The sequence below is a fragment of the Carettochelys insculpta genome, chromosome 8, assembly GCF_033958435.1.
Source record: "Carettochelys insculpta isolate YL-2023 chromosome 8, ASM3395843v1, whole genome shotgun sequence".
Taxonomy (NCBI): domain Eukaryota; kingdom Metazoa; phylum Chordata; order Testudines; family Carettochelyidae; genus Carettochelys; species Carettochelys insculpta.
In genome coordinates, this window is record NC_134144.1 from 35,801,694 (window position 1) to 36,036,682 (window position 234,989).

Here is a 234,989-nt window from a genome sequence, read left to right on the forward strand (position 1 = left end):
CCGCTTGCCTGAGTATGTGGCTGGGGGCTGTGTGCGCCGCTCATCCTGCTCGCTGAACCCGCCAGCAAGGATTGAGCCAGGGAGAGTTTCCTCCGTTTCTGCACCGAGGGGGTCAGAGAAGCTGCCTTCCTCTTATACAACCCAGAGGGCCCTTCTGGGCGAGGCTTCTCCAGCAAGTCCGGCTGGAGAGCCTTATCGGACAAGAGCATTTTAAGCCTCATCTCTCTGTCTTTCCTGGCTCTGGCTGTGAGCTTAGCACAGTGAGAACACTTCTGGGTAACGTGTGATTTCCCCCAGGGAGCGGATGCATTCGCTATGCCCATCGGAGGCCGGCATAGCTTCGCGGCATGACTCACGCTTTTTAAAACCTGAAGAGGCCATTGCGGTGAGTCCTTTACTGTTAATAGGGTACTTAGCACTTAATCCGTGCCTTTCCACCCCAAATAGCGATCACCGGCTTGCGGGGCAGCGGGCGGCCTAATGGCCTTCATGTCCGCTCTTCTCTTCTCCGCTCCTCTCTTTTTTTTTTTTTGCTGATATTCTCTTTGTCTTTGCTTTCTCTCTCTTTTTTTTTTTTTTTTTTTTTTTTTTTTTTTTTTTTTTTTTAAGTAACCAAAAACAACAAATTACACGTAGAAAACAGCTATCTAATCTGACTCTGGCCTTAGCCTGAGCGGATTCCGTCTGCAGCCGATGGCGGTTGAGAAGGAACTGGCGGGGACCGGATCGCGCACGTGGCCGGGGGCGCGCAGGGGAGCGGCGTGCACCAGCGCATGCGTGATCCAGGAGAAACTGCTGGAAGATTTCCGATCTGCGGCGCCGGGTGAGCCCGACACCTATTGTGGAGCACCCACGGGGACCACTCGAAGAAGAACCCACAGTTCCCTCATTCCCATAGCATTCTAGGTATGCTCGCTGGTCTTTGACATCATCTTCCCACATTGCAGCTTCCTCATTCCCCTCCCGTGCTAAGCAAACGTCCAAAAGTAGGGCATCCACACAGGAAAAAAGTCAACGGAAATGTTTTTTTCTGTAGCTGAATTTTCAACTGGCCAACCTCTGATTGTCCCTTCTCCCATGATTGCATCTGATCCCTGAAAATACTTCTGGGACCCTCGCTGTATGCTCAAAGTTAGAAGAAAGATGATAGGAAACTCCAGGAAAGAAAGATTTTTTATTTTATTGAAAATAATACAGGGACCCTGAAAAGCATGAAGAGAAGATAGGAAAGTTTTTCGGAAAAGAGAGTTGCTGATGGGGAGAGTCTTTGGCTTTCCAGTGCACTGTAAGGCTTCTTTGCAACAACTGTGTTCTCAACTGGCCATCCACTGAGCATCCCACCTCCCATCATTATATGTGATCCCTGAAAATAGTACAGGGGCTCAGACTGTAGTCTAAAGTTTGAAGAAAGAGGATAGTAAAGTCTAGGAAAAAAGAATTTTTGACTTTCCCTTTCACTACACAGATACTGCCAACACGGGTGATGGCAGTGAAATATGAACTTACACTGAACTTACAATGCAAATAGGAATCTCAGCTCACACCTCCCCCATGTTTCTGAGGGTGGAGGTCAGAGCATGAAGACATAACAGCTATTATCAAAAAGATTTTATGACCAAAATATAAAACCAGCAGGTATCTGCAATGGACAGCAAGCTCCCAAAATATACCCCCAGCAGCAGGAAGCTCCCAAATATCTTGGCTGCCAGGGGAGACTTCCCCACAGTGGCTGCAAACCCCCAAATATCTTAGCCAGCAGGGGAGACCTCCCACAAGCAGCTGCAAGACCCTGAATATCTTTCCCACACTTGGAGCCCTAAACACGTACAATATATGACATGGTGTTGACTGGCAGCGTGGTCAGCATCTCACAACAGGCATAGAAAGGTTACTCACCGTAGTAACGGTGGTTCTTCGAGATGTGTCCCCGTGGGTGCTCCACATTAGGTGTCGGGCTCGCCCGGCGCCGCAGATCGGATCTTCCAAGCAGTTTCTGCCGGACCGCGCATGCGCCGGTGCGCGCCGCTCCCCCGCGCGCTCCCGGCCATGTGCGCGATCCAGTCCCTGCCAGTTCCTTGACCAACCGCCTCGGATGCTCCTGCAAAACACTAAACAGAGATCCGGAGCGGGGAGGATGGGCGGGTAGTGGAGCACCCACGGGGACACATCTCGAAGAACCACCGTTACTACGGTGAGTAACCTTTCTTTCTTCTTCGAGTGTCCCCGTGGGTGCTCCACATTAGGTGACTACCCAGCAGTAACCCAAGATAGGAGGTGGGTAATCGGATTATGTGCAGCTTGTCCCCGAGAGGACCGCTGCCGAGAGACGGGTATCCTCTTGGAATACCCTGTGAAGGGCGTAATGTTTGGCGAAGGTGTCACAGGATGACCAGGTCGCCACTCTGCAAATGTCTTTTAGCGCAACGCCCTTGAAAAAAGGCTATTGATGCTGCCACCGCCCTAGTGGAATGAGCCCTGGGCGTGGCCAGTAAAGGAGTCTTTTTGAGTTTGTAGCACATTTTTATGCAAGATACGATGTGCTTAGAGATTCTCTGCGAAGAGAGACATTCTCCTTTTGATTTGGGAGCGATAGAGACTAGGAGCCTATCCGTTCTCCGGAAGGACTTGGTCCTGTCCATATAGAAAGCTAGCGCCTGCTCACGTCCAGGAGGTGTAGACGCGCCTCTTTGTTAGAGTTATGAGGCTTTGGATAAACAAGGGTAAACAATAGGTTCGTTAGTATGAAACTCAGAAAGAAACTTTAGGAACAAAGGCTGGATGCAGCCGTATGGTTACCGCCTCCTTGGAAAAACAGCGCAGGGCGGCGTTGCCATAACTGCCTCAAGCTCGCTCACCCTGCGAGCTGACGTGATTGCGAGAAGAAAGGTCGTCTTCATCATAAGGAGGCGGAGGGAAACCGTGGCCAAAGGCTCAAACGGTGGTCCCCTTTTCGCATTAAGCACCAGGTCCGAGTTCCACAGAGGTGGAAGCGGTTTCTGAGGGGGGTATAGACTTACCAGCCCTTTGAAGAACCTGGTAACCATGGGATGGGCGAACACCATGTGCCCTTCCTCTTCGTGTCTGAACACCAAAATGGCGGCCAGGTGGACCTGAAACGAGGATAGCGAGAGTCCTCCTCTCTTGAGGTCCAGTAAATACTCTAATATCACAGCCATAGGCACCGAAAAGGGGGCTAGCTGTTTGGTAGAACACCATGCCGTAAAGCGAGTCCATTTCTGCTTGAAGGTCTTCCTGGTGGAAGTCCTCCTGCTATTTTCTAGGACTTGCTGCACTTCCTCCGTACATGTGCTCTCTAGGGAGCTGAGCCATGGATTAACCACGTTTGTAGTCGCAGGCTTTGGGGGTGCGGATGCACTATGGACCCCTGGGCTTGCGTGAGCAGATCCCGCGCCACCGGAGGGGACATCGGTGGCTGGTCCGACATGCGCAGGAATAGGGGGAACCATTGCTGTCGATCCCACGTTGGGACTATCGGGATCATTCACGTTCCTTCCCTCCTGGCTTTCTGCAACACTTTGTGGATGAGCACTGTGGGAGGGAAAGCGTAAAGCAGGGGGCCCCTCCATGAGATCGCGAAGGCATCCCTCAGGGACCCCCGTCCCAGTCCTGCCCTGGAGCAGAATCGTGGGCACTTCTTGTTGTGCTGAGTAGCAAACAGGGTCTATCTGGGGAAAAACCCCATGCGTGGAAAAATCGGTTGCAGCAGATCGGGACGGATCTGCCACTCGTGCGTGAGTGCGAAACACCTGCTCAGCTGGTCTGCCTTCACATTGCGAGCGCCTGGTAAGTACGAGGCTTTCAAGGTTACATTGTTGGCGATGCAGCAGTTCCACAACCGGACTGCTTCTACACATAAGGCACGGGACCGAGCTCCTCCTTGCCGATTTATATAAAACATGGTGGAGGTATCGTCTGTACTGATCCCGACTGCCTTGCCTTTCAGTTGGTCTTGAAAGTGTCTGCAGGCATTGAACACTGCTTTGAGCTCCAGTATATTTGTGTGCAGTGACTGCTCCATAGAGGACCACAGCCCTTGCGTCACCTCTTCGCCCATGTGTGCTCCCCACCCTATGAGGGGGGCATCTGTAGTAAGAAAAACCAATACGTGTGGTTGGTGGAAGGGTACCCTTGTTAGCAGGTTCTCGGGGTTTACCCACCATTGCAGGGATTTGCGCACCTCCGTTGTGGGCGACGCCATCCTGTGAACAGTGTGTGCTGCCGGTTTGTATACGCTCGCCAGCCAATGCTGCATGCTGCGCATGTGTAACCTGGCGTTCTGTTCTACGAAACGTCGCTGCTGCCATGTGGCCCAGCGGCTGTAAGCAAGTCAGAACCGGCACCATAGGGCTGAAGGTGAAGCCTTGCGCGAGGGAGCCGATGGCCCGAAAGCGAGTCTCTGGTAGATACGCCCTCGCTGTAATAGAATTTATGCGTGCCCCTATGAACTCTATGTCCTGTGTGGGGTCTGTCTTTGATTTTGTCAGATTGATAAGCAGGCCGAGCGAAGAGAACGTGCCTGCTGTGACACATATTATGCGTAGTACCTCCTCCTTCGAGGCCCCTTTGAGTAGGCAGTCATTCAGATACTGGAATATAAATACCCCCTGTCTGTGCAGGTAGGCTGACACCACTGCCAAGGTCTTGGTGAAGACTCTGGGGGCTGAGGAGAGCCCAAACGGTAGGACCTTGTAAGTCGAGGGCTGCGAACCAATCTCCATCGTCTAGTGCTGTAAGGATGGAGGCGTTTGTGATCATCCGAAAACGTTGCTTGCGCAGGTACCGGTGAGGCCTCGAAAATCTAAGATGGGCCTCCCCGTGAGGAAGTACCTCGAGTAGAACCCTCTCCCTTGCAGTTGCTCCGGCACTCTTTCCACTGCCCCTACGAGCATGAGATGGTCTACCTCCTGCTTGAGCCTCGCTACATGGGAGGTCTCCTGGAGGTGGGGCCCCGGGTGGAGGTCATGGCGGTGGGAGCAACTGGGAGGGGATGGCGTACCCCGTGGCTATGATCTCCAGCACCCATTTGTCTGTGGTGATCCTTTGCCACTGGTTATAAAATGGTCGGATGATGGCCTTGAGCACTGGTTTCGTGCCCTCTGGAAGCGAGTCCATGAGGGAGGTCAACCTAATGTGGTTGTCGAAATTATGGTTCGCTAGATGCGCTGCGTAATTTGCCATTGGCAACAGTAGCGTGGAGGAGGAGTAGACCTTCCTGCCCAACAGCTCTAGCTTTTTGGCATGTTTGTCTATTCCCCCACGTTGCGACGACTCCACCACCAAAGAATTTGGTTGTGGGTGGCTGAACAGGAACTCCATGCCCTTCGTGGGCACGAAGTATTTTTTTTTTTTTTTTTTTTTTCCGCTCTTTTGTGGACAGGCGGAATAGTCGCAGGAGTCTGCCATATCATAGTGGCAGACTCCAAGATTGCATCATCAGCGGTATTGCTATTTTGGAGGAGGCCGGAGGTCTCAGATTTTTGAGGAGCTTATGGTGTTGCTCTTGCACCTTTGCTGTCTGGAAGCCTTGCGTGAAGGCCACCCTCGTAAAACAGCTCTTGGAACTGTTTGAGATCATCCGGAGGATGGACGCCCCCCGGGGCCGTAGCCTCATCCGGGGAGGAAAGCGAGGAACCGCTGGGGTACGTCTTTCTGGACCCTTCCGGTTCCTGTTGATGATGGTACACCCTCTCACTAGAGGTGTGCGAGGAAAAATCTCGGGGTTCCATAACCAGTCCCCCCTGAGATGCTTAAGTCTCTGTCCCCGGTCACAATTGCCCTCGGGGGTACGAGATCGTTCGTAGCGATCTTTCCCTAGTAGATTGCCGATGGTGTCTATGCCCTGCGTGGTAGGGGCGACCACGGCAGTATAAGCACTGGTCTTGGGAAGGTGACCTAGACCACTCCCTTGGTGCATACCCTTTGCGTCTGGGGGAGGGAGACCGTCGAGACCCTGGAGAGAGCGACTTTGCCTAATAGTCCAGCGGTTCAAATCCCAGGAAGGGTGGAGGTGGTCCCAGCCAGGGTGAGGCTGGTTGCAGAAATGGAGAAGGGGGCTCCGGGTAGGCCAAGGGGGGGGGGACCCCTGCCTTCTAGTTGGAGTCTGCAACATAGCGGAGGGCTGTGAGAAAGCAACTACACAGCCCTGTGCGGAGAGGGGCTGCAATGCCTCCTCTTGTGTGCAGTCTTCCCCCTCCCTTGAGGAGGTAACTCCGCCCCTGACATACAGGGGATACCGGCCCCGTCCGCACCGAGCTCGGCACACTCGAAGTCGGTGCCGCATGTGCGGTGTCCTTCGGTGCCGGCAGGCTGCGTGCCTGCGCGCTCTGCACCGCCGGTTTTCCGGGGGTCGGTGGTACCGGCGCTTGTTTAGCCGCCGCCCTGCCTGCGGTGCGGGGCGGATGGCTGATTATTGAAGGGTGAGCCGCTTGCACGTGGCTCTCCGTGCCGCCGCCGATCAGCTGTTGCTGCGGCTGGGGGCTGCTCGCTCCTCCCGTCCCGCTCGCTGTTGCTGCCGGCAGGGATCGGGCTGGGGAGCATACAGGGCATTCCGGCGTCCGCACCGAGCTCAGCACGCTCAAGGGCGGTGCCGCATGTGCGGTGTCCTCCAGTGGCGGCAGGCTACGTGCCTGCGCGCTCTGCACCGCCGGTTCCCCAGGGGTCAGTGCCGCTGCCCGCGGTGCCGCCGGTACCGGCGCTTGTTTAGCCGCCGCCCTGCCTGCGGTGCGGGGTGGCTGGCTGATTATCGGAGGCTGAGCCGCTTGCACGTGGCTCTCCGTGCCGCCGCCGATCAGCTGTTGCTGCGGCTGCTCGCTCCTCCCGTCCCGCTCGCCGTTGCTGCCGGCAGGGATCGGGCTGGGGAGCATACAGGGGATTCCGGTCCCGTCCGCACCGTGCTAGGCACGCTTGAGGGCGATGCCGCATGTGCGGTGTCCTCCGGTGCCGGCAGGCTACGTGCCTGCGCGCTCTGCACCGCCAGTTCCCCGGGGGTCGGTGTCGCTGCCTGCGGTGCCGCCGGTACCGGCGTTTGCTTAGCCGCCGCCCTGCCTGCGGTGCGGGGTGGCTGGCTGAGTATTGGAGGCTGAGCCGTTTCCACGTGGCTCTCCGTGCCGCCGCCGATCAGCTGTTGCTGCGGCTGGGGGCTGCTTGCTCCTCCCGTCCCGCTCGCTGTTGCTGCCGGCAGGGATCGGGCTGGAGATACTTTCCTCCGTTTCTGCGCTGATGGAGTGAGGGAGGCAGCTTTCCTTTTAAGGGCCCCGGAGGGTCCCTCCTGCTGCGGCTGCTCCGGTGCTTCTGGCTGGAGGGCCTTATCAAGAAGCAGCATTTTTTTTTTTTTTTTTTTTAAAGCCTGAAGAGGACATTGTTGATGAGTCTTTGAGTTTTTAAGTGGGTACTTAGCACCTTCTTTGTGCCGTTTTCCCCGTCCGATGGCCTGCCTTAGCAGGAGGGCTGATAGCCCTAGCTCCTGGCCTCCGGCGCTTGTTACTGGGACTGGCTGAGCTGTCCCTCTCCTAGCTTGTTCGTTGTTGTTTTTTTTTTTTTTTTTTTTTACAAAATAACAACCGGCTAGCTCATAGTAGCCTAAGTGCCTGAAAAAAACTTTAAGAAAAAACAGATAAAGTCGTTGAATACACTACTTGGCCTTAGCCTAGTTGGATTCTGTCTGCAGCCGACGGCGGTTAAGAGGAACTGGCGGGGACCGGATCGCGCACATGGCCGGGAGCGCGCGGGGGAGCGGCGCGCACCGGCGCATGCGCGGTCCGGCAGAAACTGCTTGGAAGATCCGATCTGCGGCGCCGGGCGAGCCCGACACCTAATGTGGAGCACCCACGGGGACACTCGAAGAAGAACCTTTTATTGCGCTGGGGGCTACCCACGTGATGTGGCTGAGTGCAGGAAAGACCCAGACTGCGTGGCACCTGTGGGGGAAGGAAGGTGATTTGGACACAATGTAGAACTGCTGAGAAGAAGTTTCTTGGCATCTTATGCAAACATGACTCCTACAACAGCTTTGTTGCCACATGGTATGGTGGGGCAGCAGCTGGCACTATGCAGTGCAGGAAAAAAAACCCAGAAGTGTAGAGACAGAACCACAAACTCCCTGCAGGGGCTATTTGTAACAGGTAGATGGGCTGCCAGCGCTAATAGCAAAGAAAGACAGACATTTCTAAGGCTTTCATACAAACACGAGCCCACAGCCACAGCCTTGTTGCTCCCCTTTTGAAATTCATGGTCTTCCTGTTACCTAATTAACTGTAGAGCAGTGGCTACAGCAGAGCACTGAGGGGCATTGTGGGTTACATACAGGACACCTCTGGAGGCTAATAATTTGGATTTTAAGACATGGCACTTCCACACTGGCCTTTAATCAACTTCTGAATTTGAGCTTGATGCTATACCCGTCAGGTAACTGCGATTTTGTAATCTCAAGATTAGTGCACTCTTAATTGAGCTAACGGTATTTACAGTGAAGACGGTCACAAGGTAATATCAAGCTAACTGCCTTAAATCGAATTTATATCTTGTAGCGTAGATGCAGCTTAGATATCTTACGGGTCCTAAAAGTACTTGCATGCATCTGTCACAGTGTTCCTAGCCAGCGTACAGATGTCAGACTTTAATGTTTTATCATGCTACCTTTTTTGCCCTACTTAAATGCAACATTATCTTAGTGACTGGGTCTTATGAAGTCAATGGCATGAGAGAATATTTTGCAGTTTGAAATCCTCGGTTCAAAGCTTTCTGGTGGTCAGCTTACAGCCATGTATTTCAGCTCTAGCAGTTTGAACAGTGCCGAAATCGCATCAAACCTGATATAGGGAGAAAAGATAGAATGGTAAAATATACAGCACTGGATTTAGCTTGTCTTTCGTAGAGCTTCTGGTATTTTTAAAGAATCTGATCTCCAGCTCATTGTCAACAAGTTCGCTGATGCCACTCGCCTCTTTGGTTTGACCATCAGCCTAGGAAAGACCGAGGTACTGTTTCAACCTGCTCCAGGATCTGGTGCTCTCCCTGCTTCAATCTTTATTGAAGGAACAGAGTTAAAAACAGTAGAGGAGTTCAAGTACCTTGGCAGTGTGATAACCAATGATGGCTCCCTTGACAAAGACATCAATGTCAGAATCTGCCAGACCAGCCAGGCACTAGGACGTCTGAGAGCCCGAGTGTTGAATCAGCACAATATCCAACAGCCCACTAAACTGAATGTGTACAAGGCTGTAGTCCTGACCAGTCTCCTGCATGGCTGTAAAACCTGGACCGTGTACAGAAAATATATAAAACTGCTGGAGCACTTCCACACACACAGCCTGAGGTCAATACTGCACATTTGATGGCAGGACAGAGTTATGAACCTGGAAGTCCTGGACAGAGCAGGAACCACGAGCATCAAAGCCATGATTCTGAAAGCCCAGCTTCACTCGACAGGGCATGTCATATGAATGGAGGAGTCAGGAATCCCTAAGCAACTCCTCTACAGTGAACTCTCCCAGGGCAAAAGGAATCAAGGTAGGCCTCACAAGAGTTATAGAGACTGTGTGAAGGCGAATACTGCTTATGCTGGTTTAAAACCAGATCAGCTAGAGCAGCATACAAAAGACCAGACAGGCTGGTGTGCTCTCATACGACACGTGTATGACAGCTTTGAAGAGCAGTGATGTGTACGCCTCATTGATGCTTGTGAGAGGAAGAAAGCAACAGCAGCAGCCACACCAAGAGAGCCAGGACAATTCCCTTGCCCCCACTGTGAACGCCCATGCCGTTCAAAGCTTGGACTCCTCAGCCACATGTGAGTCCACAACTGATGAGCCTGTGCAAGCTCAAGATGTCATCATCAGACACGAAGGACTACCCTACTACTAGGCCTCGTCACCTTTTTTCTGATGAAGCAACCATCAAAGAGGTGGAGTGTCTTGAACCCAAGTCAAAGGCAGAGTTACGAATGGAACCCAGGGTCTCCTGTATTTATTTGTGACCTTCCAAGTGTGTCTCAGACCTGAAGCAGAGCTCTGTATACACTCATAAGCTTGTCTCTCCCCCTTACAGAAGTTGATTCAATAAAATATCCTCTCTCACTTGATGTCTCTGCTATCTGGGGATCAACATGGCTACCACATTTCATACGACTTATGCTTAGCCCATTTTAAAGTTTGGAATTGAGTAATTATTTAGGGTAGGAAACAAATGCTGTTTACTTAGGAAAGCTGAAATTCTGAACTTTGCCAACTACTATACAGTTTTCTTTACTAGCACTGACAGGTTCCATTTCAAAACTGTCAGTGGGCCCTTATTCTAGGAGTGATTTTGGCACTGGTCCAGGACCTTGCCAGTCCAAGATTTCAAACTAGTCTAATTTTTAGCTTCTGCAATAAACAAGTTGCATCTACATTTTTGCATGTATGTTCTTACAAATATACTTCCTAATTACTTATCTTCCGTTCTGAGTGCTCAACAAACCTTTTCTAATAGCTACAGCTGAAGTGTAAACTTCCCCCCCCAGCATTTAAAAGAATCAAGATATTTAAGAATGAAACACTAAATTACTGAATGTCTGTATATTATGCTACCAAAGTCATAGCTCCACAAAAGGGGATTCTTATGACCACTGCATGACAAAGCTGTACAAACTATGTTATCCCATCAATACAAATCTGTCAGGATAAGTGGAAAAAAAAAATCTTTAAAAAAATACTTTAAAATTAAATCTGAAATTGACAGCTCATGAGAAGTCCTAAAATTGTATTAAAATAATTTAAACACAAAAACAGTAAGTAGCACATTTGGTTACTGATGTTTTAAATATCATCAAAATATTGAACTATTGGAAGTCACTAACTAAATACCTGGAACCAGGGAGTTAGACAGCATAAGCCTCTTCTTCAGGTAGAGGCATTTTCTTCACTTTTGTTGATTCAGCCATTTTAGTAAAAAATGCCAGTTCATTCAATGTTAAAAGACTGGCTGGGAGTTGAAAGAAGCAGGAAGACTTGTTTTTTTCTTCCCATCTGTGAATAAGAACGAGGTACAAAAGGATGAGAACCATGAGTTCTAAAATCTTGAAGGACCCAGTGACTAGAAATAATCAGGTCAGTTAATACAGTGCATACTTCCTTTGTTTAGTAAATCACTGTTCATGGAAACATTTTGTCTTTAATTTTTTGGATAAGCTTTGCTTATGTATCCTGCACACTTAATTCAGATTTAAATTAATATAAAAAAACCTTCTGTTTTTTGGTACTTTTAATTTAATTTGAATTTCTATCCAAACAGATATTGACACAAATCACAAGTAAAAAAATAAGTAAGAAATCTTTTTTTTTCTAACAATAAAAAATGTAAAAATAAAGACTGAATATGATTAGGTACATCATTGATTAAATGTATATTTAGTGTATCCTACTGTTTAGCAAAAAGAAGCGCCTGTGGAATGTAAAGACTATACTTAGTTGCAAATAATGTTTTAATGAGTATCAATTAGTGAGAATCAACCTTTAAGAAAAATACCTAAAAATAATAAATGCAACGCATGATCAAAATTGACAACTTAAATTGCTTGGATTTCCACCCTGAAATCTATGAAATACATTGTTTTAAGGTAAGTCCATAGAGCCTCTCTGTCAGTATAACAAAACAATTTCAGTGCTATGACACCCTTTGTGAGAGGACTGTTAAGCCTGACAGAGGGACCTACACAAGAACAAGGCTTTGAGAGGGAACAGTTATGCAGAAGAGGACAATTCACCCTGTCATAAAGTTATTTAATTAATTTGAGCAATGTAGGTAGTTGTTCCGTGTGTGTTTTGAATCATCTAGCACGACAGATGGTTTGTAAGTGAAGTACGCAATCATATTAAGTGTTGTGGGACTCATACATTAGTAGAAGAGTGGCAAGTCATAAAGCAACGTAAAGATATCCTGCCAGTATCAGTTGAACTTGAATGTTCATGTCAACTCTTGCATCAGATCAATTTTTAAAGCTTTTGTTCTGGCAAACTTTGCCAAAACATCCAACTCTTAGCGATGAGTTGATGGCCAACTGGTGATTTCTGCAGGCTGTTAAGTTATAGGAATTGGTTGTGGGATTTCAGGCAAATACCATCACAAGCGCATGCAACATTATATAAGTAACCTAAGCACACTGAAATGAGAAACTATGTCTCCATAGGCTGAGCACAATGAGTTAAAGCCAATGTCTTAACCATGAAGAGCTTTAAAATTATAAAATAAACATGTTTATCAGGGTTTCAACAGGAATTGCCTATAGAGAGAATTACCATGCATTTGCGGCCAAATGTAAAAATCAAGTTCTTCAACTTAGCATTCCACAATAACTCTTTTCTTGTGCAATATCAGTCATCTTTCAATGCAAACATACTGAAACTTTTACTAACCCCTGCACCCACTATTATTCAAGTTTATTTCTAGAGGCAGGAGAGGATGAGGTTTATATATTGTTTAATTAGGATGCGCTCAAATAATATGGTGGTGAGGGCTATATAGCAGTGTATGCATGGTGAACAGCAGAAGGCAGGAGAACAAAAACAGTGTTGTAAAGATTTCTAGTAGCTAGTTCAAATATTTAATTTTTGAAATAATTTGATTTTATTTTTAACTTCCCTTATGAACTGAATTGTTTAAGTTGCTAAAAATCTCAATATTACAGTTAGTTCAAACTGCTTCATCTTAAGCCTCATTAAGCATCTGTATAAAAGTTTACAGAAGACTCAAACACTTGCAGCATTAGTGCATCTGAGAATCTACATTCTTGTTTATTTAAGTTGTAAGTGCCCCAAAACTGAAGTACAACCATCTTGAAATCTACAACACAAAAAATAGAAAATATTCAAAATGCACAGAAGAAAAACAAAGAAAAAGTCATCTTAAATGTGATTAAAACGTCACATGAGATTTTGCAATCAAGTAGCAATTATGGATGTGCTTCACAACACAATGTTTAGAAATCTGCAAGTTTCCTGCACAGAAAGGTAGCATTCTCATGCTTGAGCAAGTCGTTCTAGGACCCTTCGGTAATCTGAAACAAGCTGCTGGAAGCTCTCTTCTAATTGTTCATGCTGCATATTTAGGTCTATTTGGTTCATCTGGTTTGTCAACTCCTCTGGTCTCAGACATCTTCTCATCTTTGCAAGTTCTCTTTGCTTTTTCTAAATAATTAAACAAACAGGTTTAAACACATCAGCAACTTCATTGACAGTTACATATATATTTACACTAACATGAACAGCAGTAGAATCTCAAAAACTTAACTAAAAAGTGGTATTCAGGTTTTTTTCTGAAGCTAAGAAATTGGTAGTGGTACTACTTATTTATTCTGTATGCTTCACATGTAAGGATTTTTTGTGTTGTTGGTTTTGTTTTTAAAAAAAAATAAAACCCAAGATATACTGACCTTAGTTTTGGTAACTGTATAAACTGATACTTTACAGATTTCTCCTCTACCGATGTTAAGCCTGTGGACTGTTAGGCTAATCTTCTGCCAAACTATTTCATATCCCACTTAATCTAATAGGTACTAAAAGTTATCTTTAACCATTCTTCTTCTGCTATTTAGAAAACAAACCAAAATAAGAAAGGAAGGTGTAATAGTTATATCCAAGGGCTAAAATAATCACGTGAATGATCTATATTTGGGCACAACAGTGAAACAGACCAGCTCACACAAACGCTAACAGAGAATGAGAACTGGAAACACATAATGGCCACTTATACAGTAACAGACAAAAATCCACCCACTGCCACCATGTTTCCTCACTAATTGGTAAGCTCTTCAACATACTCCCACAAACCCTGCTCACCCATCAATAAATTATACCTAACCTAGCAATCTCCCTCCCTCAACCTGTTTGGAATTTAAAATATTGGCTAAAGATAATATGGGAGCAAGTAATTCCTCAATGCTGATGGCCTCAGTCCACTTCCATGACTGAGGAAAGTCAGGGAAATAAAAGAATTGCTATAGAGGAAGAGGGGAGATGTCATGTAATCTAATAGCCCCTGGTCAAAATTGTATACTTCAGAGTCAATGATAATCCCCCCCACAAATGGACCTAATTTTGCATTACTGTAGCATGAATGCGGACATATTAGAATTTCTGCTGTCCTGCTCCCTCCTCCCCCAATAGATTGATTGTGCCCTAAGTCATGGAAGTGTTTCCAAGGATTGAACAGTGTTTTGGTTTTTAAACTAGAGATATTCCTATGAGTTTGTGTGTGTCCCTTTTATGAATATTAGTAAGCAAATGTCTCAGAGCTACCAAGAGACAGTCTGTTTCCACAGGTTAATTATATGTTGAAAAAAATATTACATTTTAAATTTAGAGCGGCCTCTTAATTTTGTTATAGGAAAGGGTATAAAGATGCACTCCACTGACTCACCTGTAGCGTACTTGCTATTTTACATATATCTCCATTCTTTTACTTTCCCCAACTTTATGGAAAAAAATTAGAAGGAATTCTTTAGCCTGACCTCAACAGAAAATAGCCTTGGTGAAAATAGCCTAGGAAACTATATACTGAATAGCAGAAAAAATAAGAGGTCTGGAACAGTTTCCCAAATAAAAGCCCACATCACTTGTGTTACTAAAAAACTAGACCAGACAAAATTTAATAGACCAAAACCAGCCCAGCTTCAGCATGGAGGATGCACAAAGTGACACCCCCCGCAGCCATTGTCCCAGCTCTGATTTCTAATTCATCTTTTTATTCTCTCTGTATGAAGACTCTAAACTGGATTTTCACTGCTTCTCTCTGGAACTTTTCCATTAGTGTGTGCGTGAGATGAAGACCCAAACAGAACATTGTACTGGCATGATTTCTAACCTATTCTTAAAAATAGTCTAACATTTGAGCATCGCTGTGGACTATAAGGGGACTTCATTGAACAATACATAGGTTGCCTAAGTCTATTTTTTGAGATGTTAACAAAGGGCAAGTCTACACTAAGGGGAATAGTCTATCAAAATTACACAATCTGAATATGTTATTAATTTAACTCAAGTCAACATAGCTTAGATCTATTTACCAAGGGGTCTACATTGTACTGGGTCGATGGGAGAAACTCTTGTACTGAATCCCCTTACTCTTCTCACGCTGGTGAAGCACCTGAGTTGGTAGGAGATTGGAAGGTGATTTAGTAGGTAGAACTACTAAATCAACCCCAATGAATCCAACACCACTGTGTGGATGCATCCATTGGTGAAGACAAGTCCTAATTCACATCCCAGTAGCATACAAGAGCATTATTGTTACTTTTGGTGTACTCTGTCCTACTAATGACTACTTTGTACTTCATCAGAAGTTACCCAGTTCCTTAATTTTGCTTCTTTCTAAGTTCAAGTCCTTTCTAGTTTTGACTCATGTCATCTACAGATGTTACCATGTCTCTGTTACTCCTGAACTTATTTGACTTTTGTCCCCACCTGTTTAAAATTAAAATAATGACCACCACTAGTTCTATTCATGGTCTGTTTTTATTAACCTCTTCTCCAACAAGAGGTGAGTAGTTTCTTATTTAAATAAGTTCTTAATCTGTAATAGGGCTTTACCTCTTTCACAGTGGTTATTCACATTTTCTTACTGTCCCTTGGGGATATTCTTTATCAGAAAATCCTTTAAAGTACTACAATGCTGGTTTGTGCTGTCACTGTGAGACTTTACCAGTTCCATAGCAAATGCACTTACTCTACACAAAAATGAGCAGTAAGAAAAAACTTAGTTTCCTGAACTTGCCAGCTAACCTATCTTTTCTCAGCCTATCCTAATAGAAACAAAAATTCAAGTATGTCAGGTTCATCAGCATTGTCACCTGTGTGTTACACCTGTGTGTAGGTCCCATCCGTGTCACTTTAGACAACACCTCCTGCTGCTGCCACTACTTTGTTCTTCTTGTTAACAAGTTTTACAGACTAAAAGCTCTTAACTGGCAGCAGGAGTTAAACTAGGGGACTAGGTTTCATTCCAGTGTTGTGGTATTTGTCAGGGGAAGAGTCCCTGAAACAGTTTGACTCCTCTGTACTTCCATGATTACTTTCTCACTGCATTGGCTACATCTATACCTGCATTCCTCTTTCTAAAGAGGAATGCAAATGAGGGAAATTGAAAATGCAAAGAGGCACTGATTTACATATCTTGTGCTTCATTTGCATAATCTTTTCAGAAGAGATTCTTTCGAAAGAAAAGAAAAGCAGTGCGGACAGGGCTCTTTTGAAAATAAACCCATCTTCGAAAGAACCCTTCTTCCCATTTTGTTACAGTAAGAAGGGTTCATTCAAAGATGAGGTTTATTTTCAAAAAAGCCCTGTCTGCACTACTTTATTTCTTCCAAAAAGAGATTATGCAAATGAAGTGCAAGATATGTAAGTCAGTGCCTCATTTGCATTCCTCTTTCAAAAGAGGAATGCAAGTGTAGATGTAGCAACTGTCACTAGAGAATTCCGATTTTCACTTACTCCCCCTTACATATTTTTTCCTGTGGATTTTTCTGTATCTGTTGTGAATCTAAGATTTTTGCTCAGTTTTCATCTTCCTTTTTGTGGGTCTGCAAAGGGTTGAATTAGTAATCCTTGACATTCTAGAGTATCTAATGACCTACCACTTGGGTCAAAGTAATGTTCTTACACATTTTTCATAAAGGACCAAGCTACTGCAGTACACTGCTAGAATATTAATGGACACACATATCATGATTTCACAGCTCTGCATTCTGCTGTCTAATATGAAAATACCAGGAAAAACAAGCACTTATTGATGTTCTTGTCTTTTTCTCAGCTCTAAATGGAAGTATATCAATTAGCAATTTCTTCTAAATTAGCGTTTCCCAAACTTTACATAGTTGGGACCCGGTTTTTCCTCAGTACCCATTTTTGCAGCCCAAATATATTATAAAGAATGAAAAATGAATAAGTTTTCTGTTTATTATTTATTCACAATAATAATAGTACATAGAGATTATTTGTATATTTTCTAAGGACTGATTTTTTCCCCCAAGGACTGATACTGGGCCATGGGCCACATTTTGGGAAATGCTATTCTAAATCAAATATGTATAGTTGATCTAAATGCTACCAGAACTATGGAAATGACAGCTATTTAAATGTTCATATCTACAGTTCAAGTTTGATCAGTCCTCATGAGCCAGTATTTTTACATTAGTTGACAACAGTTCTTTTAAGAGCTGAGAAGTCAGGTAGCTGTTCTGCATAAAAGCTGCATGTGATAAAAACATGTTTTGTTGAAATCAAGTTATTTAGAAGTGCAATGTTTTAAAGAGATATGCTCAGTCTCTTTGTCTCTCCATTTGCAAGCATAGGCATTTCTCATTTCTGCTTCAGCCAGGAAAACTGCTTTATTTCTCAACCTTAGTATCACCTCTGACACTTGTACAACAATAGTATCTAGCTAAAAAGAAGGCATTCATGTTATCACCAGCACTACAATCATCATCCTACATGTCTAGTACATTAGCAATGAATCACTCTTAGTGATGTCTGTGTAATTATACCATCTCTTGTAAAACAGAGAAGAGAAATTCTTAGGCAATTTTAGTCTCAAAACCAGTCACAAAGTAAAAAGCCTTTCTATGTACACACATACTGCTTTTACTCTCATTTCCAAGAAAGGAAAGAAAGCTAGCTAAATTGTGGATTGCAAAGCTTTTGAAATAGAGCTGGGCTGCCATCCAAGCCCAAGTTTAATGATTTCAGAAAATTTTCCTGTCCCAAATCAGGATGAAAAGTCAGAATCTTGAATATTGCTGTGAACCAAAAAACCAGATGAGAAAAAATGAAACATTTCATTTTGATTTAGGTCAGTGGTGGGCAACCTGTGTGTCGAATGTGGTTCATCGGGTTTCTATGGATGGTTCGCAAGATGTTTTGTTTACTGTTGCACACATGCAGGGTTGCTATATGTTACAGGTTTCTGTCCACGTTCTTTTTCACTACTGATATTACTAAAGTGATACACATGAAAAGCAAAGGCATGTGAAGTGAGGAGTAGGCTAACTGCACACAACACTGACTGCGAGAACCGTGCACTCCCTCTACAGTCAATGTGTTACTATGGGGCAGCCAGCATAGCCTACAAATTCTGGGCATGCAAGCAGTTAGCAAAACTACCCAATATTGGGAGACAGTCCTGGTTGCGAAAATCTTGTGGCCCACTGACATAAAGGAGGCCCATTCATCAGCCCACTCACTAGTCTAGACTGCTCATCACTTATTTACATACTGACATTTTACTAGACAATAAAATTAACAAAATAATTTTTCAATAGAAAAAATGGAACTTTCAGAACCATCAAAATGAAGTTTCAACATTTTTGAAATGCTTGTAAAAATGTGAAGTGGGAAATTCATCTATTTCATGCAGTTTACGTTTTGAAAAATTGGCATTTTCTGAGAAGAAATATTTAGGTGAAAATTTTCAGACCAGCTTCAGGTTCAAGTAATCTTGTTTTTTATTTCTTCTTTGTTTTTTTTTCTTTTTTAAAGAGGAAGGAAGGAAGGAAAACAGTTGTCCATCTCCAATCATCTGTGTAACTTGTAATGTTTTTTTCAGTCTTACTCTTTGCAGTATTCTTTGCAACCTCCAGGAGGCTGCTATTGAAAAAACCCCCCTTGACATTCAAATTTACGTATCCAATTTATCTGAAAAGTTTTTATTGGAAAAGTGTCACCTTTGAATTTAAGCCTAATATTAGCCACTCTTAAAAAAGAAATTAATTTTCCAGAAAGGCAGGAAGCTACCTTTAAAGTGTACTTGTACTTTGATATAGTGACTTTTTAAAGTGGAAGTACAAGGTTCCATATTAGTTGCAGTTATTTTAAGATCAAATTTATTCTGGTTTCTCATTTCTTTATAAGCTGCCAAATTGGGATATTACAATGAAGTCTTTCTTCCTCTTTGTCTCCTTTAAAATCTTGCATACCAAAGTCTACCCTCACTTATACTTGTGCCACTGATTACACCTGTGTACTTCCACTGTGTTCATTGGCATTACACAGGTGTCAGTGAAGGCACAATGTGGACTTCAACTGAATATGTGTAATGTGATATTTTTGTTCCTTACTTGCAAGCTGGTAGTTCCTTACTAGTAAATACCTGTCCAGCTCATTGCTGTTTTCACAAAAACAATTTTCTATGAGACTGGAGATGCCAATTTCCAGTCTATAGAGGCAATATGTACTTTAACATACTCTCAAGTAGATATTTCAAAACCTTAAGCAAAACATCTGTACCTGGTAATAAGTACCCAGCAACAGCAATCTGTAATAAACTTTAAGGAGAGAATAAAATAATTGATAGAGTGGGTAGATCAATTTATAGTGGAAGGAACTGTTCCAGTCTCATACTATCATCAATCCACCAGTCCTGGCCCTACTGGAAATTAAATAGTAAGGGAAAGAATACATGAATAAGGAAAGGGTCATCTTGAAGGACTCGGCAACAGAAAGCAGCATCTAACAAGGCTATAATAGCAATTTTATAATGCTTAACAAAAGCAGCAAAAACAGCCAGGTCCATCATGAAAGTCTTCTGAGACATTGTTTCTGGAGTTAGCTTGGATATAGGTTAGCTGATTTTGGAAGTGGAAGTATTATTGGGGATTTTGAGACCCAAACAATAGTAGAACAAACTCATGTTGCTACACTGGTCTTGATGCTTTGAAGCTTTTTGTGATTGCCGTAAAAAAAAGGAAAGGCAATTCAATGTGCAAAAAGATTTTTATTCTGTCTGGAGAATACTTCTTTTTTTAGCATTGAGAAGATGATGGTAAAGCTCCAAAAAGCAACATGGATAGCTGGAATATAAGCTTTTGTGAATCCAATGCCTTTGAAAGAATTTGACAAAGGCTTTAAAAAATATTGTCAACGTTAATGCCAAAGGGGGCATACCAGGCTGTAAGTGCAGAAGAATTATGAGGTAAAGCTTAGGTTTTAGAGCTCCATCTAGTTTTCAGGATAATCCTCAGATTCTTTAAGAGGGCAAGAGTCCAAAAGGTTCAGCTTTTTGGGATGAGATATTCTAACCTAAGGTGCTCAATACTAGCTTAAAATCTTTATGGAGTTCAATGGCAGAAGAATTAAACTAATACAGAATGTTTTGGAAAATAATAGCCTTAGTCTCCAGTTTTAGAGATAAACACATCTGGTTTAGGTGCCTGCTTAAGCCCAAGACAGGGGATCGCAGATTACTGGGCAGCTTTAAGAGGTATTGCTGTGACACACGTTGCCCAGTTCAGGCCAGTTTTCATGGCAACTTTGGCTAATAATGGTGGATGGGATGCATGCACAGAACTCCCATTTGAAGTAAAAGGTGTCTGTCTGCCAAGCAGATTGCTATAAGTACTAGGGGTAGAAACAAGAACCTCATTTTTGTAGAATAAGATACCTGTTGGGGACCCCCTCGGTGGTGGTGGTCATGGGCACAGAAAGGCATATTAAAACATGTTGGTTTAGCGTAACTATTCTTTGGCAGGAGCATTTATTGAGATATCCGTGCACATAACTGTCTGCTTCCTATAATGGTACGTCAATCAAAGGCATACTCCTGATCATCTGTATACAAAGAGGAACTCCAAAAGGCACCCACATTTGATAGATTTGTTGGATTTACAAATTCTGGGGAAAGAGTAAATTTCTTCAACACATACCAGATGAATCCTAATTCCAATCAATTGATGCTCCAATGAACATCTTCCTGGGAACACTTCAGCCAGCAGATCAGGGATCTTAGGCGGGCACATGAAATTCTGAAGCTTGCTGCTTTGGATATTCCAATATGTCAGTTCCAAGAGTGGGTTCAATTGGAACAAGTCGTTTGCGGAAGTAAATCATCTGAGCAATAAACTAATTTTGTTGAAATAGGAGACAACAATAGAAGTTATTTTCTTATTGGGCTCATAACAAGGGCATTGACTGACTGATGGCTCTTGCTGCCCTCAGGCATGGGTGGAAGAACTGAAGAGATCAAAGGAACATTGTCCAGTAAGGTATGCCTACTGAGCCTGAAGTAGAGATTGGTCATCCACAATGAAGCAGTATATACAATGTCTAGACACAGATGTACGATGAATAGGTCTTATGGGATTGAGAGTTGTGGGTAGTTTATTATACATTTATACACCCCTCTTGAACTGAAGATTTCAAAGTTCTTTATAAAGATCAGATCTTGCCACCAGTACAACGAGGATCATCTCTGTGATGTAAAGATCAGGATATGTTTGACAATATAAAAGCAGTTTAACAATAGTTATAATTTGGAAAGTGAGATAGATACCAGAGAATTTAATTGCAGTTGTTTGAGAAGCAGTTTCTGCGAACAGCATGACTTGAATTTATTTATCTCACCACAGAATAACTGTATTTATTATTTCAAATTGTGCTCATGACTGTAAAATATGCAGCAAAAACTCAAGAGCTAATTAGTGAAAAAATAAGTATGCAAGGCCTGTATTTCAAGAATGTGCAGTATGAAAATTAATTTTAAACAAAATGAAAGTTAATTCAGTATAGAAAAGTATATGAAACACAGCCCATCAAAAATGGACTGGAGAGTACCTGAGATGTGGACCAGACTCTCAATAGCAAATCATCTAGATAAGGGACTACATGGACTCCTGAGCTTGGCAGGAATGCTACTACAACAGCCATGAGTTCAGTGAATATGCCAGGGGCTGCTGACAGGGCAAAAAACAATATGGTGAATTGGTAATGGGAGGCACAGTCCATGAAGCTGAGAAACTTTTGGTGACACTGGTGTATCCCCATGTGAAAATAAATGTTTTGTAAGTCAAGAACAGCATATCAGACCCCAAGATCTAAAGAAGGGGTACCAGATGCGAGAGAAAGCCCTCTGTAATTTTTTCTTTAGGAACTCATTTAGCTCCTTTAGATCTACATTAGGCCTGAAATCCCTCTTTACCTTTGGGATTAAGAAGCATTGGTAAAAAAAAATTCCTTGCCTCTGAATGACACGGGAAACTTCCTGTATGTCTCCCATGAGGAGAGACTGGACTTCCTGGAGTAGCACACTCTTGTGAGAGCGGTCCTGAACAGAGATGTGGAAGAAAGGAGGAGCTGAAACAAACTGAAAATCACATACCCAGTTCCACCACAGTTAGGATCCTCTAATCTGTGAGGATCCAGGACCACACACCTAGGACGTCAGCCAGGTGATGGCCAAAAGTGAGGTGGGAAAACATGGTATTCGGGGAAGTGGTAAACTGCCTTGATCAACAGCTTAAAATGATTGATTGTTTAGAGGAACTCGTCTACCTAGTTCAACTGACAGCAGAAGATCTTGGTGAGGAGAGGAGGATGCCTGTTACATACATTCTGCCCCTCTTTCTGGATAGGTCCTGGGTACAAGGTATAAAGAGCTGATATATTGGGGTTACTGTCAGCAGAAATCTCGCTCTAACCAGCATAAATCCCCTAAGACTTAAGAGGAGTTGCCTGTAAATCTTTATACCTCTCTTTCATCTTACTAGAAAATGGCAGATCTTGAATTCATTGTTGCTCTGGTGGTGAAAGACATGACAACTGCAACCAAGCTCCACACCGCATAGTGGAAGGTAAAGCTCAAGGCTGAGAGTCAGCTGCATTGAAGCTCACTGTTTGGCAACAAGTATGCCCTCTTCCCCCACAGTAGTGATTCCCACTTTGTCTCATCCAGAAGCTTGTCTTTAAAACTCAGGATATTATCTTGCAATCTAAATTGTGCTGACTCAGCAAAGCCTACTGTTTCGCAATCCTGAGCTATAAACCTCCTATGGAATAAAGCTTCCTGCCAAACATGTCTAGCTTTTTCCAACTCTGAAAAGAAAAGAGGCATGGTGTCCCCACCTTTTTCCCCACTAGCAGAAGTGACTACCAGGGAACCTGCAGGAGATTGGTTATAGAAATGCTGAAAGCCCTCTAAAAGGGCAATGGCTGTGTCTATACTTGCACCAACCTGTGAAAAGGCCATGCAAATGAGGCACAAATGCATATTCAGCACCTCATTGGTAGGCCACCAACCGCGGCTCTTCGAAATTGCCACTTTTCACTCCTGTGTGGCTCGTCCAGATGGGTGTCCTTTTCAAAAGGACCCCACCAACTTCAAAATCCCCTTATCAGCTCAGCTGATAGGAATAAGGGGATTTTGAAGTTGGCGTGGTCCTTTCGAAAAGGATCCCCGTCTGGATGAGCCGCGCGGGAGCAAAAAGTGGCAATTTCAAAGAGCCGCGGTCGGTGGCCTACTAATGAGGTGCTGAATATGCATTTCAGCGCCTCATTAGTAAACTTTGAAATGGGTTTTGTGCCAGTGTAGACACATAGCCAATATATATTCTCTCCACCCTTTTAGCAATGGGCTGCAGGGAAGGTGGGGTCTGCCATAAAATGTTGACAGGTTCCAGGATAGCCTCATTAATAAGGAGAGCTATCCTAGAGGGTCCTGCAGAAGCAGGAAAGTCCACAAGCCTTTTTCTGTACCTCTTCTGGTAGGCTGGAGAGATACAACCACCCTTAAGTCTTGATGAGCTCTAAAATGATCAGAAGAAGAACAAGTAGATTTCACCTTACCAGGTGATGAAGAAAAGGCTAAGGGTTGTTGAGGAGGCCCCTGGTTCAACTCCTCCACAAGAAATAGTCCTTTGTAAGTGGTTCCACTTGCATGGGGAAGGGGAAACCAAGATCATGCTGTCAATGTTGCTGGCACCTAGCTGACACAAAAGGGCGGGAAGGGACAGGAGAGGCTTTTGGAGTGTGGAGAAAAGCCCAAAAAGGGTCCAAAAGGGGCAATGAAATAGAGGCAGGACCCAGCTGTGCACAGGCTATTGGACCTTAAGGGTATTGAGGCTAGGGCTGGCATCAGAGTGGGCAGGCACCCCACTGGGCTTCTGAGCATGATCTGTGTCTGATGAGCAGTCCACCTCCTCAGACCACAGAGTAGCGGAACACATTGGAACTGGCTCTGAGTCTGGAAATGGGGGTTCCAGTGAGATAACTGCTGGCTTCCTCCTGAATGGAACCCTACAATGATGTGCAGCAACTGTAGCAGCCCCTGCTACAGAATTGTGGTTTATGGCTTCAAATGGAGCATGCACATCCAGTCCTGGTATCACTCCTGCTCCACTGCTGTGGAGGTGGTTCAGCCACATGCTGCAGAGTATAGAGAGCATGGCAAAGCACAGATGATGTCCTAGTCATCCACTGCAGTTATCGAGTCCTCAGACAAAGATTCTTTGCGCCAATGGAACCTGGCTTCCACACCCTGCCTGGAGCAGTTCTAAACAATGGAGGAAGCCAGCATCAACAAGTTCATTGACTCTCAGGCTGCTTCAGAAACATCAGGAGTAGATGGCACTGGAAAGGGCACGTGACTGTGGTTATTAAAAGGTGAGCCAACACTTCATGAATTGGTCTCAATGGCCCCTTCCTGGCCTATGGAGTTAGCAATCCTTCCTATCTTACAGAGTGTGTCTAATAATACCTCTTCTTTGGCACATCTTGGAATCTTTGCCTCCAACTGGGGCCTTCACTGTAGATTTTAAAGCCCTTCACACTGAGTCTTTGGGACACTTACATTTTCTCTTCTTAGGTACTCGTGATGAGGATCTGTCTTTGCTCTCATTTTGGGGGAACATTCTTTCTTGATTTGGATGTGTTTGATACCTGTTCCGAATGGGAAGGTTCCAACGGTGGGTGAAGCATACAGTCCATCAGCAGGTACCTGTGTGGCAGGTCTTTTTTGATCGGGGCTTGAACCCTCCCTAAAAATGTGATATCTGTCACTCACATGGGTCTCTCCCAAAAATTTAAGGCAGCTACTCACTGGGGGTTGCTCACTGGCATTGACTTTTACATAAGAAACAGGCCTTGGTGCCAGGAGAACAAGGCATTAGTCCAATATCAAGCCTGGTACACAAATGGCAACTGGTGACCCAACTCTAGAAAGAACTACTCTGAATTTGCTCTTATAGGTAACTCCCATGTACAAACACACTACACTAGACTAAAAACTAATAGTGCATTATTATATGCACTAAAAGGGGGAAGACTTGTAAATACAAAGACCGAACCTCCAACAACTGGAACTAGGAAGGAACTGAAGGTGTGTTGGGGAAAAATCCTGCTTTCTATACCTGTATGCAGTAGCACAAGGCATTAGAGGGTGCTCATACTGCCCTGATGGGTAACACAGAGGGAAAAATCTCTGATAAATGTGGCAAAAGCATACACACACACAGTAGAATAAATATGTGCAATCACTCAAAAAAGAAATGTTATTTAAATAATTCAATAAAACTAAATGTTATGTAAGAAATACCCACAAGGTTGAAATTTCCAGAGATGTCTCAAACTTTAGCATATAAAGTAAAACATTTCCAGCATGTCAGTGTAAAAAATTCAACTAAGCAATAAAAAAGGGCTCTACATTTGTGTATAGATCATTTTCACTAGCATCAGTTGGTTGGCAACATAACTGATGTCAGCTGTATTTTTGAAGCAACAGCCAAAACCATGTTTAATTAGTGCTAGAGTAAAAAGTTACATAAATCATATAAACCTTATATGGGCCAATCAATCTTTTTTTGATGTCCAACCTATAGCCTCTGGACTGTTCTGGATCACCCATGTCTGTTGCACGCAATCGGAGAATTTCATAAACCCGTCTTGTGTGTTGCTTAAAAAAAAAAAAAAAAAAAAAGAACAGCATGAATCATGTTATAATTTGCAAGCTTATTCCTGAATGATTTCAGAAATGAAAAGATATGAAAATGCTATATATTCAATTATTTGCTCAACACGATACATGCATCATGTGACTTTCACAGGGCATTAACAGAGACTTGATTTTCCTCTCCCATCGCTTCCTAGCTTATTCGGTACTTCATAACGAACAAGTTTGCAGACCACACAGTCTTCTACCAATGTTTCTTCTAAAATAATTCCCTCTCCTCCAGCCCCATGTAACTAATACTTTTAACGCACCCCAGAATCCTTTGTACCAGATGCAGTGGAATTTCAAAAGCAGCACTGCTCAAATGTAAAGGATTCTACTAAGAATCATAAAGGGATAAGCTGGACATCTAATTAATGGGCAGAAACCCTGAAGCCAGAGTTCAAAAACAGCTTGGGACTGGTCTGGTGGCAAGCAATTTGGAATACTGTGGTTTCATTGCTAATTTGGAGCTGTTCCACAAATTTGCTGCTTTCGTTAAAGCCACACCTTTACAGTTTTGTATCTAAGCATGATGCAACAACAATTTTTAAATTAAACTATTTAGAATGTGAGGAGGAAGAGTAGGACAAAACCCCCAAACCAGTGAAGTGGAGCAAAATCAAGGCAGTGATGCAATTGTATTTAACTAAATTCATACATCTGGGAAAAAAAATTGTTTGCCACAACACCATTACATAACTGTTGCATCTATATTACAGCTTTTGGGAACACTGTACGCTGTAATCTGTATGGGACTAAAAGGTGGCTTGGATCAAATATTAACCTCATAAGCAAATCTGCAGCACCACTCCTGCAAAATTTTAACATGCTCTAAGGAGCTGACTTTCAATATTCAATTCTGCCATGCCTTAGAACGGGGTAGGCAATAATTTTTGATGAAAGGCCATCCGAGATTTTGGTAAGTGATCAAGGACCATACTTTTCAATGGAGGAGGTGCAGGGTCTGGGATGGAGGTTAGAAACTTGAAGAGCAGAGTAGCTGTGTTTCTGAAAATGTTTTTAGATTCGATTAGATTAGATGAGAGTGTGCCAGTATAGATTTTAAAATACCTTATTTATTTTCAGTTTCTGTTGAGCCTCTGTCACCATTTCTTGACTGAATCCTTGCATTAGCTTCTCTGGGGAAAAGCAAGGGAGATCTTGGCAGAGCTTCACAAGTACAAAGTCTCTGAGTTTCACATAGTTTTCCGATGGATCTTCAGCTGGAAAAAATATAGAACGATACAATAATTGTGAACTTCCTATAATCCTTTCTTCAAGCATCTCTTACTTTGGAAACTTACTAAAAGTAAAAATAGCATCCTTCAAACACAGAAACAAAGTATACATAACTACTTAATTATTTGCCCATATTTTGTGCACTGCCATAACATAAACATACCTAAATAAGCAAAGTTTTAAAAAGATCACAGCAGGCCACAAATTCTTATCTTTTTAAAAGCAAAACTGTATCTAAAAGACCTAATATACAACATCCTGACACATTCAACTATTGCCCAACAATCTCAGAAAAAGAAATTGAGAACTGAAGATTAATTATCTAATTCTCCTTCTCCCTCACTTATATTGTACAAGCTCAATGGGTGATTTTCTTTATCAAGTGTATTGTAATATGTAAGGGACTAACAGATCAGTTGGACCAACTATTTACCTCAGTTCTTCCTTGCTTTAAGCCCAGTAAAGTCTGCTTCCCAATACCTGGAGTATGATCCATTTTTTTAAAAATTAAAATGTGGTTCTTATAGTACGGATCATAAGAATTTGGTAATACTGAGCAAAAACAACCTTCAAAATATACCAATTATAAAATGTCAGTTTTAGAAAAATAATAAAAGCTACATGGAGCTGAAAGTCTTGAAACAGATAAGGCAGCCAACAGCTGATGTAAGGAAAGCAGTTATCTACCCAGACACACTGACAGCATAGGCCGCACACCACCCACAGAGGTGAAGTTTATTAAAACTCCTTCATATCCGGCAGCCCTAGGACCAGGAGGTTGCTGGATATTCAAATATTCTAGATAATAGAGAGGTATACTGACCAAGGTGTAATACCTAATCGTGTTCTTTTTTAGTGTTATTTAGGGTTAAGAAACAAACAAAATGTATGCAGAGTACTTTATTTACCAACAACAGTAGTATTGTACACTGTATTTGCTGTATTTGTATTTACTTTCACTACACCATACTTATGGAAAACGTAACTAAAATTTTCTTTTCATTAAAATGCCGGTTGAGAGCTCTGGATAATAGAATGCCAGATATGAAAGATTTACGATATTATTATTAGTGTACCAGGGCACTTACACATGTGGGACAAGGCTGTAATGTGTACACTAATATTATTAGGTTCATGTACGATGCCTTACGTTGACTTTTTTTTTTTTTTTAAATACTTCTGACAATTTGAAGCCTGATTTACATTGCATAGTTTGAGAGATCAGGCTTCAAATTGTCAGAAATATTTAAAATAACCTCACACAACTGTTTAGATTGTTATTTATCTATCTACCTAATAACTGTCAATCATAACTGTTTGGGTTAGTTTTCATAATACCTCCAGACATAAAGGTATTCAAGCATCTCCAGTAATAGAGACAGAAGAGCACATACTCTATTTCAACAAAGGATGGCAAACAGAAAAACCTGCTGTGAGATTTTAATTTAAAATAAGACTCACTATTAGTGATATTTTATCTGGAATCTGATAGTCTGTCATGATACATGCTTCTCTTTAAGCAAAAGAAATTAATGCTATTCAAAATCACAGCTCTGGAGAGCTACTGGGAGTAGAAGGTGGGAAGGAAACTTAAAAAGACATGAATCAGCTACAATGCAAGCCAGCATGGAGTCATTTGTGCTAACTTATTCCCACCTATGAACTACGCAGCAGGAAACGTTTACAAAATCATTGCAGGCATCTTTTACTCCTTTGCTAAACCTTCAGATACAGATCCCTGACAAAAAGTTTATATAAAAGAAAGAGTGAGCTCCCCAGAGCCTAGGAGCTGCTTTTAACCTCTAAACTGTGGAATTCAATGCTACAGGCAGCCCGAGGTACATAACTGGATTTTTAAAAAGGCTGATAAATGTCTGACCATTAACACTTGTGATTTAAAGATAATCAAGTGTCATGATTCAGGGAATAAACTGACCACATAAACTAGGTCAAGACAGAATTTTTTCATCACACATATAGTACTGAACAATTGTCTATTTATTTACTTGGCACAGGAGAGAAGGCTTCTGATCACTGCTAGTTCAAGTATATCAACTTGGTGGACTAATGGTCCACAAATTCCAAAAATTATTCTGTAATGAAAAGTGAAAATTAGGGACCGATTTTTAAACGGACAGTGGAGGAACTGATGAATTACAGCAAGACAAAAAGAGGTGGGCACTTCCTCTGTAATGAGCACTGTTATCTAAGTACATTTTACTTATGTGGGCTAAGAGTGCAACTTAAAGCCAGGTTTCTGTGACTGAAATGAAACTCAGAGCTGAACTATTTGCAACAAATATCAAGTTCAGGTAAAATATATATATGCGAACTGAAGACAAGTCAACTGCTTCCAACTCACTCCAATCAAGCAACAATTTTATAAATCCATATTATCTTGTGCTTCTCATTGAATTTGAGGCCCCTTACTTACCCACCTTGTAACTTTAGATGCCATCTAAATTTGATAATTTTCTACCAATCTTATGCCTGTCCAGACCAATTTTTCCCTAGCCGTGACAATAAGAAATGAATGAAAAAATGAATTTCTCTCTGTATACCCTTTACACGCTGTGTAGAAAACACCATGGTTCCTAGCAGATTATTCTACAGGGCAATTTAAAATCCATTTTGGAAAAATTTTACTGGGTAAGAACACATACCACACAGTGTGCACTCAGAGACAGACTGGTCACCTGTCTTTTAGATGTAGCCTTTACCTCTGTGTAATGCTACATGGAACAGGTATTATCAAATACTTCATTTGCTTTTTCATAATCAGATTTACCGAATCATATGACATGTTTTGTTGTATAACTAAAAACCACAGGATTTTACATTAACAGGAAATTAGATACGTTTTATAGAACATAATATTCCACTTCATGTTACACAACAATATAGAAAAAAAGTTGTGGTGCTTCTATGAGGTTTCTTATATATGTTCTGAAGTTCAGAGACCAGCTATCTTATACGTATTAGTCGATTATCCTATGGCATTGTGTAAAAGAAAGCAAGTACGTCACACTGTACTTAATGTTCTTCTTTGGATAATTTTTTAAAAATAGTATTATTAGATGTTAGTTGTACAGAGGTAACATCTACAGTAGAAAGCTATTCTACGTGACACATTTATTCTCACAGTTGTTTATCATATTATGAACCAGTGTGGGCTACAGATACAGTATTTCTCCTATAGTTTTATATGCCAATTTCTTTCCCTGTTAGAAGCAGCATATACTTCTTCTCTTCATATTCTTTTCTCTCCACCCTGCAATCCTACAAATATTTTTCAGGTATTCATGCAAGATCACCACTGACTTCATGCAGATCTTCAATCAGTCTACTACCCATGCTCCTGGGACACCAGGTTGCTGTATGTTTCCAGTGGATGAAAGACTTTGGCCTTCACATTAAGATGACTATTTTACCATCAATATATTTTCTGATCTGCTGTTTTGTTTAAAAGGAGCAGGCTTTTTAAGGAGTTTAAGAAAGCTCACCCTCTTGGCAAACTCAGCTGTGTACCTCACAATAAAATAGCTAATTAACTGGTAATCCTTTCATGTCGAGGACTGGATTCTCCTGGTGTGCTGTTCTCGGTAAGTACAGGATTTAAAGAATTGCATTATAATGCAGTTTTTCTGTAAAACAGGGAAATATTAACCCTGAAGTAAACTGAAGCTAAATCTTCAAAAGATGACTCAATTTTGACAGGTGAATGCAAAAAGGTAGGCCGTGGGCTAACAGGCAGCAAATGCTCCAAGTTTTGCCTACTTGAATTTACATCTCTAATAAAATGAGTGTTCACATACCTGTTATATCAAGCACAGTTGGAGAAGACATATAATATCTGTGAACTGTTTCAAAAAGCTGAGTACCATGGCCTTCTCCTTGGAATGGAGGCAATATCAGCATCTGGCTACAGACAGAAAAAATTGTTTAAGTTAAAAAGGGAACTAGGAAACACCCAATTTAAACATTCAAATATGTTGTTTGTCCAACCTTTATTGCAAGGATTTAAAAATTTTTATGGCAATTTCTGGGCTAAAACATGTAATTTTTTTAAAAGGGCTAAAATATTTAAAACTGGTTTGAGATTCCACTCTGCTCCAGAGGGCAACAATGAAACAAATCAGTGCACAGCCAGCTAATAGTTTTTAAAAAAAAAAACAAAAAAAACCCAAAAAAACAAAACAAAACAAATCAACACCATTATAAACAAGTATTGGGAACTTCAGCAGTTCCTTCTTCTGAAATAAAAGAGAAGGCACGTGTTATGCTGCCAATTACCTTACACGTGGCCGGGTTTTGTCTGGGTACACATAGTAATTATAGACTGTCATGTAGCCTACGGTCGCAAAGAGCGTAGCTCCATCCTTATTATACTTCTCAAATCTGCAGATAAAACAGAAAGCCAAGCAGGTCAATTACAGTCGCGCTCCCATGCAGTGTCCATTTTCTTTTCCATTCTCCAAGTGAATTTTCAGTGTCAGCAAGCTACTCTGTGAGGGCCCAATGGGTACACCTGCTATGTTCTGAATGTACAATTCACTTAATTGGTGTGCAGCAACTTGGATAAATCAGGCCTCTTTACAGCACTTTAGTGCACTTGCCTATTATAAAGATGAATAGGTGGCAAGTAAAAAAAAACACAGGCAAAGCTCATTTTACTGTTTAAGCCTACATTCAGGGCTCTAACGGACAACAGCATTTAATTCAGCTCTATTCTCAAGGTCTCCTAAACCATAATGGAGAAAACCTCAAGCCTAATAAACAATTGTTTTTTCTTTCCTGGGAAAATATCATTATACCGTCCCAATAATTGGCCAGCCACAATTAAAATGCAGGCTTTGTGGAGGTAATAAGTTCTACTGTTGCTTTAGAACTGTACTTACACTAGAAAGTAGTTCCATCTTTCATCATCCACATCAATAAAGCTCGCAGTTTCAATAAACCACATCAAGAAGGTCTGAAGCCTTTCATGATATTCTCGAAAGCCTGGACATGTCATGTCAGCCTAGGGAAAAAGCCAGGAGAAGTCAGGTGAAACTCATCATCGAAGTAAAAGAGAAAGCCTGCGGAATATAATTAAATACCCCGTTGGAAAATATTTATAAGCAAAATACTCTGATTCAACTAGACACACACCAAAAAAAAGATTTAATAAAATAATTATATTTAAAAATTGTTGTTACATCACTACAAAACCAAGTTATCTCTGCTTGTTCTAAAGGATCCATTTGACTTTTTTCATACCTGATATATCTGATATGTTATGTCTTCTCCTGCTTCCTCATTATGAATTGAATATGTGTGTAATAATGTTCCAAAGGGCTTAAAATTAACCTCCTTTTCTAGCAAAGACACAAAGTCATCTGTACTTGTGCAAAACCCAGGAGGGATGATTTTTCTAATTTTGCTTTCCACATCATCTGCCTACAGGATAAGAAAGTGAGAAAGAGACAGAAAAAAAAAATCAAAACCTAGCATTCCACATACAATATTATGAAAGCATAGTTCTACTGGGAAAAACAAATTATTAAGTAGCGTACTGATATTAGAAGAAAAGTTAGTAAGGCCGGTCTCTAACTTCAGGAGTGCTCAGTGCCCAGATGAAGGAGGGCAATGTCTTTTATTGCGTAACAATGACTTTTCTGGCCAATGAAGCAGCAACATTAAAGGGCTCCAAAGGCAGTCTGGTCCAGTCATTGTTTGATGATAGCTACAATGTATGCCCTGAGAGTAATGACCTAAAATGGCAAAAGACTGGAAGTGGTGAAGGGGGAGGTGGCTCTCCAAGGTGGTAACTATTAGGAATTTTTTGATAGGCCAATTTTGAACATTCCACATTCCATTCTATTCCATAAAGAGAAAAGATACTGCGCCGAGGAATACCAGTGAAGATGGTGGGACAAAAGGGAGGCTGTGAACTTGAGACACAGGAATAACTGCTTCCCATTTACCAGTGTGTGCTGGATGTGGTGCAATTACTCTTCAAAGTAAGATGCTGCCTCTACTTACACTGTTCTCTAAGACTCTCTTCAGTTAGAAATCATTGAAAATGACTGTTGTGCGCTCTTCCATGACACTGCATTTGCAAAGCCAAGTAAAGGCAGCCAGCAAGAGGCATAGGGAGGTAACTGAGAAAATGGCAATCCTAGAAAGAGGGAGTGGCAACTCTCTCAAACACACACATGAAATGCATGTCTAAAGGACCAACCACAGTAAACATTAAAAATGCAAAAAAGGAGCCTATGTGAATTATTTTTTTGGAAAATTAAATGAGACAAAATTATATTACATGGAAATGTAACAGGACAATTTTCACCATCTTGGATTTCTAATCTCAAGATGAGACATGAGTCATGAGAGCAAATTTTAATTCAGAGATTCAAATTACCCTTGTTAAATAACCACACCTAATGTTAGAGGCTATCAGCTGAGCAGACTTCATAATCCTTTTCAAAACCCCGAAAGACCACTTGATTGAATACATTTACTACTTCTCTTTAACCATGAATATTTGATGAACTTTCACAATAATGTATTACTGCTTCTCACCAGGCAATAAAACTTAATGAATTGGTCTCAACTTAACAAAAACCTAACCCCTCAATACAACTCCTAAAAGCCTGACATTACATTCAACAAAATGAGCTTACATTCTATTCAAACTTTCCTCTGAACAATGAACCCAGGTTTTTACTTAATGGAGTTTGCCATGAGTTCAGCTGTAATGTTTGTATTGTATCTATTTCCACAAGGACTGACACAAGAACACTGTGTTAACTTACTAAGCAGCTCTTTCACACAGTTTACATGCATGATGGGTATTAGCTCTAAACCAAGACCCTTGCTACTTAGCATTCAAAACAGGGAAATTAAGATGCTTAGGACAAAATACACTACAAAAGGCTAATACAACATGCTACTAATGCCTGTCCTTTCAACCACAGTCTCTTAAGTAGAAGTAATGCACCTGCAAATGAATAGCACTTTATCATCATTCAGTTGGATTTTTAGGACAGAAAACCATGGATGGAGTTCAGCACAAACAAGTTTTATTCTCAATGGTTTGCTACTACCAACATTTATATTTAACTTGCTTTATACCTATAAAAAAGAGCTATTAACCAGTTAAGATATAGCTCTACAGTACTACGTCTAAGAGCCTATTTTAAATAAGTACATTATTCTTTGCATACATTTCATTCGCAAGACAAAGAACTGCATTTATTAGAACCTTTTCTGTTTTCTCTCAACCAGTATTTGATAAACATTTTTCCCCAACCACTAATTTAACTGAATAATGAATCAGTCAAAACAAAAAGTATGCCCTTTTTTAAGATCAGTGCAATATAATTATTAAGAAAAACAAAAATACAACAGAGTGCATGTGTATTAACATTAATAGTGTTAACATGTTTTCACAACTTATGTATCAAGCTATAAAATAGTGAAGTCATGCTTTGCAAACTATTAGATGTATTAAAGTGCTTATGCCTGCATAAGCTGACAGAATTGCCAAAAACTACAAATCAATGTTTACAATAAAATGTATTTTGTATTTCTGGAAAAATACTGCATAATAGAAATGCAATAACCTGTTCAGTGAACGTTTCCAGTAACCCCTCACTCTCTGTGTAAGTTATCTTCAGTATGATCCAATTTGTTGATTCAGTATGCATAAAGTGTATGTTTGAGGGCGAGAATCCCCTCCCATGCATTCCACACAGTAACAGCAAACTCTCATGTGTCGCTGGGCCAGTGGTAGTGAAGACACTGCAGCTCTTTACTGAAATTAAGACTCACAAAGCTTTTTGAATATGATCACGGGAGTGCTCACATTCATCATTTACCACTGCAGCAGTAAAAAAGCTACAGAAAAATCTAATGCAATCTCTGCATAACTATTATGATTTACAGTCCTGCCTAAGAAAAGTTTATTTTGTCTCAGAAGATAGAATAGGTAATTTATAAAAAGTTGTATTTCTCACACCATTCAGGAGTTAAAGAGATTGCCTCTTACAAAAGCAAACCCAGAATCCTCAATTTGGGGCGTGGTACATGTATTAAGTCATGATTTTGTTTTGACATATTTGAATAGTGACTGCCTGAAAGTTCTAAAAGAATACCTGGGATTTCGGTTGAAGCATATGGCTAGTAATTTAAGTCTGCACATACATTTCATATATAATTTTTTGTATTCATTTATGATAGCATCCATATTCCAGAACTTCAATAATCATTTCCCTTTTGTCATGGACTGACCATTGGCTCTTTTAATTTCAAAGTAGGGGTCAGCTCCATGACAGTGCAAGGCATTCAAGTCCTTCCATTTGACACTATCCTGCCAGACTTTTAACTCCTATAAATGTGTACAACCATCAAATTCCCAGAATGTTATCAAAGTTTTAAAGAAAAAAAAGTTATAGAACTTTATAGTTTTCTTCCTACCCTTACTCATGACTAAACTTTAAGTACACTTACTTCTTCAAGATGAAGAACATGAAGTGGAAGGGAAATGAGGATTAAGCCTTTTAAAAGAAAAATTGTAAGGAAGTCACTGCAATTCCCACAAGAAATATTTTCCTACTAAAATGTCAAGAGCCGTCATGGGGGCTTCCACGCTGACACTCAGGAGACCTAGATCCAATTTATATTATTTTTTGAGATAGCAGACACTATGGCTGTGTCTACTGTGCTGAACTGAAATTTTGTCAGCTGAAACAATGGTGCAGCATGTGTATACAAGCTATGCAGTTCTGCTTCATGTTCATACTTGACCTGTACTAAAAAGGCTGCAGTTGCACAGTATTCTAGGTTTAATCCTATGGTTCCTGGTGTAGCTCCCTACTACTGTTGTTTTAGGGAGATTTTTGAAAAGTGCTCAAGGAGCTCAGAAGTAGGAAGGGAAAAATAAATTCTCAGGCCCTTAACATTCAATTCTTAGTCCTGTTCAACAAAGAAGTCTGCCACAACTTCTGGAAAGACAACCGAAAGGTGATAGAGTAGCATCATCTCTGTGTAGGAAGCAAGTCTACAGTCCACAGATTTGTTGCTTTAATTCATCTCCCCCCTCAACATGGATACTGTCTCTGTACCATGCTTGAGAATAATGATTACTGTGTGGAAGTGATGCTTTTAATTTTGGATGATGACTACAGGCAGGTGGGACACAACCGTTCTCACCACATAGTCTGAGCAAATTAGGAATGTTAAAACAGTTAACTGTTTAAACTCAGGGCCTGTTGCCCAGCCCTGCCATACCTGTGAGATCCCACTGCCCGACTCCATAGCCCCTCCACAGCTGGGGCTGCTCTGGCCACTACCAGAGTTCACCACAAAAGACCAGTTAACCAGTATGCCTGCATTAACTGTTTAATATCCCAAGAGCAGCTATGAATGACTAACTTCAGAAAGAGGCGATTTCTGTACCTCTGTGGCAAGCTAGTGCCAACATTGTAGCACCAGAGCAAGAACAGAAAAGCGAATGTCATATCTCAACTGGCAATTCTGGAGAGTTATGCTTAACTTTGGCACCACTTTGGAGTTATCAAGTCCCCTTCAAGTACAAATATCATGGAAACATATGACCATTGGTACTCTAGATAACAAATAGAGAACTCTATTCCCAAGTGCATCATAGAACACAAGTGCCCATTCTGTGTCGGTCCAGGATCACATCAGCCTTAATGACCATGAAAGTGATAAATGTAGCAAGCTCTCTCTCAGCTAATTACAAACAGGGACCAAAATGCATAACATGACTTGTCAAAAGGGACCATTCCCAAATATTCATCTCAATTTTTCTGTCTCCAATGTGTTTGCATGATCATGTATGTCAGTTTATTCAGCAATTATAAAAATGACTGCCTGATCAATCAGTATCTCCATGTTTATTTAAACAAATTGTGCAAATGCATTACAGGGGTCTCTGCCTTTGGGAGAGCAATAAAAGACAGACCGCTTTCAATCTCAGTAACAGTGCAGCCAATTATAATGATAGAACTGCTAGCTACACCTTGTATAACAAACAAAAGCCGAGGGTGAGGTATTCAATAAAGAAGAGTGACACACAAACTACCAATGCACAACCACACAGAAAAGCTGTTGAATCTGGTGCTGTTACTTATATAAGCATCGTCTGCCACATCAGAAGTGCAATGTGCAGTCAATTTCAAAGTCATGACAGGGACTTGAGAATGCATCAGTAAACCAAACCTTCCCCTTATTAGGAAACCTGTCAAATTGATATTCAATTTCTTATGGTATATTAAAACTTTACCTTAATTAGTAACCTTATTCTCTGAATTTCCACAGTGGATGTGATATTAGTGCTTAGCTGTACTGATGGGCAGTTGCTAAAATGAAGTTCCTTTATGTGGCTTCCTATAGAATTATACATAAATGTATCTAAACAAAAATATCTCCCGCTTTAGTAATTTTGCATTAGTTTTTAGGAGAGAATGTATGAGGGAGTTATCTGAAGTAGCGTTAATTTAACATGCCAGATCTTAAAATTACAAAATTTATTAAAATCAAAAAAAGTCACAAGACAGCTGCAATGGCAAAATAATCTAACAGTTATTGTAAAAAGAGCAAAAGTTGTCTTAGAGGTTACTAAAATACCTTATTTGGATTCCATGTAAAAAGACTGGAATACTTGGGCAACAATAGTGAGCAGTCTAATAAGGTAATACTGTTCTGATTTAAAAACTGCGGAATGGGAGAGAACAGAAGAGAGAAGTAGTGGTTTCTTCTAAATGCTCTTTTAAAAATAAACCCTAACTGTAAGCTAAATTCTGGCCACTCATAATGCCAGAATGAAATACTACTCATAGAAGAGTATACAGATGTTCAAAATCTACCACCTGTTCCACTAGTCTCCTCAGGGTTGTCTCTCGGTAGGATTTAGAAGCACCTTTGGGCAGAGCAAATTACCTTTTAAAAGTCAGGTGATGTCATTTTTTTAAGTCAGGTTTCTTGCCCTGATGCTTGTTTTCAAGACCTTTTCACATGAACCAAGTAACTCTAGCAGAAACAGCTGATGTTTGCAGACAGTCTTCTGTAGAAGAAAGGGTAGCAGCCATTGTCAGCAGGAAGGAAAGAGACTGTCCGCCTCCCCACAATCAAAGCAGACCATGGTCCTGGGCAGGGCGTGGGTGCTTTACTGGGTTCTGAAGGACTGATTCCCCCAGATAAAGTGTGCCTGACATTTTTAGCTACATGGATCAGGTGGTGGTGGTGGGGTGAAACTTGTGCTCTTAGACAAAAGCATCCATTCCTAGCTCCACAGTTAGCTGTCACTCTCTTTAGATTGCAGATCTTAATACAATCACCCTTATTTATGATGTGCTTTGATCAACACTAAAATAGTTAATGTTGAAAAAATCTGTTGTCAGTTCAATGGGGTATTTATTTTGATGTCCAACAACTAGTATTTCAGGCTCTTTGCAAACATTGCTCTTTTGTTTATATTCTGTTCCTGTATTTGGAATTTCTCTTTACAACTTTAAAGGATAGAGATGTTGTTTGGTGGGTGGGTGGTTATTTTCCTTGAAGATGAGATTCTGGAGAACAAGATGATAGCCTCAAGCAAAAAACGCAAGCTGAGCTGCTGACCAGGCAATGTGGTTCATTTCAAGCCCTGACTCTTCTCTAAAAAGTGATCTTATTTGTCTGTTGTTAAACCTATAGGTGCAATTTTTGTGTATCTGTGCATGTTGAGAAACGTGTATTTTTCCTTGTTCTTCCTTTTCCTGGACCTGTAATTTATGAACTTCTCCTCTGGTAAAGATTCAGTCTATTTGCCTGGTACCTACTCTGGGATGCCCACATTACTGAGGCAGTTACTGAAGTGAAAAATGAAAGATAAGGGATAGGTGGGTTAATGCTATAACACACCAAGCAATACAATAAAAGTAACAATTATAGTTCTATTCTGAATTCCAGTGTTTTTTTGCAAGACATTTCCTCCTTGTACCAGAGAGGATAAAGAAGCATTACAATTACAAAAAGACTTAAGAATAAGGGTAATTAGCTATGGTCATCTAGTGCAATAATAAGGAAAACAACGCTTGCACATAACAGGTTATACTTACTGCAACCATATGGGAACTTCAAATACCTAATCACTGCCCTCCATTCAAGGAAAGATTGACGATACGTTTGCAGTGAGTTGTTCACATGGGCAAAAAAGGACCAGCTTCAGAACTGAAAAGACTGATGGGGAAGACAAGTCTTGTCCTAGAATCAGAGTATTATCTTGGTAGGCCTTGCTTTGAGAGTTTTTCCTTTGATACAAATCTCAAGGGTGGTGGAAAATAGACTACTAAGATTAATTTACGTTTCTGCTAGACATAGAGAAATGCAACAGGGAACATGCAGTATTTTATCTAATTTCATGGTCTGTGTTACTGGTGCACCGTATGTACCCAGCTACTCTGCATGCTGAGCAGGACTGCCCTAGCTAGGAACAGCAGCCAATGTAGTCAAAAGGAAAGGAGACTTACAAGGGGCAAAAATACCACAGGAAGTAATAAGAAAAAGTCAGCTGATTCATGAAGTCCTGGTAGCTCAAAGGAGAGACAGAGGAGGAACCAGGACATAGTCTGACACATCAGCCCTCATGCAGCACTACTAAAAAACCTTTGGCAAACTAATAGCAATATTCATAAGACTATAGGGGAGAAAATCTAAAACCTGCAGAATTATTAGATTTTACAATTAAAGAAACTACATGTCTGCTACAGAGGATACCCATTCTCCAGATTTATTTGCTAATTGCCACAACCACTATATCCAGATCCTAGGTATTTATCATCTCCTGGTCTGTCACCTCTTCTCACCCATCTACCTAGTTCACAGAGTGCATGTTTTCTTTCACATCCTCCTTATCCTTCACCAGCTTATTGCAAGGTGCCAGAATGATATCCAAAAGCCCTTTCGGCCTGGTAGAGTCCTGAGAATTCAGCCCAGTTTGTCATGAAAGAGGTTATATTTCCTCTAAATCAGATAGACTTCTGATTATGGGACTAATTTTAGAGATTGGAAATCTTCCTGCAGCACAGCCTGCTGCTCGAAGCGATGTATGTGCCCAGTCAGCAGTTTGGACTCAGTCACATGCTGAAGTATTGGGTCTGATAATGTACAAGTGGTACAGAGACTCCCCCTCTCTGAATTGTGATTGGGGCTGGGACTTCCAGGCACTTTGTGCCAGTCAGTATACAAAACCTAGAAAGTCACTGCTTCAAAGATTTTCTAATCTAAATATATGGCTACCTGCCTGCACAACTGCTTCAGCTAAGATGGCATGATGCTTAGAGGGATGTCTCTTCCAAGACAAATACAAATAAATTTAGGTCTGAAAATAGCACATAGCAAGCTCAGCTGTGTGCACAGTGCTATTTGTACTGGTAAGTGGCTTCCATTCAACTTGATTCACGCACAGTGGAATGTAGGAAGTAGATGAGATAATCTTATTTAAATAAGTACTGTGAGATGGGAGAAGAAATATTTTTATGCTAGAGCTATAACACATCTATGGATATGTAGTATGTTGCAGTCATACAAAAGTGAGAACAAGCTATTTGCTGCTATTTTGCATGTGGTCAGTATGTAGGAGTATATCACAATATGAAAGGGCATACTCTCATAGTACTTAATGACACCTCTAGCTGATTAAAGACTTCCTTCAGGCTCTGAATGAGCCTTGCTCAGTTCTCCTCAGACAGAAATATGGTATATTTTACCAAGGGGAGTGAGAAAAAGCTCAGAGTTTTGAGGGAGCATAAAAGCTGGAGGATACTAGGGACTACAAAGGTGGACAAGAACACCCCTACTGTGAAGAAAGAGGGAAAGAAGCCTTGGTGGTGGTGGTGATATTTTAATCAAAATGCTCATGGAAATCTGATATGGTGTTACACACCTCACTCTCCATTCACAGATCTGAAATTATACTGATCAAGGGCTGAACCCATGCAACTGTTATCAAGACAATGCTGATTTTGGAGATGACATTTCTCATCTCTCTTCAGTTCTAGAAAACTAACAAAATTAGGTCTCTTGTCCTTTGTCTCAATAGCCTTTTAATCATAGGTTAAATGATTAAAGAAATATGTCTTCATTCAACTTTAGAAAAGCAATGGAAATTTACAAAAAAAAATTCTCTTTAGAAAACATTTTCTTGAACATACTTAAATTATATTTGTCCACTTTTGATACAGAAAACTTTAAACGCTGCTTGAAATTATAGAAAAGAAGGATGGTTGCTGGTAAAAATATTTCAGAATGGTAGATCTTATTTTCAGGCACAGTATAATAAGTCATCAATGCAAATCCATAGCTATTTTCACTCTATGTAGTATTATAAAGGTTCAGCAATAACCAAATCAATAGCTCTTCAGGAAAGAAATCAATACAAGGAATAAACACAAGCAACGGTGAATTTTCTTAATGTATCAGGAAGCACCAACACACTAAGTTTTTTTTCTAAGCAACTAGGCAAACTTTATTCAAAGGTTTAATATCCAGTTCTACAAATGTGAATAAAAATTGCATATTAATATTGTATGTCTGTGGCGTATTTCAACCTACTGAAGAGAAAAATCAAAAGTTAGATTGTTCAGCTTCAGTTTTCACACCTGTATAACTCAGGTAAAAGGCTTTGTAAGTAAAATGGATAAAAAACTCAGGTGAGCTCATAAAAAAGAAGCCAAATGGAGAATGAATGATGTGGGTAAGAAAATTAGTTTACTACCTATAACAGAGCATAATCACAACACAAAGATTCCCAATGTGTGTTTTGTATGTAAAAAATATAAATATTGACAGAATCCCTTTAAAATTAGATGTATAGAGTAACGAACAGATAAAACTGGGATGGGAAACTAGGATAGCTCTAATTTCTAGAACAAAATTCTTTATCAGTTTATTTCTGCACCTCCCATTGAAAAGAATATCCTGCAATACCCCTATTTTACCATACACATCTTATTTACAAGAACCTCTTTGCCACCTAATAGGATTTTTTTAAATCCAGAAACCACCACCACCTTGTCTTCCAATTAACATAAAATTTCAGCCTTACCTTACTTTTGAACACTAACTTTGATGTCAGCTCATCTCAGGAAACAACATGCACTAATTTGACTACTGCAGTGAGAAGATGCACAGGGGCACAAACAGATAGTTTCAAAGGGTTTTTTTTTCTCCTTTAATTTAGCTATGGTATGAAGACAATATATTTTTTTTAAGTCTGACAATGTAAACATAAGTAGGTAAGTGCGTGGCCTAAACCTATTGATCATGAGAATTTTAAATATTCTATGAAGATATGAAAGTGTAAGTTTGGCTCTGACTTTACCTCCACACAATCAAAGTTTTCATTAACTTTAGATGTATATTCGATGCGGAAAAGTGTTGACAGGTTACCAGCATTGTAGTACAAAAGGATCTTCAGACCCTTGTAACCGAAGGCAACTTCACTAAGGAAGAAAAAAATAATAATCAGGAACCCTAGACACTACGAAAAAAATCATCACAGAAAACTAATCTAGGATAAAGCTTTGAAATTCATGTCTATTTTCCAAATTAAGTGTATCAAACTACTCTTATAAGAAAAGAGAAATAGAATAGACGTATCCTACAGCAGAATACGTACAACGAAGATAACCTAGTCACCTCACGTCTTAATTTAATATTGACAGATGAAGGAATTTGAGTGGCATAAGTAGTTATCTGTGGAATTTATCAAAAAGGAGTAAAGACATGCATACATCCTAACCTCAAAAGACAATATATACAGGCATAATACAACTTCTAATTCAAAGGCCAAGAAGTTAGGAGACATACATTCAGTTCATTTTTGTAAAGTATTTTAAAAATAATTTTAAATCACTTGCAATTTGACCTGTTAACAGAGAGACAGTGAGACAGATTGCATTTACTGGGATATCTACTTCAGAATGTGGATTTTACATTAATATGGATTGCAGAAAATGATATTTACATATTTAAATAAAAATAAATAAATTTTATAGCAACCTCAAATAAGTGCTCTTTTGAGTGATGGTTCTGATTTAGGCTAGAACTGTAGGTAAATGCAGGGAAGTCTAATATTAATACACAGCAATGGAGTTATGTGAGAGACACAGCTGGGTATTTAAACCTCCAAAGATTTATTCAAGGAATAGAATACACTCAGAAGACCATTGGCACAACCACTACGTCGGTACAAGATCTATGAGGTTTTCTATTCATGCACAGAGAATTACAGCTTTACTTCAGGGGAACAGTTCTGTTTTATAGTGGTACAAATCTTACTAGATCACTTACAAACCAATATGGACTTTTTTTTTTAAATAAACATCGAAAATAAATAGTGACACTTCATTCATATTTTCCCTCAAAGGCAACAGCTCTTCAAAACTGATACTACCAGTTTTGAAAATATTACTAGTGCAAGAGAATCATTTTAAATGCACAGACTGGAAAGTTCTCAACAGCATTCAGAAGGGATATTGCTAGTAATAAACTGAAATGGGTAGCAGTTGTGAAGATGCTAACTTGCTTATGCTTGGTTAATGTATGAAGACCATCTCAAAGTCAGATATTTTCAAGGAATCTCAGAAATTAGAAGAGAAAAATCCCTACCACCATCTTGTACACCATCCTGTCAATGCAGGATTATTACACACCATACATTTTTACTGATAATGGACAGACTGGTAAATCAGTTCTGTACTAAAAATAATGGGTGAAATCCTGTTCTGAAATAAAAGGCAAAACTTCTGTTGACTTTTCAGGGGGGCTAAAATTTCACTCACAATGCTGAAGCTTTATCTTTAACCTGAACTATACAGAGCTATGAGGACATAGGCTATAATTTCTGTATTTTGCCTAGGTATGAGTTTACATACGGTAGATTCCACTTAATAGCAACCCAGTTTGTTAGTCTTAACCTTTTGCCAGAAATCAGTCCCATCCCATTCACTTTAATATTACTTCGATTTGGCTATTAGCAATGGTATGCCACTTACTAACACATTTTTTGGAAGAAAGACCCAAGTTGCAGGCATGTTTGCGAGACTGAAGACAGGCAAGGAAGTGCTGGGGCATGCCCTCCTTGTTTGCAGCCCTGCTAACCTGGCTGAAACTGGTGCTCAGCACATCACTGAACTTCCTTCTGAAACAGCAAGCTTGCAAAACCAGCTTGGACATAGGGACTGCAGAGGAGATAAGGGGAGACTCTGAGCAGGGCATTAGTGGGGAGGGGTGGCCACAGAACCTTTACCAGAGATGCATCGTACTTCTTTCCATGCTCTTTGCACCTAGGGATGGAAGTGGTAGGACCTTCCAGGTCATGACCCCTGCAATGCAGGGAGAAATACCATGCAGCTCCCTGGGTCCCCAGTACCTTCAGACACCCCAGACAATTGAGCTGCAACTCCACACCTCATAGGCAGATTTTCCCAAACCGCAGCCAGGGAAGCCACATCCCAGTGCTTCCTTCCCAGCACGCAGCTTCACAAACCTGTCTTCCACTTATTAGCAACTGACAGATAATGACAACTTTTTCCTGGCAAACCAGCGTAGCTAATAAGGGAATTCTACTGCATTTGAGAAAATACTTTCCATTTGATAAAAGGGCATAGATGTAGATTTAAACTAAAACATGTATAGATTTAAAAAACAAACAAAACAAAAAACACCACCACAGTAATTAAGAAACTAAAATGAAGCTACTTGTGGGTCACTACTTGCTATTTGTATTAGTTTGGTACACGAGTGTGAAAGTTACCTAATAAGATTTGGAACTATTTCATTAACCAAATTCCCTTGAAGTAAATGGAAATTATGACTGAAGAATCAGAACCAGAACCAGCAGCATTCTTTGACAATTTGACAAAAATTCCTATAAAAATGTGATTACAAGCTCAAAACTGAGTCAGCTAAGCAACGAGTTATTATAATGAACATGTGGTAAGAGATATTTAATTATTTTTGTGTTCGATTTTAGAAAGTGAATTAAAAAATTCCTATTTTTGAAAGTAGAACAAGAATGACTTTTCCTTCTATTAATTTATCCTGATATTTGGTTTGCTAACTTACTCATCCCCAAACACCTGATGGCTGTACTCAGGATTAAATGTTGTGCTGTCATCTTCCAGATCTTCAGGAAAACGAACTGAAAAGGAAATGGACATAATTTTACTTAGAAGGATAGTTTTGTTAATCTGTATCTGCAAAAACAATGAGAAGTCCTGTAGCGCTTTATTGATTAACAAACGTATTTGGGCTTAAGCTTCTGTGGATAAAAACATCACTTTGATGCATGGAGTGGAAATCACAGAGATAGGGATATTTTATACATACACCATGCACACGTGCACACATTAACATAGCAAAATAAAGGAGTTACTTATCAATTGCAGGACCAGTGTTAATGAGGCCAATTCAGGAGAGGTGGATATACCAGCTGATGCGGAAGTGTGAATACTAAGAAGAAAACTTGCTTTTGTACTGAGATAACCATTACAAATTCTTAAATCCTAATATAATTCTGCTAAAATTTGCAAATGAATTGCACCCGTGCTGTTTCTCTTTGTAATCTGGCTTTGAATTTGTTTTGCAGTAGGATGGCTACTTTTAAATCCTTTTTTGAGTATCGAGGATGATCCAAAATGTTCTCCTACTGGTTTATATAGGTTGTTTTTCCTGATGTCTGATTTGTGTCCTTTTATCCTTCATGCAGAGACTGTTCTGTTTCACCAACATACATGGCAGAGGGGCACTGCTGGTATGTGATGGGATAGATCAGGTTACTAGATGTGCAGAAGAGCCCCCTAATGATGTGGCTGATGTGGTTGGGGCCTGTGATTTACACTGCGTCTACACTATGAGATAAAATTGATGTATAATAAATTTGAATACTTAATCTCGACATTATGAATTTGAATAAAGTGTCCACAAACCTTCTTGAAATTTGACATACATTTTCTCCATGTCAAGTCTCTGCATCCCCATTGCTCTGTGCAAGTTCAACAATGTGAGCACTGCATTGTGGGTACCTATCCCACAGTGCCTTAGCTCTGGTTGCTTGTGGGTGTTTCATATTGGAATCCCAGAATTCCAAGCACTATTCCAGAATGCACTGCATCACTAACCACATGAAAAAAGAACTGGAGATGGCACCATTTCCTGCTGCAGCATTCCAGCACAAGCATGGATCCACAAACACTCCAAATCATAGCATAGATCCTTTCGGCAACCACAGCGGCTGTCGTGCAATTTGTCCTTCAATTCCAAAGCTCAACGATGCTTAGCTATCCTACTGGTGCTGCTGCCGCTGCCAACAACAAGGATGGTGATTTGGAACACCAACTGTACCAACTGCAGTCCAAGATCTCAGAGATGGTGGCTGCCACGACTGCATTGCTAACAGTGGAGCTGCAGTTTTGGACTTGAGAGACCAGCACACACTGGTGGGGGACCACATCGTTTTTGACTCCTCGGACAAGCAGCAGCGGGTACAGAACCTTTGCATGTGCAACTCCACCTTTATGAAACTTTGTTGTATGCTAGCGCCCGCCCTGATGCACAGCTACACCAAAACAAGGCAGGCTTTAACGGTACAGAAGCAAGTGGCAATTGCACTGTGGAAGTTTGCAATACCCGACAGTTACCAGTTAGTGGCAAATCAGTTCAGGGTGGGCAGATCTACCATGGTGATGGAGGTGGCTCATGCAATCTGTCGACGTCTCCTCAGAAAGACTGTGAACCTGGGAGATGTACAGGCCGTACCAGATGGTTTTGCTGCCCAGGGCTTTTGTAACTGAGGTGAGGCAACAGATGACATGCACATCTCTATCATGGGCCCCAGCCTACCTGACGTCAGAGTATATTAATCGAAAGGCGTACTTCTCCATGGTCACACAGGGGTTGGTAGACCACAAAGCTTGTTTTACCAACATCAACATTGGCTGGTCAAAGAGGATTCATGATGTGCACATATTCCGAAATTCAAGACTGTACCGAAAGCTCCTGGATGGGACTTTTTTCCCTGATCAGAAAAATCAAGATTGGCGATGTGGAGATGCCCACTGTTATATTGGGAGACCCTGCTTACCCTCTCCTTCCCTGCCTGATGAAACCCTACACAAGAGCCCTGGAACCCAACAAGAAAAACTTTAATCACAGACAGCAGGTGCAGAATGATCATGGAATGTGCCTTTGGACGTTTGAAAGCAAGGATCAGATGTTTGTTGACCGATCTGGACATTTCTGAAGCTCATGTCCCCACCATTATTACAGCATGCGCTATTTTGCGCAATATATGTGAATCAAGGCTGGAGACCTTCCTGGCTATCTGGAATTCTGGAGAGAGGCAATAGGCAGGGTTTACTCACAGCTGTCTACACTGTCCTCCAACAGGAGCCATGCTCAGGCTACAGCAATAAGGGACACTAAAAAAAACAGCTTTATTACTGACCTGTAACATACACGTTACCTATGCATGTCTCTGCCACAATGCCAATAAATGAAACGCGCAGTAATAAATGAATGCTCTTTTTTGGTGGGAGGGGGTTAACTTGCAGTAAACAGAATGTGCTGTGTGCCTTAAGCATCCACCCCCAACCTCCTCCCGGTTCCCTCAGTCGCGTACCTGCTATGGACAAGTAAGTTTCATTGCCCAGCTGTGACTTCAGCGGCACTTACCCTACCTGCACCCACCCATTTTGATTTGTGTTCCCTCCCCACTCCTGCAGGACAAGAAATCACACCAAGCTCAAAGGAATGATTTTATTTTGGGGTGTAGGAGAGGTTTAAGTGGCCAGGAAAAGAAGCCTTCTCAAGGGTGCTTGAATAGCCTTTCGCAGTGGCCCTTGAGGCTGGAGCAGCAGGGTAGCCTTGCCCTCCCTCCCTGCATGCAGGGACCACAACGACGGGGGGTGGGTACCCTCTCCTCAGGGGACTCTGGCCAGTGGGTATCAGTTGATGCCCTGCTGGATTGTGAGTCACTCTGCAACTGAAGCAGGGAGTGCAGGACCTCCATCTGCTCAGTAATGGCCTTTACAAACTTTGCCGTGACCTCAGTCTCCTTTGACAATTGCTGCTGCTTCAAGTCAAGCATTCTCTTGTTGAAGTTTACTTGACTCTGATGCCACTCAGCAGCGTCCATTGTCAAGTTCTTACACTCTGCCTGAGCATTTTGCATGTGCTGCAGGATCATATTTTGTTTGCATTTCCTGCGTCTCCTGGTCCTCTCTGCAACACTGGGCACTGGATCTGGAAAATTAAAGTCAAAATTAAGATACAATTGACATAATGTGCTTTGCAGTGCAATGAATGGGTCTTTCTGTGTACTGTCACTGAAAGTATACTTTTGAAGGGCACATTGGTTGTTAAGGATAGGACAGTAAGTTTGCATTTCACAATACCTCACTTATCCACTACATTGCTTTGTGGACGTGGTAAGTTATAAGCAACTGTCCTCTTTTGATGGGAATGGGAAGGTCTGCAAAGCAGGGGCAGCTGCCAGGTGTCCTGTGGCAGTACCAAATGGATGGCTGCATGTGGCGCTTCCATACACAATAAAAATAATGTAAAGAAATAAAAATCCAAAGAAAGGCTGGATGTAAAGGGACATGAGAGAGGAAAAGCACAGCAGAAGCATCCCCCACGTGACACAGGGGGATTCCTGAGAACTGAAAACAAATGGTGCTTGGTAAGAGACATGGGAGGGGAAACGCCCAGCAGATCTTGGCAGACGTGTGGCACCTGGGAGTCCTGCAAAATCCAAAGAAACGCTGGGGGACATGGGATTGGGAGGGGAAACACCCATCATAGCCCAGCAGCAGCATGGCGTGGGGATACGGCTGTCATGAAAAACAAAAAGAAATGCATGTTGGAAAGGGGCATGTAGGGGGAATACACCCCCCACCCCCGAGATTGCAAACTGCATTGTGGGGAGGGGAACAGAGAGCCCACCGGCTGCTGCTGGTCAATGTAAGGGGGCAGGAAGCATGTTAAAAAACAAAAACAAAACAGATGCTAATTTCCATGCTTCTGCAGGTTACCAAAGAAGACATCATCCTCTTAAAACAAACTGATATGGAGAAAGAACAGCTGCTCCTGCTGTGTGACCAAAAGCCTGGAAAAATTTGCTAAAATGGTGTGTGTTGGCATGACACCAGATCGCTATCTGGTTGCCAGGCGTGGCAAGGTGTGCTACCACGGAAGTCCCAACAAGTCAGGCCCGCCCAAGAATTGCGTGGAAAAAATACAAGAGTGTCTGGAAGACGCCTTCAAGGAGATCTCCAAAAAGGAGACATACTTTATCCCAAGAAACATTAACACGCTGTTCTGAGGAGCACAGAAGCACAGCTAGCAAACCTGTACCTATGCAAAGCCCTATAGCTATACCCCCACCCCGCAACCCACTTCCAGCATGCAGAATAAATACTCACCCAAACTTCTTGCTCCAGAGGGCTTGGGGGACAGCACAGGGGCCCGCTGTGGAGGGGACCGGTTCCAGGTCTATAGTGAAGAGCTCTGAGCTGTCTGGAACAACTTCCTCTGTTCCCTGCTTGTTGCTCCTTTTGTCCTCTCCATTGCCCTCTTCCTCCGGGCCAAGCTGCTCCTCCGGGCTCACCACAAACTTCATGCCAGGGCCTCTACAAGTGTTGTAATTGAGTCTGGGCTCCATGGTGGGGTCGCTCCTCATAAGCATGTGGAACTGATGATGATAGCAGCAGGTCCATGGAGCCGCCCCTGACTGTTGGTTGGCTTCTCAGACTTTTTGATAGGTCTGACGGAGTTCTTTAACCTTCACCCAGCACTGCATAGGGTCCCATGAATAACTTTGGGCAGCCATCTCGTGTGCTATCTGTTCATAGATGGCTGCATTTCTCTTGGCCACCCAAAGTCTCTTCGCCACCGACTGGTCTCCCCAAATGGCAATGAGATCCAATATCTTCGGGGGTGGGGAGAGAATGGTGTCCAACCCGGGGCTCTCGTGAGCCTTAAGAAGTGCTAGTCAGATCAGTACCCTGAGTGCTCATGACTGCAGTACAGGACTACCGATAATTGCTACTGATGTGGTGCATCACTATGGGCAAAGGGATTTTTTCATAATGGACATCCTTTTTATTTGCAGGGCTGGGCTGGGCTGCTAAAGTCCAGTTCAATTTTCATTCAAATTCAGATTCAACCCAAACTTTGCGGGCTTACTTTGACCTTCTTCCTGCACACCTGACACAAGTGCACAATGAAGCAACCATACTTGGAGGGTCACCCATAGCTTTGGGGATACACACAGGACCCTTCTGGGGAAGCTAACAAATTCAAATTAAGGACATGGTGCTTCCACACTAGCCTTGATTTGAGATTTTAAATTCAAAATATAAGCTATATCGATATTCGGTAATCGGCATTATGGCTCAATAAATTATGTCAAACAATATTACGTGCGAAGACAGTCACATTTTAATATTGAGCTAAAGTCCTGAAATTCGAATGTATGTCGTAGTGTAGACGCAGCCACAGATATGTGGACAGAGTCAGCAATGGAGTTTGTTGCCAAGATCGGTTCCTGGATTCGTGTTTTGGTGGTATTGTGTGTGGCCGTTGATAAGTATTTGCTTCCGGTTGGGGGTGCTGTCTATAGGCGAGGACTGGCCTGTCCCCCAAGGCCCGTGAGACTGAGGGATCGTTTTCCAGGATAGATTGTAGCTTGTCAGTGAGGCAGCGGAGGGTTCTAATGGGGGGGCAAAAGAGGGAGGGAGGGCGGCTCTAGGTGATAACTAGTGGTGTTTTATTTTCCTTGTTGGGCTTGTTCTGCGATAGATGACTTTGGTGTATTTGTCTGGCTCTGCCAACCTGCTTCTTCATTTCCACAGGTAGTATTTCAGTTTTTAAGAATCCTCGATAAAGATCCTGTAGGTGTTTGTCTCCAAGGGATAAGGGGCACCTAATTTCCAACACCTCAAAAACAGTTCTTTTAAGAGGTTTAGAAGGCATGCTGAATAAATTTCTAGAGCACAAAAATTATCAAGGCTCCTCCAGTTAAGATACAGTGCAACAGAACAACATTTATTAAGTGAAACATTCTGTGAATTGCCAGGTCTTGCTAACTTAGTGTAATCTTTGAGAGTAAGCAGAATCCCAAAGCTTCCTTTAAAAAAAATAATCCTAGTCCCTTCCCCTGCAGAAATAGACCATCAGATGTAATTTGACTTCAGGGACATCCAGAAGAGGTGGGAAAAAAAATTACAGTCAAGCTTCACTAGTACACTAGACTAAGGAGACCATCTCAGATATGGGAAATGTTAAGGTGGATTCCCCATGCCCCCCCCCAACAGTAAGTGTTCCTTCCCAGTCATATCCCACTACTTTACCACTCCCCTTTTTAGACATCTGACAGTATCTTACATAAAACCTGCAACAGGGCATACTGTGAAAAGCCAGCAATTACAGAAATCATTGTTTACATCCAGTATGTTAAAATAGGTACCTGTACAGTAAATCATCATAAAGACATAGCTGATGGGAAAAAATAATTTCTCACCACTTATCCAGTTTAGCATTCATGTGACTTCCATGGATGTTTTTATCCTTCATTTCAGAAAACTCTACAAGTATCTACTACACCCACATTAAAAAAAACACATCAGTTAAATGACGTTTTCTAAAGGTATAAAATGTGTAGTGGTCAACATATGCATTACAGTGGCATTTGCCTACACCCTTAATTAAGGAGAGGCAGTTGAAAACACTAACCTGTATATTTGACTACTTGTATTATAAAGAATGCACAGGTATAGTGTTTACACATGTACACAAGGTTGCAAAATTAAGCTTGCTTTTGGAAATGAGGAGTTTCTAGATTCAGATGGTAAAGAGAAGGTGGTCCTTTCACCCACAATAGCAAAATTATGTACAGGGACAGAAAGGCAACCATTGCTAGCCTCAGACAACTGATACACAGAACTCATGTCAGGCAAGCTTATGCAGCATTTTAATAAGACAAAGCACTTTTGAAAAAGAGCATGGAATAAATGAGGATCCATACAGGATGACGTACTCATTACTTGCATGTGTAGGAAAAACAAATTCCACTTGCAAGGAGGGTGAAGCCACAAAGAAATGCAAGGAATAAAGCGGTTCATCCTGAGAACCCTCTTTAGTGTCAAATTGCAAGAGAGGAATCAAACAGAAAAGGAATGTTAGAATACGGAGATATTAATTTTAAGGGGACTCCATTTGAAATTTAATATTAATGTAATAGTAATTTCATTAATAGCTAAAACTCATAAATCCCCATTATTTCTATCCCTTTCTTTTTGAAAATGCAAGTGGAAAGGACAAATTCTGCTTTAGAGCACCAAAGTGAAAATGAAATCCCTGTAAAACATGGCATTTTCAAGACAGCATATGTAAATATGGAGGGGAGGGATAGCTCAGTGGTTTGATCATTGGCCTGCTAAACCCAGGGTCATAAGCTCAATCCTTGAGGAGACCATTTGTGTGTTTGGGGCAAACAGAATTTATTTGAAAAAAAAAATTCTGTCAGGGATGGTGCTTGGTCCCGCCAAGAGGACAGGGGACTGGACTCAATGACCTCCTGAGGTCCCTATGAGATGTGTATCTCCATATATTTAAGGAAAACAGTGTTATAAATCTGATATTTAAGGCTTTAAACTATTTCAGTTAGGATGAAATTGACTTACAAGCTTTTAAATTTAGTTTATATTAATTCAAAAGTATAGAATAAGTCATCTTATTCCATATTCATCTTCCCCAAAAAAGAATGACTTAGTCTATAATTTTTCTACCATAGAACAAACACTCTTCCTTTCCTAGTATCATGGAACATTACACATGTTCTTGTTCCTCAGGGCAGTAATTTCCTACCCTAAAAGTAAACTCTAGCTTGGTACTAGCTCTCTTTCAGTATTCTAAAGATTGATGCTATTCCTCTACCAAACCTAGGTCGTCCCTTAGGGCCTTTGAGCTTTGCAATCTGTGACACCACAGAGCAACAATCAATGCTAGGTGGAAAAATATGAAGTTACAAAGATATGGTTTATTGTTCTATCGCTAAATTTTTACTGACATTGATAGACTTGCTTAAATTAAAGTATGCTGCAGCCACATCCATCACAGTTCTGAGTTCTGTTTAGTATTTAGATGTTTTTATGTTATGTAAATTCACTATGGTGCCCCACAACTCAGACATCCAGAACCGCAGATCTTTTCACTGATTTCCTCCCCATCAAATGTTCTCGTTAAAAGCTCATACTGAAACCAGAAAAATCAGTCTCTAATTTTCACCATTACTAGAGTATTTTCTTTCAGATTACCACTAGGATTACTAAATAGCAAGAATACAAGATTCCTTTTCTCAACAGAGTAATTTAAAGAATGCATAACTGAATACTAGATACTGTGAAACTGAAAAGATAGTCAGTTGAGTAATATAATTTTTCACTAAATCCATTATGAGGTCAAAGTTACTCTCAAGAGTTCTGAATACCATATTACAAAAAGACATGAAAGGAAAGGAAGAAGCAGACCAACGATTCTCAAACTGAGGGCTGGGACCCCAAAGTGGGTGCAATGAAGTTTAATGGAGTTGTGAATGCTGACTAAGGGTACATCTACGCCACTGGGAAGATCAACCCTGCTGTAGTCAATCTTCCGGACTTTGATTTGGTGCACCCAGCGAGGAAGTGCTATTTCGAATTTACAGAGCATCCCCATCAATCACAGTTCTCCTGACCACCATTAAGAGTAAGCGAAATCTACAAGGCTGAAGCAGAAGTAGCAGGGCTTAGGTTGCAACCTTTTGGGGCTTCAGTATGCTCAGGCTTCAATCTGCAATCCTGAGGTCACGTAGTAATTTTTGTTGTCAGAGGAGAGAAGGGGGGACGTCACAGTGCCATGAAGTTTGAAAACTTCTGAACTAAAAGAAAAGAACTGCTTACCTCTCCTTACCTCCCCCAGGTATTGGCATATACTCAATGACACGTAAAAGTAAGGGACTGAGCAATTGCAGCAGGCCGCTAACTTTAATACCGTACTGACTAGGTTACTGAAGGGCTGAAACCAACTTAAGGGTCATTTTAACACACATTATGGGGATTCGCTTTATTCATATGAGCATTCTAATGGCCGTTTCTGTCATACTTGATTTCTCCAGAGCCCAGGGAACTAGACACAGTCAAATTACTCTAATATTTACACTTCATATTGTGCGTCTACACGTGGAACTAACTTCAAACATAGGTGCTACTTTGAAGTAGCCAGCAGAGGGTCTACATGCATTTTCCCTTACTTCGAAGTTAACTTTCAAGTACAGAGCCCAACTTCAAAGTCCCTACTCCATTCTCGGGAATGAAGCAGTGCTCTACTTTGAAGTTTAACTTTCAAGTAGGGTGTGTGTAGATGCTCAACTCTGAAGTTGTTTTTGTAGTGTACACACAGTCATAGTGTATGGTGAACAGAAGTGCACATTTAGTAAACAAACTTTAAATATCAAACAATAATTCTAAAATGCTTGGTAACATACTGCTATATCAAATGTTAAAGACTTGAAAACAAAATTACCTAATTTCAGTTGAATTGCTTCATTTGTATTACATTTGTACTCAGCCAACTTCTTCTCCATAGCACTGAGCCCTGGGAAAAATTTTATGTAAATCATTACTTAATTTCCATAATCCAAGGGAACATGTTTAAAACAATCAGGTTCTAAATATAATAGATATACAAATGAAAGTGTCTCATCTTTAAAGATGTGGGTCCCCGTTTTTAAATCAGGCCCCTTTAAAAAAGTTAATACGTAAATCTACAATAAAGTGTAATTATACAGAGTTTTTTCTGAGCATCAGAGGGTCAAGAACTTTTTCAGAGAGTACATATTTCATATTACATTCCATATTTTCAGAATAGTTTTGTACAATTAAAAATATAGTACTGGACTCTTAGTAATGCAAACAAGTGATCTAAAATAGTCCCATTCTTTTTATTGTTTAAAAAAGAACCTGACATTTTGTTAAAAAAAAATCTCAGTAGAAAAATTTGTATTTTAAAATTTAGTCAGTATTTAATCAGCAGAGGTTTACAGAGCTTGGAGCAGTGATGTTACAAATAGAAATATTGTAAAAATTCTCCGAACAAGAGTTGCATCAGTGGATGACAAAAACTGTGACACTTCTCATTAAACAGAAGCTATTAGCAGTGATGCATTATTTTTGTTTATTTTTTTTTTTTTTTTATTTAAAAGTTGAACTGACAAGAAAGAAAAAAATATTTAGTAGCACTCAGCAGCTCCAACAAGGATTGGCACTTGACTGTGGCCGGTGCAGAATAAGTACTTATGAAGACGTGGTCCCTGCTTCTTCAGGCTGTATGAGAAAGTACTGGGGGTTTTTTCTGCTTATTTTTTGCTTTAGGAATTCATGTCCAGTCTGCATTATTTTCCCAAGAAAATTAACTTAAGTACCAAAAATGTTAAAACTTAAGCAACAAAGTGGAGAGATTTTTAATCATATTGTTTAAAGATATCTGTTGTATTGCGAGCATCTTTTAAAACTTAACTGCCTCATAAACCTATGGAGGAAAAATGCTTGTTAAATATTCAGACAAGGTTGGTTTATATTTTCCTTTAATGAAAATACATGTTTTGTACCTAGAGAGACCTACATTCTTACAACAGTTTTTGGAAACATTCAGTTTTCAGTTTACTTCCACTTGTGTTAATTAAGACTGGTTTAAGCTTAAAATTTAGGTTGATATAGCTAAGTCACTTAAGAGGTGAAAATCCACACTCCTAAGCAGGGGAGCTACACTGACATACACCTTGCCAGTATTCACTGAAAAAATGTGACTATTGGGCAAATTGTACTTTAAAGCTGTATAGTCTCCTTTCTTTAGGTAAGCACAAAAGTATTGTGCAGAAAATAGCTAGACTCGCCATTTTTAGGTACTCTTCTGTAGTAAAAGTGGTTTAAAAATGCTAATTTTTACCAGCTGTATATGCTTATTTAAATACACACAATCATCCATCAAGAAATATCAGACATGGTTTTGTGACATGATGTTGAACCAATATTTCCAACAGGTTCTTTTGTATTTTTCTCAAGTTTCTATTTCAGACTGGATTTGATTCATTTTATGAAACAGGAGCAGGATAACAGTGAAGAATACTGAAGCGTTGACATGGATCTTATTTTATATACATAGATCAGGAACTGCAAAAGACAAAATCTTCACAATTTAGCTAGTAATCAACAATTATTTGAAACAAGACCAAAATGTGAAATGCTTGTACCCTGGGGAGAGAGAGCTATGCCACTAAGGGGACTTCTCATGGACTATTGATTACACCAAAGACTCAATAGTCACAGAGAGGTAGCTGTGTTACCCAGTACCTTCAAATAACAAAAAAGCAGTCATGTGGCACTTTAAAGACTAACAAAACAATTTCTTAGGTGATGAGCTTCCGTGCGGCAGACCCATTTCTTCAGATCTGGACCAAAGACTTACAATGTTTTAGCACCTGGGCTTTAGTACACTAGAAAACAGTTACACAAAGCTATGCCTATACTAGAAACATCTGTCAACAGAAGTTACTGTTGGAAGAGATGTTCCGATCAAACTTCTGTCAACAGATCACGCCTACACATGAAAAGGGATAGATCTTTCCATCTGCTCTGTCAACAAAAGCCCTTCCCCGAGCGTCTACATACATTTTTTGTAGAACGTTTCTATTGACACCACATTGTGTGTGTAAATGCTCCATGAGTTTTGTAGACAAAACAAACCCGTTTTATCTACAAAACTCTATAGTGTAGACCTAAAGAGATTGGGAGTAGGGTGGGTAACCAGCTGAACATAAGCTCTCAGTACAACGTTGTGACCAGAAGGGCTAATGTGATCATTTGATAATAAACAAGGGAATCTTGAGTAGGAGAGAGAGGTTATATGACCTCTGTATTTGGCACTGGTGCGACCACCGCTGGAATACTGCGAACCATTCTGGTGTCCGTAAGTTAACAACATTGATAAATTGGAGAGGGTTCAGAAAAGAGCCACACAAATGATGATAGGATGAGGAAGCATGCTTTATAATAAGACTCAAGGAATTCACTCTATTTAGTGAAACACAGAGAAAACTGAGGGGTGACCTGACTGCAATCTGAATTTACTTGTTGAACATCTTTATTCTGGTACCCTTGGGACCTCACCTGTGCCAAACCAGAAAATTTGCTGAACCACAGGAAGTCAATATTGTCAAGCAACATTAACAGTATTTCCATTGCTTACTGGACTCTTAGGCTACGTCTACACGTGAAGCCAACATCGAAATAGCTTATTTCGATGTAGCAACATCGAAATAGGCTATTTCGATGAATAACGTCTACACGTCCTCCAGGGCTGGCAACGTCGACGTTCAACTTCGACGTTGCGCGGCACCACATCGAAATAGGCGCTGTGAGGGTACGTCTACACGCCAAAGTAGCACACATCGAAATAAGGGTGCCAGGCACAGCTGCAGACAGGGTCACAGGACGGACTCAACAGCAAGCCGCTCCCTTAAAGGGCCCCTCCCAGACACACTTGCACTAAACAACACAAGATCCACAGAGCCGACAACTGGTTGCAGACCCTGTGCCTGCAGCATGGATCCCCAGCTGCCGCAGCAGCAGTCAGAAGCCCTGGGCTAAGGGCTGCTGCCCACGGTGACCATAGAGCCCCGCAGGGGCTGGAGAGAGAGCATCTCTCAACCCCCCAGCTGATGGCCGCCATGGAGGACCCGGCAATTTTGATGTTGCGGGACACAGATCGTCTACACAGTCCCTACTTCGACATTCAACGTCGAAGTAGGGCGCTATTCCGATCCCCTCATGAGGTTAGCGACTTCGACGTCTCGCCGCCTAACGTCGAAGTTAACTTCGAAATAGCGCCCGACGCGTGTTGCCACGACGGGCGCTATTTCGAAGTTAGTGCCGCTACTTCGAAGTAGCGTGCACGTGTAGACACAGCTTTAGACATTTAGGGGTAAATCAGAACAACAGCACAAAACACTGAGATCCAGGACAGGCGGCTGTAAACAAACTTTATGGGACCATGGGAAATTTAGCCACTCCCATGAAGAGAGGACATCCAGGCTAACTAAAATCATACCAGACCATGGATGTTTCTGGACGAGTGAGGGCTGGATTAGAGAGGTTCAGCCTTTACCTACAGGATCAAATATTAGATGATAGGCTGTTCAATTTCACAGAAAAGAGTACAACATGGTCTGACAGGTGGAAGCTGAAGACACGTAAATTCAGACTGGCAATAGGTAGGGTTTTTGTTTTTTTAAGCCACTGAGCGTAATTAATCAGAACAATTTACCAAAGGTCATGGTGGATTTTCACCGGCAATTTTAAAATCAAGACAGGATGTTTTTCCTAAAACTCACCCTTCAGAAGTTATTTCAGGATGTACTATGAGCTGTATTACACAGGAGATCAGACTGCATAATCACAGTGGCCCCTTCTGGCCTTTGAATCTATGTCTTCAGTAACTCAGCCAGATGTTATGGATCTACTACAAGAATATGTGGGTGAGGTGATCTGTCCTGCAGCGTGTAGAAGAGCAAACTCTTATTGGTTCTCAGCATGAAACCCATGGGTCAGCAGCAGCCCAATCAGCACACAGCTGGGGCCCATGAGACATCCTCAGGGCCATACAGGTATGTATATTGGGTTATCTGAGAACAGGTTGAGAACCACTGTGATATTTATGACGGTCTCTTCTGGCCATGAAGGTTATGAGTCTATAAATTTCAAAACATAATGCCACTATTAGGCAACAGTGCATGACTTTTTGCTCTCCCAGTTTTTAAGTCTATGAATCACATTGCACTAGTATTAATAAAATTACCCAAATATAATAGAGAGAGGGGCTAGAAACCTCCTCAGAACACACTAATTTAAATCAATTTTAAACATTATTTAACCTTTTTCTGCATTTGTGCAATTTAAAAAAAATAAAGAGGTTGAATCTTACTTGTTGATCACCATTAAAACATATATTTGCAAATAATTATAGCTTCTGCACTGAGCCTGGTCCCAAGTTTTACAGGCCAGGAGGATACACTATTACAAATTTATTTACATACATTTATTCAGAGCCTTATTTTTTTTTACATTTTAATTTGTGACAAAATGATGTGTTTATTATATTGTTAGTTTTTTCCACTTGTGGCTTGTGCCAATCTAGATTTAGATGGAAAGATATATTGAATTAAAATGCACAGAAATATTTTTTTTTATTAATTAAATAAAAATACCTTCGGTGTGCTGAACACAAGAAACAAAATTTTTCAAGATGAGCAGCATCAGCATGGAAGCATGTCTTCTGGAATAGTGGCCACCAACTAATAAAGTGCCATATGAATGCTTGTTTTCACTTTCAGATAACATTGTAAGTAAGAAGTTGGAAGCATTATCCTACACAAATGTAAACAAACTTGTTTGACTTAGGCAAGTGGCTGATCAAGAAATAGGACTGAATGGACTTGTAGGCTTTAAAGTTTTGAATTGTTTTGTTTTTAAGCGCAGTTATGAAACAATGCCCGTTATGTAACAATGATTTGTACACAGTTAAATAGTAACAGAGAGGGAGCCGTGCTAGTCCATATACTATCAAAACAAAAAAGCAGTCAAGTAGCACTTTAAAGACTAACAAAATAATTTATTAGGTGAGCTTTTGTGGGACAAACCCACTTCTTCAGACCATAGCCATACCATACTCAGTATTTGAGTCTGTTCTGGTATGGCTATGGTCTGAAGAAGTGGGTTTGTCCCACAAAAGCTCACCTAATAAATTATTTTGTTAGTCTTTAAAGTGCTACTTGACTGCTTTTTTTTTTGATTGTACACAGTTATGTAACAATGAATTTGTATACTGAACTTTCATTATAAAAGTTACAGTATACATGCATGCATTACAGTACTTGTATGAGGTGAGCTGAAAAATACTGTTCTTATTTTTATATTTTATAACAAATATTTGCACTGTGGAGTGAACAGGATACTTTGTGTTGCAACTGAAATCAATATATTTGAAGGTGTAGAAAACATCCAAAAATATTTAATACATTTCAACTGCTAGTCCATTGTTTAACAGCGTGATTAAAACTGTGAGTAATCATGATTAATTCTGAGTAAACATGTGATTAATAAATAGGCCTGCAAATAAAGAAATCAAATAAAAAAGATATGAACTGATTTAAGTCACCATTTTCCTTCATCTTGCCTAACAAGGGGCAAATCTACACACAATAATCCCTGTCATTAGGGCATGGACAAAGATGCCTACTCCCACTAAAGTGTATTGCATAAAAGTGCAAGACACTAACATGCAGGAGAGCATCTCTTGGATGAGAGGAGAGAGCTGGTGGTAAGTTAAACAATTAACAAAAACAATTACACTTGTGATAGCTTAGCTATATTAGTTTTCTGATTGTTCAAAAAGACCTGAGACAGACAGACTTACCCTTAATATCTAACGTAAAGCACAAGCAGACACATTTGGAAAAAAGTGTCATGCCTCCATGAAAGGTCACGAAGTAAAAAAGGCACGAGTGCAATTGTTTTTCCTTTGGCAAGTCACCACTAATTCTGAACCAAGCAAGTTGACAGAGAGAACATTGAGGAATTCTGCCTAAATCACTAAATAAAGCAAAACAAATAACTCCCAAACTTAAGTTAATTTCTGATACCTAGGTTATTTTAATCTCTCTCTCACATCTGTGGTATCCATCATTGCATCTAGTCACATACACTTGACCTTATTTAGGGCAACAGATGAAAACTAAGTTTCTAAACCCTATTATTTTTCACCCATACCTTTACAAAGTTTAAGAAACAGATTTTCCAAGGTCCATGTTATAAATCAGCTCAAAATTTGCACAAAACATTTTCTTCTGATTTTAGGCCATCCATTCCAAGTTTCAAATGACAACTTTTTCCTACATAAGTTAATCAGAGAGGGGAAAAAAGCATTTTCCAACAGGATATCAGGGCTGAAGTTGAATCAGTTTCTGGAGATCCATAATGGTAGCATGTCCGAGCATCAAAGGCGACTTGGTACAGAAAGAAAAATGTTCTATTACTTTATCTAGATCACTTTAAAGTTTCTTTTTATTGACTAAGCAGACTACTGGATCTGGACGGAAGTGACAGCCATTGAAAACGTACCCTTGGCCAGGGCCTATCATGCACAGTCCCTTGCTCTTCCCCAGAGACCAGGTGCAGCCTTCTATGAAGAGTCTCACCGTCTCGTGAGTCTTTTGGGCTCCGCTTCTCACTGAGCGCGTCCCATCCCCGCCTCTTTCCCACGCTGCGGCCGGAAACCTCGGAGCTGTCCGGCCAGGCCGCGTCGCAGCAAGCGGAAGAGATACGAGCAACAAGACTCAGGGGCTGTTTTCCGGCGGGGCGGGGAAGGGGACGTGAGGGGAACCAGGCACCCCACCCCAGACACTAGAAAACAAGTCGCCGGCGGGGCCGCGTCAGCTTGCTCTAAACAGCGCGGCGAGGGCGGAGCTGCCGGTCCCCTCATCCCCGCGGGAAGCGACACCCGGCGGGCCCCTGGGCGGCAGCACAGGCCTCAGGGGGAACCGAGGCCGCCCGGCGCACCACAGCTCCTTCCCGCCGTCACAACTTACCCGCCATTTGGCAGCAGCGGCACCAGCCAAGTCACCCGGACGCAAAGCGAATCAACCCGCGCGCCCACACACCGGACGTGAGAACATAGCCACGCGCTTCCGCTCGCAGCCAGGCTAGGCTAGGCTAGGCCGGGCCGGGCCGGGCCGGGTCGGGTCAGGCCACCTATTGGAGACCGGGGAGCGAACGGGCAAAAGAACGGGGCTATGCATTGTGCGCATGCTCGGCTGACTCCCCAGGCACAGTATCGGACTCTCGGTATTGTTGGGGCCGCTCTGGTTGTACGGAGTCAGCGGCTCATTTGCATATCCCCGCCCCTCTCTAGGCTCTACCTAACACCGCGGATTGAGTCTTCCAGCTGCCTACCCGCCCGGGGCTTGCTCTCAGCCTCTGTAGCTTCAGCGGCCTGTACAGTGCGTACCCGGGCCGGTACGGCCCTGCCCCGGTTTTGGCAGGAGATGCTGTGCCACAAATATGATATCCAGCTGGTTCTGCCCGTTTGCGCCTGTCACTCCCTCAGGATGTCTCTAGAGACTTACACCAACATGCTTGTGAGTTTTCTCCCTCTCTGCTTGGCCTTCTCCAAACATGGCTTTCTCTGTTCCTGCTCTCTGATTTGGAAACTCTTTTTGATGCTCTTTGTTTTTGTCCCTCTTTTTTGTTGTGGACACCAGACTACCCTCCCAGGACCTTCTTTTTCTGACATTTTCACACCCCTCCACTGACACTTCTTTTCTAGGCTGCCAGTCATTACCTTCTGTTGCTGTTCTGCCACTGCTGAGATAGTCAAGAATGACACTACCTATGTTCAATGAAACAACTTTTCAAAACATTATGGCACATATTTTCTATTATTTAATAATTCCATATTCAAAACCATGTATATTCAGGTGAAAAAAATATTACTTAACATATATGTCATGGTCACAAGGTTACCTACACCTCTGCCCCTTCCTTGTCATTGAATTGACCCTCTCAGGTGTTGTTAGGCCTTGTACCTTACCTATCCTGGGGCAGAATTGCATAGTTTTCCTAGACTGGATCTTGGCCTGCATGGTATCCTGTGCATCAGCTTTTCTGACCCTGAGGTCTGAGTTTAGGCACTTGCAGTCTTAATTTCAGGAGTGCATATTGATCAGTGAAGCCATCCTAAAATCAAAAGATTGTTTATTGAAGCATAGGAATAAAACATTTAGGGGGAAGAAAAAAGGACTTTAAAATAAAATCATACAAAGCATCCATTCTTTCCTAAAATCTTATAATCCCCTCTGGTAACCTAGTCCAGCCTAACTTCTTCAAACATCTGCAGTTCATCTCAGTAAGGGTCCTCTGAACAACGTCCCCTCCCTTCAGAGACAGTCCTGTCTCATAGTCCCAGAGTTCTCCTGTATTCATGAACCGTCTTGGCCAAAACCAGTTTAATGGGTTGGCTGAAAAGGAGGCAAAACCCAAGCTAACAGTTCAAGTAGTGATTCTAAAGATGCTCCACTCTGAGGCTGTTTCTACACAGGCCACTTCCTTTGGAAGTGGCATGCTAATACATGGAGCATAAGATGCTAGTGACTAGCAGATGCAAATTCCCCGTGCCTCATTAGCATAACATCATGTGATTTGGAGTCACGAAGACCATTCTTCCAGACCCCCAAACGCCGTGTAGAAGCGCAGCTCCCGGGGGAGCTTCCGGAAGCAAGTCCGTTTTCTGGAGGCCCCTTCGAAGGGGCCTCCGGAAGAAGGACTTCCTTCCGGAAGCTCCCCTTGGGGGCCAAGCTTCTTCACGGAGTTTTGGAGTCTGGAAAAACGGTCTTCCAGACTCCAAATCACGTGATGTTATGCTAATGAGGTGCGGGGAATTTGCATCCACGCTTCATTAGCATCTTACGTTCCATGTATTAGCATAGAAACGGCCTGAGTGTCTTCATGTTCCTATGCCTCACAATGGAAAATTCCTGTATCAATATTTGTTTGGCCCTCACATCAACTCTCACCATTTTTGCTCTGTCACCAAATAGCACTATGTGGGCAAACCATCTTCAGTTCCTTGTCAAAAATAATGAGAAGTCCCGTGGCAGCTTGTAGACTAACATATTTTGGAGCATAAGCTTTCATGGGCAAAGACCTGCTTCATCACATACAATGTAGTGGAGGGTCCAGAAGTCTAATTATGCAGGCTCATGGAAAGGAGAGAGTTGATGAGGTCAATTCAGTCACAGAGTATGTGGCCCACTTCCAGCAGCTAATGTGGAGGTGTGAACACCAAGAGAGGAGAAACTGCTTTTGTAGTTGTCTAGCCACTCCCAGTCTCTGATCAATCCTTTACTGATGGTATCAAATTTGCAAATGAATTGTCGCTCTGCAGTTTCTCTTTCGAGTCTGTTTTTGAAGATTTTTTGTTGCAGGAGGGCTACTCTTAAATGTGTTACTGAGGCTATGTCTACACTAGCACCCCCCTTTTAAAGGGGATGCTAATGAGACTCTTTGGGATATGCTAATGAGGCACTACAATGAATATGCAGTGCCTCATTAGCATAACAGCAGCCATGCCACTTGGAAAGTGCTGCTTTCAATCGTGTGTGGCTTGTCTACACAGGGTCCTTTTCGAAAGGACCCCGCATATTTCGAAATCGCCTTATTCCTATAACCAAACAGGGGCACTATTCAAAGAAGAAGAAAAGTTTACTCACTTTGTGCAATAACTGAGGTTCTTCAGAATGTGTGTCCTTAGGGTGCTCCACTACATGCATTCCTCCCAACACCTTTGGAGTTCTTATATGAGCTTTGCAGTAGTTGTATGGTTATTGTATGGCATCCCTAGAAGGTGTAATTTAAGATTTTTGGATGCCATACCTGGGCGTTTGGATTTATTTTCAATTTTTCAATTATCTATTTCCAATTAGATGGATTAGACATGAGCCATCAGATATTCATGGAGCCTTGCAACTCTGGAGTCCTTGCCCAGGCTTTCAGTATCTTGAAATATGTCTTGCCTATAAACTAAAGATATAAGGCCTGATTCTCCTCTCCTACTGGTTTTACACGAACGACACTCCACTGACCTCTGTAGAGCTACTCTTTATTTAAAGTGGTGTGAGAGAAGAATCAGGCTCACAAAATCATACTGTCACAAGCTTCTGTATGCCTTATGTAGACCAGGGATTGAAACCGCAGTGCTTGATCCACTGGCCATACATTTATTGGGTCTGCTTAGATGTGATAAATTGATCTCCAAGTAAGCTTCCGTCAATGCCAGTACTTCAACATGCCAGTACTTTCCCAAAATGAGAAGAGTAGCCAGTGTCAAGGGGATAACAGCCTCCACTGATCTTACCACATGCAAGACACCACAATGAGTAATCGAACAAGCATTTTTCCTTCACAAAACATTTTTTTTAGTTTGTAAGGAAAATCAATTTGAAGATATGAACAACAACAAAAAGTTATGAAAATGTTTATAAAAGGAAGAATCAAGACTTTTTTTTAAACAGCTTACCTTTCAGAATTTTGCCCAGAGCGTTTTTATGCTTCCCAGAAAAGCTCTGTGCTGCAATGACATAATGGCTGTGTCTACACTAAAAAATAACTTAAAAGTTGCTTAGTTCAAAGTACAACTTTAATGTAGCAGAATTCAAAGCTGAGTGTCTACACCCACCCTACTTCAAAGTAAAACTTTGAAGTAGGTCACTACTGCATTCCTGGGAATGGAGTAAGGGCTTTGAAATTGGGCTCCCTTACTTCCAAGTTAACTTCAAAGTAAGGAAAAATGTGTGTAGACTCTCTGCAGACTACTTTGAAGTTAACTTCGAAGTTGGTTCCTAGTGTAGTTGTACCCAATGTATGTTACATTTCAGAGGGATTATTAATTTCTCTGGGTTTACCATAGGCTACATATTAGATAGAGGCTACATAACTCCATAATATTGTACATCCCAAATCCATATAAATTGCCCTTTTCCCTTTGTTAATAGTAAATAGAGAGATTGATAAAAGAGATATTGTGTGATCTGTGTGCTAATGAACAAATGCTTGAGAAGTCCTATTGGATTTCAAATGCTTTGTACCCAGCTACACCGGTAGAACATTTGGCACCATGTTTGTGCAATTGATTGGGTAAAGAAGCATATAGGTTCTGGAATGAGGGGTATTGTGACTGACATCCTGTGGTTGCTATAGTGTGGTCCCAAGTCCACACAAGGAGGTGAATGTAGCAACTTCAAGTGGAACGGTGGATATCAGACAACACTGTTTGTGGAGTGGTTATCATAAGTGGGACTGATATACCTCTCAAATGAATCCTTTGTGAAAGTGAATCCTCTGTAAAAGTAAAAATATAACACTTTCCAGCCTCAACTCTGGACTTAATAGACCAGCCTAAAAATACCTCAGTTTTCTACTTGCAGTTTAGTGTGTGTACAGAAAAGAACTGGATGACCTATTTGTAGCTGCTGATCCATACTAGATAAATCATACAGAACTGTTCAGCTCCTCTGCTATTGCTGAAATGGGAGCCCTAGTGTGGGCAAGCCACATGCTGAAGTGACTGTGTTAAGAACTATGGCAGTTAGACATACTCTGATTAAAAAACAAACAAACAAAAAAGCAATCCTGTAGCATCTTAAAGACTAATTAAATGACTTATTAGGCAACGAGCTTTCGTGGGACAGACCCACTTCCTCAGATCTGGAAATTCTGATAAAAGTAAACTGGCACAACGAGAATTCAATAGAAAGATAGAAAAAAAAGTGAAATGAAAACTCATGAATCAGCTACATAGGACAGAAGGGGGCTCTAAGGGGACGGGAAGAGAGGGAAGAAAATTACTTACTGCAAGCGTCTGTTAAGTGAGTTGCCTGAGGACACTATGAATATCAAAGATGGAAAAATGGCCCTTGTAATGCGTAAGGTAATTGCTGTCTTTATTCAGACCAAGGTGTATAGTGTTGAATTTGAGAATAAACTCCAATTCAGATGTCCCCTTTTGTAACCTGATGTTACAGTCTCTTTGTTGTGAAAATACTCTGATTAAGATTACCAGACACCTCGTGGCCCATCCATTGAGGTCCCACCACTGCTAACATTGTGTGAGGAATTTTAAAAAATGTCTCTAGAGTAGACTGGGCTTTAGGCTCGTTCTGTAGACATAGAATTACAGTAGTCCCTCGAGTTACGCAGGGTTGCGTTCCCAGGGCTTGACACAAACAGGTGTAATTATATTGGACTTCAGTGGAGTTGATGGATCTGGTTATGTCAGTGATGAATTTGCACAGCATATTAGAGCTATGAAGTACTACCAAATATAAGTACTAATTTTTATTGCTGGAACCATATATGCAAAATAATAACAATAATTAGAGCTAGCAAAAATATTTTTGTGTAGATGGAGGCAGTTTTTATCAAAAATTCAATTTCTGATAACTAGGTCTACTACTGTGATCCATATAGTGCCTTTAATAAGGATATCCAAGCCCCTTACAAGCAATTTTTATAATTCACACGATGTCCCTGTGAGATGAGCAATGTTATATACATTTTACAACAAAATATGTAAGCATTAGGACTTGCTAAGTTACTGGCAAAGCCAAACACATGGCTCCCAATCAGTCTTTTCTCTGTAATATGACTTGCCTACATTGGGATTTTTTTTTCCCAAAAGAACCCCAAAGCGTTCACACAGGCAAGCAGGATAATTTGAGATGAGGGCTTTTCTCTCGAAATAATTACACCAACTCTTCAAACAACTTTTGCCAACATTCCCACCATTTCAACTGTGTGAATGTGATTTTCCAACATGGTTATTTTGACATTAGAATGTCAAAATAAGTAACATAGAAAAATACCTGCAGAGTAGATATAGCCTAGTAGAGCTTGCTGCCTCTGCACTGCATCTTGCTTAGGTGTAAATGACTGAATAAGGTGTAAGGCAATATAGTCAGACACCTACAGCAGCTTTCAATCTGGGGATCACAAAAAGATGTCAGGAAGTCAAGAAAGATTACATTAGTCTTACTACATGGGTAGAAACAGAAGAGCATCCTGTGGTGGTTGCTTTACAGAAAAGAAGGCTGTGAATGTACAGAATGAGAATCAGTGACCTAGAGCTCTGGTCAGTGAGTCACTAGGCCCATTGATAGAAGGAGGGCAAAGGGGCCAATTGCATACGGGCCTGGTGGACTTAAAAGGGGCCTGGAGCTGCCACTAACATAGCTGTATCCACACACCGGTGCCAGGCCCTTTGGTATAGCGTTGATGTAGGACTGGGGATTCCCAGAACTTGACCCTGCAGAGCTGCAGGTGGGGAGAGGGGGGGCTTAGAGTTAGTAAACGAGAGTGATCAGGGAGAGGAGAGCCTGGTGGGGAAAAGGAGGAGGGAGCTGAGCTGTGGGGAGCAAGGGAGGAGAGCAGAGGAACCAGGCTGGGAAGGGAAACGAGTGAAAGGGTGGGGGCAGACGTAGGTAGGAAAAGCTGGGACAAAAGAGCTGAGAGTGGGAGGCACAGGACTGCTGCGGGGGCAGAGCGGGGAAGGAGCTGAGCTGGAGACGGGACCACTAGCGTGGGTAGTGTCAGGCATGGGGGAGAGCAGAAAGGAGGGGACAGAGAGGAGCTGCGCAGAGCTGGACGCAGAAAAGCTGAGGGTCAGAGTGGGAAGGAGAAGAGCTTGGCACAGGACCATGGGGGTGGGGGGCAGAGAGAGAAGGGGGCCAAACTGGGCACAGGAGCACCGGGGCAGGGCAGAGCAGGACGCAGCGGAGCTGGGCACAGGACCGTGGGCGGAGGCAGAAAGGGGAAGGAGCCGAGCTGCGCTGCGGTGCGCAGCGTTGGATGGACACCTCCGGGCAGCTGGGGGATGGAGATGCGACCCAGCCGGGGGAAGCTCTGATTGAGGGATGGCGCTCGGCGTTTCCCTGCGCGGGGAGGCTCGTAGCTCTGCCCAAGGAAGGGCGCCAAGGGCCCCTTAACTGTGCCGCCCTGAGGACCAGTCAGCAGGTCGGGGAGTGGGGCACAGAGAGCGGGGAAGGTCCCCAGCAAAGGCCGGCCCGGCTGCGGTGGGGTCCCAGACAGCCACAGCCCCTGCCACGCCGAGCTGAGCGCTCCAGCCGCCTCGCTCGAGACCAGCGGCCTCCTCTCCCGACCGGACCGGACCGGACCGGAGAACAGTCGCGTCCGGTCGGTCTGGGTTAGCCCCCTCCCGCCTCGCTGTCTCTGACCGCGCCCCCCTTCGGCCCGGCGAGGGGGCTCATTAGCATAGGGCTGGGCTGCGGCGGCGCGACGGGCGGGCGCGTCTGGCGGGCAGCTCCTCTTGCCCCTCCCGCGCTCAGCATGGCGGTCAAGGTGACTCTGCGCCTCCGTCGCTTGTTGCAAAAGGAGCCGGGCGTTGCGGGAGGCCCCTCCGCCTCCAGTTCGGGACCAGGCGGGCGGCGGGCCTGGGCGGCGGCGGCGCTTCCCCCTCTGCCGGCCTAGGGCCGGGCGGCGACGGCCCTGCGAGAGCGAGGGCTCGGGGGAGCAGCCCTGGGGCAGGGGGCGATGGTGTGTGAGGGAGGTGGGGAAGAGAGCGCCCCCGCGGGCAGGGCGTGTGGTGGGGCGGAAGGGAGCAGTGGGGGGCGAACGGCTTTTGGGGGGAAGGAAGAGGCCTACGGTGGGGGAGGGGTGTCAGCTCTGGGGGGCGCTTACAGAGCAGCTGTCAGGTGGGGGGAGCCTGCAGGACAGCGCATCTCACTGGGAAACGTAGGGGTGGCTCTTGTGCCTGGGTCTGACTCAGTTGCACATAGTCAGCCTCAAGGGGTTGCGTGTGGGTGCCTAGTGAGATTTGAGCCTACAGGTGTAGCCTGGGCGTTGGTGCATATCCTACAGGTTTTCAGTGTCCCTGAGCCTCTTGCTTTTTTGTGTAGAGTGTGGTTGTGCTTTAACTAAGGTTAACTAACATAATTATAAATGCAAGGGGAGATCTTTCACAAGCATTGACAATTTACTACAGCTCCTTCTGCAGCTAAGGGCAGTTTCTGCCATTGGGGGCACTGGGGATACTGTTGCTTCAAACCTTTGGGTTTGTACAGTTCCTTCTGATATTTGGGTTTATTGCACTGTCTCCTTTCTTCTCAGACAACAATTTCTGCGTTTGACAGCTATCCCTGGTCCCGCGATTGTTTTAAAGTTAAGCAATAAAAACTTAAATTTTAATGTTTGTGATTCTATTTATCAGTTAGATAAGAGAACTGACATTTATTACCCTTATCAGCATAGATTGCATGAGGATTTCCTACAGGACAACAGCTAGTAAAACATTAACTTTCTTTCTTGGCTTTACAGGTGCAAACAACCAAAAGAGCAGATCCTAATGAGCTGCGGAACATATTTTTGCGGGTAAATGGATTTATTTAATTGATAGTTATTTCTCTGACTCTTGACACACCATCCTTTTGGTGTGTCAAAGTATGGGATGAACATTTTATGTCAAATTTGCTAAGACTTTTAAAGTTCATGTTATTTATGTTGCATATCTAAAGACCCTTTTGGGTTTAAGTGGCCTTAAGTTAAACTAATTCTTAAACAAATTACGGCTTAATACTTCTTTCCTTAAAATATTTTTGAAATAGTTACATTTCCTCAGTAGCACTGAAAAATGCAGTTTAGGATTTGGGCTTTTTTTTTTCTTTTTAAGTTATGCTTCTAAAGATTATAAAAAGCTTCACTTCAAAAGTGATTTTAAACTATTAAATATTACCTTAGGGATTTTCTTAATTATCTTAAAAAATAAATTGGGACTATAGTTAAGAGTTTAAAAAAATCTGTACCTCTTCATCTTGTTTGTGTGTGTATACACTAGTCTGTTTATATCTTGTCATTCTCCTAGTGTAGGGGGTCCAAATTGGTATGCTTATATTGACTTACAAGAATCTTTTCTTCCTGGATCTCTGGTTTCACTAAATCCATCATAATGATAATTCTAAAAGAAAAACACAAAATCATAAAAGTAAGTCTTTGTAACAAGTCTGATGATGTAATCAAATGTGGGGCAGTTTGTCATTCTGTGTCCCTCAATATTTCAAATATATTTTTGTGTATAGAAGATATTTCCTTTACATTTAATAATTCTCTAGTAAAACACTTTAGCCTGAACACAGGCAGTGAAAGTGTTTTAACTTAATGTTTTCCACTGGAAATAATACAACAGTAACACACATGATTTTTATGTTACCTCTGACATATGACCTTTGTCCATGTATTATTAAATTCCCGGATGGGATAAGCAGCCAAGAAACCCTTTTGGCTGAGAGAACTAATTATATCCAGCCATCACACTTTCTCATAGGCAGTTAATTTCAATACACTAGTGGGAGCTGAGAATTGGAATGTTATATTCAAAGGATTATCTAATTTTTTAACATCTGATTTACCATGTAAAGATATTTTTCCTTCATAAAAATGTAAGGTGGCACTATGGTATTTAAATAGGGTTACCATATTTGAATTTTCAAAAAAGAGGATACCTTCGAGAGAGAGTGTATCTATATCAGTATCTACCAGCTCACATCGTATTAATTCACTATATATGCACTATAACACATTAATGCAATGTGAGTTGGTAGATACTGGTACAGATACACTCCTTTTCAGGATTGTCCTTTTTTGAAAATTCAAATATGGTAACCATAATTTTAGACTTAAAGAATTAAGTAACTAAGTTTTAATGTATTGAACTGCAAATTAGTACCCCATTTGTAAAAGCTGTCTTAATGGCTTGTGGATGTCTGTTAGCTAAAAAGACCATCAAACAAACATTTTGCAAGTTGTGCACAAGTCTTGAGACATGATTGGGTTGTTTTCTGACATTTGATGTGTTTTACTTTTTGCATAACCTTATTCTGTTCAACTGGAATGCATCACATAATGCAGTGTATATATAATTCTTGACTTCAGTTGCTACTTTTGAAGTAGCAGTTTTTGTTGCTAAAATAAAATAAGTTATTTGATTTCCTTAATTTAAGTCATGTAGGTAGTACAGTAAACCCTCGATTTAACGGACTAATGGGGCAAAGGAGTGTCTGTTAATGTCGAAAGTCCACCGTATCCGAATGGTTATACTGTGTGATGATGCACTGACCTTCCCAACCCATTGTTCACTCCTGTCCTCTGCCCCACTCTTCCCCTCACACCTCCATCTCCTTCTCCCAGTTACCATGAGAGGAGTTGAATGCTGACCTGGCTCCTTCCATCTCCTGCAGCTCTCATCGCTGCACTTCCTCTAGCCCTGGCTCCAAACTGCCTGTGCGAAGGTAGGGTTTGGCCACCCTCAGCCTGCCAACGGGTAGCAGCCTCTGACACTCATGGCTGCTACTCAGTGCCAGTGCACATAGCAGCAGCCGGGAGCTGACATGCTCCACGCACATGGAGCTGCGAAGGACAGCTCCTGTGCCCTGCCAAAGGCCTGGCCCTGGTGGCCCCAGCTGCTCCGGCAGCTCCTCCAGCTCTGGTGGGAGCTCTGGCGAGTCTCTGACATTATTTGCAGAGAGGCAGGGGGCTGGCAGATAGCGTCTGTTATATCAGGGTCCATTAAATTGAGATTTTACTGTATTTTTGTCCTTACCATAATGCTAAATCTGTAAATTCTCCATATGAAGTTAAGTATTTTCTTGGGACATGGGCAGTTTATTATTTTTAAAAATGTCTTAATTCAACGAGTTTTACAACAGATATGCAAAAGGTATGCTAACTTAAACATTTTAATTTGTGTTACTAGTTAGATGCTGTGATACATCAAATTAAGAAAAAGTTATGGGCCTAGGAAAGAGATCTTTTGTTTCTTTCTGATAATTTGGCAACTTACTCAAGTTTGAAATCTTAGTGCAATGTTGGAAGGTTATAAAGATGCTTATTTGTAATTTTTTTGTCACAACAGAAACTTCCCAGACAAAAATAAATAGAACATTGTTGGGAAATACGGTTAGTTTTACAACAAATGGCATGGGTCAGATATGTTGTTCTCTTTGCTGAGGGTGCAAGTCTATCCCATATTCAGCTAAAGGGCATGCATTCCTGCCTAAATTTGGCTTCCCTTGAAAATAGACACAAGTAAGGATGAGGATCACGAAGTGAAACAGAGTTCATGAGTTCACCTTGCACTGTAGTATAGGGTGTCCTTATCCTTCCTCCTGTTCACGTGATGCATGCTACTAAATGTTGTCCAGTTCACATAAATATATTGGTGTGTATGCTCTGCATATATCAGAATAGTCTGAAGCTTGATATAAATTATTTAAGTGTTAGCAGAATCTTTTTAGCCTGTAAAAGCATAAAGGAGCAAAACAAGGAGAAGTTGAAATGGAGAGCAGGAGGGACATGTATCTCTTTAGGATAGTATCCATCTAACTTCCTGGTGAACCTCAATTTTTTTCTCCTAGAGGAGATGCAGTTGAATATGAGAAGTATCCAGTCAAATGACTCCCTGTCTGTTGAACCCAAAATAGAGTTGACAGCAAGGAGGCTAAAGGAACACACTAACATTTTCCATTTGTTTTTAAATGGAGTATTATTTTTCCCCATATCTGTTGCACCTGATTTAATTAGAATTCACCAGCATCTCCTTGATTTTTGTTTCTTCTGTCAGAGATAAAGTTTGGAGGGCAAGAGGAAATATTAGGTTAGGCTGAAAACCTTTGTGATGACATTCAGCTGGATTGTTTTTCCTCTCCATTTTCATCTGAGGAGTAGGCTTTGCCCAAGAAAGCTCATGATCTAATAAATTTGTTAGTCTCTAAAGTGCCACAGGGCTGCTTATTTGTATGTTAAAAAGGCAGACTATACTTAGCTTAGTTATGTTATGCTGTGGAAGAAAAGAAGATGTGCAAATTAATCCCATGCAGCACATAAAAAGGATAATTCAAAACTGAGTAAGAATTCTCTTTTGCAAGGAAATAATATGGAACTGAAGAATCCATTTTTAATTGTAGTATAAAGTTTAATGTGTAATAAAGTACATTTATTTTTGCTTTGGGATAAATTAAATAACTTCTTTACAAAGTATAAAAATATATAAAATCAGAGTTTAGTCAAACACTTTGTTTCATGCAAAGAGATACTTGCCTTATATGTTACATCACAGAAAAATCACTTGAGGCCAGGTACTATGAATTTGTAAATACATGCCAAGAGTGAAAGGCTTACATACTGTATCACTGCTTATTATGTTGGCTTTTGGCCAGCACCTTTTCTAAATATCACGATCTTGTGTTATTGGCCCTAGAATAATCCCTTAGATAATAGTTTGTTCATTTGTATAAAAAAATAAATTCCAATTGATTGATTGTTTGTTTTTAAAATAATTTGCAAATTTAATAAAGGTACTATTTGATTAGCTTGTTTCTAAAGAAATAAGAACGTTATGTTTACAGTACAGGTTGAACCTTTCTCCTCCAGCACACTCTGATCTGGCATGATTTTAGTTAGCTGGAGGTCCACTTGTTATGGGTGTGGCCAAGTTTCCTGTGATCCCATAAAGATTGTTTTCAGCTGCCAATCCAGCTGTCAGTTTTCTGTGCTGTTATTTAGTTCTAATTTACTCCTAAATGTTTTCTAAGAGCCCAGTAAGCCGTGGAAATGTTGGTAATGCTGCTAGACATATTGACTTCCCATGGTTTGGCAAATTCTCTAGTTTAGCACTGGTCAGGTCCAGAGGCTGCCAGACTAGAGAGGTTCAACCTGAAGTCTGTGCTTCAATGTTTACATTTTTTTATAACTGAATTCTGGTGCTGTTGTTTGTTTTTCAGTACCATATATATTGTATTGTCTTTCATATGCAGAATTTACTGTGGAATGCACTCCCTACAGCAGAATCATGCTCCATGTTCTGTTTATTATTTTAAAAACTTTGTTTCTAGTACGTATGATTGGAAGAGGAACTTTAAGAAGGTGTTGAAATGACATTTGCATGAGTTTGCAAACTTAATGGAAATATTGGATACAAAACACTGATCTGGAATTTGGGCAGGTTCTTAGGCATTTACTCTTTTAGAAAGAAACACTCATTGAGTAAATTTTTACATTAGCATTACCTATAGTGGAGCATTCAGCTCTGATTTGTGTGCACTGGAAAACTGTTCTAGAGAAGCTTGTGATTTCCTTGGGGCTTTTGAAAAATAGTTTTTATTCTGTGTTTAAATGTGTTTACTCAAGAACCATTTTGTATAATAAGTAGTGGTAACAGGAAAGAGAATCAGTCATCAAATTCAACTGGCTTGTAGAGCCGGTGGGGACACCAGATATAAACTTGAACTATTCTGAAATTAAATACTTAGTCTTCAAATTCTGAACAAGTGCAAGGATTTTTTTCTATGTCTGAACACAGCCTGAAATAGAGATCAAAGCCACGAACTGCCCCAACTCACGTCAGTAGATGTTAACTCTGGAGCATAATGATAATTTGAATATAAATTCTGTTACTGTTCATTGATGTGAATATGCAGCACCTGACAATTATTCCTACATACCAAAAATAGAGGGATGATCATATGAATACTTGCATAACTTACTGAAAACAGCAACTTGTTTTGGAATCTCAAACGTAGGATTGCTTTGTAATGGGATCTTAGGGACGTAACAATACTTTTTTTCCTGTTTATTAGAAACCCTAAAATGAATTCAACCTAACATGGGAATCCAACTAAAATGGCAAAATTGGTAATTAGAGATTACTAAGTGTTGGATATATGGACTTTTAAATACTACAATGATTTGTGTTTTGGGAATGCTGAAATATTATAGTGCTACAGTAAGAGTAAAAGTGACGTGAAATTCAGGTTTTGAAACACCAAAGCTATGTCTATACTACAAAAATAACTTCGAAGTTGCTTGCTTTGAAGTACAACTTTGAAGCAAGCAACTTCGAAGTAGAGCATCTATACACACCCTACTTCGAAGTTTTAACTTCAAAGTAGGGCACTACTTCATTCCCAGGAATGGAATAAGGACTTCGAAATTGGGCTCCCTACTTGGAAGTTAATGTCAAAGTGGGGGGGTGGGGGGGGAAGGGAATGCGTGTAGACTCTCTGCTGACTACTTTGATGTAGTGCTTAGCTTTGGAGTTAACTTGGACGTTAGTTCCTCGTGTAGACACCCCCCAAGAGAATTTATACAGCACATTGGACTAATATATTAAAACCAAAAAGTGAGACTAATTTGTATGTATGCATTTCAAGATAGGAAGAAAGGGTGAAATACAAAACTTATATTTTTTTTTCCAGTTTCAATTGCAGTATTTTTTTAAAACTAAGTTTTTAGTATGTGTGTCTATAGACTATAGTTAAAATTGATCTAAACCATGAACAGTTATCTCCAGACACAGGACCCTTCACACTATTCATGGATACGGATTATATAAAGGCTTACGTGAAAGTCCTCTTACTCTGAATGTGCCTCATTAAAAAAAAAAAATTCAGCCTTTTATTTTGATTACATGAATCATACTAATATGCAGGAAAATATGACCATTTGAACCTGTGAAAGATAATGGTGAATTCATGTGTGCATGGCAGGTGTTTTGGAGGTGAGGCTAAAACATAAGGGCTACGTCTACACTATCCAAAAACTTCGAAATGGCCATGCAAGTGGCCATTTTGAAGTTCACTAATGAAGCACTGAAGTACATATTCAGTGCCTCATTAGCATGCAGGCAGCTGCGGCACTTCGAAATTGACGTGGCTCGCCCAGACGGGGCTCCTTTTCAAAAGGACCCTGGCTACTTCAAAGTCCCCTTATTCCCATCTGCTCATAGGAATAAGGGGACTTTGAAGTAGCCGGGGTCCTTTCGAAAAGGAGCCCCGTCTGGGCGAGCCACGTCAATTTCGAAGTGCCGTGGCCGCCTGCATGCTAATGAGGCACTGAATATGTACTTCAGTGCTTCATTAGTATATTTCAAAATGGCCATTTGCATGGCCATTTCGAAGTTTTTGGCTAGTGTAGACATGGCTAAGTTTATTTAATTTCAGTATTTGTGATTTACCATTTTTATTTTTACTGTGTTCATTGGAAGCTTGGATCAGAACTCCCTACAGAGCAATATATGAGGGTATAGCAGAATTTTATATAGTTTGGTTACAGTTCTTCAGGCATACATCTTATTTTACTGTATTTATTTTTAGATCTGTGTTTTTTTTTTTTAATTTAACCTGCAATATGTTGAGTATAACTTAAAAGCACAAAAACAATAAAGCAAATTTGTTTTCCCTGCCCAAATCCTGTCATACTTCCCTGGTTTTCCATGAGGTTTCAGTTTTTCAGCACTTTGGGTGTGTCTACACAGGCACAAATCTTCAAAATAGCCATGCTAATGGCCATTTTGAAGATTACTAATAAGGCACTGAATATTCATTAGGACGCTTCTGGCCACGGCACTTCAAAAGTGCCGCTTTCGAAAGCATGCGACTTGATGCGGCTACACAGGGGTCCTTTTCGAAAGGACCCTGCACCTTTCAAAATCCCCTTATCCTGCTCACTGATTGGAATAAGGGGATTTCGAAAGGTACAGGTCCTTTTGAAAAGGACCCCCATGTAGCCGTGCTGAGCTGCGCGCTTTCGAAAGTGGCGCTTTTGAAGCGCCGCGGCCAGAAGGGTCCTAATGCTAATGAGGCACTGAATATTCAATTCAGCACCTCATTAGTAATCTTCAAAATATGGCTATTTCGAAGATTTGTGCCTGTGTAGACACAGCCTTTCTGATCTTGCTCTGGTTGAAGTTTAGTGGGATGTTTAATTTTGAAATACAGGTTGAATATCTGTAGTCTGGCACCCCTGGGACCTGACTGGTTCTGAATCAGAAAATTCCGCTGCCTACTGGGCTCTTAGAAGACATTTAGGGGTAAATTAGAGCTAACTAACAGCACAGAACACTGAGAGCCAGTCCTGGTGGCTGTAAACAAGCATGGGACCACTGGAAACGTGGCCACATCCATGATAAGTGATTGTCTGGCTAACTAAAATCTTGCTGGATTACAGGTGTTGCCAGACGAGAGTTCCAGTTTAGAGAGGTTCAAGCTGTGTTTACAGTGTCTTGAGAACCATGCAGTTATGTCTTCTCACCTGTTATCAATGTGACTTTTTTGCAATTAGTTACTAATTTATTAAAATTTTTAAAACCGGGAGCTTCCATGCCTTACTCCTATCACTGGTTAAAATAGAAATGGAGTCCTTAGAAGTTGCTTTGAGTAATTGTTTCTGTTGTATGTATCATCCCCACAAGATGAGGCTTCTTGGAGCAGATGTGCTGCAGGGTATGCCCAACCTGTGGAGTTCAAGCTCTGCCTGCCTTTCTGATCCAAGCCTGGTATCCATTTGAATGGCTGGTCATGTCCCTGTCCTGACAATGCTGCATTGCTGAGTCCTGGTTTCTGACCCTAATGCCAGCCCTGCTCAGAGCTACCACCTGAGGACTACCATGTCTATCAAGAATGACTCACCACCTCTCAGCGTGTGGATTCATGGGACTCAGGCCATGATTTGTGTGCACCTGAATGCTAAGTAAATGGACTGCAGCCCTTCTAGCAGCACCCAAGGCTTTATTGCTGGTGAAAAAGTCATAAAATAAAAATCAGAATTGCTATTATGGAGTTTTGAAACTGAGTGTTTTCAAAACTTTGATTTGTGCGACATTTCAGAAAGATTTGATTTTTTCTGATTTGAGCTAAAAAACAAAGCTTGAAGTCTTATAACTTCCCACAAGTCAGAGAGTGAAAGTTTTGTCTAGTTGCGGGTTCAACATAATTAAATGTACTTTTTTTCCCAAAGCTTCTGTCGTACCATCATAATCACTTTCTAGTGTACTCTACTGTCAGTCAATGCATTACCAGTGTGCAGCTGTTGAAAATGACTTACCAATTCTGCATTTTCTAAGATTGCTTTTTAAGGGTTAGAAAAGGGTAATTCAGTCTTTCTACTTTTTAAGGACTTGCTTCTAGTAATTTTCGTAATGGAAGTAGGGAAAATGTAGCATGATTGTGTTGTTTTATGACTTTATATGAGAAGTTATGTGGTTCTAATTATTAGTCTGAATTTATGCAAATACACAAGTATTTGAGCAAATTTCTAATCTGCTGTTTTGTTCAAGTATGTGACAAGTACATGAATTAATTGTTTGTTGCACAGTTGTAATCTGGTTTGTTGTGTGAAATGACTGGTCTACTGGTACTTTGACCAAAGAGGCACCCTAAATCACAAAACAGTTATTCTGTAGTGTTCCCTGATTTTAAAGTTGATATTTGACTAACTGTACCAATTCAGTAACCACTAATCAGCATCCGAATTATACATTTTGTATTTTCTTTTACTTTAGTATGCCACTGTTGAGAAAGATGGAGAACATTACATGACACCAGGAGATTTTGTGCAGAAATACCTAGGACTGTACACAGACCCACATTATAATCCTAAAACAGTGGAACTATTGGCTGGAGTAGCAGATCAAACAAAAGATGGGTGAGAACTTTGCTTTCCATTAGAGCCTGTATTTGGCAAATTATTTTATATTTCTTTATTGTCTTCTAAACCAGTATCTTAATATTTGTGTTGTGCTGCATGAGCTTATTTGTTTATCTAAGAAAGGAGATTTTTCTCAAGCACAGTACATAATTTTGTTTCAAATTAGTGAGACTATAGAATATAACAAAAGTGCAATTTTTAAGGTGCTTTAACTGAAGGGTTAACATAGCATTTAGGTTTATTGATATAGGGATTTAGCTATAGGCCATTAAGTATGTTTAAATTAATCTCAAATGTCTCTAAGTACGTACTTTTTTTCAAGATTGCCTTGGAAAAGTTTATTCTCAGTTGATTTAGGTTCATGATCAACAACTGTAGAGCGTATAGCATCCATAATTAAGCACAGCTTGGAAGAATAGAATAGATGTCCTGCAATTTCTGTCGTGTGTGTTCTTCAGAATATGCCCCTGCGAGCATTCACATAAAGATCAAACTATTGAGAACACCAAACACTTTATGTAGAAATTAAAGTATGTGTCTAATCAAGATAAGGTTGTCTGCCCAAAGCTTTTAATCATTGTTTATGGACCGTAATCTTTGTATATAAATTGATCTATGAAACTGTGGCAGAAAATGCCCAGTCTAAGATATGTTACTTTTTTAACTTGTTCTGCTCCAAATCAGCCTTGCCTGTTTGCTCTTCTCTATTGCTGCATGTAGGCTTCCAGGTTTGGCATTGTGTTGTAGTGAGAAGAATGAATGTTGTTAAAGTGGAGCCGCGAGGTTAAGAGGCATCAGAACAGAGGTCAAAAATACTATCAGAGAGGAATGAGCATTTGGTAGAGAAGAGATGGAAGGCTGCTATTAAAATAGAATTCAATCTATTTTTATAGATAAATTTAATTTATTTGAAATTGAAAGCCTCTCATTTTCCTTGGTTCTGTGGGTGTAAATCTGACCCTGAATGGTACTTAGATGTTTTTTCATTTTCTTTTATTGTAATATTTTAGAATATATTATTATATTGCAAATACCCTGATTAAAAAGGATTGGAATCTGCACTTCATAAATAAAATTATTGTTCTGTGAAATGTGTGTAATATGGGTTAAATGGAGAAGATTGGATTTCCCTATTTGTTACAGAGTTACATAATGTTTGTTAAATAAGGTTGCAACATTCCCCTTAAACTTCTGGGAGGTTTTTCATAACATAAAGAAGTTACATTACTGTCTCTGACATCTATGTAATGGAATATATCGCCAGCAGTATGGCTGAAAATGGTTATCTTTTAGAATAATGCATTATGATAGGCTACTTGTTGATCACTAAACAAGGAACTTTGTTACATTTTACATTCTTCCAGAGTGAAAAGCAGTCAAGTAGCACTTTAAAGACTAGCAAAATAGTTTATTAGGTGAGCTTTCGTGGGGCAGACCCACTTCTGTTCTGGTCTGGATATGGTCTGAAGAAGTGGGTCTGTCCCACGAAAGCTCACCTAATAAACTATTTTGCTAGTCTTTAAAGTGCTACTTGACTGCTTTTTGTTTTGATAGTGTATAGACTAGCACGGCTTACTCTCTGTTACTATTCTTCCAGAGTGGTTGGTCATCTTTTAGAAGTGTGCTTATTTGAACAGTGGTTTTATACGTTTTGTACAGTTAGGACTCAAGTGTGTCTTATTTTTCATAGCATACCCTCATACTGAGAAATTGCCATTCTTCTGCCAGATTCTGTTTTGTGTGTAGCTTTTGGTTGGAGAGTGTTGAGATCAGCATATTCGGGCAGATGATAAAATTTAGTGAAATAATGTGCGATTTATTATCCAGAGTTTGGATTTTTTTCAAAGATGGACGTTGGAAGGCAGCCAAGTTATTTTAGCGTTAATATGCCCAGATTTAGTTGGCTTTACCATTATTGATCATTTCTTTAATTGGCTAATGGTCATTTTAGCATCCTGCCATGAGGAAGTTGGATGATATTTCCAGCCTTACATGCTTTCCCTAAAGAAGAAAGAACTACACCACTTAACACAATAAAAGTGGTTTACATCTGTTGATCATGAAACCGGCTGTTTAAAATTCAGAATAATTTCTATGGGTAGTTTAATTTATAACATTACTGGAAGATTTACCTGGTATTGTTTGGGTCCTCCAGGACAGGAGGCTGGGAGTGTGGGGAGTGCAGGAGTCAGGGCATGGGTGGAGGGTGCAGGGCTCGGGGAAGGAGGTTAAAGAGAGGGCAGTGAGTTGTGGGGGGGGTGTTAAGCGCAGGAGGTGGGGGTCTCTAGGCAAGGGTGTGAGGGGTGGTTGCCAGCATTGCTTCCTGAGGCCAGCCTGGAGCTTCAACACCTGGGTGGCCATGGCTGTGCTGCCCAGCTATCAACTGCTCTGTGGGTCTCCAAAGTTGCTTGGGTCATGCTTGTTTGCTGTCTGTCTTTGGTCTTTCTGGAGTATAACTGGCCCCCTCCCTTTGTTTTTCGTCAAATATAATCACATTCCATGCACATACCATTGTCTTGGCACAACTGAACCCTTACATTGTTTTGTTATAAGAGGAAGCTGCATACCAAATTTGGTGGTGCTAGCTCTTCCTGTTCAGGAGGATTTATTGAACAAGTGGACTCAAAAATAGATAGCTGGACAGACAGATGCACAAATTCAAATATATATAGTGGGGGGAGAGAGAGAGAGAGAGGGTGCATCTGTGTGTGTGTGTTACCACTTCTGATGTGTACAAATATAACAAAGTTTATGAGCAACCTAGCTGGGGGGCAGGGTAGGGGCACCCTGCCTGCTGGCTTCTTCACAGGCTTGGCCCTGAGATATGGTCGGGGGAGGGGCCTCACAGGTGTCCTGCCCCCTTCTCCTCAGGCCTGGAGGAGCAGGCATGATGGCCTCCATCTGGATAGAGGCTCCTTGGGGTTGAGGGGGCGCACAGTGAATAAGTCAGATGGAAGCTCCCTGGGCTGGCTTGGGTGGTTGGGTGCTGCTAACCAGGTGGAGTCTGGCTGGGGCAGTGGGGACCACGAGGTAAGGTGGCCAACAATAGCTAGAGCTCACCTCCAGCTGGCCACTCCGTTCCCAGTGCAGCCGCTTCCCACGCTGGGGTCATTCAATAAAATGACTGTTCCTGTTGCCCAGCTTGTCCCCTTTCCACTTCCATTGTCCTGGTACAACCAAACCCTTATTTTGCTTTAAATTATGGTCAGAGGAAGCTGCATGCTATATTTTGCTTTAACTTACGGTAAGAGGAAACTTGATGGTCCTACCTCTTACCTTTCAGGAGAAGATCTTGTCCATCCACCTGTCTGTGAATCTCTTTGTTAGTTTCTAAAATATATACAGTTTGAACCTCTGTAATCCAGTGCCCTCGGGACCTCACTGGTGCCGGATAAGAGAATTTGCCAGACCACAGGATGTCAGTAATGTCTAGCAGCATTATCAGCACTCTGCTACTTACTTGGCTCTTGGAAGACATTTAGGGGTAAATGACTGCTAAATAACAGTAATGAACACTGAGAGCCAGGACTGGTGGCTGTAAACAAACTTTATGGGACCATGGGAAACTTTGCTACATCCATGATAAAGGGTCATCCAGCTAACTAAAATCATGCTGTATTATGGATGTTGCTGGATGAGAGAGTTCCAAATTACAGAGGTTCCACTTGTAGATAGACTTAGTTCTCTGTGTCCACTGTTGGTTATAAGGTGGAAGAGAAAAAGGGCAAAGAGAACAGTGAGAGAGGTTCTTTGATATTCCATAGTAAAAGCAAGATGAATGGGTAAGTAGAATCTGAGTGGCAAACAGCTTGGGAATTGAGATTTTTTGTAATCTGAAGTGTTCATAAATCTGATCAAAACTTTATGCTGCTTTCAAAAGTTTACAAATGGAAATGACAATACAAATTTAAAGCCTTCTTTAATTGTTTATATTTAACACATCATTGAACAGTATTTACTTTTCTTAATGTCGCTGCTGCTTCTTGATTGCATACTTCCAGTTCCAAACAAGGTCAGTTTAACTCTGATGTTCGTAACTCTGAGATTCTACTGTAGTTGTTACTGAGGTTATCAACACTGGAGGATCAGGTTATATGGAGCAGCAGTTAAATGGAATCATTTGGCACTTTCTTTAAATTAAGCTCCTGTGGCCTGCACCTTGGTGAAAGAATATCCTAGGGGAAGGCAGCATTTATTTGTTTTGTTGTTGCTGTTGAATGATGGTCAATGCTTGGTCTCCAGTTTGATGGTATTAATTGTGGTTTCACACTAACCAGTGTGGACCTCATATAGAATATCATTTTCCACGCCAGGGAAAACCTGTGCTCATGAGTAACTACAAGCCAATTTATGGAGGAGGCAGTTCCGAAAATCTTTTTTGAAATCCAGCTCCTGTTGCCCAGGCTGCAGGTGAAGCGGGTTCCATTGTTGTTCCTCCAGTCACCTTCAGACTTCTGCCATTAGACTATCTCTTGTTTTTATTGATTTTTTTTTTTTAATAGTTTAAGAAAGTTATATACAAATTGCTTAACAATACTATGATGTGTAGTTCATGAGTTGTAGTGCTTGCAGCTATTTAAAAGATGTTATTTGTCACAGACTGAAACCTAAATTGCCTATCTTTGATCTTGAGTAAATTCTGTATTGTGTAAAACAGTAATCTGTCGTTTGGGTGCATGTGGCTATGTTGGTAACTGCATAACTCTTGCTTCCATTTTAATTTTTCGTGGTTAAGTCTGAAATAGAACTAGGGTCCTTAGATTTCTCCTTTTCCAAAATCATCATCTTGAGGAAGAAACTAATTTCTGAGAATTGTTAATTTGGTGTTCTATGATGGGAAATGTCAAAGATGAAATAAAGCCCACTGTTTGCAGGGGGTGAGGGGGGGTGGGAAGAGGGCAGTTGCACTAGGACCTGGTGTTTCAAAGGGGCCTGGTTTTCTGACTGCTGCTGGAGCTCTTGGCCCCTTTGAAACACAACATCAGCACTGCTCCACAGGGCTCTAAAGGGGAGAGGGTCCCAGCATTGTGGTCTGAGTTGCACTAAGGGCTGAATGCCCTAGCCCCTGCCCCTTTCCTAGGTATGGAGCCAAGCCCCGCTCCCACCTTGTTCTGGGGCCCGCAGTGACTGGCCCTACTGGTTGAGATTTTTCCTGTGTTCAGTTGCCCATAATATGGATATCATGTTTCTAGGTTTTAGCTCACTGAGGATATGGAAACTACCAAATCTTGTTATAAGCATCTGTATTCTAGTTACTACAAGGAGTACTTCCCTGGTCTGACACTCTTGAGACCTGAGTGATCCTGAATAAGGGCATTTGCTGGACTAGGGGAAGTCAGGCCTCTGGGCTCACCAAGGGGCCACAAGCCTGCTGGCTGGGCTCCCCTCCTGGTTGCTGCTCCGTTCCCTACCTCCAGGCTTCTCAGGATGGAGAGGCTCTCCTTCCAGCCAACCAGCTGTGCTCGTTACCATGGGTCTGCTGGCAGAGCTCCACTCCCAGACTGCTGGCTGGGCTTCCCACCACAGGGCTGCAGGTGGGACACTCTACCTCCCAGTGGGGCTCCCCACAACCACCCCACTGGCGGTGCTCTGCTCCTAGCCCATCAGCCAGACTGGCTCCACACATCTGGGGTGCTCTGATTAAGGGTCTGTCTCTGGTCCAGAGAGGTGCAACCTGCATATGTATAACGGAAGCAGGCTAGATGAACTAATGGCTATTAGTTCCTGACTATTAAATTATTTTATAAAATATACATTCATTCAGGTGATGTTTTCATATGTGAACCAAATAAGTGCTATGTTCAATTCACTGAGTTTGTTTTTTAGCATTGAAAGTAATGAAGATCAGTATATAATATTTAGAATTCTTTCCCTTGACCATTTGAAGAGATGTTATGCATGTTACTTGATTAGCTGCAGTTCATTTTTTTTGTTGTTTAAGGTAACTTTTGAAATTATAATGAAATCAAAAAAATCTGATTAAACTGAAGTAGGTTAAGAAATTGATGGAATTTGATGAAAATGGACTTATGCAACTATTTTTCTAGACATGTTAATCTGAAATTAAGAACAGTTGCAATTATATTATGCTTGACTCCTCTGAAGAGTGGTGTATTATCTCAGTCTTCTCAAAGTAATGTAAAGGTGTGTTTAAGTTTTGCATTTTGCCAGGAAAATCTCATTTTTATCAGTATGTTCCCAAGTTTAAAACAGAATCTGGTTTGTTGACTCCTGTTCTTAATCACTGGATCATGAAGACTTCCATATGATCAAATCCACAAGTTCATGGGCCTTGTTAATATGTTTTCAAGCCTTTAACTTCTGTCTTTCCTTTTGTAGGTTGATCTCCTATCAAGAATTTTTGGCATTTGAGTCAGTTTTGTGTACTCCAGATGCAATGTTCATTGTTGCTTTTCAGTTGTTTGACAAGAGTGGCAATGGCGAAGTGACGTTCGGTAAGAGTACTTACAGTAAACACTTTAACAGATTAAGGTCAATAGTACCAATAGCAAGGATGGCCAAGATTCCTTTGAAAGCTAACCAGAAACGCATAATGTTCAGAACATACAATACTGATTTTCTAAAAGCATATGCATAGGTAAAATTTGTGTCCATTTTTCAAAGTGTTTACAACACAAGTGTGAGAAATCAAAAAATGTAATTAGTATATTTTGTTAGATCATTGACCCTCTTATACAATCCTAAATCAGATGGTGCAAAACTTTGTATGCACAGGACTGTCCTGAAACAGACTATGAACTATGGGTACTAATAGGCCTGGCCTTTGGGCAAGGGCAAACAAGATGGTTACCTTGCACCCTGTGACTTCAGGGGCCTGCTCTCCAATTGACTATAGCATTCACAGCCTACTGGTCAGGCCCAGCAGTCAGTGTAATGCCCTGGGCCCTGCTCATCGTCTGCGGTCCGGTGGGCTGGCTCTGGATACTAATTTTTTCATTCCTGAAGGGATTTTTGTGAGAAGTTCCAGATATCTATGTATCACCTTTGGAGAACTGTTACTGTACTAATTGAGAAGTTAATCTGGGTTGCAGGTAGAAATTAAGATATTCTAATCCATGTTCTAGAAATCACAATTGAATTTTCTTGTGCTGCAGCAAATTCTCCTCTAGCTGATATGGATACTACTCCTGAGTGGATTTCATGTAATAAGAATAGAATTTGGCCTTTAGACTTCTATTATTCCAGTCGAATTTTTATCTGTGATTAGGAACTGGACTGAACAGGATTCTTTAAGTGAAAGATTTTCCACTTTATCATGTTACCAGTTAGGTAAAATCTTACCAATTATAATAAATAGTTGATTTGTTATTTTATGTTAAATATTTTCTAATCTTAATATACATATTTTAACTTAATGCTGAGAATTTTAATAAATGGAGTGAGAAATGTTACTTAAAAGAATAAAGCTTTCAATAAAGATAATGCAATTTATGCTTGGATTTGTACCCACTTACTCTCTGTACCTGCAATTTCTGAAAAATTTTGCAACAATTTTTGAGATGTTGGAAAATGAAATCATGCTTGAACCGTTTTCTGGAAACCTATATAGAATACTGTTTCATTCATTACTCGTAAGTATGATATAATTAATAAACAGGGCAAAATATTTCACATTCAGGGTCCACCACAGCCTGAAGAGAAATAACATGTAAGAATTTTGTATTAAAGAAATAGTAAATTCAGGTAATCGAACTAACAACACAGTCCATTCCTTTTTTTTTTTTAAAAAGGAGGAGGATGATACCCTGGTTTCTCACAGGTATACTAGGACCAAGTCAAGTTGAAACAATAGGTTCCAAAAATGATTTTAAAATAATTTCATGGAGTACATGTACTGCTGCATCCCTCTGCCAGTTTTGGTGCTTTTATGATTAGAGCTTTCTGTTGTTAAAATGGGTTTTCCCACTTCAGTTGTCATGTAAAAGATTCACAAAACAAGGGAAGACGACTAGACACAAGGGCTGTGTCTACACTAGAGGCATCTGGCTCCAGAAGTTACTGTCGGAAGAGATGTTCTGACAAAACTTCTGTCGACAGATCACCTCCGCGCATAAAAGTGGATCGATCTTTTGTCTGTTCTGTTGACAGAAGGGTACCCGGAGCATCTACAGTTTTTTTTTGTTTTTTTTTTTCCAGCTGTTTCTGTTGACAAAATGCTTTTTGTGTGTAGCTGCTCCTTGAGTTTTACAGATAAAACCCCAGTTTTGCCTACAAATTTCTCTGGTGTTAGCATAGCCAAAATATTGTGAAATGTTGTAAGGAAGTTTTATACTACTTCCCCAGTTCATTACATTTATAAAATACACTGTTGCACAAATACTATTATATTTCATAGTTAGTGGTGTACTGTGAAGGTGGTATAAAGAATTAAAACATGTATGTTTTGTCATGCAATACCCCTGACTTTCTTTTGTTGCTTGGCAATTTTCTGATTGTGACAGGTTTATTTTGAGGTGTACACTAAGGGGACAATATAAATAATTAAATTTCATACGAAATTCTCACATATGCTCCTCAGTAATTGGTCTCAAATCACTTTTGTTTTTTGAGGAGATTCTTCTCTGTTGGTTTATTTTTCTGCTCTGCCCGCCCTCAGCGCACATGTATCAGATTGTAGGTTAGCTTCATATGAGTCAGAAGACAATTTCGGTTATGTCAAATTAGGAAACTCTCCAATGACTTCAGGAGAATCTGATGTGATGACCGTGGTGAAATGTCATATTTCCATTTTGGCTCTTCGCATCAAGGAATCTTACAAGATATTTACTTATAGTGATGTGAGGTGAGAGACGTCAGAGTTCTTTGGCTTGTAATTTTTGCTCTTAGCTAGTCAGAAGTGGGAATAAACAAAGCTGTTGCCCATTGCTTATCCTAAAATACACATACTTAATGTGTACACATAATGTGTACATTAATCTGTGTAGTGTACAAGGTTCTATGCATATATGTCATGTCCCATATGTAAAATATCTAATATAGGGAATTATTAGAAACTTATATTTAAATGGAATAGAACTAGCTATTTGGAGTACATTATTGGTAGACAATTGAAGGTGTGGATCTTCGGTTACAGTTCAATCGCACAATAGGTAGGTGCCTTCACACTGATATTCTCCCGCACCCCCTTTTCTTATCCTTGACCTTGCTTATAACCATGAAAAATGTGACCATCTTGTCTTCTTGCTGTTCTGCTTCTCCTCTTTCTGTCACTCTTCTGCTTTTGCTAGCTCTTGATAAAATCTTCATGTTCTACTCTCAATGGCTAACTTGTTCATTAAATTATGCGTAAATCTTATATACAGAAAAAGCTAACGTCTCGGGGCGACAAGGGTAACAGATTTATATTTATATGGAAACTGTTTGTCAGAACAATTGATGTATTATCAGTGGATAATAACATACATGAGATTATGTATTACTGAGAATTGTCTACATTTATTGCAATAAAAGAACAAAGGGAGGAATGGTTAGCAATCAATACTTAGTTGAACAAGCAACAGCCTCATTTAAAACATTCATTCCTGTTTCAATCTTGACTATAATAGAAAGAAAAACAATTTTTGAGAAGGTATTTTGTCATCCCTCAGTGATAAACATGCTAAGGACTTGTGAAATCACAACTTGCCTTTTAAAATACTTTCAAGTCAGGACTTTTCATAGTGAGGTAATTATAAGGTTGGTTTTTTTTTTTTTTTTTGTTTTTTTTTTTAACGGTCATTGATGAAGGTAAGTAACAGTCTACAGTTTGAACCTTTCTAGTTTGGTGCCTTCAGGACCTGACCAGTGCTGAATGAGAGAATTTGCCTGGCCATGGGCGAACGATATTGTCAGCAGTGGAAGTGTTGGTTATGCTGTTATGCTGGGCTCTGAGAAGACACTTGGGGTAAATTACAGCTAAACAACAGCACAGAAAGAACACAGAGAGCCAGGACTGGTGGCTGTAAACAAAGTTTATGGAACCATGGGGAAACTTGGCCACACCCATAGTAAGTGGCCATCTGCCTAACTAAAATTGTGTGGGATTAAGCATGTTGCCAGATGAGAGCGTGCCGAACTAGAGAGGTTCAACCTGCACTTCAGAAGATTTATCATCAACAAACTTAAGTATTTAGAATAGGGTATAACATGAATGCTCCAAATCTGAGGGAATTTACCGTTTTTTGTACAAAGTTTTAGTTGAACAGAAATTGGCCTAGAGCAAGTGTTTGATATTGGGTAGTTTTTTGCCTTTCACCTCTGTCTTCTGAGATTACCCTAATAGCTGTGGCTTTGCTTGATTCTAAACACATAATCCGCATTTGGGAGCATGGAGGTGGGGAGGGGAAAGTGTGTGGGAAGTAAAAGTGACTGTAACCCTTCATTCCTAAGAGTGCTTAAAATTTCTATAGAAATAGATATTTACTGGAAATCGTAGGATTGTTCTTGAACTGTCACCTGGGTAAGTATTTAAATAGAAACTTACAGCACTATAATTCAGCTCAGAAGGGCTGAGTAGCAGTATCATGATTCTGTAATAACGTACCTCATTCCTCCCTTCTGGGTGGTTAGGGGACTCATGATTGTGCTCCATTGTACCTTTTTCTGTTTTGGATTCTTGTACCATATTCCTCATCTTTGTACCTGTGTGTCTGGAACTCTGAGTTTGGTGTTCAGCCTCTTTCCCTAAAATTGAATGTCTGAAAAGGGTCATATTTATTTTTATTTATTGAGTTGCTGACGCTGACCCTGTCTTCAATATATTTGAGGGGATTGTACAAAATCCTGCATGCATAGCCTTCACATAAATGCTGTCCAAATACATTTATAATTTGCTTTAAGTGTTCAAATGGAAAATTTCTGCTACAGTCATGCAAACATTTTATCTAACCACTTGAAGATAAAGCACTGGCATATTCCAGCTGTGGGTTTGTATGTGGCTTTAGGAGTATGAGTCCTGGTGTTTTTGTTAGATTTGATGCACCCCAGAGCTGTGCTTTGGCTATGCCATTTTTGTGTCAGCCCCCATCCAGGCTGCTTCATGGAGATACATCTGACTTGGAGAAAAGTATGGCTATGTCTGCAAGCCACCTTAATCTCGAATTAGGCTATTTCAGGGCATCCCTCTAATCCTCATGCAATGCCGGAACAGCACACTGGTTACCTTGAAAGTTGTTCTGAGAGAACAGACATGTTGCATGGGTGCAGGCAGCTATTTTGGGATACCACCATATCCCAAAATAGCGTCTGCCATCCAGACGTAACCAGTCTTCCCAGCAAAAGATAATTCCACCACAAAGTTTAACTAAGACTGTAAAGACATATCAGTAAGTAAACAGCATGGATTGATCAGGAAAATGGAAAACATCTATCAAATTGTAGTAAAATATATTTTTTACGTTTTTTCTTTTTTTTTTTTTTTTTTTTTTTTAAATTTAGTGAATTGCTGTCTGATCTCTTGCTCATCTGAATGAATCTGTCAGAGATGAACTGCTTACAGTTTATCTTTGATAACTTGCTGACTGCTGTTTTGGGAAATAAAAGGAGTACACGTACCTTAACATTAGGTGATTTTTATCAATTTCTGTTACTATAAATACTCTGTCCGCTGAGGTTTAAAAGCCTAAGTACTTGCACCTGCTGTGATAGAACAGAGTAAAGAGAAAAATTAGAACATGGTATAGTGTGACAGATGTCCCGGTGGCCACCCCTTCATTTACAGACACCAGTGTGTGACCATACCTCTGATTAGTCCTCAACTGGAGTACAGTAAACCCTCAATTTAATGGACCCCAATATAATGGACTTCGGAAATAACAGATGCTGTCTGCGGGGTCCTCCCCGCTCTCCTTCCCAAATAAATGCCAGAGACTTACCAGAGCTGCCGATGGAGTTGGAGGAGATGCCAGAACAGCTGGGGCTGCCAGGGCTGGAGGGCCACGGCAGCAACTGAGGCTGGGGGTGAGGAGGGGGCTGTGCAGGGCACAGGAGCTCTCCTCCCCCACCACTATGTGCATGGAGCATGTTGCCTCCCGACCATCACTTGCAAAGGCACTGAGCAGCAGCCATGCTGTTGGAGGCTGCTGCCAGCTGGGGGCGGCCATGCTCTACTTTCTTACGGGTGTGGCTTGGAGCTGGGGACTGGAGGAGCCGTAGCGCTCAGAGCTGCAGGATGTGGAAGGAGGCAGGCCAGTATTCATCTCCTCTCCTGGTAATTTGGAGAGGGAGATGGAGGTGTGAGGGGAAGAATGGAGCAGAAGGCAGGGCAAGAGGACAGGAGCGAGTGGTGGGCTGGGAAGGTCTGTGCATCATCATACAGTGTAACCTTTTGGCTATAAGGGACTTTTGGCAATAACAGGTGTCTCTTCCCCCCATTAGTCCATTAAATCGAGGGTTTACTGTAGTGTGTCCAGTTCTGGGCACAATATTTTAAGACAGATGTGGAGAAATGGGAGGGAATCCAGAGAAGAGCACCTAAAGTGATTAAAGGTCTAGAAAATATGACCTAGAAGAGAAACTAAAAGAATTGGGTTTGTTTAATTTTGGAAAAAGAAAGTCAAAAGGGGACATGATAGCAGCATTCAAGTACCTAAAAGAATACAGCAAGCAAGAGGGAGAAAAATTATTCTCCTTGGCCTTTGACAGGGCAAAAAGCAATCGGCTAAAATTGCAGCAAGGGAGGTTTAGTTTGGACGTTAGGAAAAATTTCCTTATGGTCAGGGTGGTTAAATACTGGAATAAATTGCCTAGAGTGGTTCTAGAATCTCCATCGTTGGAGATATTTACAAACAGGTTGAATAAATATGTAACAGAGATGACATAGATGATGCCTGGCCCTGCTATGAGGGCAAGGGAGTGGACTTGATGAGCTCTTGAGGTTCCTTCTAGTTCCAGTTTTCTGTGGTTCAGAAACCTCCTTTTCACTGCACTGTTATTAGTTGTTCATGAATTTGGGATTATTGCCATTCCCTTTCATGTCAGGAAGGTACCGTTATCCCTCGAGTGATGCTCATTCGAAATACGCATATTTCACATTTACGAGGGGGAGGTGGGGAGATCCACAGACCCATCCGTGGCTGGGAAGCAGCTGGGCTCCCAGCACAGCCCCCAGCAGCAGCCCCAGATGAGGCTGCTGCTTGGTTCCCCTCTTCTCTGTTTGCTGGACTCAGGAAACTGACCTGCCATGAGCTGGTCAGTTTCCCCGTCCCACAAGCTGCAGGGAGACTGGAACCAGGCTCCCCGCCACTCTGGGAGCCATGAAACTGACCAGCCCTAGTGGGCTAGTCCGCTTCTTGGCTCGTGCAAGCCCAGGGGTGCTGGGAACCAGGGAGCAGCCTGGTTTGTGTGTCTCCTTGACTTGTGCAGAAATTCAAGTTATGCCACGGTTGCTGGAATGCAACCCGTGCATAACTCAAGGGTTTACTGTACTGACAAAACTGGCTGTATTGTTTGAGTATGGCTAGTTGGCTTGACCAATAAATATATCTTCAGAATAATGTGGCTAGTTTGCTGTAGCACTAGCCATTCCACAGATACTGTGAATGAGTCCCATATTCTAATGCTTCTCCAATGGTAGGTGAAAGCTGTAATAGTCTGTTGCACGTTACAGTTATAATTTAAACTGCTAATCATTTCTGTGAATTGCTTCTGTAGCTTATCTTTAACTATGTGTACAACATTCATGTGGAGCAAGAATAAGATACCGAAGTGTGTTCCTACATCCAGCTTCCTGAAAGATACCCTCTTTGAGAGACTTAGACAAATATCATTAAGGTTAGGCCAGATTTTTAAAAGCATTTGGGCATCTAACAGGATTTTGAAAAGTACCCAAGAGTCCGGCTTTCAAATCAGTGAGATTTAGGGACCTATTTACATTTTTGTTAAGGTAAGTAACAGCCCAGATTATAAAGGTATTTATTGATAGCTTATAACATTTCGTAGAAGACATTGAGAGGTGGAGATTCATTTCCATAAGTAGTCTCTGAGGGGGAGATGCTTAAAGGAATATTTGTTCAAAGATTGAGGGCTTGTCATCAGTGCTTAATTCTTATTAAACTAATTGAGTCTTATCTGTGTGCAGGCCCCTCTTTTGAAAGGAATGTGAATAATTTAATGGGATAAAAGCAATTCCCTTTACATTTCGTTTTTCCTTTTAACTTGCAGACATCTAGAAACACTAATAAAATGGCTGTGGTTAAATATTTTAATTGCCCATTTCTTTCAGCACGTTCTTCCTAAACTGTTACTGTTAATGCAGTCCAAAGGAAGCACCAAATATTTACATCTCACTTTCATGAGAAGATTTGAGCACTTTGCAAACACCATCTTTAAGATGCAAAAACAGTCATAAGTTTAGGGTTTATTTACACTATAAACAATTGGATCAGCTCATCCTGTTATAGCACTAGTGTCACCTGTCCTATTTACAACATGGTTTGGTTTTGCTGGCACAGCAGGGCACAGTGCTGACTTGGCTGCATTAGTATTGCATAAAGATCTGAAGTGACTTGACCAGGAGGTCAGTTGTAGGTAGGAGAATAAAACATGGTCTCCTAGGCAATGTCTCCACCTGCCCTGTTCTTTGAAGGGGTTATGGCAATCAGCCTGATTGGAGAATACTAATGAAGTGCTGCAATGAATATGCAGCACTTCGTTAGGCTAATTCTCCCCATGGCAACTTTGAAGTGTCAAACATTGAAGTGCTGGAATGCTATGTAGCCCTGGGGACTTCAAAGTGCCCAGGGCTACACGGCAGGCTGGCACTTCAAAGTTTGACACTTCGAAGTTGCCATGGGGAGAATTAGCCAAATGATGATCTGCATATTCATCTCAGCACTTCATTAATATTCTCCAATCAGGCTGGTTACTATGCCCCCTTTGACGAAGGGAGCTAGTGTAGACACAGTCCTAGTGTTTTGGTCTCTAGCTATAACTAATAGGTTAACTCCCTCCCATTAAATTATTAGCTTTAAAACAAGTATTTGACTCACTCCCTTTTGTTCATAATTGTTTTCTTTCTCTCACACACTGCACCTTAGAAATTTGTGACTATTTATGTTTATATCTCATTTTTATTTGACTGCTCTTATCTATTCCTGGTAACTTTATGAAATAAAAGCAAAATGATGATGATATCTCCTTCAAAATAAATATATAACCTCTATAATGTGAGGCAAATGATATAGCCAAACCCTGAATCTTTTCCTTAATTGATATGGAACTCTGACCGCCTTCCATAAATTTCCAGTCTTCTTTTTTTTTCTTTCCCCACAATGATTTCTCATACACTGAAACAATAAAGCCTCTAAAATCATGGAGTAGCAACAACTCCTGTCAAGAAGGCAGCTATACACCTGAAAAGCGCATATTTTAAAACATGAACAAACCAACTGATCATTGCATGTAGAGAAGGCAACAGATGTCCTTCAAAGGTGGAAACATAGACTGAATATATTGGAGTCCTCATCCCTGAATTTCTCTTTAGAAACAGAGTAGATAACTGTCTTCATGGGATAAGAGTTGTCTGATAATATGTCATTACACTGTTTATTAATGGAAGCTCATATAATGTTAAGCTAGTTATTTGTTACGGAAAAGGTGGTTCTGTTTTTAATGACAATAATTTAGGATTTCTCTTTGTAACTTAATCTCTGTAGTGGGCTTTTAAATTAGTTGGTTATAAATTAGCAAATTTAGAATTGATTTAAAAGTTAGAGATTTTGAGTTGAATTTTGAAAAATATGTGCTAGTTTAATTTGCAAGTGTCCAATTTGCATAAACATATCTAGGTACATCCAGTTGGCCATTTGTACATAGATGATAACCCATGTAAATTTTTCGGTATTGGGCTTTCTTATTCAGGACAACTATGCAATTGGGTTAAGGAATGATTAGTTGTACAGTACACATAATAGAATTAAATACCCCAAAATGTCCCCCCCCCAACTTCACCTGAAAGGTGACATCTTTAATTTCACTTATCTTAAAACATTTTAATAACTGAGGCTACCAATCATGTTTTATAGGGTTTTATTTCTCTGTCAGAGCCATATTTTATGACACTATCAGAAGCTTTTAATAAGATGCTTTCTGCTGAGCTAATGATATGCTTTAGGTGGCATTTCTTATGCCTATCTTCAATAGACGTATTCAGGCTAGTGAATATAATAATCAAGTCTCAATCAAACCATACTTAGTATGACAAATATTGCATTAGACAGTGATGTAGGTATTCATGTCTTTGATAAAAGACTTAATTTGACTCCTTGCAAAAATAGGGAGCACTTCTGATTTTTGTATCAGAGTACAAAGTAGCAGCTATTTATAGTGCATGAGAGAAATTGCTTCTTTATTAAAATTAAACATGAAATTATTAATTCCATATCTTTGCACGCTAATGTACAAAGTTAAGTATTAATTTCTATTGCAAATGTGTCCTTATGTGTGGCTTTGAATATGCAACTTAGCATTTCCTCTAAAGTGACCAGACTGCACCACTTGCTAAATGGCCCTAGAAAACAGCTTGTTTTCTATCAGGAAATTTAGGTACAGGTGAATTATTTTATCCTATAACTCATTTACTTTTTCTTCCCCTCTGAAGAAAATGTTAAAGAAATTTTTGGACAGACCATTATTCACCATCATATCCCTTTTAACTGGGACTGTGAGTTTATTCGACTGCATTTTGGACATAACAGGAGGAAGCATCTTACGTACGCGGAGTTTACACAGTTTCTGCAGGTCAGTTGTGTTTTTTCCATTCATAATTGGCCATCAGCTCTGACACTTGTGCTGCTTTGATGCACTTGTAAATTAGTTCTATTACACGATGGTGAGAGACTTATTGTCCATGAAGTTTAGCTGTGTTCTGATTGGTCTATCACCATTCCATACTGGCGGTACAATTAGAGAACATACCATGCATTAGAATTTGATCCATCACCCTGTTGGAGGGTAGGATTAATTTTATTTCTAAAACATTCCCTCTGATTGTGTCTGATCCTGCACAATTAATTTTCAGTGGGAAGAGGACTGTGCCCTGAATAACTCCATTGCTTATTACTCCATAGCTTCCCTTGACATTTTGTTGTCTTGCTTAGCTTTGTTTAGCTTCATCAAGTTTTTTCCTATTTATCCATCATATCTCCGTAGTATACATTATTATTTCTCAGAAGTTTGAGAACCTTGTGCCACTTATTCTTCAATAAGGCCAAACTTGCAGTAAGCCAGAAGTCTTCCTTTTGGAGGATTGCTGAAGAATGCTGTGGGAAGAGGACTTTAAAGTATTTACTCCCAGAACCATACTACCTCTCAATATAGGGGGGAAAAGAAGTTGTCAGCTAGAGAGAGTAAGCAAAAAAGGAAAGGAGGAAAAAGGGAACAGTTGTGTGTTGTAATGAAAGAGGGAAGGTTTTGTAAATTTATGTAGGTAATTGGATTCTATATACAGTAAACCCCAGATATGTGCAATTTTGACTTGTGCTTAACTTGCATTAAAGCGAGTTATGCGCAAGTCAAAATTGGGGTTTCCCGGGGGTGGGGAGCGAAGCTGCTCTGCCACCTCTCCGCTCTAACCCCTGGCTCCCCCATCTGGGAGAAGCCACACCACTGCGACTTCTCCCCAGCTTCCCCTAGCTAGCTAGCTACCCTCCCGCTCCTGCCTTGAGCAAAATTTGAGTTATATGAGGGTGCACAGGAGCACAACCCTCACATAACTCAGGACTACTGTAGTTTGAAATTATCAACTCGTGCTTAATTTTTGTTGTGGCTTTCTGGCTAGTTGGCCTAAAGAAAACTAAAATTCCATAATTTACATGTAATTCCAAGGCCTTGTGATTATTTAAATTGTTTTGGTTTTGAAAATAATCACAGGAATCATACAACTGGGAAGGACTTCCAGAGGTGAGCTAGTTCAGTCCCCTGTAGTCATGGCGGGACTGTGTACTATCTAGACAGTCCCTGACAAGTGCGTTTGTAATCTGCTTTTGAAAATCTCCAATGTGGGAAATTCTGCAACCTCCCTAAGCAACTTACTCAGGTGCTTACCCACCCTGACAGAAAAATTTCCCTAATGTCCTACTTAAACCTCCCATTTCTTCTTGTTCTGTCTCGGAGGTTAAAAAGAACTATTTGTTCTGTCTCTTCCTTGTAACAGCCTTTTGTGTTCTTCGTAACACCTCCTTTAGTGAGCTTGGTTAACAGCTCCCTGGTTTAACATTGAGGAAACTGCAGGCAAGGCATTGGGTTTTTATAGTGAAGTGTCATTCCTGTCACCAAAACCCAGATTTGATGACCTTTCACACTGTTTGTTCTTGTTTGTTGTATTTTCTTCTGACAGCAAAGATGAATGGATGGGACATGGGAAGACTTCTTGGCTTTCGTTTTGGACTGGAGATTTTGGAATGACTCTGTTTGTCAGGCGTTGGTGCTAGAACTTCTATTGTATTTTTATAGAGTATAACATGCACATTCCTATGGGAGTGGATGAAGAACCGTGCTCAAAGGGTGTGATAATGTGGTATTTCTAATTCTTAATTTCAGGAATTACAGTCAGAACATGCAAGACAAGCTTTTGCACTGAAGGACAAAAACAAAACTGGTATGATTACTGGACTGGATTTTAGTGACATCATGGCTACTATTCGTTCGCATATGCTCAGTCCATTTGTGGAAGAAAACCTAGTTTCAGTAAGTGTAAAGAAAATAATGTCTTAAATATAAGTGCAATTCTAGTCCAAATTTATAAACTAATGGCTATATGCAGTGCTTTTTTGGTTTAAAAGGAAAAAAAAAAGGGGGTTGTCGGGGGAGAGCTGGTACTTAGTACCAGCAGGTACTGGCTCAAAAAAAAGTAGTGTTGGCTATATGTATAAAATAATGAAACAAATGTTACCTTCCTCTTTTGTTACCTTCCTCTTTATTAGCAATCCAGACACTGCAGCACTATCCATGGCTAACCTAGGACTTTTGTGCAAAAAAGTGTTCTTCGTCAAGTCGTCCCCGTGGGTGCTCCACAGTAGGTGTTGGGCTTGCCCCGGCGTCGCAGATCGGAAATTTCCAGCAGTCTCCGTCAGGTCGCACATGCGCCGATGCGCGTCGGTCCTTCACACGCTTTCGGTCACGTGCACGATCCGGTCCCCGCCAGTTCCTTCTCAACCACCAACGGCTGCAGACAGAATCCACTCTGGCTCCAATGCCTGAGAAAGATAAAAACTGTGATTACTTACTGTTAATAGTTATTAGTTGATAGTTTAGTTATTACCGTTGAAGTTGTTTGTGTTAGGTGTGTGTAGTTTTAAAAAAAAAAAAAAAAAAAAAAAAAAGAAAAGGGGAGAAGAACAGAGGTGGCCGCCTTAGGCAGTCTGCTATCTTAAGGCCGCGAATGTTATCTGTTCCTGGACTGAGTAGCTGTTAAGTGCTCTATTAACATTCAAAGACTTAAATGCCTGGGCAATGTCTTCACCAGGGTTTAAGAAATGTGAGTCATGGCGTGAGGCCATGCCTGCCTCAGATGGGCATAGCAAGTGTATTCGTTGCCTCGGGGAGATCAGCGTTCCACAAAAATGTCCTCATTGCTCTAAGATTACAGCTAGAGCGCGAAAGGACAGGGAAATGAGGCTGAAGATGATTCTATTTGATAAGGCCCTCCAACCTGGACCATCAGAGAAACCCCACAAAGAGGGGCCCTCGGGGTCGCACAAGAGGAAGGCGGCTTCCCTAACCACCTCTGTGCAGAAGAAGAAACAGCTTTCCCCAGCTTGATCCCTGCTGGTAACATCTGCGAGCGGGACGAGCGGAGCACAGGGCCCTGACCTGTTGGCCGCTCGTAGCGGGAAGACCGTAGTGCACGCAGCTGTGCAAGGGCCTACGACCATTAAGCAGTTGGCACCGAGGGCCCTGCAGGTGCCGGAATTGGCGGCACCGGCTCCCATGGCACCGATGGCACTGGAGCGAGGGTACCCGGCACAGGGCCCAACGGTGCCGGAGGAAACTACCCACGCGGCACCGTGCGCAGCGGCACCGACTGCGGTGCCGAGGTCCCTGGCACCGGAGGGGGTGGCACCTGCTACTCAGGAACGGGGAAAAGCAAACGCCAAAACCCAGCACTGCAGCCCATCTCCGGACGTCATCGCGTTGCCGTTATCGCCTAGCTCTCCCCCCGAGATACACCGGGCAGCAACTCCAACAGCCTGCTTCAGACCTCCATCCCCGTTCCTTGAACCACCATCCCCCTGGCTCAAACAACTTTCACCAACCTCCATCAGGGATCCTCATGAATACTATCACAGAGTATCTCTGCCATTGTCAACGTCATCTTGGAGGTCACGCCCTTCTAGGCACCATATGTACACATTCCGGTTGTGGTCCAGATCTCCATCACCAGGCCCTTGCCCCTGTTGTTATGGCTGTCCTTACCATACGGGCCACCAGCACAGGGGGTCCAGATCTGGGGGTAGATCCCTATCCACACCTCGCCAACACCCTTCACACAGTCTCACCCTGGGGGAAGATCGCAGCTTTCCCAGCCGGAAATTGGTCCAAAGGCCCTGGACCCCCCTCCAGAACCCTCAAAAGAGCAAGCATACGAACAGAGTCCAGAACCTGAGGAATTAGAGAAGATATATCATAGCGATGGCTCCTTGTCCCCCCCAGATGAGGCGGTTGTCCCTGGGGATCTCTCTCCCCTGGACGACCTTAAGCAATTCCAAGAATTTTTCAAGAGGGTAGCACAAACACAGGACATTCAAATAGCAGAGGTGCAGGAAAAACATCATAAACTCCTGAAAAATGTGAGACCCCCGGCTTCATCCAAGATCGCCATCCCACTAGATGAAGCGATTATGGAATCAGCCACCAACATATGGCAGACTCCGGCTTCCATCCCACCCACCAATAAGAGGGTGGATAAGAAATACTTTGTTCCAGCCAAAGGCATGGAATTCCTGTTTAGCCATCCTCAGCCGAATTCCCTGTTGGTCGAATCATCACAACATAGAGCCAAGACACCCCAATATAAGTCAGGAGGGTCAGATAAAGATGTGAGGAAATTAGACCTATTCAGCAGGAAGGTCTGTTCCTCCTCTACCTTACTACTGTGAATGGGAAATTATGCCGCACACCTGTCGAACCACAACTTCGACATTTATTCCAGACTTACCTCCCTCATGGATTTCCTTCCAGAGGACAAGAAACCGATCCTCAAAGTGATCGTCCAGGAGGGCTATGTGGCCTCATGAGCAGGAGTTCAGATTGCCCTGGATGTGGCAGACACGGCAGCACGTGCCACAGCCACAGCAGTGGTAATGCATAGGGAATCGTGGCTCCAGACGTCCGGTATTCCCAGAGATCTGCAAACAAAAATCATAGCTCTTCCATTTGATAGACAAAGGTTATTTGCAGATTCAACCGACTCAGTCCTACACTCCAGCAAGGACTCGAGAGCCACACTTAGGACCCTGGGTATATACACCCCCCTGTACAGGGGGAAGAACTTTTACCCACAGCAAAGGCATTACGCTTATCAACCACAGAGCACACAATATCAACGGGGTTATGACCAGGGGCGCCACCAACAGCAGCAGCAGTATAGGGCCCCTAGACGTCGCCCCCAGCAGGGTCGCACATCCTCTGGGTAAGCCCTGAGACAGCAAGTTTGACGGGTATGTTAAGGACTGCAAGATCAAGACCATCTCTCAATGCCAGTCTTAGCACATGTTTCACCGTCGGCTCAAACAGTTCTACCCTCAATGGCGAAACATCACTACAGACAAATGGGTATTGGAGACTATAGCCACGGGGTACACGATCCCCTTCCAATCACTACCACCACCAAAACCTCCCACCAGGTCCTTTTTCAAGGACGCCTCTCACGAGACAGGGTTAAAACAGGAGGTAGACCATCTCATGTTTATAGGGGTGGTGGAGAGAGTACCGGAACAATTCCAAGGGAAAGGCTTCTACTCACGATACTTCCTAACAGAGAAGAAGACAGGAGGCTGGAGGCCAATCCTGGATTTACGGGCCCTCAACCGGTATTTGCGCAAAGAGTGTTTCAGGATGACTACAGTTGCCTCCATAATCACAGCACTGGATGATGGAGACTGGTTTGCAGCCCTCGACTTGCAGGACGCGAATCTTCATATAACAATTCACCCGGCACACAGACGTTTTCTCCAATTCACAGTAGGCAAGGAGCATTTCCAATACAGAGTTCTTCCGTTCGGTCTCTCTTCAGCGCCCAGAGTTTTTACCAAAACGCTGGCAGTAGTATCAGCTTACCTACACAGGCAAGGTGTCTTCATTTTTCCATACCTAGATGACTGCCTACTGAAAGGGGCTTCGAAGACAGAGGTCCTGCGCATGATACGCATCACTACAAACACATTCGCCTTGTTGGGCCTCGTTATCAACCTTTCGAAATCAAAGACCGAGCCCATGCAAAATATAGAGTTTATAGGGGCACGCATAGACTCTATTACATCAAGAGTATACCTGCTGGATGCCTGTTTCTGCGCCATCAAATCCCTGGTACAAGTAATGACGTACAGCCCCACATTGCCAATCCTAACATGTCTACAACTGTTGGGACACATGGTGACCACCACGTTTGTGGTACAGAATGCCAGGCTGCATATGCGAGGCCTGCAGCATTGGTTGGCGAGCGTTTAAAACCAATAGTCCATACCACCCACAGGGCAGTATCGCCCACAACGGAGGTACGAAGGTCACTGGCATGGTGGGCAGATCCCAAGAACTTGCTAGTAGGGATGTCCTTCTGCCAACCACAAATTACCATTTTTCTCACGACAGATGCATCCTACATGGGATGGGGAGCGCACATTGGCAACAAAGTAACTCAAGGGCTATGGTCCCCTGCGGAAAAGACACTGCACATAAACATACTAGAGCTCAGAGCAGTGTTCAATGCGTGCAGACGTTTTCGAAAATACCTGCACGGCAAAGTAGTTGGCATAAATACCGACAACACCTCCACCATGTTTTATATCAACCGACAAGGAGGGGCCAGATCTTGCGTGCTCTGCGTGGAGGCTGTCCGGCTGTGGAACTGGTTCATAGTCAACAATATAACCCTAAAAGCCTCATACTTACCGGGTGTCCACAATGTGAAGGCGGACCAACTCAGCAGACGCTTTGCACTCACGCACGAGTGGCAGATCCGTTCTGACCTGCTCCGATAAGTGTTTCACAAATGGGGGTTTCCCCAAATCGATTTGTTTGCCACCCAACACAACAAGAAATGCCCTCAGTACTGCTCCAGAGCAGGCATAGGATGGGGGTCCTTGGGGTACGCCTTCATGGTGCCATGGAAGGGTCCTCTACTCTCTACGTTCCCTCCCACAACACTGATCCACAAGGTTTTAGAGAAAGCCAAAAGGGAGAGAGCACACATGATACTCATAGCCCCAACCTGGGACTGACAGCAATCGTTCCCTCTGCTTCTGCGCATGTCATGCCGCCCGCCACTCCCCTTACCGGTAGTGCCGGGCCTTCTCATGCAGGCTCAGGGGTCCATAGTGCACCCACATCCTCAAGGACTCCGCCTACAGGCGTGGCTAATCCATGGCTCAGCGCCTTAGAGAGCACATGTTCGGAGGGAGTGAAACAAGTCTTGGAGTTCAGTCGAAGGAATTCCACTAGAAGGACTTATGCGCAGAAGTGGAAATGATTTATCTCCTGGTGCTCTTCTAAGCAGTTAGCTCCTTTTGGACGTCCCTATAACTGTAATTCTAGAATACCAGCTGGAGCTAAAACGAGACGGGCTCTCCATATCCTCACTAAAGGTCCATCTTGCAGCTATATCAGCATTTCAACACAAAGAGGAAGGGCCAACCGTATTCACCCATCCTATTGTCACTCGGTTCCTAAAGGGGCTGGCAAACCTGTACCCCCCTTGGAAACTGCTACCACCATCCTGGAGCTTGGACTTGGTCCTCCACACGCTGTCGGGACCACCCTTTGAACCATTGGCTACGGTACTCCTCCGGTTACTTACCATGAAGACAACCTTCCTTCTCACGATTACGTCAGCCCGTAGGGTGAGCGAACTTGCAGCAATAATGACAGCGCCGCCCTGCACAGTGTTCTCAAAGGAAGCGGTGATCTTACGATTACACCCAGCCTTCGTTCCAAAGGTTTGCTCAGAGTTCCACATTAATGAACCAATAGTATTGCCCTCATTTTATCCTAAACCTCACAACTCCTGCAAGGAGGCACAGCTGCACCTACTTGATGTGAGGAGGGCGTTGGCCTTTTATATACACAGAACTAAGCCCTTCTGGAAAACGGCCAGACTCCTGGTGAACCTTGCACCCAGGTGGAAAGGGGAAGGCTTATTCTCACAAAGGATTTCAAACCACATCGTATCCTGCATAAGACTGTGTTATGAGCTTCGTAAGACCCCTCTGCTAGTTCCGCCCAGGGCTCACTCCACCAGAGCGATGGCGGCATCGACGGCCTTCTTCAAGGGAATCGCGCTAAGAGACATCCGCAGAGCGGCGACTTGGTCATCTTACGACACCTTCGTCAAGCATTATGCCATGCACCGGGTATTTGATGAGGATACACGCCTGTCAACAGCAGTCCTTTCAAGGGCAAGCTGCACATAAATTGGGTACCCACCTCCTTTTTTGGGGTCGCTGCTGGGTAGTCACCTACTGTGGAGCACCCATGGGGACCACTCGAAGAAGAAAGAGAAGTTACTCGCCTGTGTAGTAACGATGGTTCTTCGAGATGTGTCCCCATGGGTGCTCCACTACCCACCTGTTCCTCCCCACTTTGGAGCTCTGTTTCGTGTTTTTCAGAAGCATCTGGGGCGGTTGGTCAAGGAACTGGCGGGGACCGGATCGCGCACGTGACCGAAAGCGCGTGAAGGACCGACGCGCATCGGCGCATGTGCGACCCAACGGAGACTGCTGGAAATTTCCAATCTGCGGTGCCGGGTCAAGCCCGACATCTACCGTGGAGCACCCATGGGGACACATCTCGAAGAACCATCGTTACTACACAGGTGAGTAACTTCTCTTTTTTTATAGAAGTAATAATAGTAAAGTAAAAGATACTCTGTCTTATTGACAGCAAGATGGTTTGTCATGAATAGCTGAGTATTTTGCTTGTATATGCCTCAGTGAGGGAAGTCACTGTGTGTACATGTTGTTATGGCTTGGCATGTCATACAGGTTGAACCTCTCTAATTTGGCACCCTCTGGGCCTGACCAGTGTCAGATGAGAGAATTTGGTGGACCACGGGAGGACAATATTGTCTAGCAGCATTATCAACACTTCTACTGGTTATGGGGCTCTTAGGTGGTATATGGGGTAAATTAAAGCTAAATAACACCACAGAACGCTGAGAGTCAGGACTGGTGGCTGTACAAAAAACTTTGAGACCCCGGGAAACACCCATGATCAGTGGTTGTCCAGCTAACTAAAATCATGCTGGATTATGGATGTTTCCGGATGAGAGAGGTTCAACCTATAGTAGGGTCTCCTCTTCAGATGCCCTGTCTTGAGTGACAGTCACTCTAGCCCTGAAGTGGTCTGCTGTTCTCATGGCTTGGCCATATGACACACATGGTCCCACCTCTTTTTGGGGTAAAAAGAGTCCCTTCTGTTTGTTACTTGTTAGCATTGTTGTGTCTTTGTCCCAACTACATGCCCAAGTCCTTACCATCCCTTGTCTCCAGGAGCCTTTCCACCACTTGGGTCAATAGTGGAACCCTGTATCTTAGGTTTCAGACCTGGGACCTTGTAATTAATAGCTAAGGTTTGCTTGTATGTATCTGCTGCTTTCCATTGCAAGTTGCTTCTAGGTCTTGCCACCAATCCCTCCACAGATCCCAAAAAGGGGTGGGGAAAAAGTACAGCTCTGGGTACAAAGGACATATTTGAGTTCTTTGCCGGGTTTACATGCCCCTAGGGAGACTCAGATCTAACTGTGCCTTTTTATCTTCCTGATCTTGCCAGGCCTTTTGTTCAGCCAGTTCTGGGATAGGTCTTGATCCTAGTCAGCATTTCATTCCAGAGCCCCTCTCCTCTTCCCAGTCAGTCCCTGCCAAACTGAATATTTCCCCTTTTAAGCACCTTCAGGCTCAGCATTTCTGGCAAGTGAAGTAGAATGGGGCTAATTGCATCCACGGGTTCTTATTAACCACCTTCCACATTGTATGATTTGTATACTGTCACAGTAAATAAAAATTTAAGTTGACATTTGCAGTATAAACTGTATTATGATTAGTGACATGAAATATGCAAGTTTTTACTCAAATGTGTAGCCCTGTTAACTTTAAGATTTTTCATGGGAGTCAGAATTGGCCCTTTTTTTTTTTTGGCACTCTGCTTTTACACCCAAGTCCTCTGTCCAGGAAAGAAATTAAACATGGGATTACATGAGAAGTCCCACTGAAGTCAGTTGGGAATAATTATACATGTATGTGTTTTCCTGGCTGCGGGAGGTCTCTTATTTGGAAAGTAAGGATTTGTGTTAATTTCAGCTTCTTAGGTTAATAAGCAACACAGTTAACTGTTGCATAAATGATGCAAGGTTTAATTAACTCCTTTACCTGAAATGAAAGATGTGCAAATTTCACTATTGGAATAATGTAGAGTACCACACTTTGCAAAAAATTCAACAGTAATTCTGCAGGTGTTTCCTGGTTATTTTTATTAAATGTTTCTAGGCTTCATCTTGCAACAAAAGCCATAGTACATTGGCTATTTAGTAACAAACCCTCACTACTATCCCTGAAAAAACAGGATAAAACTTCTATGATAGACAAATATCTTGATCTTTTACATTATGTCCAGGTATATGTAAATTTACACTAGAGCTCTCTAAAGCCCACATATCAGGGACTGTGTTTTATCTTTTTTCTATTTGTTTTTAAGGTAGCAGGTGGAACTGTTTCACATCAGGTCAGCTTCTCCTATTTCAATGCTTTTAATGCCCTACTGAATAACATGGAACTTGTTAGAAAGATATACAGCATTATAGCAGGTACAAGAAAAGATACTGAAGTCACAAAAGGTAAAATAAATTTACTATATTTTATTAATCTTCAGATCTATGAAGTGTGTCATTTGATGCTGATATGGGTTAAGATGAATAAGAGCCTTGTGTATTATGGAAGTTTAGCATAACTGTGAAAGTACTCAGTTTGATTCCAGATGTGGTGGTTCTGCTTAATTCAAGATTTCACTGGCCAGCACAGGGTTCTAGGTGGCTCATTAAAGAAGAGAGTTGCCATGGTTCTGAAAAGGACTTTGACCAGTTCTGGTATCCTGGAGATACCACTGCAATGTGGACCTTCTTGTGGTAGAGATGGGTCTGTACATTGAGTGGGGAAAAGTCAGCAGCTATGGCAAAATGGGTGTCCTTTAGCAGTAACTATAAAACATTTCTTCAAAAACTCTTTGTGCCCAATTGTTTGTTCCTGTGTGCTACTGAAACAACACTTATTCACTCTTAAGCTCTTTATACACACTTTTTAGCAGTGTTTGTAACTGTTTAATGGCATGATGTGCACTAAATATAGTTTGTTTCCCTGCGTACAACAAGGTTAATACTACTAGCAAGCATGCAAGTGGCCTAGATTTATTGGCTTTCTATAGCCATTTGCCATCTGTGGATGGGACTCACTAACCATATCTGTTGTGTTAGCCTGCCCTTTCCTTCCAGTTCTCATGAAGTAAGAAATCTAAGAGAGCAGGACAGGTAGAGCAATGCACTATGTTCATATGTTGTGGGTCCACTCTGTCTTTGGATGATAGGATGGGACACTTGTCCCCATTCTCCAGTTTGCGCTAAGACATCATTACTTAGCTATTGTAGATGTGGATGCACAAACATGACTCACACATAAGTGTCTTGTGAAAAAACATATTTTATAAATACTATTGAACTGTGTTTTCTGTAATTGATCAGAGGAGTGGCGTGGATGTGTTACAAATTATAATTATGTGGATAAGCACTTATCCAAGCCTGGGAACAATGAGTGGTAGGGGAAGAAGGAACACTGAAAAGATATAGTGCTTTTTTTTAGTGGTGATGGGTTCATCCATAAGTTAAACTGTTGTCTGCTTTTAAGTAGTTTAGTAACAAGACCTCCAAATATTGGATCTAATCCTTTGGGCTTTGCTGATATGAGAATTGCTTTAGATTTCAGTGGGGACTATTTGCATAAGTAAGACTTGTGAGGTCAGATTTATGCTGTGATTGACACTGATGCTGTTCTGAAATAGATGTGGCACTAATTCTAGCTCATTTCATTGTAATTTAGATTTTGTTCCTCATTAGTCTGAAAAGGGATAGGTTTAGGTCTTAAGAGTTTAATCTGAAAGTTTCTTATACCATTTTAAAGTAGATGGGGTAAAGGATTCAGGATTAATTATCTTATATTCCCCTTTCCTCTTAAATCCAGAGGAGTTTGCCCAGGCTGCAATCAAATTTGGACAAGTCACACCACTGGAAGTTGATATTCTCTACCAGCTTGCAGACTTGTACAATGCTACAGGGTAATTTTATAACCGTAATAATCATTCACATTAGTCTTTCCACCCTGTTGATGTTTACTTGACAAATGGATTTGTTTTATGTGTATTTCATTTGCAAATATTTTATGACTGCTGACTGTTCAGTGGTGATGAGTACTGTATAGACATAGTGCAGCGCGCAGTCATCAGGTAATCATGATACAGTGTAAGATAACAATACACTCCCTGTTTCAAAAACTTGCAGTACACAGATTGTTAGTGTAAACTTGAAAAGTGGGAGGTGTCTTGAATAGATTACTACCTGTCTGTGGCTACACTGACCCCTAGTACCAACAGTTGGATGCAAATAAGCAGTGTTGAAAATGCAAAATGGAGGGTAATTTGCATATTTGTGTGGCTAATGTGTATATTCATTGAGTTAATGTGAATAGAACCACAGAAACTAAGAAGTGTAGGTGCGGGGATTCTGCTGGCAAAACCCCCCTTTGTTGGGGGTTCACAGGCCCAAGGGGTTACAGGCAAAGGGAGGTTTTGCTGGTAGAACCCCGTCTACACAGCTTGATTTGTGATAATATGAAAATTAGCCTCATGAATATGCACATCAACCTCATGAATACATGAACAAGCCTCTGTTTATTGGCATCAAACTGTCAGCACTAGGGCTCAGTGTAGCCACAGTCCATGTGAATTATTGTAGTGCACGTTTAAAGATTGCACTCTATACTACATAATGCAAAGGCCCAAACCTGGGTAATGCTGAGTTACTTTTATTCCCATCAAAGACAGTGAGAAAAGATGTGCTTATAACTCCCAAGATGGGATCGTGTGCTTTGTAAAGTGTTTAGGGGCACCTGACATATAACATGTAGTACAGAAAGCTATAATTTAGTCTGTTGGGGAAACTGTGGTTGCTGGAGTTTGTCATTTTTGGCTAACAATGATCTATTTTCTTTGTCTGAAGGCGTTTAACATTGGCAGATATTGAGAGAATAACACCACTGGCTGAAGGTGCCTTGCCTTACAACTTGGCAGAACTCCAGCGCCAGGTAGGTAGGAGTGATATCCTGTGTGCAGTCAGTTGTAAAACTGCTTATCAGAAGGAAACATGAAGAAGTTGGCAATTTACTAAGCTTCTGAATATTTGTGTATGAAAATTATGAACATCTCCCTTAAAGACTTTTACAAAAATCAAATCTATGCTTACAGTTAAAAAAAGAAAATCTGTTGCCACATTGTACAGATTTTGTGCTTATTAATAACCCTCAGACATTAGTGATGTTTTTTTCTTGTCTGGGCACTAGATTTTTAGGAAAGTTATTACATATTTTCATAATTGGACTGAAATTGTAAGATTTTTTTAAATATGATTTACTGAACCAAATCATTCAGCGAGTAGACGCTTGTAGTTTCCATTAAAAATGTTATGTTTTCTGAACATAAGAAAAAACTTGTGATACCATTAAATCCTTTTGATGGACTGTCTAGGGTTTCCCACTTCTATTAGTAGATGAATTAAAATATATCCACTAACTCGTGAAAAGATATAGAATTTTCAGTTAAAAAATTAATAAATACTAACTTTGAGTTTTGCAAATACGCAGAGTTTTGTTTCTATTTTAGTACACTTCTATATAAAATTCTGTAATAATGCTCTGTCTTTATGTCCTGAACCTATTGCATATATAACATGTAAGGCTGACAAATGTGTTCTCCTTTGAGAGATTAGTTGCAGTGATCATCTTCCATGGTGGTTGATTTGGGTGGTTTGTACAGAATGCTCATTGTATCTTGCTAACATTATTTGATACTCGTTAGCTGTTGTGGTTCACATAGCAACAGAAGAATCCGATTTGTGTGTAGCTAATGAAAAGTGTAGAATTGGAGGATAGAAAACATATAGTTTCAGAATAGTAACTCTTTCCACTACCTGAGACATTTCTTCATGGATTGTGTGGCTTCCTTTCATGGACTCTTTATATACTTCAGATGTAGGCATTTTTACAATTCAAGGTTCTCTAGCCTATGTGGCACACTACACCAAAACTATGCAGTTATTTACCCTTATGTTTATATTTGTTTCAAATTTGAAGTTTATTTTTCACACCCATGAGAGCTAGACTCTTGGAATGAGATATTTAGACGTGCTCATTTATGCACTTAAGTGAAATGGGCTGACATTCAATGGTGATAGTTGGATACTGAGGGCTTTTGAAAAATATGGCCCTTGTATTTTTAAAATGAAATCTCAGATTGGAGGGCCTGTCTTAACTGTGTCTTTACTAAGTGATTTAAAATTGAGCTAGATGGCTTGTTCAGGGTGTGGGTTGAAGTGAAGACTAATGATGCTTGAGTTAGAAAGCAGTGGGGTTTTGGGACATGTCTACATGACACATTTGGCTATCATAAATTATGTCAGAATAAAGCCACTGCAGTTAGCATATTGCTTTTGTACATGCATACTTGACTCTTTATGTTGGTATTCTGACTACTCAGCTGGAGTGCTTGTTTCAATGGACAGTACATTCCACCATGGGGCAGTGTCCCCTTGTGCAATTTACTATCATCTAGCATGGTCTCATTTGAGAGTTCGGCAATGCATGATGGGTCAGAAACAACTTGTGCATGGGTGACTGGAACAGTGAGGTCAAGTTCTTCTTTGATCTGCACATGAGCAAGCAGTCAGTCAGATCAATTGCTTGTTCGTGTGCAGCTCAATCAGGTGTGCCCATATGGAGTAGCTAGAAGTTTTTTCCTCTGGCAGCTAGCCATAGGGCTGGCCTGGGTGCCCCTTAGAGTGGGGGCTTCGTGGCTTCCAATATAGAGCCCCGCTGACTCCTCCTTTCTCCTCGCCATTTCCTTCTTACCACCAGCGATGGTTAGCTGGAATTTCTCTGCACTTTCCCATTTACTAGTACATAGTTGTAAATAGTAGTTAATGGCTATAGTCTTTTCAAGTTGTTAATAGGGCTCTAGGGTGGGCTACTCCCCTTCCTTGAGTCCTCAAAACCAGGCAAGCTGAGGTCCCAGGCCTGTGCTATGTGCAGGAAGTACATGCCCGGAAGCGATCACCACCCTTTATGCCTGAAGTGTCTTGGTGAGAGCAATTAGTGGGATCTTTGCTCAATTGGCAAGAACTGAATTTTGAAGGATAAGAGCACCGTAGCTGGAGGTGATCCTGATGGAAGCTGCTCTTGACAATTGCTCTGGTGGTTAGGCCTGGCACCAAGCTCTTCCTCCTCAGTGTGCAGTACATTGGCACTGCTACATGGCCCGGCACCAGGTAAGCATAAGGCCTCCCAACAGTGGCTAACTGTGCTGAAAGACCAATTGCTATTCAGGTGTGTGTGTCTCAATCCCTGGTGGCCCAAGAAGTAGTCATGGAAGGGGTCACTCTCCTGCTTCTAAGCATAGGGAGTCAGCAAGTGTGCAACCTCAGCAGGCCACACGTTGGGGGGGACTGTACCCCCTCAGGTTCTTGTGTCCATTCCCACTGACACCGGGGGTCAAGTCTGCAACTGCTGCCGCTGCCAAACAGAGACTTACAACTTCTGACAATGCTGGAGACAATCCACCCTGTGCAAACCACACCACTGTTCTCCTTCCGGAGAAGGTCACTGAGGAGGGTGATTACCTTTGCTCTCTCCTGTGGCAAGCCGGCAGTGATGGAGTAGTCCCCAGTGCTGAGTCATGGTGCCATATCAGCATCCCCCAGATGCAACGCTTTCCAAGTCCCAGTCATGAGCCTTCCACAGCCAGGAGTACGGCTCCGCCTTGGTCCTTGGTGTCGGAGACCTCAGAATCTGAGCCCGAGTCCTACAGGGTCCGGAGGAGCAGATGATTCTCCTCAAGGTGTAATCGCAGTTCTCATCTGGCATCGAGGACAGGACAAGGACAGCTTCACCACAGTGGCCCTTTTGGACACCCAGGAGTTTTCATCATAACCAATCTCTGTGCCCCCATTCCAGTATGACTTCAGTGGCGCCAGCCTCTCTCGTTCTCCCCATGGCACTGATATTCCTGGCTTTGAATGCTCCAAGGGACCTGGGCACACTGATTCTGGCATTGCTGTCAGCACCAGGACCAACAGGAGCTCCCCCTGTGCAGTCCCTATCACCGATTATCCCTTTTATTGCATTGAGGTCACAGGGACCAGCACCAGTATTTGCATCACCACCTCCTATCTGGACATTGACACTAGGGGTACAGATGCAGCAGCTGCCGTTAATGGTATCTTCTGTTCTAAGGACACTGACAGATTGTCCAGATCCTGATGCCCCACACCAGGAGTGCCATCCCTGAGAGCCCTTGGGAGGGGACGGCATGGAATAACAGCATAAGGAATACCATCATCTGCATGCTCCCTGGATGAGGTGCTACCTGGCATGGCCATGGCCCTGGCCATCGAACAATATAGAGCCCTTCATTAGCTCCTGAGTGGCTCTCAAGGCCTAGGAATTCAAGCTGAGGAACTCACCAGAAGGTTGACCCAGTGCTGGATATCCTCATACCTGTGGGCCTCACTCATGTAGCCTTGCCATTAATAAAGACCATTTTGGACATCACTAAGATCCTTTGGCACACCCCTGCCTCTGCAGTACCCCCCACTGCCAAAAGAAATGAGAGCTGTTTCGTGTCTTGGGGTACAAGCATCTCTACACCTACCCTCCTTTGCACTCCTTTGCTATTGATGCAGCCAGTCAACAAGAGTGTCAGGGCATCCAGGGGGTCTTCCCCACAAAATAGGGAGGCAAAGCACCTCAGTCGTTATGGTCAGAAAGTCTACTCCAGTAGAGGCCTACAGGTTTGTATCTCCTATCAACAGGCCATTGTAAGTAATTATTCCTACAACATACCATCTTCAGTGACTACATTTGTTGATTTGCAGCCCCAGGATTCTCCACCATCGTGGACGAAAGCAAGTTGATCTCCAGAACGTCTTTTGCAGGCAGCTCTGGATGCAGTGAACACAGCCACAAGAGTCAGAGACACTGCTATTACCATGAGACGGGCATCATGACTTCACGTGTCAGAGTTTCCATATGAGAGCCAGCAGACAATTTAGGACTTCCTTTGTGAAGGTCTGTCTCTCTTTTCAGAGAAGATGGATAAGAGGCTTTGCAGCCTCAAGGACTTAAGAGCTACCCTCAAGTCCTTGGGAATCCACACAGAGGAGGCACTTTACCCCCTCATCCTTGCCCGCATCCATACCAACCTCCAGGCCATTGGGAGGCCCTTCATAGGAGGAATAGAAATGGCAGCAGGTGCCCTAAACAGTGCAGCCAGAGTTCAGGCCAACAGAAACCTTCATCAGGTACATAAGCAGGGTTTTGAAGGTATAATCAAGGGTGACATATCAGTCACACAGCCTGATCCACCCTGGATTACCTTCTTGTCCCATTTGTCCCCTTTCTGCTGTGCTTGGTCCCACATCACGTCAGACCACTGGGTCCTGTGTACAGTGGAAAGGAGATATTCTCTCCAGTTCTGTGCCCTCCCATCTCTCTCCCCATTCCCCAACCGTTTTCAGGGACACTTCTCATTAACAACACCTTTACCAAGAAGTGCAGTTGTTCCTAGCTCTAAGGGAGATGGGGGTGTTTTCTCATGAATTCAAGGGAGAGGGTTTCTGCTCCCATTACATCCTAATTTCAAAACTCAAGGGTGGACTCAGGCCTATTCTGCACCTTCAAGAACTCAACAAATTTATAAAAAAAATAAAATTTTGCATGGCCACCTTGACTTCTGTAATCCCATATCTGGATCTAGTGGGCTGGCATGCTCTCTTTGATTTAAAAGGGACTTATTTTCTTAGCACAGTTTATCTTCCTCACAGAAAATATCTCAGGTTTGTAGTTAAAAAAACATCCACTGCCAATTTCCAGTCCTGCCATTGTCTGTCGGCCACTAGGAGTGTTCACAAAATCCATGGCAGTTGTTGCAGTTTTCCTGCACAGACATGGCATTCAAGTGTTTGCATATTTTGATGACTGGCTGATCAAGGGCTGGTCTGAATCTCAGGTCAACGCTCTTCTAATTTTTCTCAGAACCACAATCAGCAATTGAGATACTTGCTGCATCCCACAACTCATTGGTGTTCTGTAATTTCTATACCTATTTTGAATCCTACAAATCTCTGTGAGGCTTGTCAATTTCTCCGACAGAAACATAAAGCCAGAAGAGCTCTTTGATATTGTCATAAGCATTGTAAGCACAAGACGCATGATTAAGGTTAAGATTTGGTCCCAGCTATTTTTAGTAAAAGTCATTGACAGGTCATGGGCAATAAACAAAAAATCATGGAAGCCTGTGACTTGTCCCGACTTCCACTGTAAATAAGTGGTGGGGGACTAATGGGAGGAATGACTGAAGCCTGAGTACTGCTGGAGGAGAAGGGTCCAGCATCTGCATTGGGTGACAGCTCTGTAGCCCCTGCCACACCCCCAGCGGTTCAGAGTTCTAGGGTTTGTGCTACCCACGCAAACTGGAGAGCTCAGGGTCCCTCTGCTGCTCACAGTGGCTGGGATCTGCAGGTCTCCCCCTGTCTTCCCTCAATCACTGATGAGGGCTGAGTACTCTGGTGTCGCTCGCTGGCTGAAAGATCTGGCCCTGCCAGTGTGGAGCAGAAGCAGAAAATGTGACAGAGGTCTCTGAAAGTGGTGGAGTCACAATAGAAAGTGAATGTTACAATTTAGAACTTCTTTCCTTTACTCTGCTATAGCTTTAAATGTGACTTGTTTATCAACACCTTTTACCAGTCATAGTATCAGCTTTGTGGCCTGCCAGTGATGAGGAAAACAAAAAGCATATTGCTTGGTTGCATGAAACCGAGTACAGGGCAATGGCACTGAATAGTGGTACTCAGTGCCATTGCCCATAGGCAGGGGTAATTTTAGCTGCTATCTCATTTCTGAGGGTAGCAAAGGCAGGGAGAACACATCTGCTGCCATCATGAAGCTGCCCGAGCCTGTATGCTTTTAGCTTGTATATTACAGTGGTGCCTGATGAGGTTATCATTGACCAGTATGGCTAAGTGTCCTACTGTGGAGGAAGAAATAATGCTACCATCCGTAGAAGCCTTTGAGAGAAGATTGCAAGAACCTCCCTTAAAGTGTCATGAAGATTTCTCTGGCAGATTTAAGGGATATCACTGATTATAGAAGCAACTGCACTTCATAGCATCCTTTGCCCAGCTGCCCAGGGAAGTGGAAATCAGATAACTCTTCCTTCTTAGAGTTTGCTGATTTGAGCCAAGGTGGTGGGGTCTCTGCTCAGTATGGCATGCAGGCCCAAACACAAGAATTTCTGGGTGGGGGATGGGTTTTTGTAAATATGGACCTACCCCCTCCCACAGTGGGCCTTGCCCCCACCCCCAATCCCCCACCTGGGCTCTCCAGCTGGCTCTGACCCTGCTCTGGTCATCCCCCTCCACACCTGTACTAGACTCAGAGAGCTCCCCACCCCCTGCTCAGACTGAACCCCTTCAAGGCCCCAACATCCTCCCCTGCACACCCTACCTCATCCCTGCTCAGCCTGAACCCTCCACACAGCCAAAAAGCCCCTAACCAGCCCCTCGTTCCAAAGACCCCACACCTCACCCCAGCTTGTCCCAAAGGTTCCCCCTCTGCTCACTGAGGGCATGGAGTGGGGTGGGGCAGCCCATTGGTGGGGGGGATGCATTTGTTCCCCTTGTGCATGTGGGCGGGTGGGTGTGTGCACACACACATACCTGCCTATGGACCTGGCATGCAACTTTTTTTTTTAAAAGCAGCAGGTCTGCAACAGTAGCACAGCTACTGATCAGTGTCATACCTGTTCTTCTGCATCCCTGTGCACTCTCCTCATAGATTTGCACACTTCTCCATGTGATCCATAGCTATGTTTGTGCAGCCTCTTTGCCACGTAAACCTGTAAGATCCAGTATCCCTTTCCTGTTCTGGGCTGGAGCACATCTGAAATGTGTAGCTGGCAAGGTAGGCGGGTCTGTTGTGCATCCACTAGAGAGCTGCTAGGTGTGCTTGACAAGGTGGACAACCAGGAAAAAGTGTTTCAGAAATTCCAGAGTTTTAACATTAGCAGTCATAGCATCCTCTGCCCAGCTGAACAGGGGAGTGAAAATGGGATAACTCCTCCTTCCTTGAGCTCTTCGAGGTATCCACAGTGGTGGGGTCTCTGGTAGGTGTGGGATGCAGGCCCAAATGGAGGACTTTCTGGGAGGGGGGTGCTTTTTTTGTAAATACGGACCACCTCTTCCCACAGTGGGCCTTGTCTTCATGTCTCTGTGACCGCTGGGCAATGGAGTTCACAACTGTTCTCTGGAGAGGTCACGGTTGGTGATGGTTGGGTCAGCTGCTGTAGAATTGTTAGGGTCAACATAAATAATGCAGTGTCTGCATTTGCATTTCATCCACCTCAGAATATCAACTATGGCTCAACACTGCTCAGGTCGTACTATGTCAGTGAGAAGCAAATTTAAGTGTAGACACATGCGCAAATAGATCTACAGAAGGTGGCTTATGTTGACCTAATTTTCTAGAGTAGACAAGGTCTTAGCTACTTTTGGGTTGCTAGTACAGTCACATTGCACTAACTGCTGTTACTTCAGCTAAGCTATATTTGCAGCGAAGACAAGTCCTACAATGCAGTTGGGCAGCAAATTCAGGAAGAAGGATATGCATGTGGCAAATTAAATGATTACATAAATCATATTTCCCTGATTGTGATTATTTATATTGAATACGAAGTGTGCTCATCATTGAAAAATCAAAAGAAAATGCAATACTTGAGCCTAAATATGACTACTTCAGGTTTTATTTATGTTTTCAGTCTCTGTAATCTTTCTAGAAACATGAAGCAGTACTTTTTAAAGTAAGTCTTTCAAGAAGGTACAGCTGAATCCAGTGTTACCCATAACTCTTGCCCTCTTCTGAAAGGGTTTCTCCACATCTTTTTTCTTCTTTGTTATGTAAAACTCCCTTATGTTTGCAGACCACCAATAGTTTGTAATTCTGTCTTGAGTGCTCTATGGATTACTATAGTTTTCTAGGTCTCTACTTTTTGAACATCAGAGCGGTTTAGCTCGCTATCCTCTAGCCTGCCTTTTGTATTTTCAGTGTGCCTGTCACCGCAGTGCTTATGGTTACCATTTTTGTGCTGTGGTGTACCTCCGCTTGTGATAGGCAGAGAGAAAGATGTACTGATTTAGAGATATTTAATGTTGTTGTAGAAGCACTTGAGCCTTGTCCTTCATAAAGTTTGCACGTCTGGAACTGTGAATTGGGACATCCTATTTTTGCCTTGCCATCCTATTGAAGAGGTACAAGAGTTGTTGCAGGAAGTGAGAACTGAGGAATATTTTAGTAGTTTCTTCCAGCAGCCAGGATGGATGTCACAAATATACATAATGCTGTATAGCTTTCTGCCACATGGAAAAAGAGATGATCCTAGAAATGTGCCCAGTGATGTCACATTACTGAGTGAGCAAAGCTTTCCTCTTGAGAATTCACAACATGTTTTGTCTGCTTATTCTCATGGCCATGTGGGTCACAGTCTCCAAAAACCCAGACCTCCTTGAAATCTCTAGAGCTTTCCCCAATGATCAAGGACTATTTAAAGCCCTTTGTTTGAACTCCTCAGCTCAGGTAGTTTAAGGTATGCATACTGGAAATTGAGGTTTCTTTGAAACCAAAAGACAGACTGAGGAAATCTGAAACTGTCGAGCTGTTGGGGGTAGAGAGATTGACCCGTGGAGGATATGGTCCCTAGCAGAGTGATCTGTGATTGAATTTTGTGTACAAACTGTGGCTCATCCTGTATATATTTGTGAATGTTGCTGGCAATGAAATGGTACCTAGTTAGTGTGTAAGTCTTTGTACGCTGTAGTTCACATCCTTAGAGTCAGCACTGCAGCTCAGAGTAGGCCTCATTTGTCAGACATGTTTGCTGATGATTTTATTAGTGTAGGGGTTTGTCTGTAGTAGAAAGTTGTCTTCTGAACTAGGGTAAAATAGCAGTGAAGACGTGGCAATGTGGCTTTTAACTCAAGTTAGCCTCTCAAATTAACCCCATGATTCCTGTAGGCATGGACTTAATTTAAAAGTTATGTCTTTACTGCTCTTTTAAACCAAGTCAGCTAGCCCACGTGATAAAGACATTTTTTTTCAGTACTGACATATTTTAAAACTACTTTTAAACCTAGCAGGTAAATATCGGTATACGGTGGTTAGATGGGGATGACAGCTTCAGTAATTTTCTGTTTATAAATATGCATGATCTGAAAGCTATAGCATTAATTATACTTATTTACATTTGAACACAAGTGAACCACAAACTATAGTGAACAGTCATTTAATAGGCTGAAAGTGACCTTTCTTTTCCAAAGAATTTGAGTATTAACAGCCAGTGATCTGGTGCTATTCACTAGGGTTTAAAGTTGCGTATAATGCTTTGGGATTTATTTTAGTGTTGCTTTTTTCAATATGAATTTTTTCAGATTTGTCTTTCTTTTTCATTGCACCCATAAGGAAAATATATTTCTGATCTTAACAAAAGATTTTTCTTCAGGTGGAATCTTATGGCTTTCTTTAAGTACATGTGCACAGTTAAGAAATAACCTGATGACGAGTTCAGAATATTTGCCATTCTTCTCCATTAGTCTGTATTCCAGTGAGTGATTCTGGAAGAAAATATCCTGTGGAAGGAAATTCTTGATGGCCATACGTATTGTGGAAGGCTTGTGTAAAAGTTTCATTATATTTTTATATAAGTAAGCAACTTAATCTCAGCTGCCAATCTTATACAGTATCATGTACCTCATGAGCAGGATGAAGTCCTATTAACTTCTGTAGAGCAGTTAAACAGCCTGCTATGCAATGCAGGATCAAGGTCCTGCTGAGCACAATCCGTGGACATGTACTAAGATTTAGTAGATCAGTGACATAAAATTTTGTGTGATAAAATTGCACCTTCCTGTTGCTTGGCCTGATCAGGGCCCAGCAATGAGAAGGGTTGCTATTAGGATTGTATGCATGAAGGAGCCTTTAAATGTCCTATTGAAATACACAAGGTAATAGTCTCAAAAATAAACAAATATATCTACTCAATCATAAGTACAAAAGAATTGTGGATCACAGAATTCTTTCGTAGCAATTTCTGCCATATTCTCCACACTTATTAAATAAAATCAAATAAAGTCAAATATACCAATAAATAATAACTTCAGGTTTGTACCTGGGCAGTATCAATACCAACAGGGCCGCTAAAAGGAACCTTATGCCATGCCTGCTGCATGACAATTTCACTTCCTGTTGTTGAACTAAGCTCAGCACAACTAATTTAAGTTACCTCAGTGATAGATCCTTTAAAATGTATGCCTGGGGACACAGGGGTTGTGTTTTCAGAAAAATGCAATATCTCTTCTAATACATGTTCATGATGTGTGATGTAAGAGCCAAACCTTTCCATAACACGCCGGGGCCTCCGCAAGATGACTGTTGAGGTCATCTGCCATGGTGCAAATGGCTTTTAAAAAGTGGTGGGGAGTGGGGCTGGGTGGAGTGAGTGAGGAGACTTTCTCATGTACTTGTTATTTCCTTCCTCCACCCCCTGGCTTGTACAATTACAGGAAAACCATGAGGGGGCTTTTGAAGATTAATTTTTACTGTAATTTTGGGAGCAAGATGGTGGTGTCTGTACAAGACTGCTTATCTCCTAGCAATCTATAAGTGTCACTCTTACTATGGCAGGCCATATTCTTCTGTGATTTGAGCACAGTTAAATCTCAATAATTTCCATTTAATCTGAATTCATAATTATGATTCATTCACTTTTTTAGAATGTGGGGGGAAATTAGTTTTGCTACCATCTTCCTTTCCTTCCAGATGCAGTTCTTCTTACACTTCTTCTCAGTTTGCACATTTTACAGAATGCCTCGTCAGTGCAAGTTGAACTAGTTTAGCACTGGCACCTTTTTTCCTGATTACTTAACGTGACTGTAACAGTCTCTAAACTTGTAGATGTACATTTTAAGTATCACTGAAAAATTCCAAAGCCATGTACTGCTTTGTTACTCAAGCATATGTCAATGAAATCTGAGACTCATTGTTATAACTTAAGTCATCCCTGTATCTAGAATTTATTTACTTTGCAAAGGTGCCATGAGGACTAGATTACTGTTTCAAAAGCAAGGAGAAAAATTAAGTGCTGTATGTGGTAAGTATAGATATCAAAGACATGTATAATGATAAAACATAGATTACATTAATAAGGCTCTTGATCCTGTGTGATTTTGAGCACCATTTCTGAGTTCTTTAAAGCATATACTGAAGTCACTGAGACTGGAAGGTGCTCAGCACCTTACAGAATTGAGCAAAAATCAGACCAAATTAAAAGCATATCTGCACGTACCCTTTTTACACACAGAAATAAATGGCTACTTTGGTCAGACAAGGAGTAATAAGAGATACCGCTATATGAGAGGTTTCCTTGAAAATGTGCTACTTTTATGTCAAAAGAGGGTTATCCAGTCTTGCTCTCCTTAAACTAAAGTTGCTGTTCTGTCAATTTTTTTCTTAAATTTTACAAAAACAGTTCATAGGGTGCTTCCGTTTCTCACAGGTTTTCCAAATTGTGTCCTCTCTCCCCCTCACAGCAATCGTATGGTGATATGGGCAGGCCTATCTGGCTCCAAGTAGCAGAATCTGCTTACAGGTTCACTTTGGGCTCAATTGCTGGAGGTGAGTGACATGTCTGTGTACTGTTTTCAAGGCTGGGTTAATGTAATGTTATCCCACCAGACTAATGGAGATCATCTAAGGTGCAAAGGTGCAATTCATTGTTTGAAAGAGTAAGAACTGGAGGGCTCAGTGAAGTGCTCTTTATTTTTGCCTATGATCAGAAGACTTGGCAGAACATTGCTGTGGCTCCTCTGGCTCCAGACAGTCGTCAGGGCAAAATGTTCATAATGACAGGCTTTCTGCATGCAGCATTGCACTGCTAATGATTAGACGTGATAGGAGTGATACAAAAGACATTAAGAATAAAATGGAGGAGGACAAAACTGAGCATTTTGCTATGTCTGTCGACACAATTATAAACAGACTTTTTATTTTAAGTTTTGTGAAATTTTCCCCTTCAGTATGTTTTTTGGACATTTTAAAATGCCTTTTTCTTTAATAATAAAGGAAAAAAAACAAATCCAAGATCAAGTGGCATCATAAGTTTTGACTATTTCAATAGCCTCTGAAAGCTATATTGCTAATTTTAGTGACTTTTTGCTTAAGACATAGGGTATGTTAGGGATGAAATTCGACTCTGTCCGCTGCTACACAGCTTGAGCAAATGATTATTGTGCAGAGAACTATGCCAGGATTGGGAGGACAGGAATCCATCACACAGCAGAAAGGATGCAGAGAGTCATTGAATGCATGCTTGCTGCTACCCACCAGCCATTCGGGAGAGCGAGTGAAGTTGCTCTGCATTCTGAGGTTTCTGCAGTCCTTACAACCTTTGGCAAATTTCAGATAAGGAGAACAGATTTTTCTACTTACTCACTTTTTCTATAATGGTTGTCTCTATCATATCTGAGCACCTCACACATATTAGTATTTATTTATTCATACAATGACCTTGTGAGGTTGGGAAGTATCTGTTCCATTTAACAGATGGGGAAATGAGGCATATGGATTACACTCCTGATCTGGCAAAGACTGGCACATGCTTACTGTTACACAATGGGCTTATCTACACTAGCCCCCTTCTTTGAAGGGACCACGGTAATCAGCCCTAGTGGGGGGATAGCAATGAGGTTCTGCAATGTATATGCACCTCATTAGGCTAATTCTCACTGTGGGAAACTTTGAAGCACCAGCAAGACACTTTGAAGTACCCACTCAACTTTGAAGTGCCCTTACTCCCAAAAAGTTGTGTGGGTATTTCAAAGTATCCGTGGCTACGCAGCTTGCCGGTGCTTTCAAGTGCATGTGGCTACACAGCTTGCTGGCGTTTCAAAGTTGATAACTTCAAAGTTCCAGTGGTGAGAATTAGCCTTATGAGGTGCTGCATGTACATCGCAGAACCTCATTGCTATTCCCTGCTGGGGCTGATTACCATGCCCGCTTCAAAAAAGCAGGCTAGTGTAGACAAGCGCAATGTGAATAGTCTCATTAACTTCAGTTGGTACTATACACAGTTGCATTCAGCCTTCTTATGTTGCCTCTCCATGACTGGCAATTGCATCCATAGTAGCCCATTCTAATTGCTGTGTGGTTGAATAATTATTTTGATTCACCAAGGATGCCACATTTTTCATCCAGCATTTCTTTTCCTGTCTCGTATTCTGCCATCAGCTTTCCCTTTCAGTGCCCCTAAATTTGCATTATCCTCTGAACTTCATGGTTTGTGTCACTGCAGAAGAAAACTAGTAGTTTTCTTAACAGTCAAGTGCCACATACGTGCCCTATGAGATTGTAGAAATAATACTTTGTCATTTTTGCTTAATAGCTGTGGGTGCCACTGCTGTGTACCCCATAGACCTGGTGAAGACACGAATGCAGAATCAGCGCTCCTCTGGTTCAGTTGTGGGAGAACTGATGTATAAAAACAGCTTTGACTGTTTTAAAAAAGTTTTGCGTTATGAAGGCTTTTTTGGTCTTTACAGAGGTAAGTGAATAAATCACAGGCATTTTTGATTAGCTTCATCAAACATATTAATCGCTAATCCCTTATGGGAACACCAAAAAAAGTTGATAATCAGAACAATTCTGCTTCTATCTCATGTACTGAGTATTCATCTTCCTTTGATCAATGTCCTGGTAAACACTTGCTTGGAAAACCAGGATCTTTTGTTTTTCTGGTGCTATTTACTCCAAGTCCTAATTTTCTAGGGAAGGAGTCTGCCACCTACAGCTCTGGAGTGGCATGCAGCTCTTTAAGGACTTCTTTGTGTCTCCCAACACTATAATTGCAAAAGAAAAAAGAAAAAACCCTCCTGATAATTTTCAATAAATGGTGAACATCTAAAAGGCTCAGAATGAACAACTCATGTCTAAATAGCAAATGATATATGATCTTGAAATGTTGGATGACTCCTAGCATCCTGCAGAAAGAGAGAGAGACAAGGTTCAGAGTGAAAGTCAGGAAGACAGTGGCACAAACACACATGGAAAGTGTGAGGAAATAGAATATGTAAAAAGTTTGTGAACATCCTGCAGTAAACATGCATTGCGTACAAATCGTGTGTGATTTTGACTGAAACTGGGAGATACACAGCAGGAGCAGATGAATGTCTGAGAAGCAAAGATCCTATTTTAATGAAAATATTTTTTAGAGAAGGGTGAGGAATACATGATACAAGACAGAAGCAGAATCATTTGTGAAATATAATGTCTGAACAGAGGGTCAAATCCTGCTCATCATATTCAAGCAAGTAATCCCATGCTTTCAGTGCTTCTGTTCTCATGGTTGATAAATGGGGCTTGCTCCATAAATTGTAAATGTTTCATCAGGAAAAATTAAACATTTTATAGGTGAAGCCTTCCTTGTATTTTTGCTGCTGCCTACTATTGTATTTTTTCTAACATGTGTTGTTCATATCTCATTTTGAAAAATTGTGCTGATTCTAAAGTCTAGGTTGAGAAATTCAACCTGCTTTTTACGAATCAGGTGCTCCATCTCCTGTTTTTAGCTTTGGCATATTCTATAGAACTGTTACTATTTCATGTCATATAGTTAGGGGCCTTCTAACTGGTCATCTGAAATCTTTGAATTTTAATCCATCCCTGTATTTTTATTTACCATTTAGTGTAATTTAGTTATGCTCACAAAAGCTTTCTCCAACCTGCCATAGGAGTATTTTTTAAGTTGGTTCTTTTCCTAGCGGTAGAGACCCTCTTCCCCTGGATACTTCCTATCTGGGTTGTCTGCATTGTGTTCTGCCCATGGAGGCATTGGTAATCTTCCAGTTTATTTAAGGGATAACCCATGAGCAGTTTTTTACTAGGGAATCCAAAGATAACTAGACTGCTCTGACTAAAGAGCTTTTAATAATCTCATTGTTTGTGGTATGTAGTTAATGTATGACGTTTACACTCTTTCTGGGGGGTTAGAAAAAAAAGTGAGCATAAAGGGAGGGATAGATTCAGGATGACGTAGTGCAGCACAGCTTTTGTTATAGTTTTTCTCAGTAATTTGTATTACCGGTAAATAGATTTGCTTTCCTCTGTTTCTTATTTTTTCACAACAATTTTACTCCTTAATTCATAATGCTAAAATTTCTCCTGAAAGCCCCTCACATCTCCTTCTCTAGTGTGTTGACAGTACAATCCTTTCTTTATGTAGTCAAATAACTTTGCATTGGAGCATTTGGGCTGGACATCTGACTTGTTGTTTTTGCTAATTGTACCAGTGTTGTCTGTTTTTTAACCTTGGACAAGAACTTTGCAATCAAAGGCTGTATAAATTAATGAAGATTTTGTAAAATATTGCTTAAAGTAAACATTAATCAAAATATTTTAGGGTGTATTTTATAATTGTTCTTTTATTTAGATAGTGTGGTCTTTTATTGTATTTTGCACCTGTGAAAAAGTTAAATCGGTAGGGACTTTGCTGCGTAGTTCATGTTCATTGTTTCCAGAAACATGTAGACTGTCATTCAACTTACATAAAGTACAGAAACATTTATATTGTATTCACAGAAGACATGCCCAGTGTATTTGTAGATGGGGTCTTATATTTATAAATGTGTTAATTTCAACTTTATTAAGAGAAAATAGGACAATGCAAACATGATGTGGTGTTGTTACATAAATTATATGGAAATAAGTGGATCCCTTACAGGAATACTTTGGTTTTTATTAACATCTGTCATAAGGTTGGTGGATTCTGCCACCCACCTCCAGAATTAACTCTGAAATGTTTTCTAAATTCCCCTTGCTAGAACACACTGAATTTCAGGCTCTCTGAAATACAGATGTATGCATGTATTTAACTGCACATAAAAGGCAGTAGGAGGTGTGCCTTGTGGTGTTTTGTCTAGTAGGCTGCTTTTTTTTTTTTTTTTTTTTCTTTTTGTTGTTTTTAAAACTGCAGGCACTGCAGAGTGAGATTTTCTTTTCACAGTGGATCAGAGATTCAGGCTGGGAGGGCAGTGTTTCTTTTTGTCATTGTCAACCTTTCTTTGTATTTAATAACTACCTTTCCTCTGTATAGTAAGCCTGTAAATCGCACACAAAATACTGTGTTGGAAGAAAACAAGACACTGCATATATTATTTGCTGAGCCTTGTGTGTAGGTGCAGGTTTTCTGTGGGATGGCGTAGAGAAAGGTACTATGTAAATTAAATGGGCTAGTGTGGTTTGGACTCTGTCTACCTCCTTTATTATTAAAATTGCATAATATTTTCATGGGTTTTTTTTTTTTTCATGCCATACCCTTGGAAGGCAGTGAGAAACCTGTGGTTATATTGTTTGTTGAAGTTATCACCTTTAACTGGTCTGTTCCAGCACTTAAACGAGAAGACTGTTGACAGTGTAGCCTAATATCAGTTAAAGATACAGCGATATCAGCAAAGGAACAAATCTGTAGTTTATTAACAATTTGTAACCTTTTAATTATGCAGGTTTTGTAAAATATACTATACCAATATAATTATGCAGATGAGTTAAATTAAAACTACTGTAATGCTGATCTAATCATAGATGTTCGGAAGTTAAGACTGCCATCTACTGATTTATTCTTTTAAATCATTCTGCTCCCAGAAAAGTATATAAGCAGGTCGTGATTTTGTCATTCATGTGGTTTGACTGGTGTGTGTGTGTGTGTGTGTGTGTGTACACACACACACATATTTATTTACAGGGAAATATATGGAAATACACATTTCATAGAACTGGAAGGGACCTCAAGAGGTCATCGAACCCAGTCCCTACCCTCTTGGCAGGACCAAGCACCATCCCTCACAGATATATGTATATTTGCCCCTGACCCCTAAATGGCCTCCTCAAGGATTGAATTCACAACCCTGAGTTTAGCAGGCCAATCAACACACACACATGACAAAATAGAAAACATTTCTTTGTAGCCATTTTTAAAGTGTATATTACTATATTGTACCAAAAGAATGGAAATCCTTTGATAAGCTTCAAGGTCTAGGAAACTGAGCCTTGTGACTCCATATAGAAGTTAATTGTTAGTCTGTTTTAGGCAGCTGCTGCATGCCAAAATGCACCCTGTAAACAAATAAATTCTTTAATGATTTAAAGTACTGCATATGCCACCTCATGTGGTTCTTGTAGAAAAACTAGTAAGTTTGTATTCAATATTACTTTTATTCCCTAATGCTGATCCTCTGTGTGCATTCTAAATATATACGTAAGTAATAGGAGGAAAAATATTTTTAAGCAGTACCTGGTCATTTGGGCAAAGAAAAGTTCACATGTGTGTAGTGGTGTGTTTGTATTAAGTCACGTAAGCAATAGCAACACTTGGCTGTGTGTAACAGTGTTTTGCTTGGATGTCTACCTATATTTTTTTATTTCAGAGACAAGGTGGGTGAAGTACTATCTTTTATGGAAGCACATTTTGTTGGGGGCAAGAGACAAGCTTTGCAGCTTATACATTTTATTTATTTGATGTTGGGAATTCTGACATTGTTGTCAAGGGTTGTTATCAAATTTACTTTAGTTATCACATAGTAGGATTGTGTGTTACATGTGAATGAATATCCTTCATCAAAAGTACAGACTTCGGTAGAGGAGAGATCGAAGCTCGGTCGACTTTCATTGTACCTCAAAGAGGGAAATATTGGACTGTAGTTCTTCAGCCTCACTCTGCCCACTGTAGTGCTGTCATTCATTTGTATACTTCATGGGAGAGTTGTGTTAAGAGGTTAAAAATATTCAGGAAGATACTGATTGATCCATTGTGAGAACAAATATTTCACTTCCCCCTACCCATATTTCTGGTTTCACTTGATATGGAAGAGGGAGCCATTTATCCTTTATTATGCCAATTTCAGCAGAAGTATTAAGATAGTCAGTTGCATATATGTACATCAGCAGCCACTGTTCCAGTCAGCTCTACATCCAGAACTGGCATTGGGTTCAAAGAAGGTTCCACCTGCAGAGAAGTAGCCATGTTGGGCTCTTTATAAAAGTAGTATTTTGCTTGGTAGAAAAAAGTGCTTCCTCACGGTTTTCTCTATTTCTATAGGCTTGCTACCTCAGCTGATAGGTGTTGCTCCAGAAAAGGCCATTAAGCTAACAGTAAGTTTCCCTGTTTTCTAAATTAATTGTCTTTTACTAATTTTTGTCTGATTTGTAGTAATAAAAGACAGTTTTCCTGGCATTCCTGAGTTTATAGAAGCAGCTGGATTTTGTTTCCTTTTAATGCATGAATGAAGAACACCTTCTAGTGTTTCAGTAAGTTTGGTCATGAAAGTATGTAATGTATGTTGATGAGAAAAAAATGTTCAAGCAGAAAACTGTGTAATATATCAGTTGTATATTTTTATTAGGTTAATGATTTTGTCAGAGACAAATTCACTCAGAGAGATGGTTCCATTCCACTGTCTGCAGAGATCTTAGCTGGAGGTTGTGTAAGTATCAATCCTGTTTATATTTAAAAAAAAAAAAAAGAAGAAAGCCGAGAGAGAAAATTTGCACCCTCTCACTACCAAGTCAGAATAACAGGTAGACATAGTGTATACTCAAAGACATCAGGCAATACCACCCTCCCCTACACAGAAACATAGGAAAAGTCACTGAAATTTGGTGGTTCTCCATGTTGCGTGCCCAAGGCATCATCTGCTTGTTTAAGTGCTGTGAGAAGGAGGACAGGAAATATAGGCTGTGTCTACACTAGCCAAAAACTTCGAAATGGCCATGCAAATGGCCATTTTGAAGTTGACTAATGAAGCTCTGAAATACATATTCAGCATCTCATTAGCACGTGGGCGGCCGCGGCACTTCAAAATTGACGCAGCTTGCCGCCGCGCAGCTCATCCAGATGGGGCTCCTTTTCGAAAGAACCCCGGCTACTTCGAAGTCCCCTAGAATCGAAGTAGGCGGGGTCCTTTCGAAAAGGAGCCTCGTCTAGATGAGCCGTGCGTTGGCGAGCCGTGAAAATTTCGAAGTGCTGCAGCCACCCGCGTGCTAATGAGGCGCTGAATATGTATTTCAGCGATTCACTAGTAAACTTCGAAATGGCCATTTGCATGGCAATTTTGAAGTTTTTGGCTAGTGTAAATGTAGCCATAGAGTGATACCTTCCCTAGGATCCATTCACATGCCCTCTTCCAGCCCCGTGAATCATGGGGCAGTGCAACAACATGGAATTATAATATCTCTGTGTTGTTCCTTGTTTCTTTCCGCCTTGACAGCACAGTTAACATACGAGATCTGCTGATGTTGCTGACCCAGCCAAACCTGCACGTTGTCTCCACCATTTTTCACTGTTATCTTCAGCTGTAGAGATAAAATGAATACTTCTGTCAGCAGCACTGGTGCTGAGTGAATCTTATACTCTAAAATTTACCATGAAAGCCTGCTTTGTGAAGTGGCTTCTTTTATACTGCTCCTATCCTGTACAGCTCAGTCAGATGGAGTGCCAGCATATGTTCATAGGAGAGAGTTCCACAGTCTCATAGAGAGGGTGCTCCTCCTTTTTTTCCATACCTATCGACACATTTGGATGGCATTTATACTTCGCATGAAGGCGAAGATATAGCTCATTGCCAGTAGTCCTTGAGAATACAATAGAGGGATCATCGTCCGCTTCCTTTGGTCATGCCAGGAAAAGTCCGATAGGATGGGTTTTAAAAAGTGACATGGATATTTAGTTACTACTGAAAAATCTCAAAACAGAATTAAACCTATGTCTTGTCTTGGTATCTTCTGTTTAAAAACAGCAACAATGTCAATTTGTAATAGATTACTTACATAAATGTAAGGCAATTGAATAACGGTGTATATGGGCATTGAGCTAACTGATTTGAAGGAATTGTTTGTTTAAATTCCTTTATACAAAATTTTAGAGCTATTTTATTCCAGCTTTTAACTAAAAGCAGCATGTAAATGTAGTAAAAATACAAAATGAATTTACCCTGGAAATGAAGTCTATAATTTGGTAGCTCTTTTAGCAATCTGTATTCAATTTGCATTTATAATGGCAACAGGCTTTGGTGTTTTTAACTTGGCTAATTTCGTTTATGGGATTTCCCAACATTTGGTAACAGTATAGAATGTTTAAAGCTGGTTAGGTCTCCTTTTGTAGCAACATACCCTAATAACTTCCAGCTGGATAGTCTGACAGGCTGGAATAAAACCTCCTCAGCTTGCCACAAAACATGGAGCAGTAAGGTTGTTGACCTCTGCAAAATTTAAATTCAGAGAAGATGCCCTGAAGGTAGACTACTTCTAGTTCTCCCTGATTAATTGTGGCAATATGGTACATACCTGAGTCTTCACCTGTCAGTGTACAAAGTTTACTTTCATGTAAATGGGGAAAAGGAGTTTGTGATCTGTAGCTAGCAAAAATCAACCACAAGCATTAGCCTTTTTCTTGACAGCCAGTGGTATTTGACGACTGTGTAATTCATTAGTGTTTTTCTCTCCTGGGCTCTGTTAAGTGAAAATATTTGTAAAATATTTATAGCTGTGGTTGTGAAATCTGATAATCATATTTACTATACTTAGATCCATTTATAGTATTTTTTTTCATACACGGTAAAATCTACATTAAAAGGCATCTCCATTTCTGATAGGTCACCTCTTATTTAAAGGATCCTTTTTTAAATACTATTTTAAATGAGCATGTAAGAATTTGAGATTGTATTGTATTTTCACAGAAGGGTTTAGAAATTCAGATGTTTCTCTGAGGTTAAGGACTCCCCCACCATTACTGTACAAATACAGATTTTTTTTCCCTCCAATTGGCTGTTTGCTTGGCAATTATTTTTTGGGGGGGAGGAGGGTGGACCATTGGTCCACTACATTTTCTGGTATATTATGATGCATCTAGTTTCCTGTTTCTCCCCTTTTTGCATCTTTAGGGGAAGATGGCACAGTTGTTCTGCCCCTCCATCCATTTTTGGGATGGGCAGACAGCAGGCCACATGCCCCTTACTTCAGCTACTTCAGACACCACATTTTTTTCCTTGTAGGCCACATGATAACTCAGAGGGATGATTGTGTGGTCTGCACTGTTGCTTTGTTGCTTCACACCATTACAGCTTTTTTGTTTTTGAGTGTTGTTGAATCCAGGACACACTGCTGGCAACGCATTAAAATCTAAAGTGGAAAATTGATGGTTAGGTGATTGAAACAATACTAGTTGATTGTCTGTGCCTCCCGCTGCATTTTCAGTTCCTTTTCCATATGGACCCTGTGCCAAGTGAGGTATGGCAGGAGACTTCAAAACAAGGATATTCCATAGTTGTGTTGGCAGAAATTAGAATACTGCTGCAGGTTCGTCATAAATCCCAACTTGAACCTTGATTTTCCACTGTGTGTGGATCAGTTCCTGTGCATGTCACTTTCTTGGCGTAGAAAATAAAGAAGTTGTTGTTCTCACTTGTAGCATCTACATATATGTCAGTTTACTGTTGAGTGTTATCAAATGTGTTCCCGCCCAGCTGGTCCAAGTCTGCCCTTCGGTACCTAAGCTCGGTGATGTCCAGAACATGGCTAGGTTTTCTCAGGACAGGGTCTTCTGCTGTGAACATCTTTACTGAGATGTGTCACAGTCCCTTCATATCTCTCTCTTAGGATACATTGCAGGTCTCATGTAGCTCTTTGACCTGCTTTTGACCATTTTGGGAACCCATCTTTCTCATCCTGCCCGTTAAACCATTTTAATTTATTGGGAGAAAGTGTTGTTAGTAGGGCTGTTGGAGTCTCTCATATGCCAAACTTACTTGTGTTTTCAGGCTGTGTATTTGGGCTGGTTGGTTATTTATAAGTATTTGTAGTTTGTTTTTTATTGTGACTCTTGAACGCTTTGCTGATAGTGTCTTTATAAACTGATTAAATACATGAAAATTAATTTCTGGAGACCACAAGTCATAAGCTTTCCTCATAAATGAGAGAGCTGTGAGAGAGCCCCAGAAGCTATAGAGTTAACTGTTGTCTTGGAACAATCATTTAATCAGGAGGAGGACTTATTCTGTAAAGTCACATGCACACCTTTCAAAGCATTTAGACAGGACTTTCACACCTTTCAAAAAAATGTTCATGTGACTTAAACAGGAAAAAGTTGATTCCTCCTGAAGGAAGTGTGAAGACAGGGCATATTAAAAGCTTGGAACAGGGAGCTTTCTGATCCCTCCTGCAGGGAGGAGGAAGTGAAGGGTCCAAGATACACAGGGGCTGTGTCTGCACTAGCAAGTTCTTTCGAAAGATTTTTCAAAAGAAGGAGGCTCTTCCAAAAGATCCAGTGGAGTGTCTACACACATCAAGCATTCTTTTGAAAGTAAATCAAAATAATGAGGCACTCCTTTTGAAATCCTCCTTCCTTTCCCATTTCAGGAAGAGCACCCGTTTTCGAAAACTTCTTGTGAAAGAAAATGTGTGTAGATGCTCTGCGGGGCCCTTTTTTATTTAAATAATAAAAAAATAAGGCAGTCCTCCTGAGGCCTGATCTCTTTTTGATCCCTGGTCCATTCTTTCGAAAGAGCAAGGACTGTTTGGACACTCCTTCGAAAGAGCAGATCACTCTTTTGATCTGCTTTTTTGTGTGTGGACGCATTCTTTAGAAAGAAGTTCTCCCGGATGAGCTTCTTTCAAAAGATCTCTGGTGTAGACGTAGCCAGGAAGCTCAAAACCCAAATTCCCTGTTTTGAAGCAGATGTGGCACTTACAGTGATGTGGGCAGTTGTCATATGCATGCATTCAGAAGCCAAGAATGTCCTTAAAACATTTTTGAAACAATTTTGTGTATGTTTAGCTAAAAACAAACTTGACATTGCTAGTTTCTAAATGCTGCTTGGATTTTATTTTGAAAGATGAATTTATTGCATTTTTTGGGGGGTTTTAATGCATTTCCTGCTAGCTTGTCAAAATAGGCATTTGTCAAACATTGATGAAAAATTAAAGAAACTGTAAATGTTTAAACAATTGTTTTTAATTATCAAAGAGGAAGAATGCAGGAAATATAAAATTAGAGGTGCTAGTCTACCTTTGTCTTGCTGTTGTACACATTTTGCATTTTCCCTTGTAGTTCTGACAATCAGCTACAACTTGAAATTGCTTTGTTTTTTATTTTTGTTGGTTTCAGTTACAGTCTTAAACATATATAAATAAATGTAGAGGAGGCTTATTATTTAGTAATATTGTAGAAGACTTACTGGTAGGTAAATAAACAATGAAAGCCATGACTTGGGAGTGGAGAGCAATTTCTTCAAATCAGACTACTTCATAAACATGAGGGAACATATTCTAATTTTAGTTGGTTATGTGGGGAGATAGTTTTGGTCAAGGATGTGGCAATTCCAAGTAGGAAGTAAACAAGGGCTTGGAGCACACATCTCCCCTTTGTAGCATATGCTTCTCGGGTGGAACCGGAAAGGGCAAAAGGTCTCATGTTATAGGATCATTTGTGTATTTCCTTCAGGCTTTGACATGTCATGGGGCGTTTGCTGTGAGATTTCAAACTACATCTTTTCTCCCATAACCTTTCCTGTCAGTTGTAGTTCCTTCATTTGCTTCTTGTGGAGTTTTTATTTTATGTGACATTAAGGTTAAATACAAGCTTTTATTTTTGTCATTTCTGATGTTTATGAATAACCTCCATTCAGAAACAAATTTGTCAGTCTTTTTAAGTGTCTATTGTAATTTAGGTGAAAAATGATAATTTTATTAAAATAAATCAATTTTAATATTGGTACTATTGTGTGTGTGAGAGAGATGCACATACATATACATAGACACACAAATGGAAATAGGGAAAAAAGTAATATGAATATGTGCCCAACCAATTTGCAAACAAACAGGGCGGGTTTACAGACAGCCCCCACTTCAACAAATAGTCCTACTGAATTCAGTGCAACTGTTCATATGAATAAAGTCAGTGCTTTTTTTGTGCTGGTATTGAGTTATTGGCACCTCGGCAGCCCCAGCCATGGGATTGGCTGGGGGTTAGGGAGAGAGAGCAGGAGCCAGCTGAGTACTGGCACCTCTTTTTTTTTTTTTTTTTTTTTTTAAAATACACAAAAGTCACTGAGTAAAGTTACTCATGTATCAAAATGTTTGCAGAATCAGGCTTTGGACTGTAAGAATATTTTTGGAAAGTGGTGGTGGTGATGGTATTTTTGGAGTAGGTCTACACTGTAGTAAGAGGTGTGCTTGCAGCACAAGCTGGCAAGTGTGCAGCAGCTATAATAGAGCTGCTGTTGCCAAGAATAGCAGTGAAGACGTGATGGCACAGGCTAACAATGTGAATACATGCACAGGGTCACCAGCATGCTTATACAGCTGAGACTGAAGCCTGTGCCACAGCATCTTTTTGCCTTATTTTAGCCATTCTGAGTGGATGTAAGCTAGGATGAATGTGCAAGCCTTCACTGCAGTCACAAGGCTGAGTGCAGTGGAGACATATCCGTAGAGCCACAGCGTCCAACACGTTCACTGTTTGCCACGTATGGCGAATGGGGCAGCACGTTGTGGTGAATGTGGCTCAGCAGGCTGGTGCAGTGGCTCAGGCAGTGGCACCACGGCTCAGATGGCTTGCATGGCAGCTCCTCTGGTGTCACGTGTGGCTCTCGGGGCTGCGCGGCTGGTGCTGCTCAGGGCTCTGGTGGCATGGCTTGAGCGGCGCAGCCACAAGCTTGGGTGGCGCGGCTTGGGGCTCCAGTGGTGTGGTTTGGGCTGCTGGCACGGCTTGGGGCAGTGTGGCTCCAGTGACACACCGGCAGTTTGGTAGCGGGTAGGGTGCCTAGTTTGGGCAGGTGGGGAGAGCTATGCCTGACGGTGGGGGCATGTGGTGATCCGCTCACATGCTTTTGGACACCACTGCCTTAGAGACTTGCAGAGGTCCAGGCACATCCCTAAAGCTGTATGAAAAATAAAGCTGTGTTGAGAAATCAGTGTTTGGGCAAGAGTATTTATTCTTAAAGAACAGCATTTAAAACTGTTTTAGTTGTGGTTGTAGCTGTTATGTCTCTTTAAAATACAATAAGCGTCTCAGGTTAATGCGACTGCTGCCCCTGACAGGAGTGGGAAATAGCTCCTGTTGGGGCAGCAGCCTGACTCTTGCTGCCCTTGACAGGGGCAGTTTCCTGCTCCTTTCAGGGGCTGCAGCCACGTGTCAAGGGCAGCAGCCGCGAGTCAGGCTGCTGTCTGTGACAAACAGCTGCTTGTAGCGCCTGTTCTTCCAGCTGGGAGAACCGGTGCCGCAAGCAACCGTCTGCACGCCCATCTCCCCAGCTGGGAAGCCCGGCTCGCACTGTGCCTCAAGTTCTGTCTGTGCACCAGGCTCCCCAGCTCTCCAGAAACCGTGCTGCAAGCAGCTGCGTGCCCCCCACCTGGGAGAAGCCAGGGGCCGCGTGGCTCCCCTCGCCACACACACTTTCCCCCAGTCCCTCCCCAGAATGCAACCGCCACATAAATCGAGGGGTTACTGTATGGTGAAACTTCCCAAGTCTCCTTGGTGACAAGTGTGCCTGTTGTTGGAGTCTCTCAGTATCTTGAATACCATATATGACAAATGTTAATGAGGTTGGCATGATTAACAAACTTTTCAAAATACTACTTTAATGGTAACATGGAAGTCTGATCAAGTTGGGGCTTTCCTAGTATGTGCGTTTAATGCAGCTATTTGTTTAGCATAGCATATATTTTAATAGAAAGTAGTCAGAGCTTTGCAGTCGGGCCAACAGCCCCTGTGGGCCCCAGGGCAAAGTGGGAGGGATGCCCTGCTTTGTGCGGGCAGAAGGGATAGGCCCAATGGCATTTGCCCTTAGCACCACCGGGACTGCAGTACTGGCCCCCACCCCCAATCACACGGAGTGGTGGCACTGTGCTATGGGCTCTTCAAAGGCTCCCTTAAAATGCCACATCCTGGTGCAACTGCCCCCTTTGGCACTTCTCCCCCACTCCCTGCTCATCAGCAGGCTGGTGTTTTTTGTCAGAGTTTTATTTGCCCAACGCTGCGCACTCGAAAGCAGGCTTTGGTTGGGATTTAGTAGCCACTCAGCCACTTTTGTGCAGAGAAAAAGAGAATGTTAATTGTAGGAAGATTGGTGTAGGGTTTTTTTTGTTTTTTTTTGTTGGAGAAGGTAGAAATGTTTATGAATTGGCCTATTTGTGTTTCTGTGCTGGGTGGTAGGCAATGAGGGGCAGTTATTTTGCCTGTCCTGCAGGACATTTTAGTTTATAACTGATTAAAAATAAAACAGAATTTCATATACGTAAACGCAGCGTGTGCATGTAGGGAGCAGTTAACAACAGAATTTCTGGTTTCAGCATCTGAATTGGTGGTTGCTTTTGAGAATTGTTTTTTGATATATTGAATTATACTGCACACATTCTGCCTATTATTATTTATACTACAATTATTGAAATAAATTAATGTGGTAAATTGTAAACTTTTAAAAACACTTTGTTCAATACAACATGAAGAAAAATGAATGTAGTTATTGAACAGAATTTGCCAGCTGATAATTTTATAAAATTTGTTTAGATTGAACCTTTGAAATGTTTCTCCTGCAGGGCATCATGCATGCGTGTGTGGTTTTTTTTGTTGTTTTTGTTTTTGTTTTGTTTAAAGTGTGCATGACTGGGAGGGAGAGTGGAAGGAAGGAAGGAAACTAGGTCTGAAAACTGGCTTTACTGAATTCAGACAACTTGGTGTATGTGGCTCATCACTGGGGTCAAATTGAGCTGTCTTTGGGGCCTCCCCAGTAGGCATTTTCTCCAGTGATGCATGAAGTTTTCTAGTAAAATGAAAATTGAAGACCTAACTACTCTGTTTGAGAGAGAAACTTCACAAAGTTATCCAGAGGTAAACCAATACGATGATGAAGCTATGCCCGTAAGATGAATTGAAGTGCCCTTATTTGGGTTTAGGAGTATTGACTCTGAAGCAGAATGACCATTTCAGTATTAGGGCTTTTATTCTCCTTTGTTGCAAACTTTGATATGTAATGAAACAGTTTATCGTCTGTGCGGTCTACACTCGTGATCAGTGGAGGAGTTGATGTTTGATTCCCTCCCCAGATAGAAAAGGGGTTGAGTGATAAATTAGGTGCCTGGAGCTCAGCAGTGTCATCCGTGGTTTGAAGCAGCCCAGATTTGCCAACTTTCACTCCATGTTTCAGGGACCCTTAATTATACCTGCTTTTCAGTAGAGTAGGGTGGTGGGTATATAGGCCAATATGTGGGTGTGTCCAGTGTTTAAATTGTAAAGAAAGTGATGCTGAGATTTGAAATAGAGGGTGCTGCAGAGAGGACACCATTCGCAGAGCATGCAGCTCCCTTTGAGGGGCCTGACATCATGCACATGCTACATGCAAAGTTACGCTGCACAGAGTATGCTGCTCCACCCCTGCCAGCATGACTACGCATAATGCACGGAGTACATCATAAGAGAAAAGGCTGAGCACTGGCAAGCCCCAGCACAAATTTCAGCTCTAAGTGTGTCAGGATTTGGTTATGAGCTATTGGTAGGCAGGAGGAGTTAGTTGGTTTAACTGCATACTTGGCTTAGTAAAGCCTGTGTTTGGATGCTTTGTAGGAGACAGAATAGCAGTTAGAAGAAGCAAGTTCCTGCATTTTTCCACTGTGCTCAAAGGGGGAGTTGAATCCCTGGAGGATATTTTTTTTTTAAAAAGAGGTTGACTGTAACAGGGCTATGAGGATGGGGTTCCGAGTTTATAAAATGAGGGAAATGCTAATTAATACAAGTCTGGGTGTGTTTAGTGCCACATGTTGTTATAAATTGTGTGTAAAAATGGTTTTAATTAAAAAATTAAAGGAGGGTAAGGAGAGAGAGAGAGAGAGAGGAACATTGGGGTAGGCAGTAAAGACAAATTATACATTTTGTGATGGATTGTGCACTTTGCCAGAAGTGAAGGGTGGTACCTACAGCACACCAAAGGGAAGTCTAAACATGTCACTTCCAAGTACATTTACATGCTTCTGGAATAAACTGTCACGTTGAATCTCTCTGTAAAATTTGAGATGCAACTCTGAAAGTCTTAGGCTAAAATGGAGAATCTGTAGAACAGCTCATGCAGCAACAGTAGAAACAAGCAAGATATGGTGCTTCTGCTTTGCTAATAATGTAAAAACCTTATGTCAGCTATTAAATCTGTGTCATGCCCAGATCAGCGAAACGGATGCCAGTCTGTATCTCGGTATCTATTGTCCTTTGTACCAGATTTGGAAATATTGGTATGTCTAGTGTCTACATTTATTAATTTAATTTTCCTTCTAGAATGATTAAAAGTGCTGCACAAAAAAATTTGACTATTCTGCCAATTATTTAAAATTATAACCTCAAAAATAAATTTGTCAGCTAACTCCCTCAAGCAGCAGCCCTAAATACAAATAACACCACTACACATTGGCTAGCTTTCATTTGTTGAACTCTACTATTACACTGCATGTAAAATAAAACTACAAAATTTAATATGTTTTAACTTTGTAAAGTTATGGCAACTAAAAATATGCATTTTTTTCTGATCTTTCTTTGCATATTGTAAACTTCATACATAGTTGTCTAATTTTGATAAATTTATTTTCTCTTTTTAATATTTGCCTAGGTGGCAAAACTGTACTTGTGATATACACAATTTTAGTCTGTGCATAGAGCAATTTTATTTAGTTCCTGTTCTGAGCTTTGGACTACAGTGTTAAGATTAATTTAGCCTGATAAGCAACATGGATGAAAGTTGGTAAACTTGTAGGCAGTAATGTGGCTATTTAGAAAAATATATGTCAGAGGGAAAACAAAAAATGGAATGAATGACTGTAGTAGAATTCACAGACTCATGCAGAGCCATGGCAGTCTGCCTTTGTTTCTGAATCTCAATTTACTTTAAAAAGCACAAATTTTATGCAGAGGAATGGGAGACTTCAGGACAGGGATTTTACTGAATGCATTCCGTATTTCATATATGTTATGTAATAAGGCCCTGTTGACCCTGAGTGCGAGCCAGTGGTATTCATCACCTCGCAGGAGTGGACTCTCTACTGGTGTGCTGTAGTGTTAAAATTGACTAACTTACTTCTCTGGTTTTGCAGGCAGGAGCTTCACAGGTCATCTTCACTAATCCACTAGAGATTGTAAAGATTCGGTTGCAGGTAGCAGGAGAAATCACTACAGGACCCAGAGTCAGTGCTCTCACTGTTCTAAAAGACCTGGGGATTTTTGGCCTTTATAAGGTTAGTATTTGAGCACTGCCAGCACACTACTTTTAAACTATTTTATGCTAAATTTAAAAATGTTTGACACACACGTTTTGTTGAAGAAAACAAAAATCTTTTCAAATTTAAAAAAAGACTCTTCTTGAAAGGCACCCTTGGTAGAAAAATGGGGGGGAAAACACATTTAAGCATGGCCTTCACTACAGAGTTAGTTCAGCCTGAGGCAGCTTAGATTGACATCCATCTGCAAGCCTCTACAGTAAAATGCAGCTTCCACTGATGTAACTTGGTCACTAGACTGACTTAATAACTCTATCTCCCTGAGAGGTGCTGTACTTAACTCAAAGTAATTAGGTCAGTGCAATGTGAGTGAAGTGTTGCATCAACCATTACTGCCTTGCAGGAGCTGTCCCATGATGCCCTGTACTGATGGTTACTGGTGCCACTGCTCTGGGTGAGGTGGCAGGCTACCAATACAAGGAGCGTAGTGTGATATGCCAAAGCAGTTAAATTACTGTGATGGCTGTATGTTGACATAACGTGGATCAACTTAATTTTATAACATAGACTTGCCCTTATATGCAGATTAGTGGCAGTGAGACATACAAACACTTTCGTGTTCTGTTCTTTGGGCTTTTATACCAACCTCAGAGAGTCCTGCGCTGCAGACCTGCTGACTTCTGGCGTGGATCATTTCATTTGGAGGCTTTTGTGAAAAGTTTCTATAGCTTTTCTTTTGTGTTTGTTTAGAAGCCCAAATTATGTTACGTTTATTTTGAATCTCAGTTATCACTATTGTTACGTTCACAGCAGCATCCGCTTTTTGTCTTAATAATTTGACAGCAGTGACACAGTTGTAGAATTTAGTAGGATTCAGATCTTTAAGAAGTTAAGTGGTGGGATTTGTCAATAATGAATTCTGTTTAAAAAAAAAAAATACGGTACTGTACTTTGCCAGTCAAAAGATTCCTTCCCTGCAGGTATACTTACTACCATCATTACAGATCAGATGTAATGGTGCAGAAGTGATTAGTTTTCTTAGACAAGGAAGAGTGTTTCTTCCTGATAACTTTGCCAGTGCAAGGAGTATTGCGTAAATTCAACAGTCACAGACAGCTGTGCACTTCCAAAGTAGTGGTATAGCTGATTTTTATTTATGGAGTTACAGTAACCCTGTAAAGCTTTCATTCTGAATTTCCTAGATTAGATTCACACAGCTATAATGTTTTTCCTAAATATCATCAGTGTTTTGGTACATGATGCAAAATTTTACTGTATTCATAATTTTTGCTTGTGGTGGCTAGAAAGGTGAGTCTACCACAAATGTTATTTTTCTTTAAAATTGCACAGTATCTGAAGGAGGATTAGAAGAATTGAGTTAAAGGGGAAAAAAAGAAAAAAAATACAAATCTCAGTGGAGCAAATACCAAAAGGAGACTGGTTCTAAAACATGTAATCACTGTGAATGAAATTCATTCAAGCATAGTGTCTCTCCACATCACTTAAGCCCCACAGATCCCCTGCGGAGGGTTCTTTGTTTGCTCCAAATAAGTCAGTGGAGGGGGACTGTCTGTGGCCCTGGCTTCAGTCACTCAGTGGCCAGAGCCTCTTATGTAGGGAACCCAAAGGTCAGTGGCCACTATTCTGAAACAGTGCACCGGATTGGTGGGTAGGGCTGTCCTTATGAGGTGCTTGTGCGTTTCCTCCTCCCACCTGTGACCTTTTCCTGCTAGCAGCTCAGGGTCCCTGGGCTCTCACCTGGCACCATAACCTGGAGAGTCCAGCAGGGAGGGGAGAGGGTTAAATACTTGGCTGCTGTGGAGGCCACTGGAGGAGCCAGCAGCAGCAGTAACCAGGTAACTGGCCACCCTAGCATTTGAATACATAAGTTGTCCTAATTTTGAGGATGAGCTCTGTTAGCAGGAGATAATTCACCCAGTATAAGACAACTAACGGAGGAGTTACTTTCTTGACTTGATGTATTGACTTGATGTAACAGTGCTGCTAGAACTATTGTAATGTGTCTAGATCTAAACGAACTCTTTAGTTTGCTTTTGGCCTTGAGTGCCAAGTTTGAAACAAAAATTACCTCTCTTTTTTTGACCTTCCCGTCAAGAGAGTCATTCATGTTCCCCATCCCTTGTCTTCATGTTCCTTGCCCGTGCTCCAGAAGTCCCATGCTGTAACTGCCTTTCCATAGGAAGGGGCCATGCTGTGCTAGCCCTTCAGTGCGGTTTTCTCTGCAGTCAGAGTCAGTCAGTGGAGATGCTCACCAATACTATCAGCTTCCTGTGGAGCAGGTGGCAAGCAAGGGGCCCAGTTGACCCTCTTGTGTGGCAGTACACTCTCTGTCACCTCAAGCTCGCGGGACCAGCTAAGAGAAGGTTACATTTTTGTGTATGTTTCTGTACAAAAACTATCTGAGGTTTGATGGTGGGCCCTTAGTTTTCAAGTGTCACTGTTTTGTTAAAGTTAGAATGAAACACATGCTGAAGCTGAGAGCTGGCCATTCAATGACTGTGCTTCTTTTTATTTCCAAATCTTTGTCCTACATTTTCTATGACATTATATTGTGCTCACTAGTCACCTGGTAGATCCCTCACAGCCTTGGCTCAGTTAATATCCCGTGGCCTGCGGCTGTTTGCCAGCCTTTAATTCTAACCCTATTTATATAACTTGTTTGTATTATGTTTCCTTTTTGCGTGACAGGGTGCCAAAGCGTGTTTCCTCCGAGACATTCCCTTCTCTGCAATCTATTTTCCTGTTTATGCTCACAGTAAACTGATGCTTGCTGATGAAAATGGCCACGTGGGAGGGCTTAATCTTCTTACAGCTGGTGCCGTTGCAGGTAACTTCTCAATATGTTTTCTAGAAATAACCTTTTTTCCCTTAATAGATCATATTTAATATTCATCGCCCTCCTTAAAAATGAAAGATAGTGTGCCATTGTATCTGATTTAGTCTAAATTTGATCACTTTTATCCTTGGTGGGAGGTGGTGTAATTTTGATGAGAGTTAATTACATTTGCATAATGTGGATAAACAGCTTAATGCAGCTCAGCAACTTGTAGCCAAATTTGATCTGTCTGTCTCAATGGGGTTTTAGTTGTTACCAGGCTCTCTTTTACTTGAAGGCTAATTTGAATCTTTGATGAGGATATACTGAAATAAGAAGTAAAAAGAAAATGACTTATTTTGCTTACGGTTCCTTAAACAACTGGGTAAGAAACTTTCAGTTCAAAGGTAAATGCCAAAACAAGGATTTGAGGGTGTCTTGACTCTTCATTAGGGGAACAGGAGTAAAATTTAGACACTCTCCATGCTTTTTAAAATAATTTCTAATCATGATTTCCCTTCTGATAATGGGACAGAATCGTCTCACTCACATGAAGTTACTGTTCAGAAATAACTTGTGTAGCCTTTCATTTTGTGTAAACTACATTTTGTAGTACACCACTTCGGGCTCTGCTCTGGTGCCTACAGTTTCAAATTTAAAGTGTGAAAGTGCTTTTTTAATTATATTGAAATTAAGTGTACAAATTCAATCAATTCTGAAAGTGAACATTCAGGTTCCAAGCTGGAAGTGATTGGAACGAATCAGTATATATTACATTAAAATGAGTTTGACTTTTATATCTAAATTTTATAAATATTCTATAACAACATCCATAATTGTGCCTCCAGAGAATATTTTACCTGCCTGGTTCTCCTTTCATTTGAATAAGAAATTGGTGGTGGTGAGGAGGGTGGGGTACTCACAGTGTACAGTCATTGTTATCCAGATGCCTGTGCCAAATATACCTTTTATTAACCACCGTTCTTTATAAACAACAATCAATCCTGGGGCACTTAGAGACTAACAAATGTATTTGGTCATGAGCTTTCATGGGTGAACCCTGCTTCATCGCGTTTTTAAAGTAATCTTGTGTTCTGCTAATGAATTTGACCAAAGAGCACCACAGAAATTTCACTCTGTAGAAGAGATGGCCTCTAAATAATCATTTTGCATATTTATACATGGAATCAAATAGATCTGTGAGGGATTTGGAATATTAATACTTAATGTTAATACTTTGCCAGAGCAGTTAATCAGCTATACTAGTACAGAGTAGTTTGGTACGTACAATAGGTGAGTAGAACTATTAATATTTATAAAGCACAGTAAGGCTGACAAAGTTCCTAGAATCAGCTGAGAGCACCACAAATTTGTCAGGAATGTTTAATCCCTTATTAAGAAAGAGAATGTGTGTGATAGAGACAGAGATGTTTTAACTCTTTGTACTTGGAAATATGTGCTTCTTTCTTAAAAATGGAAAAAAAAAGGTATTTAAAATGATAGGGGATGCAAAGGGAAGATCTTGAGAGAATTGTTCTGTTAATAGCGTTGCATAATTTTTGCAGTTCTCTTGGCTGCATTTTTGTAGTGCTATTTGTTAGCATCTGTTACGAAATTAGCTTTGCAATTTGGAAGAAATATTTAAAAGGATTCTGCAGTGCTATATGCATTAGTCTATTTTGGATACATTACATTTAGTATCAGAGCATGTGGGTTTACATTTTTAACAAGCTTTGATTTCACAAAAAGATGGAAGTTTGCAGATATGTTCTTTGACATTAGAAGTATTTTTGTCTTTTACAAGAAATCTCATGTAAATTAAATTCCGTTGTCTTCCAAAAGGCGTGCCTGCTGCTTCCTTGGTAACCCCTGCTGATGTCATCAAGACAAGACTGCAAGTGGCAGCTCGTGCGGGTCAGACAACATACAGTGGAGTTATTGACTGTTTTAGAAAAATACTCAGAGAAGAAGGCCCTTCAGCTTTTTGGAAGGGAGCTGCCGGTATGGAAGTTTCTTTATTTTTCAAGTCAGATCACATCCTGCAATTTTTTTCTGTCTTGTTTAACTCAGGATTACTTCCAGTAGGAACGTTTGCAGGACAAGGCCCTAGTATTGTAGTTCACAGTTTCATCTGAAATTTTCAGACCTTCTTTCTTGATCTAATGTTGCAGTATTATTTGTAATCTTCAACAGCTCGAGTGTTCAGATCTTCACCCCAGTTTGGTGTTACGTTAGTGACCTATGAACTTCTGCAGCGATGGTTCTATGTTGACTTTGGAGGAATGTAAGTGCAAATATTTGCTCACTAATATGCAAGCCACGTCTGCCAAGTTAGAATTCATAGAGCCTTCAGGGAACTAAATGTAAAGCCTGTGTTGAAACAGATGTAGTTAAACTTCATGACATTAATTATTTACTGAAGTGCCAGAATTTTATTTAATTGTACCCTGCACACACCCCCACCCTGGCTTGCATTACTAGTAACGTCTTTGGTTATTAAAACTGAAAGTGCTTAAACAAATCAAATTGACTTAATTTGCATAGTGTTTCACTGTCTAAGCAACATGAAGTATGTCCGTTTCATTTTTTTGAATATACCATGTGAAACTCCTGTGTTTGGGTTTCCAACACTGCAAGATGATGATTTAAATCTCCCCTCAAACTATTCTCTTAAAATAATTTAAAAATATTTATGAAAATATTTCTATTTTAAAATATCCAGAAGCTGAATTTTAGCCTGAACTACTTGATAGTGGCCTTTAAAGCAAGCTTTTTTTTTTTCAAAAACTATTCAGAATAATTACATTTATTAACTGTTGTTGATTTATATGTTGTACCCAAACTCTCATTTTTAGTATTGGCTTACTGTAGATTCTGCTGTGGTGCAGAAGTAGTACTTTAAATAAGCCACCCTTTCTTTTTTTTTTCCCCCCCTCTCTTCAAACAGCAAACCTGCTGGATCAGAACCTACACCAAAATCTAGAATCTCAGACCTCCCTCCTGTTAATCCTGACCACATAGGTGGATACAGACTTGCTACAGCTACATTTGCTGGCATAGAAAACAAGTTTGGGCTTTATCTTCCAAAATTTCGATCTCCTGGTATTGCTTCAGTTCTACCAAAAGCAGCAGCTGAATCCTGAGATGACCCTTCAGCCTAGTATTATGATGCAATGAAAAAAAAAAAAAACCCACTTGAGAGCAGTACTGTATCTATCCAGTCAGCTGCATGTTGCTCTTGCCGAACTGAGAATTCAACTCAAATTGCTCCTTTCTATGATACATAATCTGCATTTGTTTATAAATTAATCATTTGCACACAGAAAACTGATTGAAGTTTTAGTTCTGCATTGACTTTTTTCCCTAACCAGTGGCATGAATCAGTAACCTTGACTTGGCTTTGCACAGGCTTGCACTTAATGTTACTGTACATATTGTACATCTTTGTACAGAGACATCATGGCATCTGTTCACGATTTCCTTTATATACTAGGTAAGCAGTTTGAAATGTACAGAATGTTTTGAAGGTGTTTTTATTAAGAATCATGTGACAATAAAATATATTTCAAGTCATTTCTTTTTTCTCATATTTGTGTTTTATAAAAATAAACCATCAGATATTTGGTGTATTTAGTCATAGGCCTTGTAGGAAAGGGACCATTATAGCATTCCATGACTTCTCACAGGGAAGAAATCAAGATGTTAGCTAATAAAGGTTAAAGGCTTAAAGATGCATTGCTGATAAGAGGTTACAGCACAGGAGCTGTAGGTGTGTATGTGGAGAGAAGTACTTGGAAACTGGAATTTACCTAGAAATTCATGGCAATGCTGACCAATAACTGTTTGATAATTCTGAATCCCGGCATATTATGTTTACATGGAGAGAGACTGATTTACCAGTGATAAGTGGATTTTCTTATGAGCACCCTGGACAAATTTTTTTCTTTAAATATAATACTGAATACCAAGTTAAATAAATCTCGGATTTAGTTTTAGTATATTCAAATAAAAGAATTGCTAGGATAAGCACTGCTTGTTTGCCAGCAAGTCCAAAAACATCATATTTGTAACTAAGTGGCTTGACTCATCTTTTATGTAACTATTGTGTTCAGTAGAAGTGCCCAGGGATAAATTTGGCTCCCTGCATAGTCAGACTCTTGGAAATCAATCACAGAGAAGTTGGATTGGTGAATATTCATGTTGCTTAAATTCTGCTGTAACCTCTTCAAGCTTAGACACAACTTCTATGTCCCTATGATTATGCCTTTTCTAGTGGTACAGAGTTTGTAGCAGTACAAAGTTTGTATTAATATGCAGCATGAGGAAATCTTATCCCTACTGCTGAGGTGGGGGTTAACATCTGATCTGTAGCACTGCATGAATGTGTGCAAACAACTCTCAGTACACCCTTGCTGATTTACAAAGCTGCTCTGTATTTGGAACAGGTGATGCCTGTAGCTTTAGAAGAATGACTTCTGACAGCTCTGGGAGCTGCAAGACCTCATGGCTTTGTGGGCTTGAGATACATAAGAATTAATACAAAAAGCAGTCAAGTAGCACTGTAAAGACTAGCAAAATAGTTTATTAGGTGAGCTTTCGTGGGACAGACCCACTTCTTCAGACCATAGCCAGACCAGAACAGACTCAATATTTAAGACACAGAGAACCAAAAACAGTAAGCAAGGAGGACAAATCAGAAAAAGATAATCAAGGTGAGCAAATCAGAGAGTGGAGGGGTGGGGGGGAAGATCAAGAATTAGATTGAGTTAAGTATGCAGACGAGCCCCTATAGTGACTCAGAAAGTTCACATCACGATTTAAACCATGTGTTAATGTTCCAAATTTGAATATAAACGTCAATTCGTCCACTTCCCTTTCTACAAAGGAGCGATAATTTCTTTTCAGTAACACACATACCTTGAGGTCATTGACAGAATGCCCCATTCCATTCAAATGTTGACTAACTGGTTTGTGGATCTGGAGTGTTCTGATGTCTGTTTTGTGCCCGTTGACCCTTTGTCTAAGGGAGTTAGAAGTCTGTCCAATATACAAAGCATCTGGGCATTGTTGGCACATGATGGCCTATATGATGTTAGTAGAGGAGCATGAGAAAGTGCCCGTGATTCTGTGATTAACCTGGTTAGGTCCAGTGATGGTATTTCCAGAGAAGCTATGTGGACAAAGCTGGCAGCGGGCTTTGTTGCAGGGAAAGGTTCCAGGACTGGTGTTCCTGGGGTATAGACTGTGGCTGTTAGTAAGGATCCTCATGAGGTTGTCTGTCCAGGGCCTTCTAGAGTGTAGCATCCTGATTAAGGATAGGTTGTAGGTCTTTAATAATTCGTTGCAGTGGTCTGAGTTGGGGGCTGTAAGTGATGATCAGTGGTGTTGTGTTCTTGGCTTTTTTGGGCTGATCTTGGAGTAGCTGGTTTCTGGGTATGCGTCTGGCCCTGTCGATTTGTTTTTTTACTTCTCCTGGTGAATAATTCAGGTTTATGAATATTTGGTAAAGTTCTTGTAGTTTTGGGTCTCTGTCAGTTGGATCAGAGCAAATGCGATTATACCTAAGTGCTTGACTGTAAACAATGGATCTAGTCACGTGTGCAGGATGGAAACTAGAAGGGTGTAGATAAGTATAGCGATCAGTAGGTTTTCGGTACAGTGTGGTACTGATCAGGCCATCCTTGATTAGTTCTGTAGTGTCCAGGAAATGTATCTCTTGCATGTTGTAATCGAGGCATAAGTGGATGGTGGGGTGTAGATTGTTAAAGTCTCTGTGGAATTCTTCTAGAGCCTCTGTACCATGGGTCCAAATCATAAAGATGTCATCAATGTATCTTAAGTAGAGGAGTGGTAATAGGGGATGAGAGCTGAGGAATCGTTGTTCTAGGTCAGCCATAAATATATTAGCATATTGTGGGGCCATGCGGGTGCCCATAGCAGTTCCACTAATCTGGAGGTATAAATTGTCCCCAAAACGGAAATGATTGTGTGTGAGAACAAAGTAACAGAGGTCAGACACCAGATTGGCTGTGGTGGCATCAGGGATGGTGTTTCTGATTGCTTGTAATCCGTCTTTATGTGGAATATTAGTGTACAGAGCCTCTACATCCATTGTGGCAAGGATGGCGTTATCAGGAACTTTTCCGATGTTTTGTAATTTCCTCAGGAAGTCAGTGGTATCTCTGATATAGCTGGGAGCGTTGGTGGCATAGGGTTTGAGGAGGGAGTCCACGTAACTGGATAGCCCAGTGGTAAGGGTGCCAATACCTGAAATGATAGGGCGTAGAGAGAGTTAGACTGTTGTTCATAGGTGTGCTGGAAAAATGATTTTTTATTAGCACACCTATGAACAACAGTCTAACTCTCTCGACCCCCCCTACCAACAACAAAAGAAGAAGAATTCTACGTGGACTCCCCCTGAGGGTCGTAGTGAAAGTCTGGACTTCTATGTACAGTGCTTCCGCAACCGTGCTCAGTCTGACATTATACACAAACAATGCCAAATGAGACACAATCTCAACTATGCTGAAGGCTATGCTGTCCAGAGTCTCAAAAATAACCAAGACGTCATAATCAAACCAGCTGACAAAGGGGGTGCTGTTGTCATCATGAATAAATCAGACTATGAACAGGAGGCAGCCAGACAACTCTCCAACGCCACATTTTACAGACCTCTCTCCACTGATCCCACTTTGGAATTCCAAAGGAAATTACAACTACCACCGAAGGAACTCCCTGCTGCTACTCGGGACCTCATTAACTCAGACACACCATCTGAGCCGCAGCCTGGATTATTCTATTTACTTCCCAAAATCCACAAACCTGGAAACCCTGGACGCCCTATCATTTCAGGTATTGGCACCCTTACCACCAGACTATCCATTTACGTGGAGTCCCTCCTCAAACCCTATGCCACCAACGCTCCCAGCTATATCGGAGATACCACCGACTTCCTGAGGAAATTACAAAACATCGGAAAAGTTTCTGATAACGCCATCCTTGCCACAATGGATGTAGAGGCTCTGTACACTAATATTCCACATAAAGACGGATTACAAGCAATCAGGAACACCATCCCTGATGCCACCACAGCCAATCTGGTGTCTGACCTCTGTTACTTTGTTCTCACACACAATCATTTCCGTTTTGGGGACAATTTATACCTCCAGATTAGTGGAACTGCTATGGGCACCCGTATGGCCCCACAATATGCTAATATATTTATGGCTGACCTGGAACAACGATTCCTCAGCGCTCGTCCCCTATTACCACTCCTCTACTTAAGATACATTGATGACATCTTTATGATTTGGACCCATGGTACAGAGGCTCTAGAAGAATTCCACAGAGACTTTAACAATCTATACCCCACCATCCACTTATGCCTCGATTACAACATGCAAGAGATACATTTCCTGGACACTACAGAACTAATCAAGGATGGCCTGATCAGTACCACACTGTACCGAAAACCTACTGATCGCTATACTTATCTACACCCTTCTAGTTTCCATCCTGCACACGTGACTAGATCCATTGTTTACAGTCAAGCACTTAGGTATAATCGCATTTGCTCTGATCCAACAGACAGAGACCGAAAACTACAAGAACTTTACCAAATATTCATAACCCTGAATTACCCACCAGGAGAAGTAAAAAAACAAATCAACAGGGCCAGACGCATACCCAGAAACCAGCTACTCCAAGATCAGCCCAAAAAAGCCAAGAACACAACACCACTGGTCATCACTTACAGCCCCCAACTCAGACCACTGCAATGAATTATTAAAGACCTACAACCTATCCTTAATCAGGATGCTACACTCCAGAAGGCCCTGGGTGACATGCCTGTTCTCTCCTACAGACAACCTCCCAACCTCATGAGGATCCTCACTAACAGCCACCGTCTATACCCCAGGAACACCAGTCCTGGAACCTTTCCCTGCAACAAAGCCCGCTGCCAGCTTTGTCCACATATCTTCTCTGGAAATACCATCACTGGACCTAACCAGGTTACTCACAGAATCACAGGCACTTTCTCATGCTCCTCTACTAACATCATATAGGCCATCATGTGCCAACAATGCCCAGATGCTTTGTATATTGGACAGACTTCTAACTCCCTTAGACAAAGGGTCAACGGGCACAAAACAGACATCAGAACACTCCAGATCCACAAACCAGTTAGTCAACATTTGAATGGAATGGGGCATTCTGTCAATGACCTCAAGGTATGTGTGTTACTGAAAAGAAATTATCGCTCCTTTGTAGAAAGGGAAGTGGACGAATTGACGTTTATATTCAAATTTGGAACATTAACACATGGTTTAAATCGTGATGTGAACTTTCTGAGTCACTATAGGGGCTCGTCTGCATACTTAACTCAATCTAATTCTTGATCTTCCCCCCCACCCCTCCACTCTCTGATTTACTCACCTTGATTATCTTTTTCTGATTTGTCCTCCTTGCTTACTGTTTTTGGTTCTCTGTGTCTTAAATATTGAGTCTGTTCTGGTCTGGCTATGGTCTGAAGAAGTGGGTCTGCCCCACGAAAGCTCACCTAATAAACTATTTTGCTTGTCTTAAAAGTGCTACTTGACTGCTTTTTGTTTTGATAGTGTATAGACTAACACGGCTCACTCTCTGTTACTATAAGAATTAATGCGCTTGGACACACTTACTCAGGGAGGAGCCATGCTTCTTATAGATAGGAGGAAGACAGAGGGATATGGTGGTAGTTTTGCAAAATCTCTTTGTTTCAGAAAAAAATAAAATTGAGGCACCTGCTTGAGTTCCAAATCTTCTACATGGAGAAGAATTTCAGGTATCTTGAAGAAAAAATTGTGTAGAACTTCTGCCTTAAGTAGCTTTTCCCAATTAAATGCCTTTTAAACTGATGGGCTTTTAATTTGCCTTTGGAACAATGCAAATGTGAAAAAGCAAGAGTCACTGCTCATGGCTGTAATCTGTTGCCACTCTCTCATAGAGTAGCAGGTCTCTGTGAGCAGAGCAGGACCAGTGCCCCTCTGATGTATCATGAGCCCAGCTGAGCCAATTAAGGGAGTCAGGTTTACATCTGAGGCTGTAACATCCTGAGAGCAGGAATCTTTGGGACAAGCTGTGTCTCTGGCACCACAGGAGAATGGAGCTACCTCCTGTGGTGGAGCCATGGAGCTTCCATCCCAGAAGAGCAGCTGGAGATTGCTGAGCACAGAGCTGAGAAGATGCAAAAAGCAGGATTTCCAGAGACCTCTGGGAGGAGAGGCTGTGAACATTAGGACAAAGGGTGAGCAGAACTACTGTCCCCTGTTTATTGGGCTTATGTTTGAACAGTAAACCTGTTCAAAGGAGCTTGGATCTGGCAGCGTGTGCCTGTTAGGGTGGGGAGAAACCTGGTCATGCCTTGCCTACAAGGATTTTTTTTTTTTTTTAAAGATAAATAGAAATGCCTGGAATTTATTCAACCTGTATTTAACAGGAACTGCTCTAGCCTGGGACACTCTCATCCGGCAGTATCCGTAATCCGTCATGATGATAGGAGAAGCAATTTACCATGGGTGTGACCACGTTTCCCGTGGTCTCAAAGTTTGTTTACACTCACCAGTCCTGGCTCTGTGTTCTGAGATGTAATTCATCTCTTACTTAACCCTCTTTAAATCTTTTCTAGGAGGCCAGTAAGAAGTGGAAGTGTTGGAAATGCTACTAGACAATGACGACTTCCTGAGGTCCGGCAAATTCTTTCATTCTGCACAGGTCAGGTGCCGAGGGTGTTGGACTAGAGAGGTTCAACCTGTATTTTAGTTCACCTTACAATGGGTTAAGGCTGAGGTTTTAAAGAACCTTTAAAGAAGGAGTTTTTTTTAAAAAACAAAATAAATAATGGGAATGGCCAGCCGTTAGTCTCTACTAAATAAACACCTGCAAATCTTCCCTGTGTTCTTGTCACCACCCAAAAAGGTGGTAACTTTTGTAGCTGCAGAACAAAAATTGGCTCTTAAGTTTTTGAGTAAAACTTCCCTTGACTTCAACTGGAATGGCATGCTTGTAATGAAGCCTGTTATGGGGCCCCCAGCCTTCAGTCAGAATATATCACTTTTACTTAGGTATAGACTTCTGTATCTTCACATTTTTTTTTCTGCTCTATGAAAAGAATACACTTCCTTGAGGGGCAGAAAAATGTTTGGTACCCACTGGCATTTAATCTTCATCCCAGCGTGTTGACTGACTTGAGTTTTAAAATAGTGATTGGACAGTGAGGCTCCTGGGATGATCACTTATAATATCTAGCAACCTGTGACTGGCATGCTGGTCCCACTGGAACTGTTGATAAGGGCTTGACTGAAGAAATGCCCCCTGCTCCCTGCATCCTCTTGTCATTCCCTGACTGGTAGGGGGATGGGGTTGTGAGTGCAAATGTGGTTTGGGAAGAAAATGAAAATGGTTATAAATTGCATGAAGCTCAGTATCGTTTTCTAATACCAGTAACAATTCTAAATGATACCTGACCTGTGGATCCAGGCGCATGCTGGAGCCTTTCTCGTATTCATGTCTAGTTCTGATCAAAGTCCTCTGGAGCAGCACCTAGTTTGTTTGTGGTTTTGAAAAATTTAATCTGGAATTATTGGAGGGCAGAGGGATGGAAAAGGAAAGAGAACTCCAAACTACATTTAAATTCCAGTAGACGCTGCAAGGCTGGGCTCTGCTTGCTAAAAATGCCTGGAGGGTAAAAACCATCACATGGCATGCCTGATCTTTAGGCAGTCCCTGTGTGTCTCAACTGAACAGAGTGCTACTATTGTAAGACTGGTGAAAATATACAGGGCAAATGTCAAATTGAACAGCATGATTTTTGGATTGAAAATAGAGGGAGTACTTTGACAAGGCAGAACAGATGGAAGCCTGAAGTTATTTCACTTTCAAATCTATTGAGTGACGATAACCTCCTGAAGATGTAATTCCGATTGCAGTAGCCTATCTCCATATGAACTTTGCTCATAATAGAACAAAGGCTTTTTAATACAATGAATTGGTGAGAGGACTTCTGGTTATAGCACAGATTAAATAGCAACATAAACCCATTTCTGACTTTGAGGTATGTGAAACGGTACTTACAAAGAAGCAGGATTGTAGAAGAGATTAAGAGCAAATGGCACTAACTAAACTTTGAACACTCTCTGATACTATTGCATGGAAAGTGGTTGTGACCAATGTAGTAAATCAAGCTGGTTAAAACATTTTCAACTAAATATTTTTGAGTGAATAGGGTGGCCGCAGGTTTTCCCGCCCCCCCATCTTGCTGTTTTATTGAAGCCAAAACATTAGTGGTGTAAGGAATAAAAATGAAAGCCAAAACTTGGCAAGTTGTTTTACAACCCTAATTCCCCAGCCAACCATGTTGTTTAGCATAGGACTCTGCTACTCAGCTCCTGCCCTTGCTACACATGCCCCTTTTCGGGCTCTTGAAAATTGCAGGAAAGGGGAACCCTTTGGGATGTAATGTTTCCCCTTGTTCTCTGTCCCAAAGGTTTGTTGGTTTTTTGTAAAGTACTGGGCAGCTGTTGAAGTTTTGAGGAAGTGGGGGTGACTGTTTGTGCAGGCAGTTTTTGGTTTTCTTTCCAGTTGGATAACTCATCTGGCTTAATGGTAAAACTTCAGACACTCCACGGGGTTAAGCTGTCCAGTCACTGAAGTGTCTGGAAGTATTTGGGTCAAACAAAGCTGTTAACAATCATGGCATGTTTGTACTCTGGTCCCAGCTCTCCCTGATGAAACCGCTGCACAAATGGACGTAACGCAGAGGTCTCCCCATGACCACAGTGCCAGGTGAAACACTTTGATTGCTGCTGCAGCCCATGGACTGCAACAGCCTCAGAGTCTGTGACAGGAGCAGATGATAATGTTCACAGAGGGACCACAGCATGAAGTTCAGCACTGATCATGGGCCAGCTCTGGGCCTCCAGCAGAAGGGACGGGGGCGAGAGAGAGAGAGAGAGAGACTGCATGAATGTGAAAGAATCACTATGCATGCAAGACAGACTTGGTGCCACAGTTTGTGGGTGCTGTGGTGTATCTGTGACAGCGACTAGTTGTGTGTATGACAGTTGTGTGGTGGTGACCAGTGTGCACATGCTGGCTGCTGCTCGGTAAGTTTCTGAGAGAAGCTTCCCCTGCTCTGAACTTCTGAGTGAGTCACTTACCGTCCACGTTTCAGACTGGAGCAGTTTTGCTCTCTCCCCCCACCTCTGAACCATTCCCTGCTCTGCAGAGCTGGAGTACAGGGGCTGAGAAACACCCTGACTTCGGCACTACCCTCTCCCCTCCATCCCCCCTCCTGTGCACAGCTAGCAGGAGAATCCTAGGAGTAGCTCAGCTGCAGACAGAACAAGGTATGGGGAGGGCAGCTGAACGCATGCTGCTGGCTGTTAGTATGCATGCTCTGCTAATCAGCTGGGCAAGCTGGAGCCTTTGAGGCTGGCTTTTGTTTTTTTTTTTTTTTTTTGGCCACCCATGATCTGTGATATAGATCCCTCTGACACCCTGAGGCCAGAGTTAGCCGGAGGTTATAGACTCATAGGATTGGAAAAGACCAAGTCCAGCTCCCCTCTCAAAGCAGGATAAATACCAACTAAATCATGTCAGCCAGGGCTTTGTCAAGCTGGGGTTTATAAAAACCTATGGATGGAGATTCCATCATCTCTTTAGGTAACCTGTTCCAGTGCTTCACCACCCTCCTAACAGCCAAACCGGACCTCCTCCACTGCAACTTCAGACCATTGCTCCTCATTCTGTCATCTGTTACCACTGAAAACAGCCTCTCCCCAGGTAGGTGAGGGCTGCTCCTAAATCCTCCCTCAATTTTCTCTTCTGTAAACTGAAAATGCTTTAATCCCTCAGCGTCTCCTAAGTCACATGGCTCTGGCTCCCTGATTTTTGTAGACTTCCGCTGGACTCTCTCCAGTGCATCCACATCTTTTTTTCTTTTTTTGTAAGAAGGGGTGGGGCAGGAGCACAGTATTCCAGATGTGGCCTCATTAGTGTTGACTGAAGGGGAGCATTGCCAGCAGGCCTAGGGAAGCGATTATTCCTACTACTGCAGCCCAATATGCTGTTAGTCTTCTTCGGCTCCAAGAGCAAATTGTTGACTCAGGTTTAGCGTCTCATCCGCTGTAATGCCCAGGTGCTTTTCTGCAGAACTGCTGCTTAACCAGTCGGTCTGTAGCCTGTAGCAGTGTTTGGGATTCTTCTGTCATAATGGCAGGACTCTGTACTTGTTCAGCCTCATTAGATGTCTCTTTGCCCAATCTTCCAATTTGTTTAGGTCACTTTGGACCTTATCCCTACCTTCCTTTTAAAACACCTCTTGGATATATGGAACAGGTCTGTGATGGGGGGAGGGGGGAGATTCCCATCCTGGGCCATCTGGGCCCAGCCCCTGTGTAATGGAACAGGTGAGCTGTCCTGCTTTTGAAGCCCTACATGTCTGTGCGAGCGCCTGGGGTTTTTCTGCCAAATATTTTGAATGTAGCTGTGCTGCATTCTGGTTCTGTGCATGTCTAATAAACAACCACTTCTAGGGCTGTGATTACAAGTCTCATTACATATACACAAAGACATGTAATTAGCACATCCAATACTGCCTGGCATTCATTACCATTAAAAATATAGTGCAGTAAGCTGCAGTTATCTTGTGCATGTACTTGGAGTGCCACCCATCTGAATCACAGACGGAAGCACTTGAGGTTGGTGTTCTTCAAATTTGCGTAGTGCTGAATTGGGTTCTCCTGTTGGATTCTATTGGTTTTATTAAAATCCTCAGTCTCAAGGTTTGTTTCAAAGTGTAGTTTATCGTGTGAAGCTGAAACAAGGTGTAAATGATGATCTTGTGTATCTGAAGCCAAAAGCAAGGTCACTGCTTGCCCCAAGTAGGTTCAAACTTTGACAGGTGTCGAGTAGGAACTGTGCTGAGAGGATGTGCCAAATCAGCCCATTTGCTAGCTGACCTAGCCTTGCATATCCTGCCAGTCTGGCCTGTTCCTGGGACTGTGCTGGTCTCCCTCTTTTGCTAAGTGGTTAAAACTGCTCTCTAACACTATAGTGTCTTCTGTGCAGATGACTTTCCACTGCTGCAAGGTCAAAATTGGTGCATCTGTGGGAGTAAGGTCAGCCTGCTTTTACCTAGGGTCTCCAGTTCTGGGAAGATACTAGTATTAAATTTTGTTTGAAGTATGGTAGTGCCAGATCACGTCTTCAAAAGGGGATAAGCTGCTCCTGAAAGGCAACGTGTTCCAAGTGGACGTTGTGCTTTCTTCCACACCAGGACTGAGGAATGAGCATAGGTTTCTTCTTCCTTTGTTTTCAAACAACCTGGGTCCAAGCTTCTTTAAGAAGAGGGACATGCTTGCTGTTGGAAGCACTATGAAAATGTTTCTCTCTTCAGGCAGCTTTGGAAGCTGTTGATCAGTGGTTGATCTTATCAAATGCAGCATCCTATCCCTTGCTGTGTGCAGTTATTATACATCTATTTTTGATACACTGAATTCTTGGGAAAAGATTTTTCCCAGTTCCCTATACCACACTGGAGAATGCACTGACGCATAAGAACGTCGCATATTAATGTGCTAAATTGCACCTACTAAGTCTTGTGTGTGTACAGTGCTTCTAAGCATTTGTTACTAAGCTGCTGCTCCAGTGGTATCTTCAACCAGTCTCTATGCTGCCCAGAAAGGTATTTCCCTTTGTCTGTTTGATCTTTATTGCCTTCCTTGTCAGCTCACTTGAACTACTACAGTCTGTGATAACCTTTTCTACCATTCAGAATTCTGTATTCCTCTTCCCTTTCCAAATTATTAAGCAGCATTTTGAAATGAGAAACAGATTAATTCCCCCTGTAGCTAAGCCCCTGTAGCAGGGACCCCCTTTGTGTCTCCTCTTCTGCAAACACACTGATGTGAAAACTACAGACTGAGACACCAAAAAAGAAAATCAGCCTTCTGCTCGTGGCATCTGACAAGGGCTATGTCTACATTACCAGATAAATTTGATTTTTTTTTAATGTTGGGTTTTATAAATCAATTTTGATTATCCTTACTTCCTGCAGAGTCAAGTTAGTGCTTCCACATTAGACTGGCCAAACATTGACTGTTGCAGTAGTGCATTGTGGGCGCCTATCCCACAGTCCTTCCCCCAGGCCCTGCTGTACCCTCACTGGTGGCAGCGCTCACCCTGCTGCTTGGTTCCTGGATCCCCACAGCTTGGGGGGAGCCAGGAAACTGACCAGCACTGCTGTGCCTGGCTTGCAGGGCCTGTGATCCAGGTGCTGCGCTGGTCAGTTTGCCAGCTCCGACGACTGGTGGGCAGCTGGAGCCAGGTGCAACACCACCAGTGAGCCTTTGAGGGCTAATGAATTCTATTCAAAGACAAGGAACTTCCACCCTAGCCTTCATTCAAATAAATTCAAACTTGACACTACACCCACTGGATTCCAACCATATTACATTGATATTAATAGATATTACAGTGGAGATGGTCCTTTGGTACAGTTGAGCTAACTGCCTTAAATTTGAATTTCTCATAGTGTAGAGGTAGCTTTAGATGATGGAAATGAACATGCATTCATCTCTACAGCTGCTTAGCTCTGCTTGCTATCAAGCAGAACCATCATCAGCATGGACGTATGTCCTCTGGAATAGTGGTTAAACCATGAAGGGATATAAGAATCTTTTAGCACACCAAAATCTTGCAGAGCCAACTACAACAGTGCCATGTGAATGCTTGTTCTGATTTTCAAGGGATGTTGTAAACAAGCAGCATTATCTCCTGCAAAAACTTCTTTGAGTAATTGGCTGAACTGGTAGAACAGCAGAGTGGGTTGCAAAAGTTTTATAGTGTTTTGGTTTTGAATGCAGTTATTTTTAAGGTCAACTTTCACAACTGAATTCACTACAGTATTTATACTTAATGAACTGAAACATTTTTACAGTGCACATATTTAAGTGACTGCTATATACTTTATATTCTGTAACAAATGAATGTTTGAAAGTGTGAAAATACAAAAGTCTAACTGGTGTTCTTACTGTATTTGATTAATTGCAATTTTTAATACTCTGAAAGCCTCTATATAATTAAAAAAAACACACATACTGGACGGCCCTTCAATTTGCATCCACAAGGTAGACTTACCATTTTGATTTCTTAGGTAAGAAAGGCATTATCCTTTCAGAGTTTAGCAGACTCTCCTCAGCAGCAAGTATAATTATGGGTTATGAGCAGGTTGCTTGCTGAGGTTTCAATTTTGGGCTCAGATGATTCTTTCCAAAGAACTTAACAAGCCACTCCTACTTTGTTTATTTACATTGTCTGAAATGGCAAAAAAATTGGCCACAGGGCCATCTTTTAGAAAGTAGTTATGCTAAGCTCTCTGAGGTGGAGGCTAACAAGACATGGTAACGCCTCTAAGACCATTCAAGTTATCAGAGCTGGGAGGGCTTTATTAGTTCTCTCCATTGTCTCCCTTGCACTCTCAGATGATTGTAGTTCAGGACCATGCTTGTGTTCCACACCCTCTTGTGCCCTGGAGTGATAACTGTTTAGTGCAGAGCTTTGACCATGCAGAGGGTTGTGTATTATGGTGGGTATCTTGGAAGGGCTTATACTCCAGTCTGAGGGCTCTGACCTCCTGCCACACTACCTCCCTCCAAGGCAGTTATCATACATACTTCATTCAGTGCAATAAAGGAGAAGTCCTCACTCTGCTGCTGGACTTTTGCCTGCATTGTTTCCTCCTGAAGATTTTTTGGTGGGGGAGGGGATGTGACAAGGCTACATTCACAGAATATTAGGTGCAGAGACTATACCCAAGAGCTCTAGGCTACTACATTTAGCTGGGAGTAAGTCTCCATTTCTCTGACATGTATGCAAACTGTACGTTAACTCTTCATGGTGGATGTGCTGGGAGAAATCCTTCCTGAGTGGGACTGGTCTCAGGCCAGCCTGTTGCTCTGAGGCCTACAGAAATGTACTGCTGGTGTCTTGGTTGTAAAAAGAGGAGGGGGGAACAACATACATAGGACCTGGGCTTATAGCAGTAGAAGACTGAGACTTCTTTCTTCTGGAAGCACTGACAGTTTCCAAGTGGAGCTGGACATTAGAGTCTAGTTCTGTCACTCACCAAATAAATGGCCTGAGTGGGGTGTCAGGGGCAGGGGGTTAAGCTTGAGACAGCTGAGTTCTCTTCCCCTCCATGCTGTCTGGCCTGGAATTAGGGGAGCACTGGACTGAACAGATAGTCTTGAGGCCTCATTCAGCTACACAGGGGCTTTCCACTCTACAGGTGGCGTGAGGAAAAATGTATGTTTGCTCTCACTACAGTTAGGGCCTGTTCTGTACCAAGGGCAGAGAACTGACGAATGTTTAACAGCACTGTCCCAACTCAGAGGCATGAAGGAATGACGGGTCTTGGCAGCAATAAGATTTTACTGTAGTAGACATTGATCAGAGCCTTTCTTGCTGCCAAAGCAATGGAAGGGACAGATCAAAGTCACTGACAAGTAAAAATTTAAAAAGCAGACGGGGTTATGCTGCTGCCTGAGACTGGTAATTCCTTGAGAGAGAAACACTTATGGTGATATGAAGAGCCTTTGCAGACAGTTGTGGTCTGAGAAGTTTGGGTCAGTTGTGTCTGAAGAAAGGGATCCAGAATTTTCTGGGCTACCTTAAATTCCTCCTGGGATTAGTTAGCATAGTTTAAGGTGACATTTGTGGGAAAACAGACTGTCAGATGCTCTCTTAGGACAAAAACAGGCTAACTTTTTTGTAAGGGAAAGGATAGGGAATGGGCCAAACTCGGTTCATCTCTCTGCAAAAGGCCATTTACTGCCTCACGTGGTAGGTGAGAGAGCTGGTTTCTCTTTGCTTTTTTTTCTAGTTGCTTGGCACTTGTATCACCTAGGTGCTGAGATGAAATTTTTCATCCACTCAATTTATCATTTTTTCACCTTGTAAATTATGTAGGTTTTTCAACATCCTCAAAGTCCTGCTATGAAGCCTGGAAATCTCAAGCCCACTTAACAGTAAATAAGGACTCATTTCTACATTCTTCACCCCCTGTTAAGAGTTAGTCGTGTTTTAATACCATATACCTCTACACAGAGGCTGCAGCAACAAGGCTGTCAGTACCTGGATCTTACAATATACTAATCCCATCTATTTGTAACAAATTGGTTACCTCCTCATTCTTTGGATTGTCCTGGGAGGACCAGGAATGAATCTTCCTCTATGATTTGACTATGAAGGAGGATGAGGGTGGACTGTTGATAAAAGCTCTCCTTTACTTGAATTTAACAACTGCTACTAAATAAGTGTTATGCAAAGTCAGGTTCAGTGACCAAATAAAGCTTTATTAGACTAATTCTTTTAATCATATACATAAGCTAGTAAGCTAACCTTGTTTATTAAAAATGATGAAAGAAAAAGGATGAAAGTTTGGTTTTAACAAATGCATGCACTTCTGTGGACAGACCCAGTATCCTAATATTAACAATCCTACCTAATTAAAGTTAGCCAGTGTAATATAGGAAGCTCTGAGTGAGAAAAACACAACTTTTCAGAAACAGTTATTTGAAAAAATTCAGTAGCCTTACAACTAATATACATCTGTTAGTGTAAAACACATCTTGAAAAGTCAGGGCAGCTGTATTAAAAGTTAAATAAATCCCAGAGTGTGCTTGTAATTATATATGAAAACTGACAGTGAAAGACTTCAGTTTTCAGCAAACTTTATACAATTTTCAAAACCCAGTTTATTCCACGTATTTCTCCTTAGGTTTTCAGACTGAAGCATGCTACTACTCCAAAAACTTACATAAGTCATTCCCAAATCTGCTACTATAACCTGTTCTGAAAGATTTATGCAGGAATGCGTGTTGCAGCTTCCTCCTCAGCATCAGCTCTGTTTGCATTGATTTCTGCTAGTGTTCGACCAAAACGTGTCCATTCATCATTTTTGGGAACAGCAATTTGCTATAGAGAAAAAAAACATTATTTGCACCCATTGATAATGAGCTAAATTACATGCCCTGTGTACTTAACACTTTGTCTAAATACCCCATTAATGAATTGTGACTGATTGAAAATTTAACTTCAGCTGTTCTAATAATCTTACTGGCCAATAGGGTGGTAACCAAAAGGTAAACGTAAGCCAGTGCAGTGGGTAACGGGCTGGCTGGGGCCAGGGCTCTGGATGTTTTCAGCCACCATACACTGGAAAGATTGCCTTGGCAGGGCTGGACAACAGCAGTCCATTTCTCCCTTCCTAGCTCTCTTGCTCTACCACAGCACAAACCTCTTTACCCCAGCCACTGCACTGGACAGCTGGGGATGAGGTGAACCCAAGCCCTGGTAGGCCTGAACCAGCATCCACAGCACATGCAGGTTCCAGCCCTGGACCTGGGCAATCAGGCAGTGCAGCTGCTGCCCCCTTCAGCCTGGGGGATATGGCAGCTGGGCAGGATGGTCCCTGCCACCCTAGGGTTTTGTTCAAAACCAACTTGGCACACATTCAGAGAAGTGATGAAGAAATGAAATCTTCACACCCACTACTGATTTCTTCCAAAACACCATTTCCACTGCAGTATAAGTTACACAGAACTTGTAAATAGCTCTCATTTCAGCAGCTTAATACTGATAATTTTACATAATAGCTGCACAAAATTATGACATGTCAAAGTTTTTTTCTAAATTCTAAAATATTGCATGAAGTTGAACTGACGCAGACATTCATTTAAAAAAACCCACACTCCTGAAAGCCAGAGGACTAGAAACAATCTTGAATTATCCTGTATTTCTGGGAAAAATACTTTAAAGGAAAGTCAAAAAGGTAGGTGACAGGTGCTTTAAATCCTTGGAACACAACGCAGCAAACAGTAGTTACTTACCTCTCCCACATCATATATAACTATTTGACCTTCTGAATCACCTACAGCAATCTCTCGCCCCGAATGTGTCCATCTCACACGATTAAGAGCAGGATTACCTTCCACAGTAATGCTTGCTGTTGGTACCTGTATCCATTTAAAAACAGAGTTATCAACTATCATCATTTCTATACCTGTAATTATCTCTGCCCATACCCCTCAGTTATTTAAAAAAATAAGGAAGTTTATTCTGGCCAACTGGAATGTTGAAGATTTGACTTGTGTTTTTCCCAACGGCCCAAAACATGGGGAGCAGAACTGGGAGAAATGAGAGCTTGCAAGTCTTACCCTGCTCCTCTTTCCTCCCAAAAAACTACCTCTGTTAAAATAAATGCTGAGTTTGTAGCATTCACAAGAAATATACACAGAAACTGCCAGGAGCCATCCTAGCTTAAGCAATCCTCATTTAGAGGAAAAAATGCTTTATATAATTAATAAAAACACTCCTTAAGTCACTAGGACCACCTGAGTGAAATATAGTACAGGCTAAGAATAGGTATGTACTAAAGATCAGCCAAAAATAAACATTGGACAAAGTTTTTCCCCTCAAAGCATAACAGATGACACATTTGTTTAGTGGCAATTTCGTTGCTACTTAGACCTGTATTTAGGAGAGATCTCAATAGCCTCTGGTAGGACAGCGAGGACCAGGTGTATTTTGAGGTACAAAGCCCTTTGCTATTAAAGACACTATGTAAATGTAATACAGGCAAGTATACATTGGCTTTGGGATAGGTACTGACTACAGTCCTTTACGTAACCTCCTTATCTGCAAAGCTACGCTGTAAATAAGGAAGTGTTATTTACTCCCAACATCACGAAACCATGGGTCAACAACTGAAATTAATAGGCAGCATGTTTAAAACAAACAAAAGGAAATATTTCCTCACACAGCACCCAGTCAACCTCTGGAACTCCTTGCCACAGGATGCTGTCAAGGCCAAGACTAATAGGATTTAAAAAAAAAAAAAAAAGACACATTCATGGAGCATAGGTATATGAATGGCTATTACCGAATCTGGGCAGGGATGGTATCTCTAGATTCTGGTTTGCCAGAGGCTGGGAGTGGGCAACATGGGATGGTCACTTGATGATTACCTGTTCTGTTCATCGCCTGTGAAGCACCTGGTATTGGCCACTATCAGAAGACAGATTCTAGGCTAGGTGAACCATTTGTTTAACCCAATGTGGCCATTCTTAAATTCTTATGTCTGTGGTATAATATTTCTAGCATGAAGTATGAAAAAACAAAAACTTTGAAAGAAAGCTAATGAATCTACTATGGCAACTAAGAGCTATATGACATACTTAGTATTAGGATGTTTAGACCTTGCATGCTGAAGACACATAGTGGTGCCTTGGGCAACTCCAAAGGGAAAAACTGCACAGATATAGCATGTTCTATAGATAAGAACTTTGTATTCCTTTAATACTGGCAAGACAACATTTTCGTTACCACCATGAGACACTAAAAAGGAAGTGATTTCAATTATTCCCCTCTAATCACACACCTAATGCGTAATGCCATTATCTTGACAGAAATACATAGCACAACTAGGATAAAGGACTTCTGAACACACACATTTCTGAAAAAGCCTAAGATGTTAGTTCTCATCAGATTTGAAATACTTATTTTATTGTGCCTCACCTCAGTATCATTGTTGAGATTCCACAGATCAAGTCTACCCATTCCATCTACGCAAGCAAACAGGGCAGGGTGAGTGGGAGACCACATCACATCATAAACATAGTCTGAGTTGTCTTCAAATGAATACAGAGGCTTATTATTCTGAAACAAAGTGGTATAGAATATTTTACATTACATTTGTTAACATTTGGGATTCTGAAAGCAAAATCTTTTCACAATGAATGTGTAATACTGAGATTTTTGTATATTCCTAGTTCACAAACAAAGTAAATCTGTATTAAAGAATTCCTTAAAATGCTTCACACAGAGTCTAAGAAATAACTGCAGGAAGGACACAATCCTCTTTAGATGGATTACACAAAGTTTACTGCCTGCTATTAAAACATAACATCAGTGGGTGGCTGGAAGTCTTCTGAGGCTACAAAATAAAGTTGAATTCACTGAATCACAGGACTGGAAGGGACCTCAGGAGGTCATCTAGTCCAGCCCCCTGCTTCAAGCAGGATCAACCCCCACTAAGTCATCCCAGCCAGGACCTTGTCCAGCTGGGACTTAAAAACCTCTAGGGATGGAGAAACCACCACCTCTCTACGCAACGCATTCCTATGCTTCACCACCCTCCTGGTGAAGCAGTTTTTCCTAATATCTAACCTACATCTCTCCCTCTTCAACTTCAGACCATTACTCCTTGTTCTGCCATCTGACACCACTGAGAACAGTTTCTCACCCTCCTTTTTAGAGCTCCCCTTCAGGAAGTTGAAGGCTGCTATTAAAATCACCTCTAAATCTTCTCTGCTTTAAACTAAACAAGCCCAACTCCCTCAGCCCATCCTCATAGGTCTTGTGCTCCAACAAATCGTTTTTGTTGCCCTTTGCTGAACCTCCTCCAGCAAATCCACATCCTTTTTATACTGGGGGCGCCCAAAACTGGACACAATATTCCAGATGTGGCCTCACCCGTGCTGAATAAAGAGGAATAACTACTTCTCTAGATCTGCTCGAAATCCTCCTCCTAATGCACCCTACTATGCCGTTAGCCTTCTTGGCTACATGGGCACACTGGTTACTCAAATCCAGCCTTTCATTCACCATAACCCCTACATCCCTTTCCATCGTACTGCTGCTGAGCCAGTCAGTCCCCAGCCTGTAACAGTGCTTGGGATTCTTCCATGCCAGGTGCAGGACTCTACACTTCTCCTTATTGAGCCACATCAGATTTCTTTTGGCCCAGTCCTCCAATTTATCCAGGTCCCTCTGGATTCTCTCTCTACCCTCCAAGGAATCTACCTCTCCCCCTAGTTTTGGTGTCATCCGCAGACTTGCTGAGGGTGCAATCCAGTACCTCATCCAGGTCATTAATAAAGATGTTGAACAACACTGGTCCCAGAACCAAGCCTTGCGGCACTCCGCTTGAAACAGACCGCCATCCAGATAATGAGCCACTGACCACTACCCGTTGGGCCCGACCATCAAGCCAGCTTTCTATCCATCTTATAGCCCAAGAATCCAATCCATATTTCCTTAACTTATGGACAAGAATGTTGTGGGAGACCGTATCAAAAGCCTTGCTGAAGTCAAGGTATATCACATCCACTGACTTCCCCATGTCCAGAGCTTGTTACCTCATCATAGAAGCTAATCAGATTGGTCAGGCAGGACTTGCCCCTGGTGAATCCATGTTGGCTACTTTTGATCACTTTGCCCTCTTTCAAGTGCTCCAAAATGGATTCCTTGAGGATTCCCTCCATTATTTTCCCAGGGATTGAGGTAAGGCTGACAGGTCTATAGTTCCCTGGATTGTTCTTCTTTCCTTTTTTAAAGATGGGCACTACGTTTGCCTTCTTCCAGTCATCCGGTATCTCCCCTGATCTCCAAGAGTCTTCAAGGATAATGGCCTAAGGTTCAGCAATGACCTCTGCCAGTTCCCTCATTACCCTCAGGTACATTAAATCCAGACCCATAGACTTGTGCACATCTAGTTTTTCTAGATAGCTCAGAACTTGTTCCTTCCCCACAGACGGCTGCCCTCTACCTTCCCATACTGCATCATCTAGGACCATCACGTGGAAGTTGACTTTGTCCGTTAAGACTGAGGGAAAAAACAAAACAACATTGAGTACTTCAGCTTTTCCTGCATCATCTGTCACTAGGTTACCTCCCTCATCCACTAATGGCACCACGCCTTCTTCAATAACCTGTTTATTGTTCACATGCCTGTAGAAACCCTTCTTGTTACTCTTCACATCCCTTGCCAGCAGCAGTTCCAATTGTGCTTTCGCTTTCCTGATTACTGCCCAGCATTCTCCAGCCATATGTTTATACTCCTCCTTAGTCAACTGTCCATGTTTCCATTTCTTGTATGCATCCTTTTTGAATTTAAGCTGACTAAATTTCCCTGTTAAGCCGAGCTGGTTGCCTACCATGTTTGCATTTCTTACTATGCAGCAGGATTGTTTGTTCCTGTGCCTTCAGTAAGACTTCTTTAAAATACTGCCAGTTCTCTTCAACTCTTTTCCCCTTCATCTTCGTTTCCCAAGGGATCCTGCTCATCCATTCTCTCAGGGAGTCAAAGTCTGCTCTTCTGAAATCAAGGGTCTGTATGTTACGACTCACCTTTCTTACTTTTGTCTGGATCATGAAATCTACGATCATTGAAGTCTATTTTTTTTTACTAGATTTTATAAAGTCAAAGTTGATTGTCCACACCTGCTCAAAGTTGGGTTAGTGTGTCCTCACTAAGCAGCCTAAAGTTGACTGTTGCAGCAATGCATTGTAGGCCTGCATCTCCATTGCATTTTGGGCCTTTTTTGCCAATGCATTATGGGCAAAAAAATGCTCCGCAAGTGGTTATGGGTGTGTGATCTGGTCTTCCCAGAGTGCACTGTTTTCAATAGCAGGGGAGAATGAGGGTAAACAGCCACTTTTCAGATGTCCCTTCCCCTGGTGAAAATACACCAAACAGGAATGGTTCAGTAGCTGAAGCCCACAATATGCAAGTGGAATATAGTGTATCGAAGCTGAGATGCACCACATGTGCAAGAAAATGAGTCGAGTCTGCCACTTGCAGCTGGTGTAGATAATAGGTATGAAGTAGAGAGAGACAGACTTTTTTGAGTCATCTGCCTTATGGAAAGAGGGAGCTTTTACAAAAGTTTTTTTTTTTTTTTTTTTACAAAAGACCTTAAATTGACAATAAATACAAGTGGAGAGGGGGAGGGGGCTGGGATTTTAATTTGGGCTGAAGGACCCAGATTTGAAGGTGAGAGAAAGAGAGAAATCTGGGTTGTCTCCGCAGACTTCACCACAGAGAAATGAAGAACACCCTTTGGAAGTGGGTCCATGCAACTAGGGAGACTTTATATTATTCACAAAGAAAGAAGATACGACATGAGCAGGAAAAACTCAGTATGGAATCCCAGAGTGTTGGTGGCTGGTGGTAAGCATACTGGAAAGAGCCATTACACTGACATCTCCAACATGAAGAAGCGAAGAGACCATTAGAAGCAATAGCGCCAAGACTCATTATAAAAATTCAAAACTAAATAGAAGAGAAGGAAAGACTCAGTGAATCCCAGAGGAAGATCAAACCTCACTGAGTCAATCTACCACTTAATACAGACAAGCCCTTAAAGACTACCATTTTTATTTGGTCATAAGAAGGGTTCCAGCCCACAAAAAAGCTTATGCCCTAATAAATGTGTTAGTCTAGTGACACCTAAAGACTTTTTTTTTTTTTTTTTTTTTTTGCTGAAACAGGCAGTCCACCATCCCTCTGAAAAAAGTAATCTTGGGCTGCATCTACACTATGAGAAATTTGAATTTATGTATAATCGATTTTCTAATACTGGAATTTATAAGTTTGATTTTGACCATCCTCACTTCACACCTTGCTCCCCACAAAGTCTAGTCTTTGCTGTCACACACACACATTGGGTAACATCGACTGTTGCAGTTGTGCATTGTGGGAAGCTACCCCACAATTCCCTCATCCCCATAGCATTCTGGGTATGCTCGCTGGTCTTGTCATCTTCCTCCACTGCATTTTCATCATCCCCCTCTCGATCCTTGAAAATGTGTCAATCCATTGGAAATAATGCAGAAGACACTCAAAATTACAAGGAGGAATTTTTGGTTTCACCAGACATTACACTGCCAACCAGGGTGCAGCCACTGTATTCTTAACTGGCCATCCATCCCACCTGCCATCATTTCCAAAATGTGATCTCTGAAAATCATGTGGGGGCCCGGAATGTTAGATTCAGAAGAATGTATGAATAAAGAATTTTTGGTTTCCCCTTACACTATATTGACAACATGGGTTCAGTGACTGTATTCTCTAACTGGCCATCTATCCTGCCTTCCAACATCGCAGAATAAAGAATTGTTGGTTTCCTCCCAGTGGCAGCAAGCCCAGGTATAGGCCAAGAAAGGGGTGTCGCTGGATGACTAGTTGAAGTATTCTCCCACAGGGGCAGCAGGGAGCCCCTTAGCCACTGGGGTAGACTCTTCCCCAGCGGCACCAGCAACCCCCGGCTATGGGCTGGGGGGGCGGGCATGTTGCTGGATGACCATTTGAGCTGTTCCTTCCCACCGGCAGCAGCAAAGCTTAAGCACCGGGAGAGACTTCTCCATGGCAGCAGCAAAGCCCTCTCTTTCCTGCACGACTGACAGCTTTACCAGCACTGAACATCAGGCACATCCTTTTACTGGGTTGGGTTGGGGGCTACCCACACGATGTGGCTGAGTGCAGGAAAGACCCCACTGTGGCACCTGTGGGGCAAGGGAAGGGGGGTTCACACACAAGTTTGAAGTGCTGAGAAGTTGTTTCTCAGCGTGTTATGAAAGCACGATCCCCAGCACAGCCTTGTTGACACATGGTACGGCAGGGCAGGGGCTGGCGTGAGGCAGTGCAGAAAAAAATACCAAGTGTACAGACAGAGCCGTGAACTCCCTGCAGGGGTTATTTGAACAGGTAGATGCAAGCACCCTGCTAACAGCGTAGAAAGAAAGAAATCATTTCTCAGGCTGTCAAACTAACATGAGCTCGCGGCTAAAGGCTCATTGCTCCCGCCTGGAAAATCAGGCTCTTCCTGTTACTGGGGAGCAGCAGCCAGAGCAGAGCAGTGAGAGGGGCATTGTGGGTTACATACAAGACACATCTGAAGGCTAATAAATTCTATTTTAAGTTGTGGCGCTTCCACACTGGCCTTTAATTGAACTTCTAAATTTGAGCTTGACGCTATACCAGTCGGTAACTGCGATTTTGGAATCTCGAGATTAGTGCACCCAAAAAAAAAAAAATGTGCTAATGATATTTACAGTGAAGACACTAACATGGTAAAAATCGAGCTAACTGCCTTAAATTTGAATTTATCTTGTAATGTAGATAGACCCTTGGTGGTATGACTCATGTTATTAAAAGAGAACTAAGATGCATAGCTTAACTCATTCGATGTTATCAGTCAGTCAGTCAATTTAACAAACATTCCTAAACATTCGTACCTGACACCCCTTTGTTTAACTAAAGCTTACATTATAGCACCACCTTGTGTCAAAGCTGTTAGACACCTCGGTTTTAGATACCTTAGTTGTCCACAGCTTTACTGTCCAGTCAAATGACGAGGTGACAAAAAGATGAGAGAAGTCTACAGGTCCAACTGCTGCATGGCAATGGATACCTGTGATTGGTCCTTGGTGTCCTTCAAACATCTCACTGATTCCCGCTTTGCTGTTTTAAAATATATTAAATTAGATTATATTCCTTAGAAACTACATTTCACACAAAGGCAATAATGAGTACGTATTTTAAATAAATGGACTTGGCCTGCAGAAGGGAAGTGAAATGTGGGTTTGATCATGATTCTATTCTGTTGTATTTAAGCGCAGACATGACACCACAGAAAACACTAACATTTGGCAAGGCTGTCCCATCCAGATCCAATTAGGTTCCTCTTCAAGGAATAGCTAAATATTTGGATCAGATAAAGAACAAAATTCAGTCCTCATATAGGGATCCGAAATTCCTATTACCTAAAACAGAAGTTACACCTAGGTAGTGGAGGCAGAGTTTAGTCCTCATAACAAAACATCTCCAATAATGTCATGTCAGAATTGATAGAGTAGAGGGGAAGGGGAAAAAAGTTACAAAGAAGGAATATAAGTTTGTCTAGTTTTGAACTACAAAGCAATGAGGACAACGGTGTACTTGAGATGGAAACTGGGCACTCAATTTAAGAAAGCAATCGATATACAGCCAATTTCAAAACAGATTGAATAGCAGGAGAAATGCTAGACAATTTGAGATCTGTGCGTGGTTTCACTGTACAATTATGCATAAAACTGATACAAAGGGTTGTTCTACTACAATCCAAATTAACAGAACTGAAGTCTACTAGCTCATCTCCTTTTAATAATTAAAAGCATTCTGAGCTAAAAGTAAAGAAATACTGATATCAATAACAATAACGGATCCTTATCCTGAACTTTAAAAGTTTGATTTAATAGGACAAAACATATACTTTTTTATATAAGATTGAAGTTCTGCCACGAATTAAGTTTCCTCAACAAAATGTTTCCATAGTAAGGGAAAAATCTCAATAAACATTTATTATTTTAAAACAAAATATAATCTGGAGTGTCTGTTTACCTGCCATGGCGGCATGCTGTGTACACAGAGCCCTCCTCACTTCCAACAACAAAGTTGTTCACATCTCCAACAGGAAAAGACATGCATGTGACAGCTACAGCCTTGGACTGCTTATGAACCAGCTCCATGCTATCCTGTAGAGAAAAGTAAAAAACTTTTCTTTCAAAAACTTGCTATCTTAATGCTTTACTAGAAATTAATACATTGTCTAGTACAGTAGGGTCTCCATATTTGCGAGTGTCACATTTGTGAATTCAATTATCCCCCACCACATTGCGAAAAATCAATATTTGCGATGGTTCTGAATACAGAACCCTCACAAACGTTGAGACTCTACTGTACTTGTTAATTCACAAGTCATTCTGACTCAAATCCATTTCTACAGTTGGAAAACCTGTCTCTTACTCATGAATCCAAGCTTTAGGATCAGTGTTGAAGAATCAGTCTTTTGATTTTACTAAAGTAAAGAAAGGAATTTATCTTACAGAAATATTATACAACCACTCAAGGTAGGAAGTTGACACACTGTCAAAATGCTTACCACCACACTTCACAGTCTTATGAAATACCTAAAGCTAACAGGTCAAATTAATATTAAGTGAGTGCTAAGTATTTATTCAGATATAGACTATCTGAGCTAGAGTGTCTGTGGTAAGTAAACAATCTCATCTTTATCTCTATTTTAGGGGTCCTGCTACCAATGAGAAGAGCCATTTTTTTCAAATTCAGTTACAAAATCAGTACTTCAAGAGCTGCAGTCCATGTGAATTCAAGACAGTACTTAATAAATGACAAACTGTACTTTGTCACCCCTATTTTAAGACCAGTGCACACACGTGTACCAGTTAGAAGATTAAGTTACCCCCATCTCCAGGCTTTACCCACTTCAGCCCCCAAATCTCCCCCCCATTCCTAGGCTTAACCCCTCTCAGCCCCAAACCCACCCCACACCTCTATGCTTTACCCATCTCAGTCGTCCAATCTGCCCCCACCATTCCCAGGATTAGCCTACCTCAGCCAACAAGCTCCTCCAGCTACATGCTGTGCCACTGCTCCTCCACAGTAGCCACCTCCCCACTGCTGCTCCTCCCCCCATCCTCCTCCTCCTCAGTGGCGCTGCACGGCTCCAATGGGCAGACTCAGCTGCCTCTCCCCCCAGCTCTGCTCCTCACTTCCCCCACCTGCAGTATGGGCGGCTCCCTGCCCATCACTGCTGAAATAATGGAACTCATAATTGAGTTCCAACAGCCAGATCTCTCTGCTGCCCTGCCAGCCATTAAATCAATTAAACTGAGCTCTATTATCTCAGCTGCAACAGTGGAGGGAGCCACAGGAGGAGTCAGCAGCAGTAGCACCCGGAGCCACAACAGACTCCTTAAAGAGCCACACACTGCTCCAGACCTGCAGGATGCCAACTCCTGCTCTAGGACATACTGCCCCAAGTTTATCCTACCTGTGGCTGGGAAAGCATGTCCAGACTCCATGAGCATATCTTTCCATCAGTTGAGATGCTAATCAAATTATGAGCATTCTGGGTCCCAACCACATTTACACAGTACACAGGATGCTGAAGAGAGATTACAAATCCCGTTTTTAGGAACAGTTTCCACAATAATAATAATAATAATAATAATAATAATAAATAGACATTCACTTAACAGACATGTTAAATACATTGCTTTATGAAATAGTGAACTTACATATTTTAATTTTAACAACAGTACTATTCGAAGGATAGGAAGACTCATTTAGCCTTTTAGCATTTAAGTAATACATGGTGTTGAGACGGGTGCCTATAAAACATACGTATTCATGACGAAGACAATTCTTTAGTGCTGGTATTGGTAAACCCATACGTTAATATTAACATCACTGTTCATCCAGGGGAAACCCTCTCCCACCCCAAGGGGTTAATGGCTCAAGAGTGAGTAGTTCTCATTTCAACCCCTACCGTGTGAGCAGCAGCTGAAAGTGGAGTTCTTTGCACTGGAGTTCTTTTATTGCTACGATTATCCCATAGTACAATTTGGCCTGAATATGTGCCACCAACCACCAGATTTGGATGAAATTTTGCAAATGTAGCCGACATCACTGCTGACTGCAAAGGACGCACACACACCAAAATAAAAAACCACACAGAGAAAACAAACAGATTTATGTTTAAGACTAAAATTAAGAATTTAAGAACAATCTGACCAACTATTACTGGATGTGAGCTGTTTCTCCAATTACATTCGATAGTGCTTTTACTGTCTTCTGCTCCTTTGTTCAAATAGAGGTCCACAACTATGTGAACTGAACGGGTACTTAAAAACCTAGACATTCTTCTCGTCTCACCTTTACTGAATGCAAGTAGAAATCTCACTCTCTCCATATGCATCTGTTTGATTAGTGTCATCTCTAGTAGTTAGTATTACTGAATTCTATTTCTGTTCCTATGACACATTCTGTGGTCATTTTTCAAGGAGAGCAGAAAACTGTTTTTATTACTGTAGTATCAAATCATAATCTAACTACTTTTTGCAATTTATGCCTTGACAGTAATCGGACAGCATCATATTATAAACTTGTTTTAATTCACCTTAGCGATTTTTCAGAATTATGACATTTTGAAAATAAATGGTTATTGCAGGTTTGATCAAACAGGAAAAGGTTGCAGACTGTTACCTTTCAGTTTTAAAACCTGCATCTGTTTTCTACATGAACCACATGTTTTTACTTATCTATTTTTTCTAGTCCTCGGGCCAGGCACATTATATTCAGTGGGCTAAGGACTAGCTGTACACTCTGCATCACAGTTCCTGAGAAAGACACTTATATTTAAAACGTAATAGCAGATTTTCTTTTTAACAAAGGAGATTAAGAAACACATTTTCAGACATGTTTAAACAGTCTGAACGTCAGAAATTTTGCAACAGAGGAATCTTTTCAAACTGATGAAGTCTTCAGCCATCAACATCTGTTTGCAAATACATGTAGTTAAAGTACATGCCAACCCCATGAAATCATTATGTTGACAAGTATAAAGAAGGCACTTGTCCAAATTAATCAACATAAAATCGTTAGCCTCCTGAGACAGAAACTCACATCATACCTGGCAGTGAAAGACATACTCCGGGGTAGTTTTCTTGTATTTCATATTCCACACAAGAGCCACACCATCAGGCTCATGAGGGGCATCTTCATTGTTGTTATACGAGGCTACAAGCAATTCTGGATACTAGTTACAGAGAAGTTAATGGAAAATGATGTTCAAAATAAACAACTGCCTTATGGTTCACAGTCAGTCCTAGAGTCTTGATTTACAGTGGCAAAACTAAGTTTAACCCTTACTATGTTTACAAGGTTTACTCATAATAGCATTAAAATAAAACATAATATTCTGTTTGGTATTTATACATTGTAAATGGATCAGTCTTACAATTAAAACATTTAGATCCAGCTAGTTTCTGGAGCTAATTCCACAACTTTAAATAACTTGGGCATTTTGCTATTTAGAGGCTCTGTTTGAAAGAACACTGTATTTACTTCTGTTACCTCTTTCAAAATGTATAAGCACAATCATATTCAGTTACAGTATGTAAACAGCAGAAGGTGTTAGAGCTATTCTAAGGACTATACCTAAAGCACTGTGCCATGTGCAGGTTAAAGTTGAGTGCACAAAAAACTTTAAAAGTATCTGCAAAGATGATTCGGTGTAAGTGGTCGTTTGTGGTTTTTGTTTTTGTTTTTTTTACCTGAGATGACCAGTCCAAACAACTAACAACACGATGTTTTGACCAGCGTTCATCAAAAAACTGCCTGTTTAAGGACAGTTTAGCGCCCGCTTGAATCTCGCTGTAAAGGGAGACAAATGTAGGGTACTAATCTCAGATTATTGTTATTTGTAATTGAAAAAGTTAACATAGCTCAATACTCCAACATTACCCTTCTTTGTCTTCCAAGTCTCTTCCACTGTAGTCAAAGAAAATGTTGATTTGTTCAGAAAGAGCTCTTTCTACAATCCGTGCAGAATGATCAAAGAAACTTATAAATTCTTCAGAGTGCAAAATTTGCTGTTTTTCCTCTTCAGTAAGTTCGTGAGGAGCAGCTGGGAAAAAATTCAAACAAACAAGGGTTAAGTTCTCCTAAACATCACTCTTACCTTTCAAAACATCTATGAAGAAAAAAGAAAAAAAAACAGTAATTTTTCCACACTTTAGAAAGTTTTCCAAACATCCATATTTAATACATTTTTACAATATTGTTTTATATATTTGTTTACAGAAAGATGCTAAGAAGCCAAATGTCAGTCTGAAAAGTGACTGAACATCCTTTTATTTACAATGCAAAACAGTATGTCCTGAAGCAAGTTGTACCTTCTTCCTCTTCATCATTTTTTAGTGTTTTCTCTTCTTCAGGTTCAACTGGTGGCTTTGGTATGATCACATCATCATCATCTTCATCATCTGAAAAGAAATGATACAGCAACATTATTAATTACTGTGCTTTGTTAGGTTTGTTAAATTCCACCCAGTTTCAAAAAATACAAAAGTAAGTACATTTGTGCATATGGAATAATTTTACATAAAATTGTTCTATTTCTAAAATTTATCCTTAAAAAGGACAACATTTGGTTAAAGTGAAAGAATATTAAATCAGAACATTATCTACACCACTATTTAGTATACAACAGTCATACCAAATTGCGTAGCTGTGTAAACTGAAACAGACTACATAAGCAATTGTAGAGAATTCACAGTGGAAATCTCTAAATTTGCAAGCATTTATCATTCCAGACAGAATATGAAAGTACCGCATAGTTTTATGTAACATGCTGACACATTAATGCTGCAGAATAAAGAAAATCAAATGTCTAAAATAGCCTACAGAGCTGCTGCTTACTTGTGATCTGAAACCATCAGTGTCTTAATGGGTCTTCATATGGCATAAAGATGACTTACATTAGCTTTCAGGTTGCTATTCTGAGAGGCAAATTTTGCTAAAGATAATAGCTGAGAGATTACATTTTCTTTTCTGTCATTCTAAATGCAAGTCTCATTATCTGTATCATGTTTGGCAGTGAGAATTTTAAACCAAAATGTGTTTTCCCTAATTGCAATGAATAACATAAAATGTTAATGTTCTGGAATACTGACAAGATTTACAGCACTTTTTACATTACTACACTTTATTCTTTGAATACTGTAAACCTGAAAATAACTTTAAATTACTTAGTGTTGTGGAATATGCATTTCCTGTCTTTTCTTCCTCTCCTTTCTAAGGTAAATTTCTGAAAAGACTATTTTTATTGGTTAAACAGCTATGTCATCTGTTTATAAGGGAATGGCAGCAGGAGTCTACGGCATGCTTCATCACAAGTAACAAGACAGTACTTAACAGGGACTTCACTTGTTTGTCACAGACATTTCTCTGACCCACGTTCAAAGCTCTCAAACAAAACACACCCAAGAGTGGTCAAGAGATGGGAACCAGCTGCCAAGCCACGGTCCCAGCAGCCAGGCCAGCTGACTAGATAGCAACAACCAGATGGTACTGCTGGGATTGTGTCTCTCTGCTATGAGGTGGCAATGGGATGGCACAACATTTTTCTGCCTCACTGCTTCCAATCATGTTTTTCCCCAATGGCAAGCCTGTGCAATTACCAGCACGCCAGGAGGTCCACAGACAAGCCTTTACCCTCTAAACAAAATACAGCTTGTAGGCCATACCAGCTGCCAAACCACACACATAGTGATAGGTTTAGAAAGATTTTCAGTCCTCTCTAACTCCATAGCACCAGCAATAAAAATATAACTGTACCTGCAGGAAAGAAAGCTTTAAGTGACACTGTATAATGCTCATGATAATACAAACGCCAACTTAATCAAAATGATAATGACGTATGCCAATCGTACATTACTTGAAATTGAGCGATTTTTATGTTCTGACAAGTTTACAGAACTAGGATAAATGGCATGAATGATTTCAATATATGCTCATACTTTTGAACCAAATGGTGAAGGTTAAAATCTTTCCTTTCAAGGGCCTCAATCAGCCACAAAGGAAAACAGTAATCACTGTCTTTTCAGCCAGCCCAACCGCATTTGTCAGCCCTTTCTCTGTCAATGCAGCCAGAGCAATCAACCTGCCAAACATTCAGAATGGAAAAACAATCTGAAAATACAGGGTATAATGCACCTGCCAGTGAAAATGGCCATTTCAAGAAAAGCTAGTGATCTCAGTGACCCTGCTGAGGAGGCGGTGGTGCAAAGGGGAAAGAACGCGTAAAAGAATTCTTAGTGATCTCCACTCTCTTGCACATTGACACTTCCTTACAAAGCATGCCAATTACAGCTTTTGTGCTACTTAAAAAAAATGAAAGCTTTTTTGGGCAAAATAATCACATGGAGAAACAGAAAGACACTGCTCCTTTTTAGATGGATTCGCATGTACAACTATTCATCTGAAAACCATGTAACTTGTAGCAATTCTAAACTGTGCTGTTCAAACAAACTGAAATTCTAACATCCAGTCACACTGGGTGTAAATACTGATCAAGGTATATTTATTAGATGTGACTGAGAATAGCAAGTTGCAAGACAACTGATATACAACAAAAATTTAACTATGTAAAAATATTTTGTTTCCCCAAGCAATCTTGCTGTAGTTACAAAATGCCCTAAATTTAGAGACCTGGATTCTTGTCACTTTGGATAGTTTACTCCAGCTTTAAATGTCATGAATTAGAAATTGCAGCCAACTTTGTTGCATCAGACTGATTTTTAGTACCATTTCCAATGAGAGGAGTCAAATTCCTATCACATGCAGATAGTCAGCTGTTTAGTGCTAAGTGACCTCATGATCTACACAGTTTACAGAAAAGATCGTGTACGCAAATTGCAAGGGAGGAGCAATGTTTCAATATACATGGTGAATATTATACAGAGATCCAGATTCCTTCCTATTACTCTGAGTGTTCCATCAGTTTATGAGTTATTGCTGCAGTTGAGTGCACAGTAGAGCAGCAATTATTTCCATACATATCTAAAGTAGCAGGACTGTTGATGACTCAATCCCCTTTTTAGGTTAAAGGTATATACAAGCACCCCCCTCAGTCATAAGCTTTATAGCCTTAATTCTATTGTGGTTACGATATATAATACCCACACAGATTAGTAAAGCATCCTTAATTAAAAATAAATCCATTCCTTATCAATTTGTTAATAAAATGAAAGCTCATTTGCAAGAAACAAGTAGTAAAAGTTCAATTTTGAAAAACAAACATTTCTAAATGCCCATTTAAAATCTAAATTTATCACACCACCATAAACACAAATTTGATCATAACAAAGACGATCATAGCCTGAACTTTTGCTGAGATGACCTTTTCTAATTCAATCTACCCTCTGCTCATTACTGACTACTTTATCTGCTGGGTAGTTATACCACTGAAGATGGCAAAACATGATATTTCTAGATTTGTTTTTTTTTTTTTTGTTTTGTTTTTTAAATGTTAACCCTTTTTTCCCCCCAATAAAACAAAGCAGCTAATAAAAACTGCACAGGCACATGAAGAGTGGAAATGAGACTGTATGTCACATCAATTTATCAATGAATATTCATTACAATATTCTAAGTGGTTAAGTCCATGTTTTTTGCTGACAAGAGATCTAAGGTTATAAACAAAGCAGTAAAGAGTGCATAAAAGTAGCAGTTACTTTTAAAGTGACAAATCTCTTGTCGATGAATGTTAAAACCAGATTTAATGAACCACTGACTTTTTACTTTCAGTTAACATCAAAATTGTGATGTATTTTGGCAAGATGGAAAGAAAAGCAGTGGTGTAAATTAGTCTGCACCTAGCAATAACACTATAGAGTTAAGTTCCAGTTGTCTGAGTAATCTGTTGCTGCAGAGTAGGTTAATCAAAGTTAAATCATCTGTGAAATGGGTGGCTTTTGTTAAGCTGCAGTTGTCTTCATATTAAGTTTTCCATCTGTAGTTCATTGTATATTTAGGGCATGCAGTGGGCACTACATGCATATATAAAACTAAGCTACTTCTTTAAAGAGTACTGCTGGACTCTAGCAAACAGAGGTCCGAGATGATGAATTGTTAAATACAGTGAAAACCTGAGTTAAAAGAATCAGTCTTAACCAAGTAAAATTTTCATCAGACAAGATTTCTTTTAAACCAATAATGAAGTTAAAGGCACCAATGACAGATTACAAATCCTCAGTATGCAGCTATGCATCATCATCATCATCCTCCGTGGGCTCAGCGCCCGTTGGTGTCTGATGCCTCTCTCACTTTTGCGTTCCATCATTCCCTGTCCAGTGCAGAGTGGCTTAGTGTGTATAGACTAGCTCTGCACCAATCTACTATATCATCTATCCATTCTCTGTGGGGTCTGCCTCTCCTATTCAAACTGTCCATTATGTCAAATACAAGGGTCTTGATTCTTCATTCATCGTTTATTCTGCAAATATACCCAAATAGTTGTAGCCTCCATTTTATAACCTTCTGCAGCAGGTTCTCTTTGAGCAATAGTGTTTTTCATCATCATTATCAATAACTGTGGGCTCAGTGCATGTTGGTGTCTGATGCCTCTCTTCCCATTTCCTTCCATAATAGCGTTTTTAGTTAACAGAAATAATTTGATATAATTTGCATATATGCATTTCACTGTACAGGGAATGCAAATACAGCAAATTTATAATCAAATTGTAAATTAAGAGGTTCCCGGCTTTTATGCACATTTCACCTCAGAAAGTGACCCATCTATGCAACAAGCTACTTTCCCCATTTACTTTTTGAACGCAGGGCAAGTTTTTACTTTATGTTAACATCAAACTTGTTATGTATTCTGGAAAGATAGAATGAAAGGCAATGCTGTAAATTCGCTTGTAACTAGAAACCAATACTAGAATATGAAGTGCCAGTTGTCTAGCTATACCAAAAGGACAGGAGATATGTGATATTGATTTAATCAGACTGCAACTTAATTATGAGCTGTCTGGGGCTACCTAGTAGATAATAGTATACAGTGCTGCTAGCACACTCTTTATTCTGTAATTATTTGTGGAACTTCCATTAGCTCCTGCTCTTTTTCCATCCAAGTCCCTCCAGCAAATCCATTGCCAGGACCTTGCCATCCACCATCCCCAGGAAGATAGGCTATAAGAAAGAAGGGCTGGCTCCTTGTCATTACAACCAAAGGTCCTCCAAACCCCACACCATTCTGTTCCTCTAACCAGCACCTCCCTTTTAAGTTCTTTACCAGACTTTTTCTGGTCACTGGATGCCTTCCCCCTGGAGTACCTGCTGTGGACATCTGCCCCAAGCTCAACTAATAAGTTGTGACATATGGCCTACCACACCTTTCGTTTTCACCATAGTAGGTCTGCCTTGACACATGCTGCGGGGAAGGCAAAAAAAAAAAAAAAAAGAAACCCTACACCCCAACAAAGCCAATATTCCTTCCCACTTCCCCTGAAAAGGAGTAACTAGTACAATGCCCACAGCAAGTTCAAACCCATCTCACACCTCAAGAGGAGGCAGGGTGGCTGCTGTTCTGCATCCTGCTTGGAGAAAGCAGTTTCCCAAGCTAAGGCTTGTACCCAGGAAGCCTTCTGCTTTTACATTTCAAGAGCAAAGATTATCTTACCACAGATCTTAGTCCATATCCGGTACTTTTCAGCACATTGGGCTACCACATTTCACCACCCCCTTTTTTGCAGCAGTTTCTAACATTGCTTCCCTCATCCTGCCTGCTGCAAAGCATCATTACCTTCTTCTGGCAGTCCTGGCCCCCACTGTTTTGAGTGTAGGGCAGTCACTGAGTAATTTGAAAGAAAGATGTTACAAGAAAGGTGATGATGGAGTACAGTAGAACCTCAGAACTGCAAACACCTTGGGAGTGGAGGTTGTTGTAACTTGGAATAAAATATTGTTCTCAAAAGTTTGTCTGTACAGTTTTGAAACCTTGCTATACAGAAGCAAAATACTGCTTTTAACCATCTTAATTTAAATGAAACCATCTCCTTATCTTGTCAAAACTTTCTCTTTTTAAACTTTTTATTTTTTTTTAATAGTTTACATCTAACAGTAGAATACTGAAATTCCCCGCCTCCTTTTTTTTTTTTTAAACCTCTATGCTGCTGACTGTGCACTTCTAGTTTTAAATGAGGTGATGCTTGACTGGTCCATTTGTAATTCGAGGTTCTACTGTACTTAGTATTTGTTTCATGCCAGTTACATGGGGTCCAGGTACAGACACACAAAATTTAAACATTTAACAACAAACAAGCCACATCTCATCTTCCAGCTAACAAAAAAAAAAATAAAATCAATATTTCTCAAACCCTGATCCATTAATATTTCCATGACAAAGGTGCAATGGGGCATTTAAAACAAGAGGTGGTCCGACTACCCCAGAAAGCTTCCACTGTTAACGAGCCAGTCTTCCAGGAGAAATCCCTTGGATGCCTATTCGGGTTACACAAGAATCATAACAAGCCTCTGTCATGTGTTCCTGGTATTAAAATTCTTTTATGTGAAAACTTGCTGACATCAGAAAAATTGATGGGTAGCAGGTAAGAGGACAGCCCTAAACTATAAAATGACCTGGAGAGATTAGCACCATGCCGTGACAACTATGGGCAACACGAGAAGATTTACTACAAAATAAATGAATAAATGTAATGCTCTACATAATGGAATGGCAACAATAAAACAAAATTAGGAGAGAATGTTACTAAGACAGCATATTTATTGCACTGGAACAAATTTATTTTTATCTCATCTCTTTTATGTCAGTCTAATACTACTGTAGGTAATCAATATAGTTGCTGCTGAGGTGTGGGATTAGCACTGGGCGATTGCCCATAAAAGGAAAAAATCTGTCTAAAGAAACAGTCCACAAACATGAAAGAAAATGTGGATCACTGAAATAGCCTAATGTGCTTTTTAACTGTCTTTTACAAAAAAAAAAAAAAGATACTTTAATCCTGGCTTTATGATGCAAGTCAAAAGAAATCTTTTTATTTTTTGGCCACCACGGGAAGACCACCCTAGAGCCAAAGATTCAGATTTGGCAAACAACAAGAGCATTAAGGCCGTCTGCTGATGTCTGGGTGCCTATCCCCAGTGGTTATCTATTATTTATACTACCATAGCACTAAGGACTCCAGCCATGGATCAGGCATCATGTTTTATTAGGTATGTTCTCCCTACGTTAGGTATGGTAGCTATGTTAGGTGCTATGTTCTCTTCTGTCTGTAACCAGATACATTTGATTTTTGCTTATTACTTCTAGACTATACTCTCTACACAAAGACAGCAGATCCAACAGCCACCTCAGGCCCCAGGGTAAGTTCTCAGGCAGAAAGGTCGGCTCTCGGGCAGTAAACCCTTAGCATTGTCACCCCCCACCCCTTTCCCCTCCAAGCCCTCAGAGCAGTGTCGAACAGCGCTTCAGGAGCGATTCAAAGTGAGTCAAGGCTCTGGCTGCTGTAGCAGCAAGGAGATCCATGGCCCCTTTGACTCTCTAGGCCCTGGTGCAACGCCCACACTCCCTGTTCAGGCGGGCCTGCACAAAGATTATGAATACTTTATAGACCCACAAAATCTTCAAGTGATTGGGGTGACCTTAAGATTTAGTAAGCTTCTTTTATAGAACTGTTCTATATTCTGCTTACGCTTCAGCATTTCTTGAATTTACTCTACACAGCAACTTTCACACTTTGATCAACTTTCACAGTTTCAGTACTTAATGTTGAGAAACTAGACTTCAGCAACAGGAAAAGGACCCGTAACGGTAAGTGACCCACACTAAAGGTATGCAAATTCAACTTATGTACAAACAAGGCCCACTCACCAAAACACTGTAAAATACTGGCAACTAAAAAAAAAAAAAAATAGACACCACACTGTATATATAGAGCACAGACAAGTAGAGAGAGTAAGGCTGAATGGTAACTGTTTTGACCTTCACAACCTTTCCTTGTGAAGCACCTAGGCAAGAGCTGTGGGAGATGAGTAAAGCTTCCTATTACTACTTTTTTTTTTTTTTTTTGGGGGGGGGGTGAGGGGAGTGGGAAATATACCATGGCAAAGGGTTTAGGAGAAAGTAAAAACAAAAAACATTAAATGCAGTGCCAAAAACATTTAAAACTACGCTTTTTATGATTCCACAAACATTTTGTGGGGAAAAGAAAAAAAATGACCTCAAGTCTGGACCTAACTTTCTAATTTTGAACTGTAGATTTTTGAGGGCACTGCAAGAGAGTCTTATAAATGAATATTCAGTTGCAATATAACCTGTGAGGTGACTCTGCCATCACTATACAGTCAGATCTTCTCATACAAGACTGAGTATACGGATTATGGCAATTCCAATACAGCAGACCCCCAACATACACGCTTTTGACTTCTGCATCCCTTACATTAACATGAGTCAAAATAGTGAGTAGAGAGGAGCCAGGAAACTGACCAGCACAGCATCACTGGTTAGCTTCCTGGCTCCAGAGAGTGGTGGAGAGCTGGGAACCAGGAGGCCTCTTGGCTCTCAGCTCCCCTCCACTTGCAGAGCTGGGAAACTGACCAGCACTGTGCTGGTTAGTTTCCTGGTCCCTGGGAGTGGTGGGGGCTTGGGATCCAGGCAGTTGCCTGGCTCCCAGCTCCCTGCCAATCTTGGGGACCAGGAAACTGACCAGTACAGTAACTTGCATAAAATTTGAGTTAGACATAGTTGCCCAAGAACAAAACCTACATGTAGTTCGGGGGTCTACTGTACACAAATTCATCATTGTGGTTTCCTATAAACAGTATATCGATAGTTCTATGTAATAATCATGTTAAACTACTGTGGAACACAACAAGCTTCAAGTATGTTTCTTAGAGTCTTACCACTTAGGTTTATACAACAAGAACTATAATTCCATCACTAAATACTGCCTAGAAATTAAATATGTAATTGAATTGGTATACATGAACTAAAGGCACTGCATTTTCACAAATTAGGAGTACATATTTGCCTGTATCCTTAAATATTTTAGCCAGAAAATCACATGACCATAACATTCAACATTTCAAGATCTGAATTTTCTGTGGCAATTTCATTCTGTTGTATTATTTAGAGACCCCATACTGAAGAGGTGGGAATGTAATTCCCAGTTAATTTATTAAAGATATACAGTAAACACACAATTTTATGGACCCCGATTTAGCAGACTCTAGGCACAATGAACAATCCTGTTGTTTCTGAAGTCTGCTGGGGTCCGTAAAATCCTAGCCACACCCCCCCCCCCACCGACACCCCACAAATGTGAAGGGACTTATCACCACTGTGACCTGGAGGAACCACTGCCTCCTTCACCGGAGCCTCCACACATTCTTCTCGCCAGGGGTTGGGTGCGTAGGCAGGCACATCGCACTCGCATACACACCCCTCCTCAGTGAGAGGAGCCTGTGGCAGCTCCAGTGGCGCCTCCAGCCATGGTCCAAAAGCTACAGTCCTGCCGTGGGCTCTGGCTGTTCCAGATCCAGTGGCAGCGAGGCTTTTTTGGGGGGGAGTGGGAGGGGGTAGGCAGTAAACCCTCATTTAACAGGCTTTCAGGAATAACGGACACCCCCCTCCCCCATTAGTTCATTAAATCGAGACTTTTCCAGTATTTGGAAAGAGGTTACATAAGAAAAACACATTAGGCTTCAAAATGAATTTGTTACCTCCTTAAGTCACATGCCCAGCCACTTTTGAGAGATGCATATACACAATATCCCTAGATGTATAAATACAATTAAAGCACTGGTTCTCAAGTAAATGGGCTCTAAGGAACATTTAAATATGTCTGCCCCGATCCAGCCCAGCTTATCTGAACCCAGGGAGGGTTCTGGTAATCACCAGAGTTCACAGTCTCACTCCTGAACTAAAGCTCTTTAACTGCAGCATATCTGAAAGTAAAACTAACAAGAAGCATGCAATCCCAGGCAATTTCATTCACAGCAGGCATTGTAAGTAAAGCACTTCAGCACACAGCCCCTATCGCTAACTCTCCACCTTCCAGAGACTATATGAAAGAGGGGAGGAGGTGGGAGGAGCGTGCAAGAGACACTAAAAGGAAGAAAGAATGAGAACTTGGTAGCTCACTTGTTTTTTGACAGCGCTACATGGGTTATTACAGTACGTAGGTAAGACTGCCTAGTTAGATTAAAACAAAATGTCGTTTTTTTTTTTTCCTTGGGACTGTGGTCTACTCTCTGAGATTGTATTCCACTAGCCAGTAGCTGTCCAGAAATAATGAGAGAAGATAGGTGAGGTAATACCTTGTATTGGATCAACTTCTGTTGGTACAAAAGATGAGATTTCAAGCTGACATAGACCCAGGGAAGAACTCTGTATAAGCTTGAAGTTCATCACTCTCACCAACTGAAGTTGGGACAATACCAGACATCGTCTTGCCCACTTTGTGCTTCTAGTATCCCAGACCAGCACAGCTGTAACACTGCATGCCACAGCGGAAATAACAGAACAACCAAGAAACTCACATTCAATCTTTAGTTATTTCATTGGGATATGCTGTTTTCCAATAATATGGACTTTCCCAAAATTGTGTGGAAGGGACCCTTATGTAGAAGGTTTCCAATACAGAAGTTATTTCTGTCACCATACACCCATGAAAGAATACTGTCAATTATAACATGCTCTTGTCCACTGTTATATATAACAAAGTTAGTAGTACTGAAAGGTTACAGAAAAAGTCTTCCATTTGTTTACTTTGCATATAGTTTCCCATTTGTATGGAAAACATAGCAATAGGAAAGAAAAAAATGTTCGTAAAAATAGGAAAGCGTGATTATAAAACCACCAAAACATGCAGAGGAATTAAGGGGTAACTGTAGTACTTGAAACCATTTTCAAATCAGTTTTACATTCATTACATTTCTAGATAGCAATCGTCCATTAAAGTGTTTCAAGTTTAAATTTCTGAAAACCTGAATTGCCTTTTTCTAGACTATAGTAGAAAGCTGATAAATATAAACCAGATGCACTTGCAGTGCATGTTCCTCACACTGTCTCGTTCAGTCATCTGGATACACAAATGGATGGAAGGCACAGCATTAAGGGGCTATGCTACAAAGAACTTCCAAGGCAAAGAAGTGATTATTTTCAGGAGCGTTAATGAGAGTATAGAATTTGAGTGTCAGCCTTCTTTAACGCTCCAAAAATGTACTTTACAGGATTTAAGGTGGATTTTCATATTTTACTGTAAAAATCCAATATATCAATTTCCCCTTTTGTCATTTAAGTTAATTTAAAACACCCCTCCCCACCCAAATTTCTAAAATAAAATTGCACACGAATGACCCCATAATACTAAAACTTGTTGGAGTTTGGCTAACCAGAAAATGATGAATTCTAATCCAAGCGGCACAGCTTTGGAAGCAAGAGAAAAAAGAAAAATTCAGTCTATGACTCAGTTCCCGCATCTATAAAATATGGGCATTACTTACCACTCAAAACATCTTATTAGGATTATTCATAAAATAGGTGGACAAAGAATGCAATGCACAGGCTAAATCTGATCTGTTCATTGAGACTTCTACCCTTACACGACTTAGTTTCTGTACCCTCAAAAAAGTTAACTATGCACAATTTCTGCAATAAACGCCTCGATTCTTTAAGGAAAAATTGTTCTATCACTAAAAAAAATTGATACACCACCTAGGTGTGACCATACCAAAACAGTGAATTACATGTTGCCAGGACAGCAGAGGAGGGAGGATTTGAAATATGGACAGCAGACACCAAACCCAACACAATACACGTAGAATATGAATGAACAGCTTCATATATAGCTCTTGTTGCTACAAGCTCTCAGACAGAACTGGGAAGATCTCTTAAATAAAGTGGAAATCAGCTTTTTTAATGAATTGGTGAGTTCCTGAACAGCAATATGACTCCTCTGATGTCACTACTGATGTATCATTGCATGGGCTGTTCAGCTTCTATTTTGGCCAGTACTCCAAATTAAAACCACAAAACAAAAACGGAAAATACTACAGAAAAGCTTCTGAACTAGAAAGTATTTTTAAAACTCCTCACACATGGAAGTGTAGAAAACCTTCACAAGATAATCATTTTTGCCTATAAACTGTAGGTAAGATACTGAATATTTGATAAATATTTTTCATTCAAATGTTAGTGCGTATTTCAGTTTGCCACGTAAATAAAATAATTTGAAATCTCAAAACACTAGATCTATTTTTGTGGGGAAATAACTTAAATATAGAAACATACTCTTCCAGTCGAGTTTATCAACTAATAAAGTTCTGACACCTACTTTATTAGGTGTTTAGATAATATACTAATGGTGAAAAGGGGGAAAAAGAAGGAAGAATTCTCTTTCAAGACAGAGACAGCAGTGACTTGCTTTTTCCTCATTTCTCTTCTATGCAGGTTTGCTTCTAATACATGCAGCTTCACCATAATCCACTGTCAATGTTTAACAAGTGGTAATGTATTGATGCAAGCTAGAGTGCTATAAATTCAGCATCAATATTCAGACAACACACTTCTTAAATGAAGATTTCAGAACTAAATCCTGTAAAATAGAAGTTAGAATAAACATTGACCATAGCTTTTATCTACACTTCTTTAAGATGCCAGAAAATTGCACACAAACCCCAGCAAAACTAGAAGGACAAAACTGAAGTTCAAACTCTAGTCCCTCAATTTACATTCTCATTGTGAACTTGCTCAGAAATCAGGCTGGCAGTCACACTGAATAATTCAGTGTTTTTTTGATGTACATTAGATTTTAGGCAAAGATAAAATATTGTCATTGTGATTTAATTCCCAGGTTTCTAAAGACTAACAGCAAGTGAATTAACACAATTATTTTTTTTTAAATAAGCCTTTCCTGCAAAGTAACAGAGAGAAAGCCGTGCTAGTCTACATACTATCAAAACAAAAAGGCAGTCAAATAAATTATTTTGTTAGTCTTTAAAGTTCTACTTGACTGCTTTTATCTTTCTTGTAAAAACTTCAAGTTACACCTGAAAAGTTAAAAATTTGCAACTGTTCCCAGTTTGTGCCATAAACTAAAAGTCAAATACATGATTAGCATATGCAAGTCCTCTTCTTATCAATGATTTAAGGGAAGTCTATTTCATATACATAAAATTTAATTTCTAGGGGCAAAAAGTCTCTGAGAGTGGCACTTTTTTATCAAATGCTAGTGATGGCAGCATGCACAAGTGGCTTGAAAATAAATACACTTCAAATAAACTAATTTTGTTATCTTAGCATGCAAGGAATACAGTCTACATTGCTTAAACAGCAGTAAGTCTATTAATAAATGTAGGAAGCCTTCTAGAAAACTGTGCATATGAGAAAGGAAAATACCAGCACTTAATAGGATTACTTTAATTAATGACAACATGTGAATGACATTCTTTGAAAAGATGTTTACAGACATAACATACATTACCAATCATCCCACAGATCAGACACACTTGACCAAATCCAACTCTGAAGCACTATGAATTTTGTAAGATATGTCACATAGAAGCAACCTTTCTCTATTTGTCTTTCTAGATTAGTCTTGACATATTTCAATAACCAAAAAAAGTACATAGTATGTGAACACTCACCTTCTTTTGGTTGAGTTACAACTGGTGTTTGAGTCTCCTTTGTGTATGTAACAATTTCTCGAGGAGGAAAGTCAACTTGTGTAATTTTAGCCATCCCAAGTTTAATGGGCCCACGTCTAAAGAAAATGAACACAGACATTAGAACTGAAATTTTTAATACAATCACAACTAAGTTATAAAGTATCAGATTGCCTGCAGTGACATGCAAACCATCCTCTACCTCCAGAATCAAAAAACTCCCCAAAACCAAGCTTAAACCCAAAGACTGCTATAAGCGGAAAAATGTTGTGCATGTTCATATGATAAGATAATTTTATTTGTTAAAAGTTGAATGGAATAGAGACACAGCCTAGAAGGAAAAAAGGATTTCTGGATACCTGGATTTCTCAACTTTACACAAAGTGTTTTTCGAGGCTTGCTAAATCTTAGTGTAGAATAAGGCTCTTTTTCACTGGCTAACAGGTCTGTCTTACAAACCTAACTCACATGAGCAACATCATTGTTTTCCTGGCTCACATGAAAGATATGTGCAGGACTAGGGTTCCAAGATTACACAGCTTGCAAAACTGTTTATTTTGCAGTTAAGGACTGTTTCCTGGTCCATTTTACTATACTGGCCATTTCCTTTGCTCTCCTAAACCTACTATTTAGGACTAAGAATTGTAAATGTATTCCCAAACAGTAGTATAAATACTTTGAATGGAATACTGAAGAACTTAAAATAAAGATTTAGCAAGAAAAATTGAGAACAAGAGCTCATTTACAATACTGACATGAATAAAATGGGTTGACTCACAACACACACAAGTTTACACAATATATTACCAGTTAGATCATCACAGAATAATTTTTGCATAAAAACTCCTATTAAACCTCAGTATGTACATTAATTGCTATTCCAATAATCCAGCACTAAAAAGCAGTACTGTATGTGAAAAATCAAATCTTTCCATCATCTTCTCCCTCACCAAAAAAAAAAAAACTATAAAAAGCTACATAGGGTCAAGTCAAAATTCTAACAAACTGGGTCACTCTTATTTAATTTTTGGAAAGCAATCACATTTCTTTACCATGATGAGGTCTTAATGAGAAAGCTTTCAAGTTATAAGAGATGTCATGACACATTAGACACAAAACAGTTTCTAACTTTTCTTATGGCAGACATTTTCGTATATGTAAATGGGTACTTATTTCATTTCAATAAAATGACATTTTGTAGTTTGTCTTGCTCAGAAAAGGATGTAGATAAAAAATGTTAAGCGTGAGATATTGCTGGAAAATGTAACTTACAGTCACAGTTAGAATTAAGTTGCCCACTATAGACCCGTTGCACTAAACACAGGGACACAACATGAACTTTGATCACTTTCAGAACTTGTGTTTCCTTTTGAGTAATAAAGTTCATTTTCAGAAAACAAGGTCTCATATTAGGTAATATATAAATAATTGTATATTTATTTATAAATACACAAAAGAGGGAATATAAAAAGTCTATGAAATACCCCAGATCGGAATCAGAGTGGAGCTGAAGAACGGATGGATCAGTATCCCAATGCAGCGTCCTGAAACCGTATGTTGAACAACCATGCAGCATTAGCAAAAGAGGCCAGAGATTAGTGAAGCAGTATACACTATGAAATGTTACAGCTATTCTAAGTTCACAGTGTTTTCACTGATTAAAAGAAACAAAAAAGGTAACATAGTTAGTGGAAACTCAGTGAACACACAATGCTATAACACATGCAATAAGCGTACAATAATTAAACACAAAGATAATTCAGAACAATTAGAGATATTTAATTCTTTCATAAACGGGAAATTAAAACACAGCAGAACAGCTGACAAGATAAGCTAAATGAAAGCCAAATGAGTAAGAGTCCATTCGACACAGCTTAGGAACTGTTAAAATATAAATTTCATTTTAAAGCTATATAAATTTGGTTAGGAGATATGAAGTCAGGCTTGCTAATGTTCTGCATTTCACTCAAAGTATTAAATATGTGCAGGAAATTGTCATATTGGTCAAGGAAATGAGTCAACACACAACACTTTTTAGTAGAGAAACAAAGCGTATTTCCACTGGGATGCAGAACTGCTAGAGTTTCCAAGATGTGACACTGCTGTAATTATGGGTTAAGCACTGCCTTGGGCTTATATATGTCATCCGATTTAAAGCTAATTTAAGATACTCAGTGTCCTAAAAAAAAAAACCCAAAGGGCTTTATATTAATTAAATGTTTCAAAATGGTCAGTATGATAGGAATAAGAAGTGGAATGAATCTGATATAGGTCACTTATATGAAACAGGGCCTACTTTATATTTTAGTCTTGCCTGGTGGGTGTTAAGGGGAAGAAATCTACTTCATCTAATGTTGGTGTCTACTTCTAACTCTACCAGGCACAAAGCAGCAATTTCAAACAAGTATATGTGAAATATTACCAGCAAAACATTTGCTTTTAGTAATCCTGTGTATGCTACTATCCTCTGTAGAGAATTTTACTGTTATTTTATAACAGTAGTTGAAAGATAAAGAACATGAAATATGCTTGCATGCTAGGTCAATAAGGTTTTCCCATACAATTCCTTTAGGAAAACTAAAATTATTTTCAAATGTAATTGGAGAGTTCCTACAGAGCTGTAAAGTAGCTCCCAATAGCTTAATAACGTGTGGTGAAAACATTAAGGCTATGTCTCCACTAGCCCCAGAACTTCAAAAGGGGCATGATAATGAACCTAATCGAAAGATGCTAATGAGGCGTTGCCATGAATATGCAGCATCTCATTAGCATACTGGCAGCCACAGCACTTTGAAAGTGCCACTTTCAGTCTCACATGGCTCCTCTACACAGGGTCCTTTCGAAAGGACCCCGCACACTTCGAAATCCCCTTATTCTTAGGCACTGCATATTCATTATCATGCCCCTTTCGAAGTTCTGGGGCTAGTGCAGACATAGCCCAAGTGTTATGTATGTTTCGTTATGGAGCAGGTTCTTCTAGTAGCAAGTTTTTTAGTTTAAAAAAGGTACCAACTTTTAATTAATGGCTTCATTTGGAATGCAAAGGCTTGATTTTACCCTCTGAAAATAGGCTCATAATAGCTTTTGAAGTCACAGAAAAAATGTCTATGTATTTCTAGCAAATGCATCCAAAATAAAATGCTTTGAGCATAATGTTGTCTTGTAACTTTCTCCTTTTCTCTCCCACATACAAACATGCCAGACCTCTGCAAAGATGCACTGATTGCAAAAGCAACTATTCCATCTCTTTTATTCTTTCCAACTCTGAAATTCTCTTCACAAAATTTTAACCTGTCTTCTTAGGCCTGGTCTACACTAGGGATCAAAGTCAATACCAGAGCTGTAATTCTAGCCATGCCATTAGCATAGTTAAAATCAATGTATCAGGATGGACTTTGTTACCTGGTATAGACAAGGGATCTTAGGGCTCATGCTCATGTCCCTTACTCCATGCATCATAGTGGAGGATCAGGGCTGATGGCCAAGCCCAGAGAGATCAATTTTGCCACATCTTCACACACATGGCAAAATCGATCCTGACTAGATTGATCGTGGAGTGTCAACCCTCCACCCCCATAAGTATAGACACACCCTTAGAGGCTGCTCATTCATTCAAACTCATTCCCTGACACTCGTTACAGTTTCTTCATTTGTATAAGGAATATTAGGTCTTTTAATATTTATTTGTAGCGACTCAAGTCCTATATAGCTTGTTGGATTTTTAATTTTTGTTTTATTTTGTTTTTAAAAAGGAGGTGCTCTTTTGAAGCCAAGATGGCATTCTGATATTAGAGTGCAGCTCTTATTTGGGGTGACTGTGACATTGTACTGCTCTCCAAGTACGCAACATGCCTTAAAGAATGACTTATCCATCTGCTTTAATGATTACGCTTTATTCAGTTGCCCAATACTTCATAAATATTAACTCAAGCCTCAACATCTGATATAAATGTACATTATTAACAGAGACCTCAATATACACCTACAGTCTCCCTTAGAGTAGTATGTGTTATTAAGTTTTAATATACAATATTTCATTTTTTTCCTACAGCCACGAATTTTTATTCTGAATGGTCCTGAGAAACATGGGGAATGGGAAAGAGAGACAGAAGATCTGCAATAAACATGTCAACTTGAGGGTGAGAAGCAGGTTTACCAGTGAAAGGGACAGGTGATGCAGTCAGGCAAAATTACAGTAGCAGTGGACCTAAGCCCTAAAACAGTGGTTTACTTTTTATCAGGTAATTAAGAACTGCAGCTGTGTGCCAGCAAGCATAAGAAAGGTGAGGCGAAAATGCAGCCAAGATGGAAAGCTAACCAGAAAGACAATCTTTGTAAACAAGAGTTGCTGCATGAGAGGAGCACTGTAATCATGTGATCACATTGCTGTTCAACATACAACTGATGTGGAATGTTGAGACTAAAGGATTAAAAACCATTGAGGAAAAAAAGGATAAAAGTTTATGAATAAAGTTTTATATTTTCAGGTGACTATCAAACTTTGAGAATTAGATGCCGAATGTTGATGTGTACTAATCTGGCCACACTGATGACCCTCTCAAATTTGTCAAGTCCTTACTGCTGATTTTAGCTGTAATCCTACTAAATTATTCCTGCAGAATGACTTTCCAAATTCAAGAATTTTGATTATCACTATGTCTCAAGAAAAGTGAATATGCTATAAAGGCAGATGTTTTAGCATTTTATATTGTCTGGTGGTCAAATTTCCTGACTCCCAATGCTCTAAAGTTCTGTTCCTCTTCTCCCACTGACTCACTATTTGATCCTCAGCACATTACTTTACCCACACCTCAACTCCCCCATCTGCAAGATGGGAAATCTGTTGTACTGTACTTCCAAGTCTTGTAAACTGCTCTGAATGCTTTCGGGTAGGATACTTAGAGATAATGGATGAAATTACAGAAGTGCAAGGTATTTTCTCTCAATAGTTCAAGGACCCACACCTTCTCTACATTTATGTGACATGAATTCATCGGTCTGTCAATGCAGACTACACAATGGTGAGGACTATACTATTTTTATTTGTTCGAGATGAATTCCACCATAAAATGTACATGTGAAATTTCAGGTATGTCATATCTTATGGACAATTAACCATTCAATATTACTCAAGGTGGAATTTAATTTTCAAATATTTTAGATTAATAAGTGTTAGCAGAGAATCAACCCCACCACCAACCACTGGATTACAACAAATAATTCACTGGCCTCATTGGACTGTACTACTAAAAATGTGGTAGTTAATAAAATATTGCTCTTTCATTTAGTATTTCAGATTGAATGAAATATTAATACAAAAGTTGCATTCCAGGGTATGTGTGTCAAAGAGCAGCCAGGAAATGGTGGGAATAGCAATATTTAAAAACTATATATAAAATGGGCCACAGTTGAGGTACATAAAATATGAAAATGATGCATCAGCCACAATACAAATATGTGGAAAACACAAATGTGTGTACCGATAAGCATTACAACCAACAATTTAAACTTCCAGAAAGGGATAAGACCCATAGATAAGCACAAAGAACTCTAGGAGGATAATTATGTTTTAATAAGAACATATTCCATAATACAAACCTATTGGTAACTTTAACTGTATTTGGTAGTAGCATACTACCGCAATCTCTTTTGTCAATTAATAAATATCCAAGTAAATTATTAATATGAGAATTTACCTGCCATCTGATGACACATGCACATGATATGGAAGTGAAAAGACCCCTCTGATATAACATTCTCTTTCCTGCCACCCATTTTAAACTATTGGTCAATTAGAAACATCACATACCTGGCTTTCCTTAAAGTTACAAATGAAATCCAAGTTTTAATTTTACCCTTTACTTGCAGTGTCAGTATTTAAACAAAATACATTTCAACATAATTATAGAATATGACGACAAAGTGGCTTTACATAATCACTAGTGCAAAAACCGTTGCTTTAGAACAAGAGATGTGGTTTATCTTAAAATTTTACAGACATTTACCAGTTAAGTTTATCAACACTAACTCATTTTAAACAATTCTCAACCTGCAAACATATGACAGTATTTCCACAATATTGAGAAAATTACCATACCTGGGTCCAACAGCACCATCACCAGAGTCTTGGCTGCCAGCCTCACTTGGAGTACTCACAGATTTAGAAGATGGAGACATAGGAGGAGGGACTAAATAGTGAAACAGACAGGTATCCGCTGTTACTACTCGTAGAGGTTGCACAGCTTAGGATGTTTTCAAATGAATTTAACATGAATAATTTAAAAAAAAGTGATGGCAAACCAAAAATACATGGATGAAAATGAACAGTAGAAAGAAAGGGGAAAAGACAAATATTAACATTTCATGCTGGAGACTCATGCAATTGTTTGGCATTTAATGCAGTTGGGATTTATATAAGGATAAAAAAGATACACCCAGGAGAAAATGACTGTTGAATCTTTTTAAAAACTCAGTTTCTACAAAATGCTGCCACCAACTTTCAAAGGAGAATTTTTCTTTCCAATTTGTCATTTCCAAATAAGTTGAAAGCATTTTTATGATAGCATTAAGAACAGTTTTCATGAATAAACCAGACAACAAAAATGCATTATTTACATTTCTGCTAAAGTTGCCATTGCTTCAGTTACAACTGAAACAATATATATTTGTATACAATACACTGTAACTTGTACTGTTGTTAAAATACTAATTAACACTTTAAAACCCCCAAGAATAGCTACTATTCTGGAGCCGGTTTTTTACAATGACATAATATTTAAAATATCTCCTTTAAAAGTTTCTAGCATTTTGGGTTCAGATGGCAAATAAAATTTAAAAAACCTCATGCCACTGGGAATTAATGTATAATGAAGAGTGACATCATGCAATTTAAAATACCATGCAAAAATTGTGTTTAACCTGTCTAGAAATCATGATTTACAAGAGTAGCTGAACACAACTCTATACCTTTTTGACAGCTTAACAATGCTTCAAAAATTCCTTGCATTTTTTATTTTTCAGTGAAACACAAAGCAAAAGGCTTATCCCTAAACTGGGTGTTTAAACAACCAACCTACCCTCCCCCATATCCCAAGAAAGAGCCCAAAAAAAAAAAAAAAAAAACCTCTCTCACCCTCACTTCTCCCTAAAAGAGGGAAAAATTACTGGTAGAATTCATAGATAGCACTTACTAGTTTACCTTTGCTGGATAATCACTGCCACCTATTGGATAATTTAGAGTATGATTGCCTACAATCCTCCTTCGCTATACGAACTCAGTTGGTTCCCAACTTTCTGCTCGTAAGCAGAAACTCATAAGAGGGACACTAAATTCCTATTAAATTACATGTAAAAGTCTGATTAGTTCCTAGGGCTCCTAACTTGGGGAAGGAGTTGCAGCAGGTGATGCTCATTTTGAAAGGTGAGTGAACCTTGGGTTGGGGAAGGTTAACGGCTGGGGGTAGTTTGGGGCTGTGCGCGGGAGGGAGGGTTAAAATCTGGTGGTGGGTTAGGAGTGGGAGGGTGCAGGCTACCGCTGTTTGGAGCCAGATGGGTGGGGGAGAGATCAGGCTGCAGGGGGGTCTGACTGAGGGCTGGTAAGGGGGGGTCTGACTGCTGCGGTTTGGGGCTGAAGGGCCAGCGCGGCTCAGGCTGTGGGACTGCTGTGGTTACAGGTAGCGAGTACAGGCGACGGGGGGCGTGTCAGGCTGCAGGGCCCATGGGGGTCAGGCAGCAGAGCCGGTAAGGGGGTCTGGCTGTCACGGTTTAGGGATGCAGGGCTGGCAGGGGAGGGGGGTCAGACTAGGGGGTTGGAGCTGTGGGGGGGGAATAAGGCTTGTATTAGTGTGTGTGGGGGAGTTCACTCAGAGTGAGCTAAGATAGGTAAATGTGTCCCTCGTTTAAGCGAGTACTTATAAATAAAGTACTCGTTTAACGAGGGATGAGTGTACTGCATGATTTTAGAGCTTGTTCAACAAAAGAAGTCAATTAACATGAAACCAGGAAATCATGAGTGAAAACTTCTTTGGCTTTCACTAAATTAACAATTAAGTCCTGAAAACAGAGATAAGGGATCACAATACCCACTATCAATCTAAATCAAACTGCACATGGTATGTCTTGCCATATCAGATACACAGCCATGAAAACTTTATAATAGACCGTGAAATCAGTTTTCCACTGATATTTTGCTACTGGAGGGGATGAAGAAAGGCAGGGCCTGGGGAGGGGGCTCTTACCATGTACCAAGCTCCTGCTGTTAGTCCTGGAGGGACTGGGGGTGAGAGTGATACTTCCTCTTCCCCCACACAGCTGCTGTGGGAGGAGGGGATGGGATCAGACTCAACTCTGGGTACCACTCAGATCTGCAGTCAGCTCTCTGGCTGTTGCCTTCAGAACCCGCTTTTTTCACCCTTGGAAGCAGACGCTTCCCATATGTGACTCATCAGATATCTCAGAAGAGTCAGATACAAAAAAGGGTTAAGACTAGAAATTAAAGAAAACTATTACATGACTGTGCAAATAGAGGAGTCAGAGGGAGATCCCCTGGTAAAGAAGTGGATGCTAATTCTTGGGATAAGTGAGTTTGTTTCTGTTTGTTTTTTCTTTTGGCTTGCATAAAGTTTACAGTGTGGTCTATTGGAGACTGTGTGTTTGGGGATTGTGAGGGAGTGGGGACCAGAAGCCTGCTGTTCTTTGATCCAGAATTATTCTTCATCACTCTTCCCCTGCATGTTAAGAAGGAGACAAGGCTTAAAACGGTCACATTGCCCATGCCAACACTGCTCTGGCATGCAGACAAAGAACCCAATCCCGGGTGACTCCACCCAGGTCCTTTTGTGGATTTACGAAGATTGTGACCTGCAGGTCCCCATCGTAGAAAGTCAGGCTGGATATACCATCCACTGTGAGAGTTTCTTACAGGCAGAATCCCTCAGGAAGCAGGTGAGAGAGCGCGAAAGGTGTTGGTGGCTAGGCTGAGGAACATCCGTGCAAGTGACTGACGATACACACAAGGAGACCTCCAAGCCTGAGGAAGCACTCCACCTGGAGAGGACTGCAGCAGAACCATCAAGGCAGGAGGAAACAGCTCCTTCACATGAAGGAAGTCGTATGCTGGATACTGCTGCTTCCAACCTGCCCTCCATAGAGTTTAAAAAAAAAAAAAAAAAGTTTGCTATCCTGGCAATGAAAGATGAGGAATCTTCCACAAAAGGTGGGAGAAAAGAAGCCATAAACACCTCAGGCTTCATGGAATATAGCCAGTCCTGATAGAAAGCCACCTGGTGGTGGGAGAGAACTCTAAGCGAATGAGACATGACTATAGGGTTCTGGAAATGAGGATGAGGGTTGGGAGGGGGGCACGGTGGTGGTGGTATCAATCCTTCTAGTCAAGGGTAGCGACCCAGGCAGAGAGAGAAACAGGTATTTCCTGGGATGAACACAAAGCTGTGCAGATCTCAGTGTCACCAGGAGTGCTCTGAGTTCCCTGACCATGGGATGATGTTCCAAGAAGGAGGACCGCTAAGCAGAAAGAGGATCCATCTATTCAAGAAGGCAAAGGAATATCTTTGGATACAGACTGGCTAATCTACCAAGAAGGGGTTTAAACTACATTCAACAGGAGCAGAAGACAAACATCTACAGGTAAGTCCAAAACATGGCTGGAATCTAGGGTCAGAGCACATTATAGTAGAGATGAAGGACATGAGGAAATATACGGGGAAAACCTAAACAATATCTTAGGTACCTGCACATTAATGCAAGCAGCGTAGGGAATAAAAAAACCTCTAGAAATACTCATGGATAACCACAATTACATCAACCTTTGCATTTTAGAGCCTGAGTGAGATAATTCATATGACTGGAATACTGATACAGAAATATACTGCTTGCTCAGGAAGCAGTCAGGTAAAAGGGGATGAGGAATTGCTTTGTGCATGAGACATGCATATATTTGCATTGAGCCTAAGATAGAAGTGGAAGACAGACCTGCTGGAAGTCTCTGAATAAAAAAAAGGGGTTAAAAAAAATTAAAGATGTCAGAGTAGCAATCTATCATGAAGCACCTAACCAGAAAAAAAAAAAAGCCTCATACCTCTTCTAACACAAAAAACAAAACAAAATCATCCAAAAAGCGCAGGATCTGATGGTGGGCGATGTGGATCTTGAACTCCCCAGACAGCTGTTGGAAAATAACACAGCAGGATACAGATTATCTGACAAATTCTTGAAATATAATGGAAATGACACTTTATTACAGAAAGTGACACAAGTGACTAGAGGGAAGAAGCTACTGAGATTTAATTTTGACAAATATGAAGGAAAATTTGAAAGTGGAAGTCAGCTTGGGTTAAAATGATCAAATGATACAGTTCATGATTCTAAGAAAAGGTAAGGGAAAATAGCTGAATAAAGATAATGGACTTCAAAAAAGCAGGCATGAACAAACTCAGAACTGGCAGATAAGATCCCATAAGAAACAAGTTTAAGGAGGTAAAAAGTTCAGAAAGCTCCCTTTAAAGAGAGAGAGAGACTGAGACTATCATTGCTATCTCAATGGTTATGTCTAGAGTTTTCTGGCAAAACTGGGCTTTTGTTGGAAAAACCCGTGGAACACATACACACAAAATGTGCTTTGTCGACAGTTTGTCAACAAAACTTGGCACATCCGTTGGCAGCGTTATACCTCTCCATGTTCAGGTATAATGCCTTTCTTGACAGTTTTCTGTCGACAGAACAGCCCCGTAGACACTCCGGAGCCCTTTTGTCAGACAGGGCTTCCAGTCAGCCAGGCAGACCTGTTTGCAGAGCTTCTGGTCAGCTGTTGTGTTTCTTTTTAGTAATCCCTTGTTCATCAGAAAACCACACAAGAATCTTGATTAAATCCTATTTGCACTAGATTTATTTTTAAAAAGGGAGAAAGCACTACACAGGTGAAAAGAAAAACCTAGCAGCAGACCGAGTACCTACTCTGTGCCTTCCAGTTTATTTAGATTCGTATAAAATTTTAATTTTCTAAAACAGCTATGCACAGCATAGCTAACTGATTTATCTCTAGAAGAACTTGTATAGGCTAAGGAAACTGATTCTCACACCAAACTAAATGGCAGACCTAATAATTCAGGGTTTTGGAAAATAATTCTTATTTCTGTCTATAAAAACTGAATTTGCCCCTCCCCAAAAACTCTTTTCTTGCAGAAGAAATTACATTTAGAACTCTCCAATGCACCTGCAGAAAAACCAGATCTAAAATATTTAATAAAAGTGAGAGACAAAAATTAAGCAAAACATAAGGAATTAACAAAAAATTACTCTGGTTTATTCTGATTTATCAAAAGGCAACTCATTGTCTACGTCTACATCGGTAATAAGGCTGATGGGAGATTACTAATGAAGTGTTGTGATGCATATACAGCAATTCTCCCCCCGCGACATCTTCAAAGTGTCAAAGTTCAAAGTGCTGGCATGCCATGTAGCTGCAGGCACTCTGAAGTGCCCATGCTACTTCGAAGTACCTTTACTACCATGTAGCCATGGGCACGTTAAAGTGCCCACGCTACTTTGAAGTGCCTTTACTCCCCAAAATTTTGGAGAGTAAAAGGTACTTTGAAGTGCCCGCAGCCACACAGCATGCCAGCACTTCAAAATTTGACACTTCAAAGTTGCCGCAGGGGGAGAATTAGCCTAATGAAGTGCTGCATATTCACTGTAGCACTTCATTAGTCATCTTCCATCAGCCTGATTAGCATGCACTCTTTGAAGAAGGGGGCAAGTGCAAACATAGCCATTGTAGCCTATCATTTACTAGTAGTAGGCAGATGTATCCAACAAATGGATTTTCAGGTAAAACACTGATTTACTTAATCTTCTTCTACAGTACTTTATTCATAACCAATATTACAAATATTAGCATGCAGTGAAAAGGTTTGAGACCTATACTCTTTAGGCTCCATTATTAGACTAAAAATTGTACTTTTCCTAGTTAATAAGTGGGCTAGTAGGAAGAGCAGAGCAGAGGACTTTTAAACAGATCTGTTCAAGGGATTCTTATGACTGATACAAAGAGTGTATTCTTTCTAAATCATTTTCCAGGTTAAGTCTGTGGTACTTCAATGCCCCCTTGTGGAGCACATCATTACAAAGAAGTAAATCTCCCAGTCGATGGGGACAGTGACAATTTATCTATCTTAGGTGACATGCCAAATAAAGGCACTTAAAATTTTAAAGAATTTTTGAAGCAGTTATGAGTTTCATTAAGTACTTATCTCTTTTTATATCAGCGATAATATGGTATTTATTAAATCCTGGAATAGAGGATCAGTTCTTAAAAGTGGAATCCCATATATCATTAAAGCAATATCTGATATAGGAAAGCCATTTTGCTGGAAATCAACAGAAAAGAAAGACTATCAGTTCATGTTTTCTACAACTATTTCCTCTGAAGAAACTGAACATAACCTGAGTTTGAGCTGGATCAAAACTACTGTGTGAAGCCACTGAAAGGGAGCATCTGCTACTATTCCACTCCTAGGACAAATGAATCCTTGATTGAAGACTATCAATTTCTTTAGGCCATGGAATTTTAGATAATTTTCCCATGAACAGCTACAAACTATAAACCAGCAGATTCATTTTAGAGGGATATACCAGCTCAATTTTCAAACTTGAATAGACAGCTACTAAGCATGTGCTTGTGGATTTCTGAAGGAGCGCTTTATATTAATTCAGCAGACGTGCCTAGCCTTCATTTCTCCTGCACAGAAATGTCCAAAATTTTAGTCCATCAAAAAACCCCTAACAGATAGGAATGAATAATTTGTAACATATCCTACTACTAAAAGGCAACAGAATTCCAAATGGCAGGCACAGAGAGAGATACTCAAACACCTGTGGAGTATAATTGCCAGATTTAAGAGAGAGAATTCCACCCTCACGAGTCATTGTAAATCACTGTTCAAGCTTATGGAACAGGAATGTTTTTAATAGCATCCCCATAGTCATTTCAAAACATAGAGGGACTGTTACTAGAGCAGATGCAACAAGGTAGTCAGAGAAGAGAGATGTCCACAAAGGAAAAGTAACTACCATACTGCTTCACACTTGGATGACAAAATTTAGATAGCCCAAATCAAAAGAATAACTTGGATGCTCAACAACTAGTGACAAGAGAAGTGTCAGATGCAGGATGAAGTTAAAAGGTACATGTATCTTTCCCAGTCCAACTCTTTTTCAGAAAGATGTGACTAAGGCAAGTCAAAGACTGAACAATCCGGCACACCTCATGAACAAGCCTATCCAGCAACAGGATAGGATGTCAGGCTAAAACAAGTAAAATTTTCCTAGACAGTTAAAACTTATATCTGAGCTTAATATTACCCCCGTTGTTGAAAGCAAAGGCAAGTTTTGGTCTCAGAGAAGACTGTTATGGATTTTAACACTATTTTAATAGCGTTTGACAACATAAGCAGTATGTATAAAAATTGAGAATAATCATGTTTGTGAGAACAAGATAAAAATAACTAAAAAGCTAGGAAAGACCAATCTGAATTAACACTAAATGTGTATTGCCAAAGGAAGAGTTTTAACAGGGAAATGAAAGACTAATACAGATGTCTATCAGAAAATAACCCAAAGTTATATTTAAGTTTGTGTGACAAAGGGAAGATACTGCATTGTGTGGTGCTGGAAGAGACTGATGAGATTGCCCTAATGAACATTCCACTTATGAGTAACTGATCACAAGCCTGAATGTTTTTCCTTAGAAATATTTGTTGGACCCATATGATGGTTAAGGGAACCTCAATCCAACATCCATAAATTTATTGAGGTGTTGAGGATCGGGGTGGAGAGTTAAGTTATAGAAATGGAACAAATGCACAAACTCTGCCTGACGGTGCATTATAATTAAGATCAGCAATTGTGGAGAAGTGGACAATTGCTAGCCAAAACCCTGTTTGTTGATAGAGGACAAAATACCAGTTTGTTCAGGAAAAATAGGTGGAAAACAAAAATATGGTATTTAATTCACCTTTGTTTATGTTCTGAAGGAAATTTACTTTGGACATATATTACTCAATTTTATGTAACATGTGCCAAAGACACTTAATTGAGGCCTAGTTCTCAGAAATGGTCTTAAATACTGAGCAGAGTTCAAACACTTTACTAGCAATAGTTCATAAAAGAAGGGAGATCAAGCATTTGTGTGCACTGATGAGTCTCATTTAGGATTGATGCTTATGGCATATGACGACGCATGAAGGACAAATTGTGCCAAAGACAAAAGACGCATATAGATAAGAACTACCAAGTCACGCATTTGCTTCTAATACAAATGCTACATTCTGCATTTAGAATATGACCAATGAAACAGTTAACTGGTATTATTCTTACCTATAGGAGAATCTGGTGTTAATCCCATGCTTTGAAGCAATGCTTCAGCTTCTCGTCTTTTCTTTTCAAGGTCAGACTCTTCTTGTACAGGAAGAGCTTCTTTCTTCTGATCAGTCTGAAAAAATTCAGGAACAGACACCTTTGTGAGGCAGTATATAGTTGACATAAAACGTTTTGTATGAGAAAGCATTTTTCAGTATTCACTTTACTGTGTTTAGCAAATAAATTTGAGTAGAGCTTGGAAAATCTGATCTAACAATCCTCAAACTCCTTTATGCAGGAAAAGTTAACGAGTTCTTTCTATGCTTCTTATTGAGAAGGGCCCTAAAAATCTCTAGAACAAGGTTCCCGCTAAGCTGTGCAACTCTGCAGCTGCCTAATAAGTCCAGCACAGGAGCTCAGTGCAGCCACAAATGTAGCTGCCACGATCAGGGGAGAGTGTGCTCCTGTGGCCTCAGAAGCAGGGCTGGATTAAGAAAGGGGCTTTAGGAGCTGCAGCTCAAGGACTAGGACTAAGCAGGGAAGGGTGGGGGGGGTCCCTTACCCCACGGCTGCAGCCCATAAAGCCAATATGTTCTAGGCCAGCCCTTCCTGGCAGGGGCAGGAGAGGTAGCTCCGCATGTTGCCGCTAGCTACTTTCCTCCTGAATGGAGCAGTGTGCCCCTAGCTCCTACTGGTTGAGCGCTGCAACCAATGTAAGCAGCAGAGGGCAACGCCTATAGGTGAACCCTGGACAGCATGGAGCCACTTGTTTCACTTCCACCACCAAATGGGACCTGCCCTAAGTGCCCCACACTTCAATCACCGGCACCCGCCCCAAGCCCTGTCCACCACCCTAGCTCCTGACGTCACACCTCAACCTTGAGCCCCCTCCACCACCTTAACTCCTGTCCAGATCCCACCCCAACTTCCTGCCTTGAGCCCGTCCCTGCACTCTACAACCCCTTCCCCTAACCTAGAATCCCCTCCTACAGCCCAAACACCTCATCCCTAGACCCACCCCAGAACCCACATCCCCTACTGAGCCCTCATCCTCCCTTAACTCTGAGCCACCTCTCATACTCCAAACCCCTTGGTTCCACCCACACCAGAGACTGTCCATATGCAGAATAAATTTTGTTATGTGCACCAATATGGAGGTGATGTGTTGCCCATCATCTCCGTATTGGTGACCTAACAAAATTCATCCTGCACATGGGCATAAAAAATTAGAACAATGCTCTAGAATGGCAGTAAGTGTTAAGAAAAATACTGAGAGTTTGGGACAAGGAGAAAGACAGGACCTTGGCCAGTGGTGTGACAGGATGCTCTGCCCGATACCGTGAATATATAAACATTTACTAATTAGGACATTATATTGATTATGTGCTAGCAGGCATGAACATATGCAGAACTATGTCTCTGTAACTGTGTACATGGGCTACTTAAGTTCTCTTCTCAATCTCAGATTTCACAAATGAAAGATAAGGGTAAAAGCGTGACACCCTCCTCCTTCACACAAACACAACTGATGGATGCAATGTGTAGTTTAATGTAAGTTGTTTCTTGCCATAGTCCACAAAAGCAAAAAAAAAAAAAAAAAAATCAAGTAATCAAATACTTCAGAATATTATTCAAAATAATAAAAAAGAAGATGATTTATGTTTGGGCCAAGTGAAATTTAGGATTAAACCTCACTCAGATCCCAATAACATCACCTCAGACTACAAATCAAAGGAACTATCCTCGAACTGGTCACTGAAGAACGTCTATAGTAATTGATGTTCACTAAATTTAAACAAGTCTATTACTTATTAATTGAAGGAATATGATTCAAATTCAAGTTGCTCACACTATACAACAAACTTCTCTCACATAATTAGAGTACAGTCATTGACATTCTGTCACAATCATGTTTGTAAAGGTAAATCAAGGAGTTCCCAAATATTATAAACATGCTTCCAGTGTACCAGTGATGTGTTATCTGCACTGTCCACTTTCCAGGAATTTTTTGAACTGTCAATACATTTTTCTGAAGTCACTGGACTGTGGATTATATTGCAAGATATTTCTCTCTTTTCTTTACATATGATCATGCTTCTAGCAGTTGCCCACTGTACAGTAATGAGAGATTTTAAGGTTCGTACCAGCTCACAACATTTGTGCAGAAAAGACATGACTGAAGGGCCCAGTTCAAAGCGTTTACACACAAAACTTTCAAGCACATGCATAAGAGCTTTACTGATCCTGCGCCAATGTGCACAAGTAATTTGCAGCAGAAGGCTATAGAACATAATTGCCAACTGTGCACTTAATAATCAGGAAAATAAAGTGCTTGATTGCATCTTATAATATGCAGAATAAATGGATATGACCTGGATTATTGTTCTGACTTGAAAACACAGGTTGAAGATTAGAGTTGGCTAGTAGGACACCAATTGCACTCAAAGTCATTAGAAATACAATACTGAGGGACACATTGAAAGCTGTATCAATAATTTAGTAAAAATAAAAAACCTTTTTCTTAAACAGTTTATGCAGTTTACTTTCTACAGAGAGATTTGATTCAATCACTTGAATTTTCTGTTTCTCATGCATTAGTGCAATACTATTATATTTAGATTTCTAACAGTGCATGAGGAAGAAAAATACTATCATTGAAATATTTCTATTGAAAACTGGTGTGTTAGTCCCCTTTAAAATAAAGAGAATTGTACCTTTAAGTTCTACTCCCACTCTACTTGACAAAATACCTCTAGGTAACATGAAGCAAATTAATAAGTACAAGAATAGTTATAGGGTGTAACAAAATATTTTTTTAAATATAAAATTTAAATTCTTACCTCCTTTTTCTTTCTTTCTTCCTCCTTTCTTTTCTTCTCCTCCCTGATTTGCGCCAAGCGTTGCTTTTTGCGCTCTAACTCAGCCTTCAATTCACTTTTGTCAGACATGGCTGAAACCCTGATCAATATTAAGTGATTATTAAAAAGTAATATAATACAGATAGTGAAGTATTTTTAACATAGCGAATTTCCATGACTTTTTTTTTTTTAAAAATCAGTTTGATAAATTATACTTATTGGGTGTACTAAAAACAAAGCCTTGGAAAAATTTGTGAAGAGACACCCAAACAACCATCACACCATATTTCAGACTTCACTCACTCAAATTATTCTGCTGGGTGCCAAAAATTAGTCTTTCTAATCTATAACGGATTCCTGCATACAAACAGAGTCAACTACACTCAGGATCAAGGAATAAAACAGTAGGAAAGAGAATATCAAAAAATAATGAAATGCTCTGTATTATAGTTAATTTTAAATGTTTACTTGTTTCAGTTTAATAGCATATTCTGCAGCACACAGCTGTATTAAATCTAAATTCTGAATCATTAGGGAGGCCAACTTTATTTCGAACTAAAAAGCAAAGTAAATATAATTTATTAAAAGAATACAATTTGAATGATACAAAATGCTTTTTTAATCATTTCTGTCGTGTTTAGTGTTTCAAAAGAAAGGTGCGGATGAAGATGGATTCAGAAATGCACTGTCAATTATATGTTCAACTGTGAACACAGCAAAACTACCCAAATTAAACAGATTGGCAGAAGTAGAGAGATTATGTAGATAAAACAAAGGTACCAAAAACTAAAATACAGCTCAAAAAAGCTGTATGTTCATTGGGTGGAAGAATTAGAAATCAAATTCACTGCTGCCAGTTAAATTAGAATTATGACAGAGGAAGCTCTACAGTGAACAACAAGAGCTGCGAATGACCTTCAAAACTCTAGTCCAATTAACAGTGATACACATGCTTATCATTAAGCTCAAGCAGTGGAACTATTCAAGTGTTTGAAATTACATTCTTGCGCCAATGTTTGATGACAAGCTAAAAGTTGTATCAAAACAAAAAAAACAAACAAACAAACAAACAAACAAACAGGCATGTAGCACTTCAAAGACGAACAAAATAATGTATTAGGTGATGAGCTTTCATGGCACAGATCCACTTCTTCACATCTATTACATACAAACATAATACAGACAATCTCCAAATCTGAAGTGGGTCTACCCCATGAAAGCTCAATCACCTAATAAATTATTTTGTCTGTCTTTAAAGTGCTACGTGATATCTTTTTTGTTTTGGTAAGATACAGACTAACAGGGCTACTGCTCGATCAGCAAAAGTTGTCAAGCAATTAAGTGAAGCTATTTCTCTTTCACATACATCTGTGTGCATAAAATATCCAGACATGCCACATATTTAATCCAGTGTGAATTTTGATTTTTACTTTTCCCCCAACATTTTACACAAAAAATGCCAATAGATTTGTTTTTAAGATCGTCAAATCTACTTTAGGGATGAACGCTATCACCGCACGGTTTTATTTACTTCCAATAGAAAAAATTGAAAGTTTAGTACTAAGTTCACAAAACAAATTACGTATCATGTAGCAGTCCAAGCAAAGGAAGCCAGTCTGACGCTACTGCCATAACTAGGAAAAGATGTCAAGTATCAGAGGGGTAGCCGTGTTAGTCTGGATCTGTAGCAGCAACGAAGGGTCCTGTGGCACCTTATAGACTAACAGAAAAGTTTAGAACGTGAGCATGGGCATCTGATGAAGTGAGTCTGTGCTCACGAAAGCTCATGCTCTAAACTTTTCTGTTAGTCTATAAGGTGCCACAGGACCCTTCGTTGCTGCTAGGAAAAGATGGATACAATTAGGTATGTCTTTCCCATGCGATACACGAGCACCCGGCGCAAGCAACCACAGCGTACATCAGAGACGCCGGCCGGCACTGTGACAGCAGAGATAAGCTCGAGGGGGCGCCCTCGCTCAGTGGCTACCTTGTTGCTGCTTCTGCATAGGGTCATGCCGTCACCCACAGGTGACTGCAGCGACGCGCTCCGGGGCCGTTGGGGCTGGAAGGCGGCGCCGCCGGGATGCCAGAGCTCGAGCCCCAGCCGCAAACAACAAGCACCAAGCGCCTCCCGAGGACCCCGGCAACTCGGCCGGAGGCAAAGGCATCTCTTCGCGCCCCCCACGGCCCCGGCCTATCATCTCCTAGCACCCAGCCCGCACGGTCCAGGGGAGGAACCTGGGCTTCTGCTCCCCACTGCCGGCGGTGGTCGCTCCTGCCCCCGGAGGGGCAAGGGGGGCCGCTAGCACAGACCGGGGGCGCGGCTGTGGCTGGTTTGGAGGTTGCAGAGCGCTCCCTTCGCCCGCCCACGTCGAGACGGCGCTAACCTGACGGGGGGCCGCTCTCCGCGTAAACCGCCGCTCGGATGCGCCGCACCCTGCTCCGCTTTCGCCTCTTCACAAAGACAGCGGCAACGTCAGGCTGGCCACGAACCTACGGCGCGCGGATGCGGAAGGACGGAAGAGCCGCTCCCGCTGGAATGCGCATGCGCTGGCTCCGCGACGGCCCTGGTGAAGGGACAATTCACTTTCTGACAGAGACCACAAATGTGCCGGACCTCTGGAGGAGACTGTGCCGGCGCCAGCTAGCGGGGCTTAAATCAGGGCCTGAACGATGCACTTAAATAACGTGAAATAAACCCAACAGCCCTCCCAAAGCGTTAAGCAAGAAACTGCAGCCGAGACTACAATTCCCAGCATGCATTGCTGCCTGGCGGGGCTAATACTTCCGGCAGGTAACGCGGCCATACCGCTCCCCGGGAGTAGAGCAATGCATTCTGGGAGCGAGTAATGTAGACGCTAAGGCCGCGGGGCACTCAGCATGCTGGGAAGTGTAGTTTCAGGAGGCCACCTCGGCATATTGAGGGCGGGCACCGCCAGGCACTGCGGTGTGGGAAGTGGCGGGTGCGGTGCGCCTCTGGTTACGCTTCCAACGTGTCTTCGCAACTGGACCTTTTACAGATGGGAGTGCGGACATGGGCCTGTTGGCCCTTAGAGCTTCCCGCCTTCTCCCGCTCACAGTGAGAGGAGATACCGCCCCCGTTCCTATCTGTGGACAGAAGCAGGGACAGTGGCTCCATGTCACAGAATCACAGAATCCCTGCGCTGGAAGGGACCTCAGGAGGTCATCTAGTCCAGCCCCCTGCTTCGAGCAGGATCAACCCCCAGCCGGGACTTAAAAACCTCAAGGGGTGGAGAATCCACCACCTCTCTAGACACTGCATTCCAACGTCCTCACAAGCAACCCCTGCTTTAGTAACCCTCCTGTCTGCTCGTGGTGGGACACCCATATCACGGAGTTCAGAAAGCAGCAGTTTTAACAAGGGCTTCAGACATTTCACTGTTTGTGCGGGGTGATACCAAAGACCCTAACTGCAAGTGACAAACCAGTGGTTACACACTAACTGCTTCAGGCCAAGGGCCAAGTTGGGTGAAGTTTCACTAACAAGCTGTGTCTGCAAGTACATCATCCCATTTCATCTCTATCCCATAACCCCTTTCGAGGGTCATTGGGGCACTGCAGATGACTTCTTGATCAACTCACTCCACCTCATCCTGTCCTGTGCAGCTCTCTGTGACTCGCTCACATTCAGGTTTGTGCACTCTTTGATGTTATCTTCCCATCTCTTCTTTTGCCTGCCTTTCCTTCTACCACCAGGTACTGTGCCTTGCAAGGTGGTCTTTGAAAGGCCTGATGATCTAATGACATGGCCGTACCATCTGAGCTTGCGCTTCTGCACCACAGTGAGCAGGTCGTCATGTGGGCCTATGACATGCCTGATCCTATGTCGTACTTCTTCGTTCGTGACATGCTCAATGTAAGAGATGCCCAAAAGCCTCCTATAGCATCTCATCTCCATGCTTTGGATCTTTTTGTGCAGTTCTGCTGTAAGGGTCCACGTTTCGCAAGCGTACAAGAACACTGAGATGACCAGTAAGCGCATCAATCTTACTTTCGATCTCAGACTGATGTTCTTGTCCCTCCAGGTGGGTCTAAGTTTTGCAAGCACTGCTGTTGTTTGAGCTATTCTGGAGAGGACTTCTGGTCTGGACCCCTCATCTGACACGATTGCACCTAAGTACTTGAAGCTGGACACACATTGAAGAGCTTGTCTATTCACCATTATATCCCTACTGATGCCATTGGTGTTATTGGTCATCAGTTTTGTCTTTTCTGCATTTATCTCCATTCCATAGGCTTTCGAGGTGGTATCCAGCCGTTCTACCAAGCTGGCAAGTTCCTCTTCTCCTCCAGCTAATCCGTCTATATCGTCAGCGAAGCGAAGGTTGGTGATTATTCTGCCCCCTATGCTGACAGTCCTTTCATGGTCTTCCAAGGCATCAATCATGATGCGCTCCAGAAAGATGTTGAAAAGCATGGGGGAGAGCAGAGAACCCTGACGGACGCCCACTGTCGTTCTGAACCAGCTTCCAATGGTACCGTTGTGGAAAACTGCACTGGTGGCATTGTCATAGAGGTGTTCAACAACTCGGACAAGGTTGGGGCTGATGTTGTACTTTCTTATGGTGGCCCATAACGCTGCTTGCCAAACTCTGTCAAAGGCCTTTTTGAAGTCCACAAAAGCACGGTACAGGTGCTGTTGGTGCTGCAGATATTTCTCACAGAGAATTCTCAGGTTGAATATTTGTTCGGTGGTAATCCACCCTGCCCTAAAGCCGGCTTGTTCCTCAGCAATAATCATCTCAGCTTGGGGCTTCAACCTGTTCAAAATTACTTTCAATAAGACTTTACTTGGGTGGCTAATGAGGCTTATCGTACGATAGTTTAGGCACTGTTGGAGGTTGCCCTTTTTGGGAAGTGCGATCACTAGCAACTGAGTCCATGACGTAGGCCATTTTCCCGTCTGCCAGATCTTATTGCATATGTTGGTAAGGGCACTGATCATGGCTTCTCCCCCTGCTTGTATCAATTCTGCTGGGATATTGTCCACTCCAGCTGACTTTCCTTTCTTCAGTGATCGCACTGCTGCCTGTACTTCTTCCTGAAGGATTGGGAGGCTGTGCTCTTCGGTAGCTGTGATGGGGTTCTGGGGTCCCCCAAGCTCTGCACCCTGTCCGCAGGCAGGAGAGTCTCTCACTCAGCAGGAAAACAGCAGGTTTATTAGCCGACAGGACACAGTGTCGTACAGAGGAGTCAGTACAGCCGGCAGAGACAGCCAGTCCAATCCATGTTGGGGAGAGGAGGCCCCGAGGGGCCCCCAGAGCCGGGGCCTGGCCCCCTCCTTTGTCTCTCTCTCCCTCAGCCCAGACTAACTGCTTCCAACTCCCAGTTCCAATTCAAACCCCTCAGGCTCCACGTCCTCCTTTGTCTGCAGTACAAAGGTGTTACCTGGTTGTCAGGGTTACCCTCAGCAGGAGCCCCACACCCTCTGTGAGCCACACACACTGTGATGGGGTTCTGGGGTCCCCCAAGCTCTGCACCCTGTCCGCAGGCAGGAGAGTCTCTCACTCAGCAGGAAAACAGCAGGTTTATTAGCCGACAGGACACAGTGTCGTACAGAGGAGTCAGTACAGCCGGCAGAGACAGCCAGTCCAATCCATGTTGGGGAGAGGAGGCCCCGAGGGGCCCCCAGAGCTGGGGCCTTGCCCCCTCCTTTGTCTCTCTCTCTCTCCCAGCCCAGACTAACTGCTTCCAACTCCCAGTTCCAATTCAAACCACTCAGGCTCCACCTCCTCCTTTGTCTGCAGTACAAAGGTGTTACCTGGTCATCAAGGTTACCCTCAGCAGGAGCCCCACACCCTCTGTGAGCCACTCACATACACACAGGTATCTCCCACTCCATCACAGTAGCATATGGACATTTCAGTATTTCTGGGTCTCCATCGACCTTATCATTGTACAGCTCAGAATGGTATTCTGTCCACCTGCCAAGGATCTCTGTCTCTTCAGTGAGGCAGTTCCCTGCCTTGTTCTGGACTATGGATACTCTAGGTTGTCTAACATTTGTCAACTCTCTTACTGTCTGGTATGCCTTATTGCTGTTATTTTTGTTAAGGCTGTCTTCTATTTCCTTGAACTGATCTTCTACCCAATTCTGTTTTGCCGCCTTCATGCCTTTCCTGACGGTCTTGTTGATTTCTCTGTATTTCTCAGTCCCACCAGCTTCAGCTTTCTTCTTTTTCAGTTCTTGCCGTTTGTCACAGAGGTTAAGCAGATCAGCAGTAACCCAAGGTTTCTTCTTTGGGTGGTGTTTGCCAAGAATCTCAGTAGCTGTTTCTACTACTGCTGTATTAAAGACGTAGGCCATTATGTCCTCATCTGCTTCTTCAGCACCAAGGATGAGCAGTGGTGCGAGTCTCCCTCCTATTTTTACTTGGAAGGCTTCTGCCACCTCAGGATGTTTGAGCTTTTCAAGGTTAAACTTAATTCTTGTGTTCCTTGATTTTAAGATCTTCTGCAAGCGTAGGCGGAATGACATCATCAATATATCATGATCACTTCCAACATCTGCTCCCGGAAAACTGCGTGTCTTTGCAATGTTAACACTTGTTCAGAAGCGCTTCTTGACCACGATGTAATCAATCTGACTGTGATGGTCTCCACTGGGGCTGTGCCAAGGCCATCGTCTGGACATCTTGTGAGGGCCAGATGTATTAGCCAGCATGAAGTCATTGTATCTGGCAAACTCCAGAAGTCTAAGGCCTCTGTCGTTGGTTTCAGTGTTGCAGTATGGCCCACACGTTCCTTTCCAGTTACTGTATGCATCCGCTCCAACTTTTGCATTCCAGTCTCCTTGTGCAATAAGTATGTCCTTTTTTGATGTTTGCTCCAGGACATTCTGTAGCTGATCGTAAAACTCTTCTACTTCACTATCATCGTAATTGGATGTTGGGGCATAAGCCTGAACGATGGTGATATTGAAAGGGGATACTTTCAGACGGATGGTGATGAATCTGTTGGAGACTGGTCAGCATCCAATGACAGTATTCACAATGTCGCTGTGTATTAGAAAGCCAACACCGTGCTCATGTTTATCCTCCTTTCCACTGAAGTACAACTTATGACCCCCTTCGATTGATTGTTCAGCAGAGCCTTTCCAACGCAGTTCACAGATACCCAAGATGTTCCAGCAGTATCTTTCCATTTCATGGGTCAGTTCTCTCAACTTCCCTGCTGCTCTCAATGTGCGTACATTGCAAGTACCGATAACAATGTTGTCTCTCCCACGGATCCTGCTTGAGTGGTCACCAGTAACATACTTTTCACCTCTGTCCTGGTGTGCAACGGTGGGCGCAGTCATTGTTAACCCGGGCTGCGACCGATCCGGTATGAGTTGGGTAGTGGCAGATGTCATCATGTGGTGTGTCATGGGCAAGATAGCCTGATGGAGCCCATCCCTCTTCAGGCTGGCAAGGGCGTCAGGATAGGAATAAATTAGATACAAATTGCTTCAGTGTAAGTCCCAAGCTAGGGATGAAGTTGCACACCAAAACTAGACGTGAAGTTACACACAAATCTCAGTATGAATGTCAAAATCTGGGTGGGATTACATGTGTACAAGTCACTTTGATGCAAGTGTTGAGGTAGAAGTGATGTTGCACACAAGCTCTTTTCAAAATGAGTTCTAGTTTGGAAGGAAGTTACAATACAATCCACTTTGAGTTAAACTCCACGCTGGTCCTGAAGTTACTCACAAAGAAATCCCAAATTAATAACATGGTAGTAAGTTAGTAATGTTAAGACATACATTTCAAAAAATAAGGAGTTGGCACTTGTCCACCTCACAAACCCTTATAAAAATTTTCCCTTTTTCCTGCTAATAAAGCCAAAACCTGAAGCAAACCACATTACTTCTAGTACAAGGTTTGATTCTTGCTGCTGATCCCTGTGATCGTAAATTTGCAAATCACGTACACACACACACACACACTTCAAGCATATTATTACTGTTGATTACTCACATGCTTGAAGTTAAGCATTTGCTTAAGTGCTTTGCTAGATCAGGGCCAGAGTGTACAGCACCACATTGAACTGAATCTATAGAACAGTGACACCCAGACCGAAGCTCAAGAGCCTCAGATAGTTGTGTGTTTTTCCTCTGCGGCACATGATACTAAAACACTTTGTGATTTATCATAAATCATAAACCAAATGTTAATAATATTTGGTCATTTAGTTATGAGAATTATCTATATACTAAATATTTCCCTATCAAACTGTATAAATATGAATATTAAATGAAAAATTAATTCACACTATTGTGGTTCTTGTTTGAGCAATGCTGATCACTAATTGGGCTCCTGAACCTCTGAGATCTTATTATCATTGCAGTAGAGCAAAGAACTACATTAGTTAGTTCAAGAGTTAGGAGCCCAGATTCACAGGTTACATTAAGTTGGCATAGCCCATTAGCTGTCAATGGAGTTGCGCTCATTTACATCTGCTGAAGATCTGCTCCAGTGTCTCCTGACCGGCTTACTTTTGTTCTCAGGATATGTTGCTCAAGCCTGCATTCATGCCTCTTCAGGGTATGATTTTGTCTTGTATCATGCACCAGAGGTTCCCAAGCCATGGGGCATGGTAGCTCCCATGTAAGCCATCACAGAACAGGGAGGGAGTACCACCTAACCTGGCTCTGCCCACAGCCTCAGCCCCTATTAAGGATTCCATTCTTTGCCCCGGACATGTCTGCAGGTGTGGCCACTGGCTCAGCTCCGTCACTCTGTCTCCCCACCACACATACCCCTCAGGAGCCATCCCTGAAAAGTTTGGGGGCCAGTGCCATCAAATAGGCAGATTAGTATGTAATTGATATGTCTCCAAGGGAAACTCATGTTGAAGCAGTGTTGGGTATTCAATAGTTTGTTCTGTAAATCAGTACTGACTCACTGCCGCAGAATATGTTTACGTGGGACAAGCAAAGGTGTCTTGCCTCCTGACTGCTGCTAATTGTTAAATAAGTCATTAGTGGCACTGGAACAATTTTTAGGATGGGAGCTACTGAGCTGTGCCCTCCCCTAACTTACTCTGTCTTTGTCCCCTCACCACTCCAGGCTGGGGCCTCAGCTAGGAGAGGCTGTGGAGAGAAGCGCCAGTGGTTGCCTGCAGTGGATCTGCTGGGCTCCTGGGTGGTAGCAGGGCTCCTGGCAGCCAGGACCCCAGGGCCAACAATGGAGCCCATGGGGCCAATGGTCGGGACTCCAGAGTCAGCAGGACCACTGACCAAGACTACCTGGATCTGGCAATGGGACCTCAAAGCATGGGATAGTGGCTGAATCCCAGTGCAAGGAGCAAAATTGGGTGCGGGACTGCAGCACCCCCCCCCCCCCCGCCACATGCACACACATTCATCTACTTGCTACATTCATGGAACTCTTGTTATTTGTAAGAGTAAGGGTGTTACCATTCAAGAGAGGCTATAAATGCTTCTCCTTGAAGCTGTCAGAGGAGGTTTCATGATGTACAGGAAAAGGGGCTGCAGCTGCCTTTCAGCAGTGAGAATATGAAGGTGACAATAGTTAACATCCACAAACATCTGTTTTTGTTTGAATGTCATTACTAAGGGATCAGGTCTTCTGAAATTTTGGTGTGTGGCTGAAAACAGAAGTGCACTAGATTTTATTTCTTTATTTTATATGTATTTTTATTTTTCTGCCTTTTTATCTATATTTTGATGTTGGTTAAAGAGTAATTTTAGGTAAGCTTTTGAAATATTTCTGGATTCTTTCAAAAGATTGATTACAGGAGTCAAATAATACTTCCTATGTAAGGTTCTGGCAATGATAGTGCAAAGAGAAGATTGTCATATGGACAAGTTAAAATCATGAATTTGGCTCATTGACTTTCATTTATTAATTCTTAAGTTCTTTAATATGGGATCATGTTTATGACTTAAGTTATAACACATACGGAAAGCCAGTTTTTAAAATGAGTTTTACATTGAAAAATGGTATGTGTAACAGTTGATAAATAGTAGAATCCCTATCTTTCTTCTTTCTCCACAACCACTTCTGCAGAATAGTTTAAAAAAAATTCTGCTACAGATTAGCAGTGGTGTACAAACATCTAAAGAATGTTAATTCACATATAGTGCAGATCCAACATCAGCATAAATCATCATTTTCCTTACTTCATCCCACTATTCCCAAAGTAAAACTGCTGAACAGTGCATTAGGAATTCTTTTTGCATAAGGCAAACACTGGCTGGCATAAAGCCAGCGTATCTCTAAGCTTCTGTTGTTGCAGCATCTTGTACTACAAGGATCCCCAGCTGTGTAATAGCCTCTGTCTCCAAGCTTGTGCAAATTAGATTGCAAATGATCAAGTTCATGATGGGAATACAGTTGGCCTTGTCTACTCCAAGGGCTGGGGAAATGTAAAGGGTGGCTTTGTTCAACTCACACTTCAGGCCTTGTGCCTAGCACAGATTGGCCAGGCCTAAGGATCTGGGCTGCTGATGCTATTCTTTTATGGCAACATTCTGTATATATAGTCGCATTACAGGAATAATTTTCAGTCATACTTCTGTTGTATTTTCAGGCAGTAGTAAATCCTGTTTTCTCTTTTCTTTCAGTCATTGTAAATCTGGTTCAGATTTTGTTAATTTTAAGTAAGCATTCTCCTTCCATTTCAGGAAGACTCCTCAAATACAGTTTGGGAGCTCTGTGAAATGAAGGAACTGACAGGTAAGTCTTTTCCCATAATGTGATGGTATTACTTTTCTGTTATCTTTATTATTGCTCTAGCCTGTGTTTTTTCCCTTTGGAAGATTTCCTACACCATTAGCACAGTGTTTTTTTCCTTGTTATTTCCCCTGCTTGAGACACATTTTTCTCTTAGTGTCAAAATAAGGTGATGGTGAATTATGAGTCCCTTGAGAGATGAGTACACTTTTGCAATCTAATAACCTTTGGCACAAAACACATATACTGGTGAATGGGCCAGCACTTAAGAGTGATTCACCACTGAGCATTATAGAAAATAGATATACCAGTTCAAAAATTCAAGGTAAGTTCCTTTTCCTTAGTGTGGTCTATGTACTATGCTCTCAATTTTTCCTATTATGTGGTTAAGAAGAGAGGAGATAATGAAGGCTTCTTAAAGGTCCCTATAATGCACCAAAGCCCATGCTGGCTATAATGGTTTTAAAAGACAGAATGAAAACACAGCCAAAAGATTGGCACATAAAAAAACATTTTCAGATATACTACAGACTGTGGTTTAGTCTGCTCTCAATTTGTGCATCTAACACCCATTAACCCTTACAGGGATTACATGTATGCACTAAAGAGAAAGTATGCCTAACCGTTTGTTAGAAGATGCAATAGGAGTCCATTATAAATTTGTTATATACATTTTGTTAATTATTAGAATTAATAAGGTGCGTGGAGAGATGAAACATCTAATTTTTCAGTCATGTTATTTAATATATTTACATTTGTTTTATGTTGTATGATAAAATATAGTTTTTGCTGAGATTTGTAAACAATAATAATAGTTCAGTGCTTTGGAATTATAACTACTAAGTGTTATTAGTGGTAGCGTTTGCCATTCTGCAGCACCTGCCAGTTATTAACATGACACAATGATCTGTGACTTCAGGAAAAAGCAAAGATTACATCAAAAGATCATTAATCTTCAAGCGACAAACAGTGGGATTATGCATAGGTTTATAATCATAGATAAATCCATTCTGGTTATAGAAAAAGATCATTCTGCTGATGACAAGTAATAAATTTGACAAATAGCAAAAAAGTATAAAGTAAGGATAATAATAATTCTTTACATTTATATACTGCCATTGATCTGCGAATCTCACAGAATCATAGAATGATAGGGATGGAGGTATCTTGCAGACTCATTGAGTCCAGTCCCCTGTGCTAAGGCAGGACTGAGTAAACCTAGACCATCTCTGACAGATGTTTGTCTAGCGTGTTCTTAAAAACCTCTACTAATAGGGATCCCACTACCTTCTTTTGAAGTGAACTCCAGATTTTAAAAACCTGAAAGTGAGAAGGTTTCTCCTAATATCTAACCTAAATCTCCCTTGCTGCAGCTTAAGCAGATTGCTTATTGTACCTTCAATGGACCTGAGAACAACTGATCACAGTCGTCTTTATAACGGCTATTAATGTATTTTTTTTATCAAGCCCTCTCAATTCTTTTTTCTCAAAACATGCCCAATTTTTTAGCCTTTCCTCATGGGTCAATTTTTCTAAATCTTTTATCCTCTTTGTTGCTCTCCTCTGGTCTCTCTCCTATCTGTGCACCTCTTTCCTAAAGTGTGGTGGCCAGAATTAGATGCACTACTCTGGCTGAGACCTCACTGGTGCCAAGTACACTGGGATAGTTGCCTCCTGTGTCCTTTGAAAAAGTAGTGTTGATACAGTTCAAGATAATGTTTCCCTTTTCACCACTGTACCACATGTTAAAGACTTTACTAAAATCAAGTTTGAGAGAGGTAGCCATGTTAGTTTGTTTCAGCAAAAATGAGGTGTCCTGTTGCACCTTAAAAACCAACATATTTATTTAGGCATACTCTTTCATGGGTTGGAGCCCACTACATCAGATGCATGAAGTGGAAACTTCAGTTTGGCAGGTTCATATACACATGCATAAATGGGTGAGTCATTACTATGCAGAAGGGACCAGTGCTAATAATGTTAATTCAATCAGCGTGGATGTGGCCACTCCTAAAAGTTGAAGAGAAAGTGTGAATACCAAGAGAGGGAAGATTCCTTTTTGTAGTGTGATACTCAGTCTCAGTAGGACAGTACAAGTTGAACCTCTCTAATCCAAACTCTTGCCCAGCAACATCTGTAATCTGGCACGATTTTAGTTAGCCAGACGGCCACGTATCATGTTTGTGGCCAAGTTTTATGCAGTCCCATAAAGTTTGTTTACAGCCACCCATCCTGGCTCTCAGTGTTCTGTGCTGTTATTTAGGTCTACATGACCCCTAACTGTCTTGTAAGAGCCCAATACCAGCGGAAGTATTGGTAATGTGCTAGACCAGCGTTTCCTAAAGTCTGGCCCGTGGCCCAGTACTGATCCTTGGGGGAAAAAGTACCAGTCCTTAGAAATATACAAATTGTTGCGCACAATCCTATTAATTTGATACAGTTCGTATTTTCCCACATAATTAAGGTAAAAACAATGTTAGGCACTTAAGTATTTTATGTCAAGATTTATATTATTATGTAGTCTTATTATTGTGCATAAATAATAAACATGGAAAGGTATTAATTTTTTTATATGTGTTTATATTTTTGGGCCACAAAAAAAGGTAGTGAAAAAAAAAAAGGGGGGCATAACTATATGAAATTTGGGAAACACTGTGCTAGACTATATATTGACCTTCTGAGGTCTGGAAACTTCTCTCGTCTGGCGCTGGTCCAGTCCCTAGGGTGCCAGATGAGAGGTTTAACCTGTATAAAGTTCAGTTATGAATTTCAACTCTACAGATTCATGTCCAAGTCTGTTTTGAAGGGTTTTGTTTTGTTTTTTAAGAATGGCAACTTTCAAGTCAGTTATTGAGTTACCCAGGAAGACTGAACTGCTCTCCTATTGGTTTTTGAATATTGCCATTTTTGATTTCTGATTTGTGTCCATTTATTTTTTGTGTAGAGAAAGTCTGGTTTGGTCACTGTACATGGTAGAGGGGCATTGGTGGCACATGACACACATCACATTATTAGATGTGCCCATGAATGAGCCCCAATGGCGTGGCTGCAGTTAGGTCCTGTGATGGTGTCACTTGCATCGATATGCAGACAGAGTCGGCAATGGGATTTGTTACAGGGATTGGGTCCTAGGCTAGTGTTTGTACTGTGCAGTGCATAGTTGATGGTGATTTTGTTCTCACATTTGGAGGCTGTCTATAAGAGAGGACTGGCCTGCCTCCCAAGGTCTGTGAGAGTGAAGGCTTGTCTTCAAAGAGAGGTTGTAGATCCTTGATGATGTGCTGCAGAGGGTTTAGCTGAAGGCTATAGATGATGACAAATGGCATGTTGTTACTTTCCTTGTTGGTCCTGTCCTGCAGTAGGTGATTTCTGAGAAGAGGTTTCTTATCTACTGTTTCTCCCCGACCCATTGCACCAGTAACCTGGTCAAAGAGGGCAGTTAGGTTGGTTTGGAATGGTTTGTCCTTGACAGATCCTTTCTGGCTGTTCCTTACAATGTGTTTTCCTCTAACTGCTTGCAAATTAATTGGTTTTATTGTACAGATGTTAATTACTGATATGAGTTACTTCACAGATGGGATAAGAGAGATTAGAAAGAGAATCTGTTAGACTCCAGGCTCTCAGTTTCTGATTTAAGTAACACTGCCTCTTCTATGCTGGTGATTAAAAGATGATTTACATTTAGTCTTTTGCCATTTTAATCCCTGTTTTGAATTCACAATTGCCCTTTTCTGGTTGAATGGGAATTTTAGGAATACGGTGAATTCTCCAACAGCCCTGTTGGCACAGTTTCCTGCATTGGTATAAAGACGGATATAATCAAGCCCTGTATCTTTTGGGATACATGGAGGAGAATTGTAGATCAGCACAACTCATAGCTTAAAAAAATGGGTGGTTGTCATAAAGCATATTGTGTTGAACCATAATCTGATTTATTTCTGAAACAACTGCTTTTTGTAGCATTTGCCTGATTTTGACATCAGGCTTTGAAAGTTAAATATACAACCAGTGTGTCTTCATAGGAAATCATTTCCAAATAAAGGGCTAATCCTACTTTTTGCAATGTGAATGGAAGAATAATATATGTTACAGACAGGAAATATATAGCTGAAAAGCTAGTCACTCACCATGTGGCATGAGAAGCAGCCTCCTCTGTGATACACTTCTCCAGGCCTGCTGAGCCCTGTTTCTCTGTGGGTGGCTGGGAGGCATGTGCCCCCAACTGCCCAGGGAGAAAAAAGGTGCAGTGCGCCAGGAGGGTGTGGCGGAGAGCTGTGTGATGAAACTTGGGCGGTAGGTGACCTCCTGCTTTTGGCACTACCATCCACCTGCCCCAGGTAATCCACTGCCAGGTTGGTCATGAAGGAGGTCTGGGTGGAGGCGTATGTAGCTGATTCGTCAGTTTTAATTTCATGTCATTCTATCTTTCTGTTAAATTCTCATCGTGCCAGTTTACTTTTATCAGAATTTCCAGATCTGAAGAAGTGAGTCTGTCCCACAAAAGCTCATCACTTAAGAAATCATCTTCTTAGTCTTTAAAGTGCCACAGGACTGCTTTTTGTTTTGTAAAGATACAGACTAACTGACTATTCCCATGTGTGATGTAGCATATTTAGACTTCACATAGCAGATCCATAGTTAATCTGAAGGAATTGATGCTGATAGTTAGCCCAATTCTCATTCTTGAAACTACCGATTAAAAACCTATAATCACATAAAATATTTCAGTCAAGTGGTGGACTGAATCTCATTCTTAAAATGACAACTTTAATCTTTACACCCACTTTAAGTGCCCTTCATGCTACAGGGGACATATAAAACAGCCATAACGTAAATGAGAATTAAGCCTACTGTAAGCAAAGGTTGATCAATTTTTGGTCAACAACCCAGATTAAACATCATCATATCTACTTATTTTTTAGTCAAAATTTACAGCCCTTACACAAGTAAAACTTTTGTTTACTGTTACAATTTAGTTCATCTTTAGATGCATTAATTTTTTTATATGTTTCCAGCTGAACTAAATCTTATGGGTATGTGTGCAATTTTTAAAGCTTATTTGATAGCTTCTTAAGCAAAAGACTGTAAAATATACTTTAAAATAAAATAGATTGGATAGTCATTCAGTTTTGTTCATCCACAGGATATAATACTTCTAAGATATTTGCCATTAAAAAATCTCTATGACTTCATTAATAATGTCTTCCACATTACTCAAGTTTCTGGCTTCTCCCCAACATGTACTATAAGCAATAGAACAGAGTATGCTGTTCCTTTAAGTGTCATTATCTATTCCAGTGATCTCCCTAATGAATTAAAAGTATTTCATAGAATAATACAGAATAATATAAAGAATTAAAGTATTTCATGACGTTTAATAAAATTTTCTAATAGAACAGATTTCTGGTGGAAAATGTTGTTTTTGGACCAGAAAACCAGAATTTTTCACAAGAGCACATATTTTGATTAAATGTCCAATAAAAACATTAAAATGAAGCATTTTGAAGCATATTGCTGAAATGGTCCATTTTGATTATTTTCAGAATGGAGTGTTTAAATTTTTAATTTCAAGATTACTTTTTATTTAGAATTAATCATTATTTTTAAAGTAAAAAATAAAAACTGGTTTTTTTAAGTTCATTTTGTTGATAGATTTGGAAATAATCAGTATTTTGTTCTCATTCCGAACAAAAGTGAATTTTGAGATTGCACAACATCTTGTTAAAAGGAAATTACAGTTACTGGACAGGTCAAGTATTTTACAGTAAAACTGTTGCTTCTCCACACAAAGTAAACATTTATAATTTGCAGAAATTCAGTATACTGTAAACCCTCCGTTTCACGGACTAATGGGGTTGAGGGGTGTCTGCTATTCCCAGAAGTCTATTAAATGCAAGAGTTTACTGCCCATCCATCCCCACCAGGCTCTCCCAGCCCTAGTCCTCTCCCCCGCAAAAAAACCAAAACAACAACAAACCCCACCGAAAACACCCCTGCCACTCACCAAAGACACCACCACTGGAAGAGCCGCTGGACCTTGCTGTGTGGCTGGGACCTTTGGTGCTTAAGCAGTTACCCTGGTATTTAAGGAGATTTCAGCATATCTCATTATTCAGTTGTCTGTTCAGGGTATGAATCATTCCAGTAATGAAATAATGTAGGGTGCTTTGAATTTTAGTGAAGCCATCTGAAATGAGAATTTGCATATATTCCCATTTCAGTCATATCCAATCTCAGTTTTATCAGGACAGAGAGCCATCATCACAGATGGTAAATAGTCTCAAAGGGGTTGCCGTGTTAGTCTTTAGCTTCACAAAACAAACAAAACATCCAAGCAGTCCTTAAAGACTAACACTTCATCAGCTTTTGGAGTCAAAAATGAGAATACAGGGTTTAGATATGTATCAGTAGAAGAGGGGGAATGTCACCTATCATTTGGACCTCTGGAAAGAGTTAAGTGGGATGGATGCTATTCCTGCAAATATCAAAGCTGGGGAAATTGTCTTTTTAATGTGTAAGAGACTGGAGATCTCTGTGAAGCCCCAGGTTAAATGTGTCAGACTTGTGAATGAATTCCAATTCAGATGTCTCCCTTTGTAATCTAATGATTTAAGGTCCATTATCGTATGTCCTACAAGATTAAATTGTTCTCCCATAGGTTTATGTGTATTCCAATTCCTGATGTCTGATTTACGTCTATTTGGTGCTGGGACTGTCCAGTTTGTCCGAAGTACATGGCAGAGGGGCATTGCTGGCACATGATGGCATATATCATATTAGTGGATGTGCTGGTGTATGAGCCCATGATGGTGTGGTTCACGTGGTTAGGTCCAATGATGGTGTCTCTAGTATAGATATGTTGACAGAGCTGGCAATGGGGTTTGCTGCAGTGATAGGGTTCCTGGATTAGCTTTTCTGTTGTATGGTGTGTGGTTGCTAGTGATTATTTACTTGAGGTTGGGTGGCTGTCTGTAGAAAAGAACAGGCCTGTCACCCAGGCCTGTGAGAGTGAGGGATCATGTTCAAGTATAGGTTGTAGATTGTCAATAATGCGCCGGAGGGCTATAGGTGATGACAAGTGGTGTTCTGTTGTTTGCCGCCTTGGGCCAACAATGAAGTAGCTGGCTTCTGGGTATTCGTCTGGCCCCGTCAAGACTAGCAAACTTAATAAACTTTGTATTATTGAGGTACAATTAGCAAAACCAAAATCCTGTTGAGCAGGAGATAGCAGCCCAGTATTACTATTACTCAACTTAAATGTGTACATTGACCATATCAGAATACTAACGGATTGCTATGCAGGCCTTCGTGGAGAATCCCTGTAGTAATAACCTGAGTACAAGGCTTTGGTTTCAAATTCTCTCCTGACATAGAAGGAGTCAGCTTCTCACAGTCTCAGGGGAAATTACGCTTCCTCAAACCTGGGCTGAATTTGCACCAAGCTTTGGGGAAATTGAAGTAGTGCAAACAAATATTCCAAGCTTTATTTCCTTAGTGTATGATGTAAGCATATAGCATAATAAAATCGTTAGGCTTTGCATAAGAGACATTATTTACACATATATTTTCAGTAGTTTTCATTGTGGTAGTTGAGTGAATGGTGTAGTTAACAGCTGTCTCTGTTTCATTTTCTGGAAATCTAACAAGTATGCGGCAGTCTTATTTGAGTTTCAGTTAATAATATATCTGTGACAACAGATATTAATGGATGAGGAAAATCCATGAATTTCAAGGAGGTGGAATCTGTTCAAAGAATTCCCAGAATCAAAATGATAGAGTTGTGTTTTTTTAAAATGCTTGTCTGCCTGTCTATAGGGGTTCGTGTGAATTTTTAGTGTGCAGAACCGAAGCAGAGTAGGGGCCATGGATATTAAATCAAACCTGTTATAACTATGTAATTAGCAGTTGAGAGATTTTTTTCTTTTTGTTAGCTCTGCATCCTGGTTCTAGGAAAATCTAGCAGATTTTATGGTGTGTATGTAGGATCAAAATCTAGCTAAATCTGTTGTATTTTTTAGGCTAAATAGCTCTCCCCTCTAACTTTAGGAGAAATTTTCCTCCATTTCCACTCCAAATGAAACAATTGTATCCTGTAGCAGTTCTTCTTTACCCTGGTGATGAGAGAATCCCCATATATCTAAACTGACAGTGGGCAGATTTCCAAAGGCAGATATTGGTCAGTTTCTGTGATATATTTGTAACCATTAATGGTTTTAAAATCCAAGATCAAGATGTCACAAAAATGGAGTTACACAATTCAATAATTAGTAGTACATTGTTTGTTATTAAATTGATTTTTTTTTAAAGAATTCACTTTCATGGGAAGGAAAAATCTTGTGGTAGTGCACAGAACAGAAAATCAGAACTGTATAGTTTCCCCATGTCTTTCGCATATACACTGTTTCCTCTTTTGAGCAAGTGAGTTGGGAACTGATCCTTTTCTTGCTGATGGCAAAGGGAGATTTGTCAGTGATTTCTGTGGGAGCAGAATCAGTTCTTATTTTCTCTAGGTCTCTGCTTTTCTTCAAATGGGGATGACGATACTATTTCATGGGTGAGGCTAATACGTTAATATTGTTGAAATATGTTGAGCTCTTTGAAAGGAAGGCATGAAATACAGTAAGCGTAAACCATTATTATTAGTGCTTTTTTGTGCCACTACTTGCTGGTACTACCTTGGTAGCCCCAGGTGAGGGATTGGCTGGGGGCGGAGGGGCATGGAGCCATCTGAGTACGGGCTCGTCTTTTTTTTTTTTTTTACAAAAAAGTCACTGATTATTATTGTTGTTGAAATTGGATCCATGCCGCATGCAGTATAAGAGATTTCCTTAACAGAGAAATCCATAATCATATTTTACATGTACATAATAGTCTGTTCAGGGATCCACCTCACAGTATTTTTAATAAACTAAAGGAGTGAGCCTTACAACACCCCTGTGAGGAAAGTATGTTAAATATTAGCTCCAGCTTTATAGCTAGGACAGCTTAGGGATAGAGGTATTGAACAAGTTGTCCAAAGTCAAAGAACCGCCCTAGAGGAAGAGCCAGTAGAATCCAAGACTCAGCTTCCATGATCTAACCACAAGACCATATTGCCTCTCAAAATTAAAAATAATACTTAGAAGTAAACCTTTTAAATGACTGAAATTTGTCATGTCTCCAATGGCTAAAAAGTTACCTCTTTCAAGATGGAAATGTTCAATGGACCTTCAGTTTAAAATCATAAAATCTGCTAAAGCAAATTTCTTACATTTCCATTAAGAAGGCAAATTACTTCTCTTAGGAAAGGATCAAATGCATCAGACAGAGAGAGTGTGCTATGTTAGTGATAGGAGGTGGGGCAGTCAGGGTAGAAGAATTGATGGGATACTTACAGTTCAAGGAATTCAGTGCTTTTCATTTATGCTAGAAAAAATGCAAATGATGTCACCTTCTCCTCCTGGTGCAAAGTTATCATGCAGACATCACTAAATGCATCATATATCTGACATTAAAATGACTAGAAGGTTATTTCCTTCTATTTTTTCCCTCTTGGAAATCTTTCAAGATTCTATTGTAGATAAAAAGAACCCCTGCATAATGCTGCAGGAAACAAAGCTTTGGCTAGAGCCATAGGACTGGATTATTGCCGTTCTATCTCAATGCTGATTGAAATCCAGGATATTTGTATCAAAGCCATAATGAGATACTGGCAAATATCCTTCTGCCCCATTGGACACGTAATCTTTCTTTTGAACATTTTGTCCTGGTGAATTTCATCTGCAACAGGAATAGTCATTTTGCATCTGAATCGAGTAGGTCACAGTTTGGATCAGATGATGTAGTATATACTCTACTGACCTTTAGATTAAATGGATCCTTTACTGTGTTGAATATAAGACAGTGAATTTTTAGAAAAAATTATCTTATTATTTAATCTAAATGAATATTGAGTAACAGTGCTACTTCCCAGTCTGAACTGTGCATTTAACTATAAAGTGACTGCTAGTTTCAGTGCAGCTATTCCTTTTATAGCCAGCTAATCTTTGATATTAATAAATTTTAAATATCAGTTGATTTCTTTAATAGAAAAAATATAACCAGATATTCTCCAAATACATGTATAGTTGATGTACTTTTCTTCAATTCCTGGACCAGTAATGGTATGGTCCTAAAAATAATTATTTGGATTATTGAACCTTTTAAAGACAGTATATAGAATTAATGCACAGCATCCTGCTCATCTTACTCTCAGAAATTAGTCTCATTGCCTGAAATAAGAGAGATACCATAAACCTCACAAAAGCAAATGTTATCCCTTTTGACTTGGTTGGCTAGGCAAAAACGTGGGACCTATTAGGTTATTCCAGCTGGAAGGAGAAATTGGTGACAGTCAGGTATTTCTTCAAGGTAATTTTATTATTTATAAAGAATTTACAAAGTCTGTGAATGCAGAAGGAATCAAACTGCTTTTATTGCTTGCAGCACCAAGAATGTTCTTTTCAGCCTGACTGTGACCCCAAAACCTCTCCTCACGTTTCTTCCAGGGTCAGCCACTGTGCTTTTAGCAGCTCCTGCAGGGGTGCACATGTGCACATTCTCCCCACTCTTTTACTTTCTTTCCTTCTGTTTTGTTTTTTGTCTTTTCAGCCTTCAAACACACGCACTATATACCCCCACCGCAGGCACCCAAGGCAAAGCTCACGAAAAGCATCTTTGGTCGTAGGTGATTTCACATTCTCCTTTTAATATATAATACCGTATAATGTAATATATGGTGAAGCACATCTCATAGAACTGGAAGGGACCTCGGGAGGTCATTGAGTCCAGTCCCCTGCCCTCTTGGCAGGACCAAGTACCATCCCTGACCCTTGGCGAGGGTTACTGTGTTTCATGTTCCCAAGCAGAGGACACTGCCAGGAGGAGACTGAGGGGAGTGTACAGCTGAAGTCATATGTGTACTGGGAGGAGGTAGTAGAGGATGCTGGAGGGGGCTAGGGTATTTGGGATGTGCTGGAGGAGGTTTGGTCTCAGACTTGAGGTGGGGGCCAGTTTTATGCTTCCTGTTATGATAGGAGGGCAGATGGCGCAGGCCCAGGATACAGCACCAGCCTGCCATAGCTTTTCTGAGGGTTTCAAGGACAGGAGCCAGGGTCTGGCCCTATCACTTCATCCAGCACTGTCATCCCTCCTGGCTAGGTTCTGTCGTGTCCAGGCAGACCACCCAAGAGGCTCTTGGCAGCTCTGCTTACCTGGCAGGCTGAAGCAGGTGGGTGGGATCCAGCAGCTGCAGTGGGAGGACCACTGGGAGATGTGTGGAGATGGTTCTTTCTGAGCTTCAGTGTCTGCTTCGCAAGGAAAAGTCCTGGACATTTCTTCTTATTTCAAAAATCCTTTCAGATGAAGATCGGCAGACCAAACAAGAGGCCCTGTCTGGGAAAGCCATTTTGTCTTATGCTTATTGTTACGTTATTTGAAGGGTGAATTTACATCTGTCAATCTCAGTGGAGTTTTAACTCGACTCATAATAAGGTTTCACCTATCTCATAACACTAAAGAACATCAACAAATTCTGAAATTGCCAGTAAACTTTGTTGAAAATGTGCTTTGATATTTTTAGATACAGTAAGATATATGTTCAGTAGAATTTATATTAAATCAACATTTTGTCATCTTTTGCTTATATACAAAAGTATGCATTTAGCATTTTGGCTTCACAAAAAAGTTTGTGTAGATTTTTGGTATAAATGCAAAGTGGTTGTACATAATAAGCTATTGTTACACTAGTGAGTTTTGCCAACAAAACTCTGGTTTTGTTGAAAAAAATTGTGGAACGGCCACACACAAAATGCATTAAGCACTTTTGTAGAACTCTGGTGCAGTGTTGCACAACACAAATTGCATGAGTTACTTTGAGATAGGGCTACAATATAGTCCTAGCCTGAGTGTTTCTGTGTAACTGCAACCTACTAGCCTCACTCCAGCCTTGGTTATACTGCAGAATGAACCTGGCATAGCCCTAATTTCTGACTTCTTTCCTCCAGAAATGTATATCTTGTGCTGCCCAGCCCTCTGCTGCACAATACAAATCATCTGAGTCCAATATTCCTTTAAGGGAAAAATATGCACATAATTTATCAGCCCAAATAAAGTTATCCAGGCACATCAGTTTAAACACATTGGATTCAGTAAAACAAATTTATTAACTACAAAGAGAGATTTTAAATGAGTGCAAAATAAAGCCATAAAAGCAAAATGATTTCAAGATAAAGAAAGAAAGAAATTAATCCTGAATTTAACAAATTATATGAGATTCAAGGAAAGTTTTTCACGATATACCTTTAGCAGTCTTCTCTGAGGGTCCAACATATGCTTCCTTTATAGAGGGGGAAAGAGAGGGGCATCTTTGATATTTGTCCCTTCTTCTTTATAGTTTGTCACCTCCCTTGAAAAACAATTCCAACTAGGCGCTGGGAAACAAAAGTCTATGAAACAGGATATTCTTGCTGCTTTTCCCACACCTGTTTGAGCTTCGTTTCCCTTTCTTCCTGATAACTCTGTTTACTGCTTAAATGCCGCTTAACCCAAGCACACATTCCTTTGTTTAGGACAGATTATTTTCCCATTTATGTTTGGTCTGGGTGATGGAGTTCAGACATGTTAATAGCACTATGCAGGGGTATTGTTTGACTTCATGTACAGTGTTTCCCCACATATTTTCCCAAGACACTGAAGACCAGGAAACTATGAGTTTTCAGAGCATTCCAGATGAAGGCCGCGTCTACACGTGCACGCTACTTCAAAGTAGTGGCGCCAACTCAAAATAGCGCCCGTCATGGCTACACGTGTTGGGCGCTATTTCGAAGTTGAAATCGACGTTAGGCGGTGAGACGTCGAAGTTGCTAACCCATGAAGGGATGGGAATAGCGCCCTACTTCGAAGTTGAACGTCGAGGTAGGGCACGTGTAGACGATCCCTGTCCCGCAACATCGAAATAGCGGGGTCCGCCATGGCAGCCATCAGCTGAGGGGTTGAGAGACGCTCTCTCTCCAGCTGCTGCAGGGCTCTATGGTCACCGTGTGCAGCAGCCCTTAGCCCAGGGCTTCTGGCTGCTGCTGCTGCAGCTGGGGATCCATGCTGCATGCACAGGGTCTGCAACCAGTTGTCGGCTCTGTGGATCTTGTGTTGTTTAGTGCAGCTGTGTCTGGGAGGGGCCCTTTAGGGAGCGGTTTGCTGTTGAGTCCACCCTGTGACCCTGTCTGCAGCTGTTCCTGGCACCCTTATTTCGATGTGTGCTACTTTGGCATGTAGACGTTCCCTCTCAGCGCCTATTTCGATGTGGTGCTGCCCAGCGTCGAAGTTGAACGTCGACGTTGCCAGCCCTGGAGGACGTGTAGACGTTATTCATTTCGATGTCACTACATCAAAATAAGTTATTTCAAAATAAGTTATTTCGATGTAGCATGCACGTGTAGACGTAGCCGAAGTGTTGCATATTACTAGAAGACACAACTTAGTTTGTGATGCAGACATAGTCTTACCCTGAGAATCGGGGTGAAATGGAATAGAATGATAGAACTGGAAGGTTAGAATGATAGAACTCAAAAGGTTATCAGGTTCAGTGCCTTATGCTCACAGCAGGACCAAGCATCACCAAAATCATCCTTGACAGCTGTTTATCTAACCTACCCCTAGATGTTTGAAAGACCTTATCATGAAGTACAGTACAATACATGAAATACAGCCCCAAAAGGCTTAAACTCACAACCACTGGTTTACCAGGCCAGTCATCTAACCACACGAACTATTATTCTTCCCCCAAAAGCCATTTTTCTTTTAAAGGAGACACTTGTGCTTGAGCCAAGGAGCACTTAATCTGCAGTTAAACACTCTACCACTGAGTTACACCACCATAGAATAGAATCATAGAACTGGAAGGGACCTCAAGAGGTCATAGTCTCACAAGGGATATTTAATACAAAAATTATTTCAAGATTATGTAGTGTGTGAACACAGACACCCCCCAGTGCTGACAGCAGAAAGTGCATGGCATAGACTTCCAGGACAGATTTTGCTGGCATACTTGGGAACAGGGGTCTGCAAACAAAATAGCGAGAAGAGCCATTTTTTCAAATTCAGTTACAGAATCAATACTTCAAGAGCCACTATGCATGTGAATATGAGAAAGTCCTTAATAAATAATGTCAATCTGTTCTTTTTATAACCTCTGTTTTAAGAACAGTGCACACACAGTGAATTGTACCAGTTAGGAAGTTTAAGTTACTTTCTCCCTTGGATTGGAGAACAAATGAGAACGAGGAAAATGCTGCACCTGGGGATAGGCTCTTAAGCAGGAAGGAGCAATGTTTGCACCAACCCTCCAGAACACCACCTCCTCCATTCCCAGGCTTTACAAACCTGTCCCCCCATCTCCAGGTGTTACCTACCTTAGCCCCCAAATCCACCCCCTATCCCCGAGCTTTATCCCCATCCCACAAACACCCCCCCCCACTCTCAGGCTTAAACCCTCAACACCAAACCTGTCCCCCAACCCACAAGATTAACCCACCTTAGCCAACAAGCTCCTCCAGCTGCATGCGCTGCTGGAGCTCTTCCACAGCCACCACATCCTCAGCTGTGCCGTGCAGCTCCAGCAGGGGCAGACTTGGCTGCCTGTCCCCTCAGCTCTCCTGAGGGCTTAGCGCTTCTCCCACTTGCAATACCGGTGGCTCCCTGTCCTGCTGCTGCTGAAATAATGGAAGTAAATTTAATTGGTTTAATGGCCAGATCCCTCCTGCCGCCCTGCCAGCCATTAAACCAATTAAATTAGTTTCATTATTTCAGCGGGGGCAGGGCAGGGAGCTGCAAAAGGAGTCTTGCGGCAGCACCTGGAGCTGCAACAGGCTCCTTAAAGAGCTGCAGGTTGCCGACCCCGGCTTGAGAATCTAGATAATTGAACTCAAATTTATTTGCTGAATATTGTATCACATTGGCCATATGATCATATGTTGGTATCGCATCATAGTTGATCAAATGCTTTTATAGTGCATTATCCATTAAAAGTTGATTATCTGGCATGTCTGCAAAACTGGGGTTGCTGTTTAATCAAATGTGCCAAATATTGAAGCTCTGTGTCAGCTGGCCGCAGCTGGGCAACCAGCCCTGGCCAGTCAGCCCTGGCCAGTCAGCTGGTCCCGGCAACCAGTTGTGACATGCCAGTTAACTCAGTGTAAGTTAAGCTTTTACTGTAGTATGAAGCAGAATATTGTCTGCTCTTGGAATTTTAACTTGGTATGGTTTAACTTTTACGAGTTAGTTTTTGATACCGTACCAGTGATAGTATTTTGTGTAAGTTTATTTTTCCCAAAAAAAGTCCGAAATAGCATTTTATTAGCATTATTTAATAAGCACAGATAATACACATGCAGACCAACCAGTCATTGAATCAAATGGCTTAAAACTTAAACAAGATTGACACAGAGTGGACAGGATACAGAGGACAGATAAGAAAAGGGAATAATTCTCTTTTTGTTGCTTAATATGATGTATAATTGCTTATTAGTATTCTAATTGACTCATTTCTTATGGCAGAAAAGAAAAAATGCAAGAAAATATTTAAAAAATTGAAAAGAAAAATAACACAATCATATTTAGTAAAAACATATTAGTTTATGTCTGATTTGTCTGACGCACAAACACCCACAAAAAAATTTTTTTTTAAACTTTAAAAAAAAATCAGGATGACAACAAGCATGAGAAGTATCAATCCAAAGACAACTGCTTTGCAAAGTTATTGTAGGCCACTAAAAATAGACCATAGAATAAAAGTGCCATTTCAATCATATAGCGATAATAAAATCAGTCAATGCAGTGACTGGCAAGAATCAACAAAACTTGCAAAGTCTCACATGGGCAGTGCAGAATACAGAAAGGTATCCAAGTGAATAAATTTCAAACGAAGAAGTATCCTTACTTGAGAAATCCAGGGCAGTAAGGCAATGCTTTTTAGCCAGTGTTATGGGAGAACTGTCCAAGTGTGCCATCAAATTTTGTGACTTTCCCCTTGCTGTGGCTCTTTGCAGAGTCTCTGTGAAGGGAAATACTGACCCTAAAGGACCCCGTTCGCACTGAGAGGTACCTGAAATGCTGCTTCCTGGCTGGAAAGAGCTGCGGGGGAGCCCGCCCCTACTCCCTAATGTGGCAAGGGGAAAGGTGGGAGCCTGTTGGCACTGGGACGCTGTTGAAATGCTACATCCCTAGCATAATGTTGAGCAGATTTTGAAAATGTGTCTGTGCTTGCTGTCAAAGACAGTATATGCTGTGGTGGATTTGAAACAATAATGCATTTGATCCCTGTTTAGCTTGTATGCACTACTGCATTGCAAACATCTCTAATAAGACTATAACTATAATAAAGTAAGTAAGTGTGACATTTATGAGCAATCGATGCAGGTGGAAAAAGTGGGTGTGCCATGGAATTGTTTCTGTCATTGAAGTGAGCCGTGTTGCTGCAAAGACTGGAAACCACTACAGTAAGAGGTTGCAATGGGAACTTCAGCATCTAAAGTCAGTAGTACTAAAAGAGAATCTGTAGTTTCTCTCAGTATAGCTATAGCTGAGGTTTGTGAATTATACTGTGATGTACAAATAACTTTTTTTGGGGGGGATTTTCTTGTTTACATCTATCAAAGTAGTAACAAGCCCTGCCCTTCTGACCTTTGAAAACAAGGGGCCAGATTTGTTGAGGTGCTGCATTGGATATTAAAATCAGACCCTTTCTTTCTATATGCTGTGGAAGAAAAATAAGCCCAATTTGATGATGATGTAATTGGGCAGGGGAAGGAGAAGATTAAGAGAGTCAGATTTCACCAAGTTTGAAGACCTGGAATGATAGTAATGTTAACAGAAAAGGGGAAGTTGAAAGGTTTCAGGAGAAACAGTAAGCTCGGTTTTGTCCATATTTAACTTGAGTTGAAAGCAAGCGATCCAAAACGTGATAGAGACCCACAGGTATGTGGGAGCCAATGTCAAGAGACAGGATGTGTGTGAAAGATAGATTTGAGACCTGAGCTCTGTGTTGGTAGCTGTAGTTATGTAAGTGGTAAAGTGCAGAGAGACAAGAAAGTAGCATTAAATGCCTGAGCAGTGGTCCCAGAGGCAGCCAAAGCAGCAAGTGCTTGGTGGGCTCCATCAGCTCATGCTGCTGGCTTCACCTTCCTCCCTTCAAGCAGCACTTCCTCCGTACCCGCAAGATTTGGTCTGAGGTATTCATAATATAAGTCTCATGCAGTTCATGGACTGTTAATTTTTGTTTGTTGCCTGTGAGCTGTCCATGACTTTTACAAAAAATATCCATGAAGAAATAGTAGGCTTAGTTATGGACCATCCTTTCATTTTCTGTGTATGTGTCATGCCTGACACAGAGGGGCTCTGATCCCTGATTTGGAGTTTGTAGGTGTTATGTAATAACAAAACAACAACAATAATGAAGGTGGTTAAAGAGGTAGGAGGTGAAACAGGACAAGGCCTTGAGAGACCTAGAAATCTCTTTGCTGGCGGATTGCTAGGACCAAACCATGCCTGATTCTTTAGTGATACCTACCAAAGTGATGTAATCACATGCATACAATAAAACTGTTTTAATTATCTGAATATGAAAAAGACACTGAGGCAGATGTTTCAACCCTAAGGGTAAAAATTCCAGAAAGATGGAAGCAACAAAAAACAAGAATATTGGAAAGAGATACCATTTCAGCTGTGATTTATTAGTTTGCTAGATTGTATTTTGGAAACATATGCCATTTGTATGTACATTTTGTGTGGAGAAGTAAATAGCAAAGTAAACCAGGAGAAATATATTGTATCAGAAAGTAAATTAACCACAAGTCATGCCTGCTCAGAGGAAACATTTGAGGAGTTGATGGTTTCTGTGTTTGCACCCTCTGCTGTAGCTGTGTGCTTGATGTCTGTCAAATGATTTACAGGCTCCTGGTTCTATTGACTTCATTGTTGCTCTGGAATTCGCACATGGCATCAGTGATCATGGTGTCTCTTTCTAGCTACAGATGGCTATGGTACTGCAGCTATTTCTTCCTCCAAAATGTTTCCCCAAAGATCTTTCCAACCCCTTCATAACCAACAATGTAGTTTCCAGCACCTCCGCAATGCTGATCTTATGTCTAACTGGGGGAATTGTCACTTATCCACAAACAGAAGCCCTCTGTAGAGCTTAAAATCTGGCAGAAAGGGAAGGTGGCACAGAGAGTTCCTGCAGGCCTTGTATGTTTAGCATTGACCTAAAAAATCTACTGTGTGGGAAGGTATAGCAGGGCTAAGGAAGAAAAATTAGCTCTATAACTACACAGATCTGACTTACTTACACATATGTGGTGTGGTTGATGGATCTCCATTCCAAACGGCTAAATGTAATGCCTTGCATGTGTGTATGTGGTGTGATAGTAGTAGTTCATTTTGTAGATGGGACAGGCCTACACACAGGAATTTCTGGGAGGTTGTGCTTTTTTTATAAATATGGACCTGCCCTTCTCCCTCCACCCTCAGCTCTCCAGGTGGCCCTGCCCCTCATTCCCCATCCCACCCTCCGAACAGCTTCCCTCCTCACCCCTGCTAGTCCTGTATCTCCCTCCCTGAAGGTGTTATATGCATCAATGAGATAGGGATGTAGTAACTGTTTATAAAGGGAAACTGAGGGAATGTCTGCACCTACCAAGCTTTGTCCAGAAAAGTAATGTCAACTCACAGAAGTTGTCAAAAATGTCACCAATGCATGTTTACCCTTGTTCTCTTTGATACATTGCGTCCGCATCTTTATCCCACCCCTGTCAACAGCAAGAGTAAACCACTGTAAGTGTCCCACAGTGCCTAGCAATACCATCTGTCACTAGATGCTGTGGGACCATGGAACAGCATGGGAATGTTGAGACTGTCTAAAATGTCCCACCAGACATCGGCCTGTTCAGAGGCTTCTAGTGTCCTTTTGTGCCCTTTTTCCAAATGCCATTCTCTGCTGTGCACTATGGCATTTGCACCAGAAAGCGTGGATCCCACACTTCTTTCACAAGCTCTGTTTGTTGTTAGGACCTTGCGCCTGGTAGGTGAGATCATCTTGAAGTTATTGACTGAGGAAGAAAACTCAGAGGAGCTTGACAATGTGCGATATGGACAGTGGCAAACTGTCATTGCATTTGACACTCACAGAGCAGCTGTACAGGGTAGATTGTTGCAGTGGAAAACAGTTCCTTGTTGCACTTTCCCTTGAGAAAACTTGCCAGTGTAGACAAATCCTGAGATGTGGTAAATGTGAGAGAGAGCATTCTTATGAAAGTTGTGTAGGAGGGAGAGAGGCCAAATGTACAAACTGCAGTGGTAATTACAGTCCGCCACGCTGAGGGTGTATTAGGCAAGACAAATTAAAGAATACTTAAGTCAAAAATTAATAACCATATTTATGCAAAAGGTTTTAGGAGATTTAAAGCATTAGGAGGAGAAGGAAGAGACAATCCTTACAGCAAATGGCAAAGTGTAAACACAGCCTTATTTTATAAACAATAAGATAAACACTGTGGAAGGAATAGGCAATATCTACTAGTAGTGAAAAAGAACAGTTTTCTGCATTTATGATGAAAGTGATAAACTGTGTATCACAAACTAGGAAGAAATCATAAGCACTAAAACGTGCATGCTACCAATTTTAGTGGAATGTCTGCATTCAATTTTGAGTAGGATTAATGGTGAGATATGACTAGAATGGAGATCTCAAGCTTTTGTTGAGAAACTCATAATCTGAAAACATGTGGTCAAGAACTAAAAGGAATTATTCTGGCAATGAAGACTAAACCAGATATCATATGAATTGAGGAAACTTGGCTGGTGGAAATGTCAGGGTATTCAGTCTTTAAGTAACACTATGTACTCTGAAGTAAGTAAGTAAGGCCAGGTCCACAGTAAACCTTAAAGTTGATTGTAGATGCACAATTCCAGCTACTTTATTGGACCAACAATTTTAAATTAACAAATTACATGTGTGTGCAGACAAGACTATGTGGAGCTTCTAGGTGAGCCAGTTCTTTTGGTGCACCATCTGTTTAAAGAAGAAGCACAGAATTACGCAAAAGAGTTCAGAACAGACCAAAATAAGTGCTTTTGGAAACCTTTACTGAAAAATACTGACATGAAACCTGTAACAGGATCTTTAGATATGTAAACATAAGTTCAAGAGGATGAAAACTAATTAGCTAAGCCTTTTGGGATAAAATCTTATATGGTTTTA

General features: G+C 41.2%; 3 protein-coding genes across 9 annotated transcripts; 1 reads left to right on the top strand and 2 right to left on the bottom strand.

Moving 5' to 3' along the window:
- Nucleotides 1-11,426: 11,426 nt before the first annotated feature.
- HAT1 (histone acetyltransferase 1) lies at nucleotides 11,427-61,895 on the bottom strand. Of its 4 annotated transcripts, none has more exons than XM_075000665.1 (11): nucleotides 61,718-61,895; nucleotides 54,601-54,672; nucleotides 45,103-45,178; nucleotides 42,356-42,476; nucleotides 32,245-32,424; nucleotides 31,884-32,005; nucleotides 31,279-31,383; nucleotides 30,801-30,907; nucleotides 26,818-26,969; nucleotides 25,591-25,707; nucleotides 11,427-13,181 (listed from the first exon to the last, which is right to left on the bottom strand). In XM_075000665.1, exons 1-11 carry the CDS (start codon nucleotides 61,722-61,724, stop codon nucleotides 13,014-13,016), a joined length of 1,227 nt encoding a protein of 408 aa, XP_074856766.1. In that variant the 5' UTR covers nucleotides 61,725-61,895; the 3' UTR covers nucleotides 11,427-13,013. The 4 variants fall into 4 exon arrangements, with proteins under 4 accessions (XP_074856766.1, XP_074856769.1, XP_074856768.1 ...); XM_075000668.1 differs by lacking the exon at nucleotides 61,718-61,895 and adding an exon at nucleotides 61,328-61,469; XM_075000667.1 differs by lacking the exon at nucleotides 61,718-61,895 and adding an exon at nucleotides 61,251-61,271.
- Nucleotides 61,896-68,973: 7,078 nt separating this feature from the next.
- Nucleotides 68,974-144,440, top strand: SLC25A12 (solute carrier family 25 member 12). Of its 4 annotated transcripts, XM_075001977.1 has the most exons (19): nucleotides 69,216-69,233; nucleotides 69,807-69,857; nucleotides 70,014-70,067; nucleotides 79,027-79,169; nucleotides 85,512-85,627; nucleotides 95,770-95,909; nucleotides 97,710-97,856; nucleotides 106,074-106,212; nucleotides 107,606-107,699; nucleotides 108,640-108,724; nucleotides 120,325-120,409; nucleotides 122,175-122,333; nucleotides 126,882-126,934; nucleotides 127,186-127,266; nucleotides 137,909-138,049; nucleotides 140,741-140,879; nucleotides 142,710-142,868; nucleotides 143,061-143,151; nucleotides 143,815-144,440. In XM_075001977.1, the coding sequence occupies exons 1-19, from the start codon at nucleotides 69,231-69,233 to the stop codon at nucleotides 144,008-144,010; spliced, it is 2,076 nt and encodes a 691-aa protein (XP_074858078.1). In that variant the 5' UTR covers nucleotides 69,216-69,230; the 3' UTR covers nucleotides 144,011-144,440. The 4 variants fall into 4 exon arrangements, with proteins under 4 accessions (XP_074858079.1, XP_074858080.1, XP_074858078.1 ...); XM_075001978.1 differs by lacking the exons at nucleotides 69,216-69,233; nucleotides 69,807-69,857 and adding an exon at nucleotides 68,974-69,038; XM_075001979.1 differs by lacking the exon at nucleotides 69,807-69,857 and having other exon boundaries at nucleotides 69,087-69,233.
- Nucleotides 144,441-159,247: 14,807 nt separating this feature from the next.
- DYNC1I2 (dynein cytoplasmic 1 intermediate chain 2) lies at nucleotides 159,248-206,540 on the bottom strand. The gene is made up of 16 exons (XM_075001078.1): nucleotides 206,405-206,540; nucleotides 204,000-204,117; nucleotides 201,178-201,292; nucleotides 192,884-192,974; nucleotides 186,769-186,884; nucleotides 173,490-173,579; nucleotides 173,059-173,221; nucleotides 172,869-172,968; nucleotides 172,226-172,351; nucleotides 171,083-171,229; nucleotides 170,585-170,698; nucleotides 169,132-169,265; nucleotides 168,069-168,213; nucleotides 162,486-162,626; nucleotides 160,799-160,924; nucleotides 159,248-159,884 (listed from the first exon to the last, which is right to left on the bottom strand). The coding sequence occupies exons 2-16, from the start codon at nucleotides 204,105-204,107 to the stop codon at nucleotides 159,771-159,773; spliced, it is 1,830 nt and encodes a 609-aa protein (XP_074857179.1). The 5' UTR covers nucleotides 204,108-204,117; nucleotides 206,405-206,540; the 3' UTR covers nucleotides 159,248-159,770.
- Nucleotides 206,541-234,989: the final 28,449 nt, after the last annotated feature.

What these genes read in the sequence shown, in the direction of transcription:
- SLC25A12 (XM_075001977.1), top strand. An exon ending in AGTTTACACAGTTTCTGCAG is followed by an intron (nt 95,910 to 97,709) that starts GTCAGTTGTGTT and finishes TCTTAATTTCAG; the next exon opens with GAATTACAGTCAGAACATGC. An exon ending in AGATCTTAGCTGGAGGTTGT is followed by an intron (nt 127,267 to 137,908) that starts GTAAGTATCAAT and finishes CTGGTTTTGCAG; the next exon opens with GCAGGAGCTTCACAGGTCAT.
- DYNC1I2 (XM_075001078.1), bottom strand. Translation starts at nt 204,107, where the DNA reads ATGTCTGACAAAAGTGAATTGAAGGCTGAGTTAGAGCGCAAAAAGCAA. An exon ending in AAATGATGAAGAGGAAGAAG is followed by an intron (nt 173,222 to 173,489) that starts GTACAACTTGCT and finishes ATTTTTTCCCAG; the next exon opens with CTGCTCCTCACGAACTTACT. An exon ending in TAAAGCTGTGGACAACTAAG is followed by an intron (nt 162,627 to 168,068) that starts GTATCTAAAACC and finishes ACTTTGTTTCAG; the next exon opens with AATAATAAGCCTCTGTATTC.
- HAT1 (XM_075000665.1), bottom strand. An exon ending in AAAACTTTGATTGTGTGGAG is followed by an intron (nt 32,425 to 42,355) that starts GTAAAGTCAGAG and finishes CTTATCCTGTAG; the next exon opens with GCAGATGATGTGGAAAGCAA. An exon ending in TAACATATCAGATATATCAG is followed by an intron (nt 32,006 to 32,244) that starts GTATGAAAAAAG and finishes CTTTTTCCCTAG; the next exon opens with GCTGACATGACATGTCCAGG.